The following is a 277,348-nucleotide window of genomic DNA, read 5'->3' on the forward strand; positions in this document are numbered from 1 at the left end:
CTCCCTGGCCCCGCGCCACCCTGGGGAGCTCCCTTCACGGGTGGGCGGCGGGGGAGGGCCTGCTGACCGCAAGCTGCCTCTCCCGCGGGGACAGCATGCCCGAGACACAAGGTGCACGCGTACATGTGGGCACACGGACGTTCGTGCGCGTGTTGGTCAGCAAGGATCTCCCCCGCGTGGGTGTCGGGAGCGTCAGCAGTGCTGCCCTCGGGCCACCAAGGCTGCCGGGGCGAGGTGTCAGGGGGAGCCTGAGGTCCCGCTTCGCCCTGTGGGTTTGGGCCCCCGGTCCCTGTGCCAGACCAGCAGCCGCTTTCCCATCTGCCTGTCTCGCCGCCCGGGCGCCTGTCTGGACGGAGCCGGGCGGATCGGGCGTCCGGTGCAGGAGACAGCGTGGCCTCTGCTGTGCGATGACCTCGCGGGCGGTTCCCTCTCGCGGTCTCGTCCGTGCCGAGACGAGTGGCGTGAGGACGCCCGCGTCTAGGTTGCTCTAGAGATGACAGAAAATAACGCCGCACGTCCCACCCTGGCAGAGCCGTGGGGGCGCGTCTGACCCCCAGTTCCGGGCGGGCGGTGGCCCCGAGCGGAGGTTTGCGGGTCGCAGCCCTGGGAGGGCCGGGCTTCCCCCAGAGGGCCGGGTCGTGCCTTGAATCGACAACGGAAACGCGGCGCCCTGGAGTCTGGAGTTACCTCTCCGCTTCTCAAATCCCTCGATCCTCGCTTTATCTGAGGTGTTTCTGGGCCCAGGGGACACCCGAGGCAAGGAAGGTCTCTGTTAGCGGGCGGCTCCTCCCGACGGGACCCTCAAGTCTCTGCGAGAGCTCTGCCCCGCACCCACCCACAGCCTGTGTCTGCCTCTGTTTCCCCCTGTCTGGCCCCAGTCGGGCACCCCGCGGCAGAGATCTGTGGCTCTGGGCCCGTGGCCTCCGGCCGCCGTGGCCGCTGCTGCGGAAGGCTGAGCTGAGGCGCAGGTCACGGGCTCCCGCTTTCACCTGGGGAGGAGGTGCCAACAGTGCGAGGGGTGCGTCTCCTTCACGGGGCCCCAGAGCCAGGCGGTTACCTGGTTACCCCGGTTTGGCCGCTCGGGGAGCCCCCGAGGAGAGAGGGAGGGAGGGCGGACCCGCCCACCCCCCCAGGACCGCTCAAGGGAGTACACAGGCTGGAGCCTCCGTCTGAGAGCCCAGGGAGGCTGGCTGGGCAGCAGGCGAGCCGCCTGGGGTGGGGGTGGGGGGCTGCCTGGGGGAGCAGGGGACCGAGAGCCCACCTGCGTGCCCCCTCCCTCCCGCCTCCCGCCTCCCACCCTCAGATCAGCGCTCTGTGACCCTTGACCTCCGGTTCTCCTGCCTGCGATGCCACAGCCGGTTCCCCGGAGAAGCGCGGGGAGCCCGGCGCGTTATGTGGGTTCTCCTGTTGCCCTCGCACACCTCGGGGTGACTGTGGACAGCCGCGCCCCGAAGGTGAGGCTGCCTGCAGCCCCTGTCCTCCCCCGCAACAGAGACCGAGGCCCCGTGGGGGGAGCGGGCCCTCCAGCCCGACCTGGGGCTCACACCCCGACCTCCTGGCCTCCCAGCCCTGGCCGCGGCCCCTTCTGGCACCGATGTGCTCTGCGGCTGACGGCCCGCGCCGCCCCGGGGTGAGGGGGGATCGCGGCACCCCTGTGCCTGCAGAGCGCGCTCGCTGGGCACGGCCCGACGTCCACGCAGCTCCCGGAGCGGCCTGTGCGTCACCGTGGCTCCCTCCGGCCCTCGCTTGGTCGCTGCCACACCGCCTGCGGCCACTGAAATGACACACTCAGGGTGGCCCGCTGTTTCCCCGAGTGCGCGCAGGGTCCAGAAACCCGAGGATTTGGGGCAGCTTTGCGAGGCGGCTTGTCTCTGCTTGTTACTTTTCTCTCGGCTTTTCCCTCCTGCTTCTTCTCTGTCCCTTCCAGGAAGCAGGGCCGGTCGCTGGGCGGGCCGGCTCGCGTTGGGATATTCCAAGCAGAGGCTGACTGCCGGGCCCTCTGGCCCTGCGATGGGTGCCTATTGCCTGAGCCTTCGCTCCTTCCCTGGCTCGAGCATCCTGGCTTCCTGCTCCGGGGCGTGAAGACCGCTCAGGCGGGGTCCCTGTGCACCGCAACTCAGCGCTGTGCTGGCTCGCTGTGTGGCTTCCGGCCAGCTGCTTGGCCTCATTGAGCCTGAGGGTCCTCGTCTGTGAGATGGTGGGAATAACAGGACCCGCCTTACGGGGTTGCGGGGAGCCGGTGACACGTGGCGGGGAACGTCCTGCTCCAGGGCGGGCTCGCGGCAGAGCTCGGCGGCGTGAGCCGCTGTCACCTTGGTCCTTGCTAACGATAACCGTCCTGTGGTAACGCTGCTGTCACAGCTTTGAGGGACCACACGGGAATGCAGGGACAGGCGTGGCGGTCACCGGGGAGGGGTGGGCAGGGGCTCGGGAGGCTTCAGGGGCTGTGGAGGGTGGGTTCCCCGGGGAAGGCGCCACGGCCCAGAGGTGTGCTGCCCGGTGCTCCAGCTCCCGGGGAGGGGTGGGAGGGCAGGGGGGCGGCCTCGGAACCGGGAGGGAGGCTTGCGCAGCTCGGAAGAGGGAAGCTGCCTGCCCCAGGGGACCGTGTCTGAGACCAGAGCGGGAGAGGGGCGTGGGGGGCGGCCGGGGCTGTGGCACGCGTTCTTGATCGCAAGTGAATGAATGAATGAATGAATGCATGAGTGAAGTTGGTGGTGGGAGCCACTTCCTGTGCCGGCGAGGGGGCGTGTTAGGGAAAGAACGGCATTCGGAGGGGGACAGTGGTGGCCCTGCCCCGACAGCATCTCCCCGGGGTCATGTTCGTCCAGCAAGGGGCCCGTATGCACAACACATGCTTTGTAGGAAAAGGCAGACACCCCGGAGAAAAATGGACAAAAGCGTTGACCGTCCATCTCACAGAGAAGAAACCCAAATGAATAGCAAATGTAGAAAAAGGCGCTCAGGTAATTTATCCGCCGTTGGGAAACGTAGTTAAAGACCCATGAGAAACACCGCCGTCCGTTCGCCAGAAGGTCTGGGTGACTCGGAGAACTGGAAGGTGTGCGCACCCTCGGGGGACGTAAGCCGGGAAACCGCGGGCCGTCCTCGCGCACAGCCGAGCCTCCGCTCCCGGGTGGGGGCGGGTGGGCTAGTGGCACTGCCCCAAGTAGCCCCAGGCTGGGAACACCGACGTGCTCATCAGCCCGGTAGAATGTGCGGGAAAACGTGGGTGAGTCCTGCACCTGTCAAGACGGGCCCCCCGCCCCCGTCCGTCGTCGTCGGGGACGTGCAGATGAGAAGCAGAGAGAGGCACCGCTCACACCCATTGGTGCCACCACTGTTAGAGAACGTTAACGATGACCCGCGCTGCCCCCTGCGCTCACGCACCCACGAGACGTGAGAGCGCGTCCCCCGTTGGCACACGCGTTCACGGCAGCCAGTGGAGGACGCGACGGTCAGCACGGTGTGCGCGACACGACGGGGCGGCACCCCGCCTTGCGGGGAAAGGGAAGCCTGACACCAGCCGCACCTCGTGGGTGGACCCGAGGACACCCCTGCAGGGCGAGCCCTGGTGGGATCCATGGACACGAGGCCGGGGGCGGGCGTCAGATTCACGGACACAGAGATTAGATGTGGGAGCAGGGGTGTGAAGGGCGGGCGGCGAGTCTGTGACGGGGACCGGGCTTCCGCTTTACAAGCCGAACGATCAGGCCGCGGGGACAGCCGCTCGGCATCGTGAAAGGGGCCAGGACAGTGGACCTGATGCTGTGTGCATTCGGCCCCGTGACGCTCGTAAGCACACAGTTGAATGAGGGAAGCCAGGCTGGTTCCACCAAGAAAAGCTGCCCAGCTGAGAGCCCCACGCCGCGTCCGTCAGGCTGGCCCCCCACTGGGGCCTCCGCCTCCACGCGGCTTTCCCCGCGGGCCGTGTGTCCACCTGTCCGCGAGCCCGTCACACCCAGGGAAAGTCTCAACAGCACGGAAGGGCCCTGGAAATCAGGCAGCAGCTTCGCGGGGGCCTCAGCACACGCCTCTGCTTTTCCCTCGCCACCGCGGACCCAGAGCAGGTCGTCTTGGCCCTGACGGGGCCTGCAGGACGCTGGCTCACGGGGCACCGCCAGGCACCGTGCAAACAGCTATTTCACAAACACACACGCACGCACACCAGCGCCCTCCCACTTAGAGATTTCAAAGGAAGACCGAGGCAGAGGGTCTCCGAGAGCCGCGCGCCCCTCCCTCGAGGTCTGGGGCCCGGAGCGATGGGGCCCAGATGTTCCCACGGGCCAGGGCGGCCTGGGAACTGTTAATTAGACGGCAGATGAGTTAGAAGCCCGCGCTGTATTTGGGCTCGGCAAACAACTATTTTTTACGTTTTGCTGACAGTCTGACTGATTCCAGATAAAGCCGGGGGCGGTGGGGGGGAAGGAGCCCGCTGGCTTCGCGAGGACACGGCTGAGACTGAAGGTTCCTTACTGATGTGAAATGTCACTGGAGGGTAGGAGACCATGTCTCCGGGGGCCACTTCAGATCGGAGAGAGTCGGTTCGAGGGGCGGGTGCTGGGGAGGCACAGAAGGTGCCCCCGCAGCCCCCAGACCGACCACCGCAGAGCTTCACGCGTCCCCACAGCCTCTTCCCCCTCCCGGGAGGGAGGCCAGCGCGGATCTAGAGTTCCTGCCCTAAGTGCGTGGCCTGAGGCTCTGAAAGACAGCGGGCGCCGGCTCCCTTCAGGTCCGCCCAGAGGCTGTGCCAGGACACGGTCGACTCTGAATTCCTCGCGGCTTCTGAGTGTGTGTGTGTCACGGTGTTGACTCGCCCCTCCCCCGAAGCCACCTGGGACCGTGGACCGGGAAGAGTGTCTGGTCGGCGTCCAACTTCTTGGCAAGACGATGAGCAAGCTCACAGAGGACCGACCAAGAGGGTGGGGGACCCTGGGAGGTTCCCAGGCACAGCTGCTGGCCGGGAGGTCCGGAGTGACACATGGAGTCCTGGAGGAGGACGACGAGAGGGCTGGCCGAGCAGCAGAGACCCACGTGGGCGAGGGTCCGCTCGCAAAGCCTGCATAAGGTCCCCTCCCTGGGCAGGAGCCCCTGCTCAGGGCAGCAAGCAGACACCCGTGGTGAGGGGGTGCCGAGCGGGATACCCCTCCTTGCAGGGATGCCACACGGGGACCGCAAGAGCACGTTCGATTTCTGCCCAGGTAGTTGGGTGAGAAAAAGAAGGACATTGTGCAGGGAGCAGTGCCGAGAAGCTTGATCAGACTGTGCCTGCAGACGACCCCTTGTGTCCGTGGGCGTCTGCACGTGGCCATGGCAGTGTGCAGGGAAAGCCGAGCGCCACTGAATCGCTGACGTGGATCTGGGTGGGGACAGGGAGGGTGACCGTGGGGAGAGCCTTTAGCTAGGGTCCTGTCCCTGTGCGCCTGGGACTGGAGTGTGGCAGTCGTGAGGCTGGCAGGCCCTGGTTCTGCGGCTTGGGGCTGTCTGTCTAAACACTCGCTTGTAATCCACAGAGTCTGCTGGTGGCTGAGAGGCAGCTGTGTAGACAGTGACCAGCGGAAGAAGCGGCTGTGACCGCGGATCGCAAAGGTAAGGAGTGTGCTCTCCTCTCCGCCGTTTGATTGGGCCCCACCTCCCGCCTTATTTCACTGACGCTGTCGCCGCGGGTCACGTTGCACGTGTGTTGACGCTGGTGCGTGGTCGGGGTTGAGCGGACGTTGGCGCGAGGGTCGGGGTGACCGTGGACAAAGAGACGTGACCCGGACTCTGAGTGGTTCTCGGAAGGCACCGAGGGTGGAAACCGTCTTCGGCCCCATCCCGGGCGATTGATGGGGACGGCTTGGCGGCCGTGCTGGCTCGGGAGGGCGGGAGGGCGGGAGGAGCCCCGGGTGGGGGCCGCGGGCTACAGACGGGTCAGGAATAGCGCCTCTGGGCCCTGCGTTCTTGGCCTGAGCCACGGGGCCACGTCAAAGGCGGGACCTGAGCGCTGGGTAGCAGCCCCCCGGTGCCCTGTTGAGAAGCACCCGGGGTCGTCGCTGGGCCTGGAGGGGACGGAGGGGCTTGTGTTGCCTCGGCCTCCGCCTGTCCGACTTCCGCCGGGAAGGGAGCGGTCTCCCGACGTCCACCCTGCCGACGAGGCTGTGGCAACATCTGGAACCGACGTGTGCGGCGGGAGCGTGTGCGACAGGTGGGGTGCGGCCGGGGGGGCTTCACAGAGCACGCAGCTGGTGCGTGTCCAGACGCCCCCTTGTGACCCGACACCCTCACCCGCCAGCTGGTCCCAGTGCCCGCCCGAGAAGGCACCTGCGCGCATGACCTCGTGAGGTCGGCCGGCCCGCGGCGGTGGGATGCCCGTGGCAGGCGGCCTCCGCGTCTCACGAACCCCGCGGGGACCAGCTGCTGGTTCCTGCACCTTGTAGAACCCCGCCCCCCCCCCGGAAGTGGCTTCCTGGCCTCCCAGGCTTCTTTCTGATAAGGTTTGGGGGGGGGGGTGCAGGGTGACCCGGGGGGGGGGGGGCACTGCTTTCCGGCTGGCACACGGGCTCCAAAGCGCCTTGGCATTCAGCTTAACGGGAACCAGCGGGGCCCGTGCGAGGGCGTCAGGAACGGGGCCAGCGTGTTACGTCACATCTGCCAGCTCGTTCTCTTCTCTCGTGTCTGAGGATGCGAGACGCTGCCGCACGAACGGTCTGTTTCAGCCTTTGACATTCACGGGAGCCAGCGCCGAGTGTAAGCGGCTGGCCGTGTGGGGCGCTGGCGGGGGGCCACGGGCGCCTTTCCGGGGCGATAGAGACGGTCCGTATCTCGGCAGGGTTTGGGCCGCGCCGGCCGTGGTTGGCACGCTCACAACGTGTGCGCTTTCCGTCTGTACATCTTCCCTGAAGATAAACCGCACAGGCAGATACCGTCACCCGTAGGTGACGTCTGCAAGCCGGAGCGTCCAGGGATGCCGTGTGTGGCTGTCTGCCCTTCTGCTCTGAAATGTGTCAGAGACAAAGACCATCGAGGGGCAGACAGAGGGGAGGCTGGGCCGACGAGCCGGTAACAAGGCAGGGTGAGCCGCAGGGGTGAATGATGCCCCCGGGGTCTGGCCCTTCTCTCTCACCTGCCCCCGAGCTTTGCGGGGCTCCCTCGAGTCACGGCCCCCAGGGGTAGAGGACCCTGCCCGTCTGAGCCGAGGCCAGGCGCCTCTCCACGTCACCCGCTGGGCGGGGAGGGGGACTGGACACGGGTGGGGACTGACGCGGGTATACGTGGTGGAGACAGCTGATCCGACAGGTGCGGGCTTCCTGCCGACTCACAGTCAGGCCCCGCGTCCCTTGGCGGTGGCTCGGCCCACAGGGGCCACCGAGTCTAGGAGGCCAGCATTCTGTCTGTTTCTGAGCCACCTACACACGTGAACGCCCGGTGGTCCTGGTCAGCGGGCCGGGGATGTGGTTCCTACCCTGAGATGGCCTTTGGCCCTTGGGGGTTTCGCTCATCCTGTCCCTCCTGAGGTGGATGAACCCCTCCAAGCCACGGGTCCCCAGTTGCTCCCCCAAGAAGCCCCTGTCCTTCCCACAGAGCCCTTTCCAGGGTTTCTCCCCGCGTGGCGCAGGGGACGTGGGCCTTGAGTCCCAGGGCACCAGGCTAGCTGTCCTTACTGCCGAAATCTGACGTTTTCGCGGGTCTCGACCCCCAGGTGCTTCGTGCACCTGCCTGTTCGCTGCGACCTCCCCCGGGAGCCAGGCCCCACACCTTCCGGGGCAGCTGGGCATGTGGGGGCTGCAGACAGCGGTCCCCGACCTGAGCCGCGCCCCTGCCGGTGCTTTGTCTCCAGCAGGTACGGGAGGGAGTGCGGCGTCTGTCCCCAGCCCTGCTTTTCTTCTTCAACCAAATGGTGGCGCAGCTCCCTTCCCTTCCCTTACCCTTTCCCCGCGGTTATGAATACTCGCCGTTTGGGACAGCGAGCTCTGCGAGGCTTGGGGAGAAATCACGCCCTGCAGGTCCTCCCCTCGGCACCGATTCCCGCTCACTTCACGCAGCGGATTCTCGTGGCCTTTGCCCCCGTGTCCCGATTCAGGCAGTGTGTTCATTCCCCACCACCTGGCCCCCTTGCTTAGGTCCATGGCAGCGCTGACTGGGTGCCCCTCACACAGCCACGGTCCCGGCTGAGTCTTGTCGTGGACCACGGCTTCCTTTCCTTTATCGCGCCCTTGTCACGAGGGTCTGGGGTCTCTGATGGCTGGCTGAGGTGGCCCAGCTCGGCCTCCTGTGCACCAACCGCCAGCTCGAATCCGGCTCCCTCCCAGTCGCGGGAGTCCCCTCCCGATACCGTCACACACGTCAGACCGTCTTCCGTCTCGTCTCTGTGAAGAAATCTCTTCCGGAGCTTTCCGCCTGCTCCAGCCTGGACGGGTCGCGCTCCGTGCCTGGTGCGCGAGGGGCACTCTGGGAGCCTCCTTCGTCCACCTTCCCGGAAATGTCCTCCCTCTGCTCTGGTGCCGGTCCCCCCGTCCCGAGACCCATCTTTCACTTCGGTGCTTTACCCCTCGTTTCCCTGGCACTCCTTTGGCAGGCACACTCCTCTGTAGTCGTGAACTCAGCACACGTTTCTTGAGCACCTGTGACGTGTGTCGGAGGACGACTCCACGATACGGGAGGGCCCCGTGACGCCAGCCACACAACCGCTGGCCACGTACAGGGAGTGACAGAGACCCACAGAGTTCAGGGACAGCCTGCCCAGGAAGGACCCAGCCCAGGCATCCTGCCTTCCTGTGGTGATAAGGACAGGGAGCCTTGGCACACCGACAGGACAGATACACGGAAACACCCACCCTCGTGCCTTAAGGGATCTGTATTACTTTCACCATCTTACAAGCGAAGAAACCGAGGCAGACAGAACAGCCTGGCTTGTGAGGGATGGCGCTGGGACCTCCCTGCGGGGTCACACTCCACGAAGAGGCGTGCGCGGGCCGCGTGCGCCTGCGCCCTCTCTCGGTCCGCGAGATCCTGACAACAGACGCTAGTCGTGCACCAGCCAGCGGACTTCCCGTTAGGATCTCTGGGACCAAGTACGCAACCTTCCAACCACAGGCCCGTCGCGTGTCTTATGTGGTGGGGGAGGGGATCCCTTGCAACACTGCCTACCCGGAAATAGCTTTCTCTGGCCAAGAAAACTCATTCTGTCATTTAAGGCCACGGGCATTCCTGAGTGTCCGGAGCCCGGGGCCATCTCAGAGCCCGGGGGAGGGGGGCACCCCCGGCTGGGCACCGTGCGTTCCCAAGTCGCGGCCACCAGGCGCTCCCCTGGGGCTCCCACGGCAGCGGCGGACGGCGTGGGTGGGGTGACCCCACCCCAGAGAGACGAGGCGGTCAGTGCACACGGGGCCGCGGCCACAGGCTCCTTCACACCAGCAGGAACTAATATGCGGTCCGAGCCGCCACCGAGGCATCCACCCGGCTTTGCATTTCCTCTGCAGCTGACGGACGGATTTTCAGATGAAAGGCAAAATTTCCTGTGCTCTTGATCTCGCGGTCGTCTCTTGGCTACTTCCCGCTTCGTCTTGAGCTGAGCCCACGGGGAGGGATGAAGATGCATTTTTTTGCGGAGCAGGGGTGGGTTTTGGAAGTTTTTCCAGCATGGCAGACGACGCCCCTTCTCCAAGGGACTTGTCACCCCGCATGGTGCCTGGGTCTGTGCACGCCTTCACACGATGAGCTAGTGGGGGCTCCGTTCAAAGAGCCCCAAACAGCAGCACGTTTGAGACTGAGTCATGCTCTTCCTAAGGGATTCCTTTTTTTTTTTTTTTAATGTTTATTTATTTTTGAGAGAGAGAGAGCGAGCGAGCGAGGGAGGGGCAGAGAGAGAGGGAGACAGAGGATCCCAAGCAGGCTCCACACTGTCAGCGCAGGGCCCAACGTGGGGCTCGAACTCATGAACCGTGGGGTCGTGACCTGAGCGGAAACCAAAAGCTGGACGCTTAACCCACTGAGGCACCAAGGTGCCCCTCCTCCTAAGGGACTCTTAAAGATGTTAGGGCCCTCACCTTTCCTGCGTGATCTCACCGTAGTGAACGCTGGGCACGTAAACCATCCTGGCTCTGAGGCGCGGGCGGTAAATAGGTGTGGCTTGGGTTCCTGTGTCTCCAGCCCCAGGCCCACCCCCAGGCGGAGCCACAAGGCAGCTCTGCCAGGTCGGGTTTTGCACAGTTTTGTGGTCATCGAAGCGTGGCATCCGGTAGCTTTTCAACACACGTCTGCAGAATGAAAGAGTGAATGAGTGAATGAATGAAGTAGCAGCTGGTCGGGTGCAGGTGACGAGGAAGGAGACGCACGGGGCTGGTGGAGCCGCGTCACCAGGGCTGCGGTGGGGAATCCGTGAGTCCCGCGTGTGGCGGCGCCCATCTGGAAGGTGCCGAGCGGCAGGCGAGCCGCGGTGACGGGCCGGGCGCTGGATCGCGTCCGAGGGAAGACGGGGAAAGGGAGAGAGGGGATGCCGGACGTGGGGGCTGACGTGGAGGCAGGCGGGAGCCCGGAGACCTCGTGCAGCTGGGTGAGAGGCCAGACCCGCTGCAGACTGGCCACGGTGTCCACACCTGCCAGGGAAACGTCCGGTGCTCTCCAGTCACTACCCTAAACCGTTTTCCCACACATCAGCACCGCCAGCCTGTGATGGAACATTTTTTTTCTAGCTAAATTTGATTTGCACCCAAGCTTTTTTGAACTTCAATTCCCTGGTCTGGGATCATTTATCCAACACCGGTCCACGAGACACAGTCCTTCTGAGGAGCAATCCTGACAGTTCGAGCCCAGTGCCCCGGGGCTGGCCCTGGGGTCTTCTTCATCCTTCCTACAGAATGATGGAGAACAATGGCAGGGGCCCTCCTGGCAGCCAGAAACGTGAAACTTCCCCCGCTCTCCTGCGTTGACGGAGGCCTGTGGGTGGGTAGATGGGTGGGTGGATTGGTTGACAGATTGGCCAGTCAACTGATAGATCCACTGGTAGATTGGTGGGTGGGTCAGTGGGTGGGTGTGTGCGCGCATGTATGTATGGGTTGATAGATGAGCAGATGGATGGTGGGTGGGTGGATGTGTGGATGGAATGACAGACTGATCGACTGGTAGATCAAGAGATGAATGAAAGGGTGCGTGGGTGGATGGATGGATGGATGGACTGATCAATTGATACATCAAGAGATGAATGAATTGGTGGATGGATGGATGGATGGATGGATAGATGTGTGGATGAAAGGATGGACTGATCAATTGATAGATCAAGAAATGAATGACTTGATGGATGGATGGATGTGTGGATGGACTGATCAATTGATACATCAAGAGATGAATGAATTGGTGGATGGATGGATGGATGGATGGATGGATGGATGGATGAATGGATGGATGTGTGGATGAAAGGATGGACTGATCAACTGATAGATCAAGAAATGAATGACTTGATGGATGGATGGATGTGTGGATGGACTGATCAATTGATACATCAAGAGATGAATGAATTGGTGGATGGATGGATGGATGGATGGATGGATGGATGGATGGATGAAAGGATGGACTGATCAATTGATAGATCAAGAAATGAATGACTTGATGGATGGATGGATGTGTGGATGGACTGATCAATTGATACATCAAGAGATGAATGAATTGGTGGATGGATGGATGGATGGATGGATGGATGGATGGATGGGTGGATCTGTGGATGAAAGGATAGACTGATCAATTGGTAGATCAAGAGATGAATGAATGGGTGGGTGGGTGGGTGGATGGATGGATGTGTAGATGGGTGGACGAGTCAGTGGATGTAGTCTTCCGTCCTTCCTTCCCTCCTTCCTTCTCCCCTTCCCTCCTTCCCTCCTTCTCCCCCTTCCCTCCTTCCCTCCTTCCCTCCTTCTCCCCCTTCCCTCCTTCCCTCCTTCCCTCCTTCCCTCCAAGTAGGCGCAACCCTTGCCTAGTGCTGTCTCCCTACTTCCCCTGTGGTTTAGGGCATGTAAACTCAGCCTTCAGTGCTATATTGCAAACCTACTCATTCAGTGCCCATTAAACGCATGGGTCCGTGGTCTCTGCCTGCAGAGCTCCCAGTCTGGTCAAGGACACGGGCAAGACATACAAACTCACGTTATGGGGTGGCATGTTCTTTGAAGGAAGGGGCCACCCATCCATGAAGCCTTTCCTGGTGACCTGACTCCCTTTCCTCAGGGAACCTGAGGTCCAGGGGCTAAAAACAAACGCCTGCTCCCTCTCAGAGACCCTGAAGCCCCTCAACCTGGGCCCTGGCCATCCCTGCAGACCAGTACTCGGGGCAGGAGATGATCGAGTAAGTTGACACCAAGAACATTTGTGCAGGCCCCTCAACTCTGGGGGCGTCACAGACAAGGCTGGGGGTTATTCTGGAAGGGTAGACAGCAGGTTCTTGGAATGACTGAAGACTGGTTCACAGCCCACGCTGGCAGGGTCAGCCGGCCCCCAGGCAGCACACGCCCCTCCAGCCCCGGGACCAGCAGGGTCGAGGTACAAGGGGGGTGCCAGTGGCCTTTGATGCCCTTCTGCTGACGGGTCGGCTGTGACGGTCTGTCGTGTGCGGGCTTTGGTTAGAGCCGCTGAGAGCTCTGGCCTGCGATGCGGAGCTTGGCTGTGCCCACGAACACCGTGCCCCCTGCACACGCGAGACACACGTGGGGAGGGGTCCGCAAGATGCCCGGGGGTCAGCTTCCTCCATCGCTGCACCCTGTGGCGCTGGGAGGGCTCATGCCAGGAGAGTCATTTCTCCAGGAGGGAGCTGGTGAACACGTGGCCAGGACTGCCCGTGCCTCCTGCACGCTGGACGTCACAGCAGACGTGATTTCTGCCCGTCGAGGCACAGGTTCCATCTGGCATGCGTCCTGCAACCCGCATCTGGCGGCCTGGTTCTCACCTGGGGCCTGCTCTGCAGAGGATATCGCCTCTCAAGGGTAGGAAGCGGCCCCGCCTGGCGTTGGAGACCCTGATGTGTCGCAACAACCCCGAGGCCACAGAGCAGGACATCTGCTGGCTGATCCCGGGGCCCAGGGGCGGGGAGGGGGCTCGGCTGTGCCGCTGTTCGGAGGCGGGGACATTTGGTGCCGGTTGGGTCAGAGGCACAAACACGGCTGTGGAACCAGCGTGCCTCCCAAACTCGGGTTCTCGTGTCTCCCGCCCACTGGCCCAGAGCGCCGGATGCCGTCTCATGCGTGGGCGCCGTGCCCCGCGGGACCCTGTGACCTGCAGTCAGCGTGGGTGCAGACCAGCTGGCCGAGCAGGGGCCAGTGACGGGTTGAGCCTCAGCAGGTGCTGGCGGCCAGCGGGCGTGTCCCCTGGGTCTTGGTGACACCTGCGAGCGCACGCTGCACCATCAAGACCCGATGGGGTGCCAGCCCCCGTGTGACAGGCCCGCCTGCTGTCCGCACCTGCTTTTCCCCTCTTCTCCTGAGCACGTTTCCCCGAGCGCTGTCGTGGTACCCTTACCGTGTGCCTCCCCGTGTGGCCTGGGGGCCTGGGCCTTGGGCCCGGGGCACCACCGACAGCACACAGCTGGGACAGACCCCCGCCCCTGACCCCCCGTGTGCACCTGTCCTTCGACTTGGCAGCCGGGAGGGAGGGAGGTCTGGCCCCGGGCTGTGGGAGCTCACGGGGCCTGCTGCCCGGAAAGCAGATCCTTCCTGTCTTTTCAGATTTGCACATGGGCCAAATCCTTTAAAACCGCACCTGCAAACAGGAGTACCCCGTCATCTGGGCCACCGCCGGCCTGCTGCAGCGCCCAGGGTGGGGACCGCGGCCCTGGGCCCCGAACTGCGGGCTCCCCACGTGGCCCCGCCTCACTTCCTCGGCTTTGAGGGAGGGCCTGTGGACCATGGCTCCCAGTCCCTGAGCGGCAGCCACCGGAGGGCCCTTCCTCCCGGGGTGGACCCCCCACCATAGCTCGCCAAGCCGGGTGTCACCATGTCCCACGACCACCCTGTCCCCAGAGGAGCCCTCCACCGCCCGGACCCACCCGGGAAGCTCCGTCCGGAGCAAGGCTGGAGGCCACCACAGGTCCACGGTGACCCAGACGGAAGCCATGGGGGGCGAGACCCAGACACGTCCCCAGCTGCTCCCACAGTTCACACTGGGGCACACGACACGGAGGCACTTAAGGCTCTCGTGACTTCAGACTCGTGTTCGGAGCTACCGTCATGTGCCAAGGGGACTTGGCCCAGGGCCTCCGATGGAGGCAGCCATCCGAGCGGAACCCGCCCTCCCGAGTGGGTTCCTCAGGAGACAGAGAGCCCACAAAGTGCAGGCGGGAAGGCATCCCGTTAATGGCCGGGTCTGTGGGAAATTCCTCTCGGCTCTGAAGCCAAGCCCCACGCCCCACAGGGCCCACACCTCCCGCTTGAGGAGCGGCCCCTCTCCGGCCTCGGGGCGGCCCTCCGGACTTTGGGCTTTGACCTTGAGCTTCTCCAGCCCAGGTGGTGCAGCTGGGAGGCCACAGCTGGGAGGCCACAGACACAGAGCAGGTGTTTGCTGAGCACGCAGAGTCCGGGCCTGTCCTGCCAGAGTCTCCGGGCTGCGGAGGGACGGCCGGCGTGCCAGGGCCGAGGGGGACAGAGCAGGGTCAGACAGGACAGAAGGTGGGTGCTCCAGGCGCGTGCAGGTTGCCCTTTGGAGCTGGAGCCACAGGGAGCCCGCCCGCGGCTCTAGCTTCCGTGGACGCGTGGCAAGGACAGCATCTTCGATGATCTGAGGGGGCTCGTCTCGAGGCTCCAGCTTTCTGGGGCCACAGGCTGCACCCAGCGGAGACCCGCCGCTGGACGTCCGCAGTGGGCATCAGAGCCTGGGGTCTCAGGCACAGCAGCCTGTCTCTTCTGGGGCAGTGGCCGTGGGTCAGACCCTATAGGAGCCACCCCTCCGGACGCGGCCGCTGGAGGCCAAAGGGCTTTCCCCCTGCAGGGGCCCTCGCGCGAGAGAGATGCCCAGGGTGACGGCGTCTGCCCTGAGCTTCCCGCTCTGGATTTATAAGGCGAGCACTGCCCAGGGGGAGCTGCGGGCTGGCGGGATATTTGTTGGAGGGGATCGTGTCTTTAGACGGCGGCTCATGTGTGGTCTCTTTGCTGGCTGCTGTGACGGAGACGGTGCGGCTCTGCAGATGAGGACGGACCCGGGGTCCTAGACGCCTCGGAGCCAGGCCAGGAGGGCCCAGCTCTGTGCGTTTGGCTCACACCGTCCGACCTGCGTTGTTCGAGGGGACAGAGAACCGGAATGTCTCTACCCTGCTGTTGGTGACTTCTCTCGGCCCCGAGGCCGCTGATTTCAGCAACGCTGGTGGGTGGACGGCGTCCGTGGACGGAGCCCGGTCCCCGCACAAGCCAGTGGCCTCACCGGCTGTGGCCCAGGTCGCGCCAGACGCAACACCTTCTCTTCTCCGGTGGAGCTGGACCCCACGCACAGGGTGCACGTCCCCTGGCGAATCTCGACAGTGCTTGGTGGCGCCCCGGGCCTTGCACACACAGGCGCTTTGGCGGTTGGCCACAGTTGGATGTGCCCGTGGCAGGGAGGACTGGTGTCCCTTGGAACACCTAGCAGGCAAGCGTCAGTGGCGTTTTAGGGTCCCAGCCCCCTGGGGGCCTCCGCAGGGACCCAAGAGCACTCCCTGGAACAAAGCCATCGCAAGCACGCCTCCTCGAGAGACTCAGCTGGGGTGGGGGACGCAGGCGTTTGCCCGTGTCTGGGCCAGGTCGTTAGTCCCGAACACGCCCGCGTGGGGCACAGGGAGGGCCTGCGGGGTGGGAAGCCCCAGGAACCACTGGAGGAAACTCTCGGGGCATCGGCTGCTTGTCAGGGTGGCCTCCCCCCAGGTGTCCCTGGGGAGGATGGCTTTGTTTCTGCCCTCTCGTCTGTCACCTCCGTCTGTGCGCGCCCTTCTTGTGAGCTGTTGGGAAACGCTGTCACACGTGCCGCCCTGGCCCAGCAGGCCCCGCCCCCGCTCAGGGCTCCGCGTCCCAGGCCGGGGCGGTGGCGGGCTGTTGTCAGGGTGACAGTCCTAGTTCCAGCTGCTTCCAGGCCCTCACCTTCACGACAGCGTTTGTGCTGAGGACGGAATTGCACCCATTTTAAAGACACGGACAGTGAAGGGCGCCTGGGTGGGACTCAGCGGGACTCAGTCGGTGAAGCGTCCAACTTCAGCTCAGGTCGCGATCTCACAGTCTGCGGGTCGGAGCCCCGCGTCGGGCTCTGTGCTGACGGCTCGGAGCCTGGAGCCTCCTTCGGATTCTGTGTCTCCCCCTCTCTCTGTCTGCCCCTCCCCCGATCGTGCCCTGTCTCTCTGTCTCTCCCTCAAAAATAAGCATTACAATTAAAAAAATAAATAAAAAATGAAGACAAGGAAACTGAGGCTCAAAGAAGCTCACGGCCCCACTTTGGTGTGGCCAAGCGCAGCTCAAACACGGCCTTTCCCTGCGGGGCCCGTGAGAAACAGATGTCCCTGGCGACCTTGACCAGGAGGGTCCGGGTCTTCCTGGTGGCCCGGGACCCAGGATGTCACTGACACCAGGGCGGACATCGGAAAAGGCGGGACGGAGGTCTGGCCATCTGCCGTCTGACCCGCTGTCCTTGCTGCTGGCCGGGGAGGCCCCGAGCTCTTATAAAACAATTACATATGCGCCCAGACGGTATTAATGGTAAAAATATTTCATCTCTGAGTCTGGCCGGGTCTCTCAAGATAAAGTTCATTCCTCTTTTGTTTTTCCGAGAGTGAATCTATTTAAATGTGGTGCTTCGTGTGTGCTGACAATCGGTTTCAGTGGTTGCTTCCCTTGGCCGAGTGAGCGCGGCCCACCCTGCCGGCTTCCCAGCACCCCTGCTTCCGGCTTCCTCCCGTCAGGAGGACCGCGCGTCCGCTGCCTCCCCCTGCTCAGGGCCGCGTGTGCCCCTGGGGTCCCCGGTTGGGAAGGCGCTGGGTCAGGGCCGTGCGTACAGAAGGCGCTCGTAGATGCTCGCTGGCTGAGAGAGACCGCACGTCAGGACGAGGGGAGGCGGGCCGCGTCCTCTCTTTCCCGGCTCAGGCTCGCTGTCTGGACGGCGAGGGCCCTGGCCCTGCTTCTCGGGCTCCCGGTCGGCCCACCTCGCGGAGACCCCCGCCTCCACCCTCGCGGTTCAGCTCTGTGCCACGTGAGTCCGCCCCACGGCCTCGGCCCAGAATTGGCCACCGGGCTGCCACGAAGGGGGAGGCGCGGCGATCCTCCCAGAGCGGGCGGTGTGAGAAGCGTTCAGAGCCCAGCAGGGCGGGCGGCCCCCGGCCCCGAGTGCCCCAGCCCCGGCACGGCTCGGACGCCAGCCTCCGCACCGTTCGTCCCGCTGGAGCCTGAGGGCGCGGCCGCCGTGTTCCCTTGGTCTCTGCCCGTAGAGCCAACACTTTAGTCCCCGCGAGCTCTGGGCCCCATAACAAGCCTGAAACTCTGTCCTCAGACTTGGGGTCTGCAGGCCGCGGCCAGAGTGGTTCAGAGCTGCCATTGGTCGGTGTGGCCACTGCCACGTGAGTGAATTACAGTGAGATAAAGTTAAAACTTCACGTCGTCGGGGCGCCCGGCTGGCTCATTTGGTGGAGGGTGTGACTCTTCAGCTCGCATTTGGTCCCCAGGGCGCTCTGGGAGGTCAGAGCCGGGAACTAAGTGAAGGGGGCGCGATAAGGCAGAGGCGCACGGCAGGTCGTGGCACAGGTGCTCTCAGGAGGGCACCCCCCCCTCCGCACACACCCCAGAGCCTGGCGGAGCTCGGCCCCCACAGCCCTGCGAGCCCCGGCCGGCACCAACAGCCTGAGGGCCCCCAACCTGCCCTCCGTCACTCGGCAGCTTCCCGGCCGGGCACCGATGGCGTGACCCCGGGACCCCAGCCAGCATCAGGATCTTCACGCCGGAAACGGGCTTGAGGGGTCTCTGGCTCCTATCTTCACTCCGTCTCAAATGGTAGGGAGAGGGGAGAAGAAGTGACATTTTTTTCCCAAACAGCTTTATTTAGGTATAATTCACACACCATAAAATTTGCCCTTTCGTAGCGTGCAGGTCAGCAGGTTTCCGTGTGCTCACGGAGCTGTGCAGCCACCAGCACGAAGTCCAGAACACGTCCGTCGCTCCAAAAACAAGCCCCCATCACGCCCCCTCCCCGGGCCCCAGCAACCTCTACTCCACCCTGGGGTTCCCTGGGCTTCAGCATTTACAGAAATGTGGCCGGTAATCGGTGGCTTCTGTCCCTTAGCATAATGCTTTCCAGGCTCTTCCGTGTCGTGGCACGTGTTAGCACCACGTAGAAACTAAATACGACTTCCTTGTGTGGATACACCGCGGGGAGTTTACCCCTTTGTGCGCTGACAGACGTCCGGCTGGCTGTCATGAGTAATGCCTCTGTGAATGTGCACGTACGCACATTTTCACGGATGTAGGTCTTCATCACTCAGAGGCACACACACCTAGGGACGGACCATCTCCTAGCACTCTACCACCGTGAGGAACAGGCAGACTGTTCGCCAAGGTGGCTGCATCCCCTCCCACCCATCTGCGGGACAGGGGCCCCTCACCCACACTTGCTCCCTGTTATTTTGACTCTAGCCATGCTGGTGGGCATGACGTGGGTCTCAGCGTGGTTTCGATTTGCATTTCCCCATGACTGGGGATGCTGAGCATCTTTTCCCGTGCCGCTTGGCCATTTGCGCATTTTCTTTGGAAAAATGCCTGTTTGGGTCACTTGCCCAGTTTTTCTTTGGATACCTTGCCTTTTTATCGTTGAGTTGTAAGAGCTCGTTACATATTCTGGATCCCAGTCCCTTACCAGATAGACAGTCTATGGGTTGCCTTTTTACTTTCTGGGTGACTTCATTTGCAACACACAAGTTTTCGTTTAGACGACATCCTGTTCATCTATTTTTTTTTCTTTTGTCGTTGGTGCTTTTGGTGTCAGAGCCAAGAAATCCTTGTCTAACTCGAGGTCACGAGGATTTATTACTGTTTTCCCGCAAGTCTCACGCTTTCGTCTCTTACATTTAGGCTCCTGACCTGCTGTTTTTGTGTGTGGTGTGAGGTAGGGATCCAACTTCATTCTCGTGTGTGGATGAACCATGGCCCAGCAGCCTTGGTTGTACAGACTGTTGTCTCCCCACAGAATAGCCTGACCCCCTTGTCAAGCATCCCTTGACTACAAACGTGAGCATTTATTTCTGGGCTCTATTCCAGTCCGTTCTATTCTATTCGTCCGTGTAGCCATTCCCACCCAGCGCGCAGTCGCGGTTACCGCAGAATGTAGTTATGGGACGTGTGAGTCTCCCTACTTTGTCCTTCTCTTTCAAGATAGTTTTGGCTATTCTGGGTCCCTCACATTTCCATATGAGATCGAGGGTCAACTCGGCAATTTTGGCAAAAAAAGACATCTGCATTGTGATAGGGATTGTACTGGATTGGAAATGGGACTTCAGAGCCATATGATCCTTTGGGAGATTTGGGGGAACCTGGAGAAACTTTCTCCGGTAATGAGTTAAAACTGAAAGGTCAGTTCTTTTCATCTCCCAAAACACACCCTTCGTTTCACCCTCCCAGCCCCGTGGGGTGGGTGCTGCTGGGCCGTCTCAGAGGAGAGAAAACCCGAGGCCCCGAGAGGCCAAGTCAGGTGCGCATGGCCCACAGGCGTCCACACACGTAAAACCCCAGACCCCTCACGCTTCCAAGCCCCAAACTCAGAGCCCCCAGCCTGAGCTCTCCTCTCCCAAAAACCCAAATAAGTAGGCTTTGAATGACTGGATTTAGGCAGAGTAATGGGCTAGTGGGACAGAGAATTTAGGAGAGAGGCTGCATAGACTTCCCCTTGTTCGGAACATGGGAACAGCCCCCCACTCACAGTCTGATCGGATCAAATCAATCACAGGCCTGAATGTGCTCGAGGCTGCCCCGGCTTTTTCCTGGCCAGGCAGGAGGCGTCAACAGAACGTCACCTCTTTGGTCAGCAGGAGCAGAGAATCGAGGGGCAGTTCCCCATTTGTCCCTCCAACCTGACAGACTCCTACTCGCACGTCAAAGCCCAAGCCAGTCATCACCCTTTCTGCAGAGAGCCGCCTTCTCCCTTCTCCCCAGAGCAGAGCACCCACAACCCCTGGCCTGTCCTTCCCTTTCCCCGCGCGTGAAGTGTGGCGTTAGGGGGTCCGTGTGTTTTTCTGTGCCCCCTTTGCACGCCGGCCGGCCGACACAGTGTGGGGCGCTCAGGAGACGTTGGCTGGTGAATTGCTGGAAGGGATCTGCACCCCTTAAATCGGGAGGAGCACGAGCCTGCGGTGTGCAGAGACCGTCCCGGGGTCTCCCCCGCACACCCCCGTCCCGGTGCAGACAACGCCTTCCTCTGATTTCAGACGTGCACAGTGGGGACGGCTGCGCCCATGTCCCCTCCCCGGCCCCCGCCCTGTGCAGCTCTGTTTTTCCCACAGACTCCCCACCGCAAGTCTTTCCAACCTCAGGAAGTCCATGTGAATGTTTTCCCAACTTGTCCTCACTGACCGTTACCCCAGTCCCCAGGAACTCACAGGAACCTTCCAGAAATCTCCCTTTATCTCCCAAAGCCCATCTGGTTCCGTTTAAGGATTCACCATATTTCCTCCTGTTTTCTGAGCCGCTGCGCCCGGCCTGTCTCCGAGCTCAGCCGCCTCTGTCCGGGGCGGTGAGGAGCCCCGATTTCGGGAGCTGCCATGGGGGGCTCCCTGCACCTGCACACGTGGCAGGGCCACCTCGAGGCTGGCGGGCAAGGCTTCTCCTTCCCCGCCTGATCCCATCGCCAGCCCGGCCTGGGCCCAGCGTGCAGTCCCTTCCCTGGGAATTATTTATGGCCGTGGACTCCGGCATCCAACCCACATGTGATGAGAGCGACCTTTATCCCCCAGAGTCGCGGCCACAGCGGGTCTGGGCGGCTGGCTGGCAGCCGCGTGCATCTGAGCAGGCTCCCTGTCCGCCCCAGAGGCGCTGGGCCGAGCCAGGGGACGTTCCGTGGGGTTGGAGCTGATATCCGTCGAGGGCCAGGCCCCTCTCCTCTGCCCGGTGCTCCTCCGGCAGCCGGGTGGGCAGTGAGGGCCTCCCGGGCGGCAGCCCTTCCCCCCCCCACCCCGGCTTCGGGACTAGAGATTGCATCATGGGACCCGGTGACCTCCCCCGCCCACCCCGCCCGGCCCGTTAGAAAGGCAGGCTTGGCCGATGGCGGGGGCGTCCGGGAGGCATCTCCGTTCCCACAGATGACCCACCTAGGCCTGACGGGCGGCCACGCACACGGCTCTCCCCGGCTGTGTGACCGACAGGGTGAGACCAGCACCCCGGAGTTTAGCCGCTGCTGTGCCAGAGGGAGTGTCTGACGGGACCGTGTTTGGAAAAGGAAGGGAAACGTCTGCATAGAAGCATCCAGGGGGCCCCTCGGGAGGGGCCGGCGCCAAAGGGGGAGCCCCGCAGGTCGCGGAGCGGTCACGCGCTCACGCGGTCATCCCACCCAGGCCGCGATGGTCCTGCGGCCATCAGCCGAGCAGACCCAGGGATGAGCTGATGGCTGTAGGGAGGGAGTCCGGGCTTATGGGGAAACGGGACGTGCCCGCGTGAGGGCGCCAGGCGGCCGGGCGGCCGGTGCTTTGGGTGGGCCTCACGGCAGGCCCGGGCCCCGTTGTCTGTGGCCCGGCTCTCACAGGGCGGCTGTGAGTCTTGGCCTCTGGGGTTCTTTCAGGGACGCACGACTGTGTGCGTCCTTGGGCACCGGCATGCTGAATTTGGGGTTCTGGCTGCTGGAAGGCACAGGGATAAAGGATGCGGGGCATCCAGGCAGGGTGAGCACGTGACCCCGTCTTCCTGCCCACACCGGGGGCCCCAAGTCGGGTGGGGGGCCTTCGAGACGGCGGGACTGGAGCCCAGTGTTCCCTAACCGGGACCTGTGGGGCCGGAGCGGCTTTCCCCGCAGGGGCTGGGAGTCCTTTCCGGCCAAGCCAAGCCTGGGGAGGAAGGTGGGCCTTCTGAGGCCTCCCCGGGGGAGGCGACCAGCTGGGAGAGTGCCAACCACACCCGTGGCCCCTGGGTGTTGCCAACAATCCCCCTTCCTTTCGCAAAAACTTCCAGCGCTGGTGAGAGGCGAGAAGGCGGCTGTCTCAGTGCCGCCTCCCTCTCACAAGCTCTCACCCCTCCTCCCCTCCGTCCACTGTCCCTCTTCGGGAGCACTGCCCCTGGGAAGGCTCGGCACCCTGCGCCCGTGTGGACGCTGGCTGGCAGGGAGCTTTCTGGCAACACCAACGGGGCGCGGGACCATTTCCACCCTGCACAGGGGGACACCGACGTCCCACAAGCCAGAATTTGTGCAGCGGGTCAAGGACCAGAGGCGGAATGTTCCTCTGAGACTGTCCTTCCCAAGGCTTCTGCTCGAGACACAAAGAAATAAAAATCCTCTCAAGACAGATAGTATCATCATCGCTCATCTTTATTGCTAAAAAGTCCTAATTGTACATAGGAGGGAAAAGAATGTGCTAGAAGACATTCCAAGCAGTGTTATTTATAGTGAAGGAGGGGAGCCCCCTCCACGCCCAGCAGGACACCCAGCACAGCACAGAGCGCCCCGTCCACGGGGCGGACGCCTCACCCCGAGCCACGGGGCGTGTGCAGCACGATGCGAAACGTTGGAGGTGTGTTAAGTCAAAAGGCCGTGGGGGCGTAATCCATGCTCAGTAAGCATGTTAGCAGATCCGTTTCATACACCCCAGAGGAGATTAAGGGTTTGGACGTCGTTTGCAAAATGTTTCTGCTGTCGTATCGCCCTCCTGATGGAAAGCACGTATTTAACAGTGATAATTATCGTTGATGGTGATGCCGTCTGCTTTCATGATCGTTTTTAACGCACAATGACCGTGAGTTTCTGCGCAGGGACACGGGGGTCTTGAATTTGATGTTGGCTTCTTGGCCACATGCCCTTCTGTCCACGTTTAGTGAGCGGATGTCCCCCGCCTCGGGCTGGCTGGCAACCTCCTCGTGGGAAGAAAGTGATGGGGGGCAGAGGGTGGCTAGTCCCACCTCTGGTGTTTTTAGGAAAACAACAAAACAACGATTAAAATGACCTGCCAGCTGGTCGACCCTTTCACCCACGAACGGCCTGGAGACGTGGCCAGACGGCCTTGGGTGTCACCTGAGGGTGCTGGCCCGACTCATGTTTGATTTTGCGGGTGGCTGTGCCCAACATGAGTCAACAGAGGGTATGACCGGGCCCCAGGGCTTTGCAAGTGGCAGAGCGTCTGGATGGAGGGGGACGCGTGTGCAGGGACGGCCGGGTGCGTGAGCGGGAGGGGACAGGCGTGCCACGGCTGCCGTTGGAGGCCGTGCTGCAGTGCTGGGCGCGGGGACCTCTCACTTTGCCCCGGACCGACCAGGCTGCAGAGCGGGGCCCTCCTCTTGGCCCTGCTTGCGAGGGAGCATGGGCCCCTGGGGAGAGGAGGCCCCCAGGGAGGATAGACGGGCTGGGACCTGTCCCGCGCAGACCGACGGAAGGAGCGCTCCGGCAAGGGCTGAAGGGGCAACCTGATCTTCCAATATCAGACGTGTCTGGCAGAACTGATCCCCGACGGGCAGAGGTCAGGGAAAGAGGTGGGCTGATCCAAGCAGCCCCGGGACGAAGCCGGCCCCTCGGGAAGTCACAGGGACCAGGCTTGTGTCCCTGCAAGTCCCGGATCCACAGGGCAGGCGGGACCCGCTGACAGGAGGTGACGCTGCGGTCTCGAGCCTGGATTGCTTCACCTCGGGGAAATCTCAGTGTGTAGTCTCAAGGCGTTCACCTGATGGGGCGAGGCCCACCCGCGCTATGGAGAGCCATTTCTTAGGGTCGACTGATGGTTATCCACACTCCCAAATACTCCACAGCAACACCCAGATGAGTGACTGAATCACTGGGGATGACAGGCTGGTCAGGCTGACGTAACCCCGACCTTTGCACCCCGTGAGTCGGGATCGAGCCTAGAGCCCGGGAGCCGAGGGCCCTGTGTCCGTCCCCGCACCCGCTGATGGAGAGGTCAGCTGTCAGGGCTGGGGGTCCCTGGGGATCGGAAAACGGGACACGCCGCCTGGCCGCGGCCCTCAGCGGTGAGCCGCTGCGGAACCCCCGCTCGCCCCATCCGTGAAGCGGGGACAGACTCGATCAGCTGCCTCCCTTGGGTTTCACGCTGTGCGAGCAGGCGCCCGGCTGAGAGATCGCCTGCCGTCTCTGACTCCACCCCCAGCCCCTCTGCGGGGCTCAGTGGGGACGACCCCCGAGTCCTGGTGAACAGTGAGGTGCCAAGCGACGAGAGGCCGAGGCCACATCCTCTGCTGCCACAGCTGCACCGTCTACTCCTACAACCCGCCAGCGCCGTAATTGGCCCCGTGCCCCAGCCCCGCGGTGGGTCAGCGGGGCCCGGGCGTGACCTGAAATGGTGGCTGCTTAACCGGTGAACGTGAAAGGCTAGCGGCCGCCTCCCTCCCACCTGCTCTACAGCTGTGCTCGGGGACTTCCGTGTCCCGCAGCCGCACGAGGTGCCGGGACAGTCGCGGCCGAGCCCTCGCGGTCAGGAGGCCGCTGCCGGCACACGCGGCCCTAAGAACACGGGAACAGGGTGCCTGCAGCGCCTGGGGCCTGCGGGGGGGATCGGCAGCTGCTCCCCTGCTCCTGAGCAGGGGTCTCCCCGCCCCTCACCGTCCTGGGGATGTTGTCAAGGGCAGAGGGCGGGAGCGAGAGGCAGGGCTCCCCGGGCCAGCCCCTGACCGTGGCAGTAATGGTCACACGCGAGGACGGGGCCGCTCCCTTCCGGGCACACGCCAGACCCCCGCTCAATCCCCCACCTGCCTGCAAAGGGTACCAGTGGGGACGGTGAGCCACAGAGAGGGCTGCAGACTGTCCCAGGTCACACAGCTGCCGTGATGGAACCGCGATGGGTCCCGCGTTCTTGGCCCTGGGGCCTATGCCCGCCTGGATCTGCAGCGTGTGAGGACCCGCCCGATGAACTGCCCTGAGATTTCGTGGCTCACGACGGCAAGACTCCTCCCTGTGCTCACAGATCTGCACCTGGGCAGGGCCTGGGGGGGGGGGGGCGGGGGGAGCGGGCAGCTGGACGGGGGTCGCAGGGTCCACCTGCAAGACGGCGCCCCCCAAGGCGGGCAGGTGTGTGGTGTTGGCTGTCTGGGCCTCCGTGCGGGCCTTCCTCCGGGGTGCAGCGGGATCCCAGGAGGCGGGGACAGGGAGCCCCCAGTTTCTCGAGGCCTGGGCCTGGACGTTTCCCGAGGTCACTTCTGCCTCCCCGTTTTGGTCAGAGCCAGAAGTCCCGGCGGAAGACGGACAGGCGGACGGACGCGCCCACGACCCTCGGTGGGGGACCGCGAGAGAACGTGGGGCTCCATCGTCTGGCCGCTGACCCGCCCAGAGCTCTGCACGCGGCAGAGGGGGGGCCTGGCACGTCTGTCCTGGGTCATCCCCGGCCCCCCTCCCTCCCCAAGCTGCAGCGTGACAGGCAGACGGCTAGACCTGGCACCCCATGGCCCTCTGTCTCCAAGCCGCTAACCCTCCGCGGGAATGTGTCTTCCTGCCTGGCTCCCCGGCAGCCGGGAGAACTTGGGGTCTCAGCAAAATGCCACGAGCAAGAGTCAGAAACAGTCTCGAGTGGCCGATGTGCCTGTGGGTCTGTTTCCAGGGCTTGTCTCCGCCCCGGGACCAGCCGGTGGCCCCGCAGGGTACGGGAGGGGATGAGAGCAGGGGGCACGCCGCGGCGCCCCTTGGGCCCGTGTGAGGCCCCGGCCCCAGCCCCCACGGCACCTGCTGCCCCCCCCCCCCCCAGAGCGGCCCCGCTGCCGGGCTGGCCCGGGCCCGACAGCGATTGCCTGGGACACGTGTCAGCTCCCGGTTCGGTTAAGTCGTTCGTCACAGCGTAAATAGGAAATGGCATTAGCAGAAGGCGTGGTGCCACGGCAAGCAGCCACAGGACGGTCACGGCACGCCGGGAGCAGCTCCCCAGGCGCGGCAGCGCTGACCGCAGACGCTCGGCGCCCGGCTGCCTGACGCCCACCCCTGCTGGGACTCTGGGCATCGGTCCGGGCCGGGTGGACACACACGAGACTGTTTCAGAGCCGCTCGCCCAGAGCCGCTGTCTGCGGCCACCAACCGTGGCCACGCAGGGCTCCTTGTGCTTCAGTTCCCCAGAACCTGATAAAATTGTCGTGCCGCACCGACTGCGTCCTGAGCTGCCGCACGTGGCTGGTGCAGACCTAGAAATTTCCGCCCTCACAGAAACTGCTGCGTCTTGGCTGAGAGACGGCCGTTCCGCGGCCCCACGTCCTCTGTCTCCCGTGACCGAGTCCCATCTGTGATCACAGTCCCTACGAGCAGCCCCCGCTCGCCCCTCCGGGAATCAGGCACTGGGCTCGGACCCGGGATGTCCCGCCAGACCCCGTGGAGGCGGCTGTTGGGACCACGAGGGAGTCTCGCGGCTTCTCTTAAAACATCTATTCTCATTTTATGCCCAAACGGCAGTGGACACGCTTCTCCAGTCAGGCGCGAGGGCCGGGGAGCCCCGGGGTCCAGGAGAAGGTGAGGCCCCACCGCCGGCCACCAGGGGGCACGATGGGCAGTGGCCGGGGTCCCCGGGGCCTGAGCCAGGAGGGGCCTCGAAGGCTGCTGGTCCTGATGCAGCAAGGCCTTCCTTCCCCAGGGCCGCCCCGCAGACCCGCAGGGAGCCAGGCCACCCAGGTCCCCGCACACGCCCTTCCTTGATGGAACCCTACCTACCCTAGTGTCCCTCCCCCGCCCCCTCGCAGGCGGGCCCACCGAGGAGAGGGCGGAGCCCTGTGCCCTCCTAGACCCCTCGGGCCTCGGCACCTTGGCTGCAGGCGGCACCCAGCAGTCGTGCCCGCGGCGGTGGCACCCGTGAGCCTCGTCTGCCCATGGTGGCCGTTGCTCCCGATATCACGGCCCCCTCCCCCAGAGGCATCAGGGCCACGGAGCATCTGGGGTCACGGGGGTTGAGATGAGTGTCCTGTGCCTGGGGGGTCCCAGCATGGGGGCGCAGGCGAGCCTCTCCCGCAGTGACACGAGGCCACCCCTCAGGCGCTCCCCCCGCCACCCTTGCTTCCCTCCCCCGGCCCCACGCCTCCCCCCCTCACAGAGCCCAGTCCAGCCAGGCCGTGACCTCACGCCCCGATGACGCCAACAGGAGCGGGGGGCAGGGACGCCGATGTGGGGCGGTGACTCAGGGTCCCGCCGCCTCCCACCCGAAGGCGCGGCCACGGCTGAGTCTGACACGGAACCCGGGTCGAGTCAGCTCCTCCGTGTTAGCGGCGGACGCTCTCCGGGCCCCTGTGCGCCCGGCTCGTGCCGGGGCCCCAGGGGACAGGACCCTCCTGCCCGCGACCCACCCTTTCCCAGGGCAGCGCACAGTCTCACAAACTAGAACCGTGGCTCACAGAGAGCGTTGGAAACCGAGCCCCGCTGGGCCGCGTCTGGGCTTGATTTTCTGTGGTGAAGCACGCGTAACACAGAACGAACCATCTCGGTGATTTGTGAGCTCACGGCTCAGGGGCATCGCGTCCACCCACACCGTTGTGCACCGTCCGTCTCCAGAACCCGTCATCCCCCCAGCTGGAGCTCTGTCCCCGCTCTGTCCCCACCCCTCCACCTCCCTCCCTCCCTGTCCCCATGGCGGGCGCCAAGGCCCCGCAGGGACACCTGTGTCTCCTCCCCCTGCAGTGGGCTCCTCACGGGCACCGTGTCCATCCCATCACGGGGGGGCCCGGAGCCCACACAGGGCAAGGCCTCCCGAGCGGGCGGCTCGCGATCCCCAGGGTAGGTTTGTGGAGACAGGATTGCTGTGGTCGGGGTTCTCCTTCTCGGCCGTGCACAGGGAAGGGGTGCCCCTTCTCACACCGTGCCTGGCCTGGAGCGCTGGGCCCGTCCCCTAGCCTGAGCCGTGCGGAGGTTGGACCCCGGATGGAGCGGAGGTTCCTCCGCTAGGAGAGACGGTGGGCTGCGGGGGGTGCCCAGCAGTGCCGGGACTGAGACTGAGCTGGAGACACCGAGGCTGCCTGGCTGGGTCAGGCTCCTCGGTGCCAGTCGGCCTGGGATGATGGGAATAATCGTGCCTCCTGTGCAGCCCCTAGAGAGTGTCGCTGGGCCCCCCTGCCCGGGGCCCGGCCGTGTCGGTTAACGTGAAGGTTCTGCCGCTGACATAAGTACGTCCGGGGCCCCACACAACTGCGGTAGGGGACTTGTTCTGCTGAGCAGTCCACGCGGGTACCGCCTAGGGCCGACACAGCACCAAGGGGTCCTGGATCCTGGCCCTCCCTGATGCTCTTGTTTCTTCAACCCCCAGCTTTACCTCGTGGCATAAGATAGCTGCCTCAGCTCCTGCCATCACAGCTCTTCTCTGCTCCCCCACACCCAGGGGCAGGCAAAGGAGGGCAGCACCTGGCGTCACACACGTCACTTCCACACGCTGGTCAGAACCAGGCACGCGCCCATCGGGTCGCTAGGGAAACTGGGAGATGGAGTCTTCCTCTGGGCCAGGGCCCACGGAAAGTTCCAGAAGAAGAGCATGGGCAGCAGCTGTACCACACTCCCTCAGGGACAGCCGCGGTTACTCCTACGACAACTGCCAGGTGGTGGGCGCCAGATGAGAGAAATAAAAAGGAATCGGACGTACCTCGGGAGCCGGGGCCCACGGGGACGCTGACACGCGCTCAGGGAGGGCTCGCTTCCAGCCAGAGCGAGCACTCGTGCGTTTCGGCTGGAACTTAGACGTGCGGAGGAGACGGAAGGCTTCCAGAGGCTCGGAGCAGCCCGGACGGGGAGGTGGGTGCAGACGACGTGCACCCGGCCAGGGCATCGCAGCCGCGAAGGGCGGGGGGGCGGCCGACGGCAGACAGGCCCTCCACGCACCCCGGGGTTCGGCCGTAGCTGGGTCTTTGGGAGCAGACCGCCCGCCTCCAAACTTCCTGTGTTTTGTTAACGTGCAAGTGTCCCGGCCCTGCCCCCGACCCCCGATCGGAAGCCTGGAGCTGGGGTCCAGGCTCCGCATGGTAACCGTCACTTCCAGTGGCAGGGGGCCTCCGACGATGCATCCGCGCGGCTGTGACCTGGGCGCGCCGGGGGTGGGGGCGGCAGGGTGGGGCTGGGGGCCTGGGCTCTCCACGGGGCTCTGCTCCCTCAGCTCTGCAGAGCTCGTGTCAGAGCCACAAGAGGGAAGGTCTGGGGAGCATGGGTCCAGATGTGGAGACAGCTGGCAGATGGGAAGGGAGGATGCGATTTAATCCCGGCAGCAATCGCTTGTCGAGACCCCGTGGGGTCACCCTCGAGGAGCCCCGGCACGGCAGAGCTGGAGCAGAGCAGGCAGTGCGGGCGGCTGGGGCGCGTGGGGGAGACTGAGTCCCCCGGCTGAACGCCGGGTCCTCAGGGAGGAGCGGGCCGGGGGCCTGTCCCCGTGGTCCTCAGAGGTCCTGGCTTGGAAGTGAGCGTTCACGTGTCCCAGGATGGGTTCCCAAGTGCACCTGCATCCTGGGAACCCCTCAGTCCCAGACAACGTGGCAGGCTGGTCACTCCGGCTGGAAATTGGTTCTCATTGGAAATAACCAGTCTCTCAGCTATTCCACGGAGTCGAGGAAAAAATTCTTAGACAGCATTTGGGTTTAAAATTTCATGGGTCCAAAGCGGGAGAGCGCACCCAAGGCCACGGGGGGTTCAGAACTTACCCAGCATGCTCTGAGAGCGTGTCACAAGGCGAGAACCAGAAACCATCCGGATGTCCCTCAACTGATCATAAACCAAATGCAGCACATCCTCACAGTGGACACGACTCAGCCACGAAGCATGTCCACATGGTGACACACAACTCAGCCATGAATCACGTCCACGTGGCAGCACACAACTCAGCCACGAAGCACATCCACAGGGTGGGACACGAGTCAGCCACAAAGAATGTCCACGTGGTGACACACAACTCAGCCACAAATCATGTCCACGTGGGGGCACAGGACTCAGCCACGAAGCACATCCACAGGGTGGGACACGACTGAGCCACGAAGCACGTCCACACAGTGGGACACGACAGCCACGAAGCACGTCCACACGGTGGCACACGACTCAGCCACGAAGCACGTCCACACAGTGGGACACGACAGCCACAAAGCACGTCCACGCGGTGGCACACGACTCAGCCACAAAGCACATCCACAGGGTGGGACACGACTCAGCCACAAAGCATGTCCACACGGTGGCACACGACTCAGCCATGAAGAGGAATGGAGCCTGATGGGGCTATGGCACAGATGAAGCTCAGACACATGGTGCCACGTGACAGAATCCAGACGCAGAGGACCACACGCTGTCGGATTCCATTCCTGCACGGTGTCAGAGAGGCAAATCTGCAGAGACACAAAGCAGAACAAGGATCCGCAGGGGCTGGGGCAGGGAATGGGACCGACGGCAAAGGGGTGTGGGGGTTCTTCTGGATGATGGAAACGTTCTGGAATTTGATAGCAGTGAGGGCTGCACATCACGAGCGTACTAAAAACCACCGAGTCGCGCACTTCAAAGGGGATATTTGGACAGTCTGTGAATTATATCTCAATAAAAAGTCGCTCACTTCTGGCAGGTCTCGGGGCTGTCTCCCCAGACCCCCTGGAACGACGGCAGGTGCGCACCACCAGGCCTCGTCTCCTGCCTCTCCTGGAAGGCCTGGGCCAGGGGCACGCCTTCCAGAATGTTCTCACGTGCCATCAGCACGCATCCCAGGTCCTGAAGATTATACGAACTAAAAGAGGAGTGATAATAAGCCCTAGGCTGTCGACAGTGTTCCACGTGGTAGGGCGGAAGCTCGACTCCTCCTCCCGCCGCGTGTTGCCCCGGCTGTCTTCACGTCACAAAAGGAAGCGTGAGAGTCCCAAGCGAAGGTATATGGCCTCTGGCACGTGAGCCTCCCGGGAGCTGAGCTGGGGGGTGGGCGCCAGGCGTCCAGCACAGGGGCGGCCGGGCCGGGTGATGGGGAGGTCACAGCCTCCCCTCCACTCTTCGCTTTGGCAAAATAACTGGGAATTCTGCCGGAAGGAGGGAATTCAAAGAATTTAGGAGTTGCTAGCCGGGATCAGCCTCTCACTTTCCCGGGTGGGCGGATGGCCCGGGCAGAGACCCGCCTGCGGCAGAGACCCCGGCGCAGAAGCGGGTCCTGAGCGCGGGGCATGGGCGCGGGGAGGGACCGGCTGCAACCCCGAGTCCGGGGAGGCGAGTGGCCGGAGTTACCCCCGTGTCCTCGGAGGCCCACTGCGCCCAGGTCTGTGTGGCCAGGTCTCCGAGGGGTCGGAGCCCACACAGGGCGGTTTCTGTGTGGCCCTCATAACGGGGGTGTGGCCCCCCCCACCGAGGCCCTGGGTGCCTCCTGCCACAAGAGGGTCTCTGGCCCCGGAGACTCCGGGCCGCGGTTTCCCTCCAGGGGCCTCGTTCTCGGAGACCAAGTCGGTTCTGCCTTCTTGCCTTCACCCAGCACGCGTCCAGCCCCTGTACCGTGCCCGGCACTTTGCCCGCTGACCGGAGGCCCGGGGCCCGACTGCTCAGACCAGCTGCAGGAGGGGCACCCGCTGCCCTGGCCCGACCCGGGGCTCTCCCCCAGGAAGCCCATCCTGTCTGGCCGCGGTCTCCCCGGAGTAGGCGGCCGGATGCTTGTTGGCGGGACGGCGTCCACGCCGCGGGCTGGGCCTGCCTTCTTCCCAGGCCACCCGGGTTCCCCTCCCCTCACCCCTGGCACCGCCTCCGGGCAGCCCTCCGTGGGCTCTGTCGGCTGCTTCAGGACAGCCGGCCCTGCCAGTGTCCGTGAGCCGCAAGAAAACCCCGACCCTGCTCCACGAGTGCAGACATGTCTGAGGAGACTCCTGGCTTGTGGGAGGAAGCTCCTCGTCCCAGGAGGGGCTGTCGTGTGGGATGTTAGTGGTCCTTTCCTTTCCCAAGGGACCGTGGCTCCTTACACACTGACGAGGAAATTCCAAGACCTGGGAGATGGGCCGGATACAGAGGGGCCCCCGGGGCCACCGGGGTGCAGAGACACATGCACAAGGTCGGCAGGAAGCCGGCCCCCTCAAAGATGGGGTGGGGGGCTTCTCCATCCCCCTGCCCCACGCAGGCAGTGCACAAGTGACAGCTGTCCGGGTTGGGACCCTGGGCCGGCGGCCCGGCTGAGGAGCGGACCAGAGTCGAGGGCTCGAGGGACCTTCAGAGATCCTCGCGGAGCGCTCCCGCTGCGGCGCCCAGGGCCTTGGGGGCAGAGTCGCCCAGAGGGTTCCGGTGAGGCATTCTCGAGCCTCCGATGAAACCACCGTCACCCGAGCCCCTTGAGTTTTCCCGAGAGGCATACGGAGAGCCAGACGGCATCTTACAGCCACCTAATCAGGGACGTCACCGTGGACGGTTCCGCGTCCGGGGAGTGGCTGCACCTGGGCCGGGGGCTGAGCATCCTCCTCTCCCAGGATCCCCTGCGGCCCGGCCAACGCAGGGCTGGGACGAGGCCCAGGTGCCATCTGCGGTCTGATCTTGTCCCTTCGGCCAACAGGTGGCCTCAGGAGGGTATGAGATGCCCAAAGGGAGCTGGCGGAGCGAGACCGCAGCCTGAGGGTGACCGGCCAGCCCGGCTTTAACTCTGAAAGCTGGTGTCCCGGGAGCCCTTCGTTCCAGGCGAACTGGGGCAGCTGGTCGCCCAGAGCCTGATTTCCAGACTCCTCTCTGAGTTGCCTGAAGCCAGGAAGGCCTCCTGCTCCTTGACCCAACACCGGGCCTCAGGCCCCACCGTCTGTGTCCGAGCAGAGTCCTGGCCTGTCCTAACTGCCACATGCCCGTAGCTCTCCCTGAACCTCTCCCCGGCCTGGCACTTCGGCAAGGGGGGGGGGGGGGGGCAGGGGAGAGGGGCCGACATTCCCGCTTAGGAATTTCGCACTGGCTTCTGGGAGTGGGCGTCGGCAAGGCCAACCTGTGGGGCCTTTGCCCTTATTTGGGGCCATTTTCCATCGTTTTCCACCATAATTTTTCACTCACCACCCCCGAATTAAGAAGAGTTGGCAAAACCAGGGAGAAGCATGGTGATGGCGGCCCCACACCCCCATTGTCTGGCTCTCCCCCCACCACAGGAATCCTATGAAATAGGGGCTCTTCGTGCCCGTTTGGTAGAGGGGTAAACTGAGGCTGAGTGCCAGCAACTCCACCAAGGCCCCAGGCTGTACGTGCTGTGCTCACTCGGCAGGCGATTCATCCCTGCTAAATGTGGTGCCTACACCCCTGCACCTGTCCCTGTTGGGCACCACGCTTGGGCACGCAGGTAAGGCTCCGTCCCTGCCCAACAAGCCCAACCTGAGGGAGCCCCGGCCATGACCACCATCACATCATTCGCATTTGCCTTGTGGACATACCCGTGAATCCTGGAACCTCAGGTCACAGGATCTGGGGACGGTCCCTCTTTGGCCACAGGAAGACTGAGGTCCAGAGTGGAGGCGCCTTGGTCACTGCAGCTGGCCCTAGCCCTGCCCCCGTGGCCACGGCCCCCCCTTGGCGCGGGCCTTTGGGGCTCCCGAGCCCCTTTCAGCGGGGGGAGGAGTCACGGCTTTGGGAACCGGCACAGGGGACGGGGCTCCCGCCACCCCTTCTTTCGCGTTTGAGTGTCATCAGCAGGGCCACGGAGAGAATATTTCGGAAACAAACAAAACTGCCTTTTCTGACAGATGAGGGATGGAAAATGAGTCATAGAGAACAGCATTCCACATGCGCCGTCCCAGGAGGCGTTAGGGGGTCGGGTTTCCGTGTGGTGTCCAAGAATGCTGCGGATCGTTGCGGGAGGGTGACGCCGTCCATGTGGGGGGCTGGCCGCCGTGCCTGGGGCCCACAAGCACCCGTGGGGACCCTTGGCACAGCCATCGGCACGGCATCGGCACCCAGCCCCTGGCGGCTCTCTCGGCCGCACGGACGCCTGCACGCCGGGCCCGGCCTGACAAAGCCTCGCTGGGGCTGGCGCCGGGTCCTGCTGAGTCTGGTTGCCCGAGGGGCCATTAGTAGGACGAACCCTTCCGTGCGCCTCCTGCGGGCGGCCACCAGGGGTGCGCGTAGGGGGTGGCGATGGGAGGGCACCGCCTCAGTGATGAGGTAAGACCTCCGCACCGAACCCTGCGGCTTGTGCCTTACGAAGCGGCAGGCCAGAGGGAGGGATGGCGGGATCCTCTCCAATACCGGTGCCCGGGACCGTCACTCCGGGAACGTTCTCCCATGGAGGATCTGCACAAAACCCCTTTGACGTGGGCACTGTTATCCCATTCCGCAGACAAGAAGACTAAGGCCTCGGGTTGCCTCTTCAGTCTGGGCACCCGAGGCCCCGGAGTCCTGCCTCCCAGCCCGTAGCCCTTCCCACACCCTCAGAGCCACTGGGCTCTGCTCCCGGCAGGTGTGGCCATCCCCCGTGCGAGCTATCGTCACCCCCCTCTGCCGCCGCCCCTTGGCGACTCGGCCGCGAGCCTCAGTGGAAGGAGCCAGGCGAGGCCTGGGTCACACAGCCGGCCGCACTGTGGCCTTCAGGGCAAAACGGGCGTCCTCAGGTCCACCTGGGATGTGTCTTCATTGCCCAGTCGTGGGGACCAGTGGGTGCAGCTGGCTCAGAGAGGGTTCTCAATTTGCTGGTCATGGAAGAGGGGTTGCCTGGTGACTCAGGGCGACAGCTAAGAACCTGGGGCATTTCCTTCCGGTCGGATGGACCCAGGGATGGAAACGTGCCGGGAACGCGCATTTCTGCACGACCCTCTCAGCTGCATCGGCCCACCTTCCGGGAGGAAGAAGCTTCTGTTCGTCCAACACTGTGGGCCCGGGAGTGGGGGGAGGAGCTGAGTGGGAGGATGCGTGGCTGTGCAAGGTCAGCGTGACTCTGGAGACGGGCGAGTGTGTGAAGGGAAGGCAGGCAGGACGTTTGCAAAGCTTTGCTCCGCGTCTCAAACTTCTCCCCCCTCTTCCTGGGAGAATGAAGACTTGAGACGCCGTCAGGTACGGGTGAAGCAGGACTGGGTCCCTTGGACGTCCCAGGGCGCCCCGGTCTCTCCCACATGCACACGCACTCGTCTGCCGGGTGGTGAAAGGCCGTCGAGATGTAGCGGGTTTCTGAAGAGCCTGTCAGGTTACTTGTCTCAACCTCGTCCAGGCGCGGAGCCCCCGGGCGTGTCGTGAAGGGCGCTGCGGCACCCCGCGTGTGCTTGGGGTTCCCCATTCCCGACCCACTTCTGTGGGTGGGATTCCGGGTCAAGGCGTTTAAATACCCGCCGACCCAGGAGCGCCTGGGCGGCTCAGTGGGTTGGGCCTCCGACTTTGGCTCAGGTCACGATCTCAGGATGGCTCTTCCCCACTCGCGGCCTCGCCCGCTCTGGATGTCACCCTGCTTCTTGGCTCCCCTCACCCCATGTCATGAGTGTCCCTATTCAGCCAGCCCGCACCAGGGTCTGTGTTCCGTGGCCCGTGGTCCCGCCGTGGCCTCCACACAGCAGGCAAGGGGCCGGAGCCACCTCAGCATAACCAGGGGAGGGGCCCACGGTCCTAGGAAGCGGAACCCAGCCACCGGCTCCCTCCCGTGGCATCTGTGTGCCCTGGGAGCCCTGACTGGTCATCTGCAGCGCCCTCCTGGGACCGCCTGGGTGGCGTCTCCCTCCAGGAGCGCGGCCGCCCAGCCCGTGGCGGTGGGGTCTCCGAGCCCCCCTCGTTCCTCCTTGTCTCAGAACACAGACCCCCCACACGTGCTGTGTTCTCGCCACTTCTGGAGGCCACCGCGGGAGTCCTTCCAGCTCCTGGCACGGCCCGCGGTCCTCGGACGCCATGGCCATGGCCAGTGTCTGCACCCATCCTCCCGCGGCCTCGCCCCTGTGTGTCCCCTGTTGTGAGGACACCAGTCTTTGGATGAGGCCGCCCCACCCCAGTGCCCTCCCCCTAACTCCTTTTCATCCGCAAAGACCTCATTTGTAAGGAAGGCCACGGCCACAGGCCCTGGGTGGACGTGACACGAAGAATGATCCGCCGGGGTGCCAAGGCCTGAGGCCCCTGGGCAAACTGGGCCCAGGTGAGGCCGGAGCCGGGGACTCTGGCCCCGAGCCCGAGACCTCTGCGGCCTGCCGGCGTGGCGGCCCAGGTGCAGGGACACGGACGTGCTTCCGCCCGCCTCTGCCCTCGCTTGGGCGGGGGTGCGTCCTGCAGTGGGAGTGAAGCTTTTGCTGGCCATCAGCCTCCCGGCCTCTCCAGGGCCTCTGGGCCTCCCCGGTCGGTCTGTGGCTGCTCTCAGCTCCGTCCTGGCAAAGTCATCAGCTCGGGCTGGGCCGCCACCGCTAACGATGATGCCTGATAGCGGCCAGTCGTTCCACAAAGCGCTCCCGCAGCCCTGTCCGCACGGCCCTCAGCCCCTCCCTGTGTCTCTCGCTGCCTCCGCAGCCCGGGCCTCACCCCCAGCCCCGGCTCACGTGGACGATCATCGGGGCCCCCGGGTGGGGGCTGGAGGCAGCTGCGACTTCTCGGGAAACCCTGGAGGACCGAGTGCCCAGCAGGGCCGCAAAGCCCGATCACAGGGGCGCTTGCTGTCCCCTCGGGGTTGCAGGCGGCGTCTTCCACCTGCGGGAGAGGGCACGTCGGAGCCGCTCCTGGAAGAGCCACGACTGTGTTTTTCCGTATTTTTTTTAATGTTTATTTTTGAGAGAGAGACAGAGCGTGAACAGGGGAGGGGCAGACAGAGAGGGAGACGCAGAATCCGAGGCAGGCTCCAGGCTCCGGGCTGTCGGCACAGAGCCCGACGCGGGGCTCGAACCCGAACTTCGAGGTCGGGACCTGAGCCCAAGTCAGACGCTTCACCGACTGAGCCCCCCAGGCGCCCTGGAAAAGCCACAACGTTCAGTGTTGCATGCGACGTGGCTTTGGTTTCAGGTCAGTGGCGGGGCTGGGTCGGTCTGCCTGTCAGCTCCACGCGCAGGAGAGGAAGGTGGGCAGCGGTCAAGTGCAGGTTGGGTCCGCTGCCCATAACAGCCGCCCCCAAAACTTAGCACTCGTGACAGCCTGTGTTCTCGCATCCCCCGACCAACCCACCACGCGGGTCAGGATGGTTCTTCAGGTGGTGTTGATGAAGGTCACTCTGAGGGGGTCAGGGGCAGACAGGCTGGCCTAGAGGCTCCGAGACAGCTTCACTGCCAGGACAGGCACCAATTGGGGCCGTGGCTGCACTGTCCACGGGGGCCCCAGCACGGGGGTCTCTAGTGGTCAGAACTCTTCCTCTTACAGGAAGAAGAGGCTGTAAAGCAAAAGCGTGTGTTTGGATGCTAGGGGTTATGATCCGGGAGACGCAGCGTGGACCCAAATGGAAAGAGTGTTCTGGATTGCAAGCGGAGAGAGTAGGCTCGTAAAGGCGACACCCATGAGGCTCCGTGGCTTGTTTCCAGGGGGTTGGATCGCAGCTCCCGGCGTCAGCATCAGTCACCATCTGACAGTCGCTCGGCTGCTCAGCTGAGCCCCGGCAGGGGATGGAGGGACGTGTTCCGGAAGGTGGTCGGGGCCCTGCCTCCTCAGGACCCTCCTGACCCCCTCTTAGCAACGCCTTCTTCTCTCAGCAGGGCTCTCGGGCTCCCACAGCGAGCCTGCCAGGGGCCCTTCCCGTGTTCCATCCTGGTTCCACCTTCCCACACCCCACAGGTCGGGCACGCGACTCGGAGGGGGTCAGATAGATGGCAGGAGGGTGTGCGTGGATCCGCACCTGCCCGTGGGGCCCGGAGAAGACCCGCCTGGAATACGAGTCGAGAGGAATCCTCCACTCATGAAAAGACGCACGGGGCTCGCTCGGGAAGGGCTGGGAGTCGTGACCCTGGCGTCGGAGCCACGAGCTTCAGGTCCCGCGGGCACCCTTCCTGCTCACGAATCTCGGGTGCTCCTTAAGCTTTGGGGATGGGAGACTGTGGGCATTTGGAGCTGGACAGGCCCCCGGGGAGGGTGAGGCCAGCCCACTTGCCAAGCACATGAGAAACTGAGGCCCGAAGGGAGGAGCTTCTGACTCAGGGCCCCAGCTGGTGGGGGGCCTTGTAGGAAGAGCCCCCGGAACAGAATCTGCCGCCAGGGCCTGGGGGAGAGCTGGCTAAGGGGCTGGTCTACATGCCTCTGCCCGAGAAGCCATGGGGAGAGGGAGGGGGAGGGGGCCGGGACCTTCCAGAGGGACCAGGGCCTGGGGGAGGGGGAGGGGGAGGGGAGGTGGGACCCTCCAGAGGCACCAGGGCCTGGGTGGGGTGGGGGCTGGGGTCCAGGCCAGGGACCACAGCTGCAGGGCTGCTGGCCTCCACCCAAGGCCCCCTCCCCCGTGGCCTGACTGCCCAGTCCCTTCCTCCACCCTAAAGGTTGCAAACTTTTCCTGTAAAAGGCCAGAGTGATAAATCTTTCAGGCTTTGCAGGCCACATATGGCCTCTGTCACTTTTTTTTTTCTTTTTTACAATCCTTTAAAAATGTGAAAACCGCTCCTAGCTCACAGGCCTTACAAAACAGGCTCCGGGCTGTTCCGTGTAGATGTCTGCACACCGGCCCCCTAGCGCTCACTGCCTGCCGGGCACAACGGCCCCCAAGCACTCACTGCCGGCCGGGGCCGGTGTGGAACCCACACCCCTGACCGCCCGCCTGAAGGACAGCGACCCGCTCTCAGTGCTCACTGCCGTCAGCGACCCCACGCCGAAGTGACCCTCCCAGCGCCCAGCGCCCCCCCCCCCCCCCCCACCGCGGGCAGGGACCCAGGCCTGGTGGCCAGAGGCTAGAGTCACCGGTTAAAATGAGCCCTTTCCCGCCTCAAATTCAACCCCGGGAGGTGACAAGGACCTGGGACTCCCCTTCCCCGAGAGCGGGATGGCCGCCCCCAGCCCCACGCGAAGTCTGCGGGGCCGAGAGGGGACCGGCATGAGGCGGCATCTCGGCAGCGCTCTGCACACTAGTGCGGATACACCGGCTGCCCCCGCCACCCACCCAGGAAGCGTGTTCTCTCAGCAGGCGTCAGGGGGGCCCTGTGCCGGGCAGTGGTGTGACACAGGTCATGTGCCCGAGATGACGTGTGTGTGTGTGTGTGTGTGTGCGCGCGCGGCAATGGGAGCCTGCAGCCGGCCCGGTCCAGGAAGGCTTCCTGGAAGAAGGGGTGAGGGGACAAGGACTGGCAAATAGAGCCCCAGTTCGTTGCTCCTTCTCGGTTCCAGGCGGGCACGGGGGCTCCAGGTAACCCCTGCGAGCATTCCATTTCTAGCGCCTGTCTGCAGAACATTCTAGGCCTCTGCTGCCCACCTCGGGGCCCCTGAGGCCTAAGAAGGGACAGTGACTCACCTGGGCCACGGGGAAGGTCACGGCAGAGCTGGGGCTGGGATTCCGGGTTCCAGGCAAGGGGCTGCTGGTGCCTCGCGGAGCCCGCCCTGCCCCGGGTCTGAGGGCCAGTTCCAGGGCCCCTCAGCCAGGGCGCTGGGGAGACTTGGACGTGCCTGTCCCCATCCTGGTCACACCTGGGCCGGCCCTCGCCACCTCCACTGTCCCCAGCAGCGGGACCCTGGAGAAGACACAGCGAGAGACCCAGTCGGCCAGAGAATCACATTTCCTTCCTGCCGCCGCACACAAGGAAGCACGGGGGACCCGAAGCCTGGGAGGCCGTGTGCTTAGGGGGAGCTGTGTTTTTCCCAACACGCTTGTCAGGGGCACAGGGGGGCTGCTCTGCTGACTCGTTTGGCGGGGGTGGGCTCTACCCTGGGCCCCTTCCGCTTCCTCAAACCGAGCCGCGCTCGGGGTTCTGGCGTGAGCGGCTCCCATTCGCACAAACTCACGCCCCTGGCCCGGTATTCCAGCGTGTTCTCTGCTCCTGTGGACGGACGCCGCACAGCCGGAACGGGGGGGATTTGGGGTCGAAACGGTGGCAGGCCGGCGGGCGGCACGTCTGGGAATGGACTCTGCCCTGTGCTGGGGCAGGGGAGCCACACGGCCAACACAGGGGTGCGAGAGGCCAGCCCGCATCGGCACAGGGGCGTGAGAGCTGGCGGGGAATGGTGGGGACTCGCGGACCAAGGACGTGGCAGTGCCGGGGGCAGGGGGCTGCTGTCAGCCGAGGGCAGGAGCGGGGTTGGGTCGGCCCAGTGTTGACACGTGGACGTGGAGACACGAGGGACGGCCTGCTGGAGGGACGAGACGGGTGGGGAGGGGGCTGTGGAGGACAGAGGACAGAGGGCCTCGGGCCGTGGCCGGTGCTGCCCTCAGAGAGCCCCCACACCGAGATGAGGGGCTCTGCCTCTTGCCGCTGTGTGCCCTCAGGCGTTGCCATGCCCTCTCTGGGCCCCTGTGATCACCGTGCGCGAGGAACGTGGGGACAGCTCACCACAGGCCGTGATGGATCCCGGATGCAGCCAGACGTTCCCCCCAAAGCATGTGGGCTCCGGGGAGGGGCTCCCTCCCAAACCGGCTCTCCTTGGGCCCACACCTCAGCCCCAGGACCTGGGATTTCCTGGAACAGTCCACACTTTGCGCCTGACATTCCCGAGGGGACAGCCGTGTCCTTCAGAACTGGCCCGGGGTCCCCGGCAAGGTTCTGGGAGAGCCTGAGAGGGCGCCCATCTTCCTCATCACCTGTCCTGCAGGTGGGCTGTGAGGTGACGCGAGCGCACGGTGGCTCAGGGCGAGCTGGCCAGCGGGCGCTCCCAAGTCCACGCACACACGGCACCTGCAGCTGAACTCCCTGGGGCCCCGGGACGGTCCCGTGTGTGTGTGTGTGTGTGTGTGTGTGTGTGTGTGTGTCTGTGTGTGTGATACGCAGCCACCAGCCTCAGGCCACCTCTGAGCGCTTGAAAGGTGCCTGGTGTGAGAGAAGAACAAAATGTGCAGTTTTATCTAATTTAGTAAATTAAATCCAAATGGCCACAGAGGCCTTGTGCCTCCTGTATTGGATGGTGCCGTTTAGTGGTTGAGCTCGTGCACTTTGGGGACAGATCCCAGCTCTGCACTTTTGGGCTGTGTGGCCTTGAACAAGCCATTTCCCCAACCTGAGCTAACCCTCCCAGCCTCAAAATAGGGGAATAGCTCTACCGACATAAGGCAGTGGGCAAACTGTTTCTTAAAAGATAAATAAATTTCATTTTAAAGAGGAGATAAAATAAAATCGCCCTTGTGAGAGCCTGGTGTTCAGGAAGCAGTCTGCAGATTTTAACTGCCCTCCTGTGCCCTCTGTCTTTGCCAGATTCCAGGCTGTATCAGTCAGCTGTGGCTGTGTAACAAGTAACCACAAAGTCTCAGTGACGTATGGCAGCGATCATTTTTTCTCGCTCGTTCAACTTCGGGTCTGTTGAAACGCGTCCGACCTAGACTGTGCTCAGCTGAACGTGGGTCCGGGCTGTGGGTCACTTCCGGTGCGCCCATGGTCTTCGTGGCCCGTGGACTGCACGGGACTTGCTGCTGTCCCAGCCGAGGTCAGAAGCGCCCAGGGCCAGTGGATATACAGCTGCTTCTTAGAGTCCTGGGCTCAGAAGTCACGCATCATTTCACGCGCCCACCTTTGAGCGGCCAAGGACAGCACCCTGTCCTATCCCGGAGGCTGGTGGGGGAAACAGTGCATCTTTGCTGAAATCTAATCCCCCGGCCCGGCGAACGCTGCTGGGGTCACGGGCTCCACTCTTAAGTTCCGAGGCTGGCGCTAGTTTGGGGGGGCTGAGGAGCGAGGAGCCCTGAGCTGGGTGCGTAGCAGTGACTAGGGCACGCGACTCCCCTGGTGGTCCCAATACCCCCGTAATGAGGGGCTGCTGGGACAGCGGTGCTAAGGCCCCTCCGGACGCACATTTCAAAACTCAAGCTCAGTTCGCGGGCCCGCGGGGACCCCCACACCGTCTGTTTTATGCAGATTCACAGAGAATCCCAGGGCTGCCACGCACCGAAGGGTCATTTTCCAGGAGCCTCGCTGGGACTTGGCTGGAGTTCCTCGCGTGCTGACCCAACTCCCGGGGCCTGGAAGGAAGGCGGATTCTGCGAGCGAGCTCTCTGGCGGCCGCTGCTGGCACACCCACCCCCTGCCCCGAAGGCCTGGTGCGCCCCTCCTGACTGTGCCTCCGTCCACCGGCCCGGCCCACCTTCCCCCGCCACCGCGGCCTCGCTCTGCCCCTGATCCAGTGTCACCCGACGGCCCGGCCACGCAGAAGGGACCCCCGGCCACGCGGAGGAAGATGGCACCCTCCCCACACCAGGGCTTCGGGGCGCGGCAGGGGCGTGAAAGGTGGGGTGTGGAAGGAGCCAGTGTGAGCGCTCTGCTCTGATTTCTGGCTAAAGTGCTGAACTTAGCAGCCGAGAGCATTAAAAAGGGATTTTTATTCCATTTCTACTCTTCCTTCGCCGGTGCCCAGCTGACGTCTCTGGGGACGGATCCTTGGCCCTGTCCCAGGAGCACTTTTCCAGATGATGTCCCCACCCCGGGTGGGGCTCCGGGGTCAGCTGCCCTGTCTGCTGGCCTCCAGACCACAGGCTTCTGGCCCTGGCCGCTTGCCAGGACCTCCCCAGCCGGACCCGACCTGGGCCCTCCACAGTGTCACCTCACGGCCGGGACGAACCCCCGAGGCAGGCACCAGGGTCTCTACTTTCCAGAAGAAATGAGGGCCGGCCCGCCCACCCTGACTCGCCGCTGGGGCTCCACGCCCCCCGTTCCTCCCCCTTCTTGACCTCCAGCCTGGGTTCACGCTCCCCCACGTCAAGGGCCCTCTGCAGAAGCCCAGGACACAGCAGCCGCCCCTGGGCTCTGGGGACCAGCAGGTTTGTCCCCCTGAAGAGCCTGGAAGGAAGGGCAGGGCAGCAGGTGGAGGGCCTCAGACGCCCCCTCGCGCTTCCCAGAGAGATCCGGCGACATCACAGCCGATCCCGAGGCCCGAGTGGACCCACCGCACTCGCCTGCCGTGCACGGTCACCGCTGGGGCAGCCTGGCCTGGTGAAGAGGCAACACGGATCTGGTGCCCTGGAGGGGAGCGGGTATCAGCAGCTCTGCTCCCCCAGGAGGGCTGCCGTTCCCCTGCCCTCACCAGCCGTAGGAGTGTCCCGGGGCCGCTGTACCAAAAGAGTGCAGACCGGGGGCTTGAAACAACAGGAATCTCCTCCCTCCCAGCCTGGAGGCCCGAGTCTGAGATCCAGGTGGGGCAGGGCCAGGCTCCCTCCAGAGCTCCTGGGGAGGGTCCTTCCTGCCTCGTCCAGCTCCCGGGGGGCCCCCCGCGTCCCTTGGTTCGGGCCGTATCCCTCCAGTCTCTGCCGCGTCTTCACGTGGCCCGTCCTCTGTGTCTGCGTCCTGACCTCCTCCTCTTACAAAGTCACCAGTGGTTGGATTCAGGGCCCACCCTCCTCCCGCATGGCCTCATCTTAACCTGATCACCGCTGCAAAGACCCTGTTTCCAGGTACGCTCACAGTCACAGGTGCCGGGGGTTAGGACGCGGACGCTCCTGTTGGGAGCACCACCCCACCCACCGTCCGGCCGAGACTTAACCCTTGGCCTCACACTTGGCCCGGCTGTGGCCCACGAAGGTGGGGACCGGCAGCCTTGCCCTGGGACAGTGAGTGAGGAGCAAATCCTGTCCCAAAGGACCAGGTCAGAGGGGGAAGGGACAGCCCTGGGCTGATGGCACCTTTTGGGGTTCAAGACCTGGGACAGACGTGGGGGAGCCTTGTTAGCTGTCCTACCTGACCTGGGACCCCAAGCCTCCAGGTGAGGAGCTGCCGAGGACCCCTTCCTCCCAGCAGACCCTCGGATCCATGGGGCAGGTGACACGGGACACCTCAGGGCATCACAGCAGGCACGTGTGTGTGTGTGTGTGTCCGCGGGCCTTCAGCAGGGGGCGGGGTCTCCCAGAGTGGAGGCCAGGGTGTGAGCCCACTGCGTCCTGCTTCCCAGCTGTGGGCCCCGGGCAGACCGTCAGCCCTGACCCCGGTTTCCATCACCTCACTTGGAAAGAGCTGAAGGCACCCAGATGCTGTGGGCCAGCGCAGCTCTGGCCAGAAGGCAGAGGAAGCTTCCAGCAAAATCTGGAAAAAGCAGCAGGGCAGCCACTCTTGCCAGCATGTCGATTCCAGATACGCAGCCAGGCAGCGGTGCACGCCCCCACTGCGCAGATCAGGAAACTGAGGCTGAGAGAGACGGGGCCCGCGTTCTACAGAGAAACAGCCGCACAGAGGCCAGGCCCGCGAGCTTTTTGAAATGGCGGCACACGCGCTGGCCACACGGCTGCATGCACGCACACCCCTCCCCCCCATGCCCCAGGGAGACCCCCCCATCACAGAAGCCAGCCTCTCCACAGCAAACCCCGTATTCCAGATGGTTCCCTCCCATCGCCCCCACCTTAGGGGCTGATGGTATAAACACAGAGCTGCTTTAGTTACTGAAGGAAAAATACTTTCCACATTTAAAGAGAACACAGCCAGTATCGGCCCCTCTAAGTCCGACTGCACAACTATCGCGGCCCAGGGCGGCCTCCCTGCCAGCTCCCTGCCCCCCACCCGAGGGCGGCCCGGCCCTGCCCGGCTCCCCCAGATCTCCCCTGCCGCCCCCTTGCCGGGCACCCCAGGGTCTGGGGGTAGAGCCAACATGGCCTTGCCCCGGGGGCCGGGCAGCCCACCTCCACTCAGACCCCGGGGGAGCCACTCACCAGCTGTCCTGGGCAGCTCGCCTGGCCCCTCCGAGCCTCAGTTTCCCTCTCTGTTGGATGGCCGCTCAGGGGCCTGTGGATGTGTGAGTTCTCGTGGCAGAGGGACTTGAGTTGAGTGACGATGTTGAGGTGGCCCCGGAGGACCGGCTGGGCCTGATGTCGTCACAGGGCCCTTATGGGGGAGGCAGGAAGGCCAGGGCCAGAGAGAAGGAGGGATGAGGCCGGAGGCCGAGTGACACGAGGCCACGAGCCAAGGATGTGGCGCCTGTAGGCGCTGGAGGAGGCCAAGCAAGGAGTGGCTCTGCCCGGAGCCTCCAGGCAGAACCTCTCCCACCCACGCCTGACTTCGGGCAAGCCCGTGAGACTGAGTTTGGACTTCCGACTTCCAGAACCGTCGGAGAACCACGCGGGATGCTTTTATCTGCCCGTGTGGTGATCGGCCGTGGCTCCACGGGAAACCCCAGCACCCCTGCCCCGGCCGCATGACCTGGGACGAGTGCCGCGACCTTGCTGGGCCCAGGTTTCCTGGTCATCGGTGGGGGATGCAGCCAGGCCGCCGCTCCGGGCACTCAGAGGATGACATTTGCCCTCACAGGTGACCCCTGACCTCACACCAGGCCGTCTGGTGGGGCCCAGAGAACACCACAGAAGGGGGAGCAAAGACCGCCGTCCCTCCCTGCCCCAGGCCTCCGTCGCCCCCCGTGGACCCTGGTCTGCGGGTTTGTTGTCCAAAACACTGAAATCAAAGGACGAGGCCTCAGGAAGGCCCTGAGCCTTCGGGCGCGTGCGCGCAGACGGTGACCGTGATGTTCTGGTTTCCCCTCGGAGGTCAAGGGCGCGCGAGGATGCTCGGTCGCGCTTACAGAAGCCGGCAAGCTGTCTCCGCGCTGGAGACAGCGCTCGGCGGGGGAGGGGGTCCACCCCCATGCAAGCGGGCTGCCCGGACACGGGGGGCTGTCAGGGGCCTTCCGCGCCCAGGGGCCTGGATCCGCCCCGGGCGCATCACCTGCCGCGGGCGGGTGCTCGCTCAGGCATCCTATTTTGACGCCCGAAAGCGGGCTTCGGACCTGGGTCGTGGGGCCGCGCAGCCGTGACGGGGGCCGCGGCCCGGACGAACCTCACAACCCGCACGAGGAGGGACGGCCCCTGGCAAGAGGCCACGCGCCGTGCGGCTCCACCCACGTGATGCCCGGAGCAGACAGACCCGCGGGGAGTACGTGGGGCACGGGGCGGGAGGCGCAGAGGTTAGGGGTGACGGCTACCGGGCCGGGGTTTGCTTGTGGCGACGAGACAGCGTTCGGGAAGTGGGTGGACGTGAGGTCACATGACCTATAAGTAAACGTGACGCCGACGGGCCTCACAGCTCCTTCACGGCCGGCGACGGTAGGAGGGTTCATGCGTGTGCATTTTCCAGCCACGAGACAGCTGGCGCAGGCAGAGACAAGTGACAGATTACAGTTCTGTAGCTCTGGGAACGATTTACAAAGTCCATTTTTAATTTAAAAAAAAGGTGGGGGGGCGCCTGGGTGACTCAGTCGGCGGGGCATCCGACTTCGGCTCGGGTCGTGATCTCACGGTCCGTGGGTTCGAGCCCCGCGTCGGGCTCTGGGCTGACAGCTCGGGGCCCGGAGCCCGCTTCGGAGTCTGTGTCTCCCTCTCTCTCTCAAAAATATTTAAAAAAAAATTTTTTTTTAACCCAGAAGGTTTGCCATCACTTGGAGGGCACTACAGAAGCGGAGACATGTCCTCAGCATCTCCCAAGGGCCAGGCGTGGCTCCCCCAGGACACAAATGTGCATGGCAGGGCTGAGTTGTGCCAGGACGTAGGGACGACCACAGAGCCACCGTCAGGGCCCGTCAGAAGGGTTGTGCGATCGGCATGTTGATTATCAGCTGCCCCGAGCATAGCCCACCCTGGGAACGAGCCCCTGGCCTCCCCGGCAGCAGCCATGTCCCTGAGGGTCCCTGAGGGCCTTTCCCCTCCTTCTTCCCCCCTCCTTAGCAGCTTGGTGTCACAGGAAGACATCCCTATCTGGCCTCCCCTGGCTTCCGGCTCTGATGGCCGGCTGCACAGTGTGGAGCTGACCCGTGGGCACTTCCAAGGGCGTCGGGCCCTCTGGCTCTTGCCCACCGCAGGCTCCCGTAGGGGTGGGTGGCCGGCCCAGCCCGGGAAGCTAGACGAATGCTGGTGTTTAGGCCTCAGGGTCTGCGGGCTGCCCAGGCGGGGGCGTGGCAAGGAGGAGGCCCGAAGGAGCTGGTGAGACAGAAGCCAGGCTCCGGGCCAGGCGACCTGAGACTGCGCCGGGCAGGAGGGAGCCCTGCCGGGCCGGCCGGAGGTCCAGGGAGACGCCGGGGTGGCTGGGAACTGCCAGGGCGTCCAAGCAGCAGGCCGGCCGTGTACACGCTCGAGGTCCCAGGACTGACAGCAGAGAGAGTTTTCCGGGGCCTCAGTCCCCTCGTTCAGGATGCCACCCTCCCAGTAGTTCCACAAGCAGCCACGGGGACCCTGACCTTTTGAAACCCAAGTTTGCTGGGTTCTACTCTGCTCGGAAGCCACAGGTATTCCCATCTTCCTGCCTTGCTCAGGGTACAGACGGATGCTGTTCCTCTGTGACCGTGACCACGGAGGTCCTGGCCAGGAAGTCAGTGAGTCAGCCCCACTGACCTCCCCTGCAGCCCCCAGTGGCCTGCTGCGCGTGGCTGAGAGCCCATAGTAGATTCCTGCCTCAGGCCCTTTGCACGGGCCGGACCCTCCACGGGACTCCCTCTCCTTTCGGGCCTCAGCGGCCTTCTGGCCCTCTTGGACCACCGCTGGTCTAAAAGCAGGGCCTCCCCCAGTCCGTCTCTATCCGTACCACTTTCCGCCCGTAGCGGGTTGAACAGTGCCCTTCGAAAATTCGCGTCCCCCCAGAACCTGTGAACATCACTTATTTGGAAATGGGGTGTTTGCAGTAGGATCAGTTAAGGATCATTTTTCTGCTTCTGGGAGTTTGACCTTCTTCGATTTCACACATAAGTGGAGTCACGCAACATTTGTCCTTCTGTGTCTGGCTTATTTCACTCAGCGTGGCGCCCTCCGGGATCATCGAGGTATGATGGCCACAAATGTCCGACTCGTGGTTTCCTTCCTCTCTACGGCCGAGGAGTGTTCCCTTGTGTCAATGCCACGTCTTACTTACCCGCACACCCAGCGGTGGGCACGCGGCGAGGGCCCACGTCTCGGCTGCCGTGGACAATGCTGCGGTGAGCGTGGGGCACAGATGCCTCTTCGGGATCCTGTTTTCATTTCCACAAATACACGCCTAGAGGAGGGGTCGCCGGATCATAGGGCGGTTCTGTGTTGAGTCTCTTCCTGTTTTCCACGGTGGTTGCACCTGCTACGTGCGTGTCATGTGACCTCACCACCAACGGCGCACGGGGTCTCCACACCCTCACGGCACCTGTCGTCTCTAGTCTTCGATAACGGCCGTTCTAGCAGGTGGGAGGAGAGACCTGTGGTTCTGACCTACGTCCTCCCGATGAGCAGTGATGTTGGGCACCTTCCCGTGTGCCTGTGGATGATCATATGTCACTGGGAAAACGTCTGTTCAGGTCCCAGGTCCTCTGCTCACTTTTTAATTGGATTGTTTTTGGGGTTTTGTGGTTTGGGTTTTTTTCCTCTTGGGCTGTATGAATTCCTTGTATATTTTGTATAATAGTCCCCTGTCAGAGAGACGGCTTGTACGTATCTTCTCCCTTTCTGAGCGTGGCCTTTTCATGCTGTTGGTTGTTTCCTGAGCCGTGCAGAAGCCTTTTAGCTGGACTCAGTCCCAATAGTTTATTTTTGCTCTCGTTGGCTGTGCTTTTGATGTCAGATCCAAAGAAACTCATTGCCAAGACCATCGTCAAGGAGCTTTTCCCCCGTTTCCTTCTAGAATTCTTCTGATTTCGTATCTTACGTTTAAGTCTTTCATCCATTTTGACTTGATTTTTGTGGCTGGCATCAGATAAGGACCCAGGTTTATTCTTATGGATGTGGCTGTTCCGTTCTCCCAACACCATTTATTGAAGAGACTGTCCTTTCTCCATTGTGATTCTTGGCTCCTTTTGTTGAAAACTAGTTGAGTGTATATGTGTGGGTTTATTTCCGGGCTCTCTACTCTGTTCCAGAAGTCCGTGGCATGCCAGAACCACACTGTTTTGATTACTAACACTCTGGGATATAGTTTGAAATCAGGAAATGCGATGCCTGCAGCTTTCTTCTTCTCTCTCAAGGTTGCATTGGATTTGGGGTCTTTTGTGGTTCCATACGAATTTGGGGATTTTTTTTCTATTTCTGTGAAAAATGCCATTGGAATTTTTCTAGGGATTGCATTGAATCTGCAGATGGGGTAGTGTAGACATTTTAACATAGTAAATAGACACTTTAATTCTTCCAGTCCACGTACACAGGATATCTTTCCATTTATTTGTGTCTTACTCAATTTCCGTCATCCGTGTTTTATAGCCTTCATTGTACCTTTCCACCTCCTTGTTTAAGTTCATTCCTCACTATTTTCATTCATTGTCATGCAATTATAAATGGGAATGTTTCCATAGTGTCTTTTTCAGGGAGTTCATCCTTAGTAAACAGAAATGCAATGGATATTTGTGTGTGGAATTTGTATCCTGCCACCTTACTAATGTATTTATTAGTTCTGGCAGCTATTTGGTGGAGTCTTTGGGATTTTGTCCACATATAAGATCATGTCGTCTGTGTGCAGAGCAACTTCACTTCTTCCTTTCCAATACTGGTGATTTTCATTTATTTTTCTTGCCTAGTTGCTGAGGCCAGGACCTCCGGGGCCCTGAGGCATACACGTGGTGAGAGCAGGCCCCGCTGGCTTGTTCCCAATCTTAGAGTCTTCGTTGGTCGACTGTCATGTTAGCCGTGGCCTTGTCATACCTCTGCTTTGTTACGCTGAGCTACGATCCTGTAGTCCGTTGAGTATTTTTAGAAAAGAACATTGAGGGGAGCCTGGGTGGCTCAGTCGGTGGGGCGTCCGACTTCGGCTCGGGTCGCGATCTCGCGGTTCGTGGGTTCGAGCCCCACGTCGGGCTCTGTGCTGACGGCTCGGAGCCTGGAGCCTGCTTCGGATTCCGTGCCTCCCTCTCTCTCTGCCCCAACCCACTCGCATTCTGTCTCTGTCTCTCTCACAAATAAATAAACATTAAAACAATTACAATTTTTTAAAAAAAGAAAAGAACGCCGCATTTTGTCAGGTGCTTTTTCCACACTTACTGAGAGGATCGTATACTTTTTCCTTCTCCGTGCTGTTCATATGCTGTGCCACGTTGATTGATTTGTATATACTGAGCCCTCCTTGCATCCCAGAGACGGATCCCTCTTGGCCACGGTGCGCAGTCCTCTCACTGTGCTGTCGCGTTCGGTCTGCTGCTGTTCGGCTGGGAATTCTTGCGTCTGTCCTCATCAGGGATGTTGGTCTACAGTTCTCGCTTCTTGTGGCGCCCTTGTCCGGCTTGGGCACGAGGGCAATGTAATGCTGGCCTGGTGACACGAGTTTGGGAGTGTTCCCTCCTCTCCGGTGTTTTGGGAGAGCCGCAAAGGCCTAGTATCAAATTTTACTTTCTATGTTGGCCAGAGTCCGCCGCTGGAGCCATCTGTCTGGCGCTTCTGTGTTGAGAGGTTTTCCACTCCTGTTTCACCTTTACATTTGCTGCTGGTCTGCTTAGACCTTCCGTTTCCTCATGCGTCGGCCTGGGTATTTGGTGTGTTTCTGGGGATTTATCCATTTGCTCCAGCCTGTCCACGTCGTAGGCATGTAATCTTCCGTCCCCTGTATGCCTGGTGTCTGTTGTAACTCCCGCTTTTATTTATTTGGATTTTCTCTCTTCTCTTTCTTAGTCTAGCTTAAGGTGGTTGTTTTATCTTTGCAAAAACACAGCTGTGAGTTTAGTTGGTCTCTTCTCTTGTCTTTCTCGTCTCATTTGTTTCTGCTCTGATCTCTGTTGTCCCCTTCCCCCTTCCGAGCGCGTCTAGGACAGGGCTTAGCACACAGTAGGCACTCCATAAGTGCTTGGGGTTTCCGTTGTCGAAGGAAGGAAGGAAAGCCTGGGAAGCCGGGGCAGCCCCGACCCCAGAGAGCTCTCCTCTGCAGAAGGAACTCAGCCCTGGGGGCCGGGCAAGTGGAAATCCGGAACCCTTGAGGACCGAAGGGCCTGCTCACGTCCAGATTCATGCCCACAGCTCCCCTGGGAGGACAGGAAGGGAGACAAGGTGGGGGGAGGGGGGCAGTACTTCTCATCCTGGCCCCCCCCCCGGCAGCTCTCTGGGGTCCTCTGGAGCCCAGGACGAGAGTCTGAACCGGCGGGGCAGGTGAGAACGTGGGCCGGGGGCGTGACGGTGGTCACGACCGCGTCTCTGGAACCCGACGGAGCCGGATCAAGTCCTCGTTGTGTTCCTTACCGGCCGCACAGCGTCCCTTGCAGAGTGGGGTGACAAGTGTCCTTGAGAGCGACGTTTCGAGGGTGAAATAAGAGGATTGTAGGTCCGGGCTCGTCGGCACAGGCGAAGCGAGCGCTACGCCTCCGACCCCGTGAATCCGATCTCTATTTGCAGTCTCCCCGCAGCCGGGCTTCGGGGTCCTAGAACCACCTTGCCGGCTCCAGAGCGGTCCTCTTAGCTCCACTGTCCCCGGCTGAGCGTTGGAGATGAGTCAAGTCCGGGGACCCGAGCGAGGGCAGCTGGGGGCTTTAAGACTCTGCCGTCCGAGGGGCGCCTGGGTGGCGCAGTCGGTTAAGCGTCCGACTTCAACCAGGTCACGATCTCGCGGTCCGTGAGTTCGAGCCCCGCGTCAGGCTCTGGGCTGATGGCTCGGAGCCTGGAGCCTGTTTCCGATTCTGTGTCTCCCTCTCTCTCTGCCCCTCCCCCGTTCATGCTCTGTCTCTCTCTGTCCCAAAAATAAATAAAAAACGTTGAAAAAAAAAAATTTAAAAAAAAAAGACTCTGCCGTCCGAGTCCCAGCCCGGCTTACCTCCCCCAGGGCCCTACGTTCCCCCGGAACAGGTGCGTGAGGGTGGGCGCAGGGCACGGGGTGCTGAATGGGGCTGGATGCTGACTCCCCGTGGACCACCCCCCACCCCACACCACCACCGTGAGCCTGCGTTCTTGCCTGTGCCACGGGAGCGTCTCTCCGCCTCCGTGGGACCCGCGGTGCAAACCCCGACCAGCCCGTGGCCCGTAGCTCTCAAGAGCTGGGCGGTCTGGCTTCTCCCTCCAGCTCCAGCAGTGTGCCCCTGAGTAACCCCCTGGCCTTGCGGGCCTCGGTCTCCCCTGCCACACCACAGGGAAACTGGGATAGGGGAGGCCCTTAACGTCACCTCCTGCCCTGACCTCCACAGCACCGCTCGCTCCCCGTGCCCAGCCTGAGGGGCTGAGCCGACGGGAGAAGACAGTGCCAGCAACTCGGGGCCCGGCATTCCCAGTGTAGCTGCCACCGAGCCTGCCCGGCCCGCACTCGGCCTGCAAGGCGGGGCGACTGCAAAATCCACTCGGCAGGCGGGGAAGCCTCAGCTGGCCCCAGCCGCCGGGACGGGCAGGAGTCTCCCCTGAGCGGGACGGGGGAGGCCCGCCGAGGACCAGGACGGGCCCGCCCTCGAGGGGCTAGAGGGCAGAGGAGAGAGGTCCCTGGGCCACACCCCCTGCAGCGTGATGACGGCTCTGCACACGAGCAGGTGCCGTGGGGACAGGTGGGGGGATGACAGAGGAGGTGCTCCTGGACCTGTAGGGCGAGCGGAAATTCCCCGGGGAGGGCGACAACAGGGCTCATGCCCTCCCCAGCCGCTTCCCGGCGGCTCGGCCTCTGGGCCCTGGTCACCGTGGGCGACGTGGGTCCTCCGCAAAGGCTGGCAAAGTAGGGGCTCAGGAAAACCCTTTGGCCCCGTGAGGTCTCTGGCGGCCCTTCCAGGCATGGCCGCGTCTCCCGAACGCCTCTCTGACGGACAGCGCCCTGCAGGCCGGGACCGGCCCTCTTCACCGGAAGCCCCCCGTTGCCCCACTTGTAGATCTGTGTGTTTTCACGAAAACCAGATCCGCATGCTTGATTCCCTCACGCACACGCCTCATGCCCGGGTCCCCCAGGCGGGGGCTTCGGCCCGAGGCCCAGGGGCCCCCACGCCCCGAGGACCCGTGCTCTACCCTGCCCGTCTTCAGGGGGGCTGATGTGGGAGCAGTGGGCCGGAAGTTGGGGTGCGGTGCTCGGGGTCAGAGGCTCCCCGGGGCAGACCCCTCCACTTACTATTCACTCACTTACTTATTTGAAGCCAGTGTCAGGGTTCATCCACGAACCTCTGCCCACAAACAAGCTGCTCTTGGTTCCGCGCGGGTGTGTGTACCTGTGTTGATGTGTGTGTGCACCTGCGTGGATGTACGTGTGTGTGTATACAGATATTTTTTCTTGCGGCCACCAACATTGTCATTTCCCGCCAGCTGCCACGGGGGAGGGCCAAGTCGCAGAGCGGCCAGGCAAATGACGAGGGCAACTTGGAGGAAGGGAGCCCCGCCCTCCTGCGTAGCCCGGTCGCCCCGACCAGCCACGTGCGGTGAGGGGCCGGGCCTGAGACAGCCGGGCGGTCTCCCCATCTCTGCTGTCAGCCGGGGACTCCTCCGGGCAGGAGCCACGTCCAGCTCACGGGGGAGATGGAGACAGAAACATCAGGCCAGGGGACAGGGACTTTGCTGAATCCCACTGTTTTGCTAATAGCTGTGCAGGCTTGGGCAGGTACCAGAGAGCCTTCTGGAAGCTCCGTGTGCTCCAGTGTGAAATGGGGGTGGCCCCCCGCACACGGTGAACGCCCGGCCTTCCCCACGGAGCCCCTGGGAGCCTGGGGCTGGGCCGCTCCCGGTCGGATGAGCGCTCCCAGGGCTGTGCTGTCCTGGCAGGTGGGGGTGGGGATGGCCGGGCGGGTCCCCCCGGGCACCAGCCCTGTGCTCCCCCTGGGGTGTCAGGGAGAGACACAGTGGGGCCTTCTCAGGGGCTGTCATAAGGAGCTCTCCCCGCCACCAAGGAGGACCTGCTGTCCCTACCGCCTGCACTGGTGCAGACACACCCCCTCCCTCACCTGCAGGGGACAGTCCCTGAGTACGGAAACGACGGGCTGAGGTTATTCTCAGCCCAGCCCTGAGCTCAGGAGCTCCGTGGGTGCCCCGGCAGCGTTAGCAGGAGGGTGCAGGTGGACCCGAGACTTTGAGCCCCGTCTGAGGCGTGCGCGGGGCGGCTCGGGCGGAGGCAGTAGCCGAGAAGGTAAGGGGACGGCGGCTTTGGTCTGAGTTAGCTGCAAGGCAGTGGAAAAGCATCGCCAAGTCTATTTTGAGGCTGTGCGGAGTTCTTAACTTCCCGCCCGCACTTGCGGGAGATCATGATTCAATTAATGCTTTTGTTGCTCGTGCAGTGAAAAAATGTGCAACGTGCTTTAAATGTTTCCCAAACTGTGTTAGTTATTAAGTGAGTGACTCAGGCGCGAGGTGTAGACAGGGAGGCAGGAGCGGGAACTGCAGACCCAGAGTCTGTCGGAGCAGATGGGGGGGGGGGGGGGGTGGACAAGAAGCCTCTCTCTTCCGTGGCCTTCCTCACCCTGGGGCAGCAGCCTTTGCCCGGAGGGGACTGAATCACGGCGGGGGGATGGGATGTCATACGTACAGGGACCCAGGGCGGAGGGCACACTCACGGGGACCGAGGGCGGGGGGATGGGAAGTCATACGTATGGACACCCGGGGCGGGGGGCACGTGCACGGGGACCCAGGGCGGGATCCTCTCGGGTTTCCATCCTGCCCCCCGCCCGGTGCCGGCCCAGCCACCCCTGACGTCGGCCCGGGAAGACCAGAAGCGCTGTCGCAAGGAGGCGCAGCTGAGTAAACAGACCCAGCCTGGACTCCCCAGTGCCCGGGGGCTCAGACCTCTGACCCCCGGGGCCCCCGCCAGCTGAAGGGTCCACGTACCAGTGCAAGCTGGCCTTCCGCCGGCCTCCCAGGCAGTGTACCCCAAATCGAGCACGCTGCACGCGTGCGGATAGGACTATCGTGGAATCCTTTTTCTATACGGAAAACTGCAGGACCCGAACGTTTGTGGGGTGAATGCACCCATCCACGTGACAATCCCCGCGGCCCCTCCCGGCCAGGACACTCCCCACATTTGCCCACCAGTACCCACTGCCTGCCCTCCATCACGGGGGTCAGGCTCATAATTTTGAATTTTATATACGTAAGGTCATTCAGAATGTTCTGTTTCGGGGGCGCCCGGGTGGCTCAGTCGGCTGAGCGCCTGACCCTTGATTGCAGCCCAGGTCATGGTGTCACTGCTCGTGAGTTCATGCCCGAAGTTGGGCTCTGCCCTGACGGTGCGAATCCCTGCCTGCCTGGGATTCTCTCTCCCTCTCGCTCAAAATAAACAAGTAAACTTAAGAAGCAAAGAACGTCCTCTTTTGTGTCTGGCTTTTCTTAAACCAACATTATGTGTCTGAGACTCACCCACATCTTGGGGTGTGTCGTATCCCGTTGTGCAAACGTACCGCATTTTACTATCCGTCCTGCGGTTGGTGGAGGGTCAGGTTGTTCCCGGCCTCCGGCTCCTATGACTTGCGCTGCTGTGAACATCCTTGCGCGTATCCGTGAGCGCGCAGGCACATCCGCAGGGACTGTCCCGCAAGGGGTCCCGCGGTCGCGGGGTGACCGACGCGCAGCCTGCAGACGTGCCCCCATGTGGGTGTTTGGCGTATTTGCAGCGAGTTACACGTGCACCCACGGATCCCAGGCATTCCCGTGGCTCTGTCCCCAGACAGCGTTTGGTGTCATCCGTCCTTATGTTTTGTCTCGTTGATCTGTTTGTAGTTCCTCTGGTTTGCGTGAGAAGGGACACGTCGTGTTTTCCTTGGCACTCCCTGTTGACTAAGGACATTGAGGATTCTTGGACCTTGTCCGCCATGGAGATTTCCTCTTCTGTGAAGCACCTGCTTGATGTTGCCTTGTTAGCTCAGATGGCCTTGTCTTTTCTTACTGGTTTCAGAGGTATTTAAAAATGTTCTCTGGATACCAGCTCTCTGTTGGAAAAAAAGCATTGCAAGTATATTGTCGAACTCCGTGGTTTGCATCGTTTCTCTTTTCTCCTCCCAACATTTGATCATGAAAACGTCCAAACCTACAGCAAGCTTCACAGAATTCTGTAGTGACATATACCTCCACCAGACCCTACAATTAACATCGAGCATACTTGCTTCATTATACCTCTCTCCATCTGTAAACCCATCAGTCCGTCGTATTTTTGTCGATGCATTTTGAAATAAGGCGCAGAGATAGGTGCGCGTTGCCCAAGACACTTCACGTGTGCATCATTACCTAGAGGCCAGTGTTTGTTTACGGCTCTTAATTCCCTCTTCAGGCAAACTTTACACGCGATGAAATGCACAGATCTCAAGGCTGCTATCTAACGAGTTCCAACAAACGTGAGCTGAAACCTGTCAAGATAGGGAACCCCAGGCAGTGCCCCCATGCCCGTCCCAGGCAATCCAGAGGGACGGCGTCCCGCAGGATTCCACTTACACGAAGATCTAACAAGCAAAACTCATCTCCGGTGGGAGAGATCAGAATGGTGAATCAGAGTGATTTCGCGTTTACCTGTTGGCAGCTGAGGTGGGCACCTTTTCGTGTGCTTATAGGCCATGAGTATATGTTCCTTTGTGAGGTCTGCTCCAAGTGCCCCTTTTTTTTACAAGCGTGTTCTACGTCTTTGCATATCCTGGATACCAATCCTCCGCCAGATACACGGTTTGCAAACATTTTCTCCCAGCCTGCGGCTTGCCTGTTCATTTTCCTAATGATGGCTTCTGGTTTTGATTTTGCTGAAACCTAATTTATAAATACTTTTTGCATATTGTACTGCTTTCTGTGTCCTAGGAAACTTTCGCCAGTTCCCCAAGTTGTGAAGACATTCATCTAAATTTTATTTTAAAAGCATTTGGCTCTTGTCTCCAGGCCTGTAGTCTGTCCTGGATTAATTTGGGGTGTGTAGACACCCAGCTGTGCCCACACCACCTGTTGCAAATCACATAACCACATTGGTGTGGGTCTGTCTCTGAAGTGTGGGTTCTGTTATGTCTGTCTGCCTACTGACGGCTCTGTCGGGACCCTGCCGCCTGGCTTCTGGAGCTCAGGGTGCTATGTCCTGAATTCACTGGTTCTTCAACTTTGCTCTTACATTTCAGTGTTGCTTTGGATATTTTTGGTTCTTCACATTCTCAAATCAATTTTAGAATCAGCTTGTTGGTTTCTAACGACAAAACATCCCAGTAGGATCATCCACGGAACTATGTACATGGAAGGACCAGTTTAAGGCTCCTGGCTCGTCCACAGGACACAGAACTGTGGGGGAGCTATGCCCCCACCCTCACAGTGACCCACCACACATCTACCATTTCTGAGGCTCTTCCTTCCTTCCAGAAGATCTGGATTTCCACATATCCATTTCCTTTCAACCTCAAGAACCGTATCAGTATTTCTCCTAACACAGGTGAGCTGCTGATGAATTCTTCAGTGAAACTGTCTTTGTTTTACCTTCAATCTCGAAGGATATTTTTGCTGGGTATAAAATTGGGGGTTGAAAGTTTTTAATCTACATTTTAGCGCTTTGAAGATGTTCTACTGTGTTCTGGATTTATTGTGTTACATGAAAATTCAGTGGTAATTTGGATCATTATTTTCTAGAGTTTTGATGCCATTTACTTGTGGTTGCTTTCAAGATTGTCCCCTTGTCCTTGGTTTTCAGAAGTTTCACCATGATGTACTAAAGTGTAGTTTCCATTGTATGCCTCTTGCTTGGAATCCAATGAATTTCTTAAATCTCTAAACCTATAGCTTTGACCAAAGTGGAGAAATCTTCAGCTGTTTGCCCAAATAGTTTGTTTGCCCTGTTCTTACCTTCCTCTCCCCTATGACCCCGAATGCACACGTCACAGACCTTTTGGTATGGTCTTATAGGTCCCTGTGGCTCTGTTCATTTTAATCTCAATCTCTACCTCTCTGCTTTCATATTAAATAGTTTCTAGTGGTTTATGTCTAAGTTCATCGATTTTCCTCTGTCATTTCCATTCTGTGAATTCACCTGAAAATCTAGTGAATTTTTTAATTTCAGACATCACATTTTTTTAGTTGTAGAATTTTTGTCTGCCTTCTTTTTATAGATTCTTATTTCTCTGTTGAGATTTTCTGTCCGTTCACTTATTACAAACCTAATTTCTTCAGTATCCTTGAGCATAGCAAAATACCTGCTTCGAAACCCTTGTCTATGGACTCCAAACAGCTGGATCACATCAGGGTTGGTCTCTGTTGGTTGTCTTTTCTCCGGAGAAGGGGTCGTGTGTTTCGTGTGTCACGTAATTTTGGATTGTGTCCTGGATGTTATCAGTGACCTGTTTTAGAAACTCTAGATTCCATTATATTTGGTCCTTTACACTTCCACATAAATCATAGAATCAGCTTGTTGATTTCAAAACACCTGCTAGAGTTTCGACTGGAATTGCATTGGATCCATAGGTCAGTGTGGGAAGAACTGACATCTTTATGCAGGTGGCCCTCAATCCACGGATGTGTAGATCCCAGCATTTATTAGGATCTTACTTAAGTTCTGTCAGTGGTGTTCCGCGGTTTTCTGTGTAAAGGTCATGCACGTCTTTTATGAGTTGATTCCTATATATCTAACGTTTTCTGATGTTTCGAATGGCACTGATCCTTAAATTTCATGTTCCAATTGTTTTTGGAGACAGTGAAATAGCACTGCTTGGGGAATCTCTGACTCAAGCCCCAGCCCTGCTGAGTGTTAGCTGAGTAATCTTGGGCAGATCTCCAGACTTGCATTTTCTTATCTGCAGAGTGCACAGGAAGCTGTGCCTGTGTACTGGATATTTGTTGATTTTTTTAACCCTCAGCATCCAGCCTCCCTTCTGTGTTGGTGTACGTTGCCCCACTTATGTTCCGGAGGTCAGCATGGGCCGCGCCCACAGCTGCAGGGGTGGCCCTACAGCTCAGGCCATCCAGTCAGAGCATCGGTCCCCCTGGCCGCCATTGGCAGGTGACCGACTTGGAGGTAGCGACCATGTACTCTAGGGCTCGGAGGGGAATCGGACAACCGTTCGCCACAGGCCAGAGCCAGGAGGGCTTGGCACAAACCTTGTGGTGCCCGTCTTGCCACCACCAGGGGAGGAAGCAGCCAGCAAGATGCCGTGGTTGCCGCTGGGCTTTCCGATTACGTGAGCCAAATTCCCTTTCTAGCTTCGGTCCGTTTGGGCTGGGTTTTGTGACGCTTGTCACCAGAGGCTCCCGGCCATGAGCGGTCAACTCCAAGGGACTGGTTTGGCTTCAGGGCTGAGCTTGGTTGTGAATGTCCTCCGCTCTCCTTGCAATTCTTGACAAATACGATCTGCGACTGGGGCAAGTGAGGGGAACTGGGGGTCCCATTTAGCCTTCATGGCAGAAGGGAGGCCTCCACGCAAGCCATCACAGGGAGGGCAGAGTTGGGCTGCTGGATTCAGATCCCGGCTGCTCTGTATCCTTATCATCACTGTGGGCAACTGACTTCACTGTTCCTGGGCTGCTGTATCTGTGGGGCAGGGGTAACTGCCCCCCTCCGCATTCTTGTCAGGGAGCAGAATTCTACAACACGTGCAGCACAACAGCCCGGCACAGGTAATGACAGATAATGGCAAGCCAAGTCATTATCATCGTACCACCTCACCCAGCATACAAGTGTCCCGTGGCTCCTGCATAAATAGCCTCGGTTGTCACCACTAGAGATCCTAACTTAATTACATCTGCAAAGACCCCTTTCCAGATAAGGTCACGTTCACACGTTCCCGGGAGATGTGTGTTGGGGGGGAGAGGTACGATTCACCATCATCACCATCACCCTCGTCATCTTGTTTCGCTGGAGGACAAGTTCCGTGTCTTCCCTGTGTGCGCTTGGGCCCGACCGTAGGGCCTGCCTTCTCGTCAGGGCTCAGCAAACGTCCGTAGGGTGATTGAAAGAAATTAACATATTAAGCTCCAGCTGTATACCATGGTCTTCCTTTGAATAACAGTAGCATCGTGTACTGAGTTAGGTGCTCCCTCATCTCAGTCCTCATGACAGTCAGTATTTTGAGTCCATATTACAGGTGAGGAATCAAGGCACAGGACAAGCTAAGCCCAAGTTTCCAGAAGAGTGGTGGGGAGCTGAGATTTGAACACGGTCTCAGTGGCACGGACTGAGTGCTTCGTCTCCGCCAGGAAGCCCATGAAGGACGGCCTCCGCCCCCTCCCCTCACGCTCAGGGCACAGGAACACCTGCCAGGACAGCAGATACAGAAGGGCTTTGAGGACTTCCGAAGGAAGCGTGCACCCCGGCCGCTCTGATAGAGCAGAGCAGGCATTTAGAAATCAAAGCAGGCGACCTGTGGCCACAGAAGAGATCGCTGTGTGAGTGTTCTTTGTGCAGGAATCGGCCCTGAGCGTGTGCTGACCACCCACTATGCGCCAGGCACCACTGTCTCCCAGGGGCGCCTTCACGAGCCAGACTCACGCTTGGTCACCAGCCAGTCACTGGCTCCAGTCTCTGGGGTCCAGGGTTCACGGCCCCATTCAGAACACTGAACAATCCGATGAAGAAACCAGCTCTCCGAAGGACTCGCTTGTCAAAGAACAAAAGCGCCCCTCTCCCAGAGCAGCCCCCACACTGGCGGACTTGGGGAACGCGGTGAGCACCAGTCCCCGGTGCCCGCGCACGAAAGCACCCCCATCCGGCTCAATTCCGGATGAGCATCCTCCCTCCAAATTATGAGGGAGGAAATGCAATATTATTTTAGGACTTGCCTCCGCATAATAGCCGAGGAGGGCAGAGAGAACAATCCAGCACTTATATCAAACACAAACAAGCCTGCTCTGCTCGCCCAGCCTCTGCCCCAGGAGGGGGATTTGGCATCGAGGTCCTGGGCCTTTCTGGACAGAGCCAGTCACAGCCTCGATGGGACCACAGACGGGAGCCAGAGGAGGAGACCAGAGACCCAGCGTGGGAGGCTCAGAGGGCCCTTCTGGACACTGGACACGGCCCCCGCCCCCACCCCAGACAGAAGGCAGGACAGCTCGGTGTTTCTCTGGGAGACAGAGCTCCACCAGGGGCGGCGGGGGGGGGGGGGGGGGGGGGAGGGGGCGCGCACGGCCTAGCGAGTGTGGCCAGGGGACAGCATGGCCCTTGCACACCTTCAGGATCAGTGTTCTCGGGGGACAATGTGGGGGATGGCCCAGCTCCAGGGAGGGAGTGAACTGCTGACCTCCAGCCCCACCTGGGATGAGCCTTTCCCCCAGGTAGGCGGACGCCCAGCACAGGCGTCCCTCGCGGGGGTGCCCGCAGACACGTCGCCCGACCTTCTGAGCCTGCTTAGCATCTCCACCAGAGAGTGCCGCATCCGGGCCGGCTCCAGGCTGGCATCGGGGACCCGGGAACACACGCAGGGCCTGTGACATGAGTCCCACACACAGGTCAGCTGACCCCAGGGACCCCTCCCTGGCTGCATCGTACCAGACCCGCCTGCCAGGCCGTGCTGTGCACCCACGTGTCAGGGGGATCATGTCCTTGCCTGGCGTGTGAGTGACGAATGACACGCAAACCCGTTTGGACCAAGGCCTGTTGTCTCTGCCCAGGGCCCCTCGGCCTCCCTTGGCAGGTAGGCGACACTGAGTCTGTTCTGGTGGCTCTCCAGCCAGCGCGGCGCTGGCCCGGGGGCTCCAGTGGGGGCTTCCAGAAGCAGCCAGCCCCACAGGAGGAGTCTGGGAACCGAAGTCAGACAGTCCGTGCCAGCCGCTGTGTGACTCGGGCAAATCCCTTGGCCTCTCTGAGCCCTGCCCCTCTTCTGCTCGTGGCATGCTGATGTCCCAGCTCGGGTTCACAGGCTCTCCCCAAGCATGTGGGTGTTCTCACGGCAACTCCGCAGGTCGACACAGTCCCCGCCGCCCTGTCTCGGACGACAGCAGGAGGCACGGTAAAGCCCAGCCACAGAAGCGGCTGCCTGAGCCTCGGTCCGGCTTCCGGAGGCTTGGACCCGGTCCCCACAACCTGCTCCCACCGGCCCGCAGAGACCACACTGCCTGCCCCGCCCCGACCCAGGACCCCACCTCCCCAGGTGCAGCCCGCCTGGGCATCGAGACCTTGTGCACTTGGGCTAAAGCTGCTGTTTGTCATTGCATTGTCTCCCTGTTTCAAAAATAATACCAGTTCTTTATGCAAAGTCTGGAAACTACAGCAACCCCAAACAGGGAAATTTCAAATTGCCCTTGGTTTTAGGGCCCGGAGACCCCTCCCGGCTACTGATGCTCCTGTGGGCACCCGGTCCCCAGGACTGCATTTTTGTGTCCTTCTTGTTAGGACGGATGTCTCTTGTAACTGGCTTTTTGCACTCTGCGCATGAGGAGTTATCTCCTAGGACAGCAGCGGCGGGACCTCCCCGGTGCTCCCCGGCTCCCGCAGATCCGGCCACACCACTCCCACAGTGGGCGTCCACGCAGGCCGCTCCCGCCGTGGGTACCACGGAGCACAGAGGGAATGCCGCCTCTCCCCGAATCTGATTGTTCCTTGGGATGAATTCACCAAACGGAAGAATGTTCCGGAAAATGGCAGGACGTGAGCTCTCCATGGCCCGCATCCTGGCCAGCCCTGAGCATCTGGGTGTTTTAAATTCTCGACGGTTCGCTCACGAAAGTGGTATCGTGTCATGTGACCGAGACGCCTCGATTCTGGACGAAGCGGGTGCTCTGGATGTGGGCGCCGCTGGTCTGTCTCCCGCTGCTGCCTCCATGCCCACTTCTCACCCCCGGGCCCCTCGGTTTCCCGGGGCGGCCGAACAAAGGACCACAGGCGGGGCGGGTCAAGAAAAGTAGAAATTCATCCTCTGCCAGTCTGAACGCAGAAGCCCAAAATTAAGGCGTCACAGGACCACACTCCCTCCGAGGGCTCTGGGGAGGCTCCTTCCTCCCCCTCCCGCCTCTGGGGACCCCAGTCTGTGCTCCCGTCTCTGCCTCCACGTGCCACGGCCTTTCTGCCTGAGTCTTTGTCCGCGCCCCTCTCCGCCTGGACCCCACCCTACTCCTCTGTGACTTCATTGAAGCTGATGACATCTGCAAAGACCCTATTCCCAAATAAGGCCACATCCACAGGTACAGGGGTTAGGACCGTGTCTTAGAGGCGACACATCTCTTGAGAGTTGCTCGGTGCCGGGCTCTGCTGGGTCTGAGAGGGGCGCAGAGAGGAAAGAGGGGACCCCAGCTCTCAGGTGACCACAGGCTGAGGACTGCAGGAACCACCCCTCCCGGGTCTCCACCTCCCTCCGGGATAGAAGGTAGTGGACACCGGGGGGGAGCAGCCCATGGGGACAGGGGTGGTGGCCTCTGCCCCTTCGTGGCCGTGTCCCAGCGCCTGGAACAGCGCGTGTCCCCAGGTGTCTGCGGAGCCACAGGCCCCGTGCCCAGCCCTCCCCTGCCTCGTCCCACACGTCCTCGGCCCTCCTTGAGAGGCGAGGACGGTCACCCTGAGGAGGAAACCGGGTTCAGGGGGTTCAAAGCGTGCCCAGGTCACCAGGGCCAGACTGTCGGTTCCACAGGACCCACCGCAGCCCCGAGCCCCAGGGCCTCCTGCACCCTGCTCGTTCCTTTTTCTCTAGAGATGGAGTGGCTCGTCCAGAGGCACACAGCTACGAAGCCTCCAAGCCAAGACTCCAGCCCGTCGCCGGACATCAGCCCCCACGGGAACTCACTTCCCTCCAACTGGAGACACACCCTCCCTGCAAGCAATCGGCGGGGCGCCGAGCACCCAAGGCCTGCCGGTGTCTCCCGGGCGTGGCCCGGCCCAGCCAGGAAGCTGCGTGCTTGCCTGGTCCCCCAGCTTCTGGGGCCCCGCCAATCATGTGTGTCGGCTCACATTCAGAGATCTAGTCCCCGCTTCAAAACAAATGCCACCCCCTGGGGCTGGAGCCCGGTCACCAGGTCACCAGGTCAGCAGTGAGGCCCCCTGTGTCCTGCCCTGGCATGCGCTCTGCGTGATCTCGGGCACCTGGACGCGCTCGTTCTGGCCGACGCGCCCTGCAGCGGGGCCAGCTTAGCTGGGGCGTCGGCCGCGGCAAGACAAACGTCCCCGGGGGGCAGCCACACCGTGCTTCCAGCCCTCACCTGACTCTGACACGGAGAGCAGCGCTTGTGGGGGCTTCTGTCCCCCGCCGCCTAGGGAACGTTCTAGAGCATCTGCTCCAGAGTGAGCCAGAAGCTGCTGACGTCCATTTGAAGACCTCACTGGCCCCTTCCTACCTTTCTAAGCAGCGTGTTCTTGGCTCTTGGAGAATAACGACAGTAATGAGAAGAAGGAGGAGAGGAAGAGGAGGGAGAATTCATGAAGCTCGTGCTGTGGGCAGTGTGGGCACCACTGTGTCTCGTCCAGCCTAACAGGCCTCGGGCGGGAGGTCCCCGAGTAGACACGCTGATGTACCCTGAAATCCGCGGGCAGCCGCACGCATGCGCAGTTCGCGGGGGCTTGCCGCACATCCGGTGGTCTGCCCCTCGTAATAACCAGGCCAGCAGCCCCGGGCATCCCCGCGGGGCGGGTGAGGAGACCTGAGCACCCAGGGGTGGGGCGATTTGCTCAGCGTCCTCTCGTGCTGCCGGAGGAGAAGGCAAATCCGTGTCTTCCCTGTGGTGGAGAGCTGTGCCCTGGCTGCCGCGCAGTCTCGTCCCCCTTGGAGGAGGCTTGGCTCGGGGGGCATCGGGTGCTCCCGGCTCCCACTCTGCTTGTGTATGCGTCTCTGCACGCGTCACATCCAATCTCTTGCTGGTCTGGGCGAAGGCATGACCAGGACAGGCTTTGCTGAAACAAAGGCAAAAAAACGCAGATGTCTGAAGGAGAGAGGAGGGTTTCTGCAAAACCACTCGGTGTGACAGAAAAGCTGATAGTCAGAAACCCTTCACCCCAGAAGAACCCTTTAGGGATTACTCAGGTCAATCCTGCAATTTCACAGACGGGGAAGCCAGACCCCAGGAGGGGAGGCAGTGGAGCCAACGTCACTCAGGGCGCAGGTGCCCAGCCTGTTCCCGCTGTTGAGCTCTCTGCCCTGATGCACTTTCCCGTGCCTGCCACCCGCCCAGAGCTTAGCACCCCTATGAAGTTCTATGTCTTAAGCAAGGAAGGCAGGAAACAGAAGCATTCTTGGAAGGGGAGAACTTGGGAATAGTGAAAACGTCATCACCGCCACCGTCATCGTCACCGTCACCCTCACCACATAGCACGCACGGTGGCAAGTCCACTGGCTCTGTGCCAGACACCCCTTTCAACACTGGACACACACCATTGTACTGACTCATCACGACCCCGTGAGGTAGTTTCTCTATGTCACCCCCGGGCTTCCCAGGAGCAAATCGGAGCTCAGACCAGAAATGCGATTTGCCCAAAGTCACGCGGCTGCCAGGCGCAGCCCCCGGCCGCGCGTTGCCGAGCGCAGAGGCTGTCTGTTGCGCAGCTTGGGGGTGGGGGGGTCTCGCTGTGGCCCCGGGGATGTGTCAGGGGGTTTTGGGGGGAGCGGAAGCAAGCAAGGACCTCTGGAGAGCAAGCAGGGTGGGATGGGGCGGGGGCGGTGGTCAGACCGGTCGGCAGGACGAGAGGGCCGTGCTGCAGGGTTTTCTTGGCTCCTGGGCCTCAGGGCAGAACGCCAAGCCCCCTCCGAAGAGCTGGTCCTACCCTGGTTGTGCCCCAAGCTCTCTCTCCCTCTCTGGGCCTCAGTTTCTGCATCTGCAGAGTGAAGAGTCTGGACCGGACTCTGCCCCCAAGAGTCTTTCTGCGCTGACAATTCTCAGGTGCTGAGAAGGGCCTGCGTCCCATGGTCACATAGTGTGAAGCACAGAATGCTTCCTGGAGGTCGGACGTCTTGAGCAGATTTAAAAGGGACAAAGGGCCTCCTGTGTCCCAGGAGGAGGCGCCTCCGTGGTGAGCAGCTGAGAGGACAGAGTGAGACCGTCAGAGACGCAGAGAGCGCTGAGCGGGGTCGGGCGCCATCTGACGTGTGGGACAGACGGGATGAGTGAGACCCGGCATCCTGAGGTCCAGCGCGGAGATGGCCACACAGACGGGTGTAGGGTGCAGGGTGATGTGCGTGTGCCACGATCCCAGTGTCTGCGAGACGGCTTCGTAGAAGAGGTGACTTCCGAGTGTGTCCTCGAAGATGAGTTGGCAAAGCGGGCGGGAGGGACGGGAACTTTCCAGGAGGCGACAAACGAGTGCAGGGTTAGTGAGACTGAGGAGAGACCGAGGGGCATCCGGGGTGACGTGGGGCCGCCCAGCGAGGCCTGAGTCGAGGCGGGGAGGACACAGCGGAGGAGGGACGGGCCCCGAGGCCGGGAAGGTGGCTTGGGGCCTGGTGGGGAAGGGCCGTCGTTGTGTGGGTACGAGGAGGCCAGGGTGTGACCGGCTCCCATCTGGGGGAGGGGCTGCCCGGGAGCCCGGCGAGCACCACGAGGCGGGAGGGCTGAGCGCCCTGGCTGGTTGGTAATGTCTGCCCCGAGTGCTGGGATGGAGGGGGCCTGAGTGCCATTCTGCTCACTGGATATTCCCGGAGTGAGGCGGGGGGGGCGGGGGTGGGGGGCGCATCTGCCCAGGTGGCCCTAGGACCCTGGGCGACCGAGGGCTGGGCCAGCAGAGAGGGATTGGGTGATGCAGAAGGCCAACTGCTCTTCTCTGGCTGTTGTGACAGGGGTCTGTGGGGCGGGGACCCCACGTTCCACCACACATTGCGTGCCCATGAGGGCAGGGGCAGGAGGAGGGACCCGGCCAGGAGACACCGTCCGTGCCCGTCCTGGCCAGGACGGGCCCAGACCGTGGGGGCGGGCAGAGGTTGTCTCTCCCGGGGGCCATTCTGATTACGAACTGTGAGCCACAGTTGCCGGGGAGATGTGGGGACGTGTGACGGAGAAGGCAGTGGCCCGGGAAAGGTAGGGGTAACGGTCAGAACTGACATCCATTAGACTCTGAGTGCATGATGCCGACCGTCGGGCACCCAACGGGCCTCCAGGGACAGGGACTGGGGAACGGAGGCACAGCAGGAGGGCTTGCGGGGCTGCGGCCACAGACCTCTGCCGGCTGCCAGGGCCGTCACCACAGGAGAGACGGCGGCGACAGCCCGGCTTCACCCTCGCCCAAAGGCTCCCTTTCAGCCGTCCCCGAGCTCTCCGTCCGTTCATTCATTCAACAAACAGGACTTGTTCTGTGTCCAGCCTTGTTGTAGGCACTGAGGGTGCGGGGTGAGCAGGGCAGGCCTCACACCCCCGCGTCCCGGAGGAACTTCGTGCGAACCCACACACACGTGCACACGCGCGCACCTGCCCATCGTCGTCCCCTCCCGTCCTGGCATTGGTGTCCTCCTGGAGGAGGGTTCTGACGGGCCCCGCCCCCCGGGGGAGGCGGCATCAGTCTGTGGTGCCCGGCCAGGACGGGTGGGGACACCGAGGACAGCCCGCGCTCAGGCCCGGGGCTGCCCGAACGTCTCCCGGTGTCTGTGCTCCCAGACGGGGGCCCCGCTCGCCTCCGCCGGCTGGACACCCCGGGGCCGTCGGCCTATCGATGTCCCTTCGGAGACTCGAAGCCGTCTGACCGCCAGCCTTTGTCTCCACGGAGCCGCAGGGAGCGTCCCTGGGGCCAGTACGGCAGGTGGCAGAGGCACGAGGTTTCTTTAATGTCACTAACTGGAAGAAGACCTGGCTTGAGTCTGGGGCCAGAGCGGGATGGATAAGCCATTTGGAGAGAAAACGATCCCGGGGAAGCTTGCCACATTTTTTCTAGAAGAATGTTGGAAGTTTTGGTGGCCAGGTACGGAAAAAGAAACCCTGGGTACACTGAAGTCATTCACGGCAAGGGGAGCGAGGCGTTTACACAGGCCCAGGTGCCGGGGGCCCCCGCTGTTCGCAGAGCCGGCCCGGCCACAAGGGCCAGTTGTGTCCACACGCCTCAGCCAGTCACCCCGAGCAACACGAAAACACACATCAATGCGCCTTTGACAGCACGGCCTTCCTCACGGGCTCCGGATCGGTGACCAAGCCGAGCAAAATGTAAATCTGTAGCTGTCCCTCGGAGACGTAATTATACGAGAAAAAACAAGGACAGTGGCACGCGGACCAGGACAGCTGGCTCGTCTCCTGCAGCCGGGCCGGGACGCGGGGTGAGCGGGAGGAGGCCCTGAGGCCGGAGGCTGGGGCTGAAGGCCGCCGTCCTCCTCCTCCCTGCCCCGGGCAGGCCCCGGGCACTGCCAGCTCCTCGGGCCGCGCTCGGATGTCTCCACCCCAGGCCCTCGCGCCGCAGCCGCCCCGTGAAAGGGCCCATTCATGCGCCAGGCCGCTGGCTCGGGTTCCCGCGGCCGGGCCGGCCCCCGCTGCCTCTGTTTTCTTTTCATTAGAAGGATTCCCATCTCGAAGGCCCGCAAGAGGCTGAGCCCGGGATGCTCGGCTGAGCGTCGGAAGGCTCCCCGCGGCCCACGGGTCCCGGCACGCTCACGCACGAGTGTGACTTACCGGGGCGGATGGGGAGACTGAGGCTCAGGTCACGTGGCTGCCAGATGGCAGAGTTGGGGACTGGCCGGGGGCCGCCGGCTGCCGGATGGCCCCGCTGGGAGGAGCTCAGGAAGCACCGGCGTCCCGGGCCAGCGCGGAGGGCAGGGAGGGCTTCCTGGAGGCGGAGGAGCCGATGCTGGGAGAGGGGGGCGAGGTGGGCCTTGGGCCCCGGGAAGCTCTACACGCCCAGACCCTCTGCCGGACCTTGGGTCCCCGTGGCTGGCGCTGGCCCGCTCGTGTGAAAGCACGTGTTGGGGGGGGGGGGGGGGGGCATGCCGGTGTCTGCGTGTGAGACCCTCCTCGGGAAAGGCACCCCTTCCCTGGCCCTTTTTGCTCACAAGTGGGGCCATTTGGAGACAGGAAGACAGGACAGAAACCAGCGCTGGGTTCTGAGTCATGTGCCACCCTCAGTCTGGAATGTGTCCTTGGAAGGGTTCGCTGGGCTCTGGCCCCACCCGCCCGCCACTCACCCAGCCTCCCTCCCACCCGCTCGCCTCCTCCCTCCCTCCCTCCCTCCGTCCGCCCACCCCCCTCACAGCAGACCCCCGAAAATGCACAGGGTTTTTACATGTGGCCACGTGGGAGCTGAGCTGCCGCTGACCAGTGAGGTAAAGGTTTACTCATTTCCGTTTGTATGTTCCTTTCTGTGTTCTCGAACCTGTAGTTTTCTTTCTGACGCCCTGGCCCCGGGCTGGGTGCCTGGGGGCACGGGGCAGGGGTGGGGGGTGCGTATGAGGGCCAGACAGCGTCTGCTGCGGGACAAGCACCAGGGACCCCCGGCCGCTGTCAGGAGGAGCCCCACCTTGCCTCGGGGGGCTGGCAGCGCCCTCCTGGCCTCTCAATTCCTCCCTGAGCCGCGGGCACCAAAAACGCCAACTCTCGGCAGGCGGGCAGAAACTCAGAGAGGTCGCCGACTTACCCAAGGACTCACAGCTAGCAGAGAGCGGGGGGCGGAGGCCAGGCCCTCCGAGTTGTTGGGCTCCTCTGCGAATTCTGCCAGCACTGGTTGTGTTACCAACGTGGGGTCCTGGAGCCCGCCTTTCAGGAAGCGGGTACAGGTGCACAGGTAATTCCTCCGGAAGGGCCGGGTCGCTCATTCCCCGAAAGGGCTTGGGTTCCGTGCTTCCATGTTTGCTGAAGTGCCACTTAATGTGACGAGGCACAAGAGCCACCAAGTCCCCACACTCCCACCAAGACACCCGGGGAGAAGCGAGGGGCCACAGGGAGGCGTCTCCGTGAGGCGGAGGCATGCCCCCAAGGTCAGGGGCCCCACGTCCCTCGTGGCTGTGCCCTCCCCCTGGGTTTGGCAGGGAGTCGACAGGCATAGGAGGAGGTAGTCAAAGGTCCCAGATGGGCTGTGCTACTAACTCCTGGGTCCTTGGGATGGGGCCCTCCAGCCTCAGTTTCCCCATCCGGCAAGTGGGGGTAAGGGGCCTGAGGGAGCCCACAAGGTCACAGGTCAGACTTGCCACCGAAACCCCGGGAGGGTATAAACATCCAACATGCCACATCGCAGCCCCGGGCCTGGTCCCAGGTCGGACGTCTGTTCTCCCAAGGACGAGGGGCTTGGCCTCGGGGGTCCCACGGGGTCTGGTGTGGACTGCACACGGGGCGGGGGCAGGACGCTGCTTTCAAGGTGCGAGGCCGTCTGGACGGATGGGTGGCCGATGCCAAGGCCCTGTGAGTGTCAAGCTGGAGCGGCCATGTGACACTATGTCCCTGGAATTTGCCGGACGCTTCTCACTCCTCCCACCCCAGCTCTGGCTCTGGGTACGCGGTTTCATTTTGACATCAGGCAAAATTCAAGGGGATGACTCAGGAACCCTGACTGGCTTTCCCAGCACGCGCGGGGGCCCAGGCAGCCTCTGCCCCTTGAGGGCGGCCAGCGGTGGGTCTCGGGCCCCGGGCGGCACGGGGGCTCGGCTGGGGAGGGAGAGCGGGGCTTGATGTCCGTGACTTTGGGCAAGTTGAGTCAGGGCCCTGGCCGGGCCGTGTCCTGGTGCAGAGGGAGGCCCAGCACAGCCGGGCAGTTTCCGGTTCTGTTCTCAGAGCAAAGGAGCAGGGACTCCCCGTGGTCGAGACCCTGCCAGCCCACCCCCTGTCCACGGCACCCCGTGCGGGGACTGGGCGCTTCCTCCTGGGAGAGGTGGATGAAGTTACTGCCAGGCTTTGGGGACTGTGGAGGAGGGGACGTGTTGCCTGCACTAGGCCAGGGGGTGGGGTGCTGGGGTCCACCCCCAGGAGACCATGGACACTGGGGAACTGCTGACATTTGGGGCCAGATTCCTCTCTCTTGTGAGGCCCTCCCGTACATCGTAGGAGGTCTAGCGGCCTCTGTGGTCTCCGCCTGGTAAACGCCGTGGCAGCCTTATAGCTGGCCCAAAAATGTCCCCAGATGTTGCCAAATGTCCCCTGGGGGGCGTAGTCGCCCCCATTTGAACCTTGCTGGGTTATACAAAGTAGGTGGGCCGGGAGGGTCGGGGCGGGAGCCTAGGGCCTGTCCAGGTTGCGAGCGGGAGGGCTAAGCTCCCAGCTCTGTGGGACCGAGGCCCCGGGCAGGAGAGGCACGTTCTGAACCTCCCTGGGAAGGAGGAAGTGTAGAGACCCACCTCCTAGGCTGTCAGGTTCACGCGCTGAGCACCTGGCCCAGGTGGGCAGAGCCGATCCCCTCTCCACACTGTGGTCAAGGGTGCAGTACTAAGTGAGGTCTCTCCTGTCACACCCCAGGGGTGCTCCGGTGCGCCACAGGCTGGACAAACACACACACACACACACACACACACACACACACACACACACTGTGGGCTCCCTAAGAAGCAAGAAGAGACCCAGTGGGAAGGGTGAGGAAGCAAGCTCCATCTGGGAACTCTGTCTGAGCCAGGGGACCCCGCACTAGCAACTTTAGGAAACCAACTTGATTGAAATACCGATTACCTTGGGGGAGAGGGGGGGGTGGCGGTTCTCAGCCCCTTCCTGTGCCGATTTCCATGGCGAGGGAGATCCCAGGACCCAGAGGCCCAGGACGATGCCCCGGAAATGTGAGCTGAGGCTTGGGCTTTCTGAGCGCCAGGCAGGACCGGGCGGCAGGGCCGCGTACTCTCTCTCACCCCTCGTTCAGTTCAGGCTTTCAAGTCCACTGACAGGGATTTCTGGAAGCTCCTTCAGACGCGGTAACAAACAGCCACGGGAAAATTGACTTTGCTATGCAGCCCGTTTTAGCTTACTGTAAATTGTACGTGGACAGCTAAGGGCCCCACCAACTGCTGCGGACCGCAGGTGGGGCCAGGGGCCAGACCGTTCACTCCTTCCCAAGCCAGCGAGCGGGACTCTGGGCCAAAGGCCCTGTGTGTCACCCATACCTTGCTTTACATGATAAAGGTGTTCCTAAGGGGGTGTGAATTTTGAACTTGGGTAAGTTAAAGCAAGCTTGCAGGCTCTCAGGGGGACATTGTTCAAAGGACCAATTCTGAAAGTATGCCTTTCTACAAAGTGAAGACCCCACCCCCCACCCCAACACACAATTTCACTCCTCGGAGGCTCTGTGAGTCCCTGCCCTGGGGCTGTCTCAAGCGGAGGAAGGAGGGCGGGGCCCCTGTCCGTGGTCGCCTCCAGGGCCTTGCAGGGGACCCCTGCGGGCACACCAGGGAGCGGCGGTGTCCCACGCCCTGGGCCGTGGTGGCCTGGGGTAGGTGCCTTTGCCTTCTCTGGAGGACCTGGATGCCCTCATCTGTGAAGGAAACCGCTGAACAGATGGCACGTGGGGGCCCTCCCGCTCGAGGGCCCGCGCGGCTCCAGCTCCCACCAGCTGCGTTCCAGAATCCACCAGGCCTCAGGCTGGGCCAGGGCACCCAAAGTGAGGGCACTGAGGATTCAGGGAACCTCAACCCCCACCTTTGAGGCCTGAGCACCTCCTCCCAGGGTGCCTTCCAGGTGCCAACCTGGAGGACTTCAAAAGGTCTCCAGGCAGGTGGCAGGTGGCATGACCACCCCCCCCCCCCATCCTCCCTGCAGAAGCGGAAGGGGCAAGTATGTGAGGTGTCCCAACCTGTGCAGACAGGAGGCCGGGAGGGGGTGGGGGTGGAGGAGCCACCGGAAACCACACGGACACACTTCGGCCCCCCGGTTTTGAAAATAGTGCGGAGCGCGTCGGGCGCCTCCGAGCGGTTCAGCGCTGCCAGGCCGGGGTGGGCTGGCGAGGGGTGTGGGCCCCGGCTTGGTGGCTCCATACCTTTCCCATCAGGGACCCGGATCACCAGAGCGCGTCCCGTGAAACAGACACCTAGGAAGAGTGCTGCTAAAAATAGCTGGGGGGTGGGGGGTGGGGGGGGCGGGGGGGGGTGGGACGCAGGGGTTTGAAGTTTGTAACCGAAGCCGGCTGTGCCTGGGGGCCGACCGCGCGCGCTGCCCAGGGCTGGGCGGAGGGCCCCCCGGAGCACCCAGCCGCTGCCGGGAGCTTGTTCGCGAGGATTGGCCCCGCGCGCGCGGCCCGACCTGGGAAGCGGGTGGAGGCCGCTCCCCTCCTCTCCCCACCCCGCCCGCAGGGGCAGAGCGCGGCGCAGCAGCAGCGGCGGCGGGGCGGCTCGGTGCCCGGCGGGCGGGCGGCCCGTCTGCGCGGCCCGGGCGGCCTGCGGTCGGGATGAGGACTGCCCTCCGCGCCCAGAGCGCCGGGGCCGCCGCGGCCGTGCCGGGAGCTCGATCGTGTCCGCCAGCGCGGCGAACGGAGCGGGGCCCTCGGAGCGGGAGGTGAGTGTGGCCGCGCGGCGCCTGGGCAGTGCGCGCGGACCGGGGGGTTTGCGCGGCGGGTCACCTGGCCGCCCGCGACCCGCCACGTCCCGGGCGCCCTCGGCGGCGCGCTCCGGCGGGGCCGGGCGACCCTCCCCGCGGCCCCCCGACCCCGCTCGCCCGGCCCGGGACGCGCCGCGCCGCGAACGCCAGGGCGCGCCGGGGGCTCGGCGGGGGCCGCGGCGCTTCGAGGCCGGCCTCCGCCCTGCCCGGCGCCGCTCGCGGAGCCCGGGCCGGCCCCGCGGGGCGCTTCGCAAAGTGCAGCCCAGCGCCCGCCGCTGCGTGCCCGCCGGGGGCCGCAGAGCGGGGCCTCCGGAAAGCCGGGCCTCCGGGGAGCGGGGCCGGGGCGGGGGCGCGCGCGCGGCCGCGGGCCGGCTCATTCATTGCGGGCCGGAGCGGCTGCCCCCACCCCCACCCCCACCCCCGGAGCCCGGCTGCCGCCTCCTCCGGGCTGCCCCCGGGGCGTGCCGCCCCCGCGCTCGGCCGGGCGCGAGCCGGCCAGGGCGGCAGCGGGGGCAGCGCGCGGGCCCGGGCGGGTCTTTCGGGCGCCCGGGGCTCCCCGCCGCTGCGCTCTTGCGGGGAGGCCACGCGGCGCCCACACCCGGCCCGCGCCCCCGGCCGGCCGGGCGCGCCTAGGGAGTCGGGCCGGAGGGACCCGTGGGGACGCGGCGCCGCGCGGCGGCGGCCGGAAGGGAAGGCCAGCCCCGGGGCTCGCGGGGACTTCCCGCGGTCACCCAGACCCTGCCCCCGCGCCCTGGGCCACGGAGGCAGCGGGGTCGGAGGCACAGACGGGGCTTCGCTTGGGCTGGCCTCCTGCGCTCTGGCGGTGGCTGAGGCCCTTAACTCCTTGCGGACCGCTCTTCGGGCCGTTGGCTCGGGATGGGTAGGGACTGTGCCACGTGTTACTGTGTGGAAGGCTCGTATCCTGATCGGGGGTACCCCCAGTGTCGGTGAGGAAACCGAGGATCAGAGAGGTTAGGTAACCGGGCCGATGCCGCACAGCCAGAGAGCGGCAGGGGCCGGTGCCTCTCCCCGTGCCCTCACTACTGCCTGACGGAGCCCTCTCTGTGCCCCACGCCACCCCAGGAGCCCCCAACCCAGCAAGCCCCTGCCTCCCCGATAAGAAACCAGACAAGCAGGTAAAACGCCAGGTTGGTATCAGGCTGGGGCGGGGGAGGGGGGCGGCTGGCGGGAAGCTGGGACAGATTACAGTCTTAGGAAGGAAGGGCGGCCAGGGCAGCCCCTGAGGTGCCCAGGAAGGAGGGCGTGCCCTCGTGTGCCATGTGCCCGGCCTGGCAGCTTCCAGAAGCACAGGGCAGAGCTTGTCGAGAGCCTCGCCCGGGGAGGAGTGTGTGAGGCAGAAAGGAGGCTGGGGCACCTCCAGGGGAGCGTGCGGCCCCCACAGCATCTGGGCGTGGGGGGGTGGGGGGGAGGCACCGTCGAAGGGCGAGTGGCCCCTCTGCCTGTAGCCCGGGCCGGCTGCAGCCAGGGGCAGCGTGGGAGCCGGCAAGTCCCGGGACTTCAGGGTCAAAGACAACTCAGAGATCAACTTAGAGACAACTCCCTCATCACTGCCCCAGTTTCCCCCAGACCCTGCCTCCAGGTTACTGCCTCTGCTTGAATACCCCCATCGCCGGGGACCTCACTGCCTGTCACAGCCACCCATCCCATGGTCCCACCCCTACAATGTGCCGGAGGTTATGAGAAGGCTGTGCTGCAGATTGAGGGAAAAGCCTCCTACCTGTGGTTTCCGTCGACTCCGGTCCTGTCATCCCGAGGAGCACACGGCACATCGGGTTAAGTCTTACACACGGTTGGCTTTGGAGAATGTTAATAGAGAGATTATGTCCCCTTGAAGCCTAATCGTGTCGGGTCCTGCACCTTTTCTGACTTGACATTCCGGGTCAGGCATCATCCCGCCTCCCTCCCTGGGAGAAAGTCAGCGGGTCTCCTCCCCGACTTCACGTCCGCTCGACACCGGGGTGGCCTGGAAGCAGAGACCTGTTCCCACCTCCTTTCTTCTGGAACCCCGCCACCATTGATGGTGCCAAAGAGACATCAGTTCACACTGTGGATTCCTCCGGAGCCCGGAGACTTCCTAGCCAAGCCCCACCCCCACCTTCCTCCTGGCTTTGACTCTTACTGAGATTCGGTTACCCGTCTGCTTTCTCTCCAAGATGAGGGGCTCAGAGTTCAGGGGAGGTGGTGCGGTGGGGAAGGGTGCAGGATCCAGAAGCAGCTGCCCGGGGCTGTGTGGGCAAGCCCCCAGCGTCCCTGAGCTCGATGTCTCCATCAGGAGAGTGGGGAGACCTGCCCGGGCCCAGGGGCGGGCCGAGGTACCGGGCACCCACAGCACGGGCCTGACACGCTGCGAGCACAGCAGACGCTAGCTCTGGTGGGTCCCCCCCCCCCCCACGCGGCCGGGGAGACCCGCGGGGCCCGTGGGAAGGACCCTGCAGGCGCAGCCGGGGCCCTGCCGGGGGCTCCTTGCCCACTTCTCCCCGGCCCACCCCAGCCGGCTGGCCCACCTCCACTTTGGTTCATTCTACATGGGTGCAGAAGGGACGAGACCGGGAAGGGTGTGACCAGCTCCCCGTCCCACTGCTGCCGACAGCTAAAGCTGGAAACCTGCATTCCAGGCTGGCCGCCGTCCCACCCCGTTCTCCTCCCTGACCGCAGTCCCCGGGGCCCATTCTCGGGACGCTGCTCCCCCTTTCCACCTCCTGCCTGTGACCTCACACCCCGCCCCCCCACCGGACACCCAGCATCCTGTCTCCCTTCTCCACCTGCCAGCCGCCTCCTTGCCATGGCGTGTGGTCCCCTGCCCCGTCAGAACTGCCCTCTGCTCCGCCCTCAACCCTTCCGGCATCCCACCCTTCGTCGGGGGTGGGCAGTCACATGTCCGCCTTTCAAAGCCCTGTCCCTGCCGAGCCCGACGGAGGGGCTCTCGGCCCACACTGGCCGGGGGATCCTGGGGTCCTGTTGCCAACCTAGTTCTCTGATAGAACCCGCTGACTGTGTTGGAGGCTGAACGGAGCGTGGTGGAGGATGTAGGATAGAGACGGACGGCCTCGCAGGTGCCAAGGTCCTGTTTCTTTGGCCTGTCCCTTGCTGGTTTATCCTCACTGTGTCTCCGTAGCCGTGGCTGGGGTGACAGATACTGTCCTCGGGGACCGATTGCAATCTTATACTTTAGTCCCGCCGTGAGGTCAGCTGAGGACCCACCGTTTCCCTGGGTAGAAGGAAGAGTGGGCCTGTACAGTTGAGCAGGTCGTTCACTACACAGGGACACCCAGCCCAGACTCTGCTTAGCAGGCGTCTGCACGCTGTGGGGCCGTGTCCACCCAGGGAGCCACCCAAAGGTACCCAGAGCGGGAGCGGCGGTCACACTTTAGACCGCTGTCCTTGCTCCTGAGGACGTCACTCGCATCCTGTCACATACGGGCGCGGGAAGCCGCCCCTTCTGGGGGCCGGAGAGGCAGACCTCTATCACCGCTGGCCTCCTCCCCCGTCGGTGCTGCCGAGCGTCCGGGACCCTCAGTATTGTGGGTCAGCGTCCCTCTCTCGTAGATGCTCCCTTGGCCCCGGCACGTCAGGCCAGCTCTGGGGAGGGCTAGGAAGCGAGGTGGCAGGCCAGGCAGGGGACCCCCCCGTCCCGCTTCCCAGCCACCAGAGAGTGAGGTCAGCGACTCCATTGGCCGTTTGGGGGCCGTGACCCCGGCGTCGAGCTATAGGTTTTCTGCTCACTACTCACCCAGCCCTTGTCGGGATTGAGATGGTCTCTGAGAATGACACCCCTGTTCACACAGATCAAGCTTTGGGAAGGAGCGTCCCAAATAGAAGCTCCGCGTATGACCGCGGGGTGGGGGGTGGGGGGCGGGGAATGGCAGGGCTCGTCCGGGGCCCCGGGCTTTGCCGGCCAACCCTGATGGTGGCCCCAGGCCGCCTTGCCACCCTGTTTCCCACCACCCAGTGCTCGAAGCCTCTGGGAGCCGCCGCGGAGCCGTGCCCCCTCCCCCAGGGCGGCCTCCTCTCGCGGGGGGCCTGGAGGGGGAGCAGCGTGGGCGCGGGGACCCCTCGGAGCCCCCGGCCAGCGCCCACGCCCTGGCTGCGAGGCCAGGACTAGGCAGCGATGCCCCACGGGGGCCGGGTGAGGCTGCCTTCCGGGCACAGCCGGACCCCAGGGACGGCGGCCAGCGAGGGGCGGAGGCCGCGGGGCCGTGAGGGGGCGCCCACGACAGCGGCCCCCTCCTCACCCCTCGGGCCCTGCTGCAGGGTGGGCGGGACAGGGCAGGACGGGGACATTCCATCCCTGGCCGCCTGCTCCCAGCCTGTGTCCTGACTCAGGGCTCCTCACAGGGCCCGTGTCCCAGGCAAACAGGCCAAACAAAATCCACATTCATGAGCGGCCACTGAGGCTTTCCGACGGCCTGGGTACAGATGCCGCCTGCAGATGCGGCCGCTGCATTTTCCACATTCCTGCAGGGCCGCTGGGCCAAGGTGTCCGTGTGCAAACAGCGCCCGCCCCCCCCCCCCCCCGGCCCCCGTGTGGCTGGCCGGGAGCCGCCCCCTGGGGACCCTGCAGAGCGGGGCTTCTCTGGGCTCGTGCTGGCGGGTGTTGGGGGGGGTTGGTGCCGAGACCCCTGACTGGACGGGGCGGAGGGAGCCCGGGACCGGGGCCGGGTGCTGGGGGACGTGTGCCCTCGGCAGGGGCGGTGTGCCGGCTGCTGGTGGGCCATCCCATGTCCTCGGTCAGCCCGGCACGGTGGGGACACCTCGCACGGCACCCGGCTCACCCTTTTAAAGGGCAAGTGCTGTGGTTTTAGTGCCTTCACGAGGCCGTGCGACCACGACCACTGCCTCCTTCTAGAACACTTTCATCCCCCCGAAAAAAACCGTGCACCCTGCGGCGGTCACACACACACACACACACACACACACACACACCCCGCCGGCCCCCGTCGGCCCTGGAAACCACGACTCCACTTTCGGCCTCTCTGGATTTGCCTGCTCAGGACATTTCACATGAATGAAATCACAGTGTTTTTCTTTCTGCGACCGCCTGACGTTTTCTGGTCGTAACGTCATCACGGGGCGTCCGCGTTGTGGACGCTTCGGTGCCTCGTCCCTTTTTGTGGCTGAGTAATACTCCGCTGTGTGGCCGGACCCCGTGGCGTGCATCACATCCACCGGCGGCTCTCGGCTGCCGTGAACGGTGCTGCCGGGGGCATGTGTGAGCGAGTCTTTGTGGGGCGTGTCTCTGTACTTCTCCAGGACGGGGTCCGGGAGCGGGACCCCGGGGTCCGCGGCGGCACACAGATGGGGAAGTCGGGGCAGAGAGAGTGGCAGTCACAGCCTCAGGGACTGTCCTGCGGGACCCTCTGCCCTCTGGCCCCTGCCCCAGCCTGAGGCTTCTCCTGGGCACCCGCTGTCTACACACGTTTCCCGTCCTCTTCCTCACAGCGTCCCTGGAGGGAAGGGCCCAGACCCTCAGGGAGGGACCTGCTACAGTGCCGGAAACTTCTACCGCTCTTCCTTCTCCCAGCCTTCCCCGCACACTGCAGAGAGGGAATAATCGCATGATTATGGGGCACTGACCCCAGGAGACCCAAACATCACTCACCGAGGTCTGGTGATCAACGGGGCTTTAGCTCTGGCCTGCCCCAACCCGGACCCAGGGACCCCCGAGCCTGTCCTGTGGCTTTAGCTCTGGCCTGCCCCAACCCGGACCCAGGGACCCCCGAGCCTGTCCTGTGGCTCTTTTTAGAGTTCCAGAATGCACGATCAGAATGGACATACCCAGTAAGTACCAGAATCCACCACTCTTACCCCAGAGAGGTGAAGACATGTGCCCGAAACCCACCTGGCAGGGAGCTGTCAGAGGCCTCGGGGGCTCAGGCCAGGCCACCTAACCTGACGCCGGGCACACAGGGCAAGGGGCACCCGCCTTCCCCGGCTCTCGCGGGCAACGGCTGACAGGCGCTCCGGGGCACCGCCAGCCTGGCCCTTGCTGAGCGGTATCTCGCGGGGACACAACGGCAGCAGGGTCAGAGGTGCTGGGGGCTCGGCGTCCCCCTGGGCCGTCTGACTTCTCCTCAGCTATACGTAACCGGTGCTCAGAGTCCCCCCAGGACAGCCACAGTGCTGGGCGCCCTCTGTGTGTCCCGCATGTATCTAGCGGCCACCGGCACACGGCCGCTCGGGGGCCAGGCTGTGCTCCGGTGCCCCCCACCCCCACTGCGACAGTTCACAGTCTGGCCGGGGCCGTCGGGGACGTGGGCAGTGGCTTTGCGCTTAGCACCCGGAGGAAAGTCCGCAGGTGCCTGACGGGGACGTCTGGTGGGGCCGGGAGAGAGGATGAGACACAGGAAGTGGGGGGCCACCGACTCTAGAAAGAGGAGGGCAGGACCGAGGGGGGCCGGCCCCACTTTGGGAGAGAGCCCTCCAGCCACCACTCTGACAGGGCTCCCATACCACAGCACAAGTCCGTGGCCCCTTTGCCCCAGGCCACGAGGGGCCCATGAGGGGGCAGCCGAGGAGAGGAAGACACCCCCGCGGGGTCCTTGGCCAGCTCTGGGACAGTCACCACCACTCCCCACTCAACATGTGTGCATCGGGGGTGTGAGCCTGCACCTGTGTGCACACGTGTGTGCCTGCGTGTGTTCACGTGTGAGTGTGCCCTGAGCACGTGCGTGTGTGTGCGTGAGAGCGTCACTGTGTCTGAGAGCGGGCACGTCTGCGGTTCTGCGTGAGCCGGGGACCAAGGTGCACAGGCAGTTTTGAAAGCGATGGGAGCCGCATTTAAGGACGTAAAGCCAACGGATGCAGTTCGTTTTCTGTAACACGTGACATCCGAAATAGCATCACCGCGGCACTCAGTGTAAAACCGAGGCAGAGTCCGGTGTGTGTCTTATGTTTAATCGGAGTCTTCGCTCCGACCAGCCCCTCACGGGCTCTCAGTGTGCCTGTGGCCGCCGCGCACCTCGGCGTCCGGGTGTCCCTCAACCGCGGAGCCCCTGGATGCCCATCCCCCCACACCTCTTCCCCCACGGCCTCCAGGAAGCCCCTCCAGACTTCCGTTCCTTCTCTGAGCCTCGGTTTCTCGGACTGGGGTCAGCGGCCCCAGATCAGGCGCCCGGCCTCGCCCAGCTGTGCGATGGGGTGGCCCTGGGACCTGCCTCTTAACAAGCTCCCCTGGAAACCGCGCCCACGTGCGGCTCAGGACCCGCTGAAACTCTCACCTTTTCTTCCCTGGATGCCGTGTTCCTGGCACCCGGGTTGGCACCACGCCCCTTGCTCACCGCCAACCCGTGGCACCGTGCTATTTTTCCCTCCTCGTGATGTCCAGAAAACTCCTATCTATCCTTCAAAACCCACCTCCCATCCTGCCCCGCCTCCTCTCTCAGAAGGTTTCCCCCACCCGAGGCGGCACGAGTCCCCTTCCCTCCTTGCTCCCTTCTGAACCCAGCCCGTGTGTGCCGGTCCCACGTCTCAAGTCCCCGGGGTGCCTCTCCTCTCTGAGCGCCTGGAGCCCGGCCAGGCCCAGGCACGGAGCAGCCTCGGAGCGTAGATGTGGAATGAATCTGGGCGCGCGTGGGCGGAACGGTCTCTCTGCAATCTCAGTAAACATCTGGCCGCGGGACCTGGCAGGAAGCTGACCTCGCGGGTACCACTCGGCTGGCAGCTGTGCCCCATTTATAAATACACGCTAAACGCGGACCGGCCCACGTGCATTCCTGCTCCCCGCCCTGGAGTGCCCTCCCAGCGGAAGAAAGACAGCCGGCGGCCCTCTGCGCCCGGCCACGGCGGTCACTCCCGGTGAGTGGGAGCGTGCCCGCCGCAGGGTCAGCTCGGGGCCTGCGGAATCCGATTGTTATCTGAGGGCGCTCGCCAACGTGCCCGTTGCCGAGGCTGCATTTAGCACTGGGAAAGACTCCCCATCCCGGCAGCGTGCTTTTCTTGGATGTCTAGGCTGTATTTATGCCGGGCCGGTGCCTGGGGAATAATTAACGTCTCGGAAGCTCCCGGAGGGGCCCGCCGTTGGGCAGTGGGCACCTGGGTCTGTGCGCTTAGGCCTGAGGACCTCCTGTGCGTGGCCCCCCAGAGCAAGTAAAAGAGCGAACCCGGACTTTCCCCAGGCTGCTCTGAGCCGAGCCCCACAGGGACCAGGAGACCCCATCGCGGAGGGGCTGGAGGAGGGGCTCAGGGTGAGGCTCAGCCGGGCAGGCGTGGGCCTTCGTCCCAGCATTTCGCCTCCTCCAGCCTCGGTCCCCCCCACCCGTCCCTGGGCCTCACAAGTCCTGCCTCCCGGGAAGTGCTTCGCCAGCCGTGGGGCAGGACCGCTGTCTGGCAACTGGCATCGTTCCCGCAGAAGGTGGCGTGGACGCCCCTTGCCCAGCTTTCTGGCCACCGGGCGTCTCAGGCCCGTGCCGTCCGGGACAGTGGCAAGGCCCCCAGGTGTGGGGCAGCCGTGGGGCCTCGGCAGGAAAGGGCTCGCCGTCTGTTACCGGCGCCGTCAAGAGAAGCAGAGTGCAAGGTAGCCAATCGCTTCCGATCCCTCAGTGGCTTCGTGTGGAAAAGAAAGAGGGGTCGCGAATTTCGTGAAGATTTTCTTTAACCGACGTAACAAAATACCCTCATCCCAACGTGTAGTCTCCGTTTCTCAGAGTTGTCAGGGGCCCCCAGGGTGGAAGGCCGGGCACGTGCACATGTGCGGGGCGCCACGGCGTGGCAAGTACCCGGGGCAGCCCGCAGGACGCCCGGACGCCCCACCAGCAGGTGCACCAGCCGGCTCCTGCCCCTCGCTCCCTCGCTCGCCATGTGGGCATCTCCCCCGCCGGCCGGCGAGCACCTAGAACCAGCCGGGCCTGGTCATTTCATGGCCCTGGAAGGCAGGGGACCGGCAACGGTGTCCACGGAAACTCGGGCCTCAGGATTGTGCACGGTCATTTGCGTGTGGTCTCTGTCCTCGGGGTCCCCACAGGCACCTGGCCCATCCCAGAGCGCCCAGACCTCTCAACCTGTCCTGTACCCCCTCCCTGCTCCCCTGTGCCCCCCTGACTCCCCTGTGCCCCCTCCCTGCTCCCCTGAGCCCCCTCCCGACTCCCCTGTCCCTCCCTGACTCCCCTGTACCCCCTCCCTGCTCCCCTGTGCCCCCCTCCCGACTCCCCTGTGCCCCCTCCGTGTTCCCCTGTGCCCTCTCCTTGCTCCCCTGTGCCCCCTCCTTGCTCCCCTGTGCCCCCCAACTTCTCTGTTCCCCCTCCCAGCTCCCCTATATCCCCTCCAAGCTCCCCAGTACCCCCTCCCGGCTCCCCTGTGCCCCCCCGACTCCCTGCTCCCCCTCCCGGCTCCCCTGGGCCCCCTCCCAACTCCCCTGTGTCCCCCTAACTGCCCTGTACCCCCTCCCTGCTCCCCTGTGCCCCCTTCCTGCTCCCCTGAGCCCCCTCCCGACTCCCCTGTGCCCTCTCCTTGCTCCCCTGTGCCCCCCAACTCCTCTGTTCCCCCTCCCAGCTCCCCTGTATCCCCTCCAAGCTCCCCAGTACCCCCTCCCGGCTCCCCTGGGCCTCCCCCCTGACTCCCTGCTCCCCCTCCCAGCTCCCCTGGGCCTCCTCCCAACTCCCCTGTGTCCCCCTAACTCCCCTGTGCCCCCTCCCTGCTCCCCTGTGCCTCCAACTCCTCTGTTCCCTGTCCCAGCTCCCCTGTATCCCCTCCAAGCTCCCCAGTACCCCCTCCCGACTCCCCTGTGCCCCCCCAACTCCCTGCTCCCCCTTCCTGCTCCCCTGTGCCCCCTCCCGGCTCCCCTGTGGTGGCTTTGCACCCACTGGCCTCCCTGCCCTGGGACCTGGGCCACACTGCCTCACTGCTGGCTCAGGTGTTCCCCGGGGGTGAAATGGCCCCGCACCCCTCTACCTGGCGGCAGACTGTGTAGGCGGGGCCTCAGGGGCAAGTTTCTCTTCCAATCACGGACAGCCAGTTGGGAAGCTCGGGAAACAGGTGGATGTACAGATATAGCTACAAGCAGGCCTGTGTTACCGCGGGTGGTTTGTGTATATGAACACGGCCCCGGGCGTGTTGTGCGTGATACTGTGTGCCACACACGTGTCATGTTGTGTGACTCAGTGCTAAAGGTACGACCGTGGCTGTGCGTGTGCAAACTGCGCACCTGGCCTGTGTGTGCCGTCCTGGGCACCACGTTCCGGGCACCGTGCTAGGACCACGCCCAGATTGCTGGTGTTCTCACGGACCCCCCTGGCTGGGTCACGGGAGCGCCCTGGGATTGGAGGCTCTGAGCTGCACGCCCAGCAAGGAGAAGGGCTTGAACCCAGACACGCGAATCTAAAGTCCTCTGTCACCCGTGTTTGGTCTTCCTGCAGCCCGGGGCCGGCGACCTTCCGGAACATGTGCCCCCGGCCCCGGGAGGTCGTTGTAGGTCGGTCCCGCCCAGTGGCCCCGATCGGTCAGAGCACTCGCTGCGTTCAGACGGCCACCGGCCACCCCTCTAGACATGTGTCCCTGAAGGTCACGACCCTGAGCTATCCGAGGTGAGCTCTGCCTCACCTTCCCTGGCTGGTCACCCCCACTGTGGGTACGTGCAGCTCCTGGGGGGCTTAGGAGGGGTCAGGCCTGCACCAGGCAGACACCCACGGGGATGCCCTGCACCCCTTCAGCACCTCCACGACCTGCCTTCCACCACCACTCGGTCACTTCTCCTTGTAACCCTACTTGTAGCTTGGCCGTCAGCCGTATGTTCACATCCTGGCGCTTTGGGTGACTGCCAAGTGACAGAAACACAAGTCACACAGCGTGAAAGGGACCTACTGGCTGGCGGGACTGAAAATAACTTGGAATGACAAGTGGGCTTCAGGCACTGTTGGATCCAGGTTCCCAGACAGCGCCTCAGGAGTCAGCCTCTCTTCGTCTCACGGCTCTGCCTTCCTCTGTGTTGGCCCCACTCTCGGGAGACCCTCTGGAGGGTGGCAAAAAGGCCCCCACGGCTCAGGCCCCTGTCCCGCCTGTCAGCACCCCAGCAAGAGGTCCCAGGGAAGCCTCTCGTTGGTGAATCTACGCCCACTGTCCACTCCGTCTGCATGACCCAGGGACAGATGCAGGGCCCTGGGACGGGTCTGGGTCACGTGGGCTAACCTTTCTTTCCTTCTCCCCCAGTCTTTGGCCCTTTGTCATGTGGGTCTGCTGGCTCCCCCCCAGCTACTGGGGAAGGTTAGGGTAAAGAAGGAGGGATATTGAGCTGGAAAGTTTCAGGATTTTCCCATAGGTCTGGGAGCGCAGGGCTGTGCACCTTCCTACGTTCGTGATCTTTGCCCAGCAAATAAATACGAATCCAAACATTTACGTAAGTATTATGTACGTATATGTGAGATAGAGGAGAGTGGTGGGTAGTTATGTAGGTAGTCAGTGAAGGGATAGAGACAGAGATAATAGAGTGATAGGTGATAGGTCGATAGATAGAGAGATAGATGATTGATTGATAGATGATAGATTGATAGATCAGTAGACGATAGATCAATACACACATAGAGATATAAATGGATATAAACATAGCTAGATAGATGATAGATGGATAGATTCTCCCCTGCAAGATTTCTTTTGGACATTTGAATCGAGGTCTCAGTGGCCGCAAACGGCATTCCCAGCCTGGGATGACCTCGGGCCCCTCCTGTCCCAGACGGGCTGGGCCTGGGTGTGTGGGAGTGACAGCAGACAGGAACCCAGCCTCCAGCCTGCCGCTGGGGCCAGACCCTGAGGCACAGGTCAGGCACCTCTGTTGCTGTGCAGGGCCACGCGTGGGAGAGGGTGCCGCCCCACCAGGCTGGCAGTGCAAGGCCTCGTCGGCATGCTGGACAGAGCCCGGTCAGAGAAGACAAAACAAAATGCTCAGAAAGTGCTCTCTATGGGCAAATAAAGAAAATGCCGGAAGAAGCGATCCCTCTGCTTCCCCGGCTGGGGCCTTTGATCCCAGCCCCCTGGCCGTGCAGTCGGAAGGATCCCTCTGCGCCGTCTGCCTCTTCACGGTGACCGGCGGGGGGCCTGGGGGTCCGGTCTTCCCGCCCCTCACGTCCCATGCTGGCCCCGCACGCAGGGCACGGACGCGAAGTCCGGGGAGCTGGGGGGCAGGAGTGCGGCCGGCACCCCAGGAGGGAGACAGGACTTCCAGGCAGGAACTTAGATCTCACTCAGCCCAAACATCTAGGGTGGAACCCGTGACCACGTGGCCAGATCAGATCCACATCCCTTCCCTCCAGCAGAGGGGCCATTTTCATGGGTCTGGGGACAAAGCAGGTGATGGCATTACAGCCAGTGGTCCCTGGGCAGCGCTCACCGTGCTGACAGCCTGACCCGTGCCATCTCATTTAGTGAGCAGCCACCCCATGGGGCTATGTTATCCCCGTTAACAGATGAGGACACTAAAGCCGAGGGCCCCCGAGTACCACAGCTGTCTACTGCTGTGTAACAAAGAGCCCCAAGCCCCGAGTCTTCGGACGATGATGTATCACTTCATGGCTCCGCAGGCTGGTGGCGGTGCTGCTGCTGGCCCTGCCCAGGCCACTGAGGGGCTGCATTTGGTTGGCACATGGGCATGTGACCCTCAAGTTTGAGCAGAGGCCAGCTGGGCCGCTCCGAGAGCACCCCAGGCAGCCAGCCCTCTCTCCCAGGTGTGCCTGCTTTGGAGACCCTCCAAGCCCAGCAGCCTCCTCAGAGGGATCAGTCTCTCCAGACTAACCCGGCTGTGAGAACCGCGGCAGAGACAGGAGCCTTGGGTGGGCTCAGCCATGGGCTGGCTGGCGGCCACAGCATGGGACCTCTAGCCCGAGACTCAGGACACGTGGGATTGCACCCCGCTCCATCCGTGACTCTTGGTGTCCTAGGCAGGTCGCTCTGCCTGTTTGGGACATCGGCAGTCAGCTCTGTTATCAGGGTAGCATGGGAGTGTCTTCAAGGACCCTGGCACGTTCGAGCAGGCCCAGAGAGGGCAACCAGGGACGGCACAGGAGATAGGGAGGGGCAGAGAGACAGCAGGCCACTGTCCCCTTCGAGGGGATGCATGAGCATCTACTCCAGGGGAAGGACAGGCCACATCATGGGTCAAGTCTGGCTCCCCAACCCCTAGCCTCAGCTCTGGCCTACAAGGCCCGGAGATCCTCCACAGGCTCAAGCAGAAAGGGGTCATCCAGACTCCAGATGGCCACATAAGGTCCCTCCTCCCACAGGACCCCAGGCTGAGCAGGAGTGAGCCTACGGGAGGGGACAGCTTGTCCCTTCTCCCAGCCATGGGACAGAGGCTGTTGGTGGTAGTTCTCTGGGCACCCAGGCCACCCAACTCCAGTCATGTCAGGTTTTCTTTCAGGGTATTAAGGGTTACATGATGGGGCACTTGCTTACTCCCAAGATTTTGCTCCCTCAGCCCTGCAGTGAGCCAAGGCTAAAGTCCAACACTTGAGACCACAGACCTGAATTCTAGTCCTGACAATGAATAGATGGCTGAGTAGGTGAGTGAGGTGGGAGGGCAGATGAATGGGTGGATGGATGGATGGATGGATGGATGATAAATGGGTGTGTGGGTGGATGGATGGAAGTATAGGTGGATGGATTGGTGGATGGGTGGGTAGATGGATATGTGGAAGGATGGATGGATGGATGGATGGATGGATGGATGGATGGATGGGTAGGTAGATGGATTGGTGGATGGTGGGTAGATGGATATGTGGAGGTTGGATGGGTGGATGGATGGATGGATGGATGGATAGGTGGGTGGGTGGATGGATCATGGATGGATGGTTGGATGGGTAGGTGGATGGGTGGATGGATGGATGGATGGATAGGTAGATGGATTGGTGGATGGTGGGTAGATGGATATGTGGAAGGATGGATGGGTGGATGGATGGATGGATGGATGGATAGGTGGGTGGGTGGATGCATGGATGGATGGATGGGTGTATGGATGGATGGATGGATGAATAGATGGATGAATGGATGGACAAATGGACAGATGGATGGATGGACAGATGGATGGATGGTTGGATGGATGGACAAATGGATGGATGGATGGATGGATGGATGGATGGATGGATGGATGAATGGATGGATGGATGGATAGGTGGATGGATGGATGGATAGGTGGGTGGATGGATGGATGGATGGATAGATGGATGGATGGATAGGTGGATGGATGGGTGGATGGATGGATAGATGGATGGATGGATGGGTGGATAGGTAGATGGATTGGTGGTTGGTGGGTAGATGGATATGTGGAAGGATGGATGGGTGGATGGATGGATAGGTGGATGGATGGATGGATAGGTGGATGGATGGATGGATAGGTGGATGGATGGATGGATAGGTGGGTGGATGGATGGATGGATGGATGGATGGATGGATGGATGGATAGGTAGATGGATTGGTGGTTGGTGGGTAGATGGATATGTGGAAGGATGGATGGATGGATGGATGGATGGATGGGTAGGTGGATGGGGGATGGATGGATGGATGAATGGATGGACAAATGGACAGATGGATGGATGGACAGATGGATGGATGGTTGGATGGATGGACAAATGGATGGATGGATGGATGGATGGATGGATGGATGGATGGATGGATAGGTGGGTGGGTGGATGGATAGGTGGATGGGTGGATGGATGGATGGATGGATGGATGGATAGGTGGATGGATGGATGGGTGGATGGATGGATGGGTGGATGGATGGGTAGGTGGATGGGGGATGGATGGATGGATGGATGGTTGGATGGATAGATGGACGGATAGATGGATGGATACGTGGATGGATGGATTGTGGAAGGATGGATGGACAGATGGACGGATGGATGGATAGATAGGTGGATGGATGGATGGATAGGTGAGTGGATGGGTGGATGGATGGATGGATGGATGGATGGATGGATGGATTGATGGATGGATAGGTAGATGGATTGGTGGATGGTGGGTAGATGGATATGTGGAAGGATGGATGGATGGATGGATGGATGGATGGGTAGGTGGATGGGGGATAGATGGATGGATGGATGGATGGATGGTTGGATGGATAGATGGACGGATAGATGGATGGATATGTGGATGGATGGATTGTGGAAGGATGGATGGACAGATGGACGGATGGATGGATAGATAGGTAGATGGATGGATGGATAGGTGAGTGGATGAGTGGATGGGTGGATGGATGGATGGATGGATGGATGGATGGATGGATGGATTGATGGGTGGATAGGTAGATGGATGGGTGGATGGTGGGTAGATGGATATGTGGAAGGATGGATGGATGACTGTGTTTTCCAGGCATTGTGAACCTGCCAAACTAGGCCCTGTCCCCCAGGAGCTTCCCATCTTACACAGGAAGCCAATTAATCCAGGTGAACAGGTGGATGGAGGTCATGAGCAGGCACTGCACTTGTTGCTGGATGATGAAGTCACAGGAATGTGATGAGGGAAGATGACAAAGAGACAGTCTAGGGACACTGCAGTGGGAAGAGGACGCTCCGTGGGTGTGTCAAGTTTGAGGGCGCTCTGGAGACAGAGATTGTACATCCCAAGAGAACCTCAGTTTCCCCTGAGCCAACACCTGTGTCCCAGGCCTCCACGTTACCCACTTTCCTGGGGCCTCACGATGACTGCTCTCCTGGGGGTACAGAGAGGGGCCAGGCTCTGTGCATGCCTCTGGCTTCCTCTCCTCTGGTTCCTGGGCCCTGTCTGAGCGCATCGCCACTTGTCTTCCTCACCCAGTTCATCCCCCGGTCAGGAAACAAGCCAGGGAGGGTGGCTGGGGGCTAACCCAGGGTCATGCAGCCAGTCAGGCTTTCCGGGGGTCTCTGCTGACTCTCATCCGACCGGCCTGCGCAGAACAGAAAGACCCCATAAAAAGGCCAGTCAGCCCTAGGAAGATAAAACTCTAAATGCCAACACCCAGCCGCACATACCAGAGGTCAAATATGTGGGAGATGTGTATAGATCAGGACACTTTCAACTTTTACAAGGTCCAGACCCTTGGAGGGGGAGGAGGAGAGAAGTGCAGAGCCCAGGACCCCAAGTCCCAAGGCCGGGGCGGTGGCGCGAGCGGGTGCGCCCATTCAGCATGGCCACCACGTGTCCCAGGTTGCCAGACTTGCCCCTGCTGTCCTACAGCCCTAGGTGTTTCTTTTCTTGACACAGGAGCCCTCATAGCTGTGCAGACCACTGTGAGTGGGTTTGGTAGCCCCGCCCCCATTCTTATTGAGGCTGCATTTTTCAAAGCGAATCCCAGATGCCAGATCACTTTGCCTGTAAAGACTTCAAGAAAAGCAGTTGGCCCTTGGGGACGAACCGGTGGTCAGCAGTTGGGTGTTTCAAAGAGTGTATTAATGCGTTACCAGTGTGAATGAGTCGTTGGCTTTTTTCATTTAAACTAGAGTGAATTTGAGGCCTTCCCTGTGGCCATATCCCTTTTCAGCCACATTCTGCGAGGCCCTCTTGGCATGGAGAGGAAGGGACGGCGTCATAGCTGAGCTCCTGGAAGCGGTGGTCCCTGGAGTGTGGACGTCAAGCATGCCAGATCCCTCAGGGAGACCCGGAGGCCTTAGAACAATCTGGAAACCTCTGGTGCGGAATGGTTGCTTCGAGGCCCACAGCAGGCACAGGGTTCATGCCACGGGCACAAATGAACGTGCTCACGGGTGGTCTGTCCATGCGGCCGGGTGGGGGACAGAGGGGAGCCGCGGGCAGGAAGCATGGACCACTGGGAGAGAGGTGAGTCCAAGCGACTACGTGAGGGGAAAGGTAAAAAGCAAGTCACAGGGCAGGGCAGGCCCCTCAGGACAGCCAGTGGCCAGCCCATGACAAGACCAATGCCCAACAAAGTCACCTGAGGGCCCCCACGTGAGGCTCTGTTGGTGAGGACACTTTCCAGCCACAGAAGAATAGAACGTAACTCAAAATAGGTTAAGCAAAGAGGAGACCGTTAGCTCACAAAACTGGGCTCCACGGGGCGTGCTTCAGGCATAGCCGGATCCAGGTGTTCAAATAGTGGCATCAGAGTCCGGTCTAATGGAAAGGGAAGGGTTAGCCCCACCAGAACCACATGGACAGAGTGGAGAGGAGGGTGGCTCCCCAAAGGAAACCCAAGGTACCGTTGCCAGAAACAGAAAGATGGGTGCTGGGCAGGCGAGAAACAGATGTCCCCACCGAGGGAACTTCTGCGGCTGCAAGGATGGCCCGGGGGTAGAAATGGGGCGAAGCAAGAAGATTCCAGCCCTGAACCTCGGGACACAGCCGCGTGCAGGATGGGGATCGCGAGCTGGCAGCTCCCGGGTCAAATCCACCCAGCGTGTGTGTTTGGCTCGGCCACGGGCTGTTTTAAAATCACAGAAGTCCACGGGAATACCCACGCTTCTGCTGGGGACCTGAGAGAGATGTCCCTGCTGGGGCTGCGATGCCACCGGGACACGGTGGGTGGGGCGGAGCAGCCGAGGCCCCCAGGAGAAGGGCGTGAACACCCCCTACAGCCACCCAGCTCCTGCCTCGCTCGTTCCCGCCCGGCCCCTCGTGGCCCGCAGGGCACTGTGGCAGGGCGAGGCTGGGCGCAGGTCCCCTGCACGGCTGGCACGGCTAAGACCCTGCGGAGCAGCGTCTAGGTGGGTCCTGCGGGCCCCGCGGGTTCAGAGGCCCCCGAGGAAGTGCAGGCGAGGTTGGGAGTCTCCCGCAGTCAAGACCAGCCCCTCCCAGCCGCCCCCGTGGGGTCACTGCCGGCCCAGCAAGTCCTGCCCGGCCCACCCAGGGGCCCAGGCCAGAAGTGCCCTCAGCCCTGCAGCTCTTGGCCCCAAAGGTGGAAAAGCCCCTGCAGTTCAGCGACGGCAAGCTGGCTTCCGCATCCCTCCGCCCCCCAAACACACACACACAAACACACACACACGGGAGTGTCTTGGCAGCTGGCTAGCGCTAACGTGGCTCCATTGCTTTGGGGGACTTTGAAGGAAACTAATTAAAAGCAGCTGAGATGTGAAAAGCTGGAAGGTGGCAGGAGCCAGGGACAACTTTCCACAGGGCTCGGGAGCGAGCCGCCTAGCCGCCGCCACCCCCGCCATGAGCCACCGCGTCCAGCCAGGCCTCCGCAGGCCGAGAGGGGCGGGAGCGAGCGCGTGGCCGTGGCCGTGGGGACGGGCCGGCAGGCGGGCGGGCGTCCGGGCTTGCTGGGCGGGTGCTGGGGGCGGGGGTCACTTGCCGTGGCTCCTAGAGTGGCCGTCCCCCAAGCCTGGTGCCCTGGACAGCCTCCCTCGGCCAGGGTCCGGGGAGAGGGCTTCATGATCCAGGACAGCGAGGTCGGCAGGAGACACGCGCTCAGGCTCTCCTGTTGGGAAAGCGGCCCCCGCTGGGTCAGAAAGCTGGACGCCGACCTTTGGGGGGCAAGGGGAGGCGCCGTGCCCTCTGCAAGCTTCCGGATCCTCCCGCGTGCCGCGGCCTTTATCGCGTGGGCTGTTGCTCCGTTGACGCCGGGTGCGCCACCGTGACCAACCGAGTCCCATCCGTGCCATTTACGGCGGTGCCCGGTTGCTTTTATTTCCGACCAAGTTCTTAAAAATGAGTGTAAACATTTTATCTGGGGGAAGAGGACCAAGATGTGCCTACAGCACGGGAGGTGGCGGCGTCTGCCCGCCAGCCCCTCCAGACACCCCCCGAGGCCAGCCCGCGGGCCCGCGGGCGGCGTTGGGCCCGGAGCCCCGGCGCCGGCAGCCGGAAGCGGCAGGTGGGCGCGGCGCGGAGGCCGCGGGGGCTTGGCTGGCCCGGCGCTGCCTTGGGCCTCGTGTTCACCGCGGGCGCTTGCGCCCCATCCGTGGGGCGGCCACGCCCGGAGACCCCCGGTGCGCGGGTCTGTGCCGGGAGCAGGGTGTCGCGGCCGTGGGCGGTGGTCTCTGCTCCGCGGCACACAAAGGAGGGGCACGGGGTGGCAGTTACGCACGCCCTTGTCCTCACTGCCGCCCCCTCCCAGTGTTCCCGGTGCTGCATGAATTTGTGTCCTTGCCGGTCATCGTTGCACAGAGGACCCACCAGGTATCTGGCCCTGAGCGAGGTACTTGACGTGCGGTAGCTCCTTTAACCGCCACGTGACCCTGCCGCCGTCGTCCCCCATGTGTGCAAGGGGTCCCTGAGGTGTGGACAGAAGTGTCATTTGCCCGCATGCCTGGATTCCACACTTACACCTGAAGTACTACATATGCTTTGAGAATGTTCCCAGCCCATCCCCAGCCCCACCTATAGACCCCAGATCTGAAAGGAGCCAGAGGCTGCGGTGGCGTCTCCAATCCCCGAGCTCAGAGCCCAGGGTTCTGCACGGTGACAGGACGTCATCGGTGATAGGACAGAGGGACCACCACGTGCACATACACAGCCTGAGCGTGCTCACGCACGCCAGAGTCTCCCACGTGCGTGTGCATGCACACGCATACACACGTGCACGCACACGCGCACCCACACACCCAGGCGCGCGCGCGCACACACACACACACACACACACAGGCGCATCTGCACACACACAGATGCACACGCACACCCGCGCACACACGCGCGCGCGCCCACACACACGCGCGTGCACGCACACACAGACGCAGGCACACGCACACGCGCGCGCGCGCACGTACAGACGCGTGCGCGCGCACACACAAACCGCCCTGACGCCGGCCTCCCTCGCAGGAACCGTATAACGGGCGCCACCTGCTGGACAGTTGAGGGGACAGGAGTCCTGCAGCCGCGGGGGCCCCCACAGCCTGGCTGAGACCCCAGGTCCCCCCTCTCCGCCCCCTCCCCGGAGAACCTGCTCAGCCGAGGCCCCGCCATCCCAGCCAGAGTCCCGGGTGTGGGCAGGGCTGGGGGACATTTCTTCTGATGGGAAAAAGGAGTCCCAGAGAGAGGTTTCTATAGCAGCGCCTTTTAAATATCTAAATCCCTGCCTTGTTTCTAGGCCTGTGGTGCACGCGGAGGGCAGTAGGAAATGGATTGTTATCAAAACGATAGTAGGGAAATAATAGCTAACATTCGCTGGAGTATATCGCGAGCTAAATGCTTTACATACGCCGTGTGATGTGGCCCTGTGGACCCCATGAGGTGACCATCAGACCCGTTTACAGGTGGGCAGACAAGGCTCAGAGAGGCCCAATCAGCTGCCTGAGGTCACACAGCCAGGAAATGGTGGCGCCTGGACTTTGAGACGGGCAGACTGGCCCGTGGCCCCCGGCAGGTGAGCGGGGCCAGGACCCCTCTCTCCGGGTCGACCTGCCTCACGTGGTTCACGCCACCCTGCCCCTGCTGACAGGGAGGGGCAGGGCAGAGTCTGACTTTCTAGTGTGTGGAGTGGGGTTCACTCCTGCTGCCCCGGAAGAGAGGGGACCGTGGGGACACAATGCAGGGGGAAGGGAGAGTGGACGAGCACATCACCTCCGCTTCCTCTCCGTCTGGCTGGCGCCTCTCCTGCAGCCCCAGCGGGCCCTGATACTCCCATCCCAGAGCAGCAGGATGTGCGGGCTTGGCTCCGGGCAGCGTCACCCCAAAGTCGGGGTCACCCTCGGCTGGGGCCGAGACGCCTGGAGGGTCACCGGCCTGCAGAAAGGTGTGCCCCGCCCCATCCTTCCCTACCTGACGCTGTCCCCACTCGAGAGCCTGTAATAATCTGGATCTCTAGAGGTCCCAGGAGCCCACAGCGGTCTGGGATCACAGGACCTCGTGGGGCAGGTCCCCATGCCCACAGCCCCGTGAGCACCCCACTTGATTCGGGGGGGGCCTGGGTTGGGTGACTTGAGCCACATGCGCCTCTCAGGCTAGTGGCAGTGCTGAGGGGGCCCCATCCTTGAAGACCCTCTCTGGCCCCCAGCTGGTCCCCTCTCTCCTCACCTCCACCTCAAAGGCCAGAGCGCGGGGTGCCTGTGCCCACACCCCACACGCCGTCAAAGGAAATCACGGTCCCAGTGCCTGTTTCAGCCCCTGGCAAAACGTCCCGCTTTCCTCCTCCTTTGCCTCTAACTGACAGCAAAGCAGCAGAGAGCAGGGAGGGAGGACCCTGCAGGGCCTCGGCCCATGCACCCTCTGCAGTCAGAGTCAGGCCTTGTCTGGGATGAGTGCATATCGCGTCATGTAGCCGTGCCCCTGTGGGCCGCCGGCTCCTCTGCTGCTGGGGACGGGGCTGGGAGGGGCCTGTGAAGGCCACACCACGGGCCATGCAGCCAGAACCCCCAGCGAGTGGCTCCTACCCAAGGAGGTCCCCCCCCTGCTGCCCTGGGCTCAGGTCGGTGTGCAGGGAAAGGAGATTCCCCCCCCCCAACTATGACCGTTTCCTCACTTGCAAAGCAGGGATGAGGTCAGTGTCAGGGCCTCAGGGGACACCACAGAGCCAGCCGAGAAATGGTGGGACACAGCTCTGTGCTTCCCTCAGCAACGCTGGCAAACAGGGTGGGGGTCCCGAGACCGTGGAGTGGCGGTCACATGAGTGCAGGCCCTAGCTATCTGGGAGCAGGGCTCCCGGCAGAGGGAAGGGCCAGGCAGGCGTGTGGGCATGAGGGTCCCTGGGTGGGAGTGGGGGGTTCCCTGCTGCCATTTGTGTCTGCGAGGCTGGCTCTGGCGGTTGGGTGGCCAACAGGATGGGGGAGGAGCAGGTGCACGAGCAGGCGGGGCTAGCGGTTGGGGTGGGGGTGGGGGTGGGGTTGGCAGGAGTGAGTCCCAGGATTTAGGCCAGAGCAGGGCTGGGGAATAGTGGGCCATTTGTGGAGAAGCGGGTGGGGCCACCCCCTGAGAGGTGCCAAGGAGGGTCCTTCCCACCTCTTCCAGCTCCTGGGGACTCCGGTGTCCCTTGGCTGTGGCCACATGGCTCCATCCCTGTGTCTGTCTTCACATGGAGGGGCCCGCTTAGGTGACCCAGCACACCGTCCCCTCCAGAGGAGTCTGCCGGGCTCCCGACTCAGGCCCACACTCGCCCCTCCTGTCCGCACAGCCCCACGTGGCCTTGCAGCCCTCTGCCCCCAGCCTCAGACCTCCCTAAGCTCGTCTCCACAGCCCCCTGTGTGATGTAAGCCCCCTGAGCCCTGCTGTGGAGGGACCCACAAGCCCCTGTGCCAGCGAAGGATTTTCCTTCTGCAGTGGGGCTCCTGGAAATCCTGAGAACTTCCCAGGGCACAGCATTTTCGCCAGCCGTGGGATCAGGAGAGCTGTGTTCTGGAGGCCTGATTGCCCTAAATTAGACCCACTGGGATATCAGCCCTGTGCGGTGGCACCTGTGTCCCCATCCAGAGTCACGTCCCAGCTCCTGGCAGGGAGCCTGGAGCATCAGAGGTGCTTGGCTGGAATTCGCCAAGGGAATGAGGGAGGGAGGGAATGAACGAATGAGTCAGTCAGTCAGTGAGCTGAAGGAATGCATGCAGGAGGCAGGGAGTGAGCGGGAGGGCGGGTGAGGGCTCCCGGGGCGGGGACAGCCTGGAGTGTGAACTGCCCACAAAAAGGTCACAGGGGACCAACCACAGGCTCAATTTCAGCCCCCGCAGTTTCAGTTCAAACGGTATTTTGTTTTATGTGAATTTGTAGTCCAAGTTTGAAAATGGGCAGACTTCACCCTAACGCCTGGATTTCTGGCTTTTCCAGAAACGGCCGAGAGCCCAGGGTTTCCCGGGGGCCACAGGCAGGCGGCCGCTGCCCACGCAGCCACGAACCTGCGTCGCCCTTGGGCTCCAGCGTTTTGGCCTCCACACTTCTCCTGAACCTCCTTATCCAGGCGGAGCGCCTGGCCCTGGGGACTCAGCACAACTACTCAGAAGCTCAGTCCTGGCGGGGGGCAGGGGGAAGGGTAGTCAAACAGGGCTTGCGTGAGAGGGTGCAGCCGGCCTGAACCCAGCCAGCAGGGGGCCGGGAGGCTTTGGACAAGAGGCCGGCCCCCCCAGGTGGCCTTCATGAAGACAGGGCGGGGGGGCAACACACACCGCCTAGGGAACCCCTTCCCGCCCTGAGAACAGGGCCGTGGCCGTGGCCGTGACAGGAGAGAAGGCTTCGCGGCTCACATGACCCGGGGCCCCTGGGCAGAGCCCGCCCTGCCCCCTCCCTGCCTGTGTGTTCGGAGCGGAGGTGGGGAGTGCTGGGGGGGAAGAGGCCTCGCCAAGGCTGGAGCGGGCCGTGGGTGGCTGGGGGAGGCAAGCTGCCTCCGGGGGTCACGGAAACCCACCCGGAGGCTGAGAGGCCGCGTGTCCCCGGGAGGATGGTGTTGCCCCCACACGCGAGCGCCCACTCTGCGTCAGGTGCTAGGAGGGAGGATGGGCCGGCATAGCAGACAGCTGGCAGGGGACGGCCCGACGGAAGACGGCAAGGGCAGGGGCAAAGGCCCTGTGGCGGGTCAAAGGACCTGCAACAAGGCCCATGGAGCGAGGGCACTCCCGGGACCTGGGGCTCACGAGAGCCAGGCTGTTGCAGCCAGAGGCTCACCCGACACCCAGCTCAGCCCCTGCAGAGCCGGGGTTACCTGCCCACGGGAAAGGCACCCTCGGGAATGCTGCTCAGATCGGAGCGGTCAGCCATTCAGGGTCCCAGGATAGCATGGCCAGGCCCTCTGTAGCTGCCTGGAGACTGGCCGAGACCACGTGGCCAGAGGACAGCAAGGGGGCTGGCCCGGGACCCCAGGCAGCCTGGCAGGGATCACTAGCTGGAAGGTCAGGAAGGTCACTGCCCCAAGCTGCTGACGAGGGAGGAAGTGCCCATCCCCCCCATGGCTTCCAGCCCTGGGGCCTTGAAACAGTCACTTTCCCTCTCAGGGCCTCTGTTTCTCATCTGAGCCACAGGGAGGATGACAGCACCACCTCTAGGCCTGAGAGGGCTGACAAGGCAGTTAGCCCCTGGGCACATCCCCCACCCCGGGCCAGACAGGGCAGGTCCACCCACCCCAGCCCTTGGCCTTCAAGGCCCACCCACCACCAGAGAGCCCCGCCCCCCCCCACAGACCTCAGCAGGACACGCCCCAGGCCAGGCCCCAGAGGCGGGGAGCAGGGAAGGGGTGGGAGTCCAGCAGGTATGGAACCAAATGACCCCCTCTCCCCCACTTCCCCCCCTCTCATCCCGGGCCACGTCCCCAGGACCCTCCTGCAGTGACAATTCCAGCCGGTCACGCCCCTCTGCATAATACAGCCCCAGCCTACCACGCGGGAGCCCTGTGACCCCGAGCCCATCCCCTATACTCCTAGCCCCGGTTTCCTCATCTGTAAACCGGGATTGGGTGCTTGCTTCCTGCACGTGTGGCCCCTGAGCCCAGCATGCGACAGGCGCCTCCCTGGGGGGATGGCCTGGCCCGTCAGCCCTCCCTCCACCCTTAGTGCCCACCTCCTCCCGCAGGCCCGTCCTGACTCCGCAGAGCCCTGAGCGCCGAGGACCCCGCCCCCGCCCAGCTGCCCACCAGTGTTGTACTAATCTGTCCATCCTTGGGAAGTGAAGTTATAATCGCTTTTAATTGAAAAAGGAGGCTGATAGGATCCTGAACCTGACGGAGGAGTGATTAACACAGCCACGGGGTCTCCAAGGAAGCTCATTCACCTTGTCACTCAGGAGACAGCTCATTAAACCCTGCCGTCCCCACGTCCCCACCAAGGGGGGCAAGGGGACTCACGTGGAGGCCTCGCTCAGCGCAAGATAAACTCAGTTTCCAAAAGTCAGAAGGTTTCCTGGCCTTCCCTGGGGGTCTCGGGGCACAGAGCGGGAGCCCTATAGCTGTCTGCCAACTCACTTCTCGGCTTCCTTACCTGGGAAATGGGTCTAAAGCTGCTTCCCCAGGCCGCCCGGAGGCAGGGAAGACTGGCCCCGGGCACATCATCCCAAGGTCTGGAGTAGCAGGAGCCCAACCCGGGCCCAGCCATCGTTCCAGGGTCCGTGGCTGGCTCTGCCCTCCCTGTTGCGGGGACCTGGCCTCTGCGCCGACACGTGCCACGGTCAGGGTCACAGGGTGACAGCTTGCAAGTTTCCTGAAGCATGCCCTGGGCCACAGCGCCAGGGGGTCTAGGTGAGCCCCAGATTCTGCCTCCAGGCACTGGCCCCTGCCCAGCCTTGGCGGCAAAGGTCTGGAGACCTCCCTCCCTGAGGGCGTGGAGGGCGGCTGACAGAGCCCCTGCGGACAGGGCCACCGCTGTCCTGACAGAGTGTACTCAGGGCTTCGTGCTGGGCGGCGAAAGTAATGACAAATAACTGATTTTGATCGCGAACGGTCACGTGGCGAACGGTCACGTGGTAATGGGACGTCTGGGGGGAGGGATGATGGGAGTCCTTCCCCAGAAATCAGAGCCATGGGAAGCCTTGAAGCCTCAGGGGCTTTCCCAGTGGGACCCTGAGCCCAGGGGACCGAGGCCGGCCGATGCCGTGACGGGGGGTCTTGAGAAGGACAGAGGGCCAGGTCTCTGAGAGGGGCTGTCCGCTCCAGCAGGGCCCAGGGAGACCTCAGGTCTGCAAGCATATTGGGGGCAGGGTCCACCCTGGGGAGTGGGGGCGCCAGGACGAGGCCGGCCACCTACACCTCCCAGGTCCCTCCCCACGTCACTCTCGCCGCTCGCTATTCCCCGCCTGGCCGGCGGGGATGACGCTTATCAAGCTGGGTGGCCCGAGTCCTTCTCCAGACCAGCTGCTCCAGACCGGCACTCAGGGCAGTGTCTCTTCCCTTCTCTGGAGGGCCGGGGGTGGAGACCCCAGCTCCCAGCTCCCTGCTCCTGCCCACATCGGCCTCAAGCATCGCTGGAGTGCTGCCCTTGCCCGGAGCTCAAAGCCCTTGGCTCCCGGAGCCCAGGCTCTGCTGCTGTGTGGCCTTGAGCAAGCCAGCACCCTCTCTGAGCTGCAGCGCCCATTTGTGAAGTGAGCACACTAGACTAGGTGCCCCCAAACATCCTTGTTCTAGAATTCCGAGTCCAAGTTGCTCACCAGGCCAATCTGAAGACGCCTTGCCCGCTTTAGTTTTAGAAGTGGGTTCCCTGGATCCCTGGAGTTCTGATGCTGGCCATTAGCATGTCCAAAAACCCACCGCCCTCCACCTCCTGCCCAGCTCGCCCCGGCCGAGCTGCCTCTGCGCTTTGGGACAGTGGGCACTTCCTTCATTCACCCCCAACTTGGCTGGGAGTTTCCTGGGGCCGCTGAGTCCCACTGTGACCCCTGCATGTCAGACCCTGACAGGGAGGGCCCCAAAAGGTCCCTAGTCCCTCTAGCCAGGGAACTGCCCGAGGAATAGGTCAGGGGGCAGCCAGCGTGTGCTGGGGCTGAGCTTGGCACAGCGTTCACGTTTAGAGTGTAGGACACGCTCCCGACACTGAGTGTTGGCCTTGCCACCAGGCATTCCTGCACTCAGGTGCCAAGGCAGAGATGGAGAGGCCCCGGATGCCGCCGCCCCCCCCCCCCCAGCGCGGCCCCTCCTGCCTGCCAGCCCCTCCCAGAGAAGCAGAGTCCAGGGTCTAAGAGCCTGCGGCCCCTCCACAACCTTGGTGAGGGCATACGGGTACGTGTGTGTGCATGGGTTCGTGTGTGCATGTTTGCATAAACCTGTAACTGTGTACATGCTCGTAAGTGTGCACATGTGTGGGCGTTGGTGCGTGTTTGCATAAGCCTGTATGTGTGTACATGCTTGTGAGTGTGCACAGGTGTGGGCGTGTTTACAGGTGTGCACACATGTGGGCACGTGTGTGCAGAGAGGGGTATCTGGCCCATCTCACAGAGGGATGAGCCGAGGACTGCAGAGCTTGCCCGAGGCTCCCAGGGAGGTTAGCAGCAGGGCTGGGCACAGCCAGGTCCTCTCCCTCCAGCCTGTGCTGGACCCTGGGCAGGAAGCAGTGGAGAGTGGGGCCTGAGCCAGCGTGGCCGGGCAGGGCAGCTGGGCCCTCCCTCGTGCTGCCTGCAGCGGAGGTGGGGGCAGTGCCGCAGTAACCCCCAGAGGACCAGAGAGTGACCTCGGACGGTGGCCGTGCTAGCTCGGTGGTCGGGGAGGACTTCCTGGAGGAGTCGGCAATGGAGCTAGACCCCGGGGTGGAGAGAAGGGAAGGGATTGGCCACGCGGGCACCGAGGCAGGGGCTCCCCGACGTGCAGCGATGCGGAGGCTGGCAAAGGGCAAGTAGGTGCCAGGGAGGGCGGGGGGTGAGGGCAGAGGGCGGCGGGGCAGGAAGATCCAGGCGGTGCAGTGTCCCCTGAACCCAGAGCTGGGAGCATGAGGGCACAGGAGCCACACTGAGTTTCCCGCCTGGGTCCCCAGCATGTTGGGGTCCTCCAAAGGGCTTCGCAGCTCCCTTGCTTTCAATTCCCTGACCTCCCTTCGTGGCACTTCCCCGCTCAGCCTGTGTGGGATGGTGTGGCCACTCCCGTCCTGCAGGGGAGGGCTCCGAGGTCCCTAGAGAGCCAGGCTTGTGCCGCCCCGGGCTGCTGGTGCCCAGGGTTCCGGAGGGCACCAATCAGTGCACACACTGGGAACAGCCCCCGGCAGGGGTGGTGACCGGGGCAGGACTCCCGCCTTTGATTTCTGCTGGCTTTCCTAACGCCAGGCGGTTAGCTGGGCCGGCAAGCGTGTTCCAGACCGCACGGACCATCGGGATGTGCCAGACCAGGCCGCTCAGGCTCAGGGAGCGTCCCCTGGGGCAGGGCTGGACACGACAGCCGGCTACGTCTCCTCCTGTCTGGCCGGCACAACCCTGTGACGCGTCAGTCGGACCCTGCCAGCCCCTGCTTGGGACCCCCAGCGCCCACGTCGCTGGGGATCAGGTCTGCTGCCCTGGCCGGAGGCCGGTGTGTGCTGTCTCCTCCAGGCGGCTGGGGGTGGGGGAGGACGGCTCGGTCTGGCCTGCAGCCGCTGACCCCTGCAGTCTGGGAAGTGGAGAGCTGCCTCCAGGAGTGTTTCCACACCCCAGGGAGGGTCTGTGCGGAACAAAGGGACGGGGGAGACGGGCCTGTCCTTAAGCAGGAGTCCCCACCAGCCCCCTCCCTGTCATTTTCGAAGACATCATCTTCTCCCCACGAGCTCCTCTTATCTCCTTCCTGTTAAAGGATCTCAAATATGCACCCGATAAGGGCAGACAAACAGCTTCCCGGCCCCTCGCAACGCCTGCCTCCACTTTCCCCAAAGTAATTAAGATAAATGCAGCTGATAATTGGCGCAGTATTCTTAAACGTACCCTCGGGCCATATCGCAGATATAATTCCACCTGCACGGGTTTATCTGAGCGCTCGGGTAACAGATAGTTTTTTAAGCGAAGCGGCGGCGTTTGAAGGAAAAGGAAAAGAGAGCATTTGTAGAAGGAATGTCACAAGGAGCCACACTGCGGCGCCCAGAGCCCGGGTGGTGACCGGAAGCCCCTGTATGGCTTGTGGCGGCTGTACTGAACTGCCCCCGGGGCCTCGAGGCGCGCCTGGCTGCTCGGGGAGGGGGGGGGTGGCGGGGAAGGGGGCTGGGATGGGCGTGGGGGCGCACCAAGGGCGTGGGGGGCGCCGTGGCCATGGAGGGCGCTGGGGCGGTAGTGTCTGGCCAGAAGGGGCCTCTGCGCGGGGGAGCTGGTGGGCGCAGGCAGGGCTGTGCTCCTCTCCCTTTGCCCTGCCGCGCTCCTAGGGGAGGACCTGGGGCCGCAAGCCCCGCCCAGCAGAGCTGGCACCTGCTCCTCTGGCCCCGCCCAGCAACCCCTGGCCCCGCCCAGCACGCCCCAGGGGGGCAGGCCAGAGGAGGGGGCCAGGCCACAGGCCAGGAGTGCTGCGCACCCGGGGAGGCAGGGCCGGTGGCCAGAGGCCGGGCCGGGCAGCCAGGCGCAGAGCAGGGAACCCGCAGTCAGAGGGGCCTCCCAGCCTGGAGCCCCGATCCCCAGGCCTGGCCACGCTTGGCCATGGGTGTCGCCGCCCTCACGAGACCCGGCTCCTGCCGCTTGCCCTTGTCACTATTGCCGCACGTGTCACACCCGCGCCTGCCCCCCTCACCCGCTCCCCTCTTGTGCCTCAGTTTCCCCTCTGTAAGGAGAGGAGACCGCCTGGTAGGGCGGCCGGGGAGACCACGTGAGGGAAGGAGCAGGGCCAGCGTCTCATGCGCCCCGCCCCGGGGCTCCGTGGGGAGGACAGGAGCCGGAAGGAAAGCTAGCAGCCCTTGAAACCGTGGCTGCCCCCTCGCAGGGCGCGGCGCCACCCGCGTTGGTTCTGGAACGTTCAGGGTGGGGGCCGGGCTTGGGGCCCACCCCAGGGCACGGCCCCACCCTCCCCCTCATCACTCCCAACCCCCACCCCCACCCCCATGCCACCGCGCTGCCCCTGACAGCCAGGACGAGGGGACAAAAGGACAGACGCATCTCTCCCGTGCCTCTTCAGGTGTCTCCCGTCTTTCTCCGAGAAGCTGAATCCACTGACGTCTGGGCCACAGGGCAAGGGGCAGAGCCTCGCTGCCGGCTCAGGACCCCGGGTGTCGTGTCACCAGTCATGGAAGATGGAGGGGGGTGGGCGTGTACAGCTGGCGAAACAGGCCAGGAGGCCCAGGGTCACGCGTGGAGGTCGGGGGCACAGTCCCTCCCGCATGCATCCCTCGAGCAGAGGGGCCAGTGTGGGAGCACACGTCCCGCCCTGACAGCTGAGGGGGTCATCAGTAACTGCCATATCTCACGGGGGAGATACACGCCACCAGGAGGGCTTCTGGGAAGAGGTGGACAGGAGGACCCGGGAAGAGCAAACAGGTGCTTGCCGTGTGCTGGTCTGCTCGAAAGGTCTGGGCGTGCTGCTCCCTTCGCTCCTCCACAACGACCCCTGGAGGTCAGGACTCTGACAGTCCCTAAATTACAGGCTCGGGCGGACCTCATCCTGCGCTGTCTCCCAGAAAGTGGGTGGGAATCAGGAAGAAGGGAGAGAAGTAGGGGGCCTCCCAGGCGGGGATTCTCAGGATCAGAGAGGCCACAGCGAAACAGGGCAGGTTGAAAGGGGAGGGGAAGGAGGAGGAGCAGAGGCCAGATACCGTGCAGGGGTCGAGGGGTCATGGGGGGCACCGGGAGGGTAGGGGTCCAGGCCTGTGGCGGGACCACCTCTCACCAGGAGCTGCTGTCCCACACCCCGGCCAGAGCCAGCCAGCACGACCACAGTCTTGAGTTACCCAGGGCGAGAACGGCCAGGTAGTGTTTCTGAGGGGAAGGGAGTTACCCACACTCCTGGGGGTTCCCTGGGGTGGCCTGGGATCCGAGGGATTGGATCTCCCGACTTCAAAGGGGCCCCAGGCCCTCTGAAACCCACACCGATGCGCACTGGGGGCTTTGCCAAGAGCCTGGGCAGGTCCGGGAACCCGAGACCCTGGGCACACGCTGCCCCGCCCCTGCCCCCACCCCACAGTCTAAGCCCTGGAGACGGGTCCTCCAGCCCCTGGAGGTGCAGTGGGCATAGAGTGTCCTGGGGTCCTGCAGACAGCCACCTTCCCGGGACCAAGCAAACAGGGTGATGGGGTGGCTGAGCTCTGCCCACAGGCTCCGCATCCCCAGGGGTGGGAAGGGGTGGCTGGGCCACGGGACACAGCCACTGTGTCCAGCTCGGGAACATGATCTCAAGCAGGCCTGCTTCTCAACCCCATGCCTCACTGCATGACGGACAGGTCCCACCACCTTCTGAGCCTCAGTTTCCCCATCGGTAGTTACCCGTTGACTTTCCCGCTGAACTCCGCGAGGCGGAGCCGTGAATCAGCTCGTGGTGATTCATGTAGGCGTAGCGGGAAGGCATAGCGGGAGCTCCGGGTGGAGTCAGCGGGCCTCAGCCTGCCCGCCCCTGGGGAAGGGCGCACCCCTGCGTGGGCGCAGGGCTCCGATCAAAGCCTGGGATCTTGGGAGGAATTCAAGACTCACGGGCGGGGAGATGAGTTGTCCGCTACTGTGTGACAAATGGCAGCTGAAAGGAAAAAAGTCTGTCACCTGTCACAGCGTCCGGGGAACTGTCACAGCCTCTGGGGGTCAGGCATGTGGGCGCATCTCAGCCAGGCGGCCTGGCTCGGGGCCTCCCCGGCTGGTGGCCCCGAAGGTCAGCAGGGGCTGCCGGCTCATCTGGAGGCCCGACCGAGGCTGGAGGAACCACCTCCAGGGTGGTTGTTCCCGCGGCTGCAGACGGGAGGCCTCGGTGCCTCGCTCGTGGGCCTGCCCACAGGGCTCCTGAGTTCCTGCAACATGGCGGCCAGTGGCCCCCAAGTGGGTGACTGGCAGAGCAGGCAGAAGCCACAGTGCCTCGTGTGACCTTTTCTAAAGCCAAACACCCTCCCTACCCCCATATCCTGCCCATTAGGGAGCCACCAAGTCCAGCCCATGTAGACGGGGAGCGAGTTGGGCTCCACCGCTTGGAGGGAGGGAACTCAGAGCATCTGTGGCCAAATTCTGTAACCACCATGGGGACTGGCTTGACAGTCCCTCTCCAAATCACAAATACACTTGCCCTTTGCACACCCTCCCCCATCTCTTCTTAGTACCCTGCGGGCCTCACCTGCAAGTGTCCGTGTCACCCTGCTATTTGTGGAGGCCGTCCGTCCATCCTGCGGAATGTTCCGTAGCCGAGTGTGGTGGAGAGATGAGCTGGCAGACAGACAGACAGGAATCTCTTTCTGGAGTCCTGGGGATGGTCTCCAAGAGACACTGTGAAATGCCAGAAGGAAGGCAGGGAACAGTGAGGGTGGCCGACTATCTCGTGTTGAACGAGGGAGGGAGATGTGGACGCTTACCCATAGTTGCTGGTATTTACATCAAGAAACTCTGGAAAGAAACACCAGAATCTGCCCCGAGTGCTGCCCCAGCAGGACCGGGACGGAGGGTCCGTGGGGCCGGGGTAGGGCGCGAGGCTTCTCACGTTGCCTGGGGTTTGGGAGCCACACGAACGCGTCAGCTACGCACACGTTTCCTAACGGAAAGAAATGTAAAATAATCATCCCACCTGTAGGGAAAGCAGTCGACTCCCCGCCCCCCCCCCCCCCCAGCGCTGCAGGGACCCCCGGCCCGGGCCGACCGGCCCCCTCAAGCTCACCCCATCTCCCTGCGGGCCCCGGGGCAGCTTCCTGACGCCCTGCGGCACCGGGGGGCCCCTACCTGGAGCGGCTCCCTGCAGCCGGCTCCTCCGGGGGCTCTCGGTCCCAGCCAAGCGCCGCACGGATTCTGACCCTCTTTCCCTTCTCTCGCAGCCAAGAAATCCTCATTCCTCAGGAAATTGACCTGTGCGGCGACCCAGCTGAGGGCCCCACTCCCCAGGTATGTAGCTGAGGACAGCTGGAGGCTGTCCCAGAGGCGGCTGGAGATGCCCTGTCCCCGGCCCCGGCCCACCCCCCACACCCGGCGTCTCCCTCCAGCCCCCCCGCGCTGCGGTCACTGGGGCGGCCAGCTGCCTCCCCGGGACACTTGCTCCTGGAGCCTGCTGTCAGGGGCTGGCCCACGGCCTCGAACCGCAGCCCCAGGCCCGGGAGGGGTGCAGACAGCAGGTCTGTCTGGGTGCTGACATCCTCCGCGGCACCCAGCACACACCAGGGCCCTCCTTCTGTGATCTCACGGCGTCTCCCTCGAGCCAGTGATGGGGCAGTCACGGTTTTGAGCAGGAAAATGCACCGGTGCCGGTATTATTACCAGGTCACAGGTCAAGAGCCCAAGGCCGGACGACATGTCACCATGGGGCAGGGGGTCTTGGCCAGGGCCACTGGCCCCAACCCCCCACCGCCCGCTCACCCCACACACTGGGCACAGCTTGGAGCCCGGATCTGTGGGGCCTTCGTGGCGTCTGACGCCGCTCTGGCCTGACCTGCCACCTGCCGGAAAGTTCTGGAAGCCATGGAGAGGTCGGGGGCCCTTGCCCATCTATGCCCCGCCTGGGTCTGGGTGGGCCTGGCCCCTGCCTCCTTAGGCTGCCTGCGAAGTTCGGGGGGGGGGGGGGGGTCCCACAGGCCAGAGTCCTCTTCACTCTTAGCGGGGGCAGACACCAGCCCCCAGCGGGTTCAGTGCCGCCCGACTCACACTGAGTCGCCACACTCGAAATGGCAGACAGGCTCTGGTTATCGGGCGTCCCTGTAGACAACGGCAAGGGGGCACCTGAAGGGGTGCGCTGGCCCGGGGCAGGGTGCACGGGGAGGCAGGGCCGCCCTCGCTCGAGCTCCTGGCCGCAGCCCTGCCATCTATCTCCTCACTCGCAGGCCCCTCTTCACGGCCCGCAGGGGCCACGCTGTCCTCTGGGACCTGACCCAGCTCCCCCAGTCTGTTCCCAGGACACAGAAGCCCTTCCGAGGGTCCCCAAGCTGCGCTGCACCTGCCTGTGCCCACAGTCCCTCTCCCGGGTGCCCTCTCCATCCTGGTGCCCCGAGGCTGGCCATCTAGGCCACCGGAGCCAATGCCACCCCCTCTGGAAGGCTCCCTTTGAGGCCACAAGATGGATGGCCAAGGAGCCGGCCACAGCTCGTGACCTCAGCCCTCACAGAGACAGGACAGAGTCACTGCTGCTCACGTCTAGCGACCACGTCGAGCCATGCGGCCAAGCCTGCTGGCGGAGGGACGGGCTGGGACAGTCGGGGACAGTCCCTCCACGGGGACGGTGGAATCTTGAGTAATAATTCCACCTACCTCCCCAGAGGCCCCGACAGGGAGCCCTCAGAGCAGACCTGGGCGATGCTGACGTCCAGACTCACAAGTGTACCCAGAGGCTGTGGCGCCCCCCGAGGGTAGGTGGGGCTGTGGGGGCCAGCGGCTTCCACTGCCCCTTAAAAACCCACACAGGATCCCCAGGTAACACTGCCCCCAGGTACTGCCGCAGCCTGGAGGGGCCAACCGAGCCCAGTTCTCATCTGGATTCAGGCGGTGCCCCGGGGGCAGCAGCGCAGAAGCCCATGCACGGGGCGGGGGGCGGGCGGGGAGTGGGGGACACTGAGGCCAGGGGAGTGCAGGTGCCGGGGAGAGCCCCCCGTGTGCCAGCTCACGTAGACCCTGGAGCCTGTGGGCGGCCCGGTGAGGGAGGCACCGGTAACCATCCCTGCAAGGTCAAGGGTGTGGAGGCCGACCTTCCCCAGCCAGGAGTGCCTCTGTGTGCGAGGCCTGGGCCGGGCTGAGTGTCCAGCTCCCTGCCCCCGGGGCCCAGGATCCGCAGAATCAGACAGGCAGGCCACATCAACAGCACACATTCCTCCAGGGGCCTGTTCAGCGTGTGGGCAGTGACCCATGTCGTCTCTGCAGCAGCACCAGCCGGCCGGTGCAGGGAGGCCGAGGGGCTTGCCCGGCGGCCGGCCGGGGAAGGGGTGTGGGCGCGGCCCTCTACGTGTCGCGCGGGAGCCACGCCCACCCGGGAGACCAGGCAGGCACAACACCCCCTCCATGGTGGGGTAGTCCCGGGGAGGAGCCTGGACACGGGCCCCTCCCTCGGGACACAGACCAGCGAGTCCCCAGAGCACGAGGCTTGAGGCTGTCCTGGGCCGGCAGGGCCTCACCTCCTGTCTCCTGCCGCTCTGCTCCTGCTGCGAGGCCCCTCCCCGGGCAGGCGAGGGTGACCCCGCCCCCGCTCCTCCCTGGGCTCTCCCCTGGCCCCAGCTGGGTTCATCTCAGGCCTCTGGGTGCTCATCACCCCCCCTGCTGCCAGGGTCTTCTCAGACCCTCTCCCCCACAAAGGGGACCCTCTCTCAGTCTGGCGGGGACCCGTTCCCTCACCTGTGAAGGGGCCGTTGGAGTGGAGCCCCCCCCACCGAGGGCAAGGGTTTCTGTGCAGCTGCCGGGGTCCCCCCACCCAGCTGCCACAGCCTCCACGGAGCTCCCAAGCCCCCCCCCTCACCCTGCGCTGTCTTTGCAGGGCCCGTTCAGGACCATGAGAGCAGTCTTCTCCAGGGCCCCCCTCGGACCGCCACGTGCTCCCAGTGCCCAGACGGAGGGGCCATGCCGGGGGAGCAGCCCCGCAGAGCACCGCCCGCAGCCATGACCCGAGACCTGCAGCCCTGCCCGGTGGCCGGTGGCACGGAGGGCCCCTCCCGGCCCCCCGGTGAGGACGGTGTCCCAGCCAGCAGGACCGCCAAGGCCACAGGCTGCGGGGCCCAGGCTGGGGAGCCTCCAGAGACCCAGAAGTGGCAGGCCAGGGAGGTGGAGCCCAAGGCCCCACTCCCGAGAGCCCCGTCCCTGGGCAGCCTCCCGGGGGAGGGCGGCGGCCCCCAGGCCCCTCCAGGGAGGAGCCGCGCACAGGCCAGCAGGGCGGACGGCAGCCCCCAGCAGCTCTACACGGGGACCATCTCCGGCTCACGGGCCAGACCCACCCCGGACCAGACTCCCGAGGGCCCGCTGGGCAAGGACCCCGGGGCCCCAGAGGCGGAGGCCCCAGCTGCTACAAAAGAGCTGAGTTCCCAAAGGTGCTTCCAGGAGACCCCCTCCAGCTTTACCTCCACCAACTATACCTCACCGAACGCCACCTCCGGGCCCCCGCCCCTCAGGGCCCCCCCGGGCAGCGGCACCAGCCCCCACAGGCCAGCCTCCTACTCGGAGCTCCCGGCCGGCGGGGCGGACGCCTGGCCTCCCACTGTCGACAACAGCTTCCCAGGTGCTAGATTCGGGGTCCCTTCTGCCAAGCCAGAGCCTTTTCCTGAAGGGGACGGCCCCGGGGTGGCCTCCTTCCAGTACCCCTTCCCGGCTCTGCGTGGGGCCGGCCCAAAACCCTTCCCCGAGGGCACGTCCCGGCCCGAGTTCGCGGAGAGCGCTCTAGCGTTCGTCTTCCGTCAGCCCCGGGGGGCGTGGCCGGAGGAGGCAGTGGGCACGGGCAAGGCCTACCCCCTGCCCACCCAGCCCGCTCCCCAACCCCCTCCCTGCTACCCGGGCCAGCCCGGCCTCGACGCCCCCGGTGACCTCGGCTGTGCTCCCTCACAACCTGGTGCTGCTCACCCGGCCCCCGGCCCCTTCTCGGAGGGCACAGCCACCTTTCCGGACAGTTTGCACAAGAGCCTGACCAAAGCGCTCCCTGAGAGACCGCCTTCGGCCCACGAGGGGCTGGGGAGCCCCAGGGGGCCACCAAACCCTTTGCCACAGAGGCACTTTCCCGGGCAGGCCTACGGGAGCCCCGGAGCCGGCGGAGTGAGCTCCAGCCCAGGGTCTCTGGACGCGGAGCTGGCCGCCCCGGGGCCACTGCCCACCAGACTGCCCCAGCTGTGGGACCCTGCTGCAGCCCCTTACCCCGCACCTCCCCTGGGTCCCCCGGCCTCGGCCAGGAATGCGTTCTTTGAAGGCCAGCCCAGCCTAGGCCAGCGCCTCGGCCTCCCCCAGAGTCCCCCTCTGCCCTGGCCCCAGGTGCTCCCAACCGCCGGGCCCAGCCCCCACCGAGTGGAGGTGCTGAGCCGGCTGCCTTTCCCCCCAGGGGCCCCGGAGTGGCAGGGGGGCGGCCAGGGAGCCCTGGGCGCCGCTGCGGGCAAGACGCCCGGGCCGGGGGAGAACTTGGCAGTCCTGAGAAACAGCCCGAGCCAGCACGGTGGCGGCTCCCCCGGACTGTTCGCCTACAATGGGCTGAAGGAGCCCGCAGCCCAGCCCCTGTTCTTCGGGGTGGCCCAGGCCCAGGCCTCAGCCCGCACGACGCCCGGCCTGCCCCCTCCCAGGGCGGTGGGCGCCTCTCCCTGCCAGTCCCCGCTGCCCTCGCCTGCCACCAACACGGCCAGCAGCAGTTCCTGTTCGTCGCTGTCCCCGCTGCCCAGCAGCCCGGCCAACCCCAGCCCGGAGGAGAGCCAGCTCCCGGGCCCGCTCGGGCCCCCCGCCTTCTTCCACCCGCCCCCTCGTGCCCAGGAGACCAGCAGCCCCCGCACCGTCCCCATTCACTACCAGCCGGAGCCCCTCCGAGCCTTCCCCTTCCCCACAGAGGGGCTGGGGGCCGAGGGCTCCTTCAAATGCCTGGAGGAGGCTCCGTTCCCCGGCGCAGGCCCCGAGGGGGGCAGCGGGGGGCTGGAGGGCTTCCCCCGGGAGCCACCCCCCTACCCCGCCCACCACTTCCCCCTCAGCAGCGCCAGCCTGGACCAGCTGGACGTACTGCTCACCTGCAGGCAGTGTGACCAGAACTACGGCAGCCTGGCCGCCTTCCTGGGGCACCGGCAGTTCTGCAGCGTGCTGCTGGCCAGGGCCAAGGACGGCCACCAGCAGCCCCCAGGGCCCCCCGCCACCCCCAGAGCCCCAGCCAGCGGGAGCCCCGGCCTGCTCGGCCACACCAAGACGGCCCCCTTCCTAGCCAGCGGGGACGTCCGGGCCGACAGCAGAGATGACCCCCTGAGGACCAGTTTCCTGCCCGGCCTGGCCGCCGCCCCCTTCCCGCTCCCTGCGGTGGGCCTGGACCCGGAGGACGATGCCAAGCTGGACAGCCTCATCACCGAGGCACTCAACGGCCTGGGATACCAGTCGGACAACCCCGAGATCGACAGCAGCTTCATCGACGTCTTTGCTGACGAGGAGCCTTCTGGCCCCAGAGGTCCCGGGGCTGGGCACCCCCCCAGGACCAGGGTGGGAACGACGCCAGAGAGTAAAGCCCAGACCCCGCTCCCAGCTGGGGCCACCCCACCAGAGCCCCCGGGCCCCCGGCCAGGCAACGGGAGCCACCCGGCCCGCAGCAGGCCCCAAACCCGCTCCCTGGGCCCAGCGCCTGCGGACACAGATGGAGCTGGCCCGGCCGGCCAGCACAGGAGAGGGAAGCGGTTTAAGTTGTTCCAGAAAGAGCTGGACACATCAGGCACCACCAAGAGCCGCAAGGGCCCCAGAGCCACCCGCCCGAGGCCGAGGAGGAGAGGCCACGGGGCTGAACCGTCCCTGCCCCGCCTCCGGGACCTCAGAACCCAGGCCACGGAGAGCCAGGGCCATCCTGCCAGACAGGCCCTGCATGTGGAGACCAGGAGCTCCCAGCGCCTCCGGCGCTCCCCGGGGAAGGACTGCAGGAGGAGGCGGCTGCGGGGCGGTACCTGGAGCAAGGAGCTCATCCACAAGATCGTCCTGCAGAAGAACAAGCACCCCAGGGGGCAGGGGCAGGGCGGGCACTGCCCCCCGGGGTCCTCGGGGCCGGCACCCAGCAGCGCCCACGTCGGGCCCCAAGAGCTCGCGTGTGCCTCGGAGTCCGAGGAGGAGGACGGCTCGCGGCCGCCGGGCTCCCGCTTCAGAGGCCGGCCCCGCCACGGCTGTCGGCGGTGGCGCCGAGGCGCCAGGCACAGGGAGGTGGCTGGGACCCCGGGCCCCAAAGAGGATCCAGGGCGGCAGAAACCCAGGAAGGTGGCGAGGCAGGAAGCCGCAAAGGACAGGGGCTGCCGGAGCCCAGGCCCCGAGCAGGGAGGCCCCGGGCACCTACTGCAGTCTCCTGCCGGCACCAAGGCCCCAGAGGAGACCCGTCCAGGGCCGGACATCCCCCAAGACGCCAAGAGCCCTGAAACCGCCGAGAGGCTGCCCCCGGACGCCACGAAAGGTCCCGGGGAGGTTGCAAGCTCGTCTCCAGCCCCCTGTGCGGGAGGAAGCCCCCGCCCCCCAGCCCCAGAGCGGCCGGAACCCGGCAGAGAGGACGCCCGGGCGTGCCGTGGGAGCTCGCCAGCAGCAGGTGCGGGCGGTCTGCCGGGCACTGCCCGGTGCACGGAGCCGCCCGTCTCCCGGGACAGAGAGGACCCCCCTGCCTACCCCCCGGGACCACTGCTGGTGCCTGTCGCTAACACCACCGACCCCGCCTACCTTGAACCTGGAGTCCTGTTTTTGAAGACCCCCGATCTTGGCTGCGACTCCGCTCCTTTTAACGGAGACTCCGTGGGGGTTCCATTTGCCAAAAAGAGACCCCAGCCCTACGGCAGCCCCCCCGGCAAATTGTTCCTTGGACCCAAAGACCTGCCTGGCTGTTTCCAAGAAGACCTGTACTCCAAGCCCTTAGCTTCAGGCGCTCTGCCTGCCGGCGACATGCACCTTCCTCAGGAGGCTGTGGACACCGGTTCCCTCGAGCCAGAACCACCCAGGAATCCAACCTACACGATCCGAGTGGGCCCGGGCAGGGCCGATTCGCCGCCGTTGACCTTGGAGCCCACACCCCTCTTCTCGGGGCTGCCTGTGGACAGATTTGAGCCGCCAATCTACAGCAGCCTGTCCGGAAGTGGACACACACGCCCCTCCCTGGTGTGTGCCACCCCTCCACCAAGGAAACCCCAGTTAGAGACGCCATACTCCCCGTTTCTGCCCGACAAGGGCTGGTCCCTGCTGGAGGAGACCCCCGTGCTGGCCAGCCATATGGGTCACCTTCCTGACCTCTTGGGGGAGAAGGCATTCAGCAGGAAGTGCCCCGGTGAAGGGACAGAGGCTGCCAGCCCCCCGCCTCTGCCCGGCAAGATCAGCGAATGTGGCGTCACTTTTATGGGCAACCTGTCTGAAGACGAACTTGAAATCAAAAGACTGGTCGCCGAGCTGGAAAGTCAGCTACAGAGTAAAGGCGCACACGAGACCCCCGAGCTGCTGTGTGCGGCTGGGCACTCGGGCAGGACGCACGCGGGTACCGGGGCCCCTCTGCCCTCCCACCGGGCCGCCTCGCCCTCCAGGGACACCTTCTCCAAGCCCGAGGCCGAGCTCACCGGTCTTGGGGAATCGAGTGCAGGCCCAGAAGGGGCAGGAGCAGCAGCAGCCGCCACGGAAAGGATGCTAAGGATCGAGCGTGAGGAGTGGCCCTCATCCCGCACGGGAGAAGCCGCCCTTTCCCCTGCTGCACGGGCGGACGTGGCATCCGGGGCTCCTGTGAGCCTCAGTGGGGCCGACCACAGCTTCCAAGCAGTGCAGAGAGCCAGAGTCTCCGACACAGGCCCCCCAACAGCAGAAGGGGACTGTGGGCTCCACCCGGAAGTCTCTCTGTCCGGCTCTAGAGGGCCATTCAAACCTCCGCTGGACGGGAGGAGCTTAGCAAAGCACAGCCCGAACTGTGAGCCTTTTCTTCCTAAAAATAACGGGGCCACCGGGATGCACCAGAGCGAAACCCTGCTGTGCCTTCCCTGCACACAGGGGCAAGGGCCCTGCCTAGAGCCCCCCAAGCTGGAAGCATTTTGGGGCGCCACCCCATCCTGTGGTGACCGTCACAGAGACGCTCCCAAGGGATACTCCGGAAGCAGAGCAGGCTGGCCAGAAGAAGCAGGCCTCCCCCTCCCTGGGGTGGGGGACCCAGGCCTTAAGGCTAGCGAGGAGTTTGTACCCGTGGGGGCCTCCCCAAGTCCTGCCTGTGTGCCCCACACCAGCCCTGGCAGGAGGCCCCAGGACCCAGCCACAAGCCCCCTGCGTCAACTCCAGCTCCTGGTGGCCAGAGCAGCTGGGAAGGAGGAGGACGCCCTGGGCTCACAGGGGCCCCCATCCACTGACACCCAGAGCCCTCAGTGCAGTGACCCCTCAGATCTGGAAGGGGACAGTGTGCAGGGGGGGAACATGGCCTGCAGCCCCACCCAGGACGTCCCAGGGGAGGTACCGATGGCAGCCATCCCTGCAGTGGCCGGATGTCAGTTGGGGCCCGAGGCTGATGGACATCCGGACTCACTCGGCCAGGCTGAGAAGCCCGAGGGCCAAGACAGAACAAGCAGACTGCAGCCAGATAACCCGGGGAGCCTGGTGGGGCCGGACAACCTCTCCACAGTCAACGCCAATCCTGTAGCTGCCCTGGCCAGGCCGGCCAGGGGCGCAGACCAGCTAGGGGGACGGCTCCAGGGAAATGGGGCGGTCTTGGGCCTCGGAAAAGAGGCATGGGCCACCCCAAGCCCCGCCTCCTCTGATGCAGAGCCTTCGGTAGCAGCCCACGCCCAAACTGGGCCGGGGGCCAGGACCTCAGAGGAGGCAGCCAGCCCAGCACCCCCTGTAGGGGACCAGCTGCCCTTGCCCACTCCCGTAGCCACCCCCATGCCCTCTGGCCCAGAACACCTGCCCCAGAAAGACCCGCCTTCAGGTAAGCAGAGGGGGCTGCTCCTGGCACGTCCATCCTGCAGGGATCCCCCCAGCCTGCGGCCCCCACCAGCCTCTCCTCCTGCCGGGGCACCTCCACGAAGGACAGCCTGCACCCCAGCCGCCACAGATGCTGGGGCCGGGCGAGCACCGGCAGTGCCCCCATCTTTGAGGACAAGCCCCTGTGGCTTCAAGGAAAGCCTGGCTCACCAGCCCCTCCTGGGGGACCAGAGCCCCCCAGAAGACCCTCCCTTGGGCCAGCCTGGCTTCATCGGTATCTTCAGTCCCGCCCAGGGGGAGGACTACCCTGAAGGCAGCACGTCAGGACCTCTAGAGGATTCCAGAAAAGAGAAGCCAAGGAGATCTCCTGCCTCGGCCACCCCTCCTCCCCCAGTGAGGACCATGTCCCCGAGAGTGACCGTGAAAGTCACTGCCCTTCCCGACGTTCCCGCCCCAGATGACTGGTCAGACTGCCCCTGCAGGCGGGCCACACCCCACACCAGCCCCAATGGGATGCCCACGGGACCCCCCTCCATGGAACCCCCAGGCGACAGCGAAGGCCAGGGTGTCACCTCTCTGCCCGCTGACCATTCCACATGGGGGGCCACTGGGCCAGATTCCTGTGCCTGCCAGGAAGGCGAGGCGGGGGCCAGCTGCTCTGCTGTGACGGCATCTGGAGCTGGCAGTGGGGGGCCCCCAGCGACCCGCCCCTCCACAGAGCTCCACCAGGACAGAATCCCATCTCCCGGCTGCACAGCCAGTGACTCCAGACCCAGCTCCCCCCAGAGCCTCAAAAATGTTCACCGTACACCCCGGAGGGACCCCCTCAGCCCCCAGGGCACCAGACCGAAGCCTCGTGGCTTTAAAAAGAAGCCTGTGTCCACAGAAAATGGCCACTGGAAGGACCGAGCCCCCGGCAAGCGGCCCGTGACCTGTGAAGTGTGTGCAGCCTCCTTCCGCTCCGGGCCAGGCCTGAGCCGCCACAGAGCCAGGAAGCACGGGCCGCGCAGGGCTGCTGCCTCCCAGCCGGCCCCCCCGGCCCCACCTGCTCCCCAGCCCCAGGCATGCCAGCCCCCCGGGAAGAAAAGCCGCAGGGCACCTGGGAAGGAGAAACTGAGGCAGGCACTGAGCGGCCCCAGCCACGTTCTCGGGCCGCCTCCTGACCAGGGTGCCGAGGCTTATGCAGAGGCATCGGGTCCCCAGATGTCCCAGGGACCTGGCGGGGAGGGGTTCAGCGTTCTGGGAGCACCAGGCTGCACCCCTAGCCGGGAACCACACCCCCCAGGCCTGGACGAACCAGGAGTGCACATGAGGCCTACAGAGCCCAGGAAACAGGACCGGCTGGTAAAGGACGAACCCTGTCCCAAGCAGACAGAGAAAGGGGGAGGCCAAAGGCGGGGCAGAGTGCCCACGGACGTCCCCAGCAAGCCAGAGAAGACATCACAGGAAAAGGCGAGGAAGCCCAGAGCAAGAAGGTTCCGGGAGGGGAGTGGTCCTCCAGTCTCTCCTGGTGTCATTACAGACAAATTCTGCTGGGACCCATCCGCTGCCATTGCCAGTTCCCCGGGGCTTCCGGGCAGCCAAGAACCTGACACCGACGCCCCCTGGCCCCGGGTGATGGAGAGCGTGGAGGGCACAGAGGAGGAGACACCAGCACGGAAGTCACCCCAGGATTGCATGGCCCGCCCAGGGGGGATGGAGGGGGGGCCTCCTGGGAACGGGTCGGGGGGACAGAGGACGGCCTTGGCAAGGGGGTGCTGGGGACCCAGGGAGATCAGGACGTCAGATCTCTACAAAGAGTCATCGTGGGCAGCCGGGTCTGAGCCCACAGGGGACAGCAGAGCAGCTGAGGGCGGGGCGAGGCAAGGCGTTGGGGAGGGGCGTGAGCCGCCCTCGGGTCCCCCAGGCCGTCCTGAGACCTGTACCCCTGCCGGTGGCACCAGCAGCAGCTGCCCCCAGGGCCCCTTGCTCAACCCGAAAGCGCAGGCCAGGCTCCAGGAACATGAGGGCGCTGCCCCTGCAGCCCCCAGCCCCGGCCTCGGGGACCCTCTGAGCGTGTTTGATGACGAGGCCTCCTTTTCTCGGCTCTTCCCTCTGGGCGGCCGCCTGACTCGGAAGAAGAACCCCCACGTCTACGGGAAGCGTTGTAGACAGCCAAAGACCCCGCCGGCACCGGAGCCCCGCGGCGAGGCGGGGGGTGGCGTCCCGCTGGCCTCCTCCCACCCGCCCACAGACCTCAGCGACTCGGGCTCGCTCTGCCTGTCACACGAGGACCCGTGGGGTGACGAGGCCACGGGTCTGCCGGAGTCCTTCCTCCTGGAGGGCTTCCTGAGCAGCAAGGTGCCTGGCATTGACCCCTGGGCCCCCAGCCCCAGCCTGTGGGCCCTGGAGCCTGACCCCGAGGCGGACCGGGCGGAGGGCGTGCCCCACGGCCGCGCCGAGGACCACCCATCCGAGAACATTCCCGAGCTGCACATGGTCCCAGCGGCTTGGCGAGACCTGGAGCTGCGGGGCCCCGCCGAAGAGATGGCCTCTTCTCTAGGCGACGCGAGCCCGGAGCCCCCGGACCTGGAGCGAGAACACTATGACGGCGAGCTTCCCGGGAACGCCCTGGATCTTGAGATGCTCAGCGCCACACTGGAGGTGCAAGATCTGTGCTTCCTGGGGCCCCGTGAAGACCCCGCGGGCGACCCCGGCACCAGCTTCTCGGGCTCCCGGGGGCCGCCGAGCAAAAGGGCAGAGGGTGCGGCTGCGGCAGGAGGGGCGCCAGGCAGGGAGCGGCACGCCAAGGCCAGGAGGGCGTCCTACAAGTGCAAGGTGTGTTTCCAGCGCTTCCGCGGCCTGGGCGGGCTGGACCTGCACAAGCTGGCCCACAGCCCCTCGCCGCCGCCCACCTGCTACATGTGCGTGGAGCGCAGGTTCCGCTCGCGGGACCTGCTGCGCCAGCACCTGCAGGAGAAGCACGTGCAGGGCAAGGCGGGGCGCTGGGCCTGCGGCATGTGCCTGAGGGAGGTCGCCGACGTCTGGATGTACAACGAGCACCTGCGGGAGCACGCCCTGCGGTTCGCCCGCAAGGGGCAGGCGCGGAGGTCTCTGGGGGACTGGGAGGGGGACGGCACCGTCACCCGCTTCCTGGGCAGCATCATGGGACAGGCGTCCGGGCCCGGCGGGGGCGAGCGCTCCGTCGGCCGGGCACGGGGCGCCCCCGCGGGGGCGTCGGGGCAGCCGACCGCGGCGGGGAAAGAATTCCGGAGGGAGAGGGCGAGACCCAAGGTTCCCGCCAGCCATTCCGACCCAGATGGCACCGCGGCCCCAGCCGGGGCTGCGGCGGACCGCGGCCCTCCGGGCGGCTCCGCCGAGACGTCCCCCAGCCTGTCCCCTGCCCCCTGCCCCCACAGCGAGCCCCTCCTCCGCGCCGCGTCCGTGCGCGTGCACGAGGGCTGCAAAGACCCCTCCCGAGACTGCCACCACTGCGGGAAGCGCTTCCCCAAGCCCTTCAAGCTGCAGCGCCACCTGGCGGTGCACAGCCCTCAGCGCGTCTACCTGTGCCCCCAGTGCCCGCGGGTCTACGCCGAGCCCCGCGAGCTGCGCGCGCACCTGGCCGGGGCGCACGGGGCGAGGGAGGAGCCGGAGCCGCAGCACACCCCGCTCTTCGCCTGCGAGCTCTGCGCCGACGTCACGCACATCAGCAAGCGGTCCTTCGTCTGCAGCTCCTGCAACTACACCTTCGCCAAGAAGGAGCAGTTCGACCGGCACATGGACAAGCACCTACGGAAGGGGCAGCAGCCCTTTCCGTTCCGCGGCGTGCGGAGACCCGGCGCCCCCACGCAGAAGGCCCCGGCGCGCGAGGGCGCCCTGCCCAGCAAACGGCGCAAGGTGGCCCCGCCCAGCAGCCCTCCGGGGCCCGGCGGCGGCGGCGCCGACAGGCCTCTGTCCTGGGGCAGCCGCCCCACCCGGAGCGAGGGGTCGCTCCCAGCCCTGCCGCAGCCCTGCCCAGAGGCGGCCCCTGGCACCACCAGGGGGCAGCCCAGGACCCCAGAGAGGCCTGTAGACCCTGTGGGCCACCGGGTCACAGGGGGCGACCTGCCCTCTGACCTCCGGGAGCTCCTGCCCCCGGCCCTGTCCCCTTTCCCGGCCGCCTCCGCAGAGGGCAAAGATGGCCACAAGCCGGACGGAGCCGCGGAGAGCTCCGAGGATGAGGCTTCTCCAGGCGGCCCCGGGCCTCTTCTCCAGCAGGCTCTCCCTCTGGGGGGGTCTTTGCCCCGGCCAGGGGCCAGAGGCCAAGATGGAGAGGAAAAGAGGGCTGCCGGCCCATTCTCAGGGAGAGGCAGGGCCCCCGGTGCCTCCGGCAAATGTGCCCCTGAAGATGGCCCGGAAGTCCCGTCCCTGCTCCCAAAGGAGAAGCGGGTGCCCACAAGCCCCACGCTGCCTGAGGCAGGTCCAGGGAGCCCCTCCCACAAAGGCAGCGCCATCAAGGCTTTGGGCTGCCGGAGTTTGTCAAAGGACAGATCGGTTTTGCCCAACCCCAGCAAAGCTCCCAGGTTCCCGGGGCAACCAAAGAAGGCTGTGGCCAGTCCGACAGCCCGAGAGCTAGCCCATGGCACTGAGGACAGGCCGAAGCCCACCGCCGCCAAAGCCAAGCCGAGCCCCAGCTCCCAGGGAGTGGGGAGCCCACGGCACAGCACCAAGACGGCAGGGGGCAGCCGGCCCCAGCCGGCCAGCGGGCAGCTCCAGAGTGAGACAGCCACCACCCCAGCCAAGCCCAACTGCCCAGGCCAGGGCCCCACCCCAGACAAGCATCCCCCTCGAGCCCCAGCCAAGGGCTCTCCCAAGGGGCCAAAGGAGGCCGGTGACCAGGGGCCCCGGGGGAGCCTGGGCCCCAGGGAAGATGGGACGGTCAGTGAGAAGAAGAGGAAGGGCCGGGCCCCAGGGCCAGCCAGGAGTGAAAGTGTGAGGAGCCTGGGGAGAGCCCACTTGGTCCCTGACAAGCCCCCCCGGGCCCCCCGGAAGCAGGCGACACCCAGCCGTGTGCTCCCCACCAAGGCCAGGCCTGGTAGCCAGAAGGGCACGATGCCACCCCAGCCCTCAGAGCAACAGCGGCAGGCGGGGCCCGGCCACACCCACGGGGACTGCAGGCGCCCCAAGGAGGGGCAGGGCAAGGCCTGTGCCCAGGGGAGACCCCTGCACAGGCCCCCCAAGAGGGACAGAGCTGTCCACGGTGCTGAACCTGCCAACCCCCGTGCCTGCCGGACCGCCGAGTCCCAGAATGACCTCCTCAGCCAGCTCTTTGGCCAGAGACTAACCAGCTTCAAGATCCCTCTAAAGAAAGACCCTCCAGAGTAATTTATAGACACGAGTGAGTACCTGGCAGCAGGGCTTGGAACAACCCAGCAAGTGGGGGCTCCTGTGTATGCTGACAAGCCTCAGTGCTTGAAGGGTGTTGGGTGGGTGGCCACGTGTTAATCCACCTGACTTATGCAGATGCTCAGAGGGCTGAGACTGTGATGCTCTGAGCAGGGCCTGGGGGTGGGGGGTGGGGAACAGCAGTCCCTTTCTAGGTAGAAGGTGAGCGTGAGGGCCGGGCCAGCTGCAGCCCCTTTGAGACCACACCGCTCTTTTCTCGGCACCAAGAACTTGAAGAGAAAGCATTGCCCTGTCCTGTGTGTCCCACTGTCAAGGCACAGCACGCCACAGACGCTTCGTCGGAAGGTTTTCACGGGGTCCTCCCGCATGCCATCCAGCAGGGAAGTGAGCTGAGGCAGCCTCGGTCAGGTGGCTCCCCTCAGTCTCGTTGCTGCTGTTGCTGGAAATGCTTAGAAGCCACATTCCAGGGCAGGGCTCTCCCCCCTGGGAGAGCTGTTCGTGAGCCAGCAGGCTGCCGGAGCACGCCAGGTTTCTCTGACCACAGAGTGGTGCCGGCCGCTGTCTCCACTGCGCCTTGACCCCTGGGGACTGGGTTCCCATCTGGAAGGTGGAGAAAGCTGCTCACCAGCCAGTTCCCGCCGGCTCTCCCTCCCCAAACGCCCTGCCTCTGCGCCTGCCCTTTCTAGAGCCTTCCTCCCACAAGGAGCTCTCCGCTGCAAGTATCAGCAATGTTACTCTGAATTTCTGGTGCTATTTCATGTCGTAATGTGAATTCAGGCTTCCTTGGTGTGTTTCACCTGGGGGAATGGGCGGGGACACCGGCTGGCGGGGGGGGGGGGGGGGCACGGGGCACTGCACCAAGGCCCACCAGCACCAGCGGCCCCAACAAGTATTTCACTGGCTCCCCAGGCCGCCGGCAGGCTCCAGCCCCACGGTCACGGTCGGAGAGCAGCCGGGTGGGACGCTCAGGGCCGGGGTGTGGTGTCGCTGCCCGGTCAGGGAGGCGTCTCATGCACTGACAGGACCCAGGGGTCGGCGCGCATGTCCTGTTTATGGAATCGTGTCTTCAAAGGGGGCAGGAGGGCAGGAGAGGCCTCCTTCTGTTCTTGGGCATCTCTGAGGTTCGTGGTTTGTGTTCTGTTTTTCCTTTTTTACCTGGGGTGCAATGTGTGTCAAAGTTTTTATTTTGATATTTTGAAAGAGACCAAATTGGGCCCACATTGCCTTTCTAGAAGGTGCTGTGTGCCACTCAGAATGCCTTTAGTGCTGACGAATAACACGGCAACTCTGAGGTTGTACTGTGCAGACCTCTGCACTCATGCTGTTAAATATATCCTCACTGTTTTCACGGAAAGCCTCTGGCTGTGCTGTCTGTCCTCCCGCCAGCCCCTGCCTCGGTGGCTTTAGCTGCCGCTTCTGTCCTGTCACCAGGATTGTGTGGCCCTGCAGAGCCGCCCCCACCCACACACACACACACAGCTCAGCGATCCCACCAGCTCCTCCGGCTTGGTAACATGGCATTTAGCAGCGTTTCCGAAGCTTCACTGCTGGGGGCCTCGGGGATCAGAGCAGGAGAGATAAAGTGTCGGGAAGTAATTAGCACAGCTCAGTTTAGGGGACCCGGGAAGGTAGCAAAGGTAGCACAAAGGGTCAAAGCCGGAGACACCAGCCCACCGCAGACTCAGACCCCGGGGCCCACCATGTCCCAAGGACAACCGTCAAAGACCCCAGTGTCCAGGACAAGTGCCCGGAGAGCAGTCCGGGCCGTCCAGAGTCAAGCACCGGCCTTGTCCTGCCCCCGATGGCCGTCTGGGCTGGGGTGCGAGGAGGCACTCAGAGCAGCACCCAACAGTGTGTGCAGGGAGAGGAGGGGGAGCCTCAGGGAGGGAGGCCCACACATGAGGCCGTAAGTGGGGTCTCCGCGCTTCTGCCCAAGCCCACGGGGGCCCCCACCCACCCAGGTTCACCTTCCTCGGCCAGGAGCACTCTTCCCAGGGGCTCCCCCTCAGGACAAGCCCCTCCCGTCCATGCACCCCCAGCCCTGGGCAGGCTGTCTCTAGGGTCTCAGGGAAGGGGCCCCTCACATTTACACGCCTACTGTGTGCTGGGAAATGAGCCACATGCAGCCCCTGCTTTGGGGGCCTCTAGACAGATTCTGTCATGAGTCGGGGGCTTTGGTCTCCTTGGGGATCTCTGTAGCAGGGCCTCAGGTGGGGGACACAAGGGGGCACGGGGTTGGGATGAAGTGAGTCTGAGTTATGTTTGAGAACGGCCATCTTGTGATTGGGGGATCCAGACCCCTGGGGCCCCTGTGCAACTCCTCACACCTGGGACAGCCAGGGACCAGGAGCGGCCGGCTTGCTGGGAACCCGGAGGGAAATCGTAGGCCCCAGCACAGGCCCAACCCCGATCCCAAGTCAGATGCGCACGCCGCCGGCTGGCCAGCAGGTGGCAGCATCGGCCCAGCTGGGCTGCTGGCGGGGGGATGAGCCGCGAGCCCTCCTCCCGCAAAAAAAAGCGCCCTGCAGTCGCTGAGGGGCTCAGAGACACACATTTACTGCACAGCTCCTCCCACCTCACCCCGACCAGCTGCGTCCAGTGTGGGGGGCCTGCCCTTCAAGACGCCTCTGGGCAGGCTCCCCGAAGCGCTGTGGGAGCCCTGGGAGTGGGCCGCACAAACACAGGAGAGGGTTGGGGCGGGAGCAGCCCCTGCACAGGCCCCGCTCAGGGGCCACAGCTCCCTGAGGCCCCGGGGAAGTGGCCACTTCGGCCCTGGGCCCCGAGGGCCTGGCTCGTCCCTTCTGGGAAACCAGCGTGCCTGCTCACCCCATGACCTCAGGGACCCTCCGGGAGCCGCCCCAAGGCAGGCAGGGTGGGCGGCTGGGAGAGCCCGTGTCAGCAGCAAGATCACATAAGTGGCTGCATTGTTCGGTTGCATTCTGCCCTGGGCCCAAAGCCTGACCCCACCGACCCCTCAGCCCCACCAGCCCAGGGACAGGGCAGGACTGCTGGTTCCTGGGGCCGGGTGAGGGGTGCAGGTGCAGGACGGGGCAGGCAAGCACGTGGACGGCCGGAGGGAGGGAAGCAGGAGGTAGGAGCAGGCATGCCGGCCCCGACCCCCGTAAAGGGCCAGGCTTCCCACCGCACATCCGCTCAGGGAAACCCCCAGACAATATTATTTAACGTGGGCTTTCCTGAGCTCCCGGGGCCTCAGATGCTTGAGAGAGTCCCATCCCCCGGGGAAGTATAGACGGCCACGCGCACACAGTGGAAAGACTCCGGGTTAAGAGGGACCCACGGAGACAGTCTCAGAAGAGCAAACAGCCACCAGGGAAGAGTTGAGTCCTCACACCCTGGGGTGCTCACCAGCGCTGGGGCTCCTGAGGCACCCCCATACGGGATGGGACTTGGGGGCCCCTGGGCCCTGCCTTGTCACCTGCGATTGTGCTCGTGTGGGCTGTGGAGGTCCAGCCCCGAGGCCGCATCCCTCCGGCCCCCATCTCCCCACCCAGTGCAGTGTGTAGGCAGTAGGCCCCAGGGCCTGCTGCTGTGGGATGGTAATCCCCCTGGGCTCTCTCTCCTTCCTGGCCACTCTGAGCCTGGGCACCCAAGGCCACGACCCCTTTCCCACAGGGCAGTGCCTCCCTCACTGACCACACAGTGTGGCCTGTGGGCAGCAGCTCAAGGCCACTGGCCTCCTCCCTGGAGACCGCAGGCGGGAAGGAGGGCAGGACGGGACTTCCCGAGGCCCAGGGTTTGGCCAGGCTTGAACAAGCTGCACCCCGTTTCGGGGCCCCGGGGAAGAGGGCAGTGAGCTCTGCCACGTGCGGTGAGCACCAGGGGGCAGCAGGGCTCTGGCTGGAGCAGGAAACCTCAGGTTTGCCGCCATCCCCCCCAGACCTCGGCTCTCCTGGCCATCAAATGGGCACAATAATCACCAAAAGCTTCTCCGGCCCCAATATTTGGAGGCTCCCTCCGAGGGCTCAGGACTGTGGCCTGCTGGACGCAGCCGGGGCTCCCGGGCTCTGCCTGGACCCTCTCCCCACAGCCATCTTCCGGCTGCCCCCTCCCCTCCCTCAGCCCTTTACCCTCATAGCACTTCCTCTTTGTCCACCATCCGTGGACCGTGGTAGCCGACCCTGCGTGGCCACGGTCGCCCTCCTGCCAGACTCCAACCACGCATGTGTTGTTCACACTTAGACCTGCAGTGCCTCAAGTAGGGGCTCCCTACGTGTTTGGGGTGGGAAGGAGGGAGGAAGGGTGCAGGGCAGAAGGGAGGGGAGGAAGAAGTGGAGAAGGAGAAAGGAAGGAAGGAGGCAGATGAGAACATGAGCATTTCCTAGCTGGTGATATGACCACGTGACCCCAACTCTCGGAGATTGGGAAATATCCAGATAATGTCTCCTGTCGGCGCCCAGCACTGCCTGGCCGGGTCAGGGGGCCACACTTGGGCAGCCGCGTGAAAGGGGCGCCCTCAGTACCACTCGAGGACCCTCCGCGGACCAGAGCCTTCGTGTCCCGGGACATCACAGATGCTGGTTTCACAGAGGACCACCAAGGCCGGGAGGAGAACCTCGTCTGGCGTGGACCCCGGCCAGCTCTCTCTCCCCCAGACATCCCAGGGGGTGAGCAGTGCAGATCAGATGGGGTCCCGTTTCCAAGGCCAGAGCCACCCCCCACCCTGCCACGATGCGGGCAACGGAGGCAGCGGCCTGCCCCAGGGTGGCCCAGGCAGCGCCGTCCGGCCCTCCCCCGCCCCTCCCCCGGGCGGCCTCCCGATTCCTAACTTAATTTATTTTGACATCCTCGCAGCCGTTTGACCTCCTTACAGAGTCACGTGGTGCTTAAAACTCATTATCCCCCCATTGCAACAGGAAGTTAATTAAACCCTTCACAGAGCTGGTGTTGATGAATGTCAACGTGGGCCCTGCCGGCTGCCGGCAGCTCCAGGACCTCTGGCGGACCCGTGGCGGGGGAAGGGGGGGGGGGGGGGGGGGAAGCAAGGCCCGGCCCAGGCAGGGGCCACAAATGGAGCCTGGGTCCCCCTTCCTCCAACGCAGCCACCAGCGGCCACTCTGGAACAGCGTGTGTGGGTTCCCTAGGGAGGAAGCTGGCTCAGCCGCTTACCTGTTGCACGGCCTCGGGCAAGTGGCTTCACTTCTCTGAGCCTCAGTTTACTCTTCTGGCAAATAGGAATTCTAACGGTCCCTCCTTCAGAAAGCTGTCACGAGCAGGCTGTGCGCTGACCCGTGTGTCACTCCTGTCCCTGCTGGTGTCAGACGATGGGGCTCCAAGTGCCAAAGAAGAGAGGCCGGGCCCTGCCAGCTGTAACAGAGAGGAGGGCGTCACCTTGTCGGGGAGAGGTTAGGGGCTTCCCTGAGGGAGGGTGCCCCCGGCAGCAGGAACAGCTTGTGCGAGGGCCCCGGGGCCACAGGACACCTGGACCCCCACCAAGGAGGTTCAGAAAAGAAGGTAGAACGGGGAAAGGGCAGATCCTGAGATTATCACAGATGGCTTCTGGGAAGGTCCCGCTGGCTTCAGTCTGCAGGGGGGGCAGCGGTGGCCGTGGGGACCAGCGGGGTAGTGATGGCAGTGGTGACGGGTGGTAGGGGCCCGAAGCAGGGTGGGGTGATGGCACTGTATCGGGGTGCATCTCAGAGCTGTAAGGAGGTGAAATCCCAGACACTGGGAGGCAGTAACACAGAAAGGGGGCCCCCTCTGGCCTGGCCTCCTGACGCACCCCCAGTCTGCTCCAGCCCCGAGCTTGCCCCAACCTCTACACCTGTTCTTTCCTTAGCTGAGGAAGCCCTTTTCCCATCACTCTTTCCTGAGCATCCTCTTCCTCCTTCAAGGGCCACCTTAAGTTTCTAGAACATTCTGTGACTCCCTTGGTCATAGCCCAAAAACCAGTGCAGGGCCTGGTATGTGGAAGCTCCTTCCCCACCCCCAGCAGCTGCCCAGCCTGGGGCAGCCCTCCTCGTGGGGAGGCGGCACGGAACATGGCCACGGACAGCCAGCCCACAGTGCGATCAAGGCCAGAGGAGCCCCGAGGGGTCACACCCCCACCCCCACCTACGTAGGAGGAAACCAAGGACCCGACTGATTAAGGACCGGGTCAGGGTCACACCCTCCAAAATGGCAGAGGCGGGACTTGGACCCAGTTCTCCCTGCTCCCAGGCCAGAGTTAAGAACTTGGGCTCTGGAGTACGGCTGCCTGGGGTTACATCATCTGAGCTGCAGGACCGCTCGGAGCCTCAGTGTCTTCCTCACCCCCACGACAGCCCACCGGGTGCTTGAAAGCAGGTCTTATGTATTCCAGGCCCAGCCCTGCCAGTTTCTGCCAGGGCGACTCTGACGTCCTAACCTCCAGATCACAGCGCCAGTGTGTCGTGAGAGAATACAAACCAGCCAAGAGTAGGGCTCACAAAGGTGGGGCGGACGGTGGTGATGGCATCGCCCTTAGAGCAGGCACCCAGGTCAAAGCCATGCCCAGGAGGCCTCCAGGGAGTCTTGGGACCCCAGCAGGCAGCTGCCAGAAAGCTCAGATCCAGTGAGCCGGGACAACCAGGCAGCCCAGCTCCACATCGGGCATCGACAGCCCTGCACTCTGGCTGAACACAGCCCTGTCTTCTCCACCAATGGCGACGTGAGCCCTGGCCATCCGTGCGGACTTGCAGGGGCAGGTGGAGACAGGTGCACAAGGGGCAGTCCGTGGGGAATGGAGGCGGCCGGGTGGGCTTAGCCTGGACACCCTCAGCAACCCCACGCTGCTCCTCCTCTCTCACCTGATCAGGGACCCCTGCAAAGCCACGCGTCGATGTCACCTTCTCCAGACAGCCACCCTGGATTCCCCAGGCTCCTACTGTGAACTCACACAGGCCTTCCTCTGACAGCATTTCTGGTTCCTCTTTCCTCAGCATGTGGCCATTATCAACAGACTTCCCCCGAGGGTGTGGGACCTGCGCAGGCGAGGTCCTATGGCATCGCCACTGGTCCCCGCAGGCTGCAGACTGTCTCCCCGTCTCCGTACGGTGGGGTCATGACCTCCCCCTCCCCCCACAGGACAGCAGGAAGGAGCAAGGTATAGAAGGAAGGTGCTGGGGAAACAGCTCTGGCCTGGGGCAGGACTGTCATGGCCTCATGGGCGTGTGCGCTTGGTTTAATGCTCTAATTTGGCTGCCCTGAAATTCCCAACTTTTAAACAAGAAGCTCTACGTGTTCACGCATACCCCAAAATGGTAGTCGGTCCTAGTCAGCGGGCTCTGTTTCTGACCCACCTCTGCCTCTAAGTCCCTGGGAAATTCCGACGTGTCCTTCCTCTCGGGGGCCTCGGGTTTTTAAACTGTATATGAGGAGCAAGTAGCGAAGCACTGCCTGTCTTCCCTGCACCCCAAATCCCACCGACCGGTCACGCCCTCTTTCTTCCACTGACCTTCGCCATCCTCCACCACACACACCTCCAGCCATCGCAGCAGCGCCAGCCCGGGGCTTGGGGCCTCAAGGCCAGCCCTGGTGCCAGCCCGCAGCCCCGCTTCTAGGAAGCCCCCTCCCGCCCCACCCCCAGGTCCCCACCCTGTAAAGAGGCCCTCCTTTGGGGATGATGGCAAGGCCCACGGAAAGCTCGCACCGGTGGGAGCCCTGAGCGAACGAGCCAACCATGGGCCCCCCCCCCACAGAGAGGGTCCAAGCACCAGGCCGCTGCAGGAAGGCTGCACCCACTGGCCCAGGGCGGGGAGCGGGAAGAGCTGGTGAGCCGTGTCTCTTGGCCTTCTGGCCTCAGTGTGCCCATCTGTCCAGGGGTGGACATGTGGTCCCGGGGGGGACCTCAGCCTCCTGACTGAGAGGCTGCCCAGCAGCCACTCTCCTGCCCAGAGGCCCCTGGAGAGCAGTGGTGGTGCCAGAGAGAGTGCCCAGGCCCCAGGGGCAGCCCTTCTCTTCCATGGGCCAGGGGCATAGATAACAGGAGTGTCTCACAGGCAGAGCACACGGCATAAGGCCAGCCTCTGCAGGTGACCGTTGTGATAATCATCTGGACAGGCACCCAGGTGTCTTCTTTGCAAAGGTCTTCTGGTCAGCCCCTGGGCCCTGCTCTCCCTCCTATTTCTTCTGAATGAAGGGCCCAGGGAGCAGGTACCAAATGCAGGCCGAGAATATTAAAAGAACACAATTCAGCTTGGGGACACAGCTCTTAATGCTCTGGGACTTGAGCTGCACCGGAAAAGGGGGTGGGGGGTGGGGGCCTCTGGGATCCCATGAACATATCCCCAAAGACATGAGAGTCGGTCTCCATTTCCAGGGCTAGAACACACAGTACTGACTCTGTCCCAGGCCGGGAGGGGACGCAGGTGCCGGCTCAGCCCACGGAGGGGCCTCCTCCCCGGCCCCTCAGCAGGGGCGCCCTGGGGAGGAGCGGGCTGCTGCAGGGGGAGCAGGGACGGACGGCCGGCTTCCACACCCTCCCGGATTTACAATCAGACCGGAGCCCAGGGGAGGAGGGCCCGGAGGTCCCCACGCTTCATCTGGACGGCGGACCCCAGGGATGCTTCTTCCACCGCAGGCTCAGACGGAAGCCCCCACCCGGCCACAGCGGACTCCACACCCCAAATCTGGCTCAAGACACAGTGGGGCGTCGAGGCCTAGGGCTTCCTGACCGGGCCCTTGCTGCCCGCACCCCTCAGGCGGGGGGCGGGGCGAGTCGTCGAGCCCAGGGGTCCTGGGCGGGGCCGGGGGGCTGGGGGCGGAGCCACGGGAAACCTGGGGCGGAGCGAGGGGGCGAGCAGAACCGGGTCGGGCCGCGCTTGGGGGGAGGAGCTAGGCCCTAGGGGCGTGTCCAGAGAGGCCCGAAGCTCGGCCTGACGCGGAGCCGCGGGGCGGCGGGACCGAAAGGTCGCTGAATCAGAGCCAGGCCTGGGGACAAAGCTGCGGGACTGAAGGAGGAGCTAAGGAAGCCAGAGGTCCACCCGGGGGCGGGGCCAGGTGGGGCGGGGCCGGCGCGGCGGGGGCGGGGCCGTCCGGACTGCAGGGAACCAGGATCCGCCCGGGGGAGGGGCCGGCGCGGCGGGGCGGAGGCGGGGCCGTGGCGGCGGGGGCGGGGCCGGGCTGCAGGGAATTTGGATCCGCCCGGGGAAGGGGCTGGCGCGGCGGGGGGCGGAGCCGGCGCGGCGGGGGCGGGGCCGGAGGCGAGGCGCCGGGGACGCGCAGGCCCCGCCCCCGCCGCGCCGGCCCGCCCGCCCGCCGGGAGCGCCCCGGCGGAGGCCGCCCGGTTCGCCGCGCGCTGCCCGCAGGTTCCATTGAGAAAAGCCGAGCGGCGGCGGCGGCGGCGGCGGCGGCGGCGTCTGCGCGGGAGCCGAGGAGCTGGCAACAGTCCGCCGCCAGCCGCCCCCGGCGGTCGGCGCGCCCGCAGCGCAGGGCCTTGCCTCCGGCCTCCGCAGCGGCTCCGGGCCGGGCGCGGCGGGCTGGGGCGCGGGCCGGGACGGCCGCGGAGCCCGGGGGCCGGGGGCATGAGCCGCCCCGCGGCCCCGCCGCGCCCCCGCCGCCCGCCGCCGCCCGCCAGGGGCTAGAGGCGGCCGCCGGGAGGGCGCGCGGCGCCGGAGACATGTCCAGGAGGAAACAGAGCAACCCCCGGCAGATCAAGCGTGAGTCAAACTTTGCCCGCCGGCCCCCGACCCCCGCCGGCCCCCGCCGGCCCGCCCCCACACGCCCGGCCCGGCTCTGCCCGCGACCTTCACCCCGCGCCGCGCCCCCCGCGCTGTGCGCCCCGCGCGCGGTAATCTAATCGCCGGCGGGCCGGGCCCCCGCGTCTCGTTTCAGGGACCGGGGGTCGGGCCGGGAGGAGCGTCCGCCCGGAGGGCCGCGAGCGGGGCGGCTGGGGGCGCGGCCAGCTCGCGTCCTGCCCCTCCCCCGCATCCCTGAGATGGTGCGGCGATAAGGCGGCCCCGATCTGGGCTCAGATAAAGTTTAAAATATTCCATTCTGCAAGTCCCATCCTGATAAGATCGCTCTGTCGGGACGGGCTGAAATTGTGATCTTATCTCGCCGCGCGGTTGACTCTCCCAGGCTTTGTATCTAGAGGGAGAAACAGGGAGACCTGGGAGGGAGAGGGGGCACCCGGGCCGCGTGGAAACGCATGGCTGAGTGGTGGAGACCGGCCCGCTCCCACCACCTCTTCTGCTGGCCCTAGAGCCGCGTGGCTGGGGATGGGGGGCCGGTGCAGCCACCGCAGCCCGTGCGCTCGGTTCCAGCCGCGCAGACCCCCGCGCTCTGTCGCTGGGGTCTCGAACTCGACCCTTCCCTGCCCAGGGACAGCCTCCTGGAGGTCCGACCTTACTCTCTGTCCCGGCCAATGCCGCACGTGCAGCAAGCAGGCAACCCCCCCCCCCCCCCACACACACACACACACACGCACCCCGCTCATCCGAGGGGGCTATCCTACTACTCCAAGTCAGGAAAGGGGGGCTTCCAGAGACTAGGCCCCAGGTCACCGTCGCCTCCGCTTGCGTCCCATGTTTCTCGCCCATCCTGCCCGCGGTCCGCTCCCCAGGGGCACGGCGCGGTCTAAGTCCTTACTGCCAAAGCCCCGTGGTAAAAGCAGCGCCGCGCGCTCTGGGCCACTCGCAAGGAGCGAGAGCGTGAGCACACAGGAAGCGCCGCTCCCCACCTCACGCCAAGAACTTCGCGCCTTCGCTGCCAGGGCCTGGGCACGAGATTTCCTCCGGGGGTCGCGTCTCCCAGGCCAGATGGGAAGCGAAGAGGGGGGCCCAGCCCTCTGCCCAGCCTCAGGCGCCCAGGCATGCCACTTCTGTCCACATGACTACGGCCACCCGGATCCCGTGTGCGCGCGCCTGGGGAAGTGTCCACCCCTCAGGTCCTAGAAAGGGGCCACGCAAGCATAAATCTGGGTTCCCGTAACCCACTCCCCCAGTGTGCAAGCGGGAGCTGTTTGCTGAAAGTCGCCTTCTATCAAGTCGACTTAAGTATTAAAACCACCCACGGGTCCCCGATCTGCGCTGATTCTCTGGTTTCTTTTTCCCCTCCTCCCCTGTGCGCCTCTGTTGGGTCTGTTCTCGTGTGTGCGTGTATGTGTTTCAGCGTGATGAGAAATACAGATAGCGCGGGCAGGAGATCTCAGGCTGGGAACCGATCGACAGCGCCGATAAGGCCTCGAGCAGGGCGAGCGCCGGGGCCCAGCTGGGTCGGCCAAGGGTGCGCCTTGGGGACTGGGACCGCATCGGGCGCGCAGGCGAGCCCTCCCCACCCCCTCCCCGTCCGCCGCTCACCCTCCGCGCGGCCAGGATCCGGGCAGGAGTGGGGGCGCAGCAGGCGGGCTGGGCACCCTCCCTGCAGACCCCCCGCAGCACCCACCCCGGGCGCCTCCTCCCTCTGGCAGATCTTGGCGAGTTAAGATGCGAGCGCTGATTGTCACCAAGCGGCGGCGCCCGCCCTCTGCCCGCGGCTGTGCGTGCGGCCCTCGCAGCTGTGCGCCCGCCGCGCTGGCCTCACCTGAGACCAGGCCGCGGGGTGTGGAGGGGGAGGGGACCGGGCGCTGCGCGCCACCGCCCCCCGCGCCCTCACCAAGCCGGGGCGCAGCTGCCCGCGCCTCTGTGCGCCTTTTGTTCCGCGAGGAGATAGATGTGCCGCGCTGATAAGGCGCGCAACCGATGGCGGCGGTGATAGGCGCTTCCAGTTATTAACTTCAAACGTGGGAGCAGGGGGAGGGCGAGGCAGGAGCGCGGCCTTGGCCGGCCAGATGGCCGAGACGATAGGCTGGGGCCGAGCTGGCTGGAAGCGAGGGGCAGAGCCCAGCTCGGGACCCCCGGCCCGCCGAGCTGTCCTCCCGCCCGGGTCGATGTGAGCTCCGATAAGCGCAGGGCCGGCCGGCCGGATGGCGATCGCCAAGAGCGATAAGAGGCCTTATCTATGGCCACCAGGCCCGGCCGGGTTCGAGGCAACCACGGCGCGAGGGCGGGGGGGGGGAGGGGGGGGGTGGTCTCGGCTGGGAGAGCGGCCCGGCCCAGAGCCGGGGCAGGGGGAGAGGGCGTCTGCTGCGGGTCGTCTGGGCGAGTTTTCTTCCCAAACATACTTAATTGCCAAGAAGTCGATCCTCCCCTGCGGGTGGTACAGTCCGTCAAAATGAAAGGAAAATGACTCTCGCTGGCCCGGAGCTCCGGGCCCGGTAGGGGGGGGGGGGCACCCCGCCCGATTCCTATCAGATGGTGTGAGATAGCCAGAGGTGGGGTTTATCACCTCCAGGAGGGAGCGTGTTTTCCTCTCCACCGCGTTAGGGTTGCTGTGCGTTCCTGGCAAGTTTTCGATGTAGCCTGCTTGGAGTTTTACTGAAAAACACCCAGGTGGTTTCCATGGCCCAGGCTGTTTGCGGTGGGGGCAGGCCAGTGCGCTGGCGGTCTTTCTGAGCAGGCCCCCCTTGATTCAGCAGGTTTATTGAGCACTTGCTCTATGTGTGCCCTGGGTCCCAGCCCTGTCTTAGGTGTGGGTGGGGGGTGGGGGATGGGCGTAAAGTAACAGGTACAGTCAGACACGTCCCAGAAGGGGGTACCTTCATCGAGGTCAGGAATAGGCCAGCCACAGAGGTGCCTCCAAGGGACAGTGGGCTGGCCTCAGTTTCTGAGCTCTGAAAAACGGGATGATTCCTGGCTGTTGGGGGGAGGGGGGGGGGGCGAAGGGCTCGGAGGCACAGGACCCCAGGGAAGGGATGCCTGTGTGAGGAGGTGAGAATGAGATAAGAAGGGTGGGGCCAGGCCTCGGTTTCCCCTCTCTTGAAAAATACAGACAGGAACAAGCCCCCAGGTCCGACTGGTGATGTCACTGCAGTGGGAGGGCCCTCAGGGACCACGGTCCTAGATACCAAGTGGAAACCCAGGCCAGCCAGGTGAGGGGCCTCCAGCGGAAGCTGGGGACTTGCCCCGTCTGCCCCGGCCCCAGCGGCCACTCTGTCTCCTGTGAGGGTGTTTTCACACATGCTTGGAGTCTGATTAAAGAAATTATTGGTGGCCACAGGATGACTAATTCACTCCGTGCTTCAGACTCACCCTCCGCTCTCTCCAGCAGCTCGACACCCACCTGTGGGGCCGCCAGTGCCTTCTGGTGAGGGCCGGTTCCGGGGGGGGCCTGGCTCGGGCCCAGTAGGGGGAGGGGGTGGTCTCCCCTGGAGTTTCCGTCGGCATGGGAGGCTGGCGCACACACAACATTGCACACCGTCCTCCCAGCTACGGGAGGCCCCTGGGAGCCTGCCTGGCTCGCAGGGGCCACCCTGCAAGGCCGCACCTCACTGGGAGGCACCTGGGAGGCGGGGCACCTGCTGGTCCTGGTGCACGGCCACCGTGGGCAGTTCACTTCCACGGCCTCCATGTCCCCTCTCTGAAAGACAGGTGTGACAGTGCCTGCCCTCCAGTTGTCAACAGGGACGTAAGTCCTGTCCTCCACTGGCCTCGGCCCCCTCCTCAGAGCCCTGGGGGCACGGGGACCCATCTGTGGTGAGCCGAGGGGATGAAGGGCTGAGACGGCCAGGAGGGCTTTGCTCATGGGCCCCCAGCCCCGAACCCAGACTTGAAAGGGCCTGGTGGTCCCTGGGGGCCAGCCATCACCCCTGAGGTTGGGTTCCCCCTGGCTCCAGATGGCTTAGTTTTCCTGCTGTCCTGGGCCTCAGGGAAAACGAGCAGTTCATTCCTGCATTGGACAGTGATAATCATATTGGCTAATACTTAGCTTACTCTGTGCCTGGCCACACGTTACCTTAAAAGAGGTCCTATTCTTGTCAGCTTTACATCTGAGGACACTGAGCACAGATTGCTTAAGTTTCTCGCCCAAAACAATGGCGGAGCCAGAGTTGGGGTGCAGGCAGCCTGGCCCCAAGCTCCAAACCAGCCTGCCTGTGAGCCTCACGCTGCTTTCCTCTTGCTGCTGTCCCCAGGCTTGTCCGGGTTCAGTCTCCACACCTGTGAAATGGGCCTTTGGGAGGGGAGGCACGCCGGGGTCCCTCGCCAGCCTAGCCCTTGCCACATCTCCCGGCGCTTCCTTCCTGAGACCCTACTGCGCAGGGGTGGCCCCTGGGGAGACTTCAGCCAGCCCTGCCCGGGGGCCTGAGCTCTGGCCGAGTCCTGCCTGCCCAGCCAGCCCCTCCCTGGAGGTCACTGGGAGCCCAGCGTGGCACCAGCCCCGCCAGGGATTTAAATGGGTCAGTTGGGGAAGAAAGGAGGAGGGAATGTGATGCCATTAATTGTACCCCTTATCTCCTGTTTCTATGCCAACCAGACGTTCCTGGGGCTTGACGGACTCGTGAATAATACTCCCAGCCGGCCTATCTGCCATCGACGGGCCTCCTCCTGGAGGCAGCTGGTGCCCACTGATTGGTATCGCCAGGCCCAGAGACCCGGGCCTGGGCTCCTGCCCCCCCCCCCACCCCCAGCCCCCCCGCCCAGCCACCATACCCCTGGAGCTGCCCCAGGGCCTCCGCTCCCATTTCACAGAGGGGGAAACTGAGGCCACAACCAGCTGTGCTCACTGAGCCTTGTCTACCACTCCCCACTCAACAGGAGTCGGGGGTGGGGGGCAGTGCCTGCAGAGGGAGTTGGCCTCCACATGTACCTCCTGGCCGCCTGTGGGCCTCAGTGTCCTCAGCCGTCACAGAGGGAGGCACCCGGCCCATAGGTAAGGGCTTAGCTACCATCAGGTTGCACTTCGTGTGTTCCTATGAGAAGGAGAGTCTCTGCGTGGGGACTGGGGGTGGCAGCTCCCAAGGCAGCCCCTCACCAGGGCCTGTGTGTCAGCTGAGGGGCTGGCTTCTTTCAGTCGCTTCTGGCCCCGGTGCCTTTGCACGGGCAGCTCAGATCTCTGCTGCCCAGGAGGAGGGACTGGGTCTGTCCTGTCCCCACATAGTGGGCTTTCCAGAACTCTGTCAGATAAATGACCTAATGGAGACATGGCATGAAATGGAGTGGGACTGTAAGCAAGGCCCGCCCGAGTGAGCCTCGGTCTACCCATCTGTAAAAACGGGGATGATGACATCGCCGGCCCCCGAGCACAGCCATGAGAAACCGGGGGAGACTCGTGTCGTCCGAGATGGTGCCACTCTCGCGTCACCTCCGCACAGCTCCCCCGCTGAGTGGCCTAGGCGAGTGTCTCTCTCGTTCCCAGTCCTGCGATTCTCATCTGTAGAATGGGTGTGACGCCGTCCCCGCTCTCGTGGCTGTGCCCGGGCTCGAGCAGGGCTGGGCTACCGTGGGTGCTTGATGACAGCGGCACTCGGGGGGCACCTAGGCTGTTTGTTGCTGGATGACCTGTTGCCGTCACCGGCCCCTGGCTGCTCAGGGGCCACTAGGCAGGCTGTGGAGAGGCCCTTCCCTCCGGGACCTCAGGGCTTCCGTCCCCACCGTGTCCCCACACCAGGAGCAGAGGCTTTATGCTCTAGGCCTGGGCTGGCCTCAGGGCACCGGGCAGAAGGCCAGCCCTCATCACCCGAGTGGGAGGCCACTGCTTGGCCTTGAGTCCTGGCCTCACCGTGACCCTGTGGGCAAATGATTTCTCTCAGCCTCAGTTTCCACTTTTGAAGCAAGAGCTCAAGAACGTACCTCCTTCCTCGGGCCTTTACGTGAGGTCTGTGAGGTCTCAAAAGCAAACTGTAAAGTGCTGTCCCAAGGTCATGTCCTCAGTGGATGTGGCAGGCCTGGGAGCTGTTGGTTGCATTACTGAGATTTTGCGAGAAGCCTGGGGGACTGGACGCTTCACACGGAGCCCTGTGTCCGGCCCCCCTGCGCCTTCGGGTGTTAGTTTTTGAAGGGACTTGTGGGCAGGGGAGGTGGGGGGGGGGCGAGGGGCCCAGTCACACCCTGGGCTGGGCGGGGCCCGGGCCCTCCTCAGTCCTCCTCTTGCCCAAGCATCTTACCTGCTCTTAGGCTCATTGTCATTATCGATTCACCGATCTTACAGATGAGAAAACTGAGGCCCTGGGAGACTGTGACACCCTCGAGGCCACACGACAGGAGCTGGGTCTTTGGACCCCAGGGTGGGCAGAGGCTTCTCTGGACAGTGCCTGCTCCGCTCCCCCAGGCCACCTGTTCCAGGACCCTTCCAGCCTAGCTCCCCCCTCCTCCTCCACCTTCCAAGGCCCCCTGTTTGGGAGAAGGCAGTGTCCCCGCTGGGTCAGGAATGTGACCTTGGGCCAGAGCTGGGTTAGGCCGATAAGCAAGCCCCTCCCCTCCACCCCCTCCTTTCTGCCTCCCCTGGACCGGAGGGTGTGGACGCTCAGAGCCTGGGTTTCTCTGGGTTTCACATGTGATTCTCCTCGATGCCTGCTAAGGTTGGGGTTCTCGACCCATCTGACACACAAAGAAATGCAGGACCAGAAAGGGCGGGTGGCTACAGCAGGGCCGTGCCCGGCGCACGAGCAGGAAGGATACAGACGGGGTCGAGAGGGTGGTCTGCTGCAGGCCTGCCATGGCTCCCAGGCGGGGGGCGGGGGGGGGGGGGGCTGTGTCCTAGACCCCCGGAAGTGGCAGGCACACCGCTTCCTGGAAGGAGGGGGTGGCCACAGTGGGGGCTGCCACAGCCAGAATCCTGCAGGGCTGCAGGGCTAAACTCTGCAGGTGTACGGAAGTTACCCCGCCTTCCCGAGGCTCAGTCCTCACCTTTGCAAGATGGAGATGTCATGGGGATACCAGGCTGGGCTCTGAGGGCGCCCAGGCCCCCTGCAAGCTGTTGAGCCTCGGTTTCCCCCATAAAATGGAACAGTGATGCCTACGGTGCAGGCGGGGTGGGGGCAGGTGGTGTAGCGGGTGCGGCCTGGGCCAGAGCTGGGGTGTCACTGGGGTTGCGTGACAGAATTCAAGTGAAGAGGACAGAGGGTCATCTCTCCCCTCCTCGGTCGCCCTAGGCCTGCTTCCTGCCCGTTCCTCTTGGTGTCTGACTCAAGCCCTGAGGCTTTCCTCGTCTGCCCTGGGTGCTCGCACCTGTCACATTCTCCTGCCTCAATTTCCCTTTTTTCCATCAAGCCTCTGTGCTGCAAGTAAGACCCAGGAAAGGGGGCCCGGGGCCAGGTGGTCATGCCTCTGTCCTGCGGTGAGCCCTCCACTGGGGACAGGGCCTGGCAGGCAGGGGCAGATTCTTAGCCCCCAGGGAGGGCTCGGTGGGGGGAGTCTGGCATTGGGTGCTTGGACGCTTGAGACCAAAGACAAGGCCTCTGCTCAGAGCTCAGAGCTTTGGGCAGCCACAGGACCTCGAGTGGCCTCCCGCCATCCAAACCCAGCTTGTCTGCACCCCCCCCCGCCCCCCCGCTGGCTCATCCTGCCGTCCTGAGCGCTTAGGAAGCCCCTCCCGAGGGCCCAAAACTTAAAGACACTGGCTCCTGCCTTTCCTCCGGTAACTTCTGAGGGACGCTCAGTGACTAGCCCAGTGCACAGAAGGACACTGAGGCCTAGGGGGTTTACAGGTCAGACCCAGGGCTGCAGCTCGAGCTCCCCACCCTGGGGGAGGAGGAAGAGGATGGTTACAGTGGGGGTTTCCACAAGTTGAGCTCTCTTGGCTTCCCTGCCGGCCTGGCGGCACCCGTGCTCAGGTCCAGGAAACCGAGGCCTTCCTGTGGTTCCGGGCAGTGTCCAGCTGTGGTCACCAGGCTGTTTCTCACCGGCTGTGTGACCTTGGGCGAGTCCCTTCCCCTCTCTGGGCCCAGGCGGTTGCTGCCCTGCACTCCAGTTGTGGGAGAGGGACCAGAGCCCCAACGGACCCAGTCGGTAGGGCAGTTCCCGGGACCCAGGGGGTCAGATGGGGGCCCCATGCGGTGGGCGGTCCTCAGGGAGACTTGCTCCACCCCTCAGACGCTTCTCGTGAAGTGGGATCACTAAATCCTCGCGGGGTGGGAATGAGTGGGTTTGGGGTCCCTTCCTTTGGATGAACAGGGGTGTTCCACGCAGGGGCCAGGGGTGCCCCACCCCCTGGGGTCTGTTCTGCAGGAGGCCCGAGGGGAGCGGGGAGACCCTTTACCATTTGAGGGGTGGATTGAGTATATGCCAGGCCACCGAGGGGCTGTGGAGCCAAGCCTCAGGTCAGGACCTGCAGGGACAGAGCCCAGCAGGATGTCCCTACCTGCTGATTTTGCCGCTGGGGTTAGGGCCTGGAAAAGGCCCCAGGTTGGTCGGGGGACCCTGCAGGCCACAAGGTGGGAGGGCATGGGGTTCACCTCCTACCCCCACCCGCTGTGCCTCCACACCCCCAGCCCTCTTTCACTTCATGGGCCTGGCACAGCTCAGGTGGGCCTGGGACCACTGTGACCCTGAGATGGCTTCCTGCCTCGGTTTCCCCTCCTGTACAGTATGCTCACGCCTGGCTCTTTCAAAACCAGACATTTTCCCAGAGCACAGAGGGAACCCCTACGCTCACTGTGGTGGCCCTGACGGTCAGGGGCAGGGGCGCCCAGGCCCCCGGGGGCCCCAGCCAGGCCAGCTGTCCCCCTCTGCCTCTTGGCTGTGCCGGCCGAAGCCCCGTCCGCCCGGAACTGTCTCCCGTCCGGGCCTCTGGCGGGCGCGGGTTTCAGCTCCTGTGATAACTCGGAAAGTTGAACTGGCCCCATTACTGCGCTGAGATGGTTGGCGAGATACGGCCTTGATAATGGGGGAGATACGGCGTCTCCGTGGCCAATAGCCCAGCCTCCCCACCCATTAACATTCCCCACCAGCGATCCGTCCCTGCCGCCTATCTCCTCCGTTTCCACTCCTCCCGCAGATAAGAATGGAAATTCTGACTTCATAGCTCACTGATTAAAGTGTCTGGATTTCTTGATAATACACAGATAAATTATGTTTTTGAAAAAGAAGGTAGGGAGGAGGGTGGGGATGGTGGGGGCCCTGGAGGGGAGCCCTTGGCCGCCTCTCCCAGCCTCTCCCGGCCCCCGGGGCCCGCCTGCTCCTCCCAGGCCTCCCCAGGCCTCTGGACCGACAGTGTCCAGGGGCCCGGCCGGGGAGGGGAAGGCTCCGGCCTCCACTCACAAAAGCAGCAGGAGTCGTCCTGGGGGACGGAAGGGCCCCCCTGGCCTGGGGCGTGAGCCTTTTTAGGGGAGATTTAAGGCACTCCGCCAGAGCAGGGGTCCGGACCTGCTGCCTGGGCTCAACTCCGGACACGCTGGCCTTAGTTTCAGCATCTGACAAATGGGCCTGCACTCCTCGAGAGGACACAGCACCCGGGGGCAAGAATTTTGCCCGTTTGGGTGTCTGCTGACTCCCGGCACCCAGACCAGTACCTGGTCATACAGCCGGTGCCCAATAAATGTTGAGGGACCAAGTCGAGCTTCTCTTGCAGCTGGGGAGGCAGGGGGCTCCCGGCTCTCTCCCCCGACCATCCTCAGCCACCCTGCCTCCCTCAGCCCTCCAGCCCGCCTGCCACTTGTGACGCTCGGCGCCCAGATGGGACTATGGTGCCATCTCCGCGTCTGTCTGGATAAAGCCGCCTCCTTCAGCCGATCCGAGATCCTTCGATGACGGTAGCGCGATTAGCAGCGATTAGGGCCCGCGTGTGGCTAATCCTCCCGCTGAGGGACAGGTGCGGCGGCCGCGTGGGGGCCAGGCAACCGTGGAGCTGTGCGCACCCCCCACTGTGTGAGTGGGGACACCAAGGCCCCGGGGGCATGCCTGGGGCTCCCAGCAGGTGCAGGGCTGCTGGCCACTACCCCCCCCCCCATCTCTGTATTTGTTTTTTAAGCAACTCCCAAGAAATGAGATTCTCTGTGATCCCAGAGACAGCAGGCGTGAGTGGGCAGTCAGCAACATTTCTGAGTGGTTCTAGGACCCCACAGTTGTAACAATCCTCATGGTGGTCTTTGTTAGGTAGCAGCCCCCTTTACTGAGTGCTTTCTGTATGCCAGGCCTGGGCTTGACCTCTGCTACCCTGTAGCATCCCAGCAGCCCTGGAAAGTTTACCTCTGATTTCGTTTCTTCTCTGAAGAGGACTCAAGGCTCAGAGAGGTTGAGCAACTCATCCAAGGTCACACAGCACAGTAGGGAGCAGTAGAGACTGACATAGCGTCCTGGCCAAGGTCTGCATCTCCATCACAACTGAGGATCTGGGGGGTGTTTGTAGCCATAGTCCCGCCCCCCTCCCCTAAAGGGTCTGCTCCCTCCATTTAGGGGAGAAAGGCCCAGGCACAGAGAGGGTGAGTGCATGCTTGGAACCACACAGCCCTGCCTGAGATGAGCAGATGACAAGGTGCCTCTACTCCTGCTTATCTCTGGGGGGTCATATCATCTGCCCCCAGAAAATAGGCTCCTTTGGTGATAAAATTGGTTTCTTTGTGTCTTTTGGGTTTTGGTTTGTTTCAATATTCTAAAGGAAGTCAGCTATTTCCAGTAAAATGGGTGCATATGTGGGGGAGGAGGATGAGCGTAGTGTGCAGTGACCAGGGTTCAAATTCTGCCTCCTGGGTCGGTAGCCTGGGCAAGTGACTTCATGTCCCTGGACCTCAGTTTCCTTGCCTGTGCAATGGGCATAATCATAATTCTGGCCTCCTTAGCCTTTGAGGACAAAGGCAGGAGAGACGTGGGAGAGTGTCCCAGGCCCATGTGTAGCCGGGTGGGGGCGTGCCCTCCAGGGACATGTGCAGGGTTGAGGTCCCTGGGGCTGCCAAGCCCATACACCCTACGGGGAGCCTACCAGAATTCTCCCTGGACTGCTTTTGGTGAATAGCTCTGGGTACAGAGCACGGAGCCCCTGTCACACCGTGCTGTGTGTGGTTAGGTCTTTGGGAGTCTGGCTCCCAGAGCCAGAGGGAATACAGATGGGATGTGGGGGTCCAGGCTCCCCCCCTTTGCTGTGGCTCACAGGCACGGCTCTGTTTTGAGACTCGGTTTCTGCATCTGTAAAAGGGGCTGAAGATGTTCAGGTCCGCCCTGTAGGCCTGGTTGGGGGAGGCCTCCGGGTCCTGCCCAGCCTCGCCCACAGGGACTCACAGGCCTTCTGGAGAGAGCGCTCGGCACCCGGTCTCCAGACCACTGGCCTCCAGGCCCCCCCGCCCCCTTGTCTGTCTCCTCTCTGGGCCTCCCCGCCCCCATCTGAGGCCCTTCCGTGGAGCTGCAAGGGCAGAGGCACAGCTGCTGCTGGTCCCTGCTGTGACCGCAGTCCCGGGACCCCCCACCCTTCCGGTCCCGGCACAGGCCAGGGCTCCACGTGCTGGACACAGCGGGAGGGACCTGAGCGAGGGAGGCCCCCACCCCTCAGTTCCCCGGCGTGGGGGGTGGGGGTGGGGTGTGTTCCACCCTGCCCCCCCCCCCCCCACCCAAGAAAGAAAGAAAAGGGAACTCTGATAAAGGCGATAGGCGTGTGTGCTGGAGGAACCCTATCACCTTATCTATCTGCCTGCTCTCTCTGAGCCTGGCTGTTGTTCCCTTATCTCACCCACCAAAATGCCAGGAACAAAAGCGCGTGCACATTCACACTCCCACCGCGAGCCCACCGCCCCGCAGTTCCTGGCGCCCCGAAAAAGGATACCACTAGATCTGCTGGGGGGGTTCGGGGCCTCTTAAAATCATCGGGGTCCTCGTCGTTAGTTTACAGAGGAAGCCAAAACTTAGCCCTCCCTGAGAAGAAGCAGCTGAAAAGAAGTTTCCCCCTATAAGCCCTCCCTGGAGGAAGGGAACCCAGCCTTGGGATGAGGGGCCAGGTCCCAGCTGTGTGGCTGCGTCCTGGCCACGTGACCCTGGGTCGGTCTCTTTCCCCCTCTGAGTCATTCATAATGGGCGGGGTAGGGGGGAGTTTGAGGATTTAACGGAGCTTTAGAGGAAAAGGAAGAGCTGGTACTATATAACCAAAGACCTCCCCATGTGGCAAGTGGCCATTTTGTGTCCCAGACTTGGGTCTGGGGCGGGTCATCCAGAGCTTGGCACCCCCAGAACCTGCTCCCTCAGAGGCCTGAGCCCGGCCCCCCCCCCACCCAGCGCCCAGCGTCCCGCCCAACCCCCTCCAGCACCCCTAGCCCGAGCCCCCAGAGCCCAGCGTCTTCCAAGCACCCAGGCCAGCCCCCTTCCCCGAGCTCCCCTGGCCCCCTGGCTCCCAGAGCCCAGCGTCCCACGCCCGCACCCCGCTGAGCCCCCCACCCTCCCCCAGCCCCCCCAGCCCCCAGCCCAGAGCTCCCCTAGCTCCGCCCCCCCAGCCTAGGGTCCCCCCTCCCCAGGCTCTCCTAGTCCCGCCCCCCAGAGCCCAGCGTACCCCTAGGCCATAACCCCACTCAACTCCTCCCCAGGCCCCGCCCCCGCGGCCTGGGAACCAAGGATCTGTGTTCCTGCAGCCAATGGGAGCGAACATGCAAATGAGCGTTTGTGAGGCCTGGGGATTGGCTGAGCTCCACGCGTGAGGCGGGGCCACCTCAGAGGGGGCGTGGCTCCTCGAGGAGGAGCCCTTAATTTATGGAGTAGGGGATACTGTCTTGCCCGGACCTTGACCCCCTGATGGAAATCCCCCCAGCTCTGGAAGGGCCAGCCTTTCCGGGGCCTTGCTAGTGGGGCCATCCGTTTGCCCAGGCGCTTGGGGATAGACAGTTTGGCCCTTGGATGACTTCCTGCTGACCTTCAGGGCCCAGATCCCCACAGCCCCAATTAAGGGACCAGGACTTGGGCGTTCCCAAGATCACTCCGCCAACTCTGACTCCCAGATGGGAACACTGAGTTCAAAAATGGGGCAGGGCAGCTCCAGGCCGGCCAGCTCCGCCTGCCTGTGTCGGGGGCACCTCCAGACTCTGTGAATGCTGTCCCCCCCATCTCTGCCTTCCCCTCCGCTATGATTCTTATCCAGGACCTCACACTGCCAGGCTCGCGGCAGCACCAGGCTGCGACGGGGCCGTGGTACCATTTTAATGAGTGACAGTCCCAACCCTTTTGCCAAACCTGCTTTCCTATCAGTCGAATGGGAGGGTCTGATCTGCCTGCCTCTCAGGGCAGTCTCTGTGTCCTCTGACAAGGACCATCTGCTTCCTAGGCCTCAGTTTCCCCATCCAGACAATGAGGGCTGAGACAAGACTTTCTCAGGGGGTTCTTTAGCCTATCTGTGGTTGTAGTTTATTCTAGAAACTTGGGGTCTTTCAGATTTTCCATCTTCAGAAATTTACATGACAGGAGACGATGTCTGCAGGAAGTGCTCAAGAAACTTTGGGTGTTCTCACTGTGTTCAGAGTCACTCTGCACCCCATAGTTTGCCTTGTCGGTAAGACGGGGCCTGCATAGGCCCAGCTGGCCTAGAGCCTGGCTGGAGCCGCCTCCCCCCCCCGCCCCCCCATTTCCACAGCACCTGCAGGACTCCGTGACCTGAAACCCCAGTCACAGGCGTGGGTGTTTTTCAAAAATGCATAAGTGGAAAATAGCAGAGTGGCAAGGAGGGAACAGGTTTGGGCTGAGATCTAAGGAGAGGAAACAGGGAGGGGGCTGACGGACCAAAACCAGGCTGTTGCCCTGTGGCCTCAGCCAAGCCCCTTCACCCCCTTTAAGACAGGTGACACAGCCTCCCAGGGCAGGAGTCAGAGGGACTCAGCACTCAAGGGTGAAAAGGCAGTGCATAGGAACCATCGCCCCAGAGGGGCACCCCGGCACCCACCGCAGACTCTCCACAGGGGGCCCCCATTCTGTAGCAGCTCTGTCTCCCCCAGGACAGTGCAGGGCATACAGCAGGTGCTCAATCAACTCTCTCAATTGATTTCAACCTCCCCGTGCCCTACCCCCCAGCCCCGGCCCAGGAAAGCAAAGCAAAACCAACGGGAAAAGGAAAGGAAGAGGAGTCAGTGCCTCCAAGTGACCACTGTCGTGTACAGAGCCCCAAAGCCCAGGGAGTAGGGGTCATAACCAGCAGACAATGAGGACCCGTCCCTGCAGCAGGGTCGAGGCTTGCTTCGTTGGGGGCTGACTGTGGGGGAACAGGGACAGCAGGCTGACTTCTGGACATCCTTGTGCGCTCAGGCCTCCAAACTTGTCTGAGTCCCTGGTGTTTTGGGGATTTTGTCGGGGATCCCCATGACCCTCACAGGGGCTCGGTCCCTGCCCCAGACTGGTGAGCCCCAGACTGGTGGGGGACTAGAGAAGGAATACCAGGAATGAAGGCTAAGGACGGAGGGTCCCCCTGTAGCTGGGGGACTGGGGTCCTGGCAGGCAAGGTGGCCGTACTGAAGCCGACTTTAAGGAGGGACAGATGGTGGTAAGTGTTGAAAAGAGCATTCCAGGGAGAGGAACGGCAGAGGCAAAAGTCGCGAGCAGGGAACGAGCTACCGTGGTGGGGAGGAGAAGTGACCGCCCCCACCGTGCGTTGCACAGGGCTCAGTTCAGATGCCAGTGCCGCCCCCAGGACACACAGCGCCTTCCTGTGTGCCCTTAGCAGCCACATCGCGGGCAGGCCCCGAATGTGGGGTAGGACACGGGAACGCACAGCCCCTCCCCTCCCTTCTCCTCCTCAGGGACCAGACTTTTCCTCTCCACTTACTCTATCCTGACCCTCAGGTCAGCAGCTAGACAGCCATCATCACCATGGTTCACCCTAGAGAGGTCAAGGCCACGGGCTTTGGAGCCACACAGCCTGGGTGCAGATCCCAGCCCCACTACTCACTGGGTCCTTCTGGGCCAGTCACATAAGACCCTCAGGCCTCGGCCCTTCTGTGAGAGACCAACAGGGCCGAGCCCTGACAGGCAGCGAAGGTTGGCCAGGACCATTCATGGGACAGGTCAGTGTGTCTGGCCTCCCTCCTAGCCTCAGCACGGCCCCCAGCACCCCCACCCTGTCCATCGATGCAGGACCAGGCCCCTGCAGGCCCCAGCCTCAGTCTCCACGGCCAGCAAGTGGAGCAGAAAGTCGCGTGTCTGTGGAGGGCTGTGCACACATGCGTCTGTATCCCCTCGGATGATGGGAACAGACACTTATGTGGCGCCTGCTGGATGCCCCACAGCACTGGACAGCAGACTTTTTATTTTTTTGTACTGTAGTGAAAGATCCCAATAGAAACTGTACCCATTGAGTACTAACTCCCCATGCTGTCCCCCCATCTCCTTCCTGGGCCCCTGGCAGCCTCCGTTCTACTCTGTCTAGAAATTTGAGGCTGATTTTCAGCCTCCAGTTTTCAGTTGAGGAAAGAAGCTTAGGGTGGGTGGAGGGTTTGAGCTGCAATGTGCCTCACTCCAGCTTCCTGGACTCTTCAGCTCTCTCTGGCCCCCGTGGGGACGAGGTGCCCCCTGGGCGGGGAGGTTCGGGCTCAACCCTGCAGAGCCACTGACTTCCTGTGGGACCGGGAAGCCCCCTCCACTCTCTCGGTGCCTCGGTTTCCCCATCTGTGCAGTGGGGACAGAGTAGATTTGCTGCTTGGGACCTGGCCACACCCAACAGGGAAAAAGCCTAGCCCAGAGGCCCTGGCTTCTTCCACCCTGCGTGGCATCCCCCAGGGGCAGGAGACACAGCCTGGGGTGCTGGGCTCACAAGTCTGGACGCTAGTTTCCCAGGCCTGGGTGTGCATTCTGCTCCTCACCCAGAAAGAGCATCAGGACAGCCTGGCCCGGAAGAGGGGCCCCGGTGCCACGGTGTGAATGAAATCCTGAACCCAGGGCCCCGAGCCGGCTCTGGGGAGTCCCCACCTCTCGGGGATGCAGTGGCCATCCCGCGGGCCGGTGCAGGAGGGCGAGCCAGCCCCCTAGGTGAGGGGGGTGGTGTGGAGCCTAGCAGGCCGTCGCTCCCCCCGCTCCCCCCCCCCCCCCCCCCGATGGCAGGGCCCTGTCACACTGGAGCCCCGTCCCCTTCCAGGAAGCAATCTGCCTCCATCCATCTGACGCGTGGGCCCGGCGACGGCTCCATTAGCCCGGCCCCCGCTCCCATCCATCAGCCCTTATCGGCCCATCTGCAGAATCACTGCGGAGCCGGCCTGGGCGCCCGTTTTCTCGGGCCCTACTTTCCTGTCTCCGCCCCCGGGGCGGCCTTCCCGCCCGCTGGGCCCGCCGCCTCCCCCGGGTGCGCCGCGGTCTCTGCCCCGGCCACGTGGTGCGCGCCCCGCCCAGCAGTGTCAGTGATCGGCTCTGGCTGCGGCAATCTCGGGTAATCTATCAGCGGCTATCGGACCCATCGGAGGGCCGGGAGCGGCCAGGCCCAGAGATGGCGCCAACCCCCAGCGTCGATAAAGTCTCCGGGTTCAGCAGTGATGAATGCTGAGTGAGCGCAGGCCGCGGATAGGATGTGGACTTGGCAGCCCGCAGCTCCGGCTGAAACCAATCTGTCCCTATCAGCCGGGCCGGGCTTTCCCAGGCCCGCTCCCCTTCTCTCTGCCTTGCCTGGCCCGGCCCCTGCCCCTGGGGACTCGGGCGGGGGCGGGGGGCCAGCCCACCGGCCCTGGGGAGAGACCGAGACGGGGGAGGGTCCCGAGTGAGGCCCAGGAGATGGCATGGAGCTGGGGGCTGCCCGGAGGCGGTGGCTGGCCCGGTCTCCCGCAGCCCCAGGTCCCCCTTGCTCCCCACGGCGTGAATCAGAGCCCTCTGCCTCTTACCCACCCGTCCTTACCCCACCAAACACCCCCGATTCTTTACAAGCATAGCTTAAATAGCGCCTCCTCTGGGAAGTCCTCGCCGACCACCCACCCCCAGGCCCGTCGTCCTTGCCCCTCTCCTTCCCGCAGCCGCCCTTGCCCATCGTGGCACCTGAGGTGTGTGTCCCACCCTGGTGCGCCCGCTTGCTCACGGGTGCCCCGCTGGTGGAGGAAATCAGGGCGCTCCTGCGGACGAGCCCCTCCCCGCCCACCCGCAGGGCAGCGCTGCCAGGTTGGTGGATCGGCGCCCATTTGCCGGATGCGAACACCGAGTCCCAGGCAGATGCCCCGGGCCCAGAGCCACATGCCCCCGAGCCACTGAGGCCTCCCATCTGCCTTGCTCTGAACGGCCACGCGAGCAGCGCCCAGAGGCCGTGATGGGGCTGGGTGGGGGCTGGCGTGGCTGTCCTCTGCCTCAGTTTCCTCATCTGTACAGTGGAGCCGGTTTCTCTACGGGCTGGTGCTGATGAGGGTCCCGGTAGAGCTTCGTAAGCTGCCGAGGGCTGTGAACCCGTGTCTCGCGGATCAGAGCCAGAGAGAGCCATAGCTCCTGAAGGGACAGGGCCCCATTTCACACCCCTGCTGGTGTCCCTTCCCCACGGTGGGGAGGCAGATGGCCACCCCCGGGGCAGAGAGGGCCTTCTGGCCGGAGCCCCAGAGTGAAAAGCTGGCGGAACAGACAGGGGCCAGACAGAGGTCACACAGCAACCAAGGAGCAGACGGGGTAGGAATACAAAGGTCTTCTCTGAGCCGCAGCGCTACAGAGCCAGGAAGAGGAGCAGTGGCCTGGTGAGGGGAGAGACAAGGTCTCAGGCCCCAGGGCCACCTAGACCTGGCTCGGGACCCCCAAGGGGATGGCGGGTGAGGCGTCCAGGGGAAGCAGGAAACACCGTGTGTAGGGCAGGGCCCAGGAAGGGGGGCAGGCGGGCCACCTGGCCACCCTCCTAGCTGTGAGGCCTTGGGCACGTCGTCACCTCTCTGTGCCTGTTCCCCGTCTGTAATGGGGCAGCCTTGAAGTCCCCTGTGGTCAGGTCCCCACAACCACGCCTGTTTCTCGTGCCCTGAGAGGCCTCTCAGGGCGTGTGTTCCAGGGTGCCAGGCTTACCCTGGGCCCCCCACTGGGCGTGGCTGTGGGACCGGGGCAGTTAAGCCCCCCAAGTTCCGCCTGTCGGTTATGGGGCTGGCCACGGGAGGAAGTGGCAGTGGCTGGGGCCGGGATATACAGGACCCCTCCGGCGTCAGCACCCTGTCCCCTGCCTGGAGTCCCCACACCCACCCAGGCCCTAGGGACCTGAGGCAGGGCCGGCCCAGCCTATATTCTGCCTGTGGGGACAGGTGGCATGCCCCGGTCCCCCAACCCCAATAAGAGGACTCAGACTCCAAGGCTCCCCTCTGTCCAAGCCCTCCGCCTCCCCCGGCCCACAGTCACCAGTACTCACTGAGCACTTACTGTGTGCCAGGCACTGCCCCAGAGCAGGGGTGCTGCTGGGCACAGCCAGTGAGCCCGCTAATCAAGTGAGCACCCTGTGAGCCCGTGGGCAGGGCTGAGGTCAGCAGGGCCACCGCCAGGAGCCAGACAGGTGCTGGCATGGGTTGTAGCCCCAGTAATGGTTTGGTTTTCACACAGAGAGAGAGAGAGAGAGAGAGAGAGAGCGAGAGCCAGCCCAGGAGGCATATGAGCAGAGGAGGGCAGGTGTTGGATGTAAGCGTGACTCGGGAGATGGGTGTGACCTTGGAGTCCACACTGAAGGCCCCAAGGAAGGACCCAGGGAAGGATGAGGCCTGGAGGAGAGGGCAGTCACCGGGTAAGGGGTGCGTGAGGCCCCAGAGGTGGTCCTCCTGCCCCTAGGCCTAGGACACTTGGTTATGGGGACACAGGGACAGGATGGCCACATGAGCATCCTTGCTGGCCCTGACCCCTTCTCCCACCTGCCATCTGCCAAGGGGTACCTGACAGTGAGTTCTGGCCATTGCCAGGCCACCGGTGAGGGAGGAACGGGTGTGGGGAGAAGGGCCCGGGGAGGCTGGGAAGGGAGCACTGAGCCACACGCGGTGGGTTGGCTGGGGATGAGGGCGGAAAGGTGGCGGGTACCATAAAGAGCCCCAGACCCTGACTGCCCCTGGGAGCTTGCGGGGAGAAGCAGGCGAGGATCCCCTTGCTGGCGGCTGCTTTTCTGCACGAGATCTGGCCACGGGGGCCCTGGCTTTTACTTGGGTTACGCAGGACCGTTCCAGCCATCTTTCAGTAAACATTCCTTTGAAAGCTGAATCGCCCTTGAAAGGATGAATCTTGATGTATGTGAATTATTTCTCAATAAAGTTTCAGGGTGTTAAAAGCTCAGATCCCAGTAGCTCTGGTCCGTCAGTCTGGCCTCTGTTCCCAGAGCGTGCAGGGCCCTGCCTGGCACTCTCCTGACACGGCAAGGTTTCTCTTCATGCCGAGGGCGTCTCCTTGCCCTGAGACAGCCCAGGGTGCGTCCGGGCTCCTCCAGCCTGGCCTACCTTGGACAGCACCAGTGTCCCCACCCAGCCCCCATGCGTGACCCCGGTGCTTGCGGGCCGGGCTGGGAGGCGGCATGGGTGGGGGTATGGCTCACCCCCCGGGCAGCAAAGCAGCTGAATTGACAGTCACTTATACACAGGATGACAGGGAGGGCCTGAACCGCCCGCCACCCCCATCCCCCGCTAAGGTGTGTGGGTGGCAAGGCCTAAGAAGCAGACAGTCTAAGACCCAGATGTCTGGAAGAGGAGTAGTGAGCCTCCCGTTTGCAGGGTGCATGCAAGCACCATCAGACGGACACTTGGTGGGGAAGCGGAGTCAGGCTGCACAGCCCCATCTCCCCTGCTGCAGGCGGCCCACTTAGGGAGTTGGGGAGCAGAACTGGTGTCGGGGGGGGCGGCCACGGGCGCAGAGGGTTCGGATGCCTGTTCTCCCCGCTGTGGGCCAGGGCACCCGCTCGAATAAGCCAAGATTATCTCGCCAACATCCTCTTGTGGTCGCCCCAGCTGTCAGCGGGCTGACCCTGGGTCGAAGAAGCCGCCGGCGGGGCACAGCGGGGGCCTACGGCCCCTCCCAGCCTGAACCCCTCGTGGCCCCTGGGCCTGCCCGGCCTGCGTGGGAAGAGCTGGGGCTGAGGGCTGAGGAGGCCTTGACCGGGCGGAGGGGCAGCAGGGGCGTGCAGACGTGGGCTGGCGGCGGGTGTGGACTGGGGGTGAGGTGGACCCGCGGGGAGAGCCAGGCTCCAGGCAGTGTGTGCGCCGGGCCCCCCCAGAACCCCATGTCCCTCCCGGGGAGCCCCCTCCCCTTCGGGGCTGTGAGCTCCTAGGAGGCAGTGGGCCGGGAACCGCCTCTGTCCTAAACGTCAGAGAAGCTGACGGTCTCCAGTGAATGAACTGCTTCCCCCAAGCCTTGGCAGTGTTCGCTGGGGGCCTAGAGCCTGCCCCTTGACCCCCACTGTGCTCACTCATCTCCCTCTGTGGCCCCGCCACCCATCAGCCGTGCGAGCCCGGCCTCACAGGCCCTGGACTGTCCGGGGCTGCTCTGTGCTGTGGGGACACCCTTGCCCTTCGGCAGCGCCCGTGCGTGGGGCTCCCCTCTGCTCCTCCGGGGCGTGCCCCCCTCCGAGCCCTGTTCGGCACCCCCTCCTTCCAACTTGCTTCTCTCTACCCACCTGGGCCTGGGAATTGGCTCAGCTGCTTGTCAGCATTGTGTGTAAAGGCACGAGTCACTGGGCCCCGAGGGGCTGCAGGTGGGGGGGTGCAGCCAACAGGCCAGAGCGGCCACGGCCCCTGTGTCCTGGGCCTCACTGGCCTCCTCCATCAGTCACCAGCTGGATTAGACACCCTCCTTGCTGGGAGGGGACTGAGAGCATCCAGTCCTGCTTGCCAGGGCCGGGGAGGGAGTACTTCCCCGGCTTCAGACCCAACCCCGGCTGCCTGGGGGACCCGGGCCCCTGGGACCGCCGGCCACGGCCCCCAGTCGCCCAGAGCTCCCACAGCAAGGCCCCCAGAGGGGAACAGCGCTGTCCCCTCCGTGGCCTGAGCCACCCCACTGCCCCCCGGTGGGAAAGTCTGAATCTGTTGCTATTTTCTCTCTGTTATCGGGGCCTTATCTGGCCACCGTGTGCCACCCAGAGGTCAGGGTCCCTCTCCGGGCAGCACCGCGCCCCCGCCCGCCCAGCGCCCCGTGCCTCGGGCCTGCCCACCAGCTGCCCAGGGCTGGCGAGACAGGAGGCCAGGCCTTCTGCCGACCTGGGGGGAGGTCCTTCCCTCCTGCCCGCACTGTCCCCCCGCCAGGCCCCAGCTCTGTCCACCATCCCCCTTCCCCCAGAGGGCAGGTGTGGCGCCCCCTGGAGAGTTGAAACAAATAACAAGACTTGTAATAATAACCTGTCTGTGCTCAGCACCCACTGGCACCACCTTGCTGAACCCTGACCCCAGCCGGTGACGTGACATCCCTTCTTTCCATGCGGAAACCAGGCTCGAGGAGGTGTGGCCTGCACCAGGCCACCAGCCTCAGCCTCCTGCTGTGCCTCCTGCCAGGGATGCTTTTCCCTGGCCCAGCTGCAGGCAGTCCCGTCCCCTTCCAGAGTGCCACTCACTGGTCGCCTCCTCCAGGAAGCCTTCCCTGGCTGGCACCTGCACCTCTCCTTCGGGGCAATGGCCGCTTGCATTTTTCACTTTGCCTTCTCGGGGGTGGGGTGTCTGGGTTGCCGTGGGGTCTCCAGGGGCCTGGTGTGGAGCCTGGCAGTCAGCGAACCCAGGTTTGACAGGTTAATGACTGAGTCAATGAGCAAGCGAGGCCATGGGAGGCGAGGGCCGCCAGCACTCCAGCTGTGCCTGCTGCCCTCTCTGGGAGGCTGGACACGGGGGCGGGGGAGGGGGAGGGCCACGTGGCCCGGCAGTGTCCACACTGCCCCCGGGCCCGGAGGCCTGCCTTCAGGCAGGAGGGGCTCCTGGGCAGGTGTCCCACCTCTGTTTTATCCTCTGTAAACGGAATATAAGAAGGACCCACGTAATGGGCAGGCCCACGTGGTGGGGGGGCCTCAGGTAAACACTCGCACCCGTAGTCAGGCCCCGAGTCAGGGGAGGGGCTCGTGGGGACTCTGGCCCTGTTCTTTCACATGTTTCCAGCGGTCTCGGGGTGCAGGCACAATCACCCCCGTTTGATATGGGTGCAGCCTGCAGGGACCAGCAGGGACTTTGCCTAGGACCTCCGGACTCCCCGTCCAGTGCTCCGTGACACCGTCACCTGCACCCCGCCTGGCAGGTCCACCTGGGGGCCCGAGTCCGGGGGGATTTTGTCCCCTTCACGCACATGAGCTCTGGCTTTCTTAGAGGTGGTCATTCAAAAGGCCCTCCCCTGCCCCCACACCCCCCACCCACCCCCCCATCAGCTGCCTCGCCATCAAAGCCAGGAGGGGCTGTTAATCGTGCAGCTCGGGGACTCGGAAGGGAGAGGGGGACCATCCCGCTGCACCAAGCCTGTCTCTGTAATTCAGTCTTAAAGCATGAAAAAAGGGAGTTGATGAAATTCTGCTATCAGTGCCGAGCCAATATGCAAAATATCTCACCCCAATCAAATAGCTATTACGTTTGCACTTCCATTCCGGCGTCCGGCTTAATGAGCAGGAGCCGAATCGGCGCGGGGTGTCTGCTCGCCGTGATAACCGAGGGGCTCCGGGCCGCGGGGGCGGCGCTGGGACCGCCCTCATCACCCGCGGACGCCCCCGGACAGGTGTGCAGCCTTGGGCGCCAGCCTCCCCGCCCTGCCGGGCCCTGCGGCCAGTGTCACCCTCCATCCTGGTCTCTGGACCTGGGGACAGTGGAGGCAGGTGCGGGGCCGCCCTGGTGCAGGGGAGGCCTATGCCTGAGCCAGCGTCCGCAAGGGTGGCATGTTTGGGGAGGGTCCTGTCCTGCCTGTCCCCACCACTGCTTCCTCGGGGCTGGCGGGGCATGGGCAAGTCGGTTCTCCTTGCTGGGCCTCAGCTTATTCATCTGCAAAGTGGGCGTGACCTCTGGGCAGTGTCAAGAGGGTCGGAGGAGGAGACCTGCCCATCCTGACTGCCCCACACCCCACGCCACCCCCCTCCCCCCGTCCCAGGCCCTGCTGTGCAGCCAGCGATGGTGACCGATGACGGTGACGGCCTATACTTGGTGCGTGCTTACTCCGTGCCAGGCCCCGAGCTGAGCTCAGCGTGGATGAGCACCGCATTTCATGTGGCGTAGGAGCTGTGCTGGTTTCCCCAACCACAGACAGGTACAGCTACTTGCCTGAGGTCCACACAGCACGGACACCTGCCCTGCCTTGCCGTGGACAGGCCTGGCCTGCCTGCTGGGGCCTCTGGCCAGAGAGTGTCCCCCAGGGGCCAGGCGGGGGCCATCCCTAGCGCAGGGCACCCGGGGAGGAAGCCATGCCTCCCTGAGGTCTGGCCGGTGGAGGAAACTTCCTTCCCAAGCCCCCCGGGGGAGCGGGACCCGGGAGCCCCCCGTATGACCCCAGGGCTGTCTCCGGGGGCGAGATGGCACGCTCCCGGGGTGCCGAAGCAGGCACACGGCAGCCTTTCCCAAGACACGTCCCGTCTGCGGGCTCGGAGCGATCTGCTGGCTGGCGGTCGTCGCCCGCATTATCAGAGCGGCTTTAATTGTGCCGGAACTGAATTAGCGGCGTTGGAATAAATTGGCGCAGCCCAGCAGCCTCTTTCTTTACGCTCATCGTCACGCCTTTGTGCGACGGGAGCCTTTGTTCTCCCATAAACGGACCTGCCGCGAGCTTGGAGCCTCCCTGGGTGGCTGAGGCCCACCTGAGCGAGCCAGAGCGTGGGGAGTCGGGGCTGCTGTCCCGGGGTCGGGCAGGTGTGGGGAGGCATGTGCCAGCTCTGCCCTGGCATCGGCCCCAGGGCTCTGGTCCCTGCCATCCTTGAGAGCAGCAGGTGACCTCATACCCATTCACTGGAGCAGGCAACCGAGGCCCCGAAGTGCGATGGCCATTGAGCAGGAGGGAGTGCAGCTGGGGGGCCTCCCCTGACGGCTCTAGGTGAGCCCAGAGGGCACCAGCGCTTCTCAAAAGGGTCCGGCAAAGGGTGGGCCCCAGAGGCCTTTGCGCTGCCCGCTGAGGCTGGGATGGCCGCGGTGACCGGCAGTACCTGCCCGGGGCCAAGCCCACGGGCAGGGAGGTGGAGGGACTAGAGGCCAGCCTCCGCCGCAGCCTCTGTTTTCCTGCCCGGACGCCAAGGGAGCCCACCGCAGGCCAGGCCTCCCACCTGTCCCGGGGCACATTGGGCCACTCTGGGCTGTGCCCCGTCCACCTCAGAGCCTCCCCTCCCCACGTGGGTGCATTGACACGGGAGCGCAAGGCCTGGCCTGGGGCTGGTTCTGTCTGGTCTGAGCCTGGCCATGGCATACTGAGCCCCTGCCCGCCTCCTGTAATCACAGCACTGATGAGTCTGGGCGAGGAGGCTGGGACTCCGATCCCGAGCTAGAATCCAGGGAGCTGCAGGCGGGAAACCCCCTGCCTGGGACTCTCTAAGGCTCCCCAGTGCCTCTGGGATTAGCATCCACTCCTACCCTGGCCTCTCTCCAGCCTCCAAGCTCTTCCTCCTTTCCCACACCCAGCTCTGTCCAGTCCCCAGGCCCTCTGTCCAGTCCCCCAGCTGTCTGTCCAGTCCCCAGTCCCTCTGTCCAGTCCCCCAGCTGTATGTCCAGCCCCCAGGCCCTCTGTCCAGTCCTCCAGCTCTGTCCAGTCGCCGGGCCTTCTGTTGAGCCCCCCAGCTGTCTGTCCAGTCCCCGGGCCCTCTGTCCAGTCCCCAGGCCCTCTGTCCAGCCCCCCAGCTGTTTGTCCAGTCCCCAGGCCCTCTGTCCAGTCCCCCAGCTGTATGTCTAGCCCCCAGGCCCTCTGTCCAGTCCCCAGGCCCTCTGTCCAGTCCCCCAGCTGCATGTCTAGTCTCCAGGCCCTCTGTCCAGTCCCCAGGCCCTCTGTCCAGTCCTCCAGCTCTGTCCAGTCGCCGGGCCTTCTGTCGAGCCCCCCAGCTGTCTGTCCAGTCCCCGGGCCCTCTGTCCAGTCCCCAGGCCCTCTGTCCAGCCCCCCAGCTGTTTGTCCAGTCCCCAGGCCCTCTGTCCAGTCCCCAGGCCCTCTGTCCAGTCCCCCAGCTGTATGTCCAGCCCCCAGGCCCTCTGTCCATTCCCCAGGCCCTCTGTCCAGTCCCCCAGCTGTATGTCTAGACTCCAGGCCCTCTGTCCAGTCCCCAGGCCCTCTGTCCAGTCCTCCAGCTCTGTCCAGTCCCCGGGCCTTCTGTCGAGCCCCCCAGCTGTCTTTCCAGTCCCCGGGCCCTCTGTCCAGTCCTCAGGCCCTCTGTCCAGCCCCCCAGCTGTTTGTCCAGTCCCCAAGCCCTCTGTCCAGTCCCCAGGCCCTCTGTCCAGTCCCCCAGCTGTATGTCTAGCCCCCAGGCCCTCTGTCCATTCCCCAGGCCCTCTGTCCAGTCCCCCAGCTGTATGTCTAGCCTCCAGGCCCTCTGTCCAGTCCCCAGGCCCTCTGTCCAGTCCTCCAGCTCTGTCCAGTCCCTGGGCCCTCTGTCGAGCCCCCCTGCTGTCTGTCCAGTCCCCGGGCCCTCTGTCCAGTCCCCCAGTTGTCTGTCCAGTCCCCAGGCCCTCTGTCCAGTCCCCAGGCCCTCTGTCCAGCCCCCCAGCTGTTTGTCCAGTCCCCAGACCCTCTGTCCAGTCCCCAGGCCCTCTGTCCAGTCCCCCAGCTGTATGTCTAGCCCCCAGGCCCTCTGTCCATTCCCCAGGCCCTCTGTCCAGTCCCCCAGCTGTATGTCTAGCCTCCAGGCCCTCTGTCCGGTCCCCAGACCCTCTGTCCAGCCCCCCAGCTGTCTGTCCAGTCCCCAGGCCCTCTGTCCAGCCCCCCAGCTGTCTGTCCCCTCTGAGATCTGCTGGCAGGAGCCTCCCCTGTTGTCGCTCTCTCTTTCTCTTTCACTTGCCTCCCTCCCTCCCTCACGGCATTTATCATTTGCTGTTGTTTTCTGTTTGGGGCCCAGTGGGGCCGGAAGTCCCCTGCAGAGTCCAGGTGTGCCCGGCACCGCGGCCTCCTAGAGCGGTGTCTGCCCCACCTGTCGCCACACCAGGAACACTTAGCGTTCGTCAGTGTCGCGGGCCACCATCTGCCTGTGACCGGGGAGGTGAGCTGAAACGCAGACAGGACACCAGCTTGCCCACCTCCCTGCTCCATGGAAATTGCCAGATCGGGAAAGTCAGCCCGGAACCTCGGTCACAGTGCTGCTCGTTCTATCGTGGCCTCGCGCGTCTCCGCTGCCAGGAGCCAGCTCCTGTGGCCCCTGGTGGACGCTGGTGACAGGTTTCACCCCGGGGATAATATGGCAAAGGCGGGGAGTGAGTGAGGGCAGCAGGAAGAACACTAGGGCTTTGGTGAGAAGCCCCTGAAATGGCAAATTTTGGTCTCTGTTTTTCTGGGGAGAAGGCACTGCCTTTCACCACATCCCCACGGGGGCCATGATGTACAAAAGGTCAGGAACCACCGGCCACAGAGGCACAAATCCCAGGCGAATCTCCATCTGTTGCTGCTTGCTTGCCTCCAGGGACGGGGAGCTCAGCCTCTGAGAGGTGGACGCTCCGTTCCACATGCCTCAGGTGCCTTCTGCCTCCAATGCCAGCAAAAGCAAGCCCCATTCTGCCCCCATCGTGCGCTCCCATCACATGGATTTGCGGCTGTCTTCGTGGCTTCCAGATGTTTCTTCCTGCTCGGTTTCCTCTTCCTCAGCGGCAAGAGGGCCCAGAAGGGCATCCCCTCCATCCATCCTGAGTAGGAGGAGCAGGGGGTCTGTGAGTCAGGCCCCTCCTCCACGCCACACCCGGAGGACGGGTGTCATCTCTACGGTGTCTGACGGGGTGGGGGGGCGGGGCAGGAGGCAGCTCAGCCCCAGCACCTGTCTCCAGCCCTCGGGGCCCAGGCTGAGTCAGCCGGAAGGGGCCTGGGGAGACGGGGAGCGGAATAAGGATGGACACCTGTTCCCGATTGTCCCTCCGCCCGCCCCTCTGGACCCACTAGTCTGACCTCAGGGACACGGTTGCTGCCCTGACTGGGGGCACCTTGGCGGCTCTGGCTTCCCCACTCTCCTGGGAGGTCTCTGGGCTGTGGGCCCACCTTGTCGGCTGTAAGGGGGACTCTGTGGGACCCCCCCTGCAGGAGCCTCCCGGGGAAGGTGGGAGTGGAGTCAGGTGCCCCAGGCCTGCGGCTCTCCGCCCCCAGAGGCTGCAGACACCTGTGCCCCCACCTGTGCCCCCTCAACCACTTATTCGCTCAGAAAGGTGTTCTGAGCACTTGCGTGCGCCGGACGCGGGGTCCACCCTCAAGCTCCCGAACCTCGGTATCTGAGTCTGGGGGGCTTCTCGCAGGAGGTGTCCTGGGCCCAGGAGAGGGTGACCCTCTCGTCTCAGGGGCCCTGAACCCCCAGAAGAGTGTACCTATGGGTCGGGCGAGGGCTGTGCTTCATGCAACCCCCAGAGGGCCCCCCCCCGGGCCAGAGGGGGCACCGCTGCTGCTCCCACAGCGTGAAACAGAGTGCAGGGGAGAGCACGCCGCCCCCAGTGCTGGGGAGACCAAGGAGGGGCTGGGACCACCGTCCTGGCGAGAGGGGCCCGTGGGCAGGCCGCGGTTGACGGGACGGCCGGGACGACCCCAGGTGCTGGGTCACTGACGCAAGGGTGAAGTGTGCCAAGTCTTGGGGGCGCCCCCCACGGCCCCCCACGGCCTCTGACCCTGCGGGGCGGCCGAGCCGGTGCCGGGAAGGGGTCAGGACGCCCCACGGAGCCTTACGGATTCCCTTCGGGCTGTTGTGCAGGTTCCCTCGGAGACGTGGAGACCGCAGAAGAGGACGCCGGCCTCCCGGAGCAGGAGGCTGGAGCCGTGGGGCCCGAGGCCGCGGGAGAGCCCGAGCCCCTGAGCCCTGCCAGTGCAGGTGAGTCGCGGTGGGCCCGCCACGGGCCCGAGTCTGACCCCTGTGTCAAACCACCCCCCCCCCCCCCCCCCCCCCCCCCCCCGCGTCCTTGCCTGTGACTTCACGGAGCCAAGTCCTTCTGGGACTCGGTTTCTTCACCCATGAAGTGGGTGTTAAGCTTGGCGGTGTCTGTGGGCCGACTGCTCCGCAGTTTCCCACCAGGGCGATGATGCCCCGGGGACGCACGCCACTGGGCACGGGTCCAGCCCCTTCTGGTACCGATGGGGAGACGGAGGCCCCGCTGGGGAGGTCTAGCCCAGGTCAGGGGCCACTGAGTGACCTTGAGAAAGCCGTGCCCTCTCCAGCCTCACTTTGCCCTCTATGGAACGGGGACGGTGAGTCCTTACCTGGCTGTGCCAACGGCCTCAGCACACATGGTCTCAGTACGTAGCAGGCTGTAAGGTAAGGTACGGTACCCCATTTTACACCCGAGGGAATGAGCCCAGAGAGGTTAAGAGGCTTGCCCCTGGACACACAGCCTGTAAGCACCCAGGCAGCGATCTGACCCCAGGTCTGGATTCAGGTTGATTCCCCTTCGTGCCCAATGCCTGCACACACACCACCCCACCCCCCGCCCACCCCAGGCACCTGGAACCTTTCTTTGGACCCTCCTGGTGGCAGTTTCGTGGGCCAGAGGTAGTGCTGGGGGTGAGGTGCCTGGGCATGTGCTAACCACCAGGAGGCCGGCTCTGGCCTCAGGGCGAGGGCGGCTTCCCTAGCGACCTGTACCCCCCCCCCCCCCACCCTCCGGGGGGAGGGGGCTCGCTGAGGCCCTGGGGGCGGCCTGCTTTCCTGAGGAGAACACTCAGGTTGCGAGACTAATGGGGGTGTGGTCTGGTGCACCTCTCCCCGCCCCCACCCCGCTGCCCATGGCCCATGATCTTATCCCCATTCAGCACCTCGATGCCCTTGCACACGGAGGATGCGCAGAGAAGGCCGTCCCCGGGGGGCAGCACCTGCCCGTGCAAAGGCCCTGAGGTGGAATATGGCGAGTGGACAGCGGCCTTCTGCTGGGTGGGGGTGGGGCCGGGGCACAGAGACCCCAGGCAGAGCGCGGGGACCCCCCCCCCCACCCCCAGCATCTCCCAGTCTCAGAGCATCAGAGCATCATCGTCCCCCCTGGGATGGCCACAGGCCAGGAGTCCAACAAGCCTCGTGCTCTGAGACCTGGTGGCCCCTCGGTCCCTCTCCCCAGTGGCAGGCCCCTCAGGAGTGGCCCCTCGGCCCACCCAGAGACAGTGGCCGGGGTGCCGGGGTCAGGGGCCCGGCCTCCGGTGCTGGTTCGTGTTCATTATTACTATCTCTGCCACCATCGTCGGCATCATGTCTGTCCCCGGGGCCCGTGCTCCTGCCCTGCCTGAGCCTTGGTTGCTGGGTCTGGGCGGCCGAGCCTGTGGCAGTGCGCCCGGGGCCCCCTTATCGCCACCGCCATCACCACCGCTGTGAGGTGCTGTGTGCTAATGGGGGCGCCCCGATCTACCAAAGGCCAAGTGGCTGTTACTGGTGGACTTTGACCCGGTGGCTTTCCAGGGGAGCCGGGCCCCTTATCTGATCTGCTGGCTGGGGCTGCACGGGGTGGGTGGGGGCGGGGCCGGGGAAAGAGCTGGAAAAAACAGCCGGGGTTGCACCTGGCACAGGCCGAGGCGATAACGCAGCGATGGGCGAGATAAGGCGGCGGGGAGCGAGCTCTGCCTCTCGGGCGGGCCCAGCGCGGCTCCCGCGCGATGGCTGGGGCTCGAATGCCAGCCACGTTGATTTATAGCCAAAAATAATAGGACTTTTATACTGTGTGATTGATTTATTTGATGTTAATCACAGCCCTTATCTTGGGTATTAATAATCTGCCGGGCGTGTGACGTCACCAAGGGGGGGCTTTTATGGGAGCTCATCGATTGGGGGCTGCGTGGTTATCAGGCTCAGCAGGGAAGGCAAATATGCCCTTTGGGCTGGACCCGGGTGCCGGGCCCGGCTGGAGGGGCCCCCAGCTGCCGGCGGAGGAGACCAGGGAGCCTGCACGGCCGCCCGCTGGCCTGGGTGTGCCCGTGAGGCCACCCTGCCCTCTAATTATTAGCGGCCACTGGAAGAGCAATTGTTGCTGCAATTAATGGGGGGATGAGGGGCTCTGAAGGCCAAGGAGAAAACTGAGGTGTCTGTGCCCCCATTAGCGCAAGCCCGGTGTGGAGGGACCTCGGGCGCGTGCTCACCGCCTGGGTCTCGGTGTCCCTCCTGGCCACGGGGGGGAGGTGGGCGACACGGTGCCCGGAGATGGCGGGGCCTGACCGTGTTTTCCTGTCCGCAGACGCCAATCCCCCGCCCCCACCATCGCCACCACCCGCCACATCCCCAGGAGGCCCCGAGATGGAGGGGCAGGAGCGAGAGGCCAGGCTGGAGGAGGAGTCGGGCAGCTCCTGGAGCGGGCCAGGTAACCACACCCATGGCCGGGGGCTGCTGTCCTGCCAGCGGGGGTGGGACGGCCGAGGAGGTTGGTGGCGACCCTCCGGGCCGGGGCCCGTGCCCGTTCCGAAGTCCAGGCAGCCCGTGGGGCCGGCGGTAGCGTGGGAGGAGGCCACCAAGCCCTGCCGATGCCCAGAGCTAAAGCCCTTGCCCATGCGCTCTGAGGGCTCCCAGCAGGCAGTGTGCCTGGCTGGGGGAGAGGAGAAGGTGGTGAGGCCAGCGAGAGGCATCGCAGGGCCTGGGAGCCACGGAGGTGGATGCCTCTGCGTCCCAGCTGGGCTGGGGGTTCAGGCCTGTGCAGGGTGGGAGAGGGCCCATCCCCTGGCCCCCGGGTGGCCGCAGCCGCAGCCGCAGGGTCGGGGGGCAGGAGTTGGCTCCCAACTGCCCGGTGCTGGAGCAGGGCAGTGTCTGAGGGAGGATTGGTGCTGCCCATCCCCCTGCCCGAATTCTGACTTTGGAGGTCCTATCAGATGGTTCACCCTGTACTCCTAGCAGTGCAGGGAGAGCTGGGCGTGTCTGCTGTTTCTGTTTGTTCCGGGGAACGCAGGGCGGCGGGGGCGGGGTCGTGGGGCCGCGTGTCTGGGCGTCGGCGAGGGTTGGCGGGCACGGTCTCGGTGAGGGGACGCCGTGCACTTGGGCCGGGCGTGCGTGGATGCAGGAAGCATTCATTGAGCGCTTGCTGAGTACCTATCTTCTAGCTGTGAGCAAACAGTCCTCAGGGAGGGTGCACGAGCAGTCCGAGGAGGCTGTGGTCGGTGGAGAGGAAGCACCCAGGTGGGGTAGGGACAGGCTCTGCCAGGGCAGAAGGGACCCGAATCCCTCCTCTGAGGGCCCTCGGGGGCCAAGATAGGAAGGGTGTCAGCGATGGTCTCCCTCCAGGCTCAGGTTGAAAGTCCATGTGGACCTCTTGGGGGGCAGGGGAGGGGGTGTCCCCAAGCCTCGGGAGAAGAGAGCCGTGATTGGCTAGTGATGTCTGCCACCGGCTCCGGCGTAGATGTGGGGACACGTATGCCCCCGGTTCGCCTCGTGATTTAACACAGCCCGTCCCACACAGGGACAGTGTGGGCAGTCTGAGGCTGTGGGAAGGACGGGGTGGCCTGGCGGTCGCAGCAAGATGGCAACCCCACGTTTTCCGTGCCCTGTCAATCTCTGCCCTTTCCACCTGGATGGGCCACTGTGTTGCCCAGGAGTGGAGCACCCTGGGTAGGACGGTGCTGGGGATCCCCTCTGCTGCCCCAGCTCAGCAACACTGCTGCCCTTCAAAACAGACTTGGCCGCCACCCCCCGTCTTGGGGACCTGTTGACGGCAGAGGAGGGGCCCCGGGTGCCCTGGCAGAAATGTGCCCGCGGTGTGGCCTGTTCCCATCAAGGAGCACCCGGCAAGGGACAGGCCACAGGGCCACGTGTCCTTGAGGTCCTCATGGCCCTCAGAGCTGAGCCGGACGCCTGTCTGCTGGGTGCTGGGGTCCACACGGGGGCCTTTCCGCACACAGGATGGTGCTGCGCGGGCTGGGCGGGGACCCCGTGGTCAGACTGCGCTACCTGCCTCAGTTTCCCCAGCTGCAGATGAGGTCACAACAAGGCGCCCACAGCAGCCAGGTCAGCACTGCCCCAGGCCCCATGGACCTCACGTTCCAGTCTTTAGGAGGAAACTTCCTGCTGCAGGGGCGGGGGGGCGGGCGGGGGGGGGAGTGGGGACCACCCATGTGCCTGAGGGACCTGGACCGGCCACTGGATAGAGTGGCCCTGGGGAGGAAGAGCCCCAGGCAGCGTCACCCAGGCTCTGAGGCGGGCACGGGGGTAGCCCCCCCAGTTTATGCAGGAGGCTCGGGCGCAGAGTGACAGAGGGACTTGTCCAGGGTCACCCAGCTGGAAAGTGGCAGAGCAGGGTCCAGACCGATCCCCCCGGCTCCAGAGCCGGGGCCGCGAGTGTGTGACTGCCCTGGTGGGGCCCCATCCCCCGGTCGGTGCAATCATCATCCGCATTTCATAGACGGAGGAACAGAGCCTCCTGGAGATGGGAAGCTGACCCCGGGGCACCGGCCGGCCCGAGGGTGGCCGTGGTTTAGGGCTGGAGCGCCTCGGGGGGCTTCCTGTGCTATGTGCGTCCCTGGGGCCGGGGGCTCCCCGTCCGTCGCCGCAGATAGCAATTTCTGTGCAGTGGGCAGCGATGGGCCGATAAGCGGCCGCCGGCCAACCGCCGTGGTGCCTGCCCCCTATCAGACCCCGGGCAGGCCGCACTTATCGCCCGCCAGGGAAGCCAGAGAGGCCCAGTGGGCCCTTATCTGAGAGGGGCCGCCCGTGCCAGCGATGGGGCAGCAGGGCTTTGCCAGGGCCTGACCAGGCTGGCGTCCCTGAGGGCAGTGCCCAGGGTGGGGGTGTGCGGCCGTGGCCCCTGCCCACGAGTCCCACGCGCCCCTCCCCCCTCACCTTGTCTGCCCCCTTCTTGCCACTCTGCCCACCCCGGGTGAGCATCTACCCGCCCCTGTGTCTCTGAGTCTGTCCCCAAGCCTGGAAAATAGCCCTGGCTGTACTGCCTGGCTTGGGGACACCAGCTACCTTTCCCCTCTGGATGAAGGTGACCAGCTTGGACCACACGTGCACCTTGCACCGTCTGGCTCTGGGGAAGGGCCTGGCCCCGAGCCTCAGTTTCCCATCTGGCCGGTGCGAGGCACAGAGCTCCGGGCACACCGGTATCCTTCCTGGCTGCCATCTGCCAGCGAGGGCCAGGGCTCGTGGGTCTCCCAGGCACCTCCCCCCCGGGTCAGACCCATGGTCAAGGAGCCCAGGAGCCGGTGACAACAGCCAACAGCCCAGCGGAGAGACTGGGCCTCGGTGCCTCTCTGCAGCTGCACAGCGGGCACAGGGGGGCCACTCTGCCCCAGGGGCAAGGCCACCAGCCGGCCACGAGCACCCCCGGGCGGCACCCCCGGGCAGCAGGCAGGAGGGCCTCGGCACACACTGCAGACACGAGCGAGGTCGTGGATGTGCGAGGGCTTCGTGGACGCCGGAGTGCGCATCCGGGACCCGTGAGGGGCCCGGTGCCGCCCCCGCCCGACACCTGGTGGCCCCAGATCTCCAGAACCAGGCTGGGGAGGTCCTCAGGGATGCGTTTCCACTTCGAGAAGTTGTGAGCTCCGTCAGCGGCCTCAGCTGTTGCGGGTCCGGCGGGAGCACGGCCAGTGGCGCGGAGGTCAGGGCACAGACCCCCGAGCGTGCCTGCCCCGGAGGGGCTCCAGCTTTGCCGACCTCTCTGGGCCTCAGTTTCCTCGTCGGTACGATGGAGTTAAGGGGCCTGTGAAGGGGCTACGCCCACAGCACACAGAGAGCTGCGGTGTTGTCTCCCCTCCCCGGCGGCCTGGGCTGGGATGTCATGTGGAGAAGCCATGGTTGGGAAAATACCCACTGGACCTCAGGGACGTGGGGATGCTGGGCTGGGGGCTTTGAGGGGAAAGGCGGTGGGTGGCAGGAAGGGGGAAGGCCCAGTGTTTTTATCTTTTTTTATTTTTTTATTTTTATTTTTATTTTTTATTTTATTTTTTTTTTAAACAACCACATTGATTTTCTCCCAGTTTCTTTTTTTTTTTTTTTTTTTTTTTTTTCAACGTTTTTTATTTATTTTTGGGACAGAGAGAGACAGAGCATGAACGGGGGAGGGGCAGAGAGAGAGGGAGACACAGACTCAGAAACAGGCTCCAGGCTCCGAGCCGTCAGCCCAGAGCCTGACGCGGGGCTCGAACTCACGGACCGCGAGATCGTGACCTGGCTGAAGTCGGACGCTTAACCGACTGCGCCACCCAGGCGCCCCAGTATTTTTATCTTTGAAATGACCTTGTTTGCTGGAGGGGCTGGCTGTTTAAAATTCTGATATGCAAATATCTGAGAGCTGTAATCTGTAATCCCCAAAGCATGTCTGGAGGGCAGCTGGCCACGAGCTTTCTGCCTGAAACGGGTCGGCCCCTCACTCCACGACCCCCAGCCCTCCTGCCATTCATCCGTCCCCTCTGCCTCCTCTCTGTCTCCCCACTAACATCTAAAAGAAACCGGTCAGGCAGGAAGGCCGGCCTCCGTTCGGACTGAGCCTGGAGGGTCCCATCCTGAGTGGGGGTCCTGGGCGCATCACCCACCTTCTGGGCCCCATCTGAGCCTCTGTGCAGTGGCCGTCAGCGTGCCCTCGGCCTGCCTGGCCAGGTCATGAGGAAACAGGGTGAAGGGAACGGCTCTGGGGAGCCCCAGGGCGTCCGGGAGCCTCCTCTGCAGCCAGCCTCATGGTGTGGGACCCCCCCTCCCGCCTGAGCAGCCCCTCTGCCGGGCCGCCTGGGGCTGGGCCGCCTCCTCCGGCCTCCCTTGCTGCCTGGTGAGCCTGGCACAGGGCAGGCAAGGCCCGGATGCCCCGGATGGGGGCCAGTGTGCAACCGCTGCTGAGTGCAGGTGCCACGCCAGGTGGGGGCCCGCAGGGGGGCATCAAGTAGCCGTGAGGGTGGCCTGGGCTCCGTGGGCCCAGGAAGGGGGGAGGTGGCCAGGGGCACACTTGGTGGTCAGCTTGGTGGGGGAGGGGGGGCAGCCTGTGGCCTGGCTTTGTGATCAGGGCCCCAAGAGTGGGGTTCCTTTCACCCATAGGAGCCTCGGAGCCTGGAACTCTTTCCTGGTGACCACTGTTCACAAAAGAAAATCTAATTGGCCAGGCATCCGGTGTTACCGTTTATGTCCCCATCTCGGGCCCTGGAGGCAGAGGTGGGAAGGCTGGCCATGTCCTCACGGCACTGCAGGTCAGCAGAGACATCCCTGAGCTGAGGCCAGAGGACCAGCTGGAGTGGGGTGAGGGTGTCCGGGCAGTGCAAAGGCCCTGAGGTTTGAACAGCGTGGGTGGGTGTGGCTGGAGCATGAGACAGAATGGGCGCAGGTGGGTCAGGGTTGGGGCGCCGTGCTGTGGGGTGTAGGGAGATGCCTCTACGGTCTCGACATAAAAGGAAGGGCTGGGGGATTTCAGGCGAGGTGTCTGGTCAGCTGCCATGCAGCAGCTGGGTTGAAGGAGCACCCGCAGGGAGCACGGTGCCGTGAGGGGCCAGAGGCGGAGCTGCCTCCTGCTTGAGCACTGGAGCCCGATCCCCCCCACCCCGGGGGTCCTGAGGAGCCTGCTGGAATCTTCACCTCTGCAGCGTGAGCAAGGGCGCCGGGCCGGCTATCTGGGCTGTGCTCGGCTGACTAATCTCACTGCCGGAGTTTCTAGGCAAACCTCAAGGTCTGTTATCGGGCGGCGGGCGGTCGGGCTGCCGAGGCAGGACGGCCTGTCCTGATGGACAGCCCGGGAGATGGACCGATACGGCCTGGCCGCACGTCCCCTCCCAGCAGCGCGGCCTGCGTGGGTGGGAAAAAAATCATTTCGGCTATTTTGCGTTATCGTGGAGCCCGGCACTGCCACCTGATAGGCCTATTTGTCTTAGATTAACAGATGGGGGAGGGGCGAAGGAGAGGGTGATGGTAGATGGCAAGGGTCAGCCCGGGGTCAGCGCCAGGGGCCAGAGTCGGCCACCTCTTCTGGGTGTCCCAGGGGGACGTGGGCCCTGAGACCCGCCCGCTGGGCCCCGTGCCTGTCCGGACCCCCTTTCCCGGCCGAGCAGACGGAGATTCCAGGAGGTGGCGGAAGGCCCGGGGTGGGCGGGCTGCGTGCCCCCGTGGTCAGCCAGCCTGCCCGCCTTCCCAGCTGTTTACAGACACCTGCAGGGGGCCAGCCGTGCCGCTGCTCCCTGGAGCTGTGTCGTGGGGGTGACACAGGCCTTCGGGCCAAAACATCCTGGTCTCTGCGGCCCAGGAGCCGGCAGGAGAAGGTCGTTTATTCACTCCACGAACACTTGTATGTCAAACACCTGCTCGGGGCCCGCAGCGTCCAGGTGGCCAGGGCAGTGAGGTTCGAGTTAGGGAGACAGAGACAGAATAACCCGGAAGCGACGACGTCACGCGGCCGAGGGGTGAGGCTCTGGAAAAAGAGAGGGAGCGATGCCGAACAGGCCTGGCCGAGCTCACGGGCCAGAAGAGGGGGAGAGCCGCTGGGGACGGTGCACTGGGCACAGGGAAGGCCAGAGCCCCGGGGCCAGAGTGCGCCCCGCTGGGACTGGGGCGGGCGCAGGGGTGAGGAGGGAGGAGGCAAGCTCAGATCAAGGGGGCGGCATCCCATAGGAAATGGGGTTCAGCTGTCACAGGCTGAGGGTCGCCCGTGGGCTCTTGCCAGGACACGTTCCCCAGACCGCTGGTCCCTGGGCCAGAGAAGGGGCCTGAACCCCTGGCTGGCATCCACCGCCACAGCTCAGGCCCGCCCACCCCTCTGAGCGAGGCCCTGTAGACAGGACCCCCAGGACACGGCTGAGGTAGGGGCCGTGGCCTCCGTGGCCGCCTGTCCCGCACGGATGCCACCTCTTGCGCTTCCCCGGGGGGCACCAGGCCACACCCGGCACCCCCGAAAGGCCGTGCGCAGAGAGGGGGCATCCGCAGTCAGAGCTCACTGCCCGTCTCTGTGGGGAAACTGAGGCACGTTGCTGGCAGCGTGGCGTCCCCCACGGCTGGGCTGCTGACCCCTCGCCCCCGGGGCAGCCCCTCCCCGCGGTTAGTGGCTCCCCACCCGGCACCCAGACAGGCCCTGGCCGGATGGCTCACTGCCGCGGCTGGCTCCGTCGTCCGCCTCACCCCACCCGGGGGCCGGGGCCTGTGACAGCATCGTGAGGGGCTCGGACACTAACCGAGAGAAACGCAGGGGAGCGCGTGGCAGCTGGCGCTGGGCGAGGAGATGCCCCTGACCCGCGGGGATGTGCACAGACGGCGCCCTGGGCCGGGGAGCAAGCTGCAGACACCCTGGGTAAGCCGGCCTTTACAGCGCAGCCGAGCAAAGGCCCTGTGGCGGGACCGCAGGGGGTGGACTCGGGAGACAAGCTGACGGAAATTTGGCAGCAGGTGCCGTGCTCCCCGTTTTACAGATGTGGAAACTGAGGCCCAAAGAGGTTCAGTGACCGTTTCTGGCCACCACCACCGGGCGCTTGAGTGGACTGAGTTCACGGCCCTGGTTCCCAGAAAAGGTCCCCTCACCCAGCCCCTCTTGGCCTTGTCACACGTGGTGCCCAGGGGCTTTCCGACGCCTCCCGGGGTGTAGACTGTGCCTGGCGGAGGGCGAGGGGGCGGCACAGCACCCGGCAGGGAGCATGGCCGGGGCCTGAGTCCTCGGCCGTCCCGGCGGCGGGTGGGGGCTCAGGCCTGGCCGCCTGCCCCGTGCCGCCCGCTGACCTCACCGGCCTTCCGGGAGCGGCTATCTGTGGCCAGGGTGGCCTATCTTGGCCGCGGGCGCTAATCGAGCCTGGCTTCCTCCTCCGCCCTCCCACCGGCTTCCTGCCCCGGCCAGACCGCCCCCTGGCCCCAGGCCGTGTCTGAGCGTCCGTCCGCCTTTGCTCTGCCAGCGCCTCCCAAATGTCAGTGGGCTGCAGGTCTGGGTCCGCCTGCCCGCACCTGGGGGGCCCCTTCCAGAAGGTCCCCTCGCTGTCCTCCTCCGGGGCCCAAACCCAGACTCCGCACAGCCTGGCCGCGTGGCCTGGGGCCTCCACGAGGAGGTGGCCGCAGACGCACCTGGGAGACACCCGGGGGCTGACGGGGTTGGCGCGTGACAGCAGGCCGTCCGCGCCAGCAGGGCCCTCTTCCCAGGACCAGCACTGGCACAGCCCCTTGGCCGACAGGGGGACTCCTGCTGTTGCTCACGTTGTCACCGTCGCTGTCACTGACACGGTCACTGTCCCTGACTCCGGTATCGTCAGCCTCGCTGTCCCCGTCCCGTTACCCCGGGCCTGCGGGGCACCGCTCGCACCGGGGCGGACCTGGCCTCCAGCTGGCCCCCTTCTGTGGGCCGGGCCGTCGGGAGACATGACGGGGGCCGGGCAGGGCGCAGCGGTCCCTGGGCACCGTGCGGGTCCTCCCTGTGGCCGTGCGGCCACGGCCGGGGCCTCCCGTCAGGCTGTTCCTTCTCCAGCCGGCTCCCCCGGCCCCACCTGACAGGCAGGGAAACCGAGGCTTGGCGAGGTGCGGCGGCTCTGTCAGACCCCCCCGGGATGGGAGCCAGGCCCCCACCTGCAGCACCTCCGCCCGCCCCTGGGGACCCCTCCCCTGCAGCCGGCACTGGCTCTTTATGTTTATTTATTTATTTATTTATTTATTATTCGTCTATCTCTGTGCGTAACTTTTGATTTCCTCACCGTGTTTTTCCATTACGGCGGCCGTGGATGCGGCCGATAAGATCGGTCCCCGGAGATGGGACAAAGGGCCCGCCATTGGTTCGAGGGCTGGTCATATCCTGCCCGAAAGGGCCGAGCTGGGCCTGAAACACAGCGTGATGCTATCGCTGGGGCTTTTGTGTGTCGTCGTCGTCGCGGGGAGGCCCCCTCCCCCGCCCAGGACCGCCTTTGCCCCTCTGCAGCCGCCTCTGGGTCAGCCCTCCCTCGGCCCGGCCCGGCCCCCGAGGGCAAGGCCGCCTCGGGCAGGTGGGCCGGATGTGTGGGCATCCGTCGGGTGTCATGGCCTCCCTGGGGCCCCGGGCCAGTCCCTGCCCTCCTGGCGAGAGCTCACAGACATCCGGGTGCCCCTGGCCGTGCCGCACGCCACAGCCGCGAGCTCTGGCCCTGACTCCACAGTCCCCTCTTAGGAATTTATCCCGCACGGTCACCTCCATGCGGACAGGCATAGGGTGGCGAGGACTGTCGTTGTGGCCCTGCCGACCCGCAAAATCTCTACCGGCAGAGGGAGAAACGATTCTGAAAGCACATTCCCCGAGGATTCCTAACCGTTCTGTCGGCACGCGTCTCCTTGCGCACACCGTGGGGCTGAACGGACCCCAAAGGCCGCGGCAGTAACAGCCGATCGGGGGTAACGTCAGGGTGGCCCCACCGCCACCCGTCACCTTGCCACTGCCTGAGGCGGTTCTGTGGGACTTGCTCTGCCCTGCCCCAGGGCCCAGGGGCCTTGCTGGGTCTTGGAGGGCGGGCACATGCCACCCCTGTGCCAGGTGTGGAGCTGGGCGCGAGCACCCCCACGGAGCCCAGCTGCGGGCACGGGCCCCCATCTGGGGCCCGGTCGGCCGCCCCGAGGGCTCCGGAGCAGAGGCGAGGTAGGAAGGAGCTGCCCCTGCTGCGTGCGGGGGGCAGTGCCCTCTGTACTCGGAGCCTCCCGCCCCGCTTCCTGGACCCCTGCCCCAGCCCAGCCCCCTTCTTCCCTGCCTCCCCTTCAAGGGGCCTGAAAGACGGAGGCCTGGATGGGGTCAGACCTCTGGGTTTGAACTCCGTCACCCGCCTCGCTGTGTGGCCGGGTCCGCTCTGACCCTTGGTCTCGTCTGTGAGGAGGAGAATAACCACGCCTGTGCTGCAGGGGGGCGGGGTTGAGGGCGAGGCGATCAGTGCTGTGAAGGCAGGTGTCAGGGGTTCCTGCGCAGGGCAGGCCCAGGCCCTCCTCTTGTGAGTGCCTCCTTTGTGGGCGGGGCGGACAGGAGGCTGCCTTTTCTGGAAGGATCTCTGTAACCCCTGAGGGCTCTCCGGGCCACGGGTGGTGGCAGCGTCTTATTCTCCATGGTGCCGGCTGACCTCTGACCTCCATGCCTGCTGCTGCCACGCCCCCGGGGTGGAGGTAGGCACCTGCCAGGCTGGGGGCAGCACCCAGGCCGCCAGCAGTGGCAGCGGTAGGAGGGCCGTCCCGTCGGCCTTCACCCCTGCGACCACCCTGGCTCTGCCCAGACCCTCACTTGCCCACCCGCCTACCCTTCAGTTCACAGAGGAGAGGCCGGGCCCGGACCCCTGGCCGCTCCCCGGCCTAGGCAGGGAACGGGGTGCGTGGCCAGGCCAGAGGCCAGGAGGTGGTGAGCTGGAGGCTGGACGGGAAGGAAGGGCCCCCGGTGGCGTCGGCCCCTGGAAAAACAGGGGGCAGGGGCCAGGACACCGATAGGAGCCAGATAAGCTGTTTGCACAGGAGGTATTTTCTTTACCTTATCACACATCCTGCTTCCAGCCCGCTGCCAGGATGAGGCGGGGCAGGGGAGAGCCAGGGACCCCCGCCCCAGCGCTCGGGCCTCAGGGTCTCCCAAGGCCAAAGTACCCGGGTCCGGGAGCTGGTGGGACTGCCTCTCCCCACTCCATAACCGGGAAGACTGAGGCCCAGAGACCCAGGCCAGTTGGCTTTTCAAGAAGGCTGGGGGCACCATGAGTTCTCCCACTCCGAGGCTCCTGGAAACCGGCGTTCTCAGATCCCGCGGGGCTGAGGGGAGACCTCGTCCATCGGAGGTCGTCTTGGCGGGGTGCGTCGGGCCCGGTGCGCACACTGCTAAGGGGTCTCAGGCCCCACCACCCACCCTGTCTCCTCCTGCCAGACGAGCTGCTCTTGGCCGTGCCCGAGGGGGAAGGGTCTGACGGCACAACCAGGTCCCCAAGAAGCCCCGGGTTGGGGGTTCAGGTGGGGTGAGCAGAGCTCAGGGCAGCCCCCACTGTGACCGCCCCCCCCGGACCTGGCTCTGAGCTGCCCGCGGGGCCCCTGCCACCCACGCGGGGACTGCTCCGGATGGCCGCGGACGTTCTGCCCCTCCCGGCCCCCCGGAGCCCTCTCCCTGAGCCTGCTGCCCGCCCCCCCAGTGGTGAAGGGCCCCTGCAGGCCCCGCCCTGGGCCGCTGGCCATCCCAGGAGGCCCCAGCTTCACCATTAGCTGGGGCCAGGGTTCAGCCCGATAAAGATGGGCTGTTGTTCTGTGTCAAAAAATCAATAATTTCCAGCGATGTTTCGGCGATAGGGCGGGAGGTTCACAGGCACCAGCTGGTGGGTGGGGCGGGGGCGGGGCGGGGGCTCCAGCATCTCAGGGCTGCCATCCGTGCCACCGCCCCCATGCTGGCTGGCGGTGCAGACCCACGGTGGTCCCAGGGCAGCTCCAGGTGACCTAGGCCGGTCCGCCTCTCTCCTTGCCTGCCCCCCCCCCCCCCCCGCAATGCCCTAGCTTTGTGGATGGGCTGGGCCCTCCCCAGGGCATGTGGGCAGCCACTCTGGGCCTCCCTGTGTCTCCCTGGGGGACCGGCGCCCCTTCTCCCCGGCCTGTGGCTTCTCAGCTGCTCTGGGTCATCCACCGCCGGCCCTGCTTCCAGCCAGACACAGGTGTCCACTGGGTCGCAGGCACTCTCAGGGCCTCCAGGACACAACCGTCAGCACCCCTAGCACTAGAGGTGACAGGAGTCCAGGGTGTGACAAGGCCAAGAGGCAGGGAGGGGCCGGTAGCCGACGGCATCGCCCCCACTGCCTGCATGGGGGACAGGCACACGGAGGTCCCCGGCCAGGCGTCCGGGGTCATGCCCCGTGGTGGGCACCGTGGCCGGCACCCCCTGGCCCACGGCACAGCTGGCTGTGGTGTGGGCCCACCAGCCCCCTCTGTGTGGCTCCCAGGGACGCCGCCTGCCCGCCAGCTCCCCCAGGGCTCGGGCCAGCCCCACGTGACCCAGCCGCTGAGCAGTGCTTGGCGGCAGGAGGAGGGTTGGGACAAATGGCGCCACGCCCAGTGGCATAGGCCCACGTCCAGTGGCAAACGCACCTCGGGCAGGTGTGGGCTGGGCAGGCCGCCGTCGCCTCCTGGCAGGTAGGCCCCGTGCCAAGGGGAGAGAGAGGCCTCAGGGTCCGAGCTCTGGAAACCCACCCCCTCCAGCCTGGCCCCCTGTGACCACCTTAGGAAGGGAGGTTCTGGGCTTGAGACCCTTTGAAAACCTCCGGCTGGGGAGAGAAGGAAGGGCCTCTGCATGCTGGACACCTGCATCCAGGCCCAGAAGCCGGTGGGGCCACCGTGGGCAGAGAAGCTGGAGACCCTCTCGAGCGGTGGTGGGTCTGGGGTGGGGGCAGCCGGGAGTGGCCCCCGTGTGCAGTGGGTCAGGGAGGTCCCTGGGAACGGGTGCAGGGGTGGGGCGTCGTCCTGAGGAGAGGCGGTCACCCTCTCAGGGGTCATAGCCCTGCGGGAGCCGGAGCCCAGCTGTCCGGCTGTGCCATGGTGCCCCCATGAGGCCAGAAATCCCAGCTCGTAGATGAAATCTGAAGGATGACAGCTGTTGGTCCCCGTTTTTATACACGTCCTCAGTTCACAGGCCCTGGGCCTCCTGGCTGCCTCTCCCCAGACCCTGGCCCTCCCACAGCGGTCTGCACCTTCCGGGGATGCTCTGTGGGGTCACCGGGGCCGGAGGCAGGGTGGAAACCCTCACCCGGGATCCCCAGGAGCCACTAATCTGTCGAGACCTCAAGTGATCGCGTGTGTGTGTGTGGCCCCCTCGCCCTGTCGTGCCTGGCAGACAGCAGCACACGTCAGATGATGCCTTCCACCGTGGCCGTACTAAATGCCGTGGGGCCACTGCCTGGACACAGGGATTGTCTTCTGCCCCGCTCAGCCTCGCTGCTCCCACCTGTGAAATGGGGCCACGGCCGTGCTTCCAGATCTGCCGGGGCATCCCAGCATCCCGCATCAGGGGTGTCCCGGCCACCTGACGTTCCAGATCCACTGTGAGTGAGGACACGCGGCCTAGGTTGGGGTCCGAGGGACCTGGGCTCTGTGACCTCGGACAGTCCCTCAGCTTTTCCAAGTCTTGCTTTTGTCAACTGGCAAGGGGAGACCGACCCCGCCGTTGTTCCCCAACACCGTGTCCCCATAATTCACAGATGGGATCCTGGGGCCTGAGATGGGGTGGGGTCTGGCCAAAGGTGCCATGGCCACTGGTGACGGGGAGGGCTGGAATCAGGCTCTCCCCTTTTTTCCCCGACGTGGCATTCAGGTATGGCTTGGTCCAGGGCACATGCTGGCTGGCTGGCCCCACGGCTCTGGGTCTCCTGGCCCTGGGGCCCCAGTCTCTGTGGGCTTGCGTACGCTTCCCGGGGCCTGCGGGGTGGTATGGCGTGAAGGACAGCAGCCTGGGGGGCGTCTTAGCACTGTCCCAGGGGACAGTGGGCACCTCCGGCTGGTGTCCGGGTTTGGGGAGAGGCAGCATCGGGACAGGCCTCCCGTGGAGCCCCTGGCCGCCCACCGTGTACTTTGACCTCGCCGACCCGCTGGAACACAGCCCCGTGCCTTCCTCGCCTCCAGCTCAGCCTGTCCCGAGTCCCCCTCCTCTGGCCTTGTGGCCCCATGTGTACACAGGAAGCAAAAACAGGCCGACAGGGTGGGCCCCAGCAGGTACAGATGTTCCCAGAAGCCGATGGGGACCTGGTCTCCTCCAGCCGGAGCACAGGAGGATTGCACACGAGCAGGGCCGTCCAGGAGGGGGCCCTCCATGCGGCCCCTGCTTGGTGTTCCCGGGTCACCAGGCTCTGCCCTCCCAACAGGCAGGTACAGGCCCCAGATCTCCCAACGCGCCGGGGGCCGAGGGTGTCCCGGCGAGCCACTGGCGGTGGCTGCCGCTGGGTCCCACTGTCCCATGCGGGCTCGGAGGCAGGGACTGGGGGCCCTGTGGTGCTGCTGGAGGTTCCGTCACCGCTGAGAGCGGTGCTGGTAGCATGTGTCTTAGGAGTGGCGACCCCCGGAGGGGCAGAGCCCCGCCGGCGTCATGTGGGACTCTGGCGGCCTGGCTGGAAGCACCTTGCCTTGTGCTGACCTGTGAGGCGGGGACTCTTCCCCCCACCCCCATTTCGCGTAAGGAATAGCCGAGGGCTGAGAGGGAAGTGACCCGTCCAGCTGGGAGGGGGCCGTGGTGGGATACAAACCAGGCTCTCGAGCCCCCGGGGCTCAGCCGGGTTAATAGGGGTCAGTCTCCTGCCCCCCCCCCCAAGGCAGCTCTGTTCCAGAAGGGCAGGTCCATGGTCAGCTGCTAAAGCTGCAGAGGGGACAGAGCCTGGAGGGCGGTGGCCGTGTGGGGACAGAGCCTGGACGGTGGCAGTGGCCACGTGGGGACAGAGCCTGGATGGCGGTGGCCACGTGGGGCAGAGCCTGGAAGGTGGTGGTGGCCGTGTGGGGACAGGGCCTGGAGGGCGGTGGCCGCATGGGGACAGAGCCTGGACGGCAGTAGCCACGTGGGGACAGCCTGGATGGCAGTGGCCATGTTGGGACAGAGCCTGGATGGTGGTGGCCATGTGGGGACAGGGCCTGGAGGGCGGTGGTGGCCGTGTGGGGACAGCCTGGATGGCGGCGGTGGCCGTGTGGGGACAGTCTGGATGGTGGCCGCGTGGGGCAGAGCCTGGAAGGCGGTGGTGGCCGTGTGGGGACAGGGCCTGGAAGGCGGTGGTGGCCGTGTGGGGACAGGGCCTGGAGGGCGGTGGCTGCATGGGGACAGAGCCTGGACAGCAGTAGCCACGTGGGGACAGCCTGGATGGCAGTGGACATGTTGGGACAGAGCCTGGATGGTGGTGGCCGTGTGGGGACAGCCTGGATGGTGGCGGTGGCCGTGTGGGGACAGTCTGGATGGTGGTGGCCGCGTGGGGCAGAGCCTGGAGGGCGGTGGTGGCCGTGTGGAGACAGAGCCTGGAGGGTGGCAGTAGCCACGTGGGGACAGCCTGGATGGCAGTGGCCATGTTGGGACAGGGCCTGGACGGCGGCGGTGGCCGTGTGGGGACAGAGCCTGGAGGGCAGTGGCCGCGTGGGGACAGAGCCTGGATGGCGACAGTGGCCTTGTGGGGACAGAGCCCGGACGGTGGCAGTGGCCATGTTGGGACAGAGCCTGGATGGCGGTGGCCGTGTGGGGACAGTCTGGATGGTGGTGGCCGCGTGGGGCAGAGCCTGGAAGGCGGTGGTGGCCGCGTGGGGACAGAGCCTGGAGGGCGGTGGTAGCCGTATGGGGACAGAGCCTGGAGGGCGACAGTGGCCGCGTGGGGACAGCCTAGACAGCGGTGGCCCCGTGAGGCAGGAGGGGGAGTCACCCGACCTCTCTGTCTTTCTAGCACCTCACCGGCCTCCGAGCTCAGGGCCTTCCCAGTCAGGAGGGTTCAGTTGGGGGCAGAGAAGGGACTGGCCTTCACAGCCAGTGACCTTGGCCCAGGCCGCTAGCCCGATGCTCCAGGCCCTGGGCATCCAGGGAGCACGTCTGTGCGAGCGTGCGAGCAGGAGGCCTGCCTGGCTCCTCGCTGGGGGACAGCCTGTGCCAGCCAGGCCCAGGCCCGGGGGGACAGAGGCCGGCTCGCCTCACCCCGCACCGCCCCACTCGCCCCCGTTGGCCCCGGCCTGCCGTGTGACCTTGAGAGAGTCCCTCGCCCTCTCTGGGCCTGGTTTCCATGTCGGTATGGGACGTGTTGGAAGTACACACGGCCTCCCAGCCTGCCCCGCTCTGGGCCCACGCCCGTGGAGACTTCTAGAACCCCACAGGGTGGGGCCAGCCGGCCCCTGGAGCTTTCTTCCGCTCCCTCTCCCTCTTTTTCTCTCCCTTTTTTTTGACTTTTATCAAAGGCAAACAGCGCGATCCCTGAGATAGGGCCGCTCCCGATGAAGCTGGGGCCAGCTGGCCCGTGGGAGCCACAGGGCGGGGCCCGGCGACGGGCGGGTTAGATCGGTGAGCGCTGGCGGTGACCCTGGGCCCTCGTGCGGCCCCAGAGCCCACCGTGCAGGGCGGGGCCCGTGGGGCCGCTGGACTTTGTGCTCTGGAAGCCACCAGCCGGCAGCACGAGCACAGTTTGGCTCCTGGAAGGAACAGCCAGCCGGTGGGGTGCAGGGGCAGCCCCCAAGCTCAGATACTCCCACGAACCGCAGGGCTGCCCCGAGTCAGAGCCACGAGCCAGCCTCTGGGGTGGGGGGGGGGGGGGGGGTGGTGGCGGGGGCTGAGACCTGTAGGTCCTGAAGCCACACAGTCTAGGCGGGAGCCCTGGCTCTCCCGTCGGAAAGGACGTCGGGTCCGGTCCGGGCAGGGTGGCTGTGCCCCCGTGGGACCCCGCGCCCTCTGGGCTGCTTCCGCAGGACGGAGAGACCGGGGCCTCCTCGTGCACCGTGCACGCTGTTGAGGCTGACCGCGAGGGCTCTGGGGCGTGAGGCAGGGCTGGGGCCCAGACCTCAGTTCTGTCACCCGGCCACCCCCTCCGCCAGGCCCCCAGAAGCGGATCCCGAGCCGGCCTCCTTTGTCCCCCGGGGATGCCGTCAGAGGGCTTTGAGACCTAAGCAGACACTTAAATTATATAAGTATGCAGAGGCTGAATCCTCTCCTCTGGTTCCTCACAGACGCTTGGGGGGCGAAATTGAATCCCCGTGCGGCGTGTTTGTTCTGGAAATAACGTGTGTGGGTTGTTTGCCAGGATGAATTAGCCTTTGTCCTGATGCTGTGTCTGTAGTGACAGCCTGACCCCCACGGGGGGAGACCGTTACAGAAGGGGAAACTGAGGACACAGCGGGAAGAGTCGACCACAGGACAGGACAGGACAGGGAGGGGCTGGCCCGCCACGAGCTCCCGCTGTCTGCATCCCGCCAGAGCAGGGTGTCAAGGCCCTGGCCGTGAGCACGGCTGGGGCTCCGGGTCACATCTCCCCTCCCTGTCCCGTGCCTTGAGCCAGTAGCTTAACCCCTCTGAGCCTCGATTACCCCTCTGTACACGGGGGGGAGGAACTCCAGTGTGGCGGGAAGGACTGCCTGCCAACTGTCCCAAGCCCTTGGTTAAGGCCCGCCGAGCGGGGGCCGGGAACCGTGTTGGGATCACCCTCGTCTCTAGCCGAGGGGATGGAAGCCAAGGCACAGAGAGCCGGAAGGTCATGGCCAGGACCTAGCTGGAGCTGGTGTCTCTGTCCCGCTCAGCCCCGCTGCTCCGGAGCCCGGGAGAAACAGGGATCACAGGAGGCTGCCGGGAAGGAGGACACCTCCACCTGGAAGCCCGCTCCAGCTGGCCCACCCTCACGGCTGTCACCGCTCGCGTCTCCCGAGAGACCCAGAGGGCAGAGGCTGTGCCTGCCCCGGGCGTGACTGAGCGCTGAGCCAGGATTCCAGAGACCAGGGTTCTGTGCCCCCTGCAGCCAGAGCCTGCGGTGCGGCTTGGGTGCTCATGGCCCCAGGTCCCTGTGGGTGTGGTTGGGAGCCGCCTCCGTGGCTGCCACGGGTCCTCCGGCTGTCGTAGAGGCTGTTTAAAAATAACCGTGTTTTCCTGCCTGTCCATCTTCCTGCCAGCTCCTCCCCCCCGGCTCAGTGCCTCCCAACCCTGAGGCCCCTTGCCCTCACTCATTTATACTTTTATTCACTCTGGGCCAGGAATAGGTACCCCTCCCCCCGACGTTTTTGGTTTTTTTTTTAATTTTTTTAAACGTTTTTGGTTTGTTTTTTTTTTAATTTTTTTAACGTTTATTTATTTTTGAGACAGAGAGAGACAGAGCATGAACGGGGAGGGTCAGAGAGAGGGAGACACAGAATCTGAAACAGGCTCCAGGCTCTGAGCTGTCCGCACAGAGCCCGACGCGGGGCTCGAACTCACAGACTGCGAGATCGTGACCCGAGCCGAAGTCGGCCACCCAACCGACTGAGCCACCCAGGCGCCCCTCCCCCCGATGTTTTCTGATGCAGGTTTACTTCTGCTCAGAGAGGGTCTCTGGCGGATGCTAACTGGGCTCTGATACCGCTTGGCCCTCTCTCAGCTACGCAAGGGGTTGGACAGGAACCGTTTGCTGGAAATAAGTTATCTGAGCACATGGATGTTGAACGTCACCAGGGCCACCGTGTACAGTTGCACAGGTTGTGCACTTCCTCATCACCCTGCAAATGCTCGGCCCCTCAGAACCAGCCTCCCCGAACCAGGGAGGTGGGTTTTTATGGTGACCGTTGCCCTATCCCCAGCCCAGGTTTCCCCATTCCCTGGCCGCCTCACCTCTCCCAGGCCTTGACCAGCCCCCAGCAAGCCCTGAGTGGTGGGTTCTGCCCTCAGGCATGCAGAATGGCACCCTTTATCGGGAGCCAGCCCACCCTCTGGCGGTGCATGATACCCAAAGATGGACCGGCTGCCGTGGGAAACGCCAGCCACGCTGTTATCTGGGAGGCTCGGCCTGCCGGCCCTGAGGCTCCGATTAGGGAGCATGGCTGTTGGCCTGTGGGTGCCCGGTGGGCGGGGTGCGGAGGCACCCTGGCTCTGCTCCTTTCCTCCATTGCTGCCAGGGCTCGGGGCCCCGAGGGAGAAACCTCGGGACTGTGCAGGTGTGACCAGCCAGGGACAGCCCGGGAAGCCAGGTCGCCCCCACGCTTCCTCTGCCCTCGGGGACCCCCAGGCCGGCCACCCACGTGCTGGTTCCCGAGTTCTTCCTCCCACGGGAAGGGGGGCCGTCAGCCTCGGGTGGAAGGCGTCGTCGGGGGGAGGGGGGAGCTCAGTGCCCCACAAGGCCAGGATGTTTCAGATGTTCTAGACACTGACAGGGGCATCCCTGTCTTGTCTGTGGTCCCGGCAGAAGGGAGGTCCAGAGAGGCATGGAGGTTCAGAGCCCACGCGCAGGCCGACCAGCGGTTTCTGGCCGTCTGGATACGGGCAGGCCGCGTCGGGATTCTGGACGATTCCCCCTTGACCCGCTGCCACGAGTAGGGGAGCAGGGGTGCGGGGCACAGGCTCATGCCTCGTGGGCTCTGACCCATCGGACGGCTTGACGGAAGAGTGGATGGAAAAGTGAGTGCCCGGCGAGCTCACCTTTAGGCGGCCTTGTACTCCCCATCCCTCCCTCACACATGCCGTCCCCTGAGGGCTGGCCAGCAGGGGGGACCGGAGATCCAGTATGCCCAGGATACAGGGGGCATCCTCCTGCCAGCCATGTGGCCTCTTGGGGCCCCAGCATCCTTGTCCGTGTGGGGGATGTTAGGAGACAACCGACTTCGTAGGAGTGTTTGAGCAGGGGTGGGTGACTTTGTGCTGGCCAGACACACCCCTGCCCCTGAGGACGGGCCCCGCGGGGCCAGGGAGGGGGTGGGCTGTGGGCAGAGCCCTGGGCTGGGACCCAGGTGTCCTGGGCGGGTCTGCAAGGGACACGGCCCCTCATGGGCGAGCTGCAAAGTGACAGTGCCAGCCTCTGCCCCCCTCTCTGGGGGGCTGGTAAAGGGGTGCCGGCCTCCTCGGCCTCATCCTGGTCCCCTGCCATGTTATCTGCCCCGGGGAAGACAAGAACCCACTTAGAACGTTTTAGCCGGGCCTCCTGGCGTATTTACACGTTATCTCTGCCATTAGGCTGGCAGTTATCTGATAATCGGGCCCATTAAGGCCACAGCCTGCCTGATCGGGGCTCCAGGAAGTGGGGCCGCGGCCGCAGCGCTCGCTTGGGGACCAGGCCAGGCCACGTGAAGCCTCTGTGGGCCCAGGCAGCCCGGACGGCATCCGAGGCACAAGACAGCCCGGCCTTCCCGGGCAGAGTGTGTGGGATCTGGGAAGGGACGGCACTCCGAGGGCACGCCCACCCCCGGCCCCTTGTCCTGGGAGGACACCGAGGCCCTGGGCGGGCAGGTAACGTGCCAGGCGTCGGTCTCCCAGGGTGGCCCTGACAAGTGTGTACAACCTTGGGGCCTTAAAACATCAGACATCTGCTCTCTCCCAGCACTGGGGCCAGAAGCCCCCAGCCAAGGTGTGCCTGGGCCACGCTCCCTCCGGAGGCTCCAGGGGAGGGTCCTTCCTGCCCCTCACAGTTCCCGGGGCCCCAGGTGCAGCTTCCTCCCGACCCATCACTCTGGTCCCTGCCTGTCCTCATGGGGCCCTCTTCCCTGTCTCTTGTGTGTCATTTATAAGGACATTTGTCATTGGATTTAGGGTCCCATCAGATAATCCAGGATGGTCTCATCTTGAGCTCCTGACCTGATCACATCTGCACAGACCCTTTTTCCAAATCAGGGCACGTGCACAGGTTCCTGGTGGATGTATCTTCTGGGGGCCGACATTCGGCCGCTACGGAAAGTCATGTGGCCTGTGCAGCGAGGCCGGGCCAAATCGCAGTCCTGCCCGAGTGAGAATGACGGTCTCAGGGGCTCACAACAGAGGCCCATCTGTCTGTATAAATGTAACAGAATCCGGCGGGGGGGCCGTGCACCAAGTGCCGCGGGAGCCACCGCCGGGGCCACGGGAGCTGCGGGAGCCCGGAGCGTTTGCACCCCCAGCCCTGTGGCATGGGCGGCATCAGCCCCCGAGCGTCCACACCCTCAGCTCAGGGAGACCACGCAGAGAGGTAGCAAGACTCAGCGCCCAGACCTTTCCAGAAAGCAGGTGGCCCCTTGATGAATGAGTAGGAGTTGGCAGAGGAAGAAACCACTGTTTGAAGTTGGGGCGCGGGGGCAGCAGCATTTGTGGGTCCCCACCAGTCCCTGTCCCTGCTGATCTGCCAGGAGTGAGCGGAGCCAGCATCAGGGCCACTCAGGTGCAGATTCTGGCTTTGCTGAGCCTTTGGGGGGAGAGCTCGGTGCTTTGACTTGGTTTCCCCGCTGTGGACCCTGTGCTAAGGGTGTCAGTAGACTCACGCGGCCCAGCCTCGCGCGGCCCCAGGAAGAAGGAAGTATTGGGGTCCCCGTCTCAGAGGTGTGGAAATCGAGGCCCCGCATTTCCACAGCTGCCCGCACAGGCTTGCTCTGTGGATCTGGGGGGGCTCAATCCCATGGGGGCGGGGCTGGGAGGACCGTATGGAGGGACGGGGGCAAGCCTCGTGGACGTCACGTCCTCTGCTCTGCACCGTCTCTGGCGGAAGCAGCAGGGATCGCGTCCCCGGCCCGGGAAAGCTGGCCGGCAGTGCCCTGGGCTGCGTGAGACACGCATGCTCCGGTGCGGCTCAGGAACCCCGTCCTGCCCCTAGCTGTCTCCCAGGCAAGGGCCTGCTGCAGAGGCTGGCCGGCCCCCCGGGGAGCTCAGGCCCCCCCGGCCCCAGGGCCGCCTCCCTCCTCTGCCCTGCAGCCCCTCCTCCCTCCCCCCCCCCCGCCGCCCCAGCCGCTCCTCGTGGGGACTGGGGGGCTGCAGAGCGGGACTGCACCTGGCTGGATGGCGGGGCCGGGTGGTCCCCTCCACTGGGCCCGCCTCACAGCCCCCGTGTTTCTCCCCACAGACGAGCTGGAGCCGGTGCTACAGGACGGGCAGAGGTGCGTGCGGGCTCGACGCAGCCTGGCCGAGGGGCTGTCCTGGGGCCCCTTCCGCGGGAACATCCAGAGCAGAGCCTCGTCCCCTGGGCAGGTGCAACCGGTAAGGAGCCCCGGCCCCCCCCCAGCCCAGCCACCAGCTGCAGGGCAGAGTCCGGCCCGGGGCACAGACCCCTTGTCCCCCGGGAGCTGAGTCCAGGCTACATTCCAGCCCGGGAACACCTGCCACTCTGTGTGCGGTGCGTCGGAGATGGGGAGCTGAGACACTGGGACCAGGAAGGCGGGAAGGAGCGCAGGGGAGGCTTCCTGGAGGAGGGGTTCTTCGCGTGGGCCCTTGATGGATGAGTAGAGGTTGGCAAAACAGAGGGAGAAGCTGGTGTTTGAACTTGGGGAGGCAACAAGGAACCGAGTGGGGATCCGGGCCTGGCCTTTGTGGGCGGGGCACGTGAGCCGCTTCTGTCGCAGCCGGGGGACCCCTGCGGCAGAGGCCGCGATGCACGTTTTCCCCTGGGTCCTCCCCACGACAGCCGAGGGTGCCTCTGGTGCCCTGGTGTCCTTGCCTCCCTGCGCTTTCTGACCTCCGTCTGTAACCAGGTGGCCCCCCTGGGTCTTGTCGCCTGCGTCTTCCTGCAGGGACACAAAGGCTCCCTTTAAATACATTTCAGGGGCGCTGGGTGGCGTGGTCAGTTAAGCTTCCATCCGACTCTTGATCTCAACTCAGGTCTATTTTTTTTTTTCAAGTGTATTTATTTATTTTGGGAGACAGAGAGAGTGAGCAGGGGAGGGGCAGAGAGAGGGAGAGAGAAAGAATCCCAAGCAGGCCCGACGCGGGGCTCGAACTCACAAACCGTGATATGGTGCTCTGAGCCACAATCGAGAGCCAGATGCTTAACAGACTGAACCACCCAGGCGCCCCGTTCTCAGCTCAGGTCTTAATCTCAGGGTCGTGAGTCCGGGCCTGAATTGGGTGTGGAGCCTACTTAAAAAATATATATATATACGTTTTGGTTAGGAAAGGGCACGGATGTGCGGGCCGATTAAGTACGTTGGGGGCAGCAGAATGGGCAGCATGGGTGTGACGGGAACCAGGAGGGGCCCGGCCGTGCCACTGCTCAAGAAACACCTCCGAGCCCTATTGCCACTCGTCTAAAAGGCCTGGAGGCGCCCTGGGTCGGTCCCCTCAAGCCCAGGCTCAAGGAACCCAACGTGCGGCCATTGCCCTTTTTGGTTCCCGAAGCTGCATTCGGGTGTGATCTGATCCAGGCACACCCTGGCTGCCAGGTGCCCCGCAGTGCTGGGCCTCCCGGTCCCCAGGCCCCGAGTGTGGGCCTCTGGCTGGCCTCCGTGTTGTCCGCAGGCAGCGGCACGGCTGGGAGGGGACCCACATACCTCGAGGTCAAACGCCGCCCTGACTACCCTGTCCGGCTCCAGCCTGGGAGTCAGAGCCCCTGTTTCTCAGCCACAGAAACCCGGGCCCCGGGAACTCGGCCTGCAGCGTGTCCGCCGGGCAGGCGGGGGGCCGCAGGCAGGGTTTCCAGCTGCAGACCCTCAGACCACCGTCCACAGCCCCCACCCCACCCCCGAGTCAGGCTCTTGAGCTGGGGCCTGGCCTCAGGAGGTTGGAGCAGCTCCCCCAAGCTGAGGCCCCCTGGGCCACCCACACCGCCCGGCACAGCCCAGCGGCCGTGCTCGGAGAAACGGATGCTGGCCCAGGACCAAGGGCTCCCGGCTGCGTGGCCAGACCATCCCCGTGGCGTAGGGTCCACATCCCAAGGTCTCCTTCCTCATAGCTATTTCGCTCCCGGGCAGGCTCCTGTCCTCTTTGAGCTTCTGCTTCCTCAGCCTTTGGGACCTCGGTGGGGACACAGGGAGGCCCTGAAGGGTCCTGGAGGCCTGAGCCTGCAGACCCTCCGACCCCCCACAGAGGAGAGGGTGGGCGGGCAGAGCCGCGGCTTGTCCGTGAAGCTCCCGGGGCAGCCGTGCAGATTCCACGAGACCATGTGCACGTGGCACCCAGCACAGGGCATGGCTTGCTTGGCGGGCAGTATGGCCAGCCGCCCCGCGGGACGGATGACCCTCTTGTCCCAGGGCTCAAGCAGGGAGAATGCAGCGGAAGCTCCGAGGTCAATGTTGGCTCCGTAAAAGGCGCCTGGCTGGGGTTCCACTAAGTGGACAGAAGCTACGGTGTTCAGAGCAGTCTCTTGAGGCAGTGAGCTCCCGATCACTGGAGGCATACAAGCAGAAGTTGACTTTTCAGAGCACAGGCTACGGAGGAGCAGTTAAGTTGGAAGGAGGAGTAGGTGGGCTGGGAGCCCCCCCATCCTGGGCTCTGAGTTCTCATAAGCTATGACAAGATAAAGGGGTGTGGCTGAGTGTGGCCTGCTCCTCTGTCCTCTGGTCCCTCCTCTGGGGACAGTCAGTCCCTTCCAGGATGGACGTGTATGCTCCAGACCCCCCCCCCCCCGCCACACACACACACACACATTGAGGTGTGCCCATCCTCACGCACAGACCCTGGTCTTCCTCCCCTACAGCATACGAGGCAGCTCCCCATTTTACAGATGAGGAAACTGAGGCTCCGATAGGTTGAATGACGCTAAAATGACCGGGATCCGATAGCAGAGGGAGCACTGCACCCCACGTCTGCCCAACCCCAGACCCCTGCAGGCTCCGTAGGGACAGGTCCCAGCCACGTCCCCGCCTGGCCCTCCCCTCCCTCCCGCAGCCTCCTCCTCTCGGAGGGTTTTGTCCTCCTTGGGCCCAGGGCGCAGGTCGGCCTGGGGAGACTTGGCACGAGGCTGGAGACTCTCTCCAGGCAGGGAGATAATGTCCGAGGGGAGCGAGGGACCAACGCCAGGGAAGCCAGTGGCCTTTGAGGCTCTTGCTGAGGAGCTGCGGGAGGAAGGAGCCTCGTCTGCTTTTCGCTGGGGCTTTATCTCCTGCAGAATTAAATCCTTGATTAACCCTTATCTCCCCAGCAGGCGCTATCTGCGCCTTGGCGCCGAGTGTCCAGACACACCGTCCGTGATGATTGATTTCTTAAAGATACGCGCGCCTTTCCGATACTCCAGTTATTGTCTAAATATTTTTGCTAACATTTCAGCGGGCCCCTTATCGAGCTCAGCTGATGGGCCCCAGTTCTCTCCCCCACGCACCTCCCGCCCCATATCGTCCTATCAGCCGCCAGGCCGTTTGTCTCCGCTGTTTGGAGAGGAAGGAGGGAGAGGGGCACCAGTGGGGTGCGACGACCCTTCCCGGCTGGTTTTCTTAGGCCCAGGGCTACTGGCAGGTGGGAGGGGGGACCAGGGTGGCTCCCCTGGCAGTTTCCACACTCACAAGACTTTGGGGATGGGACCCCAGGAAGGACACAGAGTGAGTGCACAGAGCTCGGCAGGAGTCGGGTCAAGAGTGGTTCCTGCACTAGTTTGCTGTGTGATCTTGGGCAGGTCCCTCCCTGATCCAGCTGTGGCTGCCACATCCCAGGGCTTAGAAGCCCAGCCAGTGCTAAAATTTGCAGTCAGATACCAAAAAAATGTTCAGAATGGATGGGTGGATGGAAGCAGAGATCATGCAGACCCTGGGTCATTCCTGTGTGCACACAGCCACTTCCCATGGCCTTGGGCATCATTCAGGTCTGTGGGCCTCAGTCCTCATCTGTGAAATGGGCTCTTCGCAGGGTATGGGGGAGGCAAAGACAGAAAGGCGGTTGCCTCTGGGAGGGTAAGCAGGATGGAGACAGGACTTGTCAGGATGAGCTGAAGGAAGGAGGTGGGTGGGGGCCTGAGTCAGAGCCCAGCCCAGGCCCGCCCCAGCCCTGACCTCCCATTGACCTGCCCTACAGTGACCGGGGGGGACTGGCAAACCCGCTGACCTTGTGCAGAGCGGTCTGGCTCGCTGGGCTGGGCCGCCCCCTCCCCATGCCAGAGCATGGCCCCCACCTCCCCCTGACGGTGCTGCCTGAGATGCGCGGCGAGGTTTGGGAACAGCCTCAGCGGATGCGGCAGAGATAGAGTTTCTGATGGTTATCGGCAGGCACAGAATCCAGACGCTGACCTCTTTGTTGGGGGAGACAAGGAGTGGTCCCAGATGCACCCAGAGAACTTCAAGAGGCTGCCCGTTATCTCAGGGCTGGGTGGGGCCGTCCTGGACCCGGGAGGGAGGGACAGGCAGGACCCCAAGGGGCTGCAGGCAGGGTGGGTGGAGGGGCGTCTTCCTGAACCCGGACACGGCCTGTCCAGGGTGAGCTGGACACAGGGCGCCGAGCCTGGGGGCGTCTGTGCAGGGAAGGCAGCCGGGAGCACAGGCCGATGGTTTTGGCAGAAGGGCCAGGCCGTCCCTCCGGGCTTACACCCCATTTCACTGCCCATGGGCAGGGCAGGGTCAGTCAGGAAGAGGGCCCCCCTCAGGCCAGCGCTTTCGGGCACCAGAGAAAGGGGCTTCTGTTCCAAGGCTGCTCGGAGTTGGAGGGGAAAACGGGAGGAGGAAAACCAGTAACTGGGCAGCCGGGTGCTGTGTCCGCCCCTCCACGGGGCGCCGGCGGGGCAGGGTGGGGGCCGGCCCTGCAGCCCCGGGAGGCCAGGGAAGGTCTTGTCCCCAGCCGTCCCCATGTAAGTGCGGAGGAGCACAGGGCCAGGTCGGGCAGCCCCAGACCGTCTTGGGAGTCGGTGCGGGGCAGTGGTGCCCTGTCGTGCGGGGCGGCCGGCAGCACGCAGGCGCTCGGCCCCAGTGGGACCGGGGCACGGCCGCCTCTGTTGCGGGAAGTACACGGAGAGCGAGGGTTCTGCAGCGTCAGCAAAGCCGTGCGTGTTTTTATCATGCCGGGAGCACGCTGCTCCTGCGAGCGATAAGCATTAAACCTACCGGGAGGCTGTCAGTCTCAGTTTGAGGGTTAGAAATATTGGGACGAATAATTAGATTTCATATCGTTACCACAGCGCCAATCGGAGGATCAGGCAGATTAATTTTTTTCGCCATCCTCGGCTCATTAATATTCATTAGAGACTCAGGAGGCCCGGCCCCGCCTTGCTGCAAGCCGCTGTCCAGGTCAGGGCAGCTGGGATGCCGCCGGTCACCTGCCGCAGGGGCAGCCCCACCTGGCCGCTAGTCGTCCCCCCCCCCCCCCCCCCACTACCTCTGGCAGAAGCCTCAGAGCCGGCCGGGGGTGCCATCCTGTCCTGCAGCCGGGGGACCCCGAGTGTCTGCTAAAAGAGGGTGCTGCCAGCCTGCCCGAAGCGGGCTCCCCGGGTGAGATGCTCTCTCTAAGTTGACAGGTAGCAATTGCTGGCCTGGGGCCCCCGGTGGACCCCTGCCTTCTGGGCCTAAACGCAAGGCCCCTGCCTACTGTGTCCTGCTGGCCAAAGGGAAGACAAAAGCAGGGCGGGCAGGGGCTCCTGGCTTTTGTACCAGGTGGGCAGTGCCAGAAGGGACGGTTTCGTGCACGTCGCCACCTCCCAGGGCCTGGAGGGGCTGATCTTCAGAGGGTAGACTCGGCCACCCGCCCCCCAACCCCAAGAGCAGGTGGCAGGACCCGGCCGGGTCTGGAGCACACACGTGGTTTGAGTCAGAGCTCCGAGCAGAAGGGACATCGCCCGTTGGCAGAGGGGGCGGGCAAGAGTGCAGGCCAGGTCCGGCTACTAGTCTCCACCGGCCCTTTCCGTGGCCAAGCCACAGAGCTACTCCACCGGCCAAGGTGCCTGGCCTCGGGAGGTGTGCTTGGCTCATAGGCCTGATGTCGCCGGGTCCCTGAGCCTGCCACAGGGTGGGGATGAGAGGACAGAGCCGTCAGAGGGACCTCCTCGGGCTCCAGGGTGTTACCGGGCCCACGGTCACAGCGGGGGAGGCCCGGCCTGGACCCCGACACTCGGCTCTGGAGCCCGTGTCGTCCCCGGGCAGGGAGGGGCCCACGGTCTGCCAGAGGATACCTCCGAGGCCATCGCTAGCGCGACACAGAGGCAGCATCTCAGCCGCCCGCTGTGTCCGCCTGGGGTGCACACGGCCACCCTGGTCTAGGTGGCAACATTTCCAGGTGACAGCACGTGATACAGGTTCTTCAGTTAAAGGTCCCGATGCACCCATTTTTGAACGAAAGGCACTTATTCGCATACAACAAAAATACCCAAACGTCACGCCGTGCTGCTGGCTGAGTGGGGGGGCCCCGGTCAGAGCAGCCCAGAGGCGGGGTGCGGCCCTGGGGCTGAAGCCCTGGGTGTGGCAGCAGCCACCCCAACCTCGCAGGGCAGAACCGGCCCCCCACCATCCGTGCCCGGCCTCTGCATCCTGGCACCAGGGGCCGCCCCCCTTCCCCCACCCTGCCCCGGGCCGTGTACCTGCTCCAGGGCCGGGACGGTGCGGGGCGGCCCCACAGAGGCGGCCCCCCAGGCTGAGCCCACAGCCCTCATTCCTTCCAGGTGCTGCAGCGGCCCGGCCCGCAGACCGAGCCGGGGAGAGGGCATGGCTGGGCGAGGTGGACTTGCAGGAGCCGTGCCCCATTTTCCTTGCCCCTCGCCCCTCTTCTCGAGGTGGGAGAAGGGAACTGCCTGCTTCCGGGCTGACAGGCCACGTGGGGGCCCGTTCTGGCCCACACACCCCATGGACTGTCCCTGGCCCTCAGCGACCTGCCTCGGTAGGGAGGCAGGGAGAGAACACAGATCTGGGTGTGAGTTCCTATTCTGCAGCTCCCTGGCTGTGTGACCTTGAGCAAGTGGCCTGACCTCTCTGGGCCTCGGTTCCCGAGAACCCAGTGCCCCCTGCACGGAAAGTGCCGGCTCCCTGCTGCGTCTGTTGGCAACACAGTGCTGACCACGGAGCAGCAGGCCGTGGCCTGGCCACCCCGCTGGTCTCAGGCTTTTCCCCCCTCCCTGGGCCACACGGGACCCCCACCCAGGCCCTTCCTGTGCTGTCCCTGATGAGCCTCCTCCCCGCCCCCCCCCCCCCCCCCAGGGCCCTGCCCTGACCCTGCTGCTGGAGGATGAACCCTGCTGGTTGAGGATGCTGCCTCAGGCCCCGACCGAGGCCGAAGCCAACGCAGAGATCTACAGGAAGGGTTGGTATCCTGGCGCTTCCCCGCGGCCTTCCGGTTGGGGCGGGGGCACTTGGCTGGCCCTGGGCTGGCCCTTAAAGGGAAAGGGGCCTCCTTGGGCCGCTCGGGGCCGGGCCTTGGGGCAGACCACCGCTGCCACCTACGCCTCCAGTGCCCTGATGCAAGAGGTCAGCCCTGGGGTCTCGGGGACCGGCCGTTCTTCCTGAGCCCGGGCAGTGACTGCTCTCAGGGCCCCTTGGAGACCGCCGGGGTCAGCAGAGGATCCCAGGCCAGGCAGGCCACGGTGCCAACTAGACCAGGGCCCCGGGTAGTCCAGCTCGTGCTGGGGAAGCCAGGAAGGCCACGTTCAAATCCAGCCACGTGGGGCCTGGGGGTTTCTGCTCTTGCCTCCATGCACCTTCTAGAAGGAGTGGCCCAGGAGGGAGGAGGGGAAGCAGGAAAGGGTCCTTACCACCACCACTACCCCGCCCCGCCGTCGATTCAGAGGGCTCAGGCCACTCAGACGTGACACGGACTTTTCCATCTCCTGCGGCCTGGGTGGTTCGACTCCTAAGCAAAGTGTGATGTGGTCGTCCGCTTGCCAGGGCAGCGAGGACCCCTCTCTCCGTGCTGCGGACGAGGCGGCTCAGGGGGCCGCGGGGGGTGACGGAAGCACAGAGTGGGGAGGGGTGCATGTCCGACCTTAGGAAACGGCCTCATTCCCCTGCGGGGTCTCCGCTTTGCCGGAACGTTCCAGGGTGCCACCTCCCGTCGCCTCCCTGCACACAGCACATTCTGCTGAATATTCCCAGTGGAGGCCACGTTCCGTCCTCAGGGGCAGCTCTCGTTTCAGGAGGGGGCCAGAGGCCGTCAGGGGCAGGGCAAGGGACACACCCCCAGCCCAGCTGAGCTTGTGGGCAGCCCCTCACTCCCGTCCCCACCTGGGCTCCTCCCCGGCCTGAGGGAGGTACAGCGCAGGTGCCGAGGCCGCATCCGGGAACCCGGGCCACGCTTCAGCCCACCTCCCACCGAGGGATACTTTAAGGCCCCAGACCGCAGCCGGAAGGCACCGGAAGGCCCGGTGTTGGCGGCCAGCTGTCAGCCCCCGGTTTGTATATTCAGCCTGCCCCGCCTGCCTGGTCAGCAGGGCTGCGGCCACTGCCTGCCAGGCAGGACAAGATCCTCACGGTGCTGATGGGAGCGAGGTTGGCCTGCGGGGGTGGGGGGCGGGCTGCGCCTCCCGGAGGTTTCCTGGTGGCCTCAAGCTGGACACAGGTAAGCTGGCTGGTGCCTGGGTCGTTGGCAGAGGCTGCCCCCTGGCGGCTGCCACGGGAACAGCCGCTCCTGGCTCCTCTGCCGCTAGGCTGCCACCCTGGTGGCGCTCTGCTGCCTGTCCCACAGGCCACCCCCCCCCCCCCGGCCCCCCTGGAAAACGGAGCGGGCAGGCCCGGGAAGCCGCCCAGTTGCCCCATCACAGAGAGACTGGCCTCACACAGCCACGCACCCCAACCTTGGATCCATACTCCCCCCTGCCCCGTCGACCTCAAAGCCCTGGTCTCCGGGAGGGGGCAGGAGGGTGGGGCGTCTCAGAGGGGTGGCCAGCGGCCCTCCCGTCACCAATGATTCTGCCCCTGCAGATGAAGCCCTGTGGTGCAGAGTCACCAAGCCGGTGCCGGCGGGCAGACTGCTGGGCGTGCTCCTCACAGCGGCTGAGCCCCGTGGCACCCCCAGCCACCCAGTGAAGGAGGAGCCAGCCGAGCCCGAGTGCCCAGCCCCCTCCCACACCGACATCCAGCTCCTGCCCCAGCAGGCCGGCATGGCGTCCATCCTGGCCACGGCGGTCATCAACAGTGAGTATGCCACATGCCACCCCACCCAGCTCCACGGCACTGCGGGGACAACCCCCAGGACCTCAAGACCCGCAAAGATTGGCTCCCGCTGCGATCTGAGCAGAAGGTGTGCCGTGGCGGGCGCGCATGGGGGAGCTCGGATGTGGGTCCCGGGAGGGGGGAGGGGGGCGGGGCCCGGCCCGGCCAGCAGTCTCTCAAGCAGAGCGGGCACCTTCGCTGCAGCTGTGCCCACAGCGTGATGCTGGCCAGCGATCTGGCCCCTGCCCCACAGATGCCAGTGCCGGGGATCCGTGCACCCCCAGACACGGCCAAGTGTCCCCTGGGGGGCTGTTGCTCACCGCCAGCCAGGACGCACCGAGCCAGAGTGTTGTCAGCATCAAGTAGGATTCACTCCACACCCTTGTCCACGGCCACGTAGAAGCGAGCGGTCCCGGGGAGGCACAGGCGGCCTGGCTGGGTTGGGGGGCAGTCTCGTGACACAAGTGGGGACAGGATCACAGGCTGGCAGCACCTGCCTTAACTGGGGTGCTGGGGCTGGGCCCAGCAAGGTCGTCGCGTGTCTGGGGCCCAGCACCTCCAGGAGGCAAGCGTCTCCACCAGAGAACTTTTATTTAGCAAAGGGGCTGATCCGACGGCTTTAAAATCACCCTGGCTGCTGGGGTGGGGGAGCTGCAGAGCTGCAAAACTGGGGGGAAAAGTGACCTTGTTGAGGAAGTCCAACGTGATGACGGCTCGGAGCAGGGGTGGAAGCGGCCCGGGCCAGATGGGGCGTTGGGGCTGGCAGGGGCCCGCCACGCGGCTTGGGATGCGGTGGGGAGCCCCGGAGGAGAGCCCACTCTGAGCGCCCTGACCCTGAGAGGTCTTACGGACGCTGAAGTGGAGCCTGGGAGGTGGCTGGGGGCAGGGCAGGACGAGGTCCAGCGACAGGCAGTACCTGCGGACACAAGCGGGGAGCAGGAGGCACCAGTCGAGGGCAGGGGGGCCCCGCTGCGTCCTTGCCATGGAGATGTGGCCACAGACCAAAACCACCAGGGCAGAGCGAGCAGGGAGTGAGGAAGTGTGTGGAGGGACGTGGCTCGCGTCGCTGGGACTCAGGCAATCCCGCGGCACATCTGCGCGCTGGTTGAAATGACCCAGGCTGGGGAGGTGGGGGGCGAGCCCCCAGAGCCCTCACGGAGGGAGGACTGGGGGCAGGCGACAGAGAGGGTGGCCACGAGCAAGCAGGACCCCTTCCAGACACCGAGCTTTCGGGGGAGAAGGGAGGCTCGAAGGGGCCCTCGGGGGCAGGATGGCCACCTCACCCGGGCATCTGGTGCCCACGGTGGCACAACAGGGTCGGTCGGGTCCTCGGCACTGAGGCGTGAGCCCCCCTCTCCTCTGTCCAGGCTGCTCCAATGGGCTCTGGGGAAGGCCCAGACCCTGGGAGGGCTTCCTCCCCTTGGGTCTGTGGCCTGGGTGTCAGAGCCTCACCCTGAAGCAGCAGGAGCATGGCCACCAGGGGCTAGACCCCTCATTTACACCCCACAACCCCCGCACAGTGGCCTAGGAGAGCCTTAATGCACAGTCCATGAGACCTGGTTTAATGTTCCACACTCACCCCTTCCGGGCCCCTGTGTTCTCACCTGTGAAACGAGGGTGGTGGAAACACCAGGCGTCTGTGCAGGGCAGCCCTGGGGCAGGCGGACTGTGACCATCCCCGCTAAACCAGGGCTGAGCAGGCCTCTGAGGCCCCGGCCCCTCTCCCCAACCCCGGCCCTGCAGGCGCAGGAACAAACCCACCAGCCCAGTGCCTCAGCTAACACAGCTGCCTTGAAGCCCCCAAATCAGAGTGAACTTGGGAGGGAGCAGGAGGACCCCCCCCCCCACCCCCGTTCTGCCCTAATTGTGGGCCCAGGATAAGCCTCAGAGAAGCCAGGGTGAGGGACGTGTGCAGTCCAGCCTGGAACGAGCCCTCCCCCTGCCATCTTGAGCCAAGGGGTTAGGTGGCCACAGAGCAGAGGCGACATTCCTGAACATTCTGCCGTAAAGACGCTGAGAACCACCCGTCAGGGAAACCCTCCCGAGCCGCAAAACCAGCCTGCGATCCAGACTCCAACACACGGAGAAACCGCAGGCCCTCTGTCTGGGATAAATGTTATCAATTAAGCAATTTTGACCAGTAACTGCTGTGAAACCACTTGGGGGGCGGGGGGGCTCTTCCTCTGCAGCCCCCAGGCCACCCTGAGCCACCACTCACCTGTGGCCCTCCTGCCCAAGCGCTTCGAGATTCATGCACGGGGGCTCCCTGTGCCCCTGGCCACTCCTACCTGTTCACGGGAACACACGCGAGAACTCCACAGACGCCCAGGTCCACACCACCCCTAGCGCCCCACACACCTGCCTGCCTCCACGTGGCTGCCCCCACCTAGTCCTCCACGGAAGCAATGCCTCACTGCCTCAGGGGTCTGCTAGCATATGGCCACGCCCCTTCCGTGGACACCCGATGAGACTCTGGGGTCTCTTAGGGGGCTCACTGTTGGGAGGCAGCATGGGAGCCAGCCTGGGGTGGGGGGGGGTTAGAGACCCTGCCCACGAGGTCCACAGCATCCTGGACATCTACAGAAAAACAACCCAGGTTTCCAAAGGGACAGAGGAGAACGGGCAACGGTGACAGGAGGGAAGGTCCAAGGCACAAACCTCACTCCTTGGGATGTCGGGGGGCAGCTGGGGCAAAGCCCTCGTGGTCTGGAGGTGCACTGCCTTGCCTGGACTGCAGGCGGCCCCCTCTGCCGCCGGGGGGGGGGGCCCTCAGGCTGCGCCCCCCGCTCACCCCCACAGAAGACGTCTTCCCCTGCAAAGACTGCGGCATCTGGTACCGGAGCGAGAGGAACCTGCAGGCCCACCTACTCTACTACTGCGCCAGCCGCCAGACCACCGGCTCGCCCGCTGCGGCCGCCGACGAGAAGCCCAAGGACACCTACCCCAACGAGCGCGTCTGCCCCTTCCCCCAGTGCCGCAAGAGCTGCCCCAGCGCCAGCTCCCTGGAGATCCACATGCGCAGCCACAGCGGTGAGCTCCCACCCCCCACCGGGTCCCCCCCCCCCCCCCCCCGCTCTCCTCTGTTGCCTCTGGCCCCGGTGCCCACCACGCCACAGGTGTGCCCATGCGGTCCTCCTACCGCACCATAGGGCCCTCCCAAAGCACACGGCCCCCCTGCGGTCACCTGAACGGTCAGCTCGGGGCTGGGCCCTTGCCGAAGTCCTGGGAGACCAGGGGCAGAGGAGGACGGGCTTCGGCATCCCCTCCCCTACGTCCTAAGCCCTTGGCCAGCTGGGCTCCCGGAGCCCACCCCTCACTCAGCCTCGCGTTCCAGGAGAACGGCCCTTTGTATGTCTCATCTGCCTGTCGGCCTTCACCACCAAAGCCAACTGTGAGCGACACCTCAAGGTGCACACAGACACGCTGAGCGGTAGGTGGGGCTGGGAAGGGGAGGGGGGGGGAGGGGGGCCCCACCCCAGGGCCCTGATACCACAGCCTGCCTGCAGGTGTCTGCCACAGCTGTGGCTTCATCTCCACCACAAGGGACATCCTCTACAGCCACCTGGTGACCAACCACATGGTCTGCCAGCCGGGCTCCAAGGCGGAGATCTACTCCCCAGGGGCCGGACACCCCGCTGCCAAGCTCCCCCCAGGTGAGGCCCTGGGTTCCCCATGGGGACGGGGAAGGGACGGGTTGGCACTGATGGCAACCGGGGGTCAGTTTCATCCTCGGCCCTCCACCACCTCTACCCAGCCCAGCTCTCCCCTTCCCACCCTACCCCTCCTCAGGTCTGGCCCAGGTAGGTCCTGCTCCAGCCCTGAAGTGTGGCCCATGGGGTCTCCCTGCAGACAGTCTGGCCAGCTTCCAGCAGCACGCGGCCCCCCATGGCCCCCTGGCTTCCACCGACCTGGGCCTGGCGCCCACCCCATCACCAGGACTGGACAGGAAGGCTCTGGCTGAGGCCACCAATGGAGAGGCCAGAGCGGCCCCCCAGAACGGGGGCAGCAGCGAGCCCCCCGCGGCCCCCCGGGCCGTCAAGACAGAGGCTGCGACGGAGGAGCCCGAGGCGGAGCCAGGGCCCCCAGCCGCCGCATCGAGGACACCCTCACCGCCCAGCCCTACCCCTGCCAGGGTGAAGGCCGAGCTGTCCAGCCCCACACCCGGCTCCAGTCCGGGCCCTGGCGAGCTGGGGCTGGCAGCCGGCACGCTCTTCCTGCCGCAGTTCCCCGCGGCGCCCCCGGCCTCAGAGATCCTGGCCAAGATGTCGGAGCTGGTACACAGCCGGCTGCAGGCGGGCGCGGGGGCCCAGGCCGGCCTCTTCGCGGGGGCTCCCAAGGGCGCCACGTGCTTCGAGTGCGACATCACCTTCAACAACGTCAACAACTTCTACGTGCACAAGCGCCTCTACTGCTCCGGCCGCCGCCCGCCTGACGACGCGCCCCCAGCGCGCAGGGCCAAGGCACCCCCCGCCCCGGGCCGCGCACCGCCCCCCGGCCCACCGCCCCCCGAGGCCGACCCGGGGCGCGCCTCGCCGAGCTCCGGGGCGCGCGAGGACGAGGCGGGGGGCGCGGCCACACCCGAGGCCGAGGCCGAGGCCGAGGCCGAGGGGGGCGGCCGGGGCAGGGAGGGCAGCCCGGGCAGCCCCAGCCCGGGCAGCGGGGCGGACGAGGACGACGATCCCCGCCGGACGCTGTGCGAGGCCTGCAACATCCGCTTCAGCCGCCACGAGACCTATACCGTGCACAAGCGCTACTACTGTGCTTCGCGCCACGACCCGCCGCCGCGCCGGCCCGCACCCTCCGGGACCCCCGCGCCCCCCGCGCCCGTCTTGCCCGCCGCGCCGCCGGTGCGCACGCGCCGGCGCCGCAAGCTGTACGAGCTGCACGCGGCCGCCCCGCCCCCCGCCTCTGGCCCCGCCCCCGCGCCCCTCGGCCCCGCCCCCGAGCCGCCTGCGTCGCCGTCGCCCCGGCCGGGAAGCGGAAGCGGGCTCGACGCCGCCGACGGCCCCATCGACCTGAGCAAGAAGCCGCGGCGCCAGGCGCCCGTGCCCGCCCCCGGCCTGCCCGCCCTGGCCGACTACCACGAGTGCACAGCCTGCCGCGTGAGCTTCCACAGCCTCGAGGCCTACCTGGCGCACAAGAAGTTCTCGTGCCCCGCCGCCCCGCGCCTCCTGCGCGTCGCCCCCGAGGACGCGGCCGCCGGCGCCGTCGTGTGTCCCTACTGCCCGCCCAACGGCGTGGTCCGCGGCGACCTCATCGAGCACTTCCGCCTGGCGCACGGCCTGCTGCTGGGCCAGCCGCCCGCCGGCGCCCGGACGCCCTCGCCCGCCGCCCCGCGAGACGGCCTCAACGGCCAGGAGCTGCGGGAGCCGGCCCCCGACGCCCCCGACGGCAGCCCCCGGCCCGGCCCGCCGCCGGCCCCGTCCCCCGAGGCGGTGCCGCCACCCCCGCCGACGCCCCCTTCCCACTCGGACAAGGGCGTCCAGACCCCCAGCAAGGGGACGCCGGCGCCCGCGCCCCCCGGCAGCCACAGGTACTGCCGCCTGTGCAACATCAGGTTCAGCAGCCTGTCCACTTTCATCGCCCACAAGAAGTATTACTGCTCCTCGCACGCGGCCGAGCACGTGAAGTGAGCGGCCGCCACACTACAGAGACCGCTTCGCGCCCCGCCGCAGCCCAGGCGCAGGCCAGGCCCGGGGGCTGCAGGGGACCGCGCCTGCCTGGACTATTGGCACTTAATAAAGAAGTTCAGTTTGATGAGCACGGTAGTGGAGCGGCCTAGTTGTCTGAGCACAGGGTCCTTGGGGGTGGGAGCAAACAGGTGGGGCCAACACCGTGGGGGTGGTGAACGCCACCCTGAGCGCACCCAACCCACCGGGACCAGGCCCCCAGCCAGAGTCACGGCGTTCGTGGGCCTCCAAGCTGGACCTGACCCCAGGCCAGTCTATGCCGCAGCACCCCCCGGTAATCGCTGCCCTCCAGGATGCTAACGGGAAGAGGCCCTGTGGTCGCCAAGGCTGGTGGGGAGAGAAGGGACAGTGATGCAGCCCACAGGCATTGGGGGGGGGGCCAAATCCTGAAGTGGGGGGTCACATGGCACCTGTGGTCGCTACAGTGCTCATTACCGAGGTGCCCCCACTCCGGCGTGCCGTGCCGGCACCGTGAGAACCACTCGACTAAGATGGGACCGCGGGATGCTTGGCCAAACCCAAGCAGAGCCAAACCACGCCTTGCCGGTTTGCGGCTGGGTGGCTGCGGGCACCCTGCAGCCCGGTGTCCCTGCTGGAAAGCCCGCATCAGTCCTTTCCCAACTTTGCTCGAAGCAGCACTGTTTCTTCCAAATACGGTTTTACCCAGCAGCCTGTGGTGGACAGAAGCAAACTGACCTTTGACCTTCCGGTCTCCAAGGTGCTTCCTGCCATCCACCCAGGCTCGCTCTCCCTGCTCGAGGCAAGTTTCTCTCCCAACCAGCCCTTGTGAGGTCCAGGAGCCCGTGTCCGGGCAGCGGCGTGCACAGGCCCCTCCCGCCGGCCCAGAGGACCAGGGCTGGACAGGACAGCTGCCGCTCAGCCCAGGGCCCTGCAGAGCTCCTGCCCCCGTCCCCCACCCCCCCCCGCCCATGGCTGGCACTAGGGAAGTCAGTTAAAGGAGGGTCCCAGGGGGAGCCAAGCTGCCTCCCTTGAGGATGCCCCGGCACCTGCCATCCTGCGTCGGGGCGGAGGAGGCCCGAGACACCCCCCCCCCAGCCCCGCTCATTTGCACTGTTGCGCACGAACCTGCGCGGAGGGCCGCCGAGGCTTTGCCTCCGAGTCAGACCACCGAGGGAAAGCAGACATCACCCACGTCCGCGCCTAATGTTGTCAAAAAATTAAACCTAATGCAGAACGAATTTTACTGTGTACGAATTGTAAAATAAAATTTGCAGAGGGGTGCTGGGGAACATCAGGGATGTGGCCTCTGACGAACCACAGATGCTAAAAGGGGAGGAAGGCAGCACGGACTGGACGAGATGGGGAGGCAGGCGTGCAGAAGTCTGAATGGGGGGCCACGCAGAAAGGGCGTCAGTGTCTGTGCCTGTAGACGGGTCGGGGGGGCGGGTGGGAGGTGCGCTCCACCATCCCAAGGCCGGGCTTCGAGCCTCTAGGCAGCACCACACACACCTCATTCGGGTCCTGCACACGGGTCCGGGGTCACATCACCCCCACCCCAGCGCAGGGCCAGTGTGGTTCGGTGTCCCGGTCCCAGACTCTTCCCCCCACTCCCCCCTCAGACCCTGGGTTTCCCACCCCCTACAGACACCACCGGTGGCCATGCCTCCCCTTTGAGCCTCCTCCAGCTCCCCTCCCCCCACACCGTCCCGGCTGCAGCCCAGGGATGGCTCAGACCTCCAGGCCCCTCTCCAGGAAACCTGGCTCTCCCTGCTCCCCAACCACACCCCCTAAACCTGCTGCTTCTCCAACTGGGGGGGGGGGGGTGGGGAGGGGTTCAAGGCTCTCAGAGACCACCCAGCCCTCTCCGGGAAGCTCTCCCTGCACACGCCCTCCCTGGGCGGGCACACGAACTCGGTGCCCCTAAACCTCTCTAGCCCAGTCTCTTCCAAGCGCAGACCTACCCGTCCCTCAGGCCCCCACCCCCATCTTCTCCTACTTCCGCCCAGATGCAGCAGCCATTGCCATCAACCTTGGCTCCTCAAGCCAGTGACGCGCCCCTGCATCTGGCTCCGTGTCTGCAACTTCGCCTCCCTCCTCCCTCACCTACCACCTCCAACGTATCGGGGAGTCTGACAGGCTCTCCCGGGGACGGCTGCTTCTCCCACGGCCCCAGCCACACCCTGCCCAATGGACCGGCCCCGGCCCTGGCTGCCACGGCTCTTCCCGCTGCTGCGCTGGGGTGGCTGAGAGACCACATGGCCTCACACCCTGCTTCGGGCCCCCAGGAGCTCCTGCTGCACAGGTGGCCTCCAGGCCCTGGTCCCCCACCACGCCCCACAACGCTACTCTGGCTGCTACCTCGCCTCCAGGGTCTGGTCCCTGGGAAAGGCTGCCCTTCACGTCACACGCCTCTCAGTTTGGGGACCTGCCCTGACCCTCCGTCCTGACACGCTGTCATCTCCCCCATAGCAGTGGTCACTCTGGGGACCCTGCCCCTTGACCCTTCCCCACGGGCGTGGCCTGCCTTGGCCACTGCCTCCTGGGCACCTGCTATCTAGCCGGAGCTGGCAGGGGCACACAGGTCGCTAATGTCACAAGGGAATGAAAGGCCAGCCATCAAGTGAGCGAGCCCCAAAGCCCTGTCTGTCCACACCCAGGACGCCACCCAGATCCTGACCCCATATTCTTCCGCCGGTCTCCCGCCTTCACTGCCCTCCGCGTCTCACCAGCTGCGTCTCCCCAGAGCCAGCTCTGACCAGGTGATGCCCCACCACGGCTCCTCGGCACGTGCGGCCCACGGCCCACACTCAAGGTCACCACCAGACCCAGTTCTCCTCCTAACCAGCCATCTACCCAGGCCATCGCTATGCACCATCCTGCGTGGCGCACGGACCATCCCCAGCTGCCCGCACACCCAGTGTGGGGGAGGGGACAGCCCGGCTCTAGGAATTGCTGGCGGACATTCCTGACGCTAGGGGTCAGCAGCGACTGGTTTCCAGGGGCCAGCAGGTCAGGTGACAGGAGCCTGCTGCCGTATCCTGTGTTCCAGGCTGGCCCGGTGGGCCTACCCTTGGTCTCCCTGAGGAGGGGCGAGGAGGGGGGAGGAGGGGCAGGGAGGGGCAGGGAGGGGCTCCCATGGAGGCAGGTCGGGGCCAGGCAGAGCTGTCCCAGCTGGGATGGAACACGGGAGAAAGGCAGAAGCCGCCAGCGTGGGAGGAGCTCAGGTGAGGGGAGCACCGGAGAAGGCGGGCCAGGCAGCAACAAATGCTTCCAGAGCAACCTGGCGGGGGGGGGGGGGGGGGGGGGGGGATGGCATCATTGGCCTCTGATGGGCAGGGGGAGGCTGGGAGACTTTCTGTGACTTGAGCAACCACTGTGCACAGTGCACACACACACCCTCGGCCGGCCAGCCTCCCATCTGTCACCAGGGGCGCCTCTGAACCCAGGGCCCCAGCCCTGCTGGTGGGCCTGCCCCTCACTGGAGACAGCGGCCCCGGGGGTTTCCCTGTGTCCCTCCCTGTCCGGCCAGAGCCAGCCTCTCCCTCGTCTGACAGCCACCCCACCGCTCCTGGGGGCCGGAGAGCATCCCTGAGCCTGGAGAATACACACTGCAGGGGCCTCCCCGCCAGGCTGAAGGGGGCCCGGGCCTGGGAGTCTGCGTTTCATCAGCTCCCGGCAGATTCTTCCCTGCAAGTCTGAGAAATGCCCACATGGCAAGTGATCAGACCTGGTTAGCACCTTTCTTATTAGCCTGGTGGGGGTGGGGGTGGGGGGCCTTCGTCACGCAGGCAGGGAGGTGGCGGGGAGGGGACGGACCCAGGTCTCAGCCCCTCGGAAACTGGGCGGGGTATGAAGACCACCCCGACCCCACAGAACCCACGCCCGATCGCCCACACGTCCCAGCACCCCCCCCCCCCCCACCCGCGACTATTCTGCCACTCGTCCATCCTGCGGCTGAGCCTCCGGAAGCCCGGACAACACGGTGAACAGCATGGGGGGAGCGGGAGGGACGGTGGCTCCACCCACAAACCTGGAAGGAAGGGACACCAGAGGCGGAGCGCTGCGCCCCTCCCCTCCCAAAGTACAATCTCCGCGGAAAAGAGCCTCCCAAGCCTCAAGCATCGCTCTGGGAGCTGTGCCAGGTGCCGGACGGTGCTTCCTGCCCACTAGTGCCCCAGGGGTGAGCCCCCCGCCCCCCGCGGGTGTGAGACCCTGACCCAGCTGCCGGCTGTCAGGGGAGCTAAGACCTTCGCGGGCCCTCACTGTGTCAACGGCTGGGATCTGCCAGTGGCCACGCCGCCCGCCCGCGGGCTCCCGGCTCAAGGCGCTTGTACAGGGCCGGGGGTGGGGGGGCGGTGGGGGAGGGGCGGACAGGGAGCTTCCCCTCCCTGATGCTGGGTTTGCATGCGGCTCGAGGACTCAGAGGCAGCCAGGGGCTCGCTCTCTCTCAGAGTGGCTCCCGCAAACACAAGTGTGGCCACCGCCCACGTTCTGTCCCCGCCCACCTTGGGGCTGTCACACTCGTCCCCCGGCCGTATGGGGCATCGTGACATGGACCCAACGGCCTGAGCACCTGGTGCCGGCACCACCCAGCCTGCCCCGGGGGGGCCACCAAGCTCCTCGGTGCAGACCAGCCACAGAAGCGGCCTGGGCGCCTCCTCCGCGTTGTCAGTGTGCCACAGCCCCAGTGGCCCTGCTGCCACCGTGCCACGGGAGGCCGACCAGTACGGTGTGGAGAGTCCGCCACCAGGACGCCCACCGCACACCTTCACGAGGTCAGAAGTCAGATTAGTGGCGGTTAACAGAGAGCTAGAAACCCAAACTCGAAACTTTATGCATCCTGAGACCCAAAATACTTTAAAAGCTTTGTGCAGCAGGAGGGACAAGAGGGGGCGTGTGCAACACTCACCCCACAGAAGTGCAACAATGCACCATATTTCCGAGGACTCCAAATACATAACCTTGTACAACCACAGAATCTGAGGACCAAATGTCTCAGAGACACAGGTGACCCTGACGGCCCGTGCCAGGGGCTGCCCGCCCCCCCAGGACCCACATCGCTAAGCTGACCAGATTCAAAGCAGAGGCTACACGGTCACGGGAGAGCCAAGCCCCCTCGAGGCACAGGGAAAACCCCTTCCCCTGCTTACGTGGACGTGCGTGGCCGATGCCAGACCCACCCCGTCTCAGCGTCGGCCGCACGGGCTCGAAGCCAACGGAAGACACAGGATGAAGCCTGGCCCCTCCCCAGGTCGGTGCGGTCCCACGGGTCTGTCACTTCTTTGACCGTAGCAACCCAGACGCCCCCGACCCCATTCGCCCGTACGGAGGGGCCCCGCCAACCCCAACTCCCAGAAATTCTCAGCAGCCCTCGGTCCAACGCTTGGAATCCCATCGTTAGCCGCTCTCCGGTCAGAGCCGCGGCAAGAAAGGCAGCGGACGTCCCCAACCTGTCCACAGTCCGACAGAAGCAAGGCCCACACAGGCGAGGCCCAGGCACGGGCAGAGCGCAGAACACGCTCCTAAGGCAGGACGTGCTCCTTTCAGCGGACCCCTCACCCCAGCAGCAAGCCCGCAAGGCGCCCTCCTTGGGCCGCTGTCCCCACAACGGGCACAGCTCCAGCTGCCCGCTCTCAGCCGACAGAACACGGAGCACGGCGGGCAAAGAGAGGAGTCAGCCTGGCCCCCGGCCCATGTTACGGTCGGTGGGGAGTCTGTGGCCACAGCCCACTGCCCGCTCTCCGCCCTCGGCCAACACACACCACGTGGTTTCTGAGCCCGTTGGCGGGGACAGAATGCACCCTGCCTGTGACCGCGGTGGGCACAGCCGCCGGGGTTACCTCGTGGAGGGAGCACCATAGCAGGAGCTCCTTGGAGCTGGGGCTGGGGCTGCATATCCCTCCGTGTGTTTTCTGGGCGTCCTGAGTGTCCCCCTCACAGGGGCCCCTGCAGTGACACGGCCTTGCAGGCAGGCTTCTAACACTTAACGAGGAGAAAGCGAAAGTTCCCTGCGGCCCCACAGCCTCCCCGTGGGCATGACGTGGGTGCCACTCATCACGTGGAGATGTGAGCCAGAGCCAGACCAGCCACTTCGCTAGGTGGGGCCTGAAACGGAGGCGGCCGTAAGCTCCAGGGAAAACGGGGCTGGCTCTGCGAGCGAGCGCACAGAGATCTCGGCAAGGCCGCCAGCGGGGAGACGCGAGGTGTGGGTTCAAGCACGAGCCGCGAGTATGTGGAGAGCGCGTGAGGGGCAGAGCGCCCACCCCCAAGCTGTCGGCATCCTGACCCGCCCGAGGACGCTGCCTACTCAGAAAGGGGGAATCAAGGTTGCTGGTCGGACGGCCCTGAGATGGGGAGACCAGCCCTGAGGGACAAGCACGTGCAGTGGGCAAGGCCCGGGCGGACTGTCCAGGTCGGACTGAGGAGTGAGCGTCCGGGGGACCCAGGCCCTGCCGGGACGGGAAGAAGCCAGCCACACGTTCCACCACCCGTGCACCGGGGTGCCATATCTGAGCCCAGAAGCACCCAGATTCAACGTTCCCTCCCCGGGGTTCCCTGAGGCAGCAGCGAGCTAGAAGCCATCTGAAATCCTACAGTGGACAGAGCTGGGTCCTGCCCCCGCTTCCCACCCCCCTGCACAGCAGAGCGTGAGCTCCCCCTGCAGGTGTTTGCAGCCCCGGGGCCTCCATCCAGTCCTCCTCCGCCTCAGCTGGGAACACGGAGGGTGCCTCCCCCTGCAGAGGTGGAGCGGGGGTGGGGAGGAGAGGCAGACAGAAACACCACCCAAGAGGCTCTGTGCTTGGACCGGAGGGGGCCGGCTGACCACCAGGACGCTCCGGCTGCCCGACAGAGGACCGGGTGGGAAGGAACAAGGAAACACCATCTCTGCTGTGCATTTACATCGGAGTGTGCTCAGAGTGTGCTCCAGGGAACCCAGGGGAGGCCCCCAAGCCCCTTCAGAGGCTCCGCGAGATTCTGTCTTGACCCACATTTGCACGGAAACAGCGGGCGTAGCGAGCGGACCTCGGCACAGATCAAGGCCGCAGCACGGACCGTGGGGGTGCCCGTCCGTCTTTCTCCCCCGGCTGGCGCTGAAACGATAGAACCTGGTTTGGGTTGCAAACGTCTGCGACGAAGCCGTAAAAATCACAAACCGTATCAAATCCCAACTGTCACGCACAGGCTTTGTAGCATTCCGTGCCATGAACCGGAAAGTGCACGGCCGCTGGCCTCGGGGAAAAGCCCCGGGAACCGGCGGAGCGCGGAGTCCCTGATGTTTGCAGGGACTGTCACTGCCTGAGCTGGGGGACAGGACAGAGGCCTACACTTACCCAGACGTGGGGAGCAGGGAGACACTTCCTAGAACGTGAATGGCTAGGCCGCTCCTTTGATGAAAACAGGTGAGGGTGTCTGTCGAGACTGGAGCTTTCCAGGGAGAGTTCCAAGTCAGGGGAGCTTCTAATCACGAACAGCTTCTTCGTGTGTGGAGACTCTTCTGGCAAGATGGGTGGGAACACCAATAAATGCTATTTTTTCTGTTTTTATGTTGTGAGATGGAGACGTTCCTCTCTGGGAGCCCAGGGGGCCCCACACGCAGGACGCTACGGAATTGCACGTGGTAAGAGAGTCACCCGCCCGGAGCAGACAGACGTGGGGGACGGAGGGACAGCAGGGTTTGTGAAGCTGGCCGTGGAAGGGAAGGGAAACCCGTGGGAACAGAAAATCCAATTCTCTCCTGGCCTTAGACTTTCTGAAAGTCAAATCCCGAAATCAAAAGTGACAGTGACACGCCGGGGCGTATAATGTACGTGGGGGGGGGGGGGGAACTGCATGCCCCCCTTGTATGAATCACCCCAATTTTAGAGCAAACGAGCCCACAGAGGGACCCTGCGGTGAACGTGGGGACACCGCCTCCCGCAGATGCTGGCTGTGCACCTGCAGTCCGCGGGGCCTCAGAGCAGCCGTCCCTGCCCTTCCCAGGTAACTCCACTCTCACGGACAGGAGACTGGGGCTCAGGGAGGTGAACACGTACCATGTGAGCGTCCGGATGCTGTGACCCTCACCCAGGAAGAAGATAAATGTCCTTCCCACTCGAAGGAAAACGGGTGTGGTGGTACCCAGAGGTGGCTCTGAGGAAGGCTGGATTGGTAGCTGACCACAGGCCACCGGGAGCGAAGGATTACCACATCACACGCTCGGCGGATCGCTCGATGAAAGAGAAAAGCAGACAGTCTGGCGTGACCGCCTCAGTCGCCAAATTGTGGGAACCTTAAAGGGCCGACGGGCATTTGAGAAAACCGCCGGCTGCGGGAGGGACCGTCTGGGCGCTCGGCTCCCCTGGGACAGGCGTGCAGGGGAGGGCTATGGGGACTGGAGCCACGGAAGGCCCTAACTCCATCCTCTGCACGGTCCCCCGGGGATGCTGGGAGTGGGGACACGGGACCAGAAGTCAGCCCGGACGAGGAACTCTGCGTCACCTGAGGCCGAGCCCCTCCACACGAGGCCCCCTCCCCCGATGCCGGTCGCGGGGCAAAACCACAGAGGTGTATTTTCTCCCAGTTCTGGGGGCCAGAGCCTGAAATCAAGGTGCGGGCACGGCCGTCTCCCGCCGAAGGCTGCAGGGGAGGGTCTGCTCCAGGCCTCTCCTCCCGATGGCCGTCATGCCTGGTGTCTCCTGGTATGCAGACACATCACTTGGCTCTCTGCCTGTCTCTTCAGGGCGTTTTTTCTTTCTTTCTTTCTTTTTTTTAAACTTGTTTTATTTTTTATTTTTTTAATTTACATCCAAATTAGCATCTAGGACAACAATGATTTCAGGTGTAGATTCCTTAGTGCCCCTCCCCCATTTGACCCATCCCCCCTCCCACAACCCCTCCCGGAACCCTCCGTTTGTTCTCCGTATTTACGAGTCTCTTCTGTTTTGTCCGCCTCCCTGTTTCTACATCATTCCTGTTTCCCTTATGTTGTTCCGTTCTGTCTCTTCAAGTCCTCATATGAGTGAAGTCCTAGGATATGTGTCTTTCTCTGACGAATTTCTTAGCATGATACCCTCCGGTTCCACCCACGTAGTTGCAAATGGCAAGATTTCCTTCCTTTTGATGGCCGAGTGATACTACTCCATTGTACATGTAAACCACATCTTCTTTATCCATTCATCCCTCGATGGACACTTGGGCTCTTTCCACACTCTGGCTCTTGTCAATGGTGCTGCTATAAACAGGGGGGTGCACGTGTCTCAGGGGTATTTCCTTCTGGGCCCCTCCGTGTCTCACCCGTCTCTCACGAGGACGCTCTCACTGGACTTGGGGCCACCCTGATCGGGGACGACCTCACCCACAGCCTTCCCTTAGCCACACCTGTGAAGCTGTATTCCAAATAAGGGCACGTCAGAGGGCATGAACTTGGGGCACGTGCTTCCCCTAAGGACAGGGCCCCGCGGCTAACCAAGGCGGGAACCAGACGGGCCGCTCGCCGGCCGACGTCGGGTGCACGGAACGGCGGTCACTGCCGTCCGTGGGCGCTTCACGGTCTGGACCTCGGCGTGCCGTCCCGGCTGCGCCTCAGCACGGACTCCACGTGCGGACGGACGCACGTCGTCATCCCGGCGGCTGGCACTCAGGCCGCTCTCGCTCTTCAGCTGCTGGAGTAACGCTGGCACAGACATCCACGTGCAAGTGCTGGTGGGCCGCGCGTCGGGTCCCTCCTGGCGGACGCGCGGGGCGGGAGGCTGCTGGGCCACGTGGGGATGGGCGTCACCCTCTGAGGAGCCGGCGGACGGCCAGTGCGGAGGCTGCCCCCTTTCACGTCCCCAGCAGCCGCGCCTGACGTTCTCTTTTCTGCACGTCCTCGAACACACTCGCCACCGGCTCTTCCTTCCAGCTGCCCTCGGGGGCGCGAGGCCGGTCTCGCCACCGGTTTGATTTGTGTTTCCCTGGTGGCTTGTGATGGGACCACCTTCTGCACCTGTCAGTACGTGATCCTCTGCCCGCCCCTACAATTTTACGTTCATCGTGAAGGTGAGAAAACAGACGCTAAAGATGGTCTGCGTCTAAAAGTTCCGGAAATGACCCCCGGCCCCAGGAGCCCTTGGCCTTCCCGTCGCAGCCCCTCCCAGCCGTCCGACCTCAGGCGAACATCTCCAGGACCCTCTGTGCTCCTGCCGGCCCGACAGGTAACGAAGGAGTGACCTTGCCCACGTCTGCGGTCAGAAGGGAAGTCGGGCCCCTGAAGCCGGCAGGTGGAGACCACTCAGTAACAGGGATGAACACCCTTTCCCCAAGGCGACAGGAGCAGAGCTGGGGACACACTTGTTCCCACAGACAGAGGGACAGGAAAGGGAAGTCGTCACGGCAGACAGGTGACCTTGGCGGGGCCTCCATGGCCCAGGGGAGCAAGCTCCGGTCCAAAGGCTGACTCCCTGAGCCTCCCTTGCCTGGTCTGCAAAGTGGGAGGGTCCCACTGGCCCCACAGGCACTGCCACGAGGGCCACAGCACGCTGGCTCCCACCACACCCTCCCAGACCAGTGGCAGACACACTGTCACCCTCAAAGGCCGCTCTCCCCGGACAGCACCCATCACTTCCCGCCCCCGCGGCTGGCTGCCCCAGGACCTGGCACATTCCTCCCACACAGCGTCATCTGTGGGACCCGGGACCCTCCTTTACCTCGGCTCAGAGCAGGACTGCTGCTCGGCTGACCCCTGAGCCGGTGTTGGGGCGGGGGGTGGGGGGCGGGGGGGGGCGGGCCCTGCCTTCCCCGCTGCCCCGTGGTCGGGCCGCCCGACCCCGGGGCCTCCAGCCTGGCACACGGCCCACCCGCAGGGGGTTGGCACTGGGTCTCAGAGTTGGGCACTGGAAGGGAGGCTCCCAAGGCAGGATCCTCAGACTCCCGGAACTTACAACCCAGAGGACGGTCAGCAGCCACCCCGGGTTTACACGGGCCCTGACCCGTCACTTTTCTGTTTTTCCAGACCGTTGACTTCCCAAAATCACATTTTAACACTGAAAACGTTATGAAGACATAACTCAGAACAGAAGACGGTTTCCCATAAGAATTCGGCTTCGTGAAGTGCCCAACCTTTCTCTTGCTCGTTTCAGTGCAGATGAAATGTTCCACGGAAACACAGATCCGCGGGTCAGAGTTTGGGAACATCTGCCGCATGTGAACGCTTCCGGCCCCCACTTGGTCTTACAGAGGAGGAAACAGAGGGTCCAAGTGGCTAAAGGCGCGGTCAGCGGCAACGCCAGGAGGGGCGCCCTCTGTCTTTCCAGCTGTATCACCACCGGGCAGACAGATCCCGCCGCTCTGAGCTGGAAGCCACAACTGCTCACGCGACAAAGAGCAGACACCGCTTGGGTTTCAAAATACGCTAAAAACGACCAGAGCACAATAGGGTCAGTTTCTCCGTCTAAATCCAGGTCCCGTGTCAGAGTCAATTGCACAAAGGAGTCCTTGCGCAGTCTTACTTTAACTGTCGTATCTAAAATGCCTCGGCTGTGATTTGTCAAGCACTCAACCCGGGTTGGGTTGTCATCGACTTGGTTTGGGGGGATACTCGTCAAAAGGGCAGCGGGAACTTCCGGGACAGCCTGGGGGGTGAGGTGCTTCCCACGGTCCAGCTCGGGCACCCACGGGGGCTGGGGTGCGCCCCTGCGGACGCCCCGTCCCGTCGTCTCCTGAGGCTGCAGCTGGCTCCGGGGCCTGACTGGGACCCCGCCGTCTGAGAAGACAAAGGACTTGCTTGTGTACTGAACCCCAACACGTCCTTCCCTGTTCCCAGAAACACTTGTCCACGCGCGACCTTCCCGAACGCCCCCGACACCTGCTCGCTCCTTCAAAGCCAGCTGCGCCCAAATTCTACTCAAAGTCAAGGGACCTCCTCCCGTCTCTGCCACGGAGTATGTCCTGGATTGTGGCCTCCCTGCGCCAGCACTGTGCGTGCCTCAGGGGTGACGACCGTTTTATCCCCCTCCCACCGGGGCTGGCGCCCTCCAAACTCCGCTCTGCCCCCGACAGGGCAAGCGCGGCCAGCTCCGACCGACCCCAGCGGGGCACGGGTCACCCAGGGACACCTGGGTAGCATCACCACCCCAGCCTCCCCTTGGAGTGTCTTTTTTTAATTGAGGCAAAGCTGTCCCCCTTCACGTGCACGATTCAGCAGCATTTAGCACATTAGCAGTGACGCACGACGCCACCTCCAATTCCAGAATGTTCCATCGCCCCCAGAGAAACCCCATACCCACTGGCAGCCACTCCCCTTGTTCCCCGAATCCCCCAACCCCCAGCCGCCGTTCATCCACTTCCCAGGCCCACGGGTTTGCCCGCTCTGGACGTTTCAGGAAAGTGAGATCAAGCAGCTGGGGACCTTTGTGCCCGGCTTCCTTCACTCATGTTTCCAGGTTTATCGGCGACACAGCTGCAGGCCAGGCGCTACTCCGTCGTGTGGATGGACCCCATCAGTGGACAGGCATCTTTTTTTTTTTTTTTTTTTTAACATTTATTTATTACTGAGAGACAGAGCATGAGCAGGGGAGGGGCCGAGAGACGGGGAGACGCAGAATCCGAAGCAGGCTCCAGGCTCCCAGCTTTCAGCACACAGTCCAACACGGGGCTCAAACTCACAAACCGTGAGGTCGTGACCCGAGCCGAAGTCGGACGCTTAATCGACGGAGCCGCCCAGGCGCCCAGGACGGGCATCTGTCTTAAGGGTGCTCATGGGCAGCTGGCAGGGACAGCCCGGAGTCACGTGGTCGGTAGAGCCGAAGCCTGTCACCCCTGGCTGTCACCAGCCTGAACCCTGGCTCTCCTGGCTCCTGTCATCATCCCCGGGGACAGGAGCCGCGGCCGGGCCATCTCCCTAGGAAGCAGCAAACGTGTGCAGGGGCTCTGTTGTGGGACACCCGGCCGACAGCTTCCCCCCAGGGTCTAGCTCCTCTCGTGATGCACGACACCTGCTCAGCGTCACCTCCCCGCACCCACCTGCCAGCGAGGTCCTGTTCCCCACCATGCAGCCCGCACGCCTCTCTGTGTGCTGTGCCCTCCGTCCAGGGTACCCTCCCCGGTCTTCTCCACACCAAATCCTGCCCATTCCTCTGAAACGTCAGAGGGCTTGAACTATGTCCCCCAAAGTGATATGTCTACGTCCTAACCCCTGGTACCTGTGATGTGACTGTGTCTGGAAATAGGGTCTTTGCAGAGGTGATCGGGTTAAGATGAGATTATGCGGGAGGAGGAGGGTAGGCCCTGGTCCCATCACGGGTGTCCTCCTAAGAGGACAGACAGATGCACAGAGCTCCGAGGGACAAGGGAGGCCCAGGTGGCAGCCCCGCCCGCAGGCGCTGGGAGAGAACACCTCCTGCCCTGTCACGCGGCCCCATGGAGTGGCCCCGTCTGGACACTCACCCCGGGGCCCTGTCACTGTAGACCGTGCATCATTGCTCCTTATGTGCGGGTTTCACCTCCTGCACCGGACGAAGGCGGCCGTGGGGCAGGGGGCGAGGCTTGCTGTGTTAGGCCCCCCCCCACCCCGCCCCAACACCGGAAGGCTCGTGCTCCCCAGAGCATCGTTTTCCCTCCGCGCTTCCTTACAGCCACACCTGCTACGGAAGGCGAGTTAAACGCCACTCGGAGGCAGCGGTCGCGGCCCCTGGTTAGGCCAGGTCACTATCCCTGTAGGGGTTTCCGTGGCTGCTGTGCCTCCCAGGGGCCGGCCGCTGTCGCCACCCCACAGGAGCCCCCGCACCCCATCAGGTCAGGCCTCGCCCTAGAGGCTCATCTCGAGCAGGTGACAAGGTGCCCAGTGTCCCCACGCCCGCCACCACACGGACCCCACCAGGGCAAGCGCGCCTGCCCCCTCACAGACGGCGCTGTCGTGACGAGGGAAGGACCCCCACTTTCCGCTCGGTCTGTCCACCCAAACTGGCTCCGGCTCCCTCCCGAGTGCCTGCCGCCTCTGGCCCCCCTCCCTCCCGGCCCCTGTCTGACCGCCCCCACCGCCCGCACCCCCTCTGTGAGCCGCACCCCCCAGCCGGTCAGATGCCCCACAGCCTCCCTCCGGGCAGCGGGCAGCATCTCTGCCTCCTCCGCTCCTTCTGCAAACACTGACCTTTCCCGTCCTGGGGAACCACGACTGGATGGAGCGCGTAGCCCCTAAGCAGAATTTCGTCCCAATTTGCACCTTTCTGTTCCAGATCTAAATACCTTTCCCCTGTCCTTCTTATTCCAGTGGTTCTCTCCGTCCCTGCCTCCCATCTCCCCGTGCCCTGCGCCCTCGTAGCCCCTTGGCCTCGCCTGCTGGTGGGGGGTCCGGGAGAGCCCCGCACTGTCTTCTGCATCGTGCGGTCTCCCCGGACCCGGGACGAGGGGCACACGGAGCTCAAACCGGAGTTCGTGGACACCTGCTGCGTCAGCACAGGGGACCCACGGGGCCACTCGACGCCCGTGGGGGAGCTGGCTCTGGCTCCAGAGCACAGGAGGTGACCCGGATGTCCCCGCACGGCACATCTACCGGGCTCCCCCTTCTTGAAAACACCGTCTAGTGTAGTGAAATGCACGGAACAAAACTGACCGTCTTAACCACTTCTGAGTGCAGTTGAGGAACGTCAGACACGCCCTCATGTGGTCCCGCTGCCGCCCCCACCATCCGTCCCCTCGACGACCTTCCCCTCTTCCCAAACTTGCCCCATTAAACTCCATCTGCCCCGCCCCCAGTGCCCCCACCTGTTTGTCTGAACCCGACTCCTCTAGGGACCCCGTGTCAGTGGGACCCCACCGCGGCTGTCCTACATGACGGCCGATTTCACCGAGCACAGTGTCCTCCCGGCTCGTCTACCTTGTAGCAGGTGTGAGGAGTCCCTCCTTTTCCAGGCGGAGGAACATTCCACTGTGTGCACGGACCACGCTGTCCTTATTGATGGATCCGAAAATGACACTCGCGTTGCTTGCGCCCTTTGGCTGTCGTGAGAAGCGCTGCTGTGCACACGGGCGAGCAAACAGCTCTCCAGGACCCTACTTCCAAATCCCGTGGGCGTGCGGCCAGCAGTGGGACCGCTGGGTCACGGCAATCGTCATTACTTTATTTTTTAGGAACCACCGCGCCGTTTTCTGCAACAGCCGGCAGGGCGCAGAATTCGCAGCTTCTCCCCGTCCCCGGCACACTGTGTTTTGGACGGCGGCCACCCTAAAGGCCGCGGGTGGTACCCGGAGAACCCGTGGTGTGCTCACTGGCCGTTGTACATCTTCTTCATAAAACCCATATTCAAGTCCGTCGCCCGTTTCTGCCTCAGATGTCTGGTTTTGCTGGTGGGTTTTGCTTCTCCGTGTTCTGGGCCTCGATCTCTGGTCAAGCACGTGGTTTTCTCCCCCTCTGCGGACCGTGTCCCGGGAAGCCTGCCTTGGACCCTGTAGATGCATCTGCCAGGCCTGTGTGCAGCTAAGCACGGGCGGACGGGGGCTCGCTCGGGACGAGCGGGTTTCCCAGTCACTACCGAGGCGCCAGGGGCCCCTGCGGCCCCACCGTGGAGCCCCCAGCCCCACCGACAAGAGCAGCACGTTTTACAAAGTGCTTCACACCAGAATTTTCTCCTCTGACCTCACAAGGAGGCCACGCCTTCATTTCCACGGGGATTCTCATCCCCGTTTTATGTTCAAAGCTCCCCGTTTTTAGGAGCTCACCACAGGCCAGGTTGCTACCGAGCACTGTGTGTGCAGCCTCTGTTTCAAGGGCACCTAGGTCAGCGTCTGCTGTTAGCCCTAGCCACGGGGGAAGGACAGTAGAGCCCACAGGGCTCACGTAGCTTGTCACCAGGCTCGTGGAGATGTGGCACCCAGCCTGGGCTAACCGCTCCGCTGGAGAAGGAGATATTGAGGCACATAGACCCAGCACGGCCACCTGCGCGCGTGGTGAGGGCAACTCGTCTCATTCTTCCTCATAATCTCGTGACGCTGAGCACAGCCCACGGGGTGGCCCCAGATCGGGATCTCCCTGGTCATTTCACACTTGCTGTGGTCAGCGGAATAGCAGCCCCTAAAGTAGATCCTCGCAGGGGCGCCAGGGGGGCTCGGTCGGTAAAGCGTCTGGCTCTTGATTTCGGCTCAGGTCACGATCCGTTTGTGAGACTGAGCCCCACGTCAGGCTCTACACTGACTGACGGTCAGGAGCCTGCTTGGGATTCTCTCCCTCCCTCTCTCTGTCCCTCCCCAGCTTGCTTGCTTGCTCACGCTCTCTCCCTCTCTATCTCTCTCTCTCTCAAAATAAACATTTAAATAGATACATAGATAGATAAAATACATAAATAAAATAGATTCTCACTCCCAGAATCTGCAGATGTGATGAAATCAGAGGTCTTGAGATGTGGCAATCGTCCTGGATTCTCTGGGTGGACCTGATGTCACCTCATGTCACAGGCGGCAGGGGAGACACGACACACACAGCAGCCAAGAGGCCGTCTGACAATGGCCACATGCCAGGGGACACCCGGAGTGCCCAGGAGCTGGAAGGGGCAGGACCACCCTCCCCAGCGGGAGCTCGGCCCTGTGACACCTGGGTTTCAACCTAGTGACACCAAGGTCAGCTCAGGCCTCCGGAACGGTGAAATTCTCCATTTCGGTTGTTTCAAGGCCCCCAGTTCGTGGTCCTTTGTCCTCGTGGCCCTGGGACCGAGGCACTCACACGGTGCCCTACCACAAAATAAGTTTTCGAGGCCTGGAACCAAGTCGGCGGGAAGTGCTAACAGCTCCGGGGGCCAGTTTGGACTCTGACTGTCGTTAACTAAGCTTGAGCTGGAATCACCCACGGAGACGGGAGCTGGCCCTGGGCCCCCAGACCCCTCCCCTCCCTGGCCTCAAAGCCCAGCTCCAGGGACACTGCAGGGCCAGGCAGGCTGACGGGCAGACGGGGGCGGCTGCCCTTTGTTGACACCAGGGGGACCAGGAGCCCTTATTACACTCAGGGACAACAGAACCCACAGCAGACGCCTCTCAGTTGCTATGGAGACATGGCGCTGACAGCATCCCGGGTTTGGGGGGGCCTTGCTATGACGGATGCTGTCCCCTGAGCCCCAGGACGGCCAGGGGTCAGTTCCTTCCTCGCCTAGGGCCTCAGTTTCCCTGCTGTGAAACAAGAACTCTGTTCTGCTTAGTGGCCCTCAGCCTCTGGGCAGGGCCCTGGGGGCCTCAGCCACAGGCTGGGAGCCGTACCTGCGTGGTGGCTGCAGGCGCAGGGCTGTGTGCAGGAGACACCCCTGAGCTAGGTCCCCACCCCAGCTCTCTGAAAGACAGTCACGGCGTCCCAGGAATTCTCTCCCCCCCCCCCCACCCCCGGATTCCGGAGAGGCTGAGGCTCCAGAGGCAGCGTGACCTCCCAGCCACTTTGCCCCCTAGCACAGCCCTAACCCCCCACCGCCTCCCGCTTCTCCCCAGCCTCTGTCCCCCCCAAGCTCTAACTTGGCCCCCTAGCACAGCTCTAACTTGGGGAGCCACCACTGGGGAGTCAGGAGGGACGGGAGTGGCACCCCAGCTCGAGTCCCTAGCCAGCACATGCCAGCCCCACTCAACCCCAGGACAGGCTCAGGTTGGGGTGAGTCCCCAGAGCCTTCTCCGTGGGTGACGGAGTCGCATCACCTCCCACCTCCGGGACAATTCCTGTGCAGTCACCAAATCTCTCTGCTTAAGCCAGATGGAGTCGGGGGCCTGACACGTGCAGCTGTGTCCTCCCGAATAAACTCTGGGAGCTCTGTGCCCGGGCTGGGTGGAGGCCTCTCAGTCCTCCCTCCCCGGATGCTCCCACCGGCCCACAGGTATGGTCTGGGCCAGTGTCCCCACGCTCCTCAGTGCAGGGGGGGGGCAGGGGGGGAGCCCGAGTCAGCACCTAGTCCTTGCAGGGGGGAGGAAGGAGATGCCCTCCCGCTCATAAAAGCCAACATGGGCGCAGGGGAACAGGAGCCTTCAGAAAACGCACCACCTCGAACGGACAGCAGCCCGCGCCACGGTTCTGAAGCGACCCTGGCTTGGCTCCGTGTAAGACGGAGACAAGGTGTTCTGCCACAGGAGAAGGGGAGGGTGCTGTCACCAAGTGATGACCTGAGAATGTTCCGGAACCCAGCGAGGCAGCAGGTGGGCTGGCCACCCCAGCCCGCCCCCGAGGCGGTTCCCTGGCTTCTAGGACAACGAGGGATAATCCACAGGTGTGCAAAGCAAGGGGGCTGGGAGCCAATCAGGGGCCATCTGCATATGTTTGCATGTTAATCAGTCTCCTGGTTGAGGGTTTTACCCGGCGTCTTTCCCTGCAATTTCTTTAGTTCATGTGTCCCCAGGCCCTGGTGACCCTCCGGGACCACTCCGTTCACGACGCAGAGCAGTGAGGACACCCTAAGGCCTGTTCAGCCCGGGGTCTCTAGGGCCCCGACCCAGACGAGCTTTGGCTGCTAACACGGCCCCACCTCGAGGACGGAGCCGGCTTCCCGCCACCGCCCTCACCAGGGCCCCGAGGAGAGGGACCTCCTCGAGCCCTCCCGACCTACACACACCGCCCGGGGTGAGCCCTGGACCCACAGGTGGGGGACCTTCACGCCACCAGCACTAGCGCCAAGAATTCCAAAGCACAAACCGGTCACTACCCTCCAGCATTTTCAGGCTCCAACAAGAAAGAAGCCACCTAAGTCAACAACCGAGCACAAGGCGGCAAGTGTTAGGGTCTTAGGAGGGGTGGGAACAGAGGTCATGATGCCGGGGGCTGCCCCGGGGGCTTCCTGGAGGAGGTTCCTGGCAGGGGCCACCCAGTGGCCGCTTGTAAAGCTCCCCAAAGCCAAGAGCAGTGTCCCCTCGGCCACACAGGCCGGCCCTCCCGGGAGCACAGGGAACTGCAGACAGGTGTCTTACCTCCACGAGGGGCCACACGGTGCTCCCGGGGGGGGGGGACCTCAGGCGGCTCTAACCGCCAGCGGCCCCGCCCGATCCTGTGACACCGAAACGCTGCAGTGAAAACGGCGAAACGGAGGACTCGGAGCCGGCGGGTCACGCGGGGGACTGGGCGGACCCTTACGAGGCACACCTGCCAGCCCCGCCCACCACGGGGCAGGGCCGCAAGAAAGGGCCACGCGGGGAGCCCGCGCCTCGCGTTCCGTAGGGCAGACACGGTGGGGGTGGGGGTGGGGGGCGCCGGGCTGTGCGGGACCAGGGGCTGATGGGAAAGACCGCAAGGGCTACGCACGGGACGCGGGAGACAGAACCGGAAGCGGAACCTGGGCTCCATTCAGGCCGTTGCGATAGGACGGGCGCCGTTAAGGGTGCTTATTGCGTCGGCACCTGCAGGGGATGAACGCAAGGCCGGGCCCCGGGCTTCCCCGGGCCTCACACTTGCCCCGGGGGGCACCACCAGCCCTCTCTGGGCACAGGTTTCGGGCCTCCCTCCTGCCCGGAGGCACACGGGCACTCTCTGGGCACAGGTTCTGGGCTGGTCCAGGGACGCACACTCGCCCCCCCCCGGGGTGGCGCGGGCCTGGCCGCGGCGCCCACGCCCATGGCCAGTAGCCCCTCTGGCGGTCCTCACCGGGACAGCACGCGTCCGAGCCGTAGCAGAGTGAACTTCGTGCAGAAATCAGAACTCAACACGTCTGTGCGGATTTCACGGCCCAGCTGAGCCCACCAGTTACCCAAAGCTTTTCCGCTTTTAGCCGCTTGGGCTGGGAAACAGATCCAGAGCGTCGTGCATGGTCCCTGTGGCCTTGAACAGGGGGCTTGCCCCCTAGTGGGCGCTGTCCTGTCATCCTCTGGCCTCAGGGGCTTGGCCAGCTGGCGACACTCACACCTCCTCCCAATCAGCTCCTCATAAGTGGAATTTAAGAACCAAAACATAGGGGAAGGGAAAGAAAAAGATGATTAAAACAGGGAGGCAAAACAGAACAGTGTTGTATGTGAGGGATGAATCTCTGGTTTCTACTCTGAAACCAATACTGCACTGTATATTAAGTAACTTGAATTTTAATAAATTTTAAAAAAGAAAAAAAATTTTCTGCTTTTAACGGACACCACAGAGGCCAGGAGGAAAGTGACCTCAGAAGGAACAGGGACAGGGTCGGGGATGCAAGCCCATCTCGGGGGTCAGGAGAGCAAGGGCTCACCTCCAGGAGACAGGCGGCTGCCTGCCTAGAGGGGTCCAGGCCTCATACACACAGGGGTGAGCGTGCCGGGCAGAGCCCGGAGCCCACAGCCCCCCATCATTAAGGATCACCACACAGGGCTGGTCCTGCCTCCTCAGTGGCTCCCCACTCGCCCCAGTCCCCGCCTCCCCGGCTCCTGCTTAGCAGCGGGATCGGGAAGGGGCCAGCCCCGCTGGCCCCTCCGGGGGGCACACTCTTCCGCTGGGGCGGTCTGGGGTGGGGGCTCCCCTACCCCATGAAGCGTCTCTGGGTATCAGCGGTGGAAGCTGGGTCCCCTCTCGATGTGGCCCCAGGTAGTCTCTATCCACATTGGAAGACAATCCCTGGGCAGGCTGCACCCACCACTGAAGGCCATGTTGACAGGGACCGGAAGCAAGGTACCGTGACGCCCTCGGGGCATCCCCCCCCTCCCCCCCCGCGAAGAGATGCTCAGCGTTACAAGCTGTACAGATCTCCCACCCGGGGGCTAATGGCCCTCCGATTCCCACATGGAATGCAGACTTGAACATCCAGCATTTGGACCCAGGACACCCGACTGTCCTAGTTCATGGGGAGGGAAGCCATCGGCAAAGAGGGTGTCTGCCCCTGTCCTGGCCCGGTGGACAGGTGGGCGGGGCCGACACCTGCAGGACCCAGTTCACGAGCAGAGAGAGGCAGGGCACTGGGCAGAAGGAGGGCGGCCCTCAGACGCTGCCAGAAGAAGGTTCCTGTGGCCGGGGCGGGGGCCCTGCTGCCTGAGGACCCGAGCCCTCACTCCTGTCGGCCAGCACCTTCTGGGAGGGGTCTCTGGGACCACACTGGAGCTGGTGGCTGTGCGCCGCTGTCCCTCCCCTGCCTTACACCTGCACAGGCGCAGGAAGGCTGACCGGACCTTCCGTGACCTGAGGTTGTCGGCCCTGGGGCTGACCGCACTGTTGGTGTGGACGCAGGGGCGGCACAAGGGAAGCACCCGGGGGTCCAGGAAGGGCCGGGACACAAGGGGCTTGAGCAGCAGCAGCGTGCAGTAGGTCACGCGCAGGACGGCAGAGAGCGGCATCTTGGTGACCTGTGGGAGACGGGCTCAGGCTGGGGGCCGCTCACACACCACAGGAAGGTGCGGCCACAACTCCCGCCTCGGAGCCGTTTGCGGAGTAGTGATGAGAATATTCCTAAAACAGTGACTCAGGGGCGCCTGGGGGGCTCAGTCGGTGAAGCGTCCGACTTCGGCTCAGGTCATGATTTCACGGTGCGTGGGTTCGAGCCCCGCATCGGGCTCTGTGCTGACAGCTCAGAGCCTGGAGCCCGCCTCGGATTCTGTGTCTCCCTCTCTCTCTCTCTGCCCCTCCCCTGATCGCGCTCTGTCTCTCTCTCTCTGTCTCTCAAAAGTAGATAAACATTAAAAAAGAAAACGGGGACTTAAACTGCTACTGCATATCTGCTGGGCATCATGTGATGTCCCCGGCTGGCCTGGTGGGTAAGATCACGAAACAGTTCCGTCTCGGGGGGCACCCGGTCACTGCCCTGTGTTCCCAGGTGCACCCTGCCCCCAGACCGCTTAGATTCCCAGCTGGCAAAGGCTGATGCCTGGGACGGGGCCTGGAGGCCCCACGCAGCCGGGAGCACTGGACGGGTTCCCTCGAGATGGTGCCGTCACGGTCTCCCCTTTGGGGACCAGGAAGCAGAGCTCGGATGGCTGAGAGAACTCACGGCACGGCATCGCGAGCCCGCCTCCCCCAAAGCCCATCGCGCTTGTGACCATCTGGACGGCCCCTTCCAGTGCAGCCGCCCCCCTCTGGGCGGGACCCCCGCCCGCACCCCATCCCACCCCTTCAGTTCAGGAGTGCGCCACCAGACCCAGAGAGACCAGGGGGATTCGAAGCCCACCCCCATGCAGCCCAGGACAATCTGATAGGACCAGGGTGTCTGAGGGAGTTGGGGTCACCGGAGAGGGGAAGGGGCACATGTCCAGGCCTCTGGGGGACAGCCACCGGCCTGGCCCGGGCAAGGAGCCTCCGGGGGGGGGGGGGGGCGCGGGGCTCAGAGCTGACGGGAGGTCTCCAGGTGGCCCCTCGTCCGTTCTGGGGCCGGCCTCTCCCTGCCACGGTCTCCAGGGCCCAGAGGCGGCGGCGGGTGAGGGTGTAGGTGCTGGGTTTGCAGGACCAAGGGACGTCCCAGCTCCCGGGCTCCTGCTGTGTGACCTGGGCCGCCTGCTCGCTGAGCCTCTCTGAGCCTCCCTCTCCAGTCACAGCGTCAGGACAGCAAACTCCTTCCCTAACTGTGACGAGAAGGGTGCAGTCGGCACTGTGTTTTGCCCAGAAAGTGTGACCACCTGTGTGACCAGAGCTCTGAGTCCGGGGCCACACTGCGCCCTGAGTGTGGACACACGTCTTTGCCACTCTGTGCACCCGGCCCTGTCTCTCCCTGTCTCTGTGTCTCTCTGTATCTATTTTCTATCTCTCTGTCTCTGTCTCTTTCTCTCTATCTCTTGGTATCTCTGTCTCTCCCTATCTCTCTCTATCTCTCTATCTCTTACTCTCTGTCTCTGTCTCTCTCTCTGTCTCTCTCTGTCTCTCTTTCCTCTCACATCTCTCTTGCTGGGTCACAGGCGTCCCCTCTGCGCAGTCCTCCCCCTGCCTCCGTCTTTCTGAGTACACCTGTCTCGGGCTGTCTCCCACGGCCTGTCTCAGAGACCCCCACGGCTTCCTCGCTCCCTGCAGTCGAAGTCACGAGCACCCTCGACCCCGCCATTCACGCCAGGCCAGTCCGCCCGGCCCGCTTCCGCTCCAGGGCCCCCCCCACCCCCCCAGTGCTTTCTGGTACATGCCTCTCCCCTACGCCCTGTCCTGCATCACCTCCCCCCCGCCCCCCACAGGCTGTGTGTGTGCGCCTGCCCCGTGCCCTGTGCTCTGTGCCCCGTGCTCCTGTGCCCCATGCTCCATGCCCCGTGCCCTGTGCCCCGTGCTCCCATGCCCCATGCTCCTGTGCTCCGTGCCCCATACTCCCATGCTCTGTGCCCTGTGCTCTGTACCCCGTGCTCCGTACTCCCGTGCTCCATGCCCCATGGCCTGTGCCCCATGGCCTGTGCCCTGTGCCCCATGCCCCGTGCCCTGTGCTCCGTGCTCCATGCCCCGTGCCCTGTCCTCCTGTGTCCTGTGCCCCATGCTCCCGTGCCCCATGCTCCTGTGCCCTGTGCTCCATGCCCCACGCTCCGTGCCCCGTGGCCTATGCCCCATGCCCCGTGTTCCCGTGCCCCGTGCTCTGTGCCCCATGCTCCATGCCCTGTGCCCTGTGCCCCATGCCCTGTGCCCCATGCTCCTGTGCTCTGTGCCCCGTGCTCCTGTGCTCCGTGCCCCATGCTCCGTGCCCCGTGCCCCATGCTCCGTGCCCCGTGCCCCATGCTCCGTGCCCTGTGCCCTATGCCCTGTGTCCCGTGCTCCCGTGCCCTGTGCTCTGTGCCCTGTGCTCCGTGCCCCGTGCTCTGTGCCCCGTGCCCCGTGCCCCATGCTCCATGCCCCGTGCCCTATGCCCTGTGTCCCGTGCTCCCGTGCCCTGTGCTCTGTGCCCTGTGCTCCGTGCCCCGTGCTCTGTGCCCCGTGCTCCGTGCCCTCATGCTCCATGCCCCGTGCCCCATGCTCCTGTGCTCTGTGCTCCGTGCCCCATGCCCCATGCCCTGTGCCCCATGCCCTGTGCCCCGTGTTCTATGCCCTGTGCTCCTGTGCTCCGTGCCTTGTGCCCCGTGCTCCGTGCTCTTGTGCCCCGTGCCCTGTGCCCTGTGCCCCGTGCTCTTGTGCCCCATGCTCTGTGCCCCATGCTTTGTGCCCCATGCCCTGTGCCCTGTGCCCCGTGCCCTGTGCTCCCATACCCCATGTCCCATGCCCCATGCTCTTGTGCTCTGTGCCTCGTGCTCCGTGTCCCGTGCTCCATGCCCCATGCCCCATGTTCCGTGCCCTGTGCTCCATGCCCCGTGCCCCTTGCTCTGTGCCCCGTGCCCCGTGCTCTCCAGTGCCAGGGCCCAGAACTGAGTGGGGGCTGAGCAGTCACCCGGTGAGTGAACAGACGCATGCCTGGCTGCATCCTCTCTCTGCCCAGTTCTGCCTCTGCCCCATCTCCCCGCCCCTCTGCCTACCAACCCCTCCTTTCACACTGCCCCCCCTCTGCCAGCTCCACTGGAGACCTCACGTACCTGCTTCCTGGAAGACCAGAAGTCTTTGGACCCGGCCCCTGGGGCCGCCTCTCCTGGGTCCCGACCTCCTGCCAGGCTTCACCGTCCCCTGTGGTGGGGCAGGTGGGACCGTGCGCTCCGGAACAAGGTCCTCCCGATGAGCCCGTACAGGACCGTGGCCGCCAGCAGGGGAGTGAGGGCCAAGACGGGGAGTCCAGCAGGCGGATGGGCAGGGAGAGGCTGCCGGACTCCTTGTAGACGCACTGAAGGCCCCGCCTCTCACGGACGCTGGGGTTCCCCAGGAAGAACCAGAGAGACAGTGGTCACACGTGCTCCCCCCCAGATGCCCACGATGATCCACTTGGCCCGGGGCCACGGTGCACGCAGTCTGCGCCCGCGTTGGGTGGCAGACGGCGACGTACCTGTAGCCACAAGGCGGCCGTGTTGGGCCCTGGGGCCGTGGGATCAGGTGAGCCCTGCGCGTGCACGTGTGTGTGCGTGACCAGCTTGGCCCGTCAGGTTCCCCATCTGGTCCTGTCGCAGAAGAAGTCGAGGGCCACGGGGATTTAGGGCGCGAGGTGGCAACCTTGAGGGCTGGCGGAGCAGGGTGCCGGTCCTGAGGGGAGGGTGGGAGGACGTGTGGGAGGGGCTGCCCCGAGGGCCGTGTCCCCTGAGGCCCACCGGGCTCAGCCACGTCTGCCGCAGGCCCAGGGACCCCAGTGTCCTTTCACAGACCTCCGACCTCTGCGAGAGCTCCAGGGAGTTTTTAGTTGCCAGCCCCCAAAGGTCTCCAACTGAGGCAGCCAAAGACATCACACACCCCTCGTCCACCGGCTCAGAGCCTAGACCGGGGTCCCCAGCCTGCCATGCCTAGGCCACGGGATCAACCAGCGTGGGCCGGTGGCGGAAACCCCTGGACCCCAGGCAGCGACAGCCCAGGAAAGTCAGGACCGGGCCAGCATTTGGATGTCAGAGGCCTCAATCGTGTCCCCATTCTGTGTGGCCCTGGACGAGCCACCTAGCCTCTGAGCCAGCCTGCCCAAGACCACGCAGCTAGGAAGGGGCGGAGCCGGGTTTGAACCCAGTCAGCGGGCTTCAGAGCCCACACACTCAACTCTGGGCTACATTGCCCCTTGGGACTAACATCAAAGCTGGAAGGAGCCCACGAGAACATCCAGTGCAAATGCCCACTTCCCAGATGGGGAAACCGAGGCCCAGAGGAATGTAGGATCGCTTGGCGTCTCGTGGCAAGTTAGCAGCGGAATTGAGGGAAGAGCCCCTCTCACTCCGGGCCTCCCGGGGCCTCACCCCTGCTCCCCTCTCTGGACACGGGGAACAGGCCTTCCCGCTCAGCCGAGGCTCAGCGTCCAAGGATCCCGGGCGGGAAGTGCTGTGTGGGAGGCAGAGGCCTGAGGGCCAGGGAGCGCCTTCTCTCCGCAGCAGATGCCAGGACGGAGCGGGAGGAGACGCCGATGCCCAGGAGCTGCTAGTAGGCGGTGCCCGGGCAGCCCAGAAGACCCACTGCCCAGCCAGGCCGCCAGCGACGTCGGGCAGCCCCCCGGCTGCCAGCACGGTGAGGTCCGCCAGGACCGGGCTGACCAGGTAGCAGCCGCTGGGGATGTGCACGCTCCGGACGGTCACTAGGACCACCACGGCGTTGCCCAACATGCCAGTCACGTACACGAGGACCAACCTGTACTCAGTCGGGCCCGGGTCAGCCTCTCCAAGGGCCGGGGGCGCGTTGCGGGGATTGTCGTGGTGGCCGACTGGGCACTGGAGCGGGCGAGAAGGGGGAGCTCCGGGAGGCATCCCCGGTCAGCGGGGCCGGGCCCGTGCACGCGCAAGGCCCAGCCGACACCTGCGGTCCTATAAGCCAGGCCCCGAGGGACACCAGGGACCCTATGCTTGTGAGGCTGCTGTTTGGCCAGAAAGGGGACAGAACGGGGAATACACATCCGAGTCTCCGCGGCCAGTCGGTGCCACCCGCGAGCCTGTTTCCTGGTGCACGAAGACAGCTGACAACCATACCTCATGCACAGGACCGTGGGCAGGATCAGCCTGGGTAATCACTCCCTGGGCCTAGCACATCCTGAGTGCTCAGAGGTCAGCTGGCCTGTGTCGCGAGGAAGCCACACAGCACCTCAGCCTCGGTGAGCTCATCTGTGAAGTGGGGAGACTCAGGGACACGGTGAGATTCTGGAGAAACGGCAGGGCACGGAAACTTCTGGACCTGGAGTCTGGTTCGATGTCTGCTACTTAACGTTAGCATTAAGGTTCCAATCCCCCTGAGCCTCGGCAGCCACATCTGTCAGTGGGGCTGACGGCAGCTCCCTCCTCTCGTGCCGCAGGGAGCAAGCTCGATCAGCACACCGGGGTCGTGTGACGCCCATGCTGGGTCGCCCAGGAGCCGAGCCAGAAGCCAATGACCGGCTCTTCCCCGCAAGCCCCGGGCCGGGGCCGTGGCACACTCTCGCTCCAGAAACGGCCCAGAGTCACTCTGCCCCTCTGCGGGCGGCCCTGCCCTGCTCCCCCATCAGCCAGGCCAGCCCCCTCTAGGGCCCGGAGTGGGGGCAGGTGAGCAGCAGGGGAAGCTGAGGCAGACCACGTGCTGAGACAGCCAGCAGGCCGGGGCTTGGCCCAGTCCTGCCGGCTCTAAGTGGCCAAGAGCCCCCACCGCACCCCCCACGGGGCAGGGACCAGGGCACAGAATTGGGGCAGGGCCGGGTGTGCCCTAGGACGCTGCCCACACACCTGCACACGCACACACACACACACGAGCTCTCACGGACCCTCCTCAGCAGATCCGGCACACACGGCCACACACACAGACATGACACACCCTGACACACCCACATGCAGCACACACGTCTTCCTGCACACACACGTGAATGACCCCCACACACACCCTAACACCCAAAACGCACAGACCCAAATGCACATGCACGTAGGTGAATCACAGCATAGGCTCACTCACCCCTCCACCGCCGCAAATACACACACACTGCCCACACTCACGTGGCAGGTGCACACGTGCGTGGAACACACACCCATGCCTGTACTCATAGACGCCTGCACACTTGGATCCACAGGGGCCCCCAGGCCCATCGCTCTCCTGAAAACGAGCCCCCGTTCTGTTTGGCTGAAGAGATAGTCAGGCCCGGACCCCAACACAGCTGCTGCCACCACCAGGGCCTCAGCTGCCTTCTACCGTGGAGGCTGGCTGCCCCGGGACTGCACCCACAGTCCTCACAGCTGCCCCTCCAGTGTGCGGACCCCCGCAGTGTGAGCTGGCCCGGTCCCTGCCTCCTCAGGTCTCAGAGGACCTCCCCAGGTCCCACTCCGCCTGCACACCAGCCTTTCTGCACCAAACGTTCCACCAGATGGGCGACAGCCATCTCCCAGCCCAGCCCTGGAGAAACTTGAAAGCTCAGACAACTCCCCCCAGAAGGAGCCTTCCTCCTCCTTCCAGGGACAGGGAGGGGGAGACAGTCCCGGTGCCCCAGCCATTCCGCGCACGGAGGCGTCTCATCCCGCAGCTGCAGAGCTGTGCGCGGGCGAGCCTCCGGTGTGCGCTCACACACAGACACACGCGGCCCTGCCAACTTCTACCCGCTCCCCCCCGCCCCCCCCGCCCTCCCCCTGCAGGGCTGACTGCCAACCCGCAGCAGCTTCCCCAGCAGGAGACCCGAGGCACAGCCCCCGCTTCCCCTCCCAGGCCTGGGGCAGGGGGCTGCCCAAATTCATCAGGCCGAGAGGGACCCTGCTTAGCCAGCTGAGCCACTGGTAGCCTAACAGGAGGAGGTACCAATCCAGGGAGGAGGTGGGGAGGGCATGGACGGGCCCCCTTTTCCTGCGCGGCCAGGCTGGGAGTAACTGGGGAACCCTCAGATGTCTACAATCTGCAGGTGACTCTGGTGTGGGGTCCACCCCCGCCCCAGCCCTCAAGGGCCCTTCACAGGGCTGTGGAGAGGAAGGAACGACACGCTCAGCGTGTGTCGCCTGCAGCTCATTTCAGAACGGGGACTGTGGCTTGGGAGGAGGAGTGGCTGGGTCAGGGGCAGGACTAGAGCCCAAGTCTGGGGACTCTGGGAGGCAGGGGTGCTGCCGTGTGCCCCATGGGGGGCATGGCTGCCACACCTCTTGGCTAGCCCTCAGGAGGAGAGCCCAAAGGGACCCCTCAGCTGGCCCAGGAAGCAGGGCTCCCAGACTGTTTCCCCCACATGGCCAGGGGACTGGCTTTTCTGCGACATTTAAAATACAGATTTCAGAGGCGCCTGGGTGGCTCAGCTGGTTGATTGTCCGACTCCAGCTCAGGTCATAATCTCAGTTTGTGAGTTCGAGCCCCACGTCGGGCTCCGTGCTGACAGCTCAGAGCCTGGAGCCTGTTTCGGATTCTGTGTCTCCTTCTCTCTCTGCCCCTCCCCTGCTCATTCTCTGTCTCTCTCTCTCTCTCAAAATTAAATAAACACTTAAAAAACATTTTAAAGGCACCTGGCTGGCTTAGTCGGTACAGCATGCGACTCCTGAGCTCGGGGTCGTGGGTTGTAGGGGTCAGAGGCACACACCTCAGAACCAAGGAGGGACCCTGTTAGTGTGTGTATTCCTGGCCACCAAATTGAATGACCAGCAGCAGTGCCCTTGAATGTGTGTTTTAATAGCCCTCTCCTCCAGAAACTCCGATGACCCCTAGTGACTTTCTCTTCTTTATTTTTTCATTTTGAAACATAACGTACACATGAAAAGGTGCACCAAACACAAATTACTGGTTGAATCAATAAAGTGATCGTGTAGGTGACCACTACCCCTGCCCTCCCTATGCAGATGGCCACCACTTCTCTGGCTTACAGCCCCAAATGCCGTCCTTCATCTTGCCTGCCCGGGACCTTTCTATAACCAGAAGTAAACCACGCATAATTATTTGTGTGCTGCCTCTTCCCAGCATCACGTTGAGAGATCCATCCCCGCCGAGCGTGACTGTAGCCCGTCCATTTCCACTGCTGTGTAATGTTCTGCCCTAGGATTCTCTGCAATATGTCCGTGCGTGACAGGCTGTCGATGGACTTCTGGCTGGTTTCCTGTTTGGGGGAATCACAGACAACACAGCTAGACGCTTCTGCACACAAGCTCAGGCTGAGTGGCATTTTCATCAACATGGCTCCAAAACTGTGATTTCCAGGACCTGGCTGAACTCGGGACCACAGAGATGAGTGGAGAGGGGAGAGGGCTGATGGGGAGGGGAAAGGGTGGCAGGAGATACCCATACATGGCAAGCCTGGTCCCTCCTGCTTCTAAGCAAGGCACCCCAGCTCCCCACTGGGGCTGCCGGGAACGTCTGGGAAGGCTCTGACCCTGTGAGCCCCGGTCGCATGGCAGGCTCATTGTTCCCAGACGCAGAGCCTGTCTCCCACCATCCCTGCTGCTGCCTCCTCCAGCGGCGGGCCACACCTCTCCTGCCCTCCTTCAGGGGGACCCACCCGAGATTTCAGCCCATGGACAGCTCCAGGCGCTGTCCTCCCTTGCTGGTGCTGAAACCACCTGCTGCCTTATCCTGCGTCCTTCCAGACGGAACCAGAGGCACGGTGACCTCAGGAGAGAACGGAATCAAATGGTGTGGAAGGCGGCAACACACCCATCTACACCAAGGCCCGTGGAAGTGAAAACGGACATCCAGACAGGGAGAGCAGCTCGCCCAAATCACGCAGTTAACGCTAGTAAATGAAATCGGCACAAACAGCTAAGACTCGTGACCACTCACCACACCCCACGAGCTGTGCTAAGTGTTTGTGTGCAGAGTGTCTCGGTCGGCCCTATGGGGCAGGACACCCTTCACAGCGGAGAAGCAGCAGAGCTGGGACAAGAACCTACATCTTCAGCCTCACGCCGGTCCTTTCCTCTACTCCACTCCCCTTGCCCCTGATCCTGGGGAGTCCTCCCTCTGTCTAGGATAGGAAAGACACCACCAGAGCGGCAACAGCTCCAACACCCAGAACGTGTGCAGAGAGTGCTTTCACTCTGCCTTGAATTCTCCCACCACTGGCTCGCCCGCACTGTAGACAGACCACGTTTGCAGACGTTTGCATCTCCGCCCTCTGTGTGCCCCAGGAAGCCAGCAGCCAGCAGCCTCTCACCACCCGCAGCAAAGAAGCCTCCAGGGGCATCTCCTGGGGTCACATAGCAGTTACATAGCTTTTGTTTGTAATAAGACAACTCGCTGACAACTTAAATATCCATTCAGACTGGAAAGAACTTGAAGCTGTGTTCCCACATGAGACTAACGGGCTGTCAAGACCGATGTCGTAGGAAGTACCAGTTGGCACGGAAAGGCGCTCACAACAGAGTGAGTGGAAGAGCATCTGTAAATAACCGGTGAGCATCGTCTCCCATTCTCAAATGTGTTCATACCTAACAGCAGCCATCTGCCGGGGGCATACCAGGGGCCAGGCACTGGGCACAGCCCATGGCACATTGTAGCTGTCACAAGCACCCCCCTATGGTGACAACTGTTATTGTCACCGTTTTTCAGAAGAGAAAGCAGAGTGTCAGAAGGCGAGCTAGTAGAGGGCAGAGTGGACACATGAACCCAAACCCATCCCTCTACAAAGTAGGTGTCCTCAGCCACAGCGCTGGGCGGCCACTCCCACCCCCGAGGCTCTGGACACGCCCGGATCCTGTCACATCCCAGGGCATGCCCCATGGGCCCTGAGGAGGGAAGTTGTGTCAGAGTGAGCCCCCAAAGAAACACACAGGTGTTCAGCTGGCATGCATCAGTGCGGCTTCCTCGGCCACTAAATTGCCACGTGACTCCCATACTAATGTCAACATGTCAATAACCAAGGGCCCTCTACCTCAGCCGACTGGACCCTCCTTGGAAACTTCTGGACCTCTTCCATGGCCCAGGAACCAAAGGGTTAATGTCTGGCACCACAGCTGTGACCCTTCTGGCGGTGGAAAGCCATGCTGTCTGGTGCTAATCCTGGGTGTTTGGCAGGGGGTTCTGCTGATGGTAGGAGGTGCTCATAGAAGCTGGGGCGACGTTTGTGCAACGGAAGATGGGACAAGGCTGCTGGCGTAGAGACGTAGGCAGGCTGGTGCCAGGAGGAGGAAAAGGCACATTCAGGTGGTACACTCATCAAGGGCTGGGGGCCTCATGGGTGCAGACCCCAGGTCCCAGGTGCGAGGGAGCACCTGTGGCCTTGGCTCTCTGGAACTGGGCTGCGAAGACAGTCGCTTCATTATCATGCACACTTGAGGGCCCGCCGGGCTCCTCCGGGTGGTTCCTCTGTGCCTGATGACGGCGGGACAGCGGTCGTCTGGTCTCCTGGCTGGTGCCTCGCAAGGAGGACTGGCAGGCTCGGGTTGGCTGGGACAGCAGAGCCCTGCCCTCCGTGCCATCTTGGGGCCTCTGCCTCTGCACGCAGCCACTCCAGCAGCGAAGCCGGACGTCCTACAATAGCTCAGGGCCCCCAAGAGCACAGACGTGGGGCTCCAGGCCTTCCCAGCACACCTTGCCTTTCCCTCCCCCGCCAGCCCAAGCCGTGGTGGGCCAGCCCGGATGGCGGGGCTGCTCCAGAGCGCGAGTCCCAGCGGGCAGGGCTCCTTGGGGCCATCTTGGAGACGGGCGACCATAGTCCCCTTGTTTTCCAGAAAGGCTTCACTGACAACTGGGGTGGGGAAAGCCACTGGTTGGCTTGCGGCATGGAACCAGGGTGCCGTGCCCACACTGCCACTGTGGGAAGAAGTCCTGGCCCTTGGTAAAGGCTTCGAGATGGGAACCAAACTGACATCCGTTCATGCAATCATTCGGTCATTTCTTCACTCGTTCAGCCACACCAGAGAGGAGCGGGCTGCAGCCACGGCTCAGCTGGGTCTGAGGTTGTCCCAGGATGTCTCAAGGGAGGAAAGGGAAACAGCTGGGTGGGGTCAGTGCCGGGCACCCCTCGGGAGTCTGGGACAAAGCCTGGAGAGGACAGGGGTCCCCCAGGAGTCAGGCCCCCCCGGCAGCGGAGACTTGATCTCTCCCGCTCCCACACTGTGTCTGCGTAGGGGCGGTGACAGGAGGGTGGGGTCCCCACCCGGACAGAACCAGCGGCCCTTCCTGCAAGCTGCGTCCATAGTTGTCTCGCAGAAGTGAATTCCAAATACAGAAAAAGGCCCCCCAAAATTTGTGTGCTCCATTAATGTTCCAGGGAAGCCAGAGGAAGAGCTTCTAAACGAAGATGAAAGGGAATGTGTGTGTGGGTGCAAGCGTGCGAGTGCCCCTCCCCATGTGGGAATAGACAGCGTTTGAATATCCAGGAGCCTGAGGCCCGTCCTGCCTTCTGGCATCATCCACATGGCAGCCCAAGAATGAGAAGGGCTGAGGGGCTCTGGCAGGGGGAGCCGCACCCCCCTCCACCTCCCTTCCCACATCCCATCCCCAGGCGTGCAGAACACCTGGGTTGGCGTGCCCTCTGGTGGCAGCTTGAGAAAACAGCAGAGGCTCATGCGGGCATTGCCGCCTTGAAGTGTGAAAGTCCGGTGTTGCACCTCCCCGCCCCCGCCGCCCGCCAACAACGGTCAAAGCCGGACGTACATATGCACGTACTCATATGCGCACATATGTACGTTTGGAGGGCAGCTGACGCCGGCAGCCGTAGGGCTATGACCTTGAGCAAAGAGACACAACGAAGTGAACCCTGCGTGCACCCTGCGGCGGGGTGGGGGGGACAGACGGCAGCAAGCGCGGCCTTACTGAGCTGAGGAGACAGGGTCTAAACCATCTGGAGCTTAAGGGGAAAGCCTGGAGAAGGAGCCCAGAATCCTGAGCATGAACCCCTCAGGCCACGGCTGCCCCCCGGGCTGTCTGGACTGGGGGAGAGTGTGACAACCGGCAGAGAAGGGCAGTGAGCGGGCGTTCAGCAGCAGCGTGGCAGCGGGAGCGACAGGTTGCAGATCAAGCCCATGGACACCGAGTTGGGCAGACGGAGCAGACGGTCCTCTGAGCGCGCAGGGGCTCCACTCAGGAGTACGAGCCACACTCCGGGAAACAAACCAGCCCTTGCGAAACCCAGCAGCAACGCTTAATTAACAGGGCCCGGGGATCCGCTGAACCCACTCGCCCAGAAGGCCTCACCCTCCCTGGGAGTGCGTAAGGCCGCCCCAGCACTCCACAAAAACTTATCCACCATGTCCAACATCAAATAAAAACTACAAGGCATGCTATAAAAGGGGACCAGATCACCGAAAATCAAGAGGAAAAGCAACAGAGCCACCCACAGGTGACTAGGTGTAGGAGCCGTCAGATGAGGTTTTAAAATCACTGACATGCGGCACCTGCGTGGCTCAGTCGGTTAAGCGTCCAACTTCACCTCGGGTCATGATCTCATGGTTCGTGGGTTCTAGCCCTGCGTCGGGTTCTGTGCGGACAGCTTAGAGCCTGGAGCCTGCTTCGGAGTCTGTGTCTCCCTCTCCCTCTGTACCTTTCCCCTGCTTGTGCTCGCTGGCGCTCTCTCTCTCTCAAAAATAAATATTTAAGGGGCGCCTGGGGGGGCGCAGTCAGTTAAGCGTCCGACTTCAGCCAGGTCACGATCTCGCGGTCCGTGAGTTCGAGCCCCGCGTCAGGCTCTGGGCTGATGGCTCGGAGCCTGGAGCCTGTTTCCGATTCTGTGCCTCCCTCTCTCTCTGCCCCTCCCCCGTTCATGCTCTGTCTCTCTCTGTCCCAAAAATAAAAATTAAAAACGTTGAAAAAAAAAATTTTTTTTTTTAAAATAAAAAAAATAAATATTTAAAATCACCAACGTGAAGCTCTCTTCATGTCGCCCCCCCCCCCCCCCCCCCCCCCCGCTCGCGAGGGCACATGGCTTCCTCCTCCCCCTTCAAAGGGGCAGTCAATGCCCTTTGTGGAAGCAGCTTCACCTGCACAGATATTAGAGGCATACACTTGACGTTCACATACTGCAGTGTTTAACAATTACAATATTATACGTATTGTACACTATTGCAAACAGCTGTAAACTGTTTTTTCTGTTTCTGTTTCTGTTTTTTTCCCTTGTTTTTTTTTTGGTGATTACTGCGAAATCTTCTGTATCTTTGTTCGTGTCTCCCAGAGGCCACGGGCAAGAGCACCACAGTCCCGTGGTTCTTGCCCTCCAGGGGCATCGGATCCCCAGGCCTGTGGAAGGGCAGCCTGCCAGCCCCACTGCCAGAGTTCCTGATGCAGCAGCTCGGGGCAGGGCCTGAGAATGTGCATTCCTCTTTTAAAGAGAAAACATGATAATGATGATGAAAGTATAATGATACATAATATTAGCCTTGGAGCGGGGAAGGCTTTTTTTCCAAGCTTTTTAATTTTAATTCCAGTACAGTTAACACACAGCATCATATTAGTTCCAGGTGCACAATACACTGATTCAACAATCCCATACATTACACAGTGCTCATCATGATAAGTGAACTCTTTAATTCCCGTCACCTGTTTCGCCCATCCCCCCCCTCCCGCCCCCCCTTCCCCCCCCCCCCCCCCCCGTCTGGTAACTATCAGTTTGTTCTCTATGGTTGAGTCTGTTCCTTGGTTTGTCCCTTTTTTCCCCCTTTGTTCCTTTTCTTTCTTAAATTCCACATGTAAGTGAAATAATACGGTATTCATCTTTCTCTGACTGGCTCATTTCACTTAGTCTTTTAAAAAAATTTTTTAATGTTTATTTATTTTGGGGAGAGAGACAGAGCCCGACAGAGCAGGGGAGGGGCAGAGAGAGAGGGAGACACAGAATCCAAAGCAGGCTCTGGGCTCTGAGCTGTCGGCACAGAGCCCGATGCGGGGCTCGAACCCACAGACTGTGAGATCGTGACCTGAGCCGAAGTCGGACGCTTAACCGACTGAGCCGCCCAGGTGCCCCAAGTGCTTCTCATTTAAAAAATCTTTAAATTTTATTTAAATCCAAGTAAGTTAACATATAACGTGATAATTTCAGGAGTAGAATTTAGTGATTCAACGCTTACATATAACACCCAGTGCTCATCCCAGCGAGTGCCCTCCTCAATGCCCATCCCCCATCTAGCCCATCCCCCACCCCCCCATCAACCCTGTTTGTTCTCTGTATTTAAGAGTCTTCCGTGGTTTGCCTCCTTCTCTCTTTTTATCCTATTTTTGCTACCCTTTCCTTGTGTTCCTGTTCCTTAAATTCCACATGTGTGAAATCATACTTATCTGTCTCTACTTTGCTTGGCATCATACCCTCTAGTTCCATCCACGTTGTTGCAAATGGCAAGATTTCATCCCTTTTGATCACTGAGTAGTTTTCCATTCTATACATACCACATCTTTATTCATCAGTCAGTGGACATTTGGGCTCTTTCCGTACTTTGTTGTCGATAGCGCTGCCGTAAACACTGGGGTGCGTGTGCCCCTTCGAAACAGCACACCTGTATCCCTTGGATAAACGCCTAGTCGTGCAATTGCTGGGTCGGAGGGTCGTTCTAGTTTTAACGTTTTGAGGAACGTCCACGCTGTTTCCCAGAGCGGCTGCACCAGTGTGCATTCCCACCAACGGTGCAAGAGGGTTCCCCTTTCTCCACATCCTCGTCATCGTCTGTGGTTTCCCGAGCGGTTGATTTTGGCCGAGACCGTGCGTTCCTAACAGGTCCCGTGTTGCTGAAGCCCGACTCCACTTTGGGCCGCCCGCCTAGGGTCATGTTTTTGGCCACAGAGCACTGCTCCCAATATGCCTGCGGTTCTCCAAAGTGGTTGTAGCCCAATAGAGACCACCACGCTTGAGAGGTTCAGACCCAGTGACCTCAGGGCACCGTCCCAGCTGTCCCAGCTCGGTGGTGGCAGCGCTCTCATGCGGTTAAGTAGTGTTAATGCAAGCCCGTTGGCTTTGACTGACCCGATGGCCCCAGCCAGATGGGATCACGTGTGTTGGCGCACTGAACGTGGCGGGAGAATGCCCGCCAGTCAGGGTCAGAGGGGCTGCTAGTGACGCTGACTCCAAATGACCCGGGTGGCTAAGACAGATGTTTATGTTTCTCTTGCAGAACAGTCACACCCAGAGTAACTTCACCTGGAGACACCTCATTTGTGATGTCACAGAACGCCTGGGATCTGCGGTCCACCTGCGCTGTGCGCCCCTACGCCTTGTACCTCCTCAACTATAAAAAACAGATCACGGGGGCGGTGGGGGGGTGCCTCCCAAGGATCTCACGACAATGCCCAGCACAAGGCCTGCCGTGAGGGAAGAGCTCTGCGAACCGACGACCGTGTGTGCCTGTCACCGCACTCCCTCTTCCTTCTCTCGGGAGGAGGCGGCAGGTGTGAACAGCCCCACTTTATAGAGCAGGGAAACTGAGGCTCACAGGGACACTGTTCATATGCTGACACCCAGGGCCTCTGGCTCAAAGCACAGAGGTGCCGTGGTGTTTACGTTCAGAGACACCCGGGTTCTGATCCCACCTCAGCCATTTTCTGTCTTTCTAGATGCTGCTCCCCCAACACACACCCCCACCCCAGATGCTGCAAACACTGTGATTAGAGACTTGTGCCTGACCAGGAGCTCATAGCTGTGCTGCGTAGACAGTCAAGGTTCTGGGAGAAGGTCCATCATCAACGAGGCCTGAAGAACGATCAACGTTAGGCGGGGAGATGTAGGAGCAGCGTCCCAGGCAGAAGAATGACACGTGGAAACACCTGGTGGCACAGGAAGTGTGCCGCAAATTGAGGGCAAAGAAGGAACACGTGCTGGTGGGACAGGCTGGGCAGGTCACGGAGCGGGGACAGCACGCCCAAGGGTTCAGGTCTGATCTGGGGACAGGGGGAGCCGCTGGAGGGGCCTCAGGCTGGAGCAGTGACATTACAGGCAGGTGACTCTTGGTGTCCGGGAGAGGATGGGGGCAGGGCACAGTGACAACAAGGGAACCAGGTCTGGAGCTGCAGCTTTAATCCTGGCAGGTGGTGACGGTGGTTGGAGAAAAGGGAGGGTGGTTGGAGATTCATTGAGGAGGTAGAATCGCGGACAGAGTTCTGGAGGCTGGCGGCCCAAGAACAGGGAGCTGGTGTGGTCAGGTTCTAGTGAAAGCCCTCTTCCAGGGTTGCAGATGGCACCTCCTTGTGCCCTCCCGTGGCGGCTGGAGGAGGAGACAGAGAACTCTTGGCTCTCTCTTCTTCAAAAGGCTGCATTCCTTTATGTGGCTCAGTAATATTCTACCGGACGGATAGACCGTATCTACCTATCATCACTTGATGAACACGCACGTAGTTTCCCCTCGTGGCTGTTGTGAATAAAGTTGCTACCAACAGCCATGCGTGTACAGATGCCTGTGTGCACAGGTTTCATTTCTCTTGGTTCAGCAACCTGGGAGTGGCATTGCTGGGTGATATGGTAACTGGTTTCTTCCCTGGCTCATTGGTTCAGATGACATGGGGCAAACATCTATGAGTTCACACAACTTCCCGGCGTGCCACACTTATTTGCGGCTGAACAGTGGCAGACTGCACCAAGGAGGAGATGTTAGTATTTATTGCAAATTTTCTGGAGGCGGAAGATGGCTGAATGAAGGCCTGCTCTGCTTAGCACATCCCCAAACCCTTAATTACACCCAGAACCCACTACATAGTCTGCAGGACCCAGCGCAAAAGGAAACTTGGTTCCCTTGTTGGCAAACGATTAAAACTTCTAAGGCCAAGACTGCCGGGCATTCAACCAAGCCCAGGACCTTCCTCTCTAAAATGGAAAGTGCCTTCAGAGGGGGGAGCATGGGACTCTTGGTCTGGAGGTCCTGAGTTTGAACCCCACCTTGGGGGTAGAGATCACTTAAAAATAAAATCTCAGGGGCGCCTGGGAGGTTCAGTCAGTTGCGCTTCCCACTTCAGCTCAGGTCACGATCTTGTGGTTCGTGGGTTCTAGCCCTTCATCAGGCTCTGTGCTGACAGCTCAAGGTCTGGATCCTGCTTTGGATTGTGTCTCCCTCTCCCTCTGCTCCTTCACCGTTCACACCCTTTCAAAAAAAATTAATAAATTAAAAAAAATTTTTTTAAAGTGCTGTGTTTGGCCCTCCGCAGGGTGGCCGCACCCCGAGGGGCTGTGCCCACAGCTGGTGAGCTGCCAAAAATGCTCCAGGTGCCACGTGACGTCCTTCTGATACACTGATCATTCTAGTAACAGGGAGAGCTGTTTATTCCCACGGAAATGAAGCTGTTAAACTCTGATATTTAATCTCAGTATCTGAGAAATGATTAATCTCTGCGTTGAGCTGATTATTTTTACGAAACCGGAAACGGTTACAACTTGTAAGCTTTGACATTTAAACTCAATACTCACAAAGGATCAACTCTGTGTTGAGTCGCTTACACTCAATGAACATAAGCGATGCAATCCGACGGAAGCCGCGAAAACTGTCGGGGCTCTGCCGTTTCAGCTCAGTGCGGGAAACACGAGTAACTTTGCGTTGGGCGCGCACATCCGCGTGGCGGGAGCTCACGGGTCCGCGGGAAGAGGGCGAGGCCGCCGGGCGGGAACCAGCGGCGCGGGGCGTCACGTGACCGCGCGACGCGGCCAGCTCGCCCCGCCCCTCGCAGGCGTGTTCGGGCGGCCGGCCCCGCGTGGACTCGGAGACACGCCCCAGGGCGGGGGCTTGGGCGGCGCCTGCGCCGTGGCAGGCTCAGGCAGGCGCGCGCCGCGGGGGTGGGGCCGCGCGGAGGCGGCCGCGCGGAGGCCGGAAGGAAGCGGGCGGAGGGCGGGGCGAGGGAGGGAAGCCCGCCGGCCCGCAGGACGACCGTCGCGGCCTGATGACGTCGCACAATGGCCGGCCCCCGCGGGTAGTGGAGCCCGTTTGTTCCGCCCGCGTCGCGCCTCAAGCCGGAGCCTGTGAGGAGCGGAAGGGCCGAGGGACGTCTTCCCCGCGCCGCCCCGACGCCAGCGGAGCCGTGGCCCCCTCCCCGCCCTCGCGCTGAGGTAAGTGGCGGCGGCGGCGGCGGGGAGGCCGGGCCGGCGGGGAGGAGGCCGAGGCGGCCGGGCGGGGAGCGTGGCGGCGGCGCGGAGCAGAGGCCCGGGAGCTCCGGCGCCGCCGCCTCCGGGGAGCGCTCCGGGCTGCGTCCCCGGCCGAGCGTGGCCCTCGGGCCCTGGGAAGGGGTCCCTGAAACACACACGATCCCGCGTTCAGTCCGCTGCGAGCCGGCCCACGGGGCCCTGGATCCCACTCAGACCCCGAACTCCCCGCGGCCGCCTGTGCGCCCAGCGGTGGAGTCGATACTCCCGAAGCTGTCATTTCTCTTCCGGGACATTCGCGTGGCACATGTTTGCCGCCCACAGCAGGAGTAGCGGGGGGGAGGCACGCAGGTTCGCCCAGCGGAGGAGGCCAGCCAAGACCGGGGATGGGCTCTTCGGGAACTTTGAGCTCTCTGGAGCCTCCCGGAACTTGCTCCCTCAGCTTCACGGTGCACAGGTTGGATGTTTTGGCTGTGCCCCAACGCGCGCGCCACTCTTAGGAACAAACTTAACTCCTTAAGTTAGGAGCCCGGAGGATGCCGAGTCCTTTGGAAAAACTCACTTCCAGCCTTGCATCTGCTGAAAGTTAAGTTTGGTCGAATACTTTGTGACAGCTAATTTGCCGAGTAGTGTGGCCGATCATTTTAAGAGAGCGCTGTTCAACAAGGTCTTTGGCAAGAGTGGGGCAGTCTTCTGATCCGTTTGGGGAAAATGGAAGAAGGGAGTGCTTGGCCTCTGTAGTACTGTCTGGGGGCAGAGCAGCGTCTCATCATTTCTTCTTTGAGACTCACCTCCCCTGTTGCCTGTGGATGGGAGTCTTGGCCCGAGAATTTTACAGCCTGAGCACGCGTGTGGAGCGCAGCCAGCTCTGTGTCCCAAAGGCTGGAACTCCTCCCTGGTTTGGGGTGGGAAATGCTCACATGTTGTAAGAAAGCTCGGTGGAATCCTTTCAGAGAGCAAACAGGTAAGCTGTGGCCTTGCTCGTGTTTAAGAAGGTTTTTTTTACTTTTTCACAGCTACAGATCATCTCAAGGTGAGTGCTTCTTTCCTGAGGAGTTTTTGGTGGTCAGGCTTAGTCCGGTTGGGGGTGGTGTCTGTCACCAGTCTTGACATCCTTCCTTTAGATGTTGTGAACCTGTGACGTTTTGAAATCAGGATTGTAACTGGATGTACCAGAACTTAGACCTTCAAATAGGGATTGCTCTATTAAAAGTTACCTTCCTGAAAGGTTATGCTTGTATTTCACGGGTGCTCCTTTGCCACAGCCTCCTGAGAACTCTTGTTTTGGCCGTAAGTACCTGCGTCAGGTGAGAAGATTAGTCCCATTCGATAGTCGTACCCTGCATTTAACCAGAAGTCCTCTTACGTGGCTTAGTCGCTCCTCTCCTGGGTTTCCTGAGATCTCTCGAGTGACCTACCTTGAGAGGACGAGCGTCTGCGGCCACTAGAGCGTGAGAAGAAAAGGTCCCAAACGTCGCTCAAAAAGAGAAGTTCCCAAAACGTTCTGCACTTTAGCGTTGCTATTGGAATCAGTGTGCAGCCCTCCAGAGTGGCTGCTGGGTGACGAGACTCCACTCACTGCACGTCTGAGCTGTGGTATCGTCTTCTAAAAACGAGCGCTTGTTTCCAGTTTCTGGTATGCAACAGGTAGTTTATCAAGTAACAAGATGTTGTCATTTAGCCAACAAGCATTTATCAAGTGTCACCTGCCCAAAGCAGCCTGCAGTGGAAACACGGTGATGGATGGACACTTGTCATTCGGTTCTCTGGGCAAGTGCACCATCTTGGGAGTCAAAGGTTCTAAACTTTGCCAAGAATCCTTGGTTACAGGGTGATTGTGTGAGAAGAGCCGAGTAAAAACTCCGAGCCCAGGAGTTGGTGAAGACGTGACAAGAGCCCGTGTCACTGTCTGCATCCGTAGGCTGCGTGTTCTTCCTGGCATGTGGCCCGGGGTGTGCACTCACATGGCTGCCACGCCGAGTTCGTCTCCAAACAGGACATAGGTGCCCCGAGAGACGGTGAGCCTGCCCGGCACGGGGCCTGGAAGGCAAGCCTTCTTCTGACCCCCGGTGACACTTCTCTTCCGGGCAGCAGGGTGTGACTCGGGTTGTTTCTAATAGGCAGGTTCTTTGGCGTGTTTTTCTGTGCAGCGTGTTCACCTGTGAGCAGCCTCATACCGTAAAATCCCAAGGGGTTCCCCAGGTAAAGACGAGAGGCGACTCCTCAGGAAATTATCGGGGCCTTCTAAGGGGGATCGTACGTCCCAGTGTGCCTAGGACAGCACCTCCTAATGGCTGTTGTAATTGTTCATAGTGCCCCCCCCCCCCCCCCCGCTTCAGTCTCAACCGTGACCCCGTTTAGACAGTAAAGTACGTGGAGCCGTGCCACTCGGTGCCAGCTGTCTGCTGAGCTTGGGGAGTAGAGAGGTGAGTCTGAACCCTTCTCCTCAGGTACTCCGTGTAGGGTGGGGGCGGGGCCCGCCGACAGACTTTGCAGACCAACAGTTGTGGACGGCGTGGTAAGTATGGATTTGGAATACGGTAACGTACAGTATACTTAAGGCAACAGCTCTTAATCTGGGGACAGCAGATGGACCCCAGGGGGTCTTGAACTCCCTAAAGTGGAAGATACGTTGCACATATTCTCGTTTTTCTAGGGACGCGAGCCCTCCCTGCTCTCCTAGAGGCTAAGCACCACTACCAGAGAACACTGGGCTGCCCCCAAAGAGGCGGACTTTTTACTCCGCTCTTCTCGCACAGTCACCTGTAACTGAGGATTCTTGGCAAAGTTTAGAACCTTTGACTCCCAAGATGGTGCACTTGCCCAGAGTGGCAGGTGCACTGGACTGAACCCATAGTGGCGGGTGCACAGGGCCTTAGGTAGCCCTGCTGCCTTCTGGTCAGCTCTGAAAACTGCCTTTGAGAGTCAGGAAGTTAGCTTTGTGTCCTTGGAACGTTGAATTGATTTCCACAATTTACACCGTGGGGGGTGTGCACTCAATAAGGACTTCTTAAAGTGACTTTCCTGCCACAGTGCTCCAGTGTCTCCAGATGGTAATCTGAGTCTGCATTGCTCACGGGGCCAGTATAACGGTGTGCACCTTTGGGGGTTCTTTTCTTGGATTTCTGTTTAGCTTATGTGCCTAAGATTCAAACTGCAGACGAGCTTAAAATGACTGGTGTCACAAGTTGGATCTTCATATGTTCATAACTGGTTTTTAACTAATGGACTACGTAAGTGGTATGTTAATTTCTCCACATATGTGAAAATGTGGTTTTGTAGAAGGGCGAAGAAGTTATAGATGGATCACCACAAAGCCTTAAAAGGGAGAAAATAAAAACAGGCAGACTCTTACTGGTTCAGTAGCAGTCCCCAGTTTATGTGTAGGTTCTGTTCCCCCAAAAAAGAGTTTACAAAATCAGTTTGGAACTCAGGTCCCATTTCCTATAGAAACAGTGGCAAAACGTAGGGGTGGGTTCCTCGGCGGGTAGCACGCGCTCACGCAGAGTACGGGGTTCTGTAATTGACCACACACTCCGGGTGCAGTTCTGACTTGCGGTCCCTAGATACCCACTCAGTGGCCATGCGGCCTAGGTCTCCTTATCTGTGACAGGGAACATGGTTTATTTGGAAGGCTGACAGGGATCGGTCAGGTGCCTGACACGGGGGGAAGGGGGGGGGGTCATCTCTCAGCAGGCGGTGGTGGCTGTCAGCTTCATTGCAGAGTTGTTTCAGTGATCCAGTCTTGAATCGGGTAGATAGCTGTTTGTTGGATGAAACCATGAATGAATTAACTCCTAAGTGCTCGCAGAGACTGGAAGTGTGTCTGACGGGTGATAGGAGTCTGGTTCTTAGAAGTTGGGGAGTACCTTTACTTCTCACCAGTTCAGTTCAGATTCAAATGTGTGGAGCCTCTGTCAGGCACATGATCAGGCTTTAGCTCATCTAATTGTTACAATCTTGCAAAATAGATACTCTTGTCCCTATATTTCAGATGAAGAGACATACCGAGGTGTGGCCTGAGGTGTGCCCAAGGTCCCGACTCTAGGAAGCTGGGGTCCAGGTCTAACACAGAGGCCACACTGTTGCACTGGGTGTCCCATTGAGATGCAGCCCCCCAGCGGGTAAACTGCCCACTTTTTGCATTAGTTTGGGTATTTGAAGTTAGGTACTGTGTTTCTTCCATTTATTACTCTAGGATTTGATTTCAAGTTCCCAAAGTATAAAAGGCAGTCTGATTGGATCTAATCATGACAGCGAGACCAAAGTACAAACGGGTTTGCATATGACCCCCAGAAAAGAGCTGTTACCAGGTTAGGAGAGTTCGTGGCTCTGAACAGGATAGTATGTTGCGAGGCCAGTGGCGGGCTTGGAAGGTATTTTCTGCAGCCTATCGGTTGTGTGATTTTTAATCTAGTTTGAGGGGACATTTAATTTTAGATAACAGTCGATTGATTTAAGTGGGAAGTCATTTTGTTTTCTGGGGTTGCCATCGCACTATAAAATGTGAAAATCAGAATTTGTCAGGTTTCCGGTAGGGGCGTCTGAGGCTCAGTAACCAGCTCCGTGTGACCGGCTGCCCACAGGGCACAGGTCTAGATTTAGCAGCTGCCCCGTGTGGAGAGGTGTCTTGTATATAGCGTAAGAAGATCTGTGCAGAGATGGGCATAGGACTCCTGCACAAAGGAAAAGCTTACTGTCCACCAAGAAAGGGGAAGGGGCCCCGAGTGCTTGTTGCAACCTGGCCCTGTCTGACCGCTGAGCGTGGAAAGTCCTTAGCTTTCAGGCACCTCGCTTATCTCACGGGGAGCAGTCGGCATGCTGTCTGGGGCAGGGGGGCCTACTTGATATTCAGCAGGGTCCACCATTTGAGGACTGACTTTTAAAAAATTCTCCCCGGGGCGCCTGGGTGGCGCAGTCGGTTAAGCGTCCGACTTCAGCCAGGTCACGATCTCGCAGTCCGTGAGTTCGAGCCCCGCGTCAGGCTCTGGGCTGATGGCTCGGAGCCTGGAGCCTGTTTCCGATTCTGTGTCTCCCTCTCTCTCTGCCCCTCCCCCGTTCATGCTCTGTCTCTCTCTGTCCCAAAAATAAATTAAAAACGTTGAAAAAAAAATTTAAAAAAAAAATAAATAAATAAAATAAATAAATAAATAAAAAATTCTCCCCAATAGTCCCCAGTCCTACCTCTGGATAGTACAGTTAGGAAGACCGAAAAGTGAATCATGCTCAAAACTGTGGCTATGAATGGATGATCAGGTTTGTAAATTTCTATTACCAGTGGTCATTTGGTTGATTTATAAAGTGGCAAATTTTAGGTGATTTGTCCTAACGTGTGCTCAATTATAATTTCCATTAACTGCAAAAACAGTGTTTCTGTCAATTAGGGCACCAGCTCTTGGTATGCATCTTTAAACACAGGTTCTCCTTTCAAAAGTATAAATTTGAAAGATACGTGTTTAATTTTTAGTTACATAAATGCATAAGATAATTTTATATATCTTATTTTTGAGAGAGAGCGCACTAGAGCACGAGCGGAGGAGGGGCCGAGAGAGTGGGGGACAGAGGATCCAAAGCAGGCTCTGTGCTGACAGCCAGCAGGCTGATGCAGGGGCTCAAACCCGTGAACCCTGAGATCACGACCTGAGCCAAAGTCAGACACTTAACTGACTGAGCCACACAGGCGCCCCAATAGTTTTCTGTATTTATTGAAGTATGCAGTCATATGTGTGTGCTTCCGGTACCAAATACCAAGTAGCATGATTGTGACATACATCATCTTAAATAATAACTTTGAAGACTCAGGTGAACGTTGAGCCCTTCGCCATTCCTGCTGTTGCAACAGTGACTCACTCCAGGTTGCGCTGGTGAGTGGTGTTGGTTTCCTGCACATATACTCCGGACCCACTGTGTGCAGTCTCCAAAATGGAACAGGGACGCCTGAGGGCTCAGTCGGTTGAGCATCCGACTTTGGCTCGAGTCATGATCTCACGGTCTGTGGGTTCGAGCCCCGCGTCGGGCTCTGGAGCTCGGAGCTGGAGCCTGCTTCGGATTCTGTGTCTCCCTCTCTCTCTCTCTGCCCCTCCCCTGCTCATGCTCTGTCTCTCTCAAAAATAAACAAACAATAAAAACATTTTTTTAAGGAAGAAATGGAACAGTATACTGTCTATGGGCATCAAGGTTGGAAAACCAAAAAATATACACTTGATTATTAAATCCAGATTGGTAAAAATAAAAGTGAGATCTTCTGAAATGACAGTCTTTTTACACGTGAAACTACTCAAACATGTAAGATTTTCTGCAAGAGTCCTTTTCCGTGATATACCTGTGTTAGGGCAGTGATTCTCTACTTTGCTGTGAGGAAATCACAGGGTGCATGAGTGGGTGCCACCTTCGGGGCGTCTGGTGGTGGCTCCAACATACAGGTCTCTGAGTAGGCCCCGGGTCTGCATTTTTTTTTAAATTTTTTTTTTTTTTTAATATTTATTTTATTTTTTTTTTTTTTTTTAATTTTTTTTTTCAATGGTTTTTATTTATTTTTGGGACAGAGAGAGACATAGCATGAATGGGGGAGGGGCAGAGAGAGAGGGAGACACAGAATCGGAAACAGGCTCCAGGCTCCGAGCCATCAGCCCAGAGCCCGACGCGGGGCTCGAACTCACAGACCGCGAGATCGTGACCTGGCTGAAGTCGGACGCTTAACCGACTGCGCCACCCAGGCGCCCCTTTTTAATATTTATTCATTTTTGAGAGTGAGAGAGACGGAGCGTGAGCAGGGGAGGGGCAGAGAGAGAGAGAGGGAAACACAGAATCCGAAGCAGGCTCCAGGCTCCAGGTTCCGAGCTGTCAGCACAGAGCCCGACGCGGGGCTCAAACTCACAGACCGTGAGCTCATGACCTGAGCTGAAGCTGGACGCTCAACCGACAGCCACCCAGGCGCCCCCAGGTCTGCATTTTTAAAGCTTGTCCTGAGTGATCCTTTGGGACAGTCAGGGCCGTGCTTACAGAAGCACGTTCGGGAACAGGAGCTAGCCCATGACCTGGGGACTCCCAAGGCCGGCCAAGGTTTCTGCTTCAGACCCTTGAGGGGTGCCTTCGGTTCTGCTGTCTCGTTCAGTCGTGCAACTTTTCTTGAATTTCAGTTCTTACTCTAAGAATTGAAAAAGCTGTCCCGGGGCGCCTGGGTGGCTCAGTCGGTTAAGCGTCCGACTTCAGCTCAGGTCACGATCTCACGGTCCGTGAGTTCGAGCCCCGCGTCTGGCTCTGGGCTGATGGCTCAGAGCCTGGAGCCTGCTTCCGATTCTGTGTCTCCCTCTCTCTGCCCCTCCCCCGTTCATGCTCTGTCTCTCTCTGTCTCAAAAATAAATAAATGTTAAAAAAAAAAAATTAAAAAAAAAAAAAAGAAAAAGCTGTCCCTTGCAACGGCTGTCTTACTACTTTGTTTACCGGGTTGCACTTGTGACAAGAACACCACGTCTCTGCCAGATCGCCACAGATGTGAGGCGCTCACCCCCCAGCTTAGTACATGCAGCCTGGTGGAGACCCCGTGGGTGGTGCTGGCCTCCCGGCCTCCCTGCCGGCGCAGCCAGCAGCAGTGGTCTGTGATCGGGGGCCTGGGGTCTGGAGGAGCCAAGTGCCGGGCCAAGTGCGGGTCCCGGGCCCTCCTGCCGGTCAGGACCGAGTGTGGGCCCGGGAAAACCAGGGCAGATTTGCTTTCTGTTTTGCTAAGTGCTGTGCACCTGCGTTCTTTTTCTTTTGCAGAATTGTGGGTACCGATGGATGTGGCCGAGAGCCCTGAACGGGACCCTCGCTCTCCAGAGGACGAAGAGGAGGAACAGCAGAGGCTCTCGGACGATGACATTCTGAGGGAGAGCGGGTCTGATCAGGACTTTGGCGGAGCTGGGGGGAGGGGTTCCGATCTGGAGGATGAAGACCACGCCGCCCCGGGACTGAGCCAGGAGGAGGAGGAGGAGAGTCACTCTGACGAGGAGGACCAGGACCCAAGCAGAGGCCCCGCGAGCCCCCCTCGCGGGGAGGAAGAGCGCGCGAGCGACCTGAGGGACGAGGCCTCGTCGGTCACCAGGGACCTGGACGAGCATGAGTTAGACTACGACGAGGAGGTCCCCGAGGAGCCGGCCCCTGCCGGGCAGGAAGACGAGGCTGAGAAGGCTGGCGCTGAGGATGACGAGGAGAAGGGGGACGGGGCTCCTGGGGAGGAGGGGGCCGCGGGTGCTCACGGCCTGGAAGACAAGGAGCCCCTGGAGACCGCCAAGGAGAAGAGCAAGGAGGACGATGACGGGGAGCTGGACGACGGGGAGCTGGATGTGAGTGGCCGGGCTGGTGGGGCTGGCGGGCGGAGGGAGGAGGCGGGGTGCGGGGAAGTCATGACCACTCTGGGAGCCGTCACCGTGGTAACCCGGGAGTGCCAGACCCGAAGAGGACCAGGCTAGGCCCAGAGAGCTTGGGCCTGCCGGCCGGCAGCTGACACAAGTCCTGTGGACGCCACCCCCCGCCCCGCCACTGTCTGCTGCTTTGGTGGGAGGGCAGACAGACGCCCGGCCCCGATGGTTTCCTTGAGTTCTAGGTTTGTGTGACAAGACGTCGTTTCTCTCTCTGCTATCTTTAAATAATATTTGAGTTCACATTCAACTAAAACCATTGTGGATTTTCAGTTCCTGTTAGGTTCTTGAGACTGGTGGGCTCCAGAAGCTTCCTTCCAGTTTTGTCTGTTCTTTCAGGCCTTTTTATCTTTGCCCCCCAGCCCATCCTCTGAGGGTCCCGGCTGGAAGTGTCCCTGAAGGGGCCCTTAGGAATGGATAACAGGTGCGTCCGAACACGCCAGCTTTTGATCAAGCCATCACACTTGGTTACAATTTATTTAAATAATTTGACTTTCAGGTTATGGGGAAGGTATTGGTGACATATCATCTCAGACACGGATACGCTGGGTTTTCATGATGCATAATCCTGCTGAAAGGACTTTAATCGTGATCTATCTCTCTCTTTAAGTTTTTTCTTTATGTTCCAGTTGGTGAACATGCAGCGTGGTGTTAGTTTCAGTGTTCAGTACAGTCATCCAGCATTTCCCTACATCACCCGGTGCTCGGCACGCCACACGCCTCCTTGATCCCCATCGCCCGTTTCCCCCATCTCCAGCCCCCCTCCCCCCGGGAACCATCAGCACCCCCGTCCCTTTGCTCTTTTGTTTTGTTTCTTAAATTGCACATACGAGCGAGATCATATGGTGTTTGTCTTTCTCTGACTTATCTCACTTAGCATAATACCCTCTAGTTCCATCCACATTGTTGCAGATGGCAAGGTTTCACTCTTTGGTGGCTGAATGGTATTCCATCGTGCATTACACCCCATCTCCTTTATCCATTCATCAGTCGATGGGCACTAGAGCTGCCTACACAGTTTATCGTAAATATGCCGCAATAAACATGGGGTGCACGTACCCCTTTGAATGAGTGTTTTCGTATTTTGAGGGTAGGTGCTTAATAGTGGGATTACTGGGCTGTAGGGGAGTTAGACCTGGTTTTAACTGTTTGAGGAAACTCCACGCCGTTCTCCAGAGCGGCTGCACCAGTTTACGTTCCCACCATCTGAGCAAGAGGGTTCCCATTTATCCACATCCTCGCCCACACCTGTTGTTTCTTGTGTTGTTGATGTTAGCCATCCTGACAGGTGTGAGGTGGTATCTCAGTGTGGTTTTGATTTGTATTTCCTTGACGTGAGTGATGTTGAGCATCTTTTCATGTGTCTGTGAGCCACCTGGATGTCTTCTTTGGAGAAGTGTCTGTTCGTGTCTTCTGCCCATTTCTTCAATGGATTATTTTCTTGGTGTTGAGTTTTTTAAGTTGTTTTGTTTTATTTGTGTTTTGAGAGAGAGAGAGAGAGAGTGTGTGCGCGTGCCAGCAAGGGAGAATCCCATGCGGGCACCATACCTGGTGCGGAGCCCATCTCTGTGACTGTGAGATCACGACCTGAGCCAAAACCAAGAGGTGGGCGCTCAACCGACTGAGCCACCCAGGCGCCCCATAAATTTTATTTATTTAAGTAATCTGCACACCCCATGTGGGGCTTGAGCTCACGGCCCTGAGATCAAGAGTCACACACCCTCTTCCTACTAGGACAGACATCCCTGTAAGTTCTTTACAGATTTTGGATACCAGCCCTTTATCCAATACGTCATTTGCAAATGTCTTTTCCCATTGCGTAGGGTGCCTTTTAGTTTTGTTGATTGTTCTCTTCGGTGTGCAGAAGCTTTTTATTTTTATTTTTATTTTTTTTAATTTTTTTTTTCAACATTTTTTATTTATTTTTGGGACAGAGAGAGACAGAGCATGAACGGGGGAGGGGCAGAGAGAGAGGGAGACACAGAATCGGAAACAGGCTCCAGGCTCCGAGCCATCGGCCCAGAGCCTGACGCGGGGCTCGAACTCACGGACCGCGAGATCGTGACCTGGCTGAAGTCGGACGCTTAACCGACTGCGCCACCCAGGCGCCCCCAGAAGCTTTTTATTTTGATGTCGTCCCAATAGTTTATTTTTGCTTTTGTTTCCCTTAGAAGACACATGTAGAAAAATGGTCCTATGGCCAATGTCACAGAAATTGCTGCCTGTGCTGTCTTCTAGGGTTTCTATGGGTTCAGGTCTCGCATTTAGGTCTTTCATCTGTTTTGAGTTTGTTTGGTCTGTGGTATAAGAAAGTGGCCCTGTTTCCCTTTGCATGTCACTGTCCAGTTTTCCCATCACCATTTGTTGAAGAGACTGTCTTTTTCCCACAGCATGTTCTTGTGTCTTTTGTAATCATGATCTTTAAAAAGTTGAGTTTTGGGGAGAAAGAGCCTGAAGTCCTACCAAGTAATGCTTTTACTCAAAGGAGTCGAGAGAGGCACAGAGCACATTGAAATAACGGGGGGGGGAGGTACCCCAGGGGAGGCGACGCTGCTTGTCTGGGAGTCATTACAGTGGAAGGTGGGTGGAATCTGTCAGAAATGTTCTGGGTTGGAGAAGGGAAAAGGTTGCTGCTTAAATACCTAACCGTAGTCCGCGGTAAGCACCACACCTCCTTAGGTGCCCATTCCGTCTTCACCTGTGCTGGTAGGCCGTGGTCGTGCCTGGTTTTAAACATTGCTTATCTAAGGCTCGTAAGAACAGAACTTGGTGGGGACGCGATGTATGTGGTGACAAGCTCCGAATTTTAGCTCATTTCTTGCAGCTCTGCTAATAACCTTTGCTTTACTTAAAGGGTATTGTCAGGGTATGATTATGCAGGCATCCTTGGGTTTCCCAGCCATGCTTCCTTTCCGGTTTTGGAAAACGTACCTCTGCCACAGGCCTGTCCAAGGGAAGAGAGGTCTTGAAACCCGAGTTAATCCATTTGGGTGAAATTTTAGGCAGAAGATGAAGTTCTTGGCCGAGGCGCCTGTGGGTGTGGTTGTCAGTGTTGCAGAGCGAAAAGCCCCGTCTTTGTTCTGTCCTGAGAAGATGACGAGGGAGGGGCTGATTACCAGGCGTGGCCCAGGGGTCCTTGGCGGCCCGTTCTCCACTCAGAGAGGGCCAGTTGCGAGTTCTTCCTGCCTCAACTGTTGAACGAGTCTTAGGGGGAGGTTCAGCTCCTTTCCTACCTTTCCATGATCATATGGGCCAAGTGTCTCCCTGCGGGTCCCAGACAGCCGTGGTGTCATCGCACCAGTGGGCTTGCCGGCTGCACTTAGATGTGGTGGTGCGGGACCTTGGGTTGAACCGAGGCAGCCCTGGAAAATGCCCGTCGTCTGGAGGTTGGCTGGTTGCCCTAGAAAAAGCACGTGGAATAAAAGCCCAATTTGGCTTTCTTGCCCCTGGAGATCCTGAGGTTGGCCGGCTGGCTGGCTTGCCCTCCACACACCCTCCCACGAGGGGTCCCAGCCTAGGTGGAAACAGCGCGGCTGAGGAGACCGGGCGATGGCTTTGTTCGGCCACGCGGAAGCCGTCTCCTTCCCACACCACGGATGGTGCCTCTGGGTCACCGCGCCGCAGGGACATGACGGGGCAGAGCAGGACTCGTGCCCCGCTTGGAGACAGACCTCCGCAAGCGGAGGGCAGGCCCAGTGAATGGTGACAGGAGCACACGCGGCCTCTTCGAGCACCTCTGCTGGGTTCCTGCCCTTGTCCGTGTCTGGCTGCGCCCCGCCCTGTAACTGGCAGCTTAAGTGTCGCTTCCTCTCCGTGGGCTCTGCCTCCTCCCCCGACCGTTATCCCTGGCTGAGGACTTCGTTGTATTTGCACAGTCTGAATTTACGGGGTCATTCCCCCTCCCCTGCCTCTGGAAATACACGTCCCGTGAGTCCAGAAGCTGCCTGGCCGGCTTGTCTGTGTCTCGCCAGAACTGGCCTGTTGTGGGCAGCCCCTAACTGCCTTCTGAGCAGAGAGGTGAAACCCCCGTTACTTTGGGGTACGTACCATTGAAATGTATAGTGGCAGCGGGCAGAAGGAAGGTCTGCCCCGGAGAGCCATTCGCACAGGGCGGCTCCTGTACTGGGTGTCGGTGACCAGCCCTGCCTGAGCCCAGTTGGTAGGACCCGGTGTGGACGACCGTCGGCCTGTCTGGGAGCAGCTGCTCCTGGCCTCCTCCTCCTGCTCGTGTCTTGGTCCCAGCCCTCCGTCACTCCCCGCTGGATCCCCGCTGCAGCGTTGTCCCTACCAAGATGCCGCATTGGCGTTCCTGTGCCGTATCCCCTCCCTCTCCCAGGCCCGGGTCTCTGATGGAGGGGGAGCCAGAGGTACGCGCTTGGGTCTGGAAACAGCCTGCCTTCGCTGGTCCTTTGGCTTGGTCCCCTTTAGTCAACGCTTGCAAAGTCGCCTCTGGCCTCACGGAAAGCATCCATCCCAGAGGGGTGTTTTTCCCCATTGCTTACAAGCCCTCTCATATCACAAGTGAACCACCTGGATGTTTTGTGAGCGGGAGATGCGTGGTTTGGCTTCTACCTCGAGAATCTGCATTCGCCGTCACCCCTAAGGCTCCCTGTCCAGAGGCCCCTCCTGCACACCTGCCACCTCCTCCCTGCAGCCCTCCTGGCCTTGAGTTGCCAGAACAGCTGAGTGGGAGAGTCTACAAGCCAAGTGCTTTCTCGTCTTCGTGATGCCTCGTCCTGCCTTTTCTCCTCTCTTAGATGTCCGGTCACTGGGACTCGTGACTTAATATGCGGAGGAGTAAGCCCTTAAACTTCTTTTGCCTAAACCACACAATTTGTGCCCAAGATCTTGAATTACCTTTATATGTGTTTGGTGTGCTCCCAAAATAGCTTTCAGATGCAGATATGTTTCTGGAAATGCTGCTTTGCTCCTGTGGTAGGGGTGGGATTTTGCACACGGGCACCCTGGCTTGTTTGTGGAGTGGAGGCTGAGGGTCCCCGATGGCCAGTCCCTGGGGAGCCTTATTTCGTATTGAATCAGCAGTCTCTCACTTGCTCCGGAAGCCACACTTAACCCCGGCCCTACCTGTGGCTCTGTCTCTGCCTGGGCGTCTCTCAAAAGAGTGGGTGGAGCCCGCAGAAATGGACCCCTCTGTGTGAGGTTCCTTCCTCCTGCACCTGCCGAGTCTGGCCGTGACCATTCCTTCCATCAGGGTTCGAGGAGCGCTCAGATTTGTGGGTCTTCGATTTGCCTTTCCCGGCAAGTCCTCCTCTCTTGGGTGTGTCCGTCCTTCCTTCTGCTCATGTATTTGGTTCTGGGTTGGTATCTTACCTGCCATTTGGTTAATAGAATTTGGTGTCATCCATGTGGAAAAGGGTGGGCTATGTGTTTTGTTCCAAACCTGCTTTTGTCGATCGCTCTCACGCTGGCAGTGTGGCCCTTCAGACCGCGGGACAGCAGCCACGTCCCGTCCCCAGTGGACAGTCCACGGTGCTCCTCTCGGGCCCCCACACGTACAAAAATCCTTGGAAGTGTTTTCTTGGCAGGTGGTATTTTATATTTTCTCCCGTTTAAATCTACCTGTTCCTTTTATATCTAGATACATAGTATCTGCTACGAAAGGTCTCCCTCTGGTGGCTCAGGGTTTTCACTCTGCAGGGGCCCTGCTCTCCTCTGCTGCGTGGCCTCGCGGAAGCCCAGGAAGCAGCTGCCTGCCCCGCATTTGAGGAGAGTCCACACCAGGTCAGGCACATAGAGAGTGCAGGCCCCAGTCCTTACCCTGAGCCGGGGAGTCCGGGAGCTCTGAGAGTGGACAGGTTTCCTTGCTCATCTGGTGGCAGACCTTGCCCGACACGATGCGAGGCTCTTTGTGATCATGTGTTTACCCCTCGTGTGGCTGGTCGTGCACCCCCCCCCCCCCCCCCCCCCACAGAAGGATGACCGCATCCGCTGCTGTTCTGACCCCTGCTATATCGCCTTCTAAAACCAAACTCTTCTGAATTCCTAGACCACATCTGGCCCCAGGGGTGTTGGGTAAGGGGTCATAGACCAGGATGGTCACCCCCATCTTACAGATGCAGCACCTCTGGCACGGTGTCCATGCCCGCCGCCCCCCCCCCCCATGGTGCCGTCACGTGGTGCCCACTCACCTGCCTTAGTGCAGGGGCTGCTGTGGCGGAAGTGGCTTCTTGTGTAGATAATATGCAGGCATTGGTTTGTTGTTCTGTTTTGTTTTTATTAAAGCAAGATAAAGACCTGCACGGAGATGCCAAACTATGCTACCGTTGTCTACAGTCAGGGGTTTTTTTGATGTTTATTCTTTTTCTTAGATGAAAGTCTTTTTTTTAAATTTTTTTAATGTTTATTTTTGAGAGAGAGACAGAGTACAAGTGGGGGAGGGGCAGAGAGAGAAGGAGACACAGAATCCAAAGCAGGCCCCGAGCTGTCAGCACAGAGCCCGACGACGCTGGGCTCGAACTCATGAACCAGAGATCATGACCTGCACCGAAGTCGCATACTTACCCCCTTGAGCCCCCCAGGCGGCCCGTACATGGTCCTATTCGGCATATCGCCTCCGAGGTAGTTTTCCGCTAAAATCATGACCACTCTTGAGCGCTCACTGCTCAGGTTTTCTGTGAGGCACCACACGGAGCACCGTGAGCGCAGCGCCTGGCACGGAGCAGCCTGTTCTGCTGGAGGACAGACAGTCCGGCTCGAGTGGGGCCTGTGTCCGTGGTCACACTGCCGGGATTCAAGTCCAGTCTCCCCCCGCAGTCCTATTTTGTAACGCCGGTAAAGTGCAGTGTGCCCTGTGTGTGTGTTGCCCTGAGTGGGCACTGGTAAGGAAACACGAGCAGCCTGGTGTCCCTCAGTTCTGAAAACTCCAGAGAACCTGGCCCACCCCCTGAGTTCCACGTGGGGCTGTTAGTCTGTCCCGGGTGGGGGTCGCCGAGAGCCTCACGGGTGGTGTCCCAGGTGTGCACCCAGCAGGTTGTTTCTGGCCGGACCCCTAGGGCCTCTCCTTGTCCTCTGCTCTCCGCTGTGTCAGCTTGTGGCCCTGTGACCAGGAGGTCTGAAAGACACACGTGATGTGACAGCCGCAGACGACTGAGTGGTGTGGATTTGGCTGTAGAGACGTCGTTCTTGACCTGTGTTTGCATGAGACTGCACAGTTGAAGTCATTTTAATTAACCATCAGTTGAAAAGCCATCGTACTAAATAAATGAATGGTTAGTTGAAATTTCAGCTGTTGGGGTGCCTGGGTGGCTCCGTTGGTTGAGCGTCTGGCTCTTGATTTCAGCTCAGGTCATGATCTCACAGTTTGTGAGTTCGGGCCCTACGTCAGGCTCTGTGCTGACAGCTTGGAGCCTGCTTGGGATATTCTCTCTCTCTCTCTCTCTCTCTCTCTCTCTCTGCCCCTCGCCCACTCTTTCTCTCTCAAAATAAATAAACTTAAAAAAGAAAAAAATTCACGGTATTATATCGCTGAGTGGTCTATTCATCGTTCTTGTTTGTTTTATAATTAGAGAAGAGACCATACGTCCAGCACATGACAGGGAAGCCCTCTGTCTCCTTCCTAGTGGGTGTGGGGACTAGACGGCGGCAGCCAGTAGGTAGATGCTGTCTCGTGTTCCCTGGGTCGACGTTGCATCGTGTGTGCCTTACGTGTGGTTCGAGCGTTCTTAGCCCTGAGCCTTCCTGGCAGCCGCACAGAACACGGCTCACGTGACCGCTCGCCAGTCCTAAGATGGGCGGGCCGGTCTCCTCCCTGCTCTGGCAAGCATCGAAAGTAGCGGCTTTGCAGAAATGCCTCTTTAAATCTGCTCCAGTGCGCTTACTGGGAGCCCTAACCCATGCAGGGCCACCTCCTGGGCTCCTCAGCTCAACCCCTGGGCCTTGATTTCCAAGTAAAGCATGAGGACTTGAAGGGGTGTAACCTTTCAGAAGAGTTTTGTTTTCCTAATGAGAAAGAAGAACTGCCCTCGATTTGAGCAAAATAGCACCTGAGGTGTTAGTCTAGCAGCCATCGGCGTGGGAGCAGTTGTAAAGAGAAGGTGCCCGGGGAACCAGGGGGCTCGGTCGTCGAGCATCTGACTTGATTTCCACTCAGGTGGTGATCCCGAGGTTCGTGCTTCGTGGGATCAAGCCCCGCGTTGGGCTCCGTGCCGACCGTGTGGAGCCCGCTTGGGATGCCCTTTCTTTCTCCCCTTCTCTGCCCCGCCTCCTCAAAAATAAATGGGGAATTATCTTAAAAAAAAAAAAAAAAAAAAAATTCTAAAGGACCAGAGGAGAGAGGTGTTCCATCATGCCACAGGAAGCAAACACATCTCTGAGACCTAGGAAATCCTCCTGCGGTTGGACGTGGGGAGGTGGTGCTTAACGGGTATGGACTTCCACTTAGAATGTGAATATGTTCTGGAGATCTAAAAAAAATTCTTGAATAAATTATTTAATCTTTTATTTATCTATTTTTTAAACATTTATTTTTGAGAGAGAGAGAGACAGAGAAAGGTCGCGAGCAGGGGAGGGGCAGAGAGAGGGAGACACAGAATCGGCAGCAGGCTCCAGGCTCCGAGCTGTCAGCCCGGAGCCCGACGCAGGGCTCCAACTCACGAACTGTGAGATCATGACCTGAGCCGAAGTCGGACGCTTAACCGACTGCGCGACCCAGGCACCCCAATTATTTAATCTTTTGAAAGAAAGAAATCATTCTGTTGGCTCTTAAGGGATATAACTTTCAGGCATTTGTTCTTTTCACTATAAAATGCTTTTTTATTTTTATTGTTTTTAACGTTTATTTGTTTTGAGCGAGTGGGGGAGGGGCAGAGAGAGAGAATCCCAAGCAGGCTCTGCACTGTCAGCACAGAGCCCAACGCAGGGCTTGATCCCATGACCGTGAGATCGCAGCCCGAGCCAACATCAACGGTCAGATGCATAACCCACTGAGCCACCCAGGTGCCCCATAAAATGCTTTTTTAATAAGTAAATATTTTTCAGGCAGAAGTTACACAAATATTTACGCTTTAAAGATAAGCCATCCTTGGGGCGCCTGGGTGGCGCAGTCGGTTAAGCGTCCGACTTCAGCCAGGTCACGATCTCGCGGTCCGTGAGTTCGAGCCCCGCGTCAGGCTCTGGGCTGATGGCTCGGAGCCTGGAGCCTGTTTCCGATTCTGTGTCTCCCTCTCTCTCTGACCCTCCCCCGTTCATGCTCTGTCTCTCTCTGTCCCAAAAATAAAAAAAAATAAAAAAATAAAAAAATAAAAAATAAATAAAAAAAAAAAAATAAAGATAAGCCATCCTAAATCCAGGGTTTGACCTTAGTATTTTTCATTCAACAAATGTTTGCTGACCATTTGCTATAAGCCCAACACTGTGCTTGGACCGGTGTCACAGTCCTGCCTGGTCTGAACCCCTGTTCAGTCAGGCGGGACCGTGGCGGCCGTGACCCATGCTGTGAGGACCTGTGGTGAAAGGAGCCGGGGTGGGGAGGTCCTGAGGCAGGAGGCTCATCCACCGTCTGAAAATGAGGTGAGCCGCGTGTTAGTGGCGGTGGAGAAGGAAGAAGAATGCGGGCTGGCTTCTGAAAGGTCACTGCCAGGAGGGCCCGTGGGGAGTCGGGAGGGAGTGGGGCACCAGTAGGGAAGTGGCTCCCAGACCAGGCGGCACTTTGGATGAGGGGGGAGACGCTTTGGTGATCCCCATACCCTGCCCTGTGTGACCCCTTGGGTTGACTGTCCTAGGGCATCCTGGACAGGGTAGGACGGGCTAGGATGGGCCAGGACAGGGTAGGACGGGCTAGGTCGGTCCAGGACAGGCTAGGACGGGCTAGGACAGGCCAGGACAGGGTAGGACTGGCTAGGTTGGGCCAGGACGGGCCAGGACAGGTTAGGACTGGCTGGGATGCGCCAGGACAGGGTAGAGTGGGCTAGGACAGGCCAGGCCAGGCCAGGTAGGACAGGCTAGGACAGGGTAGGATGGGCCAGGACAGGCAGGACGGGCCCAGCCAGCGTAGGACAGGCTAGGACAGGCCAGGACGGGGGGGGGGGGGGGGGGGGGGGGGGCAGTGAGGAGCTCCGTCCTGGACCTCCCACCAAAGATGTCAGCAGGGCACCTGCATACCCGCTTTGGGGCTGGGGGTGACCCCTGGGGATGGCGTCTCAACTGAGGGGCACAGGGGAGTGTCTCCAGGTCCGTGGTGACCGAGGCCCTGGGATAGCGGAGGCTGGACAGGGCTCAGAGCAGTAGTCCAGGTCATGGCTGTTCTTTGGAATTCCTGGGGGTGAAACCCACCCAGGCTTTGGTGTTTGTAAAGCTCCCACATTACACCAGTGCTTGGCAGCCAAGGTAGGAGCTCTGGCTTGAGAAGGCAAGGTTCTGGGTCTGAGCCTGACCTCCCTCCTCCCCACCCCTAGACTCTTAAATTAGAGGACGTTGGTTTTGAGTTTTAAGAACAAAATATTTTGGCTTATAAATACCATTTAAATGCACAGAATTCTAAAAGTGTGAAGTGTAACCGTTTTCTGCCCAGCATTGCTGCCGGAGGGAAAACAGAGAAGCCTGCTTTGTACTGAGCATTACGTACTTCACGGAGCGTTTTTACTTGGTGTTTTGTGTCACGCCTCGACCTTGTAGACGAGCTCTGGCGTATCCCCATCGAGGTTTGGAAAACTGACCTGAATTGCCAAGTGGCCAAGACACCAGTCTCGTGAAAATACCCTTTCTGGTCTGGGGAAGCCGTGCCTGTTGGTGGACGCCCTCCACCTCCCCTCTCTCGTTAAGGTGACTGCCTTTTAAGTCCCGTTGTCCTCTGTTTCAGGATGACGATCTGGAGGAGGGCGAAGTAAAGGACCCCAGTGACAGGAAGGTGAGGCCGCGTCCCACCTGCCGATTCTTCATGAAAGGTAATTGTCTGTGGGGCCTTGTGTGGTCTTGGCTTTTCCTGGGACTGTGGTGGTGGCTCAGCCCTGCCCAGTGCCTGGAAGCCTGTGCAGGGCTGTTCTTGGGGCCAGACCGTGACCGTGGCAGGGTGGCACCGTCCTTTGCTGGTCCTTGCCTCCTTTGACTGACTTGGAGGGGCCAGCCTGGCCGTTTCCACTTTGTGGCTCCAGGCCCTCCCTCCGTGACAGCAGAGCTGTGACCATGCCGTTTATGAGTAGTCCTTGTCCTAAGGCAGACGCCCCGGGCACCCGGGGCCCTACCTCTGTACGGAAAGTTGCTGCTTGTTTGCTAAACATATCCAAGTACATCCTTCATTTGGAATGGATTTCCAAATAGCAAAGAGATAGCCTCTGAGTGCAGCAAGGTCGCTCCCTCCCGGAAGGTGAGTGGTGCAAGCCACGTGGCTGTGACAGGTCATAGACTAACACCATGGGTGACCTGGAACGGCCGCGAGAACCCCAGTCCGTAAGGGTCTCGCGGCCACGCGGCGGTAGTTTGGGCCTATTCCTTGTAACTCCGCCTTCTCCTCGGACAGGTAGGAAGGTGTCTGTCTTCGTCTTAGCCTCGCTGGCCCTGGGCGCCCTGCTCACTGGCCCGGCCCGCGCGTCTGCTCTGAATTTCACAAGAGCTTCCTGTACTTCTTTTCCAGATGTTGGGACAGCGTTGTCCACTCCTCTTCCACCAATATCACATTCCATACCACTCAGAGGCCAGGTTAAAGGTACAGAGTATACGGTTTTCCCTCTCTGCTCCGGAGGCCAGACTTCTTTCTCCTGGATCCAGAATGCTGATGTGCAGCCAGAAGGAAGGGGGAGGCTCTGAGGGGCAGAGAGCGGTTGTGGATCCCAGTTCTTAGTGGCGCTCGATGAGGCTCCCGGGACCTTTGCGGATTGCGGGGGGCAGCGGTGGGGGGTGGGACAGGAGGGGCACGGTGGAGTCCCATCTTGCCGAGAGGACAGGCTCTGCACTTGACTGGTCCTCGGAGGACCCTCTGCCTAGACCCCCCAGGGTGACGTGACGCAGAGGGTGCTTGGGGCCTGGGTCGGCTCACTCCTCGGGGTGTGGGCTCCTAGCCTGTGCCGTTTACCTGCACGGTTTTGTTTTGTTTTGTTTAAGTTTCTTGATTTTGAGAGAGAGAGAGAGAGAGAGCAGGTCGGGGAGGGGCAGAGCGAGGAGCAGAGAGAGAAGCCCAAGCAGTCTCTGAACTGTCAGCACGGAGCCCAGCACGGCACTCAGGGCTCAGACTCACGAACCGTGAGATTATGACCTGAGCCGAAGTCGAGTCAGACGTTTAACCGACTGAGCCCCCCAGGCGCCCCACGTGCGTGTTGCTTCTGCCAAGTGGAGATACTTGGACTCGTGAGTTAGACACGCCCGTGATGGGTCCTTTGCACAGCACGTGCTCTGTCCTCAGGAGGGTGGCTGGCGGTTGTCTCGTGGACAGCATAGTCACCCTAAGGACACGGATGAGTGTGTGGTATGTTTTAGAAAGTAAATTCTTAACAGTTCTTTACAAGCTTTAGTATTTGAAATATCAATATTTCAGAAAATTTTGAGCAGAAGACCTCTTTTCCATAATTACGTGGGCGTAAATGGTGTCAGCCCGCCGAAACTCCTCACGGGGAGATGCACTTACGCACATACGTAGATGCGAACGCAGTCATTTCCGGTTGGCACCGCTGTGGAATCGTTCAGAAGCCTGGCCGGCCCGTCGGGACTAGCCGCGGGCTTCCACGTCAGGAGGCGGCACCGTCCGTCCGCGCCGCGGGGGCTCCGGTCCAGGTCCTCCCGGGGGTCACAGCCCTGAGGTCGTTTCCGGAGCTTAGCGACAGAAGCACACAGACCGACGGAGTTGGTCCCGTGTTGGGACCGCGGATGAGCGTCCTCGGAGGTACCTCGTGGCACGCACAGGGCACCGTCTCCGCAGACGACTCCAGGGCCACATGTCAGTGGGAGGGAGGTCCCTCCAGAATGCTCAGCTCGGGTTTCAGAGCCCAAGGCCAGCGGCAGGGCTCTCTGCAGAGAAATCTGAGGCTAGTGGCACCCGGCCTTCTCGGCAACTTGGCTGGGCAGAGTCAGTAACTTGTCTCAGCCTCGGTTTTTAAGTATACATTTACCTTTCCCCCTGGATTGTTGAGTGACTCTGCGGAGAAATGGGATACAGCGTAGGAAGAAACGGTTGATTCTTTGGGTGTGCCAAAACACATCTCTCGCTTTTTTTTGAGCAAGTTTTTGGGTGAAAATGTTTTTGCTTACCTGCAATTTTATAAGCTTGGTGTTCCATTGAGACAAATCGTGTAAGTTCCCTTCAGGAGCAGGAGAAGTCACTTTAAAAATAAAACCGCGTTTGTCGCTTTTGACGAAGATGGGGAGAAAGGGGACCTTCACACCCTGCTGGTGGGGACGTGACCTGGTGCACCTGCTGGAAGACAGTCTGGTGCTTCCTGAGGACACGAGCGTGTAGGACCATACGTGACCCCGTCGATTCTGCTTCTAGATCTCCACCCGAGAGAGATGAAAACGTACGTCCACCCAAAAACTTGTGCGCAAATGGTCGTAATGGCAGTGTTCGAAACGGCCCACGAGCGCACACAGCGCCGTGTCTGTCAGCTCATAAATGGTCAGACAGCGTGGTCCATCTGACGGTGGAATATTACTCGGCCACAGGAAGAGTGGAGTAGTGGGACCACAGCACGGATGAACCGTGAGGACGTCATGCCGAGCGAAAGATGCCAGACACGAAAGGCCTCCTCGTGTGCAAACTGTCCAGGATAATCCACGGAGGCGGGAACTGGATTAGCCGTTGTCTACACTGAGGAGCCTGGAGGGAGGGGGAGTGGCTACGGGCAGTGGGGGCAATGGCTAATGGGCGCAGGGTTTCCTTCTAGGATGATGGTTGGACAACCTTGCACGTATGTGCTGAAACCCGCGAAATTGTTCGCTTTAGATTGGGACATTACACGGCATGCAAGTTATATCTTAATGTGAGGTTTCTTCCTGAAAAGTTTGTTAGTTATAGTTCTCTTAAAAGATACCCCCGGATTAATCATTCATTGCCCAAATGGGTACATTGATATCTGTGACCATTGGCAAGAAGACACAGGAATATAGGTTGAAACATCTTTAAGCACCAGTACTTTGTTTACGATAGGTTTCTACCTCTGGTGTGTTTGTGTTAAGTCATCGAGATGGGAAGCTCCCCCTACAGTGATGGAAATAACATTTTCTTGAAACCATGTCCTACGTTGGGTTTCTGACTGGGCCAGCCATCAATAGCGCCCAGCCCATTCTGTGGGACAGGCCTCCGGGTCTCTGCTCCTTCCTGTTCGTTCTCCCTCTCCCTTTCTTCCCTGCCCCCCTCCCCCCGTCCCCCACAATTTGAGAAAATGCACCTCATGTGAAATTTACCATTGTAACTATTTATTTTAATTTTTATTCTTATTTTTATTCTTATTTTTATTTTATTTATTTTTTTTTTGAGACAAAGCATGAGCAGGGGAGGGGCAGAGAGGGGGGAGGCACAGAATCTGAAGCGGGCTCCAGGCTGTGAGCTGTCAGCACGGAGCCCGATGCGGAGCTCGAACTCACAGAGTATGAGATCACGACCTGAGCTGAAGTCGGATGCTCAAATGACTGAACCACCCAGGCGCCCCTGTAGCTATTTAAACTTTTTAATTTTTTTTTTTTTGAGAGAGACAGAGACAGAGACAGAGCCTGAGTGGGGGAGGGGCAGAGAGAGGGAGACACGGAATCGGAAGCAGGCCCCAGGCTCCGAGCTGTCAGCACAGAGCCCGATACGGGGCTCGAACTCATGAACCGTGCGATCATGACCTGAGGCGAAGTCGGACGCTCAGCCGACAGAGCCCCCCAGGGGCCCCCCCATCGTAACTCTTTTTAAGTGTAGGGTTCTGTGGTGTCGAGTACATTCACATCGGGGCCATCGCCACCATCATCTCTGAAATTCCTCATCTTGTACGAGGGAAACTCTGTAGCCATTAAACGATAACCTCCCATTCCTCCCTCCCCCAGCCCTGGCGACCACCCTCCTGCTGTCTGTGAACGCGACTCCTCCCGGTGCCCCACATCAGTAGAACGGTGCGATAGTTGTCTTTATGTGACTGTCTCACCTCACGTGGCAGCGTCCTCGAGGCCCCCCTGTGTTTTAGCGCGTGTCAGAATCTCCTTTCTTCCCACGGTTCGTCCTCCGCCGCGTGTGCACCTACTCGTCCGACAGCGGACCGGGGTTCTTTCATCGTCCGGCTGCTGTGAACGATGCAGATGTTTCTTCGAGACCCCGCTTTGAGATTCTGGGGGTGTGTACGGCAGACTTGCTGGATCGTGCGGTGGCTTTACTTTCCGTTCCTTGAGGCGCCTCCTCGCTGTGTTTCGGGGCAGCCCCGCCACGTTGTGCTCCCGGCAGCCACGTCCTCCTCCCCTACGCTTGGTGTTTTCTGACTTTTTGAGAGAGAGAGAATCCCAGTGGGTGTGCTTCTGATTTCCATTCCCATGGTCCCGGGTGACGTGAGCATCTCTTCGTGTGCTTATTGGCCGTTCAAGGAGGATCCCCTCCTGGGAGAGGTGTCTGTTGCCCACTTTGGAATCTCTGCATTCTCCTTTATGTTTAAATTTTTTTTTTTTTTTAATGTTAGTTATTCTTGAGAGAGTGAGACAGAGCATGAGCCGGGGAGGGGCAGAGAGAGTGGGAGACAGCGAATCCGAAGCAGGCTCCAGGCTCCCAGCTGTCGGCACAGAGCCCGACGCGGGGCTCGAAGCCACGGACTGCGAGATCGTGACCCGGGCCGAAGTCGGACGCCCCGCCGACCGAGCCACCCAGGCGCCCCTCTCTGTTATGTTTAAAGCAGCAGCAGGTCTTTTTTTTTTTTCAACGTTTTTTTTTTATTTTTATTTTTGGGACAGAGAGAGACAGAGCATGAACGGGGGAGGGGCAGAGAGAGAGGGAGACACAGAATCGGAAACAGGCTCCAGGCTCCGAGCCATCAGCCCAGAGCCCGACGCGGGGCTCGAACTCACGGACCGCGAGATCGTGACCTGGCTGAAGTCGGACGCTTAACCGACTGCGCCACCCAGGCGCCCCAGCAGCAGGTCTTAAACTGCGGCCTGTGAACCCCTAGCATTTCTTCAGACTCTCTTCCAGGTCAAAACGACTTTTGTGATGCTGAGATTACTAGCAGGCAGGTGCCGGCCCCGTGCACTCGGAGTGACAATAGCAATTTCATTTAATGGTGTCTGTGATAGAGCAGTGAGAATTCTTTTACGCTCAAGTACAGGTCTTTAAAAAAAAAAAAGAAAAAAGACACCTTAATTTCCGTGCCAGAAAATTTGCCTGTTCTAAGCATGCAATTCAGTGATTTTTTTTTTTTTAATTTACCAAATTGTGTGGCTGTCACACAGTCCAGTCCGGGAACGTCTCCATCACCCCGGAAGACCCGCGGCCCGCAGCGCTGGTCTTTCGCACATTCGGCGAGACGATCTGGGAAGTACTCACGGAGCCCCTCTGCCGCAGTGAGGCGCGGACGTCATCCCCAGGGAGGGCGCGAGGTTCGCGCCGTGGGCTGGGCCAGCCGGCGTCCCCGCGGGGACCGGCCACGGTGGCCCGGAAATGAGCAGAGCCTGCCGCTCCCCGGACAGCGGCTGACAGACTGCGGCTGGCGACGTCCGTCGCTAATGATGAGGTTTGGGCTCCCGGGCTCTCGAGCGGAGATCAGAGTTTGGGAGAGCCCGAACCTCCAGCCGCGGCGTTTAGCGACCGTCGCGTGATGTCACCGACTCCCATCTGGGCAGAAGGTCCGCTCACGGGTCGAGATAGACCGGTGGGTGCGAGCAGAACAGTTGGAGGTGCTCGGCGAGAGGGTGACGGAACCCCGCACGGCGGCTGGCGGCGAGAAGCCTTCGCCGGACCGGGTCGGTGTAGTGTCGAGGGCGCGAGGGTCTCGTCTCTTCGAAGCCTGCATCGCCCCCCGAGGCTGCGTTTTCTTCGCCTGCTCCAACCGCAGCGACACCGCATGGCAGGGTGAACGCAGAAGCCGACGGGGACAGGCTGCCTTCCGTTTAATGGCAGGATTCAAGCGGTCTGCAAAAAGGAGGGTGCCTGAGAGGCTCCGTCGGTCAGGCTTCCGACTCTCGATTTCGGCTCCCGTTGGGATCTCACAGCTCGGAGTCGGCGCCCCGAGTCGGACTGTATGCTGACGGCATGAAGCCTGTTGGGGATCCTCTGTCTCCCTTCCCTCCACCCCTCTTCTGTCCCTTCCTCCCTCCCTTCCCCTGTCTCTCTCTCTCAAAATAAACAAACATAAAAAAGAGGTTTGCAGAAAGAAAAATAACGCTCATAGCAGTGTTTTTGAAATAGAGTTGTTTGGTTTTTTTTTTTTTTTAATTTTTTTTTATTTATTTTTGAGACAGAGACAGAGCATGAGCAGGGGAGGGGCAGAGAGAGGGGGAGACACAGAATCTGAAGCAGGCTTCAGGCTCTGAGCTGTCAGCACAGAGCCTGACGCGGGGCTCAAAATCACAGAGTATGAGATCACGACCTGAGCTGAAGTCGGACGCTCAACCGACTGAGCCACCCAGGCGCCCCAGAGTTATTTTTTATAACACATCTCTGTGAACGTATTGTTAACATAGGTGACACTTGCCATATATTAGATTTTTACATTTTTTTCAGTTTTAATTTCTATAGTAAATGCCAATGGATGAAACCCATCTGTGACTCTCTGAGGCCCTAAGATCCGTAAGTCCAAGAACCACTGGTTTCAAATCTACGTTATTTAAGAAGCAGCAGCCCGGAGAGTAGGTCAGTTACTTCAGTTACTGGAAGGAAAGCATTCCTCAGGAGAGCCAAAATATCCCAGAATACTGCTGGAGGTGACCGGGTGTGTGTGAAATAAGAGGGGAAAGTCCTCCCGAGTTCTTTGTGTTCTGTCGTTAAAAGCTTGCACGCAATGGTTCGTTGGACTCCATGCCCGTTAGAATACACGTTTGTAGGTCTTGGGTTTGTCCTTCATGTTAATTATTAGATGTTTACATATTTTGTCCTCCTTTCAGTGGTAATTTTTAAAAACTTTTTGTTTAATGTGTATTCTTGAGAGAGAGGGAGCGCAAGCAGGGGAGGGGCAGAGAGAGGGGGAGACACAAGCCCGAAGCAGGCTCCAGGCTCCGAGCTGTCAGCACAGAGCCCGACGTGGGGCTCGAACCCGTGAACTGCGAGATCGTGACCTGAGCTGAAGTTGGACTCTCAACTGACCGAGCCACCCAGGCACCCCTTTCAGTGGCATTTTTTTAAAACCATGATGCACTTTAAACTTCTCTGTCCTTGTGATCCCTGTGTTTATTTTCTATTCTGAGTTATTCAGGCTAACAGGAAATGGGACCAGTGACTAAGGCCGCTGTCTGACTCAGAAATAACAAAGTAGCAGGACACTTTGCAGATACAGTGAGTGCGGCCTCTAGAAATGATACCAGCACTGCCTTGTACTGACACCGGTCAGACTGACAGTCAGAAATTGAAAAATCTGCTTGTGTTTCTGGGCCCACCACACATACACGCTCACACGTGTGCCCACAGACACGATGCTGTCTTCGGACGTTTCACACTGCGGGAGAAGTGGATTCCTCCTTGGTCAGGTGTGTGGTTGTGGCCAGCAGGGCCCTGGCCTGGGAGACGTGGCTCTGGTTTCCTCTCGTCTCGGGGCTTAGTTTCTTTGATTTTTGCAGATTTGTGTCTGTTTCGCCGATCGTGGGTTTGGTGGGATTGAACACGCAGGGTCCTTCTTTGTAGATCTGTTATTCGGGGGGAAAAAAAGCAAGGCTCAACACCAAGTGTATAAATGACCAGGAAAAAGTGGGGACGGCTACACCGTGGATTGATTGGTTGGTTGGTCCTCCCCCAGTAAATTGGTGACTGGCTCTGGTAGGAGGCCCTGGAGGCCTGGAGGTGGCGCTAACTTTCAGAGCGTTTGCATATGTTTTGTGTATATGTTACTTTGATTTCATACATTTGCTTTTCAATTAAGAACTAAAACGTCGTCTGTGCCTTCAAAGCCCTGTGTAAACCATCATGAAGAAACTCACGCCCTTGTCCTGACGCCGTGACCCGGCTTCCACTTTCCTTGTTTCCTTCTGGCCAGCGTCCTCCCACAATTGTCAGCCCGTGTATTCATCCAGTCAGAGTCACAGTCCACACGAATTCTGTGTTTGTGAAGTTTCTTTTAGAAGTAGAAGGCTGTGGGGTTTTAAAACAAGATTTATTCTTCCAGTTTCTAGAGAATATTTTCGCCTGAACAAAATGCTGGGTTTTTTTTTTTAAGTTCATTTCTTTATTTTGAGAGAGCACAAGTGGGAGAAGGGTAGAGAGAGAGTCCCAGGCAGGTGCCACGCCACCCGTGCGGAGTCTCTTGCGGGGCTCGCCCCTACAAAATACTTTCTTAAATTACGAAAGCGTTGTATACTGACAGAGTCAGGACAGTAAAAGATAGAAGTCTTTCTACCATCCGACAATTCGGGGTGGTTCGTTCCAGGCTTTTTTCTACACAAAAATTCACTCTTAAAAAGGCTAGTGAGTGGTTGTCTCCGTCGGTGGAGCGTGCGACTCTTGATCTTGGGGTTTTGCGTTCGAGTCCCATGTTGGGTATAGAGGCGACTTGAAGATAGAATCTTAGAGTAAAAAGGCCAGCGGGAGCACACAGCTTCTGCCGCCCTCTTCCGTGGGTGTGCCGACCCACACCACCCTCTGTGGGCACCCGTCCCGGTGGTGCGGGTAGGCCTCCCCTGTCTCCGCCCGGAGCAGCCTTCTCTTCGCCTCTGGTGGCCGGCAAGGGTCTCCGCCCGCCCCAGAGCAGAGGGTCCAGGAGGACGGGCTCCTGTCACCTGCCGGAGACCCGGGGGGCCACCCGCTGCTGCTCTTGTCCCTCGTGCTCCCGTCTGATCTCTTCTCCCTCTTTTCTCCCCCTGCCTGTGGCCGTAGTAAAAGGTCTGTTTTGTCAGTAGGCTCAGGGGAGACGTTTTTGATTTTCTTTTGGAAATACTTTAAATACAAAAAAAAAAGAAAGAAAGAAAAACCCAGATTAACAAACCTATTTCTCCGCCACCCAGTTACATATTTTAGGTTTAAAAAGTCATAGAAAAGCTGGCACCTATATCGATACTTTCCTGCGCTCGGAAAGTTTCTGCAGTAAAAGCCTGTGTTATCCGCTAGTCTAACTACACGGCGGCGAGGAATGCCGTGTGAGTTCTCACAGGCTTAAAAGGCAGAGAACTTGATAGCATTTGGAATTCTTTATTTAGATACAGGACTACATAGTCTGTTTTCTTTAAACCTCTCTGAGATTCTGGGATTTTGAGCCCCCTGTAGTATGATATTTCCCAAACTCTGACTTCTGTGTGAATTTTAGGGGTGCCTGGGTGGCTGGCTCAGTCGGTTGAGCGTCCGACTTCGGCTCAGGTCACGATCTCACAGTTCGTGAGTTGAAGCCCCATATCGGGCTGTATGCTGACAGCTCGGAGCCTGGAGCCTGCTTCCGATCCTGTGTCTCCCCCTTTCTCTGCCCCTAACCCACTCGCATTCTGTCTCTGTCTCTCTCAAAAACAAAAATAAACATTAAAAAAAAATTAAGAATTTTAAATGGGCAGCCCGGGCGGCTCGGCCGGTTAAACGTCTGACTTCGGCTCGTGTCATGGTCTCGAGGTTCGTGAGTTCAAGATCCACCTCAGGCTCTGTGCTGTCAGTGCAGAGCCTGCTTCAGACCCTCTGTCCCCCTCTCTCTGCCCCTCCCCCCACTCATGTTTGCTCACACATGCTCGCTCGCTCTCTCTCAAAAATATTTTAAAAAACAATTTTAAAAGTCATTTTCACATTTCCAGAGAAGTAATTTTAAGCATACTTTATTTCGCATTTAACTCAGATCAATACGTTAGTTAAGTTTTAATGCAAGTTAAAATATTCACGATGTTTAAAAGGTAAATTTAGCTTTTTTCTGAATATCAAACAACTAGTTCTCTGTAATTTATACGAGGAAAACTATGTTTTGTCAACAGAAACATTTAAATGGAGTATCACATTTAGGAGTGAATATACAGGGGGGGCGCCTCGGCGGCTCAGTCAGTTAGTTAAGCATCTGATTCTCGAGTTCCGCTCAGGTCATGATCTCACAGTCTGTGGGATCGAGCCCCATGTCCCGCTCTGTGCTGACAGTGTGGAACCCTGCTTGGGATTCTCTCTCTCTCTCTCTCTCAAAATAAGTAACATTTTTAAAAAGTGAATATATATTAAAAGATGGTTTAAATTTTAACTACGTGTTAACCTGTTGAAAACATTTTTAAATCATTTAGATATTGTATGCTATATTTATTTTTGAGCTTGTGTAGATACTACCTGTTCAAAAAATTACATTTTTATTTTATTTTTGTAATTTTTCAACATCCTCTTTATACCCAACATGGGGCTCGAACTCATGACCCTGAGATCAAGAGTTTCATGCTCCACTGACTGAGCCAGCCAGGCGCCCCCCAAAATTAATATTTTAAAAAGTGATTCACTTACTGGCTAAATTGAAACGTGGGCTTCTTGCCTTCTGCTCTGGAAAATCAGGCAGTTTCCTTGAATGATCTTGGTGTTCTGTCACCAAGTAATTCTAAAAGATATTTTGTATAAGCACCCAGATTATTAGGGTTGTCTGTGTGTTTTCTCTTTAACACATTTTTTAAGTCCAGAAATGTCCTGAAATGGTATGTGAGGCTTTGGTGGGAGAAACGCAGACGTCCAGAGCTGGTACAGACACCCGGAGACTGACTGGCAGAATTCTGGAAGCATCCTTCGATGCTTCTCTGTGATGGCTGTTTCAGTATGCGTGGTTTTTTGAGTCAGAATAAATCAGGGTCCTCCTTGCATACCTCTGAGCCTTTCTGGGGGTGCAGTGTCGTCCAAGCAGGAAACCCAGGGCCACCTGTGATTGGGAAGCTCTTGGACTTTCTCTATTTTTAGGGGGAAATGAACTACTCACACAGTCACTTAGGAACAGGGGCCACGTTTCCTCCACCGCATAACCTCAGTCCCTTTCGGGAACACTCTGGAAGTGCTGCTCTTAGGAAGCTCCTTAGCCCGGGGCCCGGTCCAGGCCTGCCTGCCAGGCACCACGTGCGTGCGTGCGTGCGTGCGTGCGTGCGAAGGTGGAGGCACGGGGTGGGGGGTCTTTGCTGTGCTCGGTTCAGGCGTGAAGGGTGAGCCCAGGCAGCCCGACTCTGAGCCCGACCCCGCCACCACCGCTGCCTGACTCCGGGCCCATTCGGACTCGGGTTCACACAGCCTGTGGGGTGGCGAGGGCGCCCTTGGCACCGCACGGGCCCCCGGTGAAGCTGCCGCTCCTGGAGCTGCTGTGGGCAAAGCGGGCAGGAAGCTGACCTCGTGTGGTCCGATTGGCTCCCCTTTCTGACCTGGCTTTTGTCTCCACAGGGAACTGCACGTGGGGAATGAACTGTAGGTTTATACACCCCGGAGTCAACGACAAGGGCAACTATTCCTTAATCACCAAAGCCGAACCTTTCCCGCCTAATGGTGCCCCACCTCTTGGACCTCACCCGCTGATGCCTGCCAACCCCTGGGTGCGTGAACGCCTCTCTTTCTTTCATTGCTAATGGACGGGACAGCTAAGCTCTCCGAACCTTCTGCTTACAACCCATCGGTACACCTTGTGTAAAAGGCACTTCTGTGACGTCACGGTCACTGGGTCGCCTTCCAGATGCTTCCGTGTCTCTGTGAGGAGGCAACCCTAGGCTCAGGGCAGCAGGTCAGGGGCCACACTGAGGCTTGGAGTGCCAGGGGCGTGCGGCCGATAACCTTCTAGCTGGTGTTCTTGCTCCCGTCTCTTTATAGATTTTGAAGTTTGGCTTGCTTTCTCAACTTTTCCCTTCTTGTTTCTTAATAGGGTGGGCCCGTAGTTGATGAAATTTTGCCTCCACCCCCTCCAGAGCCCCCCACGGAGAGTGCCTGGGAACGAGGACTCCGGCACGCGAAGGAGGTAACTAGAGGGCCTGAGGAAAATTCTTGAGCACGAGTAGCGTTGCTTTGATTCAGAGACAGTGACTGGAAACTCAGTGAAGTCTCTGAAGTGAGGGAGCGGTTTCCTAAGAGTTAAGAGAGCTCCGTTGGTCTGTCCAAGGCCCAGGCGTGCTGTCTTCCCGTGGCTCGGGTGGCGTCACACCGCACCGCAGCTGGTGCTGCGGCCCCCGGCCTCCTGGAGCCGTGGCCCATGCGTGTGCAGGCCCGTCCCTTCCCGAGACGGCCACTGTGCCTGCCCGCGCCCTCCCTCCAGGCTGTCCCGTGGCCCTGGCCGTCAGGCTTGTGATCTGTCGCCACCAGACCTGCTTTCCAGGCCCTCACTTCACTTTCTCTCCAGTGAGGTGACAGGATAAAACGAAACCATTCCCCTGCCTGGCTCAGCACGGAGCCCACCCCACCCCCCCCCCCCACCCCCCCCCGCCACCAGCCCTGGAACCGCTTTCTCTCCATGCTTGGGCCCCGTCACGAGCGAGTATCTGGGGCTCCCTGGCTCAGGAGGTGGCCGGCTCTGTTACTCCTTTCCAGAAGGTGAGCCAGCTCCGTGGCACCGCCTGGCGGGCCCGTCCTGCTGGTGCAGAGATGGTGTGCCTGGGCCTGGAGTCCCTCGGCCGCTCCCGCTGCCCTGGCTGGGGCGCTGTGGGGCCGCCTTTCCTGATAGCGACTAGCGTTGACTTCTTCCTTCTTACGACGGTAGGTTTTAAAAAAAGCAACCATTCGAAAAGAACAGGAGCCCGATTTTGAAGAGAAAAGGTTTACGGTGACCATCGGCGAAGACGAACGGGAGTTTGACAAGGAAAATGAAGTTTTCCGGGATTGGAATTACCGCATCACGAGGGATGTCCGAGAGACAGCGTAAGGAACCATCCCTCCTTCCCTTCTGAGGGACAGTGAAGCTGTCCCCAGCCGTGGGAGCCTGGCGCTCTTCCCTCAGGCCTCAGGGTGCCGTGCCTCCCTCTCCCCGTCCTCGGCTCGGAATGGCCTTCCCGAGATCGTGTCAGAAGCTCTGCAGGGGCTTTCCTGGGTTTTCTGCGCCGTGAAGGAAATGCCCCGGCTCTGGCAGGGCCGGGTGCCCGGGGAGGGCTCACCTCTGTGTGGCTTCCTCTGAGCTCTGCGTTTCTAGAGCTGTGCTCCGAACCCCTGGAGCCCCAGCGGTCTGCCTCTTCCCACCCTCCCCCCGGTCTCCCAGCGGCCAGGAAAACGCATGAAATTGTCACCAGAGTCCAGGAACTCGGCAGGTGTGACGCTTTTCGTCGTAAATGGCCTTGTTCCTTCTCCGACACGTCCTGTTACTGGTCTGGTAGAGAAGTGCATGCGGTTGAAAGGCTTCGGGGCCCTCACAACATCCCCCCGCACCTCTTCCCGGGGGACAGTCGGCTTTGTCGTGCTCCCCTTGGAGGGGCAGACGCAGGCAGCTCTCTCCTGAGCAGCCACCGCAGCGTGGGCTCGGGTCACCGCGATCGGAGCCGGCTCTGGCGCCCAGGCAGCGTCATAGCAGCGCTCCGCTCGGTCACACCTGCCGTGGGAGAGCGTGCTCGCTGGGGTCTGGCCGCGGTGGCAGTGGCGGTGAGTGCAGAGAAGGGGTTCGCGGACGGGGCTTGCCTTTCAGGGTTCCACCAGCCAGCCCGCTACTCGAAGTTCGAGGCTCGTGTCCCGCATCGTGCACCGTGCCCCCCAGCTCTCTGCCTGCAGAAAAGGACAGGGGGAGGCCCTGTGCTCCACGCTTGTGTCAGGGGACAGCTCAGAGTTTGCAGCGTAGAGATTTAAAGGCGTGGTTCGGACTTGTGTGTTTTCTGATTCTGGGTGTGGAGGCCTGTCAGATCCCGGACGGGAGCATGGCATTCGGGGCTCTGTCTGCCAGCTCCCACGGCTCCCTTCGGGTCCCGAGGCCTCACACTTTTCTTGGGGAAAGCGCAGGTGAGGCTCCCGTCCCGCCGGGCTCAAGGGGCAGGCGGACAGTCCCAGGGGCCGGGGTGACCGGCACAGAGGGTGTGCTCTCTGTGAACGCTGGGCGAAGAGGCTCCGAACCTCGACACTCGGCCTCCCGGCCGCTGCTGGAGCGGGGGCCTGGAGCGTGTGCCCGCAGGGGAGCCGGCCAGCGAGTGCGGCTCTGCAGGGTGCACATGGGCCTCGACTGAACCGGCGCTGTGCCCTGGGCCTGCCCCGCGTGTGGTGCCGGCAGATGCTGCGCTCCCTCCGCGGAGGGTCCGTGGTGCGGGACCTTGCGCCTCTAAAGCCTCTGAGGACGGGCCTCGGAGCCAAGTTTTCACTCACGTTTGGTTTTTCAACGTCACTGCCCTAGAATTAACTGGGGGCTTCTGTGACACCCCTGTGCCGGGCCCCACCGGACCTCATCAGGCAGGGCCTCTGGGAACAGGGCCCCTGCGGCGAGTATGGGTGAGAAGGCACCTCTGCCCTGTCAGTCAGGGTCCGCTAAACACGGGAGACCCCCTGGCTATTTTCATTTCATGTAAAGACTGTGCAAACAGAAGGCAGTGGCAGCTGTAGGAAGCGGCGGGGCGGGCGGGGGGAGGACAGTTGGAAGTTCACATCGAGAAGCTGGAGGCCGGGCTGGGACTCAGGCCGCTGAGGAGGGGAGCGCTGGCCGGCTGTGCCAGCTCCCCTGTGGTGGGCGAGGAGGCCGGGGTGCCAGGGTCCTGCGGGCGGCAACGGGCAGAGGCCAGGACAGAGAGACCCTTCTGCCCCCGGGCCCGGCCAGCCCCTGCGGCACCTGTCGTGGGCCAGCTTTGCGCGGGGCAGTCGGGAGAACAGGGTGCTCTCGGCAGAGGGTGTGGGGGGCTCAGTCAGATACCAAGCGGACAGCTTAAAAGCAGTTCAGGGCCGTTGATGTAAAACTCAGAACGACCAGCCGTGCTGGTGTTCCCTGCCCGGGACCCCGGGGCACAACAAGCTCTGTGCCCAGGTGCTCTCCACCCGGCGACGCGGCAGGCCTGTGCACCGGGTGAGGGAAGGTGGGGAAGAGGGAAGGTGGGGAAGGGCGTGAGGGCGGGGTACCAGGTGCGCCCCTGGACCGGCAGCACCACCAGCGGCCGGCCAGGGTGTCCAGGGAAGGTGGGGCCCCGCTGGCTAACTAACAAGCCTTCTGGGCAATCCTCGTGCCCACCCACCGAGGTTTGAGAGCCGTGGACTTCAGTTCGGGGGCCCGGGCCCCCACCTGTCGTCAGGGGCGGTGTGGTCAGGCTCTGGCAGCGTGCAGCTGGGTGCTCTGTTGTGGAACCAGTGGGGAAGGGTGCCCGCTCAGGAGCTCCTAAGGAAGTAGCCTGAGACAGTAGGAAGCACAGGCAAACCGGTGTTTTCTTTATGCCTTTTTGGGAATTAACTTGTTTAGCAGGATCACTTAGTAAAGGTAGTGCTTTTCAGATGCCAACCACCTTGTGGGACCTCATGCGCACAAGATACTAAGAAATGTCACCTGGGGGCGTCTGGGTGGCTCAGTCGGTTAAGTGTCCGACTTAGGCTCAGGTCATGATCTCACGGTCCGTGAGTTCGAGCCCCGCGTCGGGCTCTGTGCTGACAGCTCAGAGCCTGGAGCCTGTTTCAGATTCTGTGTCTCCCTCTCTCTGTGCCCCTCCCCTGGTTATACTTTGTCTCTCTCTGTCTCTCAAAAATAAATAAATATTTAAAAAAAAAAAAAAAAAGATGTCACCCTGGGGGGTGGGGTGTTGGGGGTCTCAGTTGGTTACGTGTCCAACTGCGGCTCAGGTCGTGATCTCGCCGTTCCTGGGTTCGAGCCCCACGTCGGGCTCTGTGCTGACAGCTCAGAGCCTGGAGCCTGCTTCCGGGTCTGTGTCTCCCTCTCTCTCTGCCCCTCTTCCCCCCTGAAAAACAAAAAAATGATTAAAAAAAAGAAAGAAATGTCACCCTGGGGTTCCCAGCCAGCTCAGTCAGTGCGAGTGCGACTCCTGACCTCAGGGCCACGAGTTCAAGTCCCGTGACTTTGATGTCATCTCTGTGCAGGAGGCTGGGGTGCGCTGTATGCAAGAACATGCACTGAGCCCACAAAGGCGCCCTGACCGTTCCCTCTTTCACGTGGGGACCCTGGTGGCGGTGTCCTAAGACTCCAGGCCGTCCCACGGGAGAGAGGCGTTACACGTTGTTTACCCGGTTTTCCAGAAACGAATTTGTCGGCACAGCCCTCCTTTGAGAGAGCACGCACCCTCACATCCGTTTGGGAAGGTGTTTCTCCCACGGCCTGGGTTGGCCGGGAATGGTGCTGGGGCCTGGGGGGGGCCACGTTCTCTCTTGCTGTCGAGCAGCGGGCTGGGCCGCGACAGGCCTCCGCAGCTGCTGACTGCTGTCTTACACGCGACCTGAGTGGTGGGCACTTACGCGCTTTGGAAGATGTCTGGCCACTTGGAGTGAAAGAGAGCTGTGTCCTCCAGCAGACTCGGCCTCGGGTGAGTCAGTCTGCCGGGGTCCTGGCCCAGGCGGGGCAGACACCTCCCAGAAGGCAGCCCGCTGGAGGCCATCGGGCGACCCAGAAGCTCGGCCTGGCAGCCTCTTCAGGTTGTGGGCACGTTGGTTTCCCCCACCAGCTTACTCACAGGGGGGAGTTGGTCTGGAGCCAGGTAATCCCTGAAAGAATGCCTGTTGCCGGACTTGCGTCAGGGTCCAGGGCAACCCCAGGGCAGGTCCTCTGGGTCAGTGGCTAAGGTGGGATCTCCTTACCTTCCTCCCCACGGTCAGTGGCTGTCCCTTCCCCATTGAGTACAGGTCTGCCTTGGCCCCTCAGGAGGCTCCTTTATCCTACGTGCGGGGGTCTGTCCCTGGACCATTTGTTTCTTCGTGAGAAAGGCAGGCCTGCAGTGTGGTGTTGTCTCAGGGTGTGGCTTTCTTGGCTGGGCTTGCACATCTCTGCCTGCCTGTGCATTCGGGGACCAGTTGTCGAGCTCCATATGGAAGCCCACCGGTGTTTTTACTGGGATTGCCCTCCATTTGCAAATTGATGGAGAGAGCTGACTTCTGGGCAGCGTCCAGTCCTGGCTGAAGACCAGAAACATGGTCTCGTGTGTTCACATGTCCTCTTTGTCCTTGAGGAGCGCATTAAAGCTTTTGTCAGATAGGTTCTGCTCAGTTCTGGTTAAACGCAGTTTGTTCCTCGGTGTTTCTTCTTTCATGCTGCTGTAAAAGAGGGTTTCTCTGCTCCTTGTCCGGAGTGGTCATCTGTGTGCGTGGAGGCGTCGGTCTCATGCTTCACTGGGCCCTCTGGCTGCCTGGATCGGCTTTACCGGGACTCAGGTTCCAGGTCTGGTGCCATTTCATTTGCGGGCGTGGGTCCTTTTCCTCCTCGCCCAGCCTCCGCGGCTTCATTCGTCTGATGGCAGCGGCCGGCCTCTGCCACGCCGGTGGATGGCCATGGAGGCCGTGGCCGCCTTGCCTTTGCCCGGCCTTACAGAAGTGCCCCTGTTCCCATTAGTAAGAGGTTGGCTTGAGTTCCAACGTATGTGTGTGAGTTAAGTCTCGTTAGGAAGTGTTGTCTCCAGCTCCCTGCGGTGTTTGTCATCGTGGGTGCGATCCTCTGTGGTTCTTCTCTTCAGGTCTGCCATTATGTGTGGTGAATTCACGCATTTCCTCCTTCTGACTCATCCTCAGATTCCTGGAATAAATCCCACTGAGTCATAGCGTAGTTTATTTTCTTAATGTGGTGTCGGATTCTGTGTGCTAACGTTTTGTGTAATATTTTTGCCTTAATATTCGTAAGGGATAAGGTTTGCCTCGTACTCGCTCATTTTTCAGACTGGAGCCGTATGCAGATCCGTACTACGACTATGAAAGTGAGCGCTTCTGGCGCGGCGGGCAGTACGAGAACTTCCGGGTGCAGTACACGGAGACGGAGCCGTACCCCAATTACCGGGTGAGTGTGACGGTCGTGCACGTCTCCCTGCGCCGGTCCCTTTCTTAAGATTGCCCTCTTTTTCACCTGTGGGACTTTATACGGCTTTAGTAGCATGGGCAGAGCGTACCAATTTCAGGTCCCGACCGCCTGCTCGTGGAGAAACAGTTCGGATCCACGGGTTAAATTGGTGGTGGTTTCCTTTAGTTGATCTGTGCCGTTGCTCTGGGTTTCTTAAAAACTAGGTTTGCCGACTGGATTATTGATACAGCTCTGCATGGGACTGTGTTCTGCCCTCCTGAGTGTTTACTCCTTCAGGTTCCCTAGCGGTACCATTTCTAACTATGCTGTCCTCACCCATGTCCTCACCCACTTTAGTGACCCCCCCCCCCCCCCCCGGCCCCCAGCCGTGCCTTGCTGGCCTGGAGGGTGGGCCCGGGCTGTGGGGGTACAGGTGCGGCCTGCCAGGCAGGGTCTCCCTCAAGGCAGAAGTGACTTGTCGGAGCCGCTCTCCACCGCCTCTGTCCCCCACCACGCCCGAGGCTGCGGCCGGTGGCAGGGCAGGGGCGCACTTTGTTACCTCACAGGCCACTTGAAACCCAAAACCCGTGTCCGTGCTGTGATTTGGGCTTTGTCCCGTCTTAACTTTGAACACTGGAGCAGATGGATGGAGGAGACCTGAGCGATAGTTCCGATAGGCGCTCGAGGCCTGTGCCTCGGAAAGCAGGGGCCGTGCCCCGCGCTGTCCCCGCCCCTGGAAGGGGCGACTGGCGGACCGGTAGCGGTGCCTGGAGGACGACCTGGGGAACAGAGCCGGCGCGGGAGGTGGCCCCCGCGGCCTCCCCGCCGCCCGCGTTCTGCCGGCCGCCGCCCAGCGCGTGTCTTTGGCTTCAGGACCGGGAGCGCGAGCGCGAGCGCGAGAACCGGCAGCGGGAGCGCGAGCGGGAGCGCGAGCGGGACCGCGAGCGGGAGCGCCGGCAGCGGGAGCGCGAGCGCGAGCGGGAGCGGGAGCGCGACAAGGAGCGGCAGCGGAGGAAGGAGGAGTGGGAGAGAGAGCGAGCCAAGCGCGACGAGAAGGATCGCCAGCACCGAGACCGCGACCGCGAGAAGGAGCGCGAGAAGGAGAAGGAGAAGCCGAAGCCCCGCTCCCCGCAGCCGCCCAGGTAGGTCGTGGGTCCCTGGGCTCTGGGAGGCCTGCCCCCCCCCCCACCCCCCTGTGGGGTCCCGGGAGAGGAGGGGGCGCGCCCGCCGGCCAGCCCCAGAATCCTCGCTGGAGAAAGGTCGGTGTGTCGGGATGAGTGGATGCCGGCCCGTCCCGGAACGTGCGTGTCCCGGCGGGATCGCACCCCAGCGCACCCCGTCACCACCCTGTGTCGCGAAAGCTCTGAATTCCCGGTCGCGCCGCTTTGGCACGGGCCAGGGAGGTGGCTCCGGCGGCCAGAGCACCGGGCCTCGAGCCCCCCGCCGTGGAGGGCCGGCCTCCCTCTCGCTCGTCCTCCGTCTTCCGGGTGGTGGCTGTGGTTTTGTGCCGGTCGCGGGAGCTGCCGGGGTGGTGGCCGGGCGGGCAGTGAGGACGTGCCCTTCCGGTTCAGGGTCCGCGCGTGCGTGTTTGAGGACCAGGGCGGACACGTGGTCCTCAGGAGAAGATCCCGGAGCTGGAGGGGACTTTGTGTCTGTGTTGACAGCCTAACGGGAGGGAATCCACACACCCCGCAGTGCCTGTGTTTAAAGTGTACAAGGGGGGGGCGCCTGGGTGGCGCAGTCGGTTAAGCGTCCGACTTCAGCCAGGTCACGATCTCGCGGTCCGTGAGTCCGAGCCCCGCGTCGGGCTCTGTGCTGACGGCTCGGAGCCTGGAGCCTGTTTCAGATTCTGTGTCTCCCTCTCTCTGACCCTCCCCCGTTCATGCTCTGTCTCTGTCTCAAAAATAAATAAATGTTAAAAAAAAAAAAAAAAAATTGGGGCGCCTGGGTGGCACAGTCGGTTAAGCGTCCGACTTCAGCCAGGTCACGATCTCGCGGTCCGTGAGTTCGAGCCCCGAGTCAGGCTCTGGGCCGATGGCTCGGAGCCTGGAGCCTGTTTCCGATTCTGTGTCTCCCTCTCTTCTCTGCCCCTCCCCCGTTCATGCTCTGTCTCTCTCTGTCCCAAAAATAAATTAAAAAAAAAAATAAATAAAATAAAGTGTACAGAATATTGTAAGCTTGCAGAATATTCAGAACGGTGGCCCCGCCACAACTTTAAGGCCCTTTTGTGGCCCAAAAAGAAACCTCATGCCCATCAACAGTCACCCCTCGTTATCACCAAACGCCCCCCGGCTCCTGGCAGACACGGGTGTGCTTATTCTGGACATAGAGCGTGCAGTCTCTTGTGACTGGCTCCTTCCGTCCAGCGTGATCTCTGAAGCACATCCGCAGTGTGGCCGTGTCCATGCCTCTGCGGCCGAAGACGATGCCGTTGTGGGGAACACGGACAACATTGCGTTTACCCGTCCTGTCCTGTCAGGGCACCTTTCAGTCGTTTCTCCCTTTGTCTGTCATGAACACGAGCATCGTGTGCAAGCGTTTTTGCAGAAGTGGTTTTCATTTCCCTCGAGTATACGCCTAGGAGTGCAGTTGCTGGGTCACGTGATAGCTGTGTTCAGCCTTCTGGGGAGTTTCTGGAATCTTCCAGAGTGGCTGCACCATGGTACATTCCCATCGGAAACGTGTGAGGGTTCTACTTTTCTCCACATTATCTGCTTTTGCCCATTTTTTTTTTATCGCAGCCATCCACTGGGTGTGAAATGATAGCTCATCGCAGCTTGGTTTACGTTTTCTGGTAACTAATGACCTCTTTTAGTCATTGAAAGCCATTTTAGTCATGAAAACGCTGGGCCTCTTTTCATGTGCTTCTTGGTATATGCTCTTGGGAGAAATGTCTATCCAGATTTTTTGCCCATCTTTTAATTAGGCCGTCTTACTGAGTTGTAGGAGTTCCTCACGTTCTAGGTACAGACCCCTTGTCAGACACCTGACTTGCACGTGTGCTCCCCCGTTGTGCAGTTGGTGGTTTTGCTTTCTTGATGACATCAGCCTTTTTCTTAATTTATTTTATTTTATTTTTTTAGCGGGAGCCTTGTATTTTCTATTTTTTCCAGTTTTACCGAACTATAGTTGACATGTAACATTGTATACGCTTAAAGTATACAATGTGATGACTGGGTACGTGCACCTGTTGCAGAACTGTTGCCACAGTGAAGTTGGTTAACAGCAATATTGTTTCACATAATTCCCTCACATGTGTGGTGAGAACATCCCAGAACTGTCTCGCATCTCAGGTACACGGGTACACGATACGGTATTTCAACCGCGGGCCCACCGTGGTACCCTAGATCCCCAGCACCGACTCGTCTCACGACTGGAAATTTGTACCACGTGACCAACATCTTGCCGTTTCCTCCACGCCCTTCTCCTGTCTGTTTCTAGATGTTTGGCTCTTTTCGATTCTCCGTGTAAGTTAGGAATATACAGTAAGAAGTCTTTTTTTGCCTGACTTCACCAAGCGTAGTTTCTCAGGGTCCGTCCACGTTCTCACAAATGGCAGGATGTCCCTCTTTCTCGCGGCTGAATCACCGTCCATGGTATGGCTCCTCCACACCTTCTTCATCTGCCCGTGGACGCTCAGCTGGTTTCCGTGTCCTCCCTTCGAGAAGGAAGCTGCGGTGAACACGGGAGTGTGGACGTCTCTTCTGTTTGCGTTTCGTTTGGATGTTTACCCAGAAGTGGTTGCTGGATCACGTGGTAGTTCTGTGTTCAGTTTTTTGAGGACCCTCCATACTGTTTTCCACAGCGGCTACACCCGTTTGCATTCCCACCAACAGTGCACGAGGGGTCCCTTTCCCCACCCTCACTGACACTTGTTCCCAGTTGTGTTTTTGATGACAGCCTTTTAAGAGGTGGGACCTGATCCCTCATTTTGGGTTTGATTTGCAGTTGCCTGGTGATGAGTGATGTTGAGCGCCTTCTCACGTTCCTGTTGGCCATCTGGATGTCTTCTTTTGGACAATGTCTAGCCAGGCAATTGCCCATTTTTAAATTGGATTGTTTGTTTTTTGCCATTGAGTTGTAGGAGTTCTTTACATGTTTTGGATATTAATCCCTCACCTGATAAATGGCTTGCAAGTATTTTTTTCGCGCTCTTGTAGGCTGTCCTTTCACTTTGTTGATGATTTACTTTGCTTTGTGGAAGCTTTTTAGCCAGTGTGGTCCCACTGTTTATATTTGGTCTTGTTGCCTGTGGTGTGGGTGAGACTCGCATCGAGGAGCTTTATTGTCGTGTTTCCAACTGGGAGCTTCTGGATTTCGCGTCTTTAATCCATTTGGAATTATTTTTGTGTGCAGTGTAAGACAGGGGTCCACTTCTTTCTGTATATGGCTGTCCGGTTTTTCCAGCATGGTTTATTGAAGAGACCATCTTTTCTCCTTTGTGTGTTCTTACCTCCTTTGTTGTAATTGACCATATATGCATGGATTGACTTCTGGGCTCTCCATTCTGTCCCATTGATCTGTGTCTGGTGTTTGTTTGTTTGTCTGCCTTAAGTGGTCTCTGTGCCCATCGTGGGGCTTGAACTCATGACCCCGATTGCACACTCCACCGTCTGAGCCAGCCAGCGGCCCTGATACGTGTCTCTTGTTATGCCAATACCATACAGTTTTGGTTACTAAAGCTTTGTGATACAGTTCGAAATCAGGAAGCGAGATTCTTGATCCAGCTTTGTTATTGTTCAAGATTGCTTTGGCTATTTGGGGTCTTTTGTGGTTCCATACAGTTGTTTTTTTCTATTCCTGGTGAACACTGCCCTTGGAGTTTTGATAGGGATTCCAGTCTGTACTTGGCTTTGGGTGGTGTGGACTTTTCTTCTGCATCCTTGCGATCCGTGAACGCGGAATAGATTTCCATTAATTGTGGAGTCTTCGATTTCTTTCATGGGTTTCATACAATTGTCAGGATACAGTGCTTTCACCTCCTTGGCTACATTTATTCCTAAGTATTTTATTTTTGATGCAGTTGTAAATGGGATTGTTTTCTTTGTTGTTGTTGTTGTTCACGTTGTTACTGTATAAAAATGCAACAGATTTTTGTATGTTGAATTTGTGTCCTTTATACCGAATTCATTTACTGGTGACAGTTCCTTGGTGGGGGAAGCTGAGCTCTTCTTGTAGATCTCGTCCCCTGTGTCAGCGCGGCTGTGTTTCTGACAACGAGCATCAGGACCGTAGTCTTTGGTTTCACGGTCAACTCTGGCCGCAGCAGGACAGTCCGTGTGAGCACCAGCCTTGACTGTTCCCATCCTCCAGATGGCGATGAATTGCCCTCACTAAATTTGCTGTATTTTTTCATACTTTCCTAACATTGGGCAAAGCGATGTTTCGACAGAACGTTCAGAGTGAATCACACGCCCTAGATGCAGAAACAGTTCATTCTCTGGAAGACCGCTTTGACGGATCTTTATGTTGCCGAAACGGCCGTTTACCTCACCGTGAAATTCATCACTTCATTTGAAGTGCAAAGCTTGATTTTGATCTTCCTGCTCTCGGTCCCTGGAAACCCCTCTGCTCACACCACCGCTGCACTCTTCGTCCAGCCTGGGCCCTGGCCACCCTCCGCCCCTGCTGGGCCCCCGGCGTCTCTGGGACTCTCCTCCGATGTGGCTGCTCAGAGGGGCCTCCTCACCCACCCCTGTCTTCGCTCCCTGCTTGGTAGATCCTCACGGCTGTCGTCGCTCCCCGATGTCACATTGTTCTGTTCACATGTCTGTTAGCCTGTGCTGCCTTCTAAAGTGGGATCCCCAGGGGGGCACCGTGGCAGCAGGTCCCGTCTCAGAGCCCGGCACGGAGCTGGAGCCCGCAGACCCTCGATGGTGCTGTGGAGTTGTTCTGGATTCGGTAGCAGCCTGCATTTTGCCCCGTCTGCCGCCGTGAGTGTTGTAAGGTGGACAAAATCATAGGCTGAGTT

The 277,348-nt window shown here is 62.3% G+C and overlaps 3 protein-coding genes, 1 long non-coding RNA gene and 1 other non-coding gene across 9 annotated transcripts in view; 4 read left to right on the forward strand and 1 right to left on the reverse strand.

The window, feature by feature from the left end:
- Window positions 1–5,504: 5,504 nt before the first annotated feature.
- ZNF469 (zinc finger protein 469) lies at window positions 5,505–119,461 on the forward strand. Of its 2 annotated transcripts, none has more exons than XM_058706106.1 (3): window positions 5,505–5,586; window positions 105,229–105,295; window positions 107,862–119,461. In XM_058706106.1, the coding sequence occupies exon 3, from the start codon at window positions 107,945–107,947 to the stop codon at window positions 119,294–119,296; it is 11,352 nt and encodes a 3,783-aa protein (XP_058562089.1). In that variant the 5' UTR covers window positions 5,505–5,586; window positions 105,229–105,295; window positions 107,862–107,944; the 3' UTR covers window positions 119,297–119,461. The 2 variants fall into 2 exon arrangements, with proteins under 2 accessions (XP_058562089.1, XP_058562088.1); XM_058706105.1 differs by lacking the exon at window positions 5,505–5,586 and adding an exon at window positions 72,751–73,054.
- TRNAR-UCG (transfer RNA arginine (anticodon UCG)) lies at window positions 49,677–49,761 on the forward strand. Its single transcript has one exon. It is a non-coding gene; the product is annotated as a tRNA-Arg (tRNA).
- A 9,372-nt stretch (window positions 119,462–128,833) lies between the features above and the next one.
- On the forward strand, window positions 128,834–194,957 carry ZFPM1 (zinc finger protein, FOG family member 1). Of its 2 annotated transcripts, XM_058706302.1 has the most exons (10): window positions 128,834–128,952; window positions 156,701–156,817; window positions 159,156–159,278; window positions 180,280–180,413; window positions 187,250–187,352; window positions 188,966–189,178; window positions 191,996–192,226; window positions 192,531–192,626; window positions 192,703–192,849; window positions 193,046–194,957. In XM_058706302.1, exons 1-10 carry the CDS (start codon window positions 128,913–128,915, stop codon window positions 194,827–194,829), a joined length of 2,988 nt encoding a protein of 995 aa, XP_058562285.1. In that variant the 5' UTR covers window positions 128,834–128,912; the 3' UTR covers window positions 194,830–194,957. The 2 variants fall into 2 exon arrangements, with proteins under 2 accessions (XP_058562285.1, XP_058562286.1); XM_058706303.1 differs by lacking the exons at window positions 128,834–128,952; window positions 156,701–156,817; window positions 159,156–159,278 and adding an exon at window positions 168,849–168,958 and having other exon boundaries at window positions 192,986–194,957.
- Window positions 194,958–232,040: 37,083 nt separating this feature from the next.
- LOC131500043 (uncharacterized) lies at window positions 232,041–233,765 on the reverse strand. The gene is made up of 2 exons (XR_009256150.1): window positions 233,436–233,765; window positions 232,041–233,112 (listed from the first exon to the last, which is right to left on the reverse strand). It is a non-coding gene; the product is annotated as an uncharacterized LOC131500043 (long non-coding RNA).
- Window positions 233,766–233,918: 153 nt separating this feature from the next.
- Window positions 233,919–277,348, forward strand: part of ZC3H18 (zinc finger CCCH-type containing 18) — a 61,317-nt gene continuing 17,887 nt past the window's right edge. Inside the window, exons 1-10 of one of the 3 annotated variants that reach the window (XM_058708763.1) lie at window positions 233,926–234,068; window positions 235,118–235,134; window positions 241,860–242,422; window positions 253,314–253,398; window positions 254,085–254,156; window positions 264,900–265,048; window positions 265,372–265,464; window positions 266,200–266,357; window positions 271,260–271,377; window positions 272,251–272,519. In XM_058708763.1, coding sequence (XP_058564746.1) covers window positions 241,874–242,422; window positions 253,314–253,398; window positions 254,085–254,156; window positions 264,900–265,048; window positions 265,372–265,464; window positions 266,200–266,357; window positions 271,260–271,377; window positions 272,251–272,519 — 1,493 coding nt within the window. In that variant the 5' untranslated portion in view covers window positions 233,926–234,068; window positions 235,118–235,134; window positions 241,860–241,873. Of the gene's footprint in view, window positions 234,069–235,117; window positions 235,135–241,859; window positions 242,423–253,313; window positions 253,399–254,084; window positions 254,157–264,899; window positions 265,049–265,371; window positions 265,465–266,199; window positions 266,358–271,259; window positions 271,378–272,250; window positions 272,520–277,348 lie in introns of those variants that run through there. The other 2 variants (XM_058708762.1, XM_058708764.1) reach the window with 2 other exon arrangements.

The sequence above is a fragment of the Neofelis nebulosa genome, chromosome 17, assembly GCF_028018385.1.
Source record: "Neofelis nebulosa isolate mNeoNeb1 chromosome 17, mNeoNeb1.pri, whole genome shotgun sequence".
Classification (NCBI taxonomy): domain Eukaryota; kingdom Metazoa; phylum Chordata; class Mammalia; order Carnivora; family Felidae; genus Neofelis; species Neofelis nebulosa.

Coding starts and splice junctions, on each gene's coding strand:
- ZNF469 (XM_058706106.1), top strand. CDS start 107,945: ATGCCGGGGGAGCAGCCCCGCAGAGCACCGCCCGCAGCCATGACCCGA.
- ZFPM1 (XM_058706302.1), top strand. CDS start 128,913: ATGTCCAGGAGGAAACAGAGCAACCCCCGGCAGATCAAGC. Junction 180,414..187,249: donor CCCCTGGGCAGGTGCAACCG/GTAAGGAGCCCC, acceptor CCCCCCCCCCAG/GGCCCTGCCCTGACCCTGCT. Junction 192,627..192,702: donor GCACACAGACACGCTGAGCG/GTAGGTGGGGCT, acceptor GCCTGCCTGCAG/GTGTCTGCCACAGCTGTGGC.